Genomic DNA, 288,358 nt, shown 5'->3' with positions numbered 1-288,358 from the left:
TGGGCGGCACGGTGGCTCAGTGGGTAGCACTGTTGCCTCACAGCAAAAAGGTCCTGTGTTCGATCCCCAGGCGGGGCGGTCCGGGTCCTTTCTGTACAGAGTTTGCATGTTCTCCCGGTGTCTGCGTGGGTTTCCTTCGGGAGCTCCGGTTTTCTTCCCACAGTCCACAAACATGCTGTCAGGTTAATTGGAGACACTGAATTGCCCTATAGGTAAATGGGTGTGTGTATGTGTGTGTGTCTGCCCTAATTGGATAAGCGGTTAAGAAAGTTAGTGACTGAAGTATAAGCTTTTCTTCAATACTAGAGTTTGCTTTAAATTAAGTCTTTATCATTTGAACAATACAACACATGAACAAAAATAAATGATGTATAATTCAGATAAATGATTTTTAATTCAGCAGGATTTAGTAGAATATTTTTATACTACCATGTCACAATTATTCAGCCTCTGAAAATACTACTGATCCCATCACCTATTGCTAGTCTGTATGAACTAAATCTATGTTACAACATGATTAAACAATTGGGAACTCAATAACAAGCCTTTATTTGCCTGAGCTGTGATGTGTTAAATAAACACTACCCAGAGATTCTCATTTTTATGATGTGTTGCAATCTAAGGAGAAGCTAAGAAAGGATAATTATATTGCACCAAAATGGCAATGGGTATAAGAAGATTTTCACTAATAATAATACACCAGAAGAAATTTGGACAGGCCTGCAGAGTTCTGGACACCGCTATACAGTGATGCAACAAATTTTTAACTGTTTGGTCATACGGATTAGAGGTTTGTCTGGTGCAAGAAGGGTGAGGCTTATGACCAGAAGAATACTATCCCCGTTGTCAAGCATAGAGGTGGATCAGTGATGATGTTCTTTTGCTGCAAGAACTTGCAGTCTTAACTGTATGACTGACATCATAACTTCACAGAAATACTAAGGCAAGCCCTAAAACCTCAATGAGCTGGAAGCATTTGCATGAGAAAAATGGGCAAATATTTTACAAGAGCACTAAAAAAAGCAAAAGGATATTCCCCCTAGTACTGAGGCTGGGGTTAAACAATAGTACATATGGATATTTGTCAAGAGAACTATCAAAATGTTATCAAAATTGCTTGTATCAAAAAATATTCATTCGCTTACTGATACTTCTTGTTGTATATTTCCATTCAGTTCTATACACATCACCATAATACCTTTAAGGTTGAGGGGGGCTGAATATTTCTGAATCCAACTGTACAATTAGACACCACCTACATAAGTACAGTTGTTGGGTGTATTGGAAGAGATAAGTTGCTGGTACAGTTTACCAAATGTTACTAAAACTTTCAGTGAGACTAGGTTTATGGTCAGAAAAGACAAAATAGAGCTTTTTGGCAATCAACACAAGAGATGGATTTCTCACTGACACAAAAAACCATGCAGAAAAGTAACTCATCCCCACTGTAAAGCATAGTAGTGGGTCTGTGATGTTGGGTGGGGGGTTTCAAAGGCTCTTGACAGTAAATACAGGGTACGAAGGAATTTATCAAGCACCTTTGGATAAAACATCAAGATCTGACGTCACCTAGAAAGCTTAAACTGCACCATGGTTGGAACTTTAAGCAGGACAGTGATTCAAAGTACACCTCAAAGCCAATAAAAAATGTTTACTGATTACAAAATTAGGTTTTTTTTGGTGGCCATCCCAGTCCTTCCTAAACCTTCCTACATCCTAACAGAAACCTGTGGAATAAGCTAAAGACAAGGGTACATCAGCATGGATCTGTAAAGTTTCTGTATGGAAAAAAAATGGTCTTGGTTCCCTTGCCGTGTTTTTTGCATAATTAAATATTTTAAGCTTTTATCTTAGAAAAGTCAAATTTCAAGTCAAGTCAAATGTATTTGTATAGTGCTTTTTACAATGAACATTGTCTCAAAGCAACTTTACAGAATCCAGGTCTCTGTCACATCTAGCAGGAGCAGCATTGTTGGCACAGCAGTCTTTAACCTTGGGGTAAAACAACAGAAGATGTAGTTAAAATGTGAAATCGTTGAGAGTAAAACGTCAGTTTTGCAGAGAGTAGCTTTAGACTCCGGCACCTCTAATTATTACAGCATAACTAAAAGGGAGAGCAAGCCGGTAACAAAGTCATGAAGGCTTTCACAGGACATCAGCGCCCACCTCCGCCATCGTCATCAAACCTGAGTGATCGGACAAGAGAGGCAGAACGACAGCAACCCAACATCCCTGATCACCACAAGTTTCTATGACCAAGAACCCCCAAGCTCTGCGCCTTTGTCTATATTCGGGGTGGGCAGCTCTGGTCCTAGAGGTCAGAAATCAGACGCAGCCAGAAGCCTGCATATATATTATTATTATTACTATTATTATTTTATTTTATTAATATGTTTAGAATAAAAGATCAAAATGTGTAAGCAATAAAGATTTTTCTCCAGGGGTGCCAAAATTTGTAGAGAGAAATGTAGACCAGTGTAAGTGGCTTTGTCCATCTGGTGCAGTCATACAAGTCTGATTTAGATGGACACAAAAACAGTATACAACCGCAAGAAAATTTTTGTAAACTAAGTGGAATGACCTAAATATCTCGATTAATTACATAACAAATGTCAGATCCTTAATTATTAATTCTCTTTAATAACCACTTAACCCTGAGGGTGATTGTGGGTTTGTATGGCCTATACTGAAAACCACTGGTGGATGGCAGACCTAACTGGAAGACCGGAAGAAACCCACAAAGACACAAGACTGCCATGCCAAACTGGGGAGCAGTTAAACACTAAATAAAATGAAATGGCCTAAAAAGCATGATACATTTAATTTTAAGTGAAATGATTGGTTATTATTTTAAGAAGAAATTGAATGAAGCTCAGATTTTAGTTATTAATGCATAAATCCAGATAATAATTACAATGGGTTTAGAAATATTATATTGCAATTGTAAATATGAGAAGAACCTTTACAAATAAGTAATAAAACACTTTCTTAAAAGCTATAATGACCTCCTAAACTGGATTAAAAGGGACTTCCCACGCCTTACTTGGGAAGTCTTGTTCATGCAGTCATGTCTGAACATGTCTAAGCCTGGTTTTACTCTGAGCGCTTGTGCAAGGAAATACAGAGTCACTCTTCTCGGCTTCAGTTCAGAAAATCACACAGTAGCTCATTCAGTTCAGCACAGTCTTACACAGATCTATTTGTTACAACAGTACAGTTTTAAATAATGAATTCATGGGTACATACTACAGCAAAGTCATTTATAATGTACTGCTCTACACACTTTACAACATTAAAAACTTGTATATTTGTAAAGTGCAGCAAATGAACATAGTAATTTAGTAAATAAACAAATAGATAAAAATAGACTTACTGACTAGAAAAATATCCACCAAGTGGCTACACAAAATTAATATTGTAAATTGTGTTGTTGGACATTAGAAACCACTGACAAATTATTTATGCATGCAAATGTTAAATACAAAATAAAGTAATAATAAAAAGAATACAAGCATATTAATATGAGGTTGTGACAGGTACTAAGGGTCAAATTGCACAATGGCTGCAGTTATTGTGTCAAGAAGGAGACTTTATTCAAGCTGAACACAGCTGGTAAGAACAGATTGTTAGGCTAAATAACTGAGTTTAAACCTGATGAAACACATTTAGAATGTATTAGTTGCTCTAAGTTGTGATTTCAACTGATATACAGTGTATCACAAAAGTGAGTACACCCCTCACATTTCTGCAGATATTTAAGTATATCTTTTCATGGGACAACACTGACAAAATGACACTTTGACACAATGAAAAGTAGTCTGTGTGCAGCTTATATAACAGTGTAAATTTATTCTTCCCTCAAAATAACTCAATATACAGCCATTAATGTCTAAACCACCGGCAACAAAAGTGAGTACACCCCTTAGTGAAAGTTCCTGAAGTGTCAATATTTTGTGTGGCCATCATTATTTCCCAGAACTGCCTTAACTCTCCTGGGCATGGAGTTTACCAGAGCTTCACAGGTTGCCACTGGAATGCTTTTCCACTCCTCCATGACGACATCACGGAGCTGGCGGATATTCGAGACTTTGCGCTCCTCCACCTTCCGCTTGAGGATGCCCCAAAGATGTTATTTATTGGGTTTAGGTCTGGAGACATGCTTGGCCAGTCCATCACCTTTACCCTCAGCCTATTCAATAAAGCAGTGGTTGTCTTAGAGGTGTGTTTGGGGTCATTATCATGCTGGAACACTGCCCTGCGACCCAGTTTCCGGAGGGAGGGGATCATGCTCTGCTTCAGTATTTCACAGTACATATTGGAGTTCATGTGTCCCTCAATGAAATGTAACTCCCCAACACCTGCTGCACTCATGCAGCCCCAGACCATGGCATTCCCACCACCATGCTTGACTGTAGGCATGACACACTTATCTTTGTACTCCTCACCTGATTGCCGCCACACATGCTTGAGACCATCTGAACCAAACAAATTAATCTTGGTCTCATCAGACCATAGGACATGGTTCCAGTAATCCATGTCCTTTGTTGACATGTCTTCAGCAAACTGTTTGCGGGCTTTCTTGTGTAGAGACTTCAGAAGAGGCTTCCTTCTGGGGTGACAGCCATGCAGACCAATTTGATGTAGTGTGCGGCGTATGGTCTGAGCACTGACAGGCTGACCCCCCCACCTTTTCAATCTCTGCAGCAATGCTGACAGCACTCCTGCGCCTATCTTTCAAAGACAGCAGTTGGATGTGACGCTGAGCACGTGCACTCAGCTTCTTTGGACGACCAACGCGAGGTCTGTTCTGAGTGGACCCTGCTCTTTTAAAACGCTGGATGAACTTGGCCACTGTGCTGCAGCTCAGTTTCAGGGTGTTGGCAATCTTCTTGTAGCCTTGGCCATCTTCATGTAGCGCAACAATTCGTCTTTTAAGATCCTCAGAGAGTTCTTTGCCATGAGGTGCCATGTTGGAACTTTCAGTGACCAGTATGAGAGAGTGTGAGAGCTGTACTACTAAATTGAACACACCTTCTCCCTATGCACACCTGAGACCTAGTAACACTAACAAATCACATGACATTTTGGAGGGAAAATGACAAGCAGTGCTCAATTTGGACATTTAGGGGTGTAGTCTCTTAGGGGTGTACTCACTTTTGTTGCCGGTGGTTTAGACATTAATGGCTGTATATTGAGTTATTTTGAGGGAAGAATAAATTTACACTGTTATATAAGCTGCACACAGACTACTTTTCATTGTGTCAAAGTGTCATTTTGTCAGTGTTGTCCCATGAAAAGATATACTTAAATATCTGCAGAAATGTGAGGGGTGTACTCACTTTTGTGATACACTGTACACTTTTTAGCTATTTATTTTTATATGTACTATTTTATTGTTTGAACTAATACAGGTTGCCACTGTTAGGCCCTTGACCCTCAATTGCTTAGACAATACACCGATCAGGCATAACATTATGACCACCTCCTTGTTTCTACACTCACTGTCTATTTTATCAGCTCCACTTACCATATAGAAGCACTTTGTAGTTCTACAATTACTGACTGTAGTCAATCTGTTACTCTGCATATCTTTTTAACCTGCTTTCACGCTGTTCTTTAATGTTCAGGACCCCCACAGGACCACCACAGAGCAGGTATTATTTAGGTGGTGGATCATTCTCAGCACTGCAGTGACAGTGACATGATGGTGGTGTGTTAGTGTGTGTTGTGCTGGTATGAGTGGATCAGACACAGCAGCTGGTGGAGTTTTTAAATACCCGTGTCCACTCACTGTCCACTCTATTAGACACTCCTACCTAGTTGGTCCACCTTGTAGATGTAAAGTCAGAGACGATCTCTCATCTATTGATGCTGTTTGAGTTGGTCATCTTCTAGACCTTTATCAGTGGTCACAGGACACTGCCCAGGGGCGCTGTTAACTGGATATTTTTGGTTGGTGGACGATTCTCAGTCCAGCAGTGACAGTGAGGTGTTTAAAAACTCCAGCAGCGCTGCTGTGTCTTATCCACTCATACCAGCACAACACACACTAACACACCACCACCATGTCAGTGTCACTGCAGTACTGAGAATGATCCACCACCCAAATAATACCTGCTCTGTAGTGGTCCTGTGGGAGTCCTGACCATTGAAGAACAGGGTGAAATATGAAAGTGAAAGTGAATTATAAAGTATAGAGTATAAAGTGAAACCACAGTGCAATATAGGAAATGTAAGAAAAAAGTACGAAAATGTGCAGATTTATGTACATAAGGTGCGGATGTGCTGTCAGTGCATGTGCACATTAGTGCCCACAAATGTGAACACTCACGTGCTCACCCACATTCACATATTATTGTACATGTACAAGTGACACAATTCTGTTACATTCAGTCCTCAGTTCCTCCCCGTCCCCTCTGCGTAGAGTTAAAGAGCCTAATGGCTCTGGGAACAAAGGATTTCCTGAGTCTGTCTGTAGAGCAGCTCTGTGACAGTAGCCTGCCACTAAACACACTTCTCTGTTGCAGAAAAGTTGTGTACAGTGGATGGTTTTGGTTGTCCATAATGGAAAGCACTTTGTTCAGAGTCCGTCTCTCTGTTACAGTAACAAGTGAGTCCAGCTCTATTCCGACCACTTTTCCAGCTTTCCTGACCAGTTTATCCAGCCGTGTTGCATCCCTCTTCTTAATGCTGCCTCCCCAGCACACCACACTATAAAAGAGAGTGCTAGCAACCACAGATTGATAAAACATCTGTAGGAGTGTCCTACCTATGCTGAAGGACCCCAGCCTTCTCAGGAAATAAAGCTGTCTTTGTGTCTTTTTGTATATAATGTCCGTGCTTTCAGACCAGTCCAATTTATCATCCAGCTGCAGTCCAAGGTACTTGTAGGTCCTTACTAACTCCACATTAGACTCCTTAATAGAGACTGGCTGAAAGGGATGCCCAGATCTACGAAAGTCCACCACCATCTCTTTAGTTTTCGATAAATTTAACTGTAGATGGTTCAACTGGCACCAAGCAACAAAGTCATCCACCAGGTTCCTATACTCCTCCTCCTGTCCATCCCATACACACCCAATAATCACAGTGTCATCAGAAAACTTTTGCATGTGGCAAGTCTCTGAGTTGTAATTAAAGTCTGATGTGTATAGTGTAAACAGGAAAGGGGAAAGCACAGTCCCCTGTGGTGCTCCAGTGCTGCTAACCACAGTCTCTGAAGTACAATCCCTCAGTCTGACATACTGTGGTCGGCCAGTTAGGTAGTCCGTGATCCATGATACCAGGTATGGGTCCACTTGCATCCTGGTCAGTTTATCCCTTAGTAGGAGGGGCTGGATGGTGTTGAAGGCACTGGAGAAATCAAAAAACATGATTCTCACAGCGCAGTTCCCCTTGTCCAGGTGAGAGTAAGCCCGATGAAGAAAGTAGAGGACAGCATCTTCTACACCCACCTTCTCCTGATAGGCAAACTGTAGTGGGTCCACAGCATGCTTAACCTGGGGTCTGATGAGATGTAGGAGCAGTCTTTCCATAGTCTTCATTATGTGTGACGTTAGTGCAACAGGCCTAAAGTAATTTAGCTCACTGGGACACCCTGATTTTGGCACCGGAATGATGCATGACGTCTTCCACAGTGTTGGGACCCTCCCCAGTCGCAGGCTCAGGTTGAAGATGTACTGTAAAGGTTCACCCAGTTCAGCAGCACAGGACTTGAGCATTTTAGAAGACACTTTGTCCGGGCCTGCAGCTTTCCTTGTGTGAAGTCTTTTTAGCTGACCTTTAACCTGATCCGCAGTGATGTAAGGGTGAGACGGAGGAGGGGTGCTGACGACTTGGTCTGAAGCGCTGGTGAATATAATGTGTGAAGAGGGTATTGAAGAGGCTGTGGTGTCTGTGCAGATAGCCTGGTGGAGGTGAGTGTGGGTTTGCATATGAGAAGGTGAGGAGTTAACAGCTGGACAGGCGTGAACAGTAGAAGTAGCAGGATCCTGGTGGGGGGAGGTTATGGGTGTGATGTCGTGGCAGTCAGGAACAGTTAGTGCTGGAACAGCAGAGTCAAAACGGTTAAAGAAGATGTTGAATTCGTTCGCTCTCTCCCCGTTTCCATCTACTGTGCTGTTCTTCCTCTGCTTACAGCCTGTGATGGTCCTCATTCCATCCCATACCTCCCTAATGTTATTCTCCTGCAACTTTTGTTCAACCTTCCTCCCATACGCTCCTTTCGCCTCTCGTAAGCAGACTTTTAGTTCCCTCTGTACGTTCCTCAGCTCCTCCTGGTTCTTGTCTTTGAAGGCCCTCTTTTTTTTATTTAGAAGGTCCTTGACATTGCTGGTAATCCAGGGCTTGTTGTTGGCGAAACAACGCACAGTTTTCGTGGGAACATATAAGTCCATGCAAAAGTCCATGTAATCTGTAACACAGTGTGTAATGCCCTCAATGTCCTCACCATGTGGTTCCTGCAGCACACTCCAGTCAGTGGATGCAAAACAGTCTCTGAGAGCCTCCTCTGCTTCTGCAGTCCATTTCCTGAAGGTTCGTGAAGTTGGTGGTTGTCTTTGGACGAGGGGCTTGTAATGAGGTTGTAGATAGACTAGGTTGTGATCTGATTTCCCCAGAGGGGGCAGTGGTGTGGTGGTGTATGCATCCTTAATATTACTGTAGAAGAGGTCGATTGTTCTGTTTTTCCTGGTCAGACAGTCTACATATTGATGAAAAGCAGTGAGTGTAGAGTCCAGATTAACGTGATTAAAATCACCAGATATGAAAAAGAAAGCGTCCGGATGCTGTGTTTGAAGCCTCGCGATGGTAGTGTGGATGACGTCACACGGTTTAGCCCACTCTCTTTAAAATTTTAACTCGTGCACCAGTTTTTGTACAAAGCATGCAAGGTTTTTACAAAGAACGAGGCAGAATTGCACCACAAAAGCAACTCATTCCATCTAGTATTCAGTTATTTAGGAATATTTGTGCTGTTTAATTGCGATCTGAGGTTGGCAAAGTGGCACAGCAGGTATTGTTGCTGTATTACAGGTCAAGCAACTTAAATTAAATTTCTGCCTTACGTGTTCTCCATGTGCTCTACGTGTGGTGTCTTCTCTTACACACACACAAAAAAAACAAAAAAAACATACCAGTAGGTGGACTGGCTACCCTATCTTGCCTCAGAGTGGACTATTGCCTTGTGAAGGTGTTTAATGTAAGATGAATACACATTCAACAAAAATAATATTAACATTAAACTAAAAGTTAAGCCGCTCAGGTGGCGTAGCAGTAAAGTACGCTAGCGTACCAGAGTTGGGGATTCGAATACATCGTATCGAATCTCAGCTCTGCCTTCCGACTGGGCTGGTCGGCAGCATGAACAACGATTGACTGTTGTTCAGGGTTGGGGTAAAAAGTCGGATGATAGGTCCTCATAACTGGTGCAACTGCAGCCCCTGCTGGCTGACTGATGGCGCCAGCACAGGGCTGAGGAATAATGCTGATGGGGGTGTGGCCCTCCGTACACAGTGCCCGTCAGTGTATGAACTCGACTCGTGCAGGTGAAAAATGCACTATCTGTACTGACTGTACTGTAAAATGCACTATCTGTACTGAGGGGGCGTATGTTAGTTGAGAGGCGTCCTCAGCGGTGAAGGGTCGAATCAGTATAGAGGACGCATTCAGGGTAACTGGACACGACTAAATTAGGGTAGAAAATTGGTGGAAAAATTATAAAAAACAAAACAAACAAAAAAAAACATTAAACTAAAAGTTCATTTACATGTTTTACATGTTCCAAGAATGCACACAAACTAGTGTGTATATTAATATATACACAGTAGAATATATTAACATAAAATTTATTGACACTTTTAAGTCTGTATGCAGAACTAAAACATAAACTTAAACTAGACTGAAATTGAACTAAATAAAAAAAAAAAAACATTTGAAGTAGTTTGTTATTTAAGGTGGCAAAACGATATTGTCTTGCTGCATGGCTTCGTGCGGATTCAATCCTCATCTTGGGTCACGGTAAGGATTTTGGCATGCTTTCTTCACATGGGATTCTTACAGATATTCAAGTTTCAAAAACTTTCAAAAACCTGGCTGAAGGTAGAATGGATACTCTAAATTGCTTCTATGTGCAAGATATTTAGAGAATGGAGAGGTAGGTGCTGTCCAGTTTTCTGAATAGGCTCCAGACCTTCTTTGACCCTGATCAGAAAGAGGTGGTTGCTAATGATGCACGAATAATGAAACAATGTCATAGAACACTCACTCATAGCAATAATGCATAAAGCACGTAGATGTGAGATGCAGTTATCATGACAATGAGCAGAGTGAAAGCACAGGTGCCTGACAATCTAACCTCACAGCTGCTATCTGATGACTCTTTGCCAGGCCTTCATGCATGTCAACAGTCCATCTCAGCCAGCCACTGTCCTCTCCAATTGTTTTGGTCACCTATATATAGTTCCCTAATACCTATTTTGCCAGACAAAGACCTCGACTCTCTCCTAAAGGCTAGTGTTATATTCTGGCTCAGGAATGCAGGAGTGATGAGTTGGTGCAGCTATTTGAAGCATTGTTCAGATAAGTCATGCCTTGTAGAAGCCTGAGCAAATGCTGATGTACCGTGGGAAAAAGAACAAATGGCACTAATGTCCTGGACATGCTTGCAAAAGCATTGGGAAACAATGCAGCTGGAATGAGAGGTCATTGCTATTTCCAAAGGTTAAGAGGTCTACTGTTTTCATCAAGGACTGATGGTGGAGTAACATGTTGGTGTCAGTGGCCAAACACTAAGACATTTATTCAAGAAATTCAAGTTCATTAAACAAGTAGAAACCTGATTTAAACTGCTAGCAGACGCTTTTGTCCAAAGTGACTTACATTAAACAGTCTAAGCAATTCAGTGTTAAAGGAAATGGTTTGAACCAGCAACTTTCTGCTTACTAGTCCAGTACCTTAACCAATACACTACAACTGCCTATTCAGGTCACACTTCCATCTGTGTGTTCTCAGGTCCCAAACAATTACAGAACAACGGTAAATGAAATAATGTAACTGGTAAAAATGCCTCTGTCCCAACTTTTATTTTGAATGTGTAGCAGCCATCAAATTTAGATTGAGCAAATACATAAACAAAAACAATTTTGGGTTTAAAAATCGCTCATCTTGCCTTTGTACTGGAGCTTTTACACCACTTCAGTTGGTGGTTGCTGTTGCGTTTGTTTAACATTAGTTGTTTTAGAGAACCAAAATAATTGCTAAAATTGTACACTTATTATAGGTATATTGTTTTGCAGTAACAAGTATTAATGCTTTCCTTTTTAGTCTATAATGCATTCATATAAAGACTGGCCTTGAGTTTAAAAGGCGTTGAGTTTCAGGGTATTTTTTCCCATAAGGATGTATGGGAAACCTGTTAAAGCATTGCATGGTCCTGTGGACTTGCATAAATTTTAGGCATACGTAAAATAATGGGGTTGTTTTTGACATTTATACACTAAAAATAATACAAATATAATATAAAAAACACTGAAATTGTTGAAAAAACACAATTTTTCAGAACTCCGAGCTGTAACACAAGTTTAAAAGTAAAACAGTGAGGAAAATCCAGCTAAACACAGGTACATGTGGACACTTTCAGAATGAAATTAAATAAATACATTTTTAAAAAAACAACATGAACACGTTGAGTTTAAGGGAAACATTGAGTTTAAGGGTACAAATTTCTTGACAAAAGCGTTGAGTTTCAAAGATTTTGAGTATAGGGGACATTGAGCTACAAGGTACCACTGGAAGAAATTCCAAGTGCCTCATTAAACAGGCCAGTTCTATTACAGGATAAGTCATTAAACAGTGAAGAGTAAGTTAGAAAAACTAGTGGACATTTCTGCTTATCCTCTTCATACCAAGATAATCTAATAAGCACTATTGGATGTCTCTTCTGCTGGCTGCCATCTGGCTTTACAGTGGCGCCAGTTAACATGCCCTCCTGTCCCCCAGAAGACAGTAATGAACTCAGATTAAAGCTAGGACTACTAAACATCAGATCATTTGCATATAGGCTGTAATTATGATTGAAATAATTAAAGAAAAAGGATCAAGTGAAACCAGGATTAGTCCTAACAAGTATTCAGTTTGAAGTGAAGCAGCAACGCCCATATTTATTTTTTACATAAGTTGAGGCGTAATGGTAATGGAGGAGGAGTAGCTACAATTTATGACAAAGCCTTAGGCCTTATTATGAAAACAACTTATATATTTAACTCATGCATGCACACCCAGACACAGTAGTTAAGTGGGATCCCTGGGGCATCCCTAGAATTACTCACTAGAATGTTTTACTTCACCCCGATCAGGCACAAGAATATACTAGTATCTTAAATAGCAGTCTTTGATTTGGGCTGAACTTAAATATAGCTACACCAACAGAAATCTGATAGAAAGTCAGTTTAATTTGATTATTTTGGTGCAGAGCATTTCTAAGTATTGTCTTGTGGGTAAAAGCACTACTTAAAGTCACATGGGTAGAACAATGGCTGTAGTTGCGACACTAAACCAGCAAATCATATTTTTCTTCTACAACTATAGTATCTAAATTTAGGTATTTGTAATCAATGTATTACTAGTGATGAAACAAAACATTTTAGTATTTTAATTATTGTACAATTGTAGAATTGTAATTTCTTAAACCAAACTGGTCAGGAGTAGAATTAAACTTTAAAGAATCCAGAGATCTTTTAACTTATGAATTAAGTGTGTGTATTAATTATTCCAATGTGGCAAGGTTGCTTTAGCCAGTTAGAGTAATTTCCTTTAAACCAACTCACAAATAAATTAAACAGTAAACAATCCTTGTCTCCCACTGCTAATGGAAGCTACCAAGGTCCTAGACTATATGTAGGAGTTTGTGGAGGGACACACACTTGTGTTTTTTATACAGATAGATTAGGTATTTAAATACACACAATTTGGCCACTGTAACTGGGAACAGACATACCCATTCATAAAATGTCAAGCACATCAGTGGACTTGTAAAAATATAGCTGGATCAAGCCCCACCATCACCATGTTAGCACTGTTGGGCACTTGAAAAAAAACCTTAACCTGCATTTGCTTGGACAGAAACACTGGCCATGATACTAGAATACACCCTAAACAGGGCACTAACTCACACTTACTCACACCTAATGAAAATGTAGCTAATTCATATACTGTTTTCGGGGGTGAAAAAAGTACTGGGAAAAACTCACACGAACTTGGTGATAATATGCCAAGTGTACTGTGAAGTGAAGACATCTAGAAGCAATAGCAGATCGCTATGAGGCAGTATGAAAGGTATGACATTTAAATCCCAAAACACCAGACATACTGTTGAGAAAGGTGATAGAACTATAGTGATAAACTATGCTGTCATGTAGAAGAGTCATTACATATACTTTCAGCACTGGGCCCACCTCAAATATAAACATTTTTGTAAAGGTTACAGAAAATAAATAACTTTTTTAGATATTACTTAAATTACTTTTTCTCTCCAGGAAAGTTGGAAGGTTGATTGAACCACAAATTGTCCCTGGACAGGAGTGCCACACAATATTTCACAAGGAGCTTTCAGACTAGCAGAAGAATGACATGTATACTGCACTGCAATTACCTTTATTTTTAGATGCCATGCAAAGAATGCAAATGAGCATTTAGGCAAACATATACATGGATTCTTTATGTACTTTATTGTGTTGTTGATCTGATTTTATATGGGTATAATTGTCATTTTAAATTATTTTAAAACGTTTTCAAAAAGTATTCAGACCTTTAGCTGTGGCACCCCAAATTGTGGTCAGGTACATCATGGTCGCTTTAAATATCACTGTGTCCAGAACTCTATAAAAAGTATAGGACAGTTTGAAAAGGCACACATCTGGGTCTATAAGGGCCCACAATATGTATACTGCATTGTGAGAGAAAAAGCCATGGGGTCTAAAAACCTGTGTTAATCTCCAGGATCAATCTGTGACAAGGCATAGTTTATGTCAAGGATTTAAAACAACATCTGAGGCTTTGAGTGTACCCAGGACCAAAGTGGCTTCAATTATTTTGAAATGAGAAGCATGCCACAACCTTGAAACTTTCTAGAGTTGGCTGTCTGGCCAAATCAGGCAACTGGGCAAGAAGGGCCATGGTCAGAGAAGTAAGAAAGAACCCAATAGTCACTCTAAAAAAACTCCAAAAGCTCAAACCAGACTTAAACCCCATCAAAATTATGTGGTGATACCTGAAGATGGCACTTCACAGATGCTCGCTATACAATATGACTCGGCTTGAGCGGATCTGCCATCAAGATTATTTAATTATTTATTAGGATTTTAACGTTATGCCCTAAATACTTTTGGTTACATTCATGCCAGAAACGGTAGTCACTAATTACACAATTCATCAGTTCAACACAGTCATGGACAATTTCCAGTTCACTTTACTTGCATGTCTTTGGACTGTGGGAGGAAACTAGAGCTCCCGGAGAAAACCCACACAGACAGGGGGAGAACATGCAAACTCCACACAGAAAGGACCCGGACCGCTCCACCTGGGGATCGAACCCAGGAGCTTCTTGCTGTGAGGTGACAATGTTACCCACTGAGCCACTGTACCATTCTCTGCCATGAAGAATAGGATAAACACCCCAAATTCAGGTGTACAAAGACTGTAGAGATGGATTCGAGAAGACTTTCAATGCCAAATGGGCTTCTAAAGTATTAAAAAGAGGGTTAGATTTTAAATCTGATTTTTAAACCATTTTTTTTTTTAAATTATAAAACTTGTTTTTGGTTCATTATTATGGCGATTAAGTGTAGTTTAATGGTTGAATGAAAAGTTGGCAATTACATCCATTCATAATCAAATCAACACAAAGCGTATTTAAAAAATCAAGGAAATGGAATCCTTAATGAATCATGTATGGAAGTAAATATAATTAAGATTAAATGATTGAATACTTGTTTTTATATGTACTTTTCAAGTATATGTAAACTTTTGACTTCATCTGTAGATCTGTGTTCGGCATTCACCAAAAGCAAGCTACAACAGGCAACCATGATATTAATTGTAAGGAACACTGGTTTGTGGCTCTTTTGTTGGTATTTCTTGGAATTTCACTGATGTAAAAAAGCAAGAAAAAAAATCCTTAAAAAAACCCTTGTCTTTCACTACTAATGGACTAAGGCCCCAGAGGTTTCATGGGAGTTTGTCAAGGGACAAAAATACTATTCCTGTATTAGTGCTGGCTTGCTTAAATAGATATAAGGATATGTAATACTTTAAAAGTCACAGTGAACACTTTTTAAATACATTTAGGATCAGAAAGTGTGATAGCTCTAGTTCCAAAACACAGAGACATTGCCACAAGACAGAGTTTCAGTTAAAGGCCTCACTTCATTTGCATAAATATTTCTGTTTGAATTATTGATGGATGTTTCATTAAAGAAGCCTCAAAGAAAAGTGTTTTGAATAATTTAAAAAATGTCAAAATGTTGAAAAACGATTAACAGACGTGTCTGTAAATGAACCGTAATTAAGTAATTTCAGACTTAAATTAGACAGTGGTATTCAATTTTAAATGGTAACACAATACCACATTAATTTTAATTACCCAAATGGGTAAAAAATTATTTTAAACAATTCAACCATTTCAGTCCCACCCAGTTGCATAGTATACTGTATATTGGAAAAAAAAAAACACATACAAAAAATAATGTTTGAAAAAATACTGACAAACGCGTCTATCTGCACATTAATCCACCTATTGTGTTTATAGGAAACCCAAGTTAAAGTAAATGAACAGTAATTAAGTAATGTCAGACTAAAATTAGACAGTTGAGGTATTCAAAAACTTCAAATGGTAACACAATGCCACAGATTATTTTTAATTACACAAATGCTAATTAAAGCAAATTATTTTTTAAACTATGCAGCCATTTCAGACCCAGCCATGTGCATAGTATACTGTATATTGCAAAAAAAACCAACACATGAAAATATTGCTCTGAAAAATATTAATTGACGTGTCTTTCAGCACATAAATCCACCTATTGTGTTTACAGGAAACCCAAGTAAGTTAAGTAATGTCAGACTAAAATTAGACAGTGGAGGTATTTAAACACTTCACATGCTAACACAATACCAAATTCATTTTAATTACCCAAAAGCTAATTAAAGCAAAACATTCTTTAAAACTATGCAGCCATTTCAGACCCACCCAGGTGCATAATTTACATTTGAACACACTTTAGCTCTTAAATGGGTCGTTCAGAGGAGCGGGGCGGCAGAGTGGCTAAGTGGGCAGCACTGTCGCCTCACAGCAAGAAGGTCCTGGGTTCGATCCCCAGGTGGGGCGGTCCAGGTCCTTTCTGTGTGGAGTTTGCATGTTCTCCCTGTGTCTGTGTGGGTTTCCTCTGGGAGCTCCGGTTTCCTCCCACATTCTAAAGAGGTGTAAGTGAGGTGAATTGGAGATACAAGTCCATGACTGTGTTCGATATAACCTTGTGAACTGATGAATCTTGTGTAATGAGTAACTGCCATTTCTGTCATAAATGTAACCAAATTGTAAAACATGACGTTAAAATCCTAATACACAAACAACGTTCAGAGCAGCTCAGTGATCACTGTCAAAAGATGCCAGCTTCACAAATGTCTTGTCTTGCTAAGGCTGCCCAGTTAAACTTTACTATTGTCACTTTTAATACGAAGTGGAAATGCCTGAGCAACAACAGTTTAGCCATTGCGCAATATGTTGCACAACGTACAGTGCCAAATGTACAGGCTGTTGAAGGGAAAAATATATAATCAGGTTTTTTTTTTATGGTTTTAGCTGAATTTCCAGCAAGGAAAAAGTTCTAAGTAATACTTGGAATACTAATTGGGGAAATATTCTTTTCTGTTTTAATACGTATACTTTTGGGGAAATACCCCTTTCTGTTTCAATATGTCAATACAACTATGCAAGGTCATAAAACACTGTGGCAGATACAGGAGTGTCTGGCAGGTACAAGAGTTCTCACTTTAACCTTATTTAAAATCTTTGAGATGCCAACTACCAGCAGGTATAGCTACCCAATATGAGAAATAGTCCTCTATGCCAACCTCTGTGAATTCCAGTGTTGTATAAGTGGTTTTGTCTCAGTTATGAGACTGGAATGCATGATAACACCTTTCCCATCAAATCTTAACAAACCACAGAGCTACATCTACAATACATACACAGCTACGGTATTCCTATTCTCCTGCTCATACATGTGTTAGATACTCAAGAGCTGATCTAAGGCATTACTGTGGAGGTGTTGGTTACAGTGTGTTGACCAAAACAGCAGCAGTGTTACTGAGAGAATCTGAACTGCTAAGTTGAGCACTTGAGACACATCTTTAGGAATGTCAAAGTACATTCCACGGACACTAGAATCGAGCAATGAGAGCAGCCCTGGTGGCCAATGTACCAGAGCCATCAGGGCAGGAATTTTTTACATGCTCCACTGCATCAGGAATCTGGCTTGGCAGAAACCTCAAGTAACGAAAGTTGTAGTTCTATTCCCACAAAGGGTGTAGACATTCCTACAAGTGTTCTTTATAAAACAGGATAAAACTAGACTTTTGGACACAGCTAGCTAAAATAATAAATTCAACTATTAACTTCCTACTATTCCTACTATTAATCCTACTGCTATGCCAAAAAACAACATTTTAAATAAAAAATAAATGTAAAAACAGTTCATTTAAAGCTTTAAGCAATGTTTTAAGCAATGCTATCAGTCTGATACACTTATGACTGTTACAAAAAGTATAATTTATCCTCTTATTAACAGATTTTACTGTACCATCAATTGATGATAAAAAACAAAACAGTGTCATGATAGGGGGTAAACAAGTGTTTAAACAACTTTTGAAAAACATCCCTAGACAAGTAAGCCACACTGGATTTCATGAAAATCAAATCTTGACTCAAAACTCAGTGGTGACACTGTCCTGGCCAGACACTCACATGGCGTGACCCATTTGGCGGGGTGGCACGGTGGCTAAGTGGGTAGCACTGTTGCCTCACAGCAAGATGGTCCTGGGTTCGATCCCCAGGTGGGGCGGTCTGGGTCCTTTCTGTGTGGAGTTTGCATGTTCTCCCCGTGTCCGTGTGGGTTCCCTCAAAGAAGGGATGTGTATATTATACCAAAATAATTGGGAAAAATTATGATATAAAGCCACATTTCAGTACACGGTATGGAGGCATTATGAGACATCAGGAAATTAACAGAACAATAAATCTGAACACATGGGGAAAATTGTTAATCTCCATTAATTTTCAATCTGATTTTAAAATATTGTTTTTAAGTCCACCAGAGGGACGCCTGTAACCTTAAACAAACTGTCAAGAGAAATTGCTCAACAATTTGGGAAAAGGATCTTTCCTGTTCTAGCAACTGAGCACAAAACAATGTCCTTACAGCCCTGGTTTAACAAGTGGAACACAAATGATCTTTTGACTGACTTCCACATGCATTCTCCACAGTCCAAACCGTCCCTCAAGAGGCAGTCCATAATGATGACCATAGTTTTGGAATGGAATGTCCAACTAGCTTAAGTTTAGGTCTCCACATAATTTAATTAGAACCTGTGATTCCTTTGTGCCTTCAATAATGCAATCCATGTTAATGAATGATACAAATGATGCAGTAGATAAACCAAGAAAACAATGTGGTGTTTTAGAATAGTATGATGCTGTTAATACACACGTCACAGCCATGTCAACCCATACATATTAATGCTATATAATAAATAATGTTATATATAATTAATGACAATAATATTCAAACTGACACAGCTACTCTATATGACCTAAATGTGGATTACATGATGAAACTATTGAGCTCTCAATAATGACCCTAAATTTGCTTCAGCTGTGAGCAACACCAAGGTGTGAAAACTAAGATGTCTTCAGAGGTGAAAGAGATAGTTTTATTGAACCAAATGAGCAATGGTTATAGGATGATGCCCAAGACCTTTAACATTCCTGAAGACACCACAGGGATCATTTGGAGAAAGCTGGAAAAAACCCCAACATTTATTTCAGAGGCCTTAGCAATCTAATCAGGACAATGAAAAAAATGCTGTGTTAATGCTGAATACTAACAGGATGACATGATGAACACAAATGTGTCAGCGGCAACCATAAGATCATCACTTCACAACCAAGAACTTCACGGCCACACTCCATGATGCATGCCACTCTTGACCAAGAAGCACAGGAAGGGTTTACTGGAATATGCCAGAGGAAGTTTAGATTGGCCTGCAGAGTTCTGGGACACAGTTTTGTAGAGTGGCAAATCAAAGCTGTAACTATTTGGTTATATGGATCAGTGGTTTATCTAGAGCAAAAAATAAGACTTATGATTTCAGAAAAAAATACTATCCCCACAGTTAAGCATGGAGGTGGATCAAGGATGTTAGGGTATTTTTTTTAGACACTGTACCAACATTTTTGACTGTGTGACTGGCATCATGAAGTCACAGAAATGTTATGCTTTCTGTGGTGACAATGAACCTTGGAAGACAACAATCACAAGTACACCTGTAAGAAAAACAAAGCTTGATTAAGGAATCAATCCTGGAATATCCTAGAGTGGCCTCCTCAGTCTCCAGATTTAAATCCCATAGAAAATCCTTGGTGGGATTTGTAAAAAGCTGTTGCAGCATGTACAGTAATCCTATATAAGCTGGAGACCTTAGCACTAAAAGAATGGGTGAAGACTTCACAAGAGAAGCAGAACAAGTGTCAGAAGCTTGTTAGAACTTACCAACATTTATCAGAGGTCGAGTTCTGAGGCTGGGAAATGAAAATAGTGCACACAAACATTTGTCAAGAAAACTCTAGGTCTTCAGGTTAAACTCAAAATGATGTCAACTTGCACTGGCCAAAAGTATTTGGACACCCGACCACGGGCTTGTTGGACATCTCACTTCAAAAACAAAGGGTATTAAAATAGAAGGATCTTTAAAGCTATAACTGCAGCCATTTTTGTGGAGTGTGAAGGTTCAATTAGCAGGGTAAGAGCACAGTTTTGCTCAAAATATTGCAATGCACACAACATTATGGGTGACATACCAGAGTTCAAAAAAGGACAAATTGTTGGTGCACGTCTTGCTGGCGCATCTGTGACCAAGACAGCAAGTCTTTGTGATGTATCAAGAGCCACGGTATCCAGGGTAATGTCAGCATACCACCAAGAAGGACAAACCACATCCAACAGGATTAACTGTGGACGCAAGAGGAAGCTGTCTGAAAGGGATGTTCGGGTGCTAACCCGGATTGTATCCAAAAAACATAAAACCACGGCTGCCCAAATCACGGCAGAATTAAATGTGCACCTCAACTCTCCTGTTTCCACCAGAACTGTCCGTCGGGAGCTCCACAGGGTCAATATACACGGCCGGGCTGCTATAGCCAAACCTTTGGTCACTCGTGCCAATGCCAAACGTCGGTTTCAATGGTGCAAGGAGCGCAAATCTTGGGCTGTGGACAATGTGAAACATGTATTGTTCTCTGATGAGTCCACCTTTACTGTTTTACCCACATCCGGGAGAGTTACGGTGTGGAGAAGCCCCAAAGAAGCGAACCACCGAGACTGTTGCATGCCCAGAGTGAAGCATGGGGGTGGATCAGTGATGGTTTGGGCTGCCATATCATGGCATTCCCTTGGCCCAATACTTGTGCTAGATGGGCGCGTCACTGCCAAGGACTACCGAACCATTCTGGAGGACCATGTGCATCCAATGGCGGTGCCGTGTATCAGGATGACAATGCACCAATACACACAGCAAGACTGGTGAAAGATTGGTTTGATGAACATGAAAGTGAAGTTGAACATCTCCCATGGCCTGCACAGTCACCAGATCTAAATATTATTGAGCCACTTTGGGGTGTTTTGGAGAAGCGAGTCAGGAAACGTTTTCCTCCACCAGCATCACGTAGTGACCTGGCCACTATCCTGCAAGAAGAATGGCTTAAAATCCCTCTGACCACTGTGCAGGACTTGTATATGTCATTTCCAAGACGAATTGACGCTGTATTGGCCGCAAAAGGAGGCCCTACACCATACTAATAAATTATTGTGGTCTAAAACCAGGTGTTTCAGTTATTTTGTCCAACCCCTGTATGTTCATAAAGGCCTCAATTCACGTTTCAGTTCGTTGCAAAGTTGTTCAGTGGGGCTGAGGGCAGGGCTCTGTGCAGGCCACTGGAGTTTCTTTAAACCAAGCAGTTCTTTATGTCATTAAAGACCTTGTTAGTCATGCTAGAACAGAAATGGGCAATCCTGGAAGCATAATTTACTTTATATAATTTGTTTATCACACCTGTTTGAATTTGTGTTTCAGCCACAACAATTGCTAATATTAAATGGGGTGTCCCAATAATTTTGTCCATATAGTGTATGTTATTAAAATTGCTTGTATTAATAAATGTGTGTGTGTGTGTGTATATATGCTTTTGTATGTAGGAACTAGGTCTAGCTTATTATAGGGCTTTATGCTTGCATTTGTTAAAACATTTAGATTTTGTTTCCTGGCTTGTTCAAAAAGACCTCCAACATGCCCAAATTAAAACAATTCGGAAACAGAAATTAGAGGGACAATTAGATAAGTTAAAACAATTAAAAGTGTTTGGTCAGACATAACCAGTAGTGTTGTGTCCTTTTCCATATGTATAAAGAATGAGCACCAATCAGTGTGAATTCTTCACTGAATTGTACACAGAGTACATGTTTGTTTTTAAAGAAGAGCTAAACTATTTCATTAGACAATGCTGAGCATTTAAAGTAGAGCTTAAAAGTAAAATGTGGTTAAAATAAACATACACAGTCAAAGAAATCAGTCAGTAGAGTACAAGTCCATTGCTGCTAGTTTCACATTACACAATGTTTAATAGAATACTCTTTGACTGTTTGTACAAATTGAAAATAATATTGCATTAAAACCCAATACAATCCCAATAAGGCCATTGCTAGCATACAGTTAATACTAGACCAAGTAAGATTTACTTTTTTTTTTTTTTAAAGGAGTCAATGGATGAATGTAACACTTAAATGTAAGAAAACACAGACCAAAGTGCTTTTCCAAAGTGTTATTTAACACATACATGATTTGCACTTTGTATTTTTACCATTATTTACTGAGGTCTAACATGGTATGATGTGCAAAATGAAGCCATAAGGCATAAATTTAACTGCTACTGTAACAGACTACTCAAAAGATCACTCAAAATAATGAAAACGTTTCTTAGCAAGTCCTTGCTGCATTGGCAACCCTTAAGCTTACGGTTGAAACAACTATAAAGAATGGAGTGCTAAATAAGTGTTAAAAAAACTAGAAAACAGAAGCACACAAACACAAAGCCAAGATGAAGTTGTGAACAACGTTGTCAAATATGTAATGCTTGTTGTGGTGGACCAGGTTATGATCAAGGAAAAATCAGTAGCCTCCTATTATAGAGCACAAGTTGAGCTTCAGTTTAAATTTGGGGAAAGACAGGGCAACAATTTGACGGCAGTGGTAGCTCAGCGATTAAGGTATTGGACTAGAAATCATAAGCTTGCCAGTACAAGACCTACCATTAAGTTGCCACAGCTGGGCGGGGCCATTAACCCTCAATTTCTTGAACCATATTCAGAGATAATAGTAAGTCACTTTGGATAACAGTGTCTGGTAAATGCTGTAAATGTAGATTTGATGTTTTGAAAGAAAATGCAAATTGAACTTAATACAATAATTTAAATGTGGTTTATATAATAATTGTTCCCAATGTTAAAGACAGGAAATCTTTAGCATTAATGACATTGGTTGCCATATATTATATAACTGATCCGAAAGGCAACTTAATTGTTGTGGTCTGTGATTTAAATGCATATAACTATTCTCATACCAATTATCAAGTTAATTTGTATTTTATTTCTATTTTAACATGTCCTTTAGTCAAAAGTGCAAGATGTTTTTTCTAATATTCATTTTAATGGATTAAATTACTACATGGAAGGCTTTAGGTCTGACAGCAAGCTGGTCTGAATAGTCTTGCTAAACCAGACGTGCTTTAATCAATAATAGATTGAGTAGATATGTTTTGAAGGCTGGTGATATTTTATTTTTGCGGGTTATGAGCTTTGAGATTTATAAGCCAATCGAAACCTCAAATGTGGAGCTTACAGTAGCAGAAACTGCAAACTATTGTATAACAAAATTCAAATCAAATTATTACACTAATAATGAAATTATTAAATACTATTTTGGTACAGAACATGCAGTTTTGGATGCCGCCTGGAAATTTTTAAGGTCGCATGTCTAATCAATATTAAACCTGTATTCAGAACCTAGTGTCTTAGCATGCTTAAACACATTTCATTTTTATTAGGTTAAGTTTTTATGTCTAGGCTTGGTTAAAATCATTTTGTAATGTTTGTTTATATACGCAACTTGAACACTGAGGATAAGTGTAACCACGATATTCCTCTATTTGTTTAAATGTGGGTCTATAAAAGAAACTGATTCAATGACACTAATCTCAATCTTGAGGGGAATCCTGCTTTCTTATAGTACTTTAGATCATCCTACGTTCTAGAAATCTAGAATTCTTAAATGTAACACTATTAGTAGTCCGTAACGAACACTGGAAAGTAAAGTTTTAGTACGTTTCAAAAGAGCAGTTTTGTGGCGAACATCTACTACAGCATGTGTGTAAAGTAAAACCCTGAGTGACCTACAGTGTGACGAACATTAGGGGTGTATTTGTGATCTTGCATTGTCCTGAACAGTAACAGAAATAAGTTCCTATATGCACAGAAAATCATGTCAAATACTTAAGAGCTTACAAAAAGGCCTTTACTTACTCCAAAAGGGTGAAGTGCTGAACATGTATGTACTCACTCTAATAAATGCAATTACTGCAGAAGAGAACCTCTGTATAACGTAAACATAAATGATCATGCATTTCCTACACAGCGTTTCAATTTCTATTGCATTGATTGGAGAGTATATGGCAGGTCCAGCGGGAAGGGTTCACTGTGGTGCTGTCTCTTCTTCTTACTGCTGTTTACACTCTGCTGGCTGGGGCGCTTTCTAAAGACAGAGAACGAGAAAGTGCTAAGCATTATGAAACACTAAAAAAAATCCACATAGAATGAGAATGGGATGAGGGATGAAAGCGGAATCAGATCAGTTAGGAAAGAGGGTATCAAAAAAAGGTAGCTAAGAATTTTTGATGGTCATAACGAATCACACGTCAACACAAAACTACTGGGACTGTATATATGCAACTAAAAACAGACAGTGTGAGCCATAAATTTCATGTTTTGTCTGGCCAACTTCATTTCATTTGGTTATATACATCCATTCCTGCATTTAAGATATTCAACACATTTCAAAAAAAAGTTAGGGTGGTAAAGCATTTTAAATTTTTTAAATATTGGCATTCCTCACAACACTTAACACATTTTTAGTCAATGAGGACACAGAGCAATAAAGTGTAACAGGTGTTTTTTTTGTCCCACTCTTCCTGCAAACACACCCTAAGGTGTGCAACAGTATAGAGTTGTCATTGTCGCATTTTTCGTTTGAAGATTTCTTCCTACATTCTTGCACCCTTGCCCTTTAGACACTGAAATTCCACCAGAGTATATTTTGCACTGTAGATATATGTAAATCCCCTTCATTTTTTATTTAAGGAACATTGTTTTTAAACCTTTTAATAATTTTACTAAGCATTCGTTAACAAACTGGAGATCTCCACAAAGACTCAGCCTTTTGAATACTGCTTTTGTTCTAAATCATGATTACAACCACCCATTGACATCCCCTGTTTTAAATCGCATCATTCAGTAGTTTTTTTTTTATTTCTAGCCCTAATTTGCCCATGTCCCAAATTTTTTGGAATATGTCACAGAAATTTCTGTTTTTATTTTCTGCATTTAGCAGACGCATTTTATCCAAAGCGACTTACAGTACTGTGACAGTACACTCTCTAAGCAATTGAGGGTTAAAAGCCTTGCTCAAGGGCTCAACAGTGACAACCTGTCAATAGTGGGGCTTGAACCAGCGACCTTTTAACTACAGGTCCAATACCTTCACTTCTAAAATACAGAAATTGATGCATAATTGCAAATACGCAAAAAGTTAACCAGACAAAACATGAAATATATTGGGTTCATACAGTCTGCAATGAAATAAAAGTCAAAGTAAATGTAAGAAACACTGTTTTCTGTATGCATTTTCCATACTGTCCCAACTTTTTCTGATTTGGGCAAATGGCAAGAATTAAACAAATACACCAAGACCTTGACCACTCACTGCCTGTGAAACCATTTGCTAGTAATTTCTTAAGCTCGATACATGTATACCCAAAAGTAAAATTGTGATTAATAAAATGTTTAAATGTACAAAACAGACAGAAAGGCCAAAAAAGTCATGCAGGGGTGACCGGCATCCAAAATTTACAGTTCTCAAAGACAAGTAGAAAATGTTAAAGGAATTTAAGACTTTTCAACAAATATTCAAGAAAAATTAGCAGTAGGTGGTGTTATGCAGGATTTACATTTACCCCATTGCTGTCTGAGAAATGTCAAAGAGAATAGAGTTTATAGCAGAAAATGTATCATGAGTTGGGCTGTATAGTAATGCTTCAGTTGTACAGTAATGCATTCAATGTAACAAAACTTTAATAGCAAGATACAAATCAGTAAAAACATGTGAAACTAAAGGTGCAGGAGTGAATAAGAGGCTTTCAAAAGTGTAAACCGAATAAGAACAAATCTTTTTCAGCTGTAAACAGGCTGCGAGGATGTGTGGAAATGAATATAAAGACAAACGAAAGGTCAGAGCAAACAATGGAGATCAATTAATGGAGCAATCAATAAGTCGGAACTTGTGCCCCTTACCTAGGAATGCATGGAAGTGGAAATGAATCATGCCTGCAATGAGGACAAGGGGAAGGGGGACAATGATCAGTTCACACACCATACATGCTTTTATCTTAAATGTGAGATTCTATTAACATTCATTCCAAATCTGATTCATCTAATTAACCCATTACAGGCAGTTTACCTCTGAAGTAAGCACGGCTATTGAACTCGGACATCAGAATGTGTTAAAACCAGTTTTGACTTATTTCTTCTGTCTAGTTCATTTAAAGAAATACCCCAACATTTTCGACCCAGTCTTTATGTGCTATAGCGTGACAAATATGGAAACAATTTTCTGTACCAAGTTAACCTGTTTTCTAAGGCAGTGGTTCTTTTTGTCTTGTGACCCCCCCTTCCTTACCCAACACACTGATTTAACAGCATGCTGGTATGGCTAACCTCACTCAAGCATTAACTACGCCACAGAACAGAAGGCAGAAGCTTAGATTCAGCTGTTATAAGGCTTTAATTTTAAAAAGTGGTGCAAAAATTACTCAGATTTTACATGGGCCACAGGCATGTCAGAGCAGCCAATCTGTGTAGGGATTGAAGAGAGAAAAGAATAGGAATAAAACATGCAGAAAGCATGAGGGTTTCACCAACTGTCTGAGTGGTGTGCTTTCCTATTAAGTGTGCCAATTCATATGAAACTCCTAGGGCTTTGGTGGGTAGCTTGCCCACGCATTACAGCCTTTTGTACAAGTTCAGATTTCTTTCGCTGTAAGTGGTCCATTTCATTTCTGACTTGCCACACGAAGCCTTATCTTATACATTCTTTAGGACAGTGCAGACACTTAGTGGAAGGTTTTCTCTTATTTATGCAGGGACCCACTTGTTTGCCTCCTCTGAACTTTTTAATGGCTTTTTCTGGAGCCATCGCACCATTGTTTCACCTTTGTTAGCCAACAAGCATTTACCTTATTTTCCTTTGTTAAAGTGGGAAAGATCTGAGTTCACATCGACAGAGCATTTGGTCTATTGCTTTATTTTGTAGGACAATTAAGGAAACTCTTTGTGCATTACAAGCCTAAATAATTGTAAAAGTGGTAGATTTAAATGTAATTTATTTATTTATTAGGATTTTAACGTCATGTTTTAAGCACTTTGGTTACATTCATGACAGAACAGGTAATTACTTGTTACACAAGATTCATCAGTTCACAAGTTTAATGTCAAACACAGTCATGGACAATTTTGTATCTCTAATTCACTTCACTTGCATGTCTTTGGACTGTGGGAGGAAACCCACGTAGACATGGGGAGAACATGCAAACTCCACACAGAAAGGACCTGGACCTCTCCACCTGGAAATCGAACCCAGGACCCTCTTTCTGTGAGGCGACAGGCCCACCGAGCCACCAATTTAAAAAATCTGTTTAATACATTCAGACAGAAAATCTTCTCATGGCCCCTCCTATTTTTAGACCCCCAGTTTTACGAACCACTGCACTAAAGCACAATTACGATTCTGGAACACAGTAAAATGCTTATTATTGCACATTATAAAAGATTGTGTTGAAATACTGTGTGAATTGTAAAGCAAAGTAAAGTCTGAAAGTGTGGACTACTATAGGTTGTTAATAGAAACTGGTTGTTAATTCTGTTAGTGTTAATTAACTCCTGTGAGTCTCTGTTAAACAGCTCAGGCTTACAATGCAGTGTAAACTTGCTAAGATTAGTGTTATTATTTAAAAGCTCACTGATTAGTGAATCTTTGAACGAAAGCAAAATCAAAGACTAAAGCACAACAACTCTAACACAGCTTTAGACACTAACTGTTGGGTCAGCGTCGCCCTCCTCTTCCTCTTCCCCCTCCTCATCAAGGTCCTGAATAACACAAAGTCTCTAATCAAATGGTGGCCACCCATATCATCTACATGGTAAGTAATAAAGAAATATTTGAACACGAGGTATACTATTGCATAACTAACCTCCTCTTCACCCTCTTCAAGGTCCTCCTCTTCAAACTGCACCCACACAAACAGATACAGAATAGGTCAGATGTAGACAAAGCACCACACAATTTTCTTACATATTACAATTACAGATTGCTAGGCTGACATTAGGTTTTGCAAGCAACCACTAGAACTTGAACTAATTAAAAAACATAAATGTTGTATAAATATGACACTAATATTTAGCCATGTAAAACAGTAATTTAGGATTTTGTATTAGATAAAGTATGTATTAGAGATTGACATAAATAGCCCACTAGTGACAGGAGTATGACATGTATGTAAAACATTGCAGAACTTCTGTGCTTTCTTACAATCAGTAAGTAAATGTACGAGGGTTCTTCAAAATTTTTCCACACCTTTTTTCCAACTCTATTTATTAAGAATTTCCAAAACAAATGACATCACTTTTCTACATATTCACCTTCTGATGCATTTTTCCCAGCGTCATATCAACTCTTTAATGCCATCAGCAAAAAATGTTATTGGTTGAGTGTGTAGCCACTGATGAACCGCTGCTTTTACATCATCACCACCACAAGAAATCTTCTTTCCCTTAAAGCTTGAGTGTCAAAAAAGGTGGAAATCAGATGCTGCTAAATCCGGACTATAAACTCTCTCTCAGTCTCTCAGACACGACCAATTACTACTCCTCCCGCCCTCACCATTTCCAACAATAATATAAAAGTGTGGAAACTTTTTGAAGATCCCTCGTAATATGCAAATCTAAGTACTAGTACTACATGGATTTCTTCTGCTGCAGAACCACATGCCTAAACATCACTAGAATATTGCATATGTTGACTATGAAACTGAACTGTAAAATACAGAAAGTATATTGAGTTTCTAGCAATAAATGTTCAGCATAAAACAGGTAAAGAGCAGCAAAACACACTGAAAGTACAGTATATCATTCTAAACTTTTATGGTAACCATACAAAACGAAAAATATGAAAAAGCTTGATGGCACAAGATCATTTACGTACGCTTTCATCATCTTCCAAAGCCTCTCCTGTGAAATACAGCACTGCTTTGGGAATGATCCTCTCTCTGAAAAAATGACCAATCTCGAAATCTGTGGCTAGAGTGAAATCCAGGTCTTCATCCTTAAAAAAAAAAAAAACAGTATATTAAACATTAGACACACCTAATGCTAATGGAGCATAACAAATGCATCTTGGTAAAAATTTTACCTCCGGAGTTTAAAATGTATACCAACAGTACTAAGACTTCCATCCTACAACTACTACATTTGTTTTGAATATGCCCTTATATAGGAGTCTCAACTAACTTTATATGCTGCAACTGTAAAGTAAAAACAGCTTAATGCTAGAGCATTCAATTATATTTTAGACATACATTATGTTCTTCTGTGTGTTCTTCTGTATATTTTACAAACCCTATTTTTTTTATAAAAAGTCAGTACATTCTGTAAAATGCAATGTGATTTGTTAATTATCTTTACCCTTTATTTAACAAAACTACAACACATATACTGTATATTCATTGTTTTCACTGACAGAATCGTATTTTAAAAATATGAACAAATATGGAATTTGCAACCCACTTTTTTCAAATTTAGGCATGTTTACTACTGTGTTTCATCACTTTTACTATTAGACTACGAGGCTTTTTAAAGGTTTGGGAGCTAGGGATACTAATTGTTGCAGTTTTGCAAGTGAAATTTTTGCCCATTGTTGCTTGATACAAAACTTCAGCTGCTCAACAATCTTTAGTCGCTGTAATCTTATTCTCCTCGTCATGATGTGCAATGAACTCCTGATGAACTGTTTGAGCTGAACAGGTTCTGTCTATGGTGTTTATGTTCATCTTACTAGTCTACATTACGGTCATGTTTACTGTAACCCTGATACTTATTTCTTAAATATGTGGGGCGCAATAAGTAGATTTTCAGGTTAACCATTAAAACATGCAAAATGGTCATCAGTTAAAAAAAATGGCAGAATTTACATCCATACATGATATTTCAACTTAATTATGCAAAATTTGTACAGGTACCAACTTTGTTTTGTACTATATTTTGTCAAAATTAAGAAACTATGAATTTGATCCCTGCAACATATTCAGTTTTTTCAATAATATAAAGCTTTAAGTGTGGAACAAATCATACATTTTTCTTTTTAGTGCATTTTTTTAAACATTGGATTGGTACTTAAAGAGATGGCTTTGAAGGCACCAAATTTTATTATAATTGATTATTTAAGTATTTCATTAAGGCATATGTGTCATCATTTACACTTATTTCTCATTTTTACATTTTGCTGATAAATTGCTGATAAATCTAGTTTCCTGAATGTACAATTCTTTCCCATGAGTATTTCCTCCCTTAATGTGTGACACTATGGTTTATCTGTGTAATATTCAGTATTAATATGTGCAATATTCAGTTTTCATACGTGCAATATTCAGTTTTCATACGTGCAATATTCAGTTTTCATATGTGCAATATTCAGTTTTCATATGTGCAATAATAATAACGTAAGCATTTTAATTATTTAATTGTGTGTATATAACTTTTTAACTTTAAATTTTTCTTCATTTTCTTTGTTTTAAGCAAGTAGAGTGTTTATTAGTTTTACATAAATGGGTGCTACTGTAAAAAACTGCAATTTCCCTCTGGGATCAATAAAGTATTCTGATTCTGATTTCCCATGAGACACATGGGTGTCAACATACTTTTGATAGATGGCCTTTACTATTGGCTGTTTCGCAAGTTTAACCTGAATGAGCTCAACATTAGACTCATTACACTACAATAAGCGTTAACAGTAAAAGCTGCTTTGACGCACATACTGGAATGACTGCTTCAACTATGTGGGATAAACAGACGTAATTAACATATATTTGCTGCAATGGCTGAACTATGTCTGGTTAGTCAGCACCGGGATCTTCAAAATGTTTACAAACAGTGGATGAAAAGCAAAGTATTTACGAAAACTTTGGCTTACTCACCGTTCCATCTGGAGTTGCTGAAAAAGAAGAAAAGAGAATCATTATTATAAACTGCTTCATCAGTCTACATTGCTGCATTTACAAGCATTCATTTTACAGCTAGAGAGAAAGAGTAGGACAAAAGATATCTTCATCTTTGTTTAAATCCTGGTTACTTGATTATACCACATTGCACAACAAACATGATGCACAAAGCACTCCGTGTGTCTTGTACCTTCGTCCATGTCAAAACACACCGTTTTTAATTTACCATACAGATATATATATCATCCTGTTTTACCTTTTCTAATCTGGCCTTCAGTTGAGAGAGATTACATTTGTTTTGGTTGAGGATGCATTTGTTTTGCTTCTTTGCTGCTTTGTACTCTTAAAAGTCTTTAACTGGAGTAGACGTTCAAGTGCATAGATATTTTTCCTCTCTATTTTTGCCCAGCTTTTTTGCCCCAAAAAAGGAAAAACAAAGATGACCATTACATCTGCTTTACATCTGAAGATCACTCAGAGTTCCATAATTCTTATTATCCTTTATCCACTTAAAAGGTAGTTTACATACAGCAAGATGAACATTTAAAAGGAGGAAAACTGGTTAAAAATCTCAATCATAAGAGATTGGAGGTAAATAAATATGTGTTTGTTTATTAGGATTTTAATGTCATGTTGGTTACATTCATGACAGGAACGGTAGTTACTCATTACACATAAAGTTCATCAGTTCACAAGGTTATATCAAACACAGTCATGGACAATTTAGTATCTCCAATTCACCTCACTTGCATGTCTTTGCACTGTGGGAGGAAACCGGAGCACCCAGAGTAAACCCACGCAGACACGGGGAGAACATGCAAACTCCACACAGAAAGGACCCGGACCGCCCCACCTGGGGATCGAACCCAGGACCTTCTTGCTGTGAGGTGACCGTGCTACCCAATTAGCCACCATGCTGCCCAAATAAATATGTGAGTGAGTGAAGGGGGAGAGGATGAACTGTTTGTATATTTATTGATTTTAAACCCTTACTTAATGTGCTCAGGTGGAACAGCGTTAAATTATACTAGCTCACCATCATTGGGATCCAGGGTTCAATTCCCAATATAAAGTGTGACCCTGACCAGGACAAAGCGGCAGTAAAACATGCAAATTTTAAAAATGCTTATGATTTGAAACATTAATTACAATAAAAAAATAAAACTGACACTTGAAGATATATACCTAGAAGCCTAAAACGAAGGTGCTAAAAATAGCTAAAAATATAAGTTAGGGCACAGGGGGCAGGGGTTAAACACAAACATAAAGAAAGTAATAAGAGAAAAAAACTAAAATGAAGGCTAAAGCAAGGGCTGGAGACTTTTCCCTTTTGTCTAAGCACCTATAGAAATTCTCACCAACGTCATTCCATGGCAGCTATGTGACGTTAACGATGACTCACTTTCTAACATCGTTTGAAGGCATAGGCCACACACCCTTCAAAAGAGTTCTGAGAAAATTACTTTTTCCACCAACACAATATCCGGCTGCCTGCTCACGATTGTTTAAATGAGTCTTCCCTCAGGCAGGACTGCATTCCTGAGCTGCTTAACTGTGACAGGGGGAAAAAGTCCCACTGCTGAAAAACCATGTCATGAGTTACCAGTCACTGATTACTACTTTAATTAGGAGTAATTGAAGAACATTACCAGTGTAAAGGCAAGGAATGAATGACTACACTACAAGTATCACATGACTGAACACCTGACAGCATGTTCAATAACCCAGTGAAAGCTCAGCAAATGAATTCTTAATCCTTAGGCACAGAAACTGTGTCAGCTTTTTCCTCTTACTACTTCCTGACACTTCAGTTACTGTTTTAGGTAATTTCATAATAAGTAACACATTTCAGCCTGTTGGGTAATGTAGAATTTTGATTACACCATCCACCCCTAATCCAGTAAACCTGGTGTAACTAGGCTCCAATTTACACCAGTTTTACTTAAATTAGGGGGTAATGACAGACAAAATTGTACATTTACATAACAGTAACTGAATAGGTCATGGCATACTACTTTTTAAACAAAATAGAAAATTGTTTGCTTGGTGTTTCCAGATTTTTGTCCAAGTCTTTACCTATAATTCTAGTCATTTCCAGTTCCCAATAGTGAATCTGTCCTTGCACAAGCCACAATCTGATCAAGGACATTCAAATCACTACACACGGTGGCTCAGGTCCTGGGTTCGATCCCCAGGTGGGGTGGCCCGGGTCCTTTCTGTGTGGAGTTTGCATGTTCTCCGTGTCTGTGTGGGTTTCCTCCGGGAGCTCCGGTTTCCTCCCACAATCCAAAGACATGCAAGTGAGGTGAATAGGAGATACAAAATTGTCCATGACTGTGTTTGACATTAAACTCGTGAACTGATGAATCTTGTGTAACCAGTAACTACAGTTTCTGTCATAAATGTAAAGAAAGTGTGTAAAACATGACGTTAAAATCCTAATAAATAAATAAACAAATCACTACACACCCCCTCTGATACGTGTCCAATCTGCAGCCACTTCTTTAAGCGGCTTAAAGAAAATTATTTACATGTTATTTACAGAACACACACTAAAGATGTAATTTTGATAATTTCTTATGACTGATAGCCAACCAGCATTAGAGTCCATGGTTAATCTCTCAGCTTTAGTTTTATATCAGTAAGTCACATGCTTTCTTGATAATGGCAGTAATGTAGACAAACACTGTAACAAAACTACGTCAGCATTCTTAAGTTGATAGCAAACAGTTCATTACAAGTGCTAAATATAATTTAAAAACTATAATTTAAAATAATCAGATGTAAAGATGTCTGACAATTTTAATGTAGTTAATATACAATAAGCAGAGTTTTCCCTTTATACTGGGACATAGTAACCATATTATTTTAAAAATACAAAAATAATACACACAGATCTGCCTGTACCAAGTTTAACATGCAGTCAGACTCCAAACTGAGGCAATATAGCTTCACTGTTATAATTTTAATATGTAGTATTTAAAAAAAAATTAAAACTCAAATACTTTTGTCAATTATTGGTAAACTGACAGGGACAACGGTAGCCTAGTCGATAGAGATTTGGGTGATTATTTAGAAAGTTGTGTGTGCAAATCCCAGCTCTGCCATGCAGCCACTGTTGGGTTCTTGAGCAAGGTTCTTAATGCCTAGTTCACACTACACGATTTTTGCCCTGATTTTCGCTCGCCGACTGGTCGGCGCTAGATTTAGATTTAGATCAATACTCGGCTCTCAATTGCTATGTGTGAACTACTCAACAACTCGATCCGAGCGGCTCGCTGAGTGATCGGCGACTGAAAGTAATTATCTAGCATGTCAGATATCTGGATCTGAGTCGCCCAACTGGCAATGAGTGCTATGTCGAACAGCCAATGAGAACGCAAGATACAGGGTGAGGGCAAATGCAGGGGAGGAGTTGTAAAAAAGTGAGACAGGGGCATAATATAGTTTTTATCAGAATACATCAGCACCAACGTTGCATTGCAAAAAATATTTATTAACCTCCAACTCACTATAGAACAATCCATGCCAAATCCACTCTGATTCATTTATTTTTCTTGAAAGACTCCCGATTACAAGAGATCCAGTTGTGCAGTGTGAACTGTACAGCGACCTGACAAATTGGAAAGTCGTGTAGTGTGAACTTGGCATAACCCTCTCAGCTCTAGGGGCGGCATACAATGGCTGACTCTATGCTCTGACCCTAGCTTCCAAACAAGCGAGGATATGCTGGAATAAAAATCATTGCCATATATACACAGACACGTGTACAGTACAAAGGCTTTTCATCTGCCCTAGAGTACTGTATTATTACCGCTTAATTATTGACACCACTAGTTTACACCTGTATTAAAAATAAAGTTGAGACTGGAAGTGTAGAGATTTAAAGAGATTTACAACAATTAAAAATAAGAAAAGGAAATGGTTCTAAAATTATGCTAAATTCTGACACTCAACCAAAACCCTGGCACAAATCTGTACAGAGCCACCATGTCTAAACCACAGATCTGACAGTAAACAGAATGCGAGGTAGATCACACGCAGCCTGCCTAAACATTTTATATAAATGCAAAATGGTTAGGATATCTAGATGTCTAACTCAGCTAACCATATAATACTACCCAAACAAACGCCATCTGAAATTATACCTGCATGCCAAGACAAGACAATTTCTTTACTGTTGTTTCTTTTTTTTTGGGAAGAGATAGTAAAATTGTTGTTTTGTGACTTTAATATTTCTAAAAGCACTGACATTAGCAATCATGTAGCAGTTAAACATGTATATCACATATACGCTATGGTCTAGGAGTTTTAAAAATGTCCTACACTGCTTATTCTGATGCACCTTTGGGTGCCAGTCAAAGCACTTGCTTTGGAAACTGCTGGTCTAAATGACCTCTCTCTTCAAATAATGGCCATTTTTATCATGAACACACTGCATGAACTTTCAGAGTTGATGTTTGGTCAGTGTTCCCTTGTGACTGTAAAGTGGAAAAAAGTCACAAGCAGCAAGGTCACATTGCCAGAGGCAGTATCTATATAAAGCCACAAAAAATAAATAATCCAAAGTGGTAAACAACAGTTTTTAAATTAGCCATTGGGCAAGCAGCCACTTGAACTAATACATTTTGATATAAACACTGAAATTTGACTTGTTATGAAATAATGAAACAAAGAGGCATTGTGGCCTGTATGTTTACAGACTGTGTCCTAGCAAATTTAAATACAGCCATTCATACACTGGAACTATTTGTAAAAACGACAGGCCATGTCTTTGCATCACAGAAAGTTATTTAGATCTTTCTTTATAGCCATATACTTTGCTTACTCTTCTTAACAGCATAGCCAAAATAAAAATGCATTGTCTGTGTTGTACCACTCAAGCAGTACCATAGGACATTTTGGAACCTTAAGACGCTAAAATGTGATTTTGTTTTCACGCACTGAAAGAGTATTTACATGACATGTATAATAATACAATCCATAGCATTTAGTAACTTGATAAATTATAGAAATGTAAAAGTGCCAATACAACCAACACCACATGACTCATTTATACAAAATGCAAAAAATAAAGATTTTTAAATAGTGAACCATGATGACTGGTCTAAGATTTGTATGTGCTTTTATCTACAATGCTGTTAAACAAAGCCCTTCTATTTTCACCTTCCCACAATCCACATAAAGCATCTAAACCTCTGGAGAGAGATGCAGTATGTGGTGCCACCTACTGTATAAGTAGCAACTTGACTGTTCATTTAACAGCCTGACAGACTACTGTATGTCTATGGGTTCCTTCAGGAGCAGACACTCACTTTCAACGGTCCAATTAAATTTTCCTTCCTTCCATCCATCCATCCATCTATCTACATAAAGACTAAATGTATTAATTTGCATCAAATGTGGCTGCTCAGATGGTGAGGCAGTAAAGTAGCAGTAAAAAATGTTTTTTTCTGCTGTACAGAAAACTGTAGAATATACTTTATGTAGTTTTTGTAGAATACTAATTGATTTTACATAGTCTATATTTTTTTTTTATTTCCACACTACTTTAGTTTACTTTATCTGTATTTAACTGGTGTATTACTGGAATTTCCCCCATGAAGATCAATAAAGAAATTTTATCTGTTTTATTTCCACATTTCAGAAACTGACCCCTAATAAACATGCAGGAGCATTACAGCTGGGGTATTTCCCTGTTTTAGAACCTGAGGTGAGTAATGAGTATATGTGGCGCCATCTAGTGTACATTTGGAACACTACCAATCCAATCCATGTTTCTGTAAGACTTCTTTGGTGATTTTCCATTTTAGATCTTTTTTTATTTTATTAAGATTTTAGGACTGTCATCTTATCCAACATCAAACACGTTACTTACTAATTAATTAATTTTTTTTTTTACAGTGCATGTAATGTCTTTGCAAAATGATGGGTAACTTTAAATCAATTACACATAAATAAGCTGTCGTGCGTGCTTGTATGACTCTCTAGAGCTTCATGTATTGTTACCCCATGTGTTTAAAAAATCTTACCCCAAATGTAGTGCCTTCTTTATATCAGTTGTTTGATTGTTCAGTCTAAACCTTTTTTGTTTAGTTGTTTGACCACAGTGCAAGCAGCTATTGATATATTGATAACAGTAGTGTAACTACAGTAACACAGCCACTTACTTCCAGCGGTCAGATTTAATTTCATTTTCTTGGGATCAATAAAGTACCTAACTATCTATCTTTACATTGTTACATTGATAACATGTCTTATAGGAGTTTAACGTCATGTTTTGCACTTTTGGTTACCATGACAGGAACGGTAGTTACTCATTACACAAGGTTCATCACTTCACAAGGTTATATCGAACACAGTCATGGACAATTTCTTATCCCCAATTCACATCACTTGCATGTCTTTGGACTGTGGGAGAAAACCGAAGCACCCGGAGGAAACCCACGCGGACACGGGGAGTGTATAATATGTGTAATATATTACATATTGTGTATACCAATATGTTATTGGACATAACAGAAGGACAGTGTAAATGGACTGAATTGAATTTAATCTTACCTTTAACGGGGTTAAAGAAATTAAAGAAGGAATCCTGGGGCACTTCTTTGGTGACCGTCCTCACTGTTCCTCTGCCTTTGTGCTTCTGCTTCTTCTTAATAGTTTTCATGGTTACATCTTTGCCTTTCTGCCAGTCAATCTTGCAACTGGGTACAAACAGAGTAATACTTTAGTACTTTTGAAGCATTATTTGACACCCTTGTCTCATGTGAATCACATAAAAAATCATAGCATAAGATTTGTAGCATAAAAATGCAATTTAAAACAGACAAATCACAAGTTATTAGAAACCCAATGACATTCTAAACTGTACAAAAATTTTGCTTAGTGCTTTCAGTAACAGACTATGTATAATGTAATGTGATAGGCTATGTTGCTTACCCCTCGCAGTCCACAATCTCAGGCCCCTCAAAGGCAAAAGGTTCAGCTGAATCTGGCTCAGATTTCATCTTGTATGCTTTAGTCAGGACTGTATTGCTAAAGAAGCTATTAGACTCAAAGTGGAACTCCAATGTAAAGCTCTGTTTTAGCACAGAAAAAATAAAATAAATGTTACAAGAGTTGCATAAACCATATGTAATGTGGTCTAAAACTTGAGCTCACACACTGACCATTGGCTCTCCAGGTCCAGAGAATTTCACTGTGATGTCCTGGAGGTGTTTAAGGATGGGCTCATCATGTTCCTATGAGAATAGAAAACATATGCGATTAAGTCTAATTATGACCCACTATGTAGTATTTAGCTAACCATGAACAAAGCACAACACAAAGTGGATACACTAAGCTTAATGTAATTACCCTACTAATGAAAACTCACCCCAAAAAGCAAACACAGTGCTTTGCACCATGATAGAAATGCACATGTGGCTAGTATACTTCAGTATATCCAGAATTCAGCTGCTCGCCTCCTTACTCATACTCGCTCCCGTGATCATATTACACCTGTTCTCCAAAAACTTCATTGGCTTCCCGTTGCTCAACGCATTCAATTCAAAATTCTTCTATTCACTCACAAAGCTCTCCATAATCAGGCCCCATCCTACCTCACCGACCTGCTCCATCAGCACATTCCCTCCCATAGCCTTCGCTCTTCTGAGGCTAACCTACTGTCCATACCCTCTAGGACCAAGCACCGGACCTGGGGTGACAGGGCCTTTTCCATAGCTGCTCCATCTTTATGGAATGCTCTCCCCAAACACCTACGAGATTGTCCTGACCTGTCCAAATTCAAGTCACTTCTCAAAACTCATCTATTCAAAATGGCATTTAACTTGTAACAACACGAAATAAATGCTTTTATTTTTGCTATTCTTTTTAATAGTTTTTATACTTAGATCACGACAGAAATGTGAAGTCCTAGATCCTAAAACTTGTAAAGTTTTCAGTTTCCTGATTGCATGTGAATCTGTCCTGTTTCTGTCTAATTTTAAGAAATTGTTCTATATTTGTTGTTCTCTCTCATAATTTAGCTAATTTTTTATGAACTGTCTTATGCTGCTCTCTTTGTTTTTATCTTAATTATTCTTGATGTTGATGTACTATTTTGATTTTGTACTATGATTTGTATGGTGTATGTACGTATTTGTTTTGATTATTTGTCTTATGTAAAGCGTCTTTGAGTATCTTGAAAAGCGCTATATAAATAAAATGTATTATTATTATTATTATTATACTTTTTATTTGATTTTTGTGTTACTATTAGTGAGTCAAATTTCCCTGAAATCACTGGGTACAATATAGTAACACACCCCAGACAGTGCGGCAATCCATTATGGGGCATGTCTAATCAGCCAGTTCTATAAAATGTGTGCAAGACCATAAAAACATCATTTTAAATCAGCTGCAGTCATATATTTTCTTTTTCATAGCTGCTAAGCACTTCCTCTTCTGAAATCCTTTTCCTGCCACAACCACCTCCAGACTTAATTTGTTCAGTGACTAAACAAATGCGTGCAGTAACTGTACTGCAGGGTGTTGAATTTCTCAGGTATAAAAAATTTACAGAGTGCAGACGCAAACTGAGTGAGATGTTTCACCTGCAGCATTTCGCCAAGCATGTCCACATGTTTAAATATGGTGAGCCAGAACTCTGGGATGCCTTTAGGATCTTCTGCCGTGGCAGATTCTTCTTTTTTTTCTTCCAGCGCTGCCTTCTTTTTCATGTCTTCCTGTTAAAGCAAATGTAATAGATAATTAAAAGGTTGTGCTTGAGAGTCAGGCTTTTTCTCATTTCATTTTTATGCTTTACCACCACTTTATCCTAGTCAAGGCTGAGATGGGTATGGCTGCCCTGGAATTACTGAGATCAATGTAGAAACACCCCCAGACAGGATGCCAAACCATCGCAGGGCCTTTAAACTCCCCACACCACCACCATGACCAAGACATATCATGTCTTTATTTAGAAACTTGACTGCCAAACCGCTAACACCCAATCCCAGTGGTAATGGGTAAGTGCAATTTACAGTGGAGCCACCCAAGTGCCGAGACCCATAGTAAACATCTTGGTCAGTACAACTTTTTTTTATTATTTTATTAGGATTTTAACGTCATGTTCCACACACCTTGGTTACATCCATGACAAGACAGGTAGTTACTGGCTATACGAGATTCAAGGTTTTAATGTCACACAATTTGGTATCTCCAGTTCACCTTACTTGCATGTCTTTGGACTTTGGGAAGAAACTGGAGCTCCCAAAGGAAATCCACACAGAAACGGGAGAACATGCTCCACCTGAAAATCAAATCCAGGACCTTCTTGCTGTGAGGCAAAAGTGTTAACCACTAAGCAGCGCTGGTCAGTATAACTAGTGAGATTATTTGCAAGCCGAAAGTTCCCTGAACACTTGTAAATTTTTTTAAACATCTTGGTTTTAGCCCTTTTGTATGACAAGTAGTTCAGTTTTCTGCATACAAGTGCAGTTTAAATAGGCTTTGTATCAGATTAAAGCAATCAATGTGTTTTAAAAAAAGAACTGACCTATTTACCAAATATTTACTGTTCATTTAAATCTAAGTAATAACGAACAAAACAAGTGCTCAGGTAGCGCAGTGGTAAAACACACTAGCCTTGCAACTCGCTGCAGGAGTCATTTCAGCATAATCTTAAACTATATGTAAAAAAGTCTCCAAACGCATTTTCTTGTTTATTTTTTAGACTTTGTTACACATTGCTGGGGGGTTTATTTATAAAGAGTTTAAATTCATGTTGTTGAGCAGTATGTTAACACGCTGTTATCAGATTAATCTGTAGGGCAGAAGCAGTGTGCTTAAAATGTCCAAGTCGAAGATACTCACAGCCAGATCTTCCTCCTCGCCTTCACTGTGCCACTCGCATTCTTCATCTGTGGGCTCAACTGCTCCAGTCACCACTGCCCGTCTCTAAACAACACACAATCAATCAGTGCATGTTAAGTGTTCAGTGCAATCTAAACTTTACCTCTGCTTACTGAAAATATCCATGTACAGTGGAGGCCAAATGTCTGACACCATTAGTGAACAAGCATTTATTCTGCGTTTTTATTTTTTTACATTTAATACAATGTTTTTATTACAAATCATTGACATACTTAAAGTAAAACTCTTAGAGTTAAAGAATGAATATTTGAAAAATACATAAATTTTAGTATTTAGCACTATGAAGCACTAAGAAGCAAGTAAGAACATTTGTATAATTGATCATGTAAATTCCTTAGTACAAATCTCCTGAGTTTTATCCTTTTTTTATTAAAGCTCAAGCTCATACAATTGAAGCTCAAGCTCATATAATATGGGATTTCTCATTGCTGCTGCATTTGCGGCCTCTGCTGGCTGGTTGGGGAATAATGGAGAAATGATGGAGATCAGTGTGTGATCCTCTGTTTGTTTATTAGGTTTTTACTGTCATGTTTTACACTCTTTGGTTAAATTCATGACAGACACATGGTAGTTACTCGTTACACAAGATTAATCAATTTACAGGGTTATTTTGATCACAGTCATGGACAATTCTGTATCTCCAATTCACTTCACTTGCATGTCTTTGTACTGTGGGAGGCACCTGGAAACCGGAGCACCTGGGGGAAACCCACGCAGACACGGGGAGAACATGCAAACTCCCCACAGAAAGGACCCGGATCGCCCCACCTGGGGGTCGAACCCAGGACCTTCTTGCTGTGAGGCGACAGTGCTACCCACTTAGCCACCGTGCCGCCCGTGTGATTCTCTGTATACAATACTGAGCCCTGTGTGAACCTGCCTGTAAATGAAAGGCAGCGTTTTTTTGTAATGTGACTTTAATTTTCCAAAATTCTGATCAAAGAAAACAACTGGTTGTACCCCAGCCTTGGAAAAAGCCAAACATAGATAAAAGCAGTTGGCTACTCGTTTAGGGGGGGTATGTATTTAGCACTTGGACAGTGAACCCAGAAGCCACCAAACTGAGCCTGAACATTCACTGTAAACTGTGCAGATGAGACAAAATATTTACTTCTTGTCAATAAGAGATCGCAGTTTTTATGCTCGGTAATGACAAGTACAGCCCTTGGACTAGTACTGTCCTCAATGCACATTTTTTTACCCCTGCGTTATGATGGTCAGGTTCAAGATGGGTCCTGTTTGTTTAATTCTTAATGCCAGTTCAGCTGCTATGGCTATTATCATGGAATGCAATGCAGAAGCACACCCCTTAAACATAGACAATCATGTCTGGATGTAGACACCCAACCGGCCAGTAGCACAGCTGGGAAATTAGACCCTGGATCCCAGTGGTAGTGGGCTGGCATAATTTAATGTCACACCATACAGTTTATCTATATGTCATGGCTTCGGAGGCAGTGCCAGAAAAATTGTCGTCCCCATAAGTAATATTTCTATCTAAAAAGTGTTCACCTTGGCAAAGATGGGCTGATAGAGACCAGCATACTTCCTCTCCAGCTCATGCACTTCCTCATAGAACTTGGCCTCTACATGAGCACTCTGGACCTGTAGTCTCTTCAGAGCATAAACTCTCCTCTTCACAGCTTTGGGTAGGGCACTGACATTGGGTATCCTGTACAGAATAAAGGTTGTTGGCTATTGTAGCACAGGTGCCAAGGTGAAAAAGCTGCTTAGTTGTAGCTACTCAGGTTTCAACATTTAACACAGTAAGCAGAGCTGTTAGTAGGTAATTTGATAGATGTGCTAACAGCCAGCTTCAGAATGACATGAGAAATCCTTAAGAAAGGTTAAACAGGTCATGAAACAACGCCTACATGGTTAATTAGCTTAGCTTTCACTTTATGTATTAGTGCATTAATTCTAGTAAGCAATTTTTAGCACAACCACAAAATATTACCACCCATTATAACGTATGACTAACGCTTGAGAACCGCACTAACACAAAATGTCTTTTTCTTCTGTATGATTTGTATGTGGTGTAGTGTTTGTTCCTAAAATGCCTATTTTTGCCTTATTTGACCAAAAAATTTCATTAAGCTTTCAGCTACTCCAGGCAAAATTGGATAAAAGAAGCTGGGCAGTGGCAGCTTAGCGGTTTTGGTACTGGACTAGTGATCAGAAGATCGCTGGTTTAAGCCGCCACCTGCCAAGTTGCCAATAATAGGAGTCACTTTGAACAGTGTGCATGTTTATTACGATATTAACGTCATGTTTTAAACATGATTCATTAGTTCTAGTTCAAGTTCAATGTCAAACACAGTCATGGGCATTTTTGTATCTCCAATTCACCTCACTTGCATGTCTTTGGACTGTGGGAGGAAACCAGAGCTCCCAGATGAAACCCACAGACACAGGGAAAACATGCAAACTCCTCAAAGAAAGGACCCAAACCACTTCACCTGGGAATCGAACCAAGGATCTTCCTGCTGTGAGGCGACAGTGCTACCCACCGAGCCACCATGCCACCCGAGAGCACTATTAAATACGAAATGTCTTTCTCCTCTGTATGATTCGTATGTGTAGTGCAGTGTTCCTCCAGGCAAAGTTAGGTAAAACAATCCATGTGCCCAGTGCTTAGTGGCTAAGGTACTGGACTAGTGATCATATGGTTGCTAGTTCAAGCCCACAGCTGCCAAAGTGCCAATAATAGGAGTCGCTTGGTATAAAAGTGGGTTTGTTTATTAGGATTTTAACATCATGTTTTACACTTCAGTGACACATGATGTATCAGTTCACAATAAATGCTAGACACGGGGAGAACATGCAAACTCCTCACAGAAAGGACCCTAACCGCTTCACCTGGGAATCGAACGCAAGGCCTTTCTCGCTGTGAGGCGACAGTGCTATCCACCGTGTTGCCCAATTAAAGCATCTGCTAAATTCCATAAACGTAAATAAACCCAAATGCAACCCAGATCTTACAATATTCATCTGGTAATTTGGGGGAAGAGAAGTTTTCAGCTCTTCATCCACTGTATTGTAGGTCATGCATTCCACGGTTTTGATTAGTAGCCTTTTAATCTTAGCTAATACACCATGAATCCTACCTGTCTATCTGAGGAATGATCTCTGGTCTGTCTCCCTGTGAGGCTTTGTTTGCTCCCTTACCTGTGCAAACAAGGTTTAACAAGCAATATAAATGTTACAAAAAAAAAAACAACGTCATTTTTATTACACAACAGTAAAACCTTTCAGCACATTTATTGAGTTCATCACCACTTTTAATTTTGTAAATATACACCATGGTCAAAGTCTGTGGACACCACACACTCAAACATTTTATCCACAACATTATTAAAGAGATGACCCTCCTATCTGCTTTTATACCAGGCTCCACTCTTTTAGGATTTTCTGTAGATTTTTAAATGGGGTGGCACAGGGATTCACTTTTATTTAGCCACATGAGCATTAGTAAATGCAAGCATATGGTTTAATCAATAATGGTTAGCTTGCAGTGTTCCAATTAATTCCAATTTGGAAAAGCATCTTGCTTTGTACATGTGAACATTGTCCAGCATGCTCCCCAACTATTGCTACAAAATTGGAAACACATTTTATCTTGAATGCATTTGCATGCTGAATGCTGAACATCAAAATAATGTTAGCAGTGTTGGCTCAGCAGCTGAGGTACTGGACTACTAATCGGATGGTTGCTGGTTCTAACCCTACCACTGCAAGCCTGCCATTGTTGGGCCCTGGAGCCAGGCCCTCAATCCTTTTTTAAAATTTTTTTTATATTTTTTCCCCCAATTTGTATCCCCTAATCTAGTCGTGTCCAATTACCCAGAATGCGTCCTCTATACTAATTTGACCCTTCACCGCTGACTGAGGATGCCTCTCAACTGACATACGCCCCCTCCGGTACGCACAGTCAGTAGAGATAGTGCATTTTTCACCTGCACGAGTCGAATTCATACACTTGACGGGCACTGTGCACGGAGGGCCACACCCCCATCAGCATTATTCCTCAGCCCTGTGCAGGCACCATCAGTCAGCCAGCAGGGGCCGCAGTCGCACCAGTTATGAGGACCTATCATCCGACTTTCTTACCCCTAACCCTGAACAACAGCCAATCGTTGTTCATACCAAGCCTAGTCGGAAAGGCAGAGCTGAGGTTCGATATGATGTTCAAAACCCCAACTCTGGTGAGCAGGCCCTCAATCCTTAACTGGATTGTATTTGGGTACAACTGTAAGTTGAAAAGTGACCACTAAATTAAAAAAAAAGTAATTTTACAACATTTTAACTGACTTTGTATTGGTAATTTAGCCTTACTTCTTCCACGTTCTCAGATGAGGTTCAAGGGTTACAGGGCCTTTTCTGTAGCTACCCCAAGACTCTTCCACTTTTCATAAAGGAGTCCCACACAATAGATACATTTAAGTTAAATTTAAAAAGTAATTCGTTTTCTTTGGCATTTGAGTCCATTTGTGGTTTTATTTGATTTACATGTTTATATGTTTGTGCGTATGTACAGTATATTATTTTCTATGTATGTTCATGATTTGTTAAATGTTGCATAGTTGAGTGGTATTTATACCTGATTTTAATGTACAGCACTTTGGTTGACACACGTCTTTTAAATGTGCTATAGAAATAAAGGTGACTTGACTTGACTTAAGTTTGTGTGTGGCTACGCAGTCATAGATAGTTCTTGTGCTAACGTTGCTTCACAAGGCAATTCAGACAGAGATGCTTCTGAGCATGTAGATGCACTAAGACTCGAGGTTTCCTGTTTACAACACCCACACTTAGATATCATCTATGGCGACTGCTTATCTGCATACTTATATACACTATTAAAAGGAGTGAAAAAGTATTGTTCTCTCTCTCGCTCTCTCTACATATATACATTATATATATATATATACAGGGGTTGGACAAAATAACTGAAACACCTGGTTTTAGACCACAATAATTTATTAGTATGGTGTAGGGCCTCCTTTTGCGGCCAATACAGCATCAATTCGTCTTGGAAATGACATATACAAGTCCTGCACAGTGGTCAGAGGGATTTTAAGCCATTCTTCTTGCAGGATAGTGGCCAGGTCACTACGTGATGCTGGTGGAGGAAAACGTTTCCTGACTCGCTTCTCCAAAACACCCCAAAGTGGCTCAATAATATTTAGATCTGGTGACTGTGCAGGCCATGGGAGATGTTCAACTTCACTTTCATGTTCATCAAACCAATCTTTCACCAGTCTTGCTGTGTGTATTGGTGCATTGTCATCCTGATACACCGCCATTGGATGCACATGGTCCTCCAGAATGGTTCGGTAGTCCTTGGCAGTGACGCGCCCATCTAGCACAAGTATTGGGCCAAGGGAATGCCATGATATGGCAGCCCAAACCATCACTGATCCACCCCCATGCTTCACTCTGGGCATGCAACAGTCTGGGTGGTACGCTTCTTTGGGGCTTCTCCACACCGTAACTCTCCCGGATGTGGGGAAAACAGTAAAGGTGGACTCATCAGAGAACAATACATGTTTCACATTGTCCACAGCCCAAGATTTGCGCTCCTTGCACCATTGAAACCGACGTTTGGCATTGGCACGAGTGACCAAAGGTTTGGCTATAGCAGCCCGGCCGTGTATATTGACCCTGTGGAGCTCCCGACGGACAGTTCTGGTGGAAACAGGAGAGTTGAGGTGCACATTTAATTCTGCCGTGATTTGGGCAGCCGTGGTTTTATGTTTTTTGGATACAATCCGGGTTAGCACCCGAACATCCCTTTCAGACAGCTTCCTCTTGCGTCCACAGTTAATCCTGTTGGATGTGGTTTGTCCTTCTTGGTGGTATGCTGACATTACCCTGGATACCGTGGCTCTTGATACATCACAAAGACTTGCTGTCTTGGTCACAGATGCGCCAGCAAGACGTGCACCAACAATTTGTCCTCTTTTGAACTCTGGTATGTCACCCATAATGTTGTGTGCATTGCAATATTTTAAGCAAAACTGTGCTCTTACCCTGCTAATTGAACCTTCACACTCTGCTCTTACTGGTGCAATGTGCAATTAATGAAGATTGGCCACCAGACTGGTCCAATTTAGCCATGAAACTTCCCACACTAAAATGACAGGTGTTTCAGTTATTTTGTCCAACCCCTGTATATATACACATATACTGGGTCTGGTCATAAAATTAGAATATCATGAAAAAGTTGATTTATTTCAGTAATTCCATTCAAAAAGTGAAACTTGTATATTATAATCATTCATTACACACAGACTGATATATTTCAAATGTTTATTTCTTTTAATGTTGATGATTATAACTGACAACTAATGAAAACCCCAAATTCAGTATCTCAGAAAATTAGAATATTACTTAAGACCAATACAAAAAAAGGATTTTTAGAAATGTTGGCCAACTGAAAAGTATGAACATGAAAAGTATGAGCATGTCCAGCACTCAATACTTAGTTGGGGCTCCTTTTGCCTGGATTACTGCAGCAATGCGGCGTGGCATGGAGTCCATCAGTCTGTGGCACTGCTCAGGTGTTATGAGAGCCCAGGTTGCTCTGATAGTGGCCTTCAGCTCTTCTGAATTGTTGGGTCTGGCGTATCGCATCTTCCTCTTCACAATACCCCATAGATTTTCTATGGGGTTAAGGTCAGGCTAGTTTGCTGGCCAATTAAGAACAGGGATACCATGGTCCTTAAACCAGGTACTGGTAGCTTTGGCACTGTGTGCAGGTGCCAGGTCCTGTTGGAAAATTAAATCTGCATCTCCATAAAGTTGGTCAGCAGCAGGAAGCATGAAGTGCTCTAAAACTTCCTGGTAGACGACTGCGTTGACCTTGGACCTCAGAAAACACAGTGGACCAACACCAGCAGATGACATGGCACTCCAAACCATCACTGACTGTGGAAACTTTACACTGGACCTCAAGCAACGTGGATTATGTGCCTCTCCTCTCTTCCTCCAGACTCTGGGACCTTGATTTCCAAAGGTAATGCAAAATTTACTTCCATCAGAGAACATAACTTTGGACCACTCAGCAGTCCTTTTTGTCTTTAGCCCAGGCGAGACGCTTCTGACGCTGTCTCTTGTTCAAGAGTGGCTTGACACAAGGAATGCGACAGCTGAAACCCATGTCTTGCATACGTCTGTGCGTGGTGGTTCTTGAAGCACTGACTCCAGCTGCAGTCCACTCTTTGTGAATCTCCCCCACATTTTTGAATGGGTTTTGTTTCACAATCCTCTCCAGGGTGCGGTTATCCCTATTGCTTGTACACTTTTTTTCTACCACATCTTTTCCTTCCCTTCGCCTCTCTATTAATGTGCTTTGACACAGAGCTCTGTGAACAGCCAGCCTCTTTAGCAATGACCTTTTGTGTCTTGCCCTCCTTGTGCAAGGTGTCAATGGTCGTCTTTTGGACAACTGTCAAGTCAGCAGTCTTCCCCATGATAGTATAGCCTACAGAACTAGACTGAGAGACCATTTAAAGGCCTTTGCAGGTGTTTTGAGTTAATTAGCTGATTAGAGTGTGGCACCAGGTGTCTTCAATATTGTACCTTGTCACAATATTCTAATTTTCTGAGATACTGAATTTGGGGTTTTCATTAGTTGCCAGTTATAATCATCAACATTAAAAGAAATAAACATTTGAAATATATCAGTCTGTGTGTAATGAATGAATATAATATACAAGTTTCACTTTTTGAATGTAATTACTGAAATAAATCAACTTTTTCATGATATTCTAATTTTATGACCAGCACCAGTATATATATATATATATATATATATATATATATATATATATATATATACACAGTGTATCACAAAAGTGAGTACACCCCTCACATTTCTGCAGATATTTTATTATATCTTTTCATGGGACAACACTATAGTAACAAAACTTGGATATAACTTAGAGTAGTCAGTGTACAACTTGTATAGCAGTGTAGATTTACTGTCTTCTGAAAATAACTCAACACACAGCCATTAATGTCTAAATGGCTGGCAACATAAGTGAGTACACCCCACAGTGAACATGTCCAAATTGTGCCCAAAGTGTCAATATTTTGTGTGACCACCATTATTATCCAGCACTGCCTTAACCCTCCTGGGCATGGAATTCACCAGAGCTGCACAGGTTGCTACTGGAATCCTTTTCCACTCCTCCATGATGACATCACGGAGCTGGTGGATGTTAGACACCTTGAACTCCTCCACCTTCCACTTGAGGATGCGCCACAGGTGCTCAATTGGGTTTAGTCCATCACCTTTACCTTCAGCTTCCTCAGCAAGGCAGTTGTCATCTTGGAGGTTGTGTTTGGGGTCGTTATCCTGTTGAAAAACTGCCATGAGGCCCAGTTTTTTAAGGGAGGGGATCATGCTCTGTTTCAGAATGTCACAGTACATGTTGGAATTCATGTTTCCCTCAATGAACTGCAGCTCCCCAGTGCCAGCAACACTCATGCAGCCCAAGACCATGATGCTACCACCACCATGCTTGACTGTAGGCAAGATACAGTTGTCTTGGTACTTCTCACCAGGGCGCCGCCACACATGCTGGACACCATCTGAGCCAAACAAGTTTATCTTGGTCTCGTCAGACCACAGGGCATTCCAGTAATCCATGTTCTTGGACTGCTTGTCTTCAGCAAACTGTTTGCGGGCTTTCTTGTGCGTCAGCTTCCTTCTGGGATGACGACCATGCAGACCGAGTTGATGCAGTGTGCGGCGTATGGTCTGAGCACTGACAGGCTGACCTCCCACGTCTTCAACCTCTGCAGCAATGCTGGCAGCACTCATGTGTCTATTTTTTAAAGCCAACCTCTGGATATGACGCCGAACACGTGGACTCAACTTCTTTGGTCGACCCTGGCGAAGCCTGTTCCGAGTGGAACCTGTCCTGGAAAACCGCTGTATGACCTTGGCCACCATGCTGTAGCTCAGTTTCAGGGTGTTAGCAATCTTCTTATAGCCCAGGCCATCTTTGTGGAGAGCAGCAATTTTATTTCTCACATCCTCAGAGAGTTCTTTGCCATGAGTTGCCATGTTGAATATCCAGTGGCCAGTATGAGAGAATTGTACCCAAAACACCAAATTTAACAGCCCTGCTCCCCATTTACACCTGAGACCTTGACACATGACACCAGGGAGGGACAACGACACATTTGGGCACAATTTGGACATGTTCACTGTGGGGTGTACTCACTTATGTTGCCAGCTATTTGGACATTAATGGCGGTGTGTTGAGTTATTTTCAGAAGACAGTAAATCTACACTGCTATACAAGCTGTACACTGACTACTCTAAGTTATATCCAAGTTTCATGTCTATAGTGTTGTCCCATGAAAAGATATAATGAAATATTTGCAGAAATGTGAGGGGTGTACTCACTTTTGTGATACACTGTATATATATATATATATATATACATACACACATACATACATACAGTACATATACAGTGGGAACAAAAAGTATTTAGTCAGCTACTGATTGTGCAGGTTCTCCTACTTAGAAAGATGAGAGAGGTCTGTAATTTTCATCATAGGTACACTTCAACTATGAGAGACAAAATGAGAAAAAAAAATCCAGGAAATCACATTGTAGGATTTTTAAAGAATTTATTTGTAAATTATGGTGGAAAATAAGTATTTGGTCAATAACAAAAGTTCAACTCAATACTTTGTAACATAACCTTTTTTGGCAATGACAGAGGTCAAACGTTTCCTGTAAGTCTTCACCAGGTTTGCACACAATGTAGCTGGTATTTTGGCCCATTCCTCCATGCAGATCTCCTCTAGAGCAGTGATGTTTTGGGGCTGTCGCTGGGCAACACGGACTCCACAAATTTTCTATGGGGTTGAGGTCTGGAGACTGGCTAGGCCACTCCAGGACCTTGAAATGCTTTTTACGGAGCCACTCCTTCGTTGCCCGAGCGGTGTGTTTGGGATCATTGTCATGCTGGAAGACCCAGCCACGTTCCATCTTCAATGCTCTCACTGATGGAAGGAGGTTTTGGCTTAAAATCTCACGATACATGGCCCCGTTCATTCTTCCCTTAACACGGATCAGTCGTCCTGTCCCCTTTGCAGAAAAACAGCCCCAAAGCATGATGTTTCCACCCCCATGCTTCACAGTAGGTATGGTGTTCTTGGGATGCAACTCAGCATTCTTCTTCCTCCAAACACGACGAGTTGAGTTTTTACCAAAAAGTTCCATTTTGGTTTCATCTGACCACATGATATTCTCCCAATCCTCTTCTGGATCATCCATATGCTCTCTGGAAAACTTCAGACGGGCCTGGACATGTACTGGCTTAAGCAGGGGGACACGCCTGGCACTGCAGGATTTGAGTCCCTCTCGGCGTAGTGTGTTACTGATGGTAGCCTTTGTTACTTTGATTCCAGCTCTCTGCAGGTCATTCATCAGGTCCCTCCGTGTAGTTCTGGGATTTTTGCTCACCGTTCTCATGATCATTTTGACCCCACGGGATGAGATCTTGACCTCAAGGGAGATTATCAATGGTCTTGTATGTCTTCCATTTTCTTACAATTGCTCCCACAGTTGATTTATTCACACCAACCTGCTTGCCTATTGTAGATTCACTCTTCCCAGCCTGGTGCAGGTCTACAATTTTCTTCCTGGTGTCCTTCGACAGCTCTTTGGTCTTGGCCATGGTTGAGTTTGGAGTCTGACTGTTTGAGGCTATGGACAGGTGTCTTTTATACAGATAACGAGGTCAAACAGGTGCCATTAATACAGGTAACGAGTGGAGGACAGAAGAGCTTCTTAAAGAAGAAGTTACAGGTCTGTGAGAGCCAGAAATCTTGCTTATTTTCCACCATAATTTACAAATAAATTCTTTAAAAATCCTACAATGTGATTTCCTGGATTTTTTCTTCTCATTTTTTCTCTCACAGTTGAAGTGTACCTATGATGAAAATTACAGACCTCTCTCATCTTTCTAAGTAGGAGAACCTGCACAATCAGTGGCTGACTAAATACTTTTTGACCCCACTGTATATATATATATATACACACATATACACACACGATCAGCAATAACATTAAAACCACCTCCTTGTTTCTACATTCACTGTCCATTTTATCAGCTCCACTTACCATATAGAAGTGCTTTGTAGTTCTACAATTACTGACTGTAGTCCATCTGTTTCTCTGCATGCTTTTTTTAGCCCACTTTCATGCTGTTCCTCAATGGTTAGGACTCTCCCAGGACCACTACAGAGCAGGTATTATTTGGGTGGTGGATCATTCTCAGTACTGCAGTGACACTGACATGGTGGTGGTGTGTTAGTGTATGTTGTGCTGGTATGAGTGGATCAGACACAGCAGCGCTGCTGGAGTTTTCAAACACCTCACTGTCACTGCTGGACTGAGAATAGTCCACCAACCAGAAATTTCCAGCCAACAGCGCCCCATGGGCAGCGTCCTGTGACCACTGATGAAGGTCTAGAAGATGACCAACTCAAACAGCAGCAATAGGTGAGTGATCGTCTCTGACTTTACATCTACAAGGTGGACAAACTAGGTAGGAGTGTCTAATAGAGTGGACAGTGAGTGGACACGGTATTTAAAAACTCCAGCAGCGCTGCTGTGTCTGATCCACTCATACCAACACAACACACACTAACACACCACCACCATGTCAGTGTCACTGCAGTGCTGAGAATGATCCACCACCTAAATAATACCTGCTCTGTGGTGGTCCTGTGGGGGTCCTGACCATTGAAGAACAGCATAAAAGGGGGCTAACAAAGCATGCAGAGAAATAGATGGACTACAGTCAGTAATTGTAGAACTACAAAGTGCTTCTATATGGTAAGTGGAGCTGATAAAATGAACAGTGAGTGCAGAAACAAGGAGGTGGTTTTAATGTTATGGCTGATCGGTGTTAAATGTGTTCGAAAGTCCAACAAGGTTAGCCTACACATACAGCATTGTAATTAACATAAGGCCTACAGCACTGCACAGCAATAATATTTCCTATCAAAACAAAGTAAACTAAGTTCAGACAAAACAAAAATCTATAATTTTTCCTTGTAAAAATGGCAATACAATATATGAAATAAAGTTTATATGTCCGGGATATCATATCACTTTCTCTTTCATCAGCTCCCCCTCCCACCACTCCATAACCCCTACAGAAAACATGTATGAACAAGCATGAACGAGTGGAACAGCTGGTGTACATGGACTGGCTTTGAGTGGTAAGGTAAAACTAGTTACTGACTAAAATAATCACACAAACAAAAAGTAGCTACACTGAAGAGCATAAACGCATGGTGGGAAAGCCTGCACATGACTACTGTAAAAGTTTACTCAAAGCATGGTATCCCGGACGGCACTTAGCGACAGAGTCATGAACTGACCTTACACGCTGCTGCCAAATTTGAAATTCCGGCACAACTTTAAATTTTGCACTTATTTAAACACACACAGACATTTGCACCTTTGTAAGTTAGCAAGTTAAATGTTCATAATTATATTTATATATATTTTTTTTATCAACATACCTCTGGCTTCATTCTTCTCATTTTTTCGTGCCTCCATCACATATGCCCTTCAGCTGTAATTAAAGCAGAACACTTAATACTTCAAAACAAAAGAGTAATTGTGTCATTACCTGTATTTAAAAAAAATAATTTAATCTCCAAGACTACTTCCGATCCATTCTAGTGCAAACAAAGTCATATACACACCTAACATCAAGAGTAAATCCTCACACTATGACCTACTAGTTAAGCAGGTCTATCCAGCCCCTCAACATGATGTATAGGGAAACACTCGGTTCCTTTTTATGTGATTGCCCATGGCTTAACAACTAGCTAATTGCCTTTAGGCTTCCAATCATAAACCTCCCACAGAGAAACGACTTTGAATTTGTATCAAGAATTGTACAATGGCTGAAAACTAAACTGCTCACATTGCTCGGCATCTTGCGCCAAGACACAAAGAGAGCTAAGCCATAGTATGACAATTTTATTACTTTTCAAGGCATGAAGATCTACAAATACCACAAAATATAAAGTTTGGTGACACAGTGGAAGAGATCATTTCATTTTACATGTTTGTGTCATCAACTGTAGCACAACTATGTTGTTGGGTAATAAAGCTCACAAATGTGGTTCCAGAAGTTTAAAACAAACAAAGAATTTATCTTGTTAAATTAATTTAAGTGTGAAAAGATTGACTCACAATTAGCTATGAGAGAGGTAAACAATAGAGTACAAACAAAGCTAAAGTGACAAATATAATTTCAACTTCAACTTTTACACATAATTTATCAGTTCAAGTTCAATGTCAAACACAGTCATGGACAATTTAGTATCTCCAATTCACCTCACTTGCATGTCTTTGGACTGTGGGAGGAAACCAGAGCTCTCACAAGAAGCCCAACCAGACACAGGGAGAACATGCAAACTCCTCACAGAAAGGACCCGATATACATATGGTACAATACTTTTTCATCCCCCACTTCAAATAATGGAGTGGATTGTCAAAGTGTCTGTCAAGGTCAAAATCATGAGGGTTCATCTCTGTAACTATGCAACAGAAGACAGTTTAATGCCAGTCAGAGGCGACATACTGTATGATCACACCAAAACTTCACTTTAGCTGCCCAGTGAACCAATTCAATAGTAAATTACAGAGGCTTAAACAAAGAGTAAACTTGCAGTACCCTGCAGTTGTGGTTTGTCTCTCCAAATTTTTCTTTAGGTGTGTTTTATTCTCTAAGTAAAATAACACTTAAAGTACACATGAGTACACAAAATGGTTGCTGAAAAAAACAGCACTATTCCTAACTTCACTATAAAAGTAATTACAATTTACTAAAGTTAGTAATAATACAGGTCCTTCTCAAAAAATTAGCATATTGTGATAAAGTTCATTATTTTCCATAATGTAATGATACAAATTAAACTTTCATATATTTTAGATTCATTGCACACCAACTGAAATATTTCAGGTCTTTTATTGTTTTAATACTGATGATTTTGGCATACAGCTCATGAAAACCCAAAATTCCTATCTCAAAAAATTAGCATATTTCATCCGACCAATAAAAGAAAAGTGTTTTTAATACAAAAAAAGTCAACCTTCAAATAATTATGTTCAGTTATGCACTCAATACTTGGTCGGGAATCCTTTTGCAGAAATGACTGCTTCAATGCGGCGTGGCATGGAGGCAATCAGCCTGTGGCACTGCTGAGGTGTTATGGAGGCCCAGGATGCTTCGATAGCGGCCTTAAGCTCATCCAGAGTGTTGGGTCTTGTGTCTCTCAACTTTCTCTTCACAATATCCCACAGATTGTCTATGGGGTTCAGGTCAGGAGAGTTGGCAGGCCAATTGAGCACAGTAATACCATGGTCAGTAAACCATTCACCAGTGGTTTTGGCACTGTGAGCAGGTGCCAGGTCGTGCTGAAAAATGAAATCTTCATCTCCATAAAGCTTTTCAGCAGATGGAAGCATGAAGTGCTCCAAAATCTCCTGATAGCTAGCTGCATTGACCCTGCCCTTGATAAAACACAGTGGACCAACACCAGCAGCTGACATGGCACCCCAGACCATCACTGACGTGGGTACTTGACACTGGACTTCAGGCATTTTGGCATTTCCTTCTCCCCAGTCTTCCTCCAGACTCTGGCACCTTGATTTCCGAAAACAGTACTTTGGACCACTGAGCAACAGTCCAGTGCTGCTTCTCTGTAGCCCAGGTCAGGCGCTTCTGCCGCTGTTTCTGGTTCAAAAGTGGCTTGACCTGGGGAATGCGGCACCTGTAGCCCATTTCCTGCACACGCCTGTGCACGGTGGCTCTGGATGTTTCTACTCCAGACTCAGTCCACTGCTTCCGCAGGTCCCCCAAGGTCTGGAATCGGCCCTTCTCCACAATCTTCCTCAGGGTCCGGTCACCTCTTCTCGTTGTGCAGCGTTTTCTGCCACACTTTTTCCTTCCCACAGACTTCCCACTGAGGTGCCTTGATACAGCACTCTAAGAACAGCCTATTCGTTCAGAAATTTCTTTCTGTGTCTTACCCTCTTGCTTGAGGGTGTCAATGATGGCCTTCTGGACAGCAGTCAGGTCGGCAGTCTTACCCATGATTGCAGTTTTGAGTAATGAACCAGGCTGGGAGTTTTTAAAAGCCTCAGGAATCTTTTGCAGGTGTTTAGAGTTAATTCGTTGATTCAGATGATTAGGTTAATAGCTCGTTTAGAGAACCTTTTCATGATATGCTAATTTTTTGAGATAGGAATTTTGGGTTTTCATGAGCTGTATGCCAAAATCATCAGTATTAAAACAATAAAAGACCTGAAATATTTCAGTTGGTGTGCAATGAATCTAAAATATATGAAAGTTTAATTTTTATCATTACATTATGGAAAATAATGAACTTTATCACAATATGCTAATTTTTTGAGAAGGACCTGTATATTTTAAATATGTAATTGCATAATTTGCAATGGTATATATCATTTGTAGTTCTTTATTGTAAAGGACAAAAGTTTTGTATACAGACAGAGGTCCAGGCACCAAAAGTACTGACACCCAGTAGTTTTTGTAGTTACTTTTTTATCTCCAGTGAAACACAACTCACAGACCAAACCGGAAGTCGTACTGAAATGAGACTTAGTCAACAAGTAGTAGTCCTGATAGTGGCACTATAGCACACCGTCAAACATTATTTAATAATTATGTCATACTGGGTATGAGATATGGACTTATATATAGCTCTAACTCAGAAAGCATTTCACTGAATGTCACCAAACTTTAGAAGCACATGGTATGGGCGGTTCATAGGTTATAGCAAAAACATGGTGTGACTGCAGTGCTAGGTAGCGCTATAACATGTAAGATAATGTTCTGCAAACACATTGTCCAACTGACGTGGAATTTGGCATAGAGCTTTTGTGTCCTATTCTCCTTTAGGAAGGTCCCATACCCATGTGTTGTGCCACACTGGGCTTATTTGCGCTTGGACCTCTGTAATCACCACTTGCAGCTTTAACACTATTGAATTGTAATACTGTGAAAATGTTTCACTGTTGACAGTTTGGTTTGAGGCTATAAACTCTTTGTTTTTTTTGGCCTTGTATTATATATGTTTTAAGTCTTATATTATTAAGGATTTGAGGATTATTTCTGTATTATCTTGGGTGATCTTTAATTGATCTTAAGTTTCTTTACTCAGTTTCCAGTTTTTTTTTTTTTTAATATATTGGGCATGTGTAATCTTTGTCTTTCACTGTTGTACTTTGGGCATTCGTTCAGGATGTGTTTTAAGTTCCAAAAAAATGGGTAGCATGAATAGAAAAAGAAAAACTATGAAAAAGTTTTTAAAGTACATATGAGTACTGGACTGACCCTGACAGACTCAACCCTGCATGAATTATGGGTTGGCTTTGCTGGCATTAGACTGTGCAGGTATTAAATGATTCTGTAACAGTAAGATTTGTATCAGTGGTACTTTGATACTGCTTCCCAGTTACTTAGTGTCAAAGAAGCAGCCACAGTTTTTATTCAAAACACCTACACATTAAATGTAGAAATATTACACTCAATATTATCAAAAGCATACCTTAAGACAAAAGACATTCTGTTATTTCCAGATGGTTGGTTGTGGCACTTATAACTACTGATACTAAATGTTTCCAAATATGCAAATTATTAGGCCATTCAAAGAACTACATTCAACATCACAGCCACATGTGGGTTTAGAGCTCTAGACCACCAAATACCACTGGTGTGTATCATGTACGTTATTATATTGAAAGCAAATAATCGTATTGATCTTATGTCATGTTTTACACATTTTGGTTACATTCATGACAGAAACGGTAGTTACTCGTTACACAAGATTCATCAATTTACAAGTTTAATGTCAAACACAGTCATGAACATTTTAGTATCTCCAATTCACCTCACCTCAGTCTGTACTGTGGGAGGAAACCGGAGCTCCCGGAGGAAACCCACACAGACACAGGAAGAACATGCAAACTCCACACAGAAAGGACCCAGACCGCCCCACCTGGGGATCAAACCCAGGACCTTCTTGCTGTGAGGCGACAGTGCTACCCACTGAGTCAGCAAAATAGTCAAATACTGTTTTATTTACAAAACAGCAATTTATCCCAATGAACATGTAATAGATTCAGTACAGCTCACTACACTGACAAATGTGTTTTCCAAACAATGGCACCCTTAACCAGATTATTGGTTATAAGTAAACCCACTATTCAGATTATTCCTATTTCATGTTATTTTATTATTTAACGTCATATGCTATCGGTTGATTAGAGTATAGATTGAAAAATTTCTGATGTATCCTTGAATGCCCAACACGACCAAACACATGGGGGCCAAAAGGGACTGTCAATCAAAACAACACGTGTGATGCAATCTAGTATACCACTACTACTACTACTAATACAAAAATGTTATAGGCTCGAACAAACGACTTTACTACATACATACATACAAATACTATTAAATGCCATTAGTGATTATATACCTGTAATAGTAGCAGAAAACATTTAGGGGTAAGAACGCTAGCCAATCCAAGTTAACGTACAGACTGCTTTATGTTTTATTCACCAGGTTTACACGGCATGTTCATTATAAACATGAAGACGGACTAGATGTATTTAAATCCTCACTACATGGTTCTGCTGCTTTCTATTATATGAGGGAGTGCACAGGCACATGGAGCCCACACACCGCCTGAACGTGTGACAGCAGCGGAAAGCTAAAACGTGTTGTTCCTACGCCATCAAATTTCACCGCGAACTGACTGTAAATAACTCACACGCAATAAACGACATGAAGACAATATACAATACAAGAGCTATATAACAATGGCCTTCGACTTACCTCTGGTTCCAAGCCGTCCTCACGATCCTAGCAAACTGTGACGGTCCAAAACCAGGCCAAGCAAGATTACCCGCTCTCGTTGGACAGACCGTAATCAGGCTCACCAAACCCAAGCCAATCATTGAAGACATTCTGTTTTGCTAAACCTCATTGGTCGGAAGCGTGTCCTAATCAAATACCCCGCTACTCCCTTTCAAAGTGCCCCATTTAGGATATCACAGAATAGTTTTCTTCATACACTATATAGAGCACTTCACATCCAAAAGAACGCTGTTTAATGTTCATCCTTTCTCGGACTTCAGTTCTTTTAATATTGCTAAATTAATGTATTCCCTTTAACTTTTTCATTCAGGGCAGGATCGCTAGATAGTGAACACTGAGCGCAGGGCGGGAATACACCCTGGACATGGCGCCAGTTCATCACAGATCAACACTCACTAACGCTTTCTCTTACTCAGTCACTCATTCATTTACTCATTCATTAATTCACTAACTAACCCACTTATTCGCTCACTCATTCACTTACTCATGTACTTACTAATTTACCTTTTGATTCACTTACTCATTTACTCACTAATTTACCTACTGATTACCTCTGTCACTCATTTACTCACTAATTTACCTACTGATTCCCTCTGTCACTCATTTACTCACTAATTTACCTACTGATTCCCTGTCACTCATTTACTCACTAATTTACCTACTGATTACCTCTGTCACTCATTTACTCACTAATTTACCTACTGATTCCCTCTGTCACTCATTTACTCACTAATTTACCTACTGATTCCCTCTGTCACTCATTTACTCACTAATTTACCTACTGATTCCCTCTGTCACTCATTTACTCACTAATTTACCTACTGATTCCCTCTGTCACTCATTTACTCACTGATTAATTCACTAACTAACTCACTTATTCGCTCACTCATTCACTTACTCATGTACTTACTAATTTACCTTTTGATTCACTTACTCATTTACTCACTAATTTACCTACTGATTACCTCTGTCACTCATTTACTCACTAATTTACCTACTGATTTCCTCTGTCACTCATTTACTCACTAATTTACCTACTGATTCCCTCTGTCACTCATTTACTCACTAATTTACCTACTGATTCCCTGTCACTCATTTACTCACTAATTTACCTACTGATTACCTCTGTCACTCATTTACTCACTAATTTACCTACTGATTCCCTCTGTCACTCATTTACTCACTAATTTACCTACTGATTCCCTCTGTCACTCATTTACTCACTAATTTACCTACTGATTCCCTCTGTCACTCATTTACTCACTAATTTACCTACTGATTCCCTCTGTCACTCATTTACTCACTGATTAATTCACTAACTAACTCACTTATTCGCTCACTCATTCACTTACTCATGTACTTACTAATTTACCTTTTGATTCACTTACTCATTTACTCACTAATTTACCTACTGATTCCCTGTCACTCATTTACTCACTAATTTACCTACTGATTACCTCTGTCACTCATTTACTCACTAATTTACCTACTGATTCCCTCTGTCACTCATTTACTCACTAATTTACCTACTGATTCCCTCTGTCACTCATTTACTCACTAATTTACCTACTGATTCCCTCTGTCACTCATTTACTCACTAATTTACCTACTGATTCCCTCTGTCACTCATTTACTCACTAATTTACCTACTGATTACCTCTGTCACTCATTTACTCACTAATTTACCTACTGATTCCCTCTGTCACTCATTTACTCACTAATTTACCTACTGATTCCCTCTGTCACTCATTTACTCACTAATTTACCTACTGATTCCCTCTGTCACTCATTTACTCACTAATTTACCTACTGATTCCCTCTGTCACTCATTTACTCACTGATTAATTCACTCACTAACTCACTTATTTGCTCACTCATTCACTTACTCTTTTACTCGCTAATTTACTTCCTCATTCACTCACTAATTTATCTACTCATTTACTCACCAGTTTACCTACTGATTCCCTCTGTCACTCATTTACTCACTAATTAATTCACTCACTAACTCACTTATTCGCTCACTCATTCACTTACGCTTTTACTCGCTAATTTACTTACTCATTCACTCACTCATTCACTCACTAATTTATCTACTCATTTACTCACCAGTTTACCTACTGATACCCTCTGTCACTCATTTACTCACTAATTCATTCATTCACTAACTCATTTATTCGCTCACTCATTCACTTACGCTTTTACTCACTTATTTACCTACTCATTCACTCACTTATTTATACACTAATTTACCTACTCATTCACTCAGTTATTTATACACTAATTTACCTACTCATTTACTCACTCATTTATTCACTAAATAACTTACTCATTTACTCAGGGTCAGATCATGGGCTACTGATGTGTTCACTGACTAGATCTCTAGTCAGTAAACACTGAGCTCAGGGCAGGAGTACACCCTGCACAGACCACCAATCCTTTACAGAGTAACAGTAACTCATTCACTTATTCATTATCTCACTCAGTCACATACTCATTCACTCACTAGGTCACTCACTCAGAGTTGGATTATGGGTTACTGACATCTCTAGTCAGTAAACAGAAAGCACAAGGTGAAAATATACCATATATATTTTCCAAAAAGTTGGGCCAAAAAGTATTTAGTCAGCCACTGATTGTGCAGGTTCTCCTACTTAGAAAGATGAGAGAGGTCTGTAATTTTCATCATAGGTACACTTCAACTATGAGAGACAAAATGAGAAAAAAAAATCCAGGAAATCACATTGTAGGATTTTTAAAGAATTTATTCGTAAATTATGGTGGAAAATAAGTATTTGGTCAATAACAAAAGTTCAACTCAATACTTTGTAACATAACCTTTGTTGGCAATGACAGAGGTCAAACGTTTCCTGTAAGTCTTCACCAGGTTTGCACACACTGTAGCTGGTATTTTGGCCCATTCCTCCATGCAGATCTCCTCTAGAGCAGTGATGTTTTGGGGCTGTCGCTGGGCAACACGGACTGCACAAATTTTCTATGGGGTTGAGGTCTGGAGACTGGCTAGGCCACTCCAGGACCTTGAAATGCTTTTTACGGAGCCACTCCTTCATTGCCCGAGCGGTGAGTTTGGGATCATTGTCATGCTGGAAGACCCAGCCATGTTCCATCTTCAATGCTCTCACTGATGGAAGGAGGTTTTGGCTTAAAATCTCACGATACATGGCCCCGTTCATTCTTCCCTTAACACGGATCAGTCGCCCTGTCCCCTTTGCAGAAAAACAGCCCCAAAGCATGATGTTTCCACCCCCATGCTTCACAGTAGGTATGGTGTTCTTGGGTTCTTCTTCTTCCTCCAAACACGACGAGTTGAGTTTTTACCAAAAAGTTCCATTTTGGTTTCATCTGACCACATGATATTCTCCCAATCCTCTTCTGGATCATCCATAAGCTCTCTGGCAAACTTCAGACGGGCCTGGACATGTACTGGCTTAAGCAGGGGGACACGCCTGGCCCTGCAGGATTTGAGTCCCTCTCGGCATAGTGTGTATACTGATGGTAGCCTTTGTTACTTTGGTCCCAGCTCTCTGCAGGTCATTAATCAGGTCCCTCCGTGTAGTTCTGGGATTTTTGCTCACCGTTCTCATAATCATTTTGACCCCACGGGATGAGATCTTGACCCCAAGGGAGATTATGAATGGTCTTGTATGTCTTCCATTTTCTTACAATTGTTCCCACAGTTGATTTATTCACACCAACCTTCTTGCCTATTGTAGATTTACTCTTCCCAGCCTGGTGCAGGTCTACAATTTTCTTCCTGGTGTCCTTCGACAGCTCTTTGGTCTTGGCCATGGTTGAGTTTGGAGTCTGACTGTTTGAGGCTGTGGACAGGTGTCTTTTATACAGATAACAAGGTCAAACAGGTGCCATTAATACAGGTAACGAGTGGAGGACAGAAGAGCTTCTTAAAGAAGAAGTTACAGGTCTGTGAGAGCCAGAAATCTTGCTTGTTTGTTATTGACCAAATACTTATTTTCCACCATAATTTACAAATAAATTCTTTAAAAATCCTACAATGTGATTTCCTGGATTTTCTTTTCTCATTTTGTCTCTCATAGTTGAAGTGTACCTATGATGAAAATTACAGACCTCTCTCATCTTTCTAAGTAGGAGAACCTGCACAATCAGTGGCTGACTAAATACTTTTTGACCCCACTGTAGACAGAGTGCCAGTCCATCACAGAGTGACACTACTTAATTACCCACTCATTCAGTCACTTGCTAGCTCACTGATTCACTCACTCATTCACTTACTTCTTCTCTCACACACTTACTCACTAGCTCAATTACCTACTCAACCACTTACTCATTCACTTACTTACTCAGTTACTCTGGGTCAGCTTAAAGACCTGCACTTGCCAGTTTACAAATCAGTTAAATAAGTTATGCTACATATTTTAGATAGACCATGTGTAAAGCATTTTGTTAGACTAGCATTTAGCTAGACTATAGTAGCATTTTAAATTTAAATATTTTGAAAACAGTTTATAATTTAATTTCATGTTTTTTAACTTTTTTATCATCAAGGTTGAGGCAGGTCAGGTTCCACCAGGAAATGCTGAATGCACTGCAGGAATACCCTGAATGATACTATTGTTGCTTGTGCTATTGTTTAGAGTAACCGTTGCATATTTGCTCTCAGGGTAATATTTGCTCTTATTTGCTCTCATGAGGCTGGAATGACTTCACAGCTGCACCTTCAGCAGACTCCTCCTATTGTCATAGGTAAGCTTGCACAACCATAAAGGAACAATATTACACAAGGTACGACAGAGCTATAAATGTGTAACATTGTACTGTTTATTCCAGACAGGCTAGTTTGACTCCAACTGTAATTTCATTACAGACCTGAAAATTGAAGAACAGTTGAAGAACATTGCTCGGTCTGATGACTCTCAAGTCCTTCGGTGACATGCAGATGGTATAATCAGAATTTTGCATAAAAAGCTATTGAACCAAGCTGCTTTGGATCCACAGTTTAAATATGTGTTGGTGTAACAGTGTGGGCAATGTATTCCTGGTGCAACCCACAACAACCTTTACCAGGATATAGTGGTTTGCTGAAGATGAATAAACTGTTACATAAGGTTAATTCTTACTTTAGTACAGTAGTTCTCAGGATTCCTAAATCACTCACTCACTCACTTTTTTAACCGCTTATCCAATTAGGGTCCCTGGGGGGGGGGGGGGGGGGGAGCCTATGCCAGCTTTTCAATGGCCGCAAGGCACACAGTAACACCCTGGGCACACACACACATACACACACACCCATTCACCAATAGGGCAATTCAGTGTCTCCAATTAACCTGACTGCATGTTTTTGGACTGTGGGAGGAAACCGGAGCTCCCGGAGGAAATCCATGTAGACACAGGGAGAACATGCAAACTCCACACAGAAAGCACCCGGACCGCCCTGCCTGGGAACGAACCCAGGTCCTTCTTGCTGTGAGGCGACAGAGCTACCCAATGAGCCACCGTGCCACCCCCTAATTCAATCAGACTAATAATAATAATAATAATAGGTGTATAATATAGAAGCAATGCTCAAATGTCACAGATAGTATCAGAAACAAAGTGAAATCTTATATGAGCACAGGATGATTAAGAAGTTGTTTTGAAAGTGTGCTGATTTAACTTTTTGGACTAATCTCACCAACCTGCATAAACAGCCCTTTTCAGGTCATGCCACTGCATCTCAGTTGGGTTTCAATCTGGACTCTGATAAACCATTCTGTTGTCTTCATAAAGCCTAAAGTGATGGACCACTGTCATTAGACTCTCCTATACAATTCCTCAAACCTTAGTAATTTCTAGATAGACATATTGGGAACCTGCTCCAAAAATGTCCAGAACTCACTACAGACTGAATCCACTACAGACTGGACTGAATAATGAAGAACCCCAGTTGCTTACATTATTATTAATATTTTTTCTTACTAGTTATAACTTTTAGTTTAATTTAATTTTGTGTATGTATGATTTGTGTAAATACTATTCATTATTTACTTAATTCTTTTTTCTATTGTGATGTGAGCTGTTGTAATAGTTGACTTTCCCTCTGGGATTAATAAAGTGATCTATCTATATATATATCTGTCTGTCTATCTGTCTGTCTGTCTGTCCGTCCGTCCATCCATCCATCCATCCATCCTCTCAAGGTTTCTTCCTGTAATTTTAAGGGAGTTTTTCCTTGGCACTGTTGCTCTTGACTTGCTCAACAGGGTTTTTTTTTGGTCTGACAGTCCTGGATTCTGTAAAGTTGCTTTGAGAAAATGTCCATTGTAAAAAGCTATATACAAATACTGTACATTTCACTTGACTTGACCATCATCACCATGCTCAATGGCATTTTTAACTTTACTTCACCAGCATATTCTGCAGTATCTGATACTCTGATACTCTGTACAATTCTTTACAGTAGTCTTTTGATTTTTGACATAAGTTTCTTTCCAGTTTTGTCCTTGATGCCTGAAGTTTGAGGTTGGAATGGTTTGGTCAGCTTATTCACTATCTGGAATACAGGATTGCTGTTGTTTGTATTTTCTTCCAGCTCACTGCATAATGAATACAGCTCAGCCTCTTTATCTCTTCTAAGCATCTTCTGCACTTGGCATGGCAAAGGTTTCTGTATTAATTAGAGGAAATCCAGTTCTTGCATTTGTTACAGTTCTGCTTCTGTACTGCCCTAGCAGCTAGCATATGCTGCCACAGTCTGTCTGGTGTATGTGGTTTCTCAAGCCTTTCTATCTCTTTAAATCTCTTGGCAATCTCAACTTGGTATTGCTGCTTAAACTAGTCATTTCTGACTTTTTCAAGTTCCAACAGCAATTGCTTCCTTTTTTGCTTCCTTTTAAATCTGAGCTTCATTGTCAACATCACAAGATTGTGATCAGAGTCACAATCTGTACTTCGGCATGTGTGTGCATTATTAACCAATTGTTTTCACTGCTGACTGATCATGACCATATTTCTCAAGGGACTATACTTTCTTCTGCATCTTCCTTAACTCTTGAGTTGAAATCACAGATGATCACAAGTACAGTAGGTTTTGCTTGGGAGTCAGTACAAATACGTTCATCATGTCAGCAGTTGGCGCGTAACACTGGATAGAAGTCGTATTTCCTGGCTTTGTAGCAAATGTGGCTGATATGACTCTGCTCCTCACTGGTTGTAGATTGTTAGGCATTCAGCAAAGTTTCTGTGAACCCAGTCAGCAACTCCACGATGTTTGCGACCCTCTGAGAACAGCATTGTGTGCCCATCTAACATCTTGAAGTGTTCAGTGCCTGCCCACTTAAGTAAGTAAATTGAGACTCCGCTCCACTAACATTCAGCTGTCCTATCCTGACACAAAGTCTAATGTTTATCTTTTCTTTCTGGTCATTGCATTTTCTCTCTCTTGCATTCTACTTCTCTCTCTGTTGCAAACTTTGATAAGCCAGTAGCACTTTTCAAAGCCCACCCTGTCTCTCACAGTGGGTACCATGTTCCTTTTTTATCCTGGGTAACGTGAGCCAGTATGGCATCCTTTCTTGAAGTACTTTGTGCCCTGATCCCAATCTCATGTCAGCCCTCTAGCTATTGTGCTAAGTTGACACCAGAAGTTGTAATTGATCTTTATTTGGAACTTACTCTTTGACCTTACTATTAAGGGTGACTCTGCCAGGGGCACAGCTCCAGGCAGTGTTGCTCTCCGGTTCATAGGTAAACTCAAGCTTCTTCCTCACAGCAGGGTAGCAATCACAGAAGAAGAACGGTCAACAAAACAATCAAATTAGGGCAATGCGTGGCGCAGTGGTAAAACAAACTCTCAGGTCTGCTACCAGCCATCCGGATGCCTATATTGACAATAATTGGGGGAGGAAGGGAGCAGGGGTTTCATCATTATTGCTGCAATTTGTGACCTTTGCTGGCTGGTCAATGGAGCCTGCACAAAGAGGGGGGTAATGGAGATTGGTGCGTGGCTTTCCGAGCACAATACGAATCCCCATATGCAGGTGAAAAGAAGTGGTTTGCTACTGCACAAGCGTTGGATGGGGCATGTTTGTAACTTCCCTTCTTGGTCAGGAGTGGAGCAGTAGAGGTGGAATACAGTCTGGGAATTGGATACATCTAAATTGGGAGAAAAATAAGGAGAAAAACTCCTTTAAAATTTTTTTTAAATCACATCCTTATAGAACTGCTTTACAGGACTGCTTTACAGGGTGCATACAATAACACACTTGTAAAATAATTGGTTAAAATGTTTAAAAACGTGCTGTATCAAGATGCATATGGAGTAGAGAGGACACTGCCTTAGCCATCAAGATGAAGATCCATGCGTACAAAATAGTAGCCTTGCCATAAGAAGAAATCTATTTAAGCACAATATTTAGTACAGTGGTACCTTGTAACTCAACCCCCTAAACTCAAAATCTTTGAAACTCAACGCCCTTTGTCGATAAATTTGTACCCTTAAACTCAACGTGTTCAGTTTTATTTATTTATTTAATGTCAAATTAACAATGAACAGCTGCTTTGTTCAGTGCTTGGCTTGAGCGGTGCAGTAAATCATCATCAAAGTGCACATATGAGATGAATCTGCATTTGTGTGGAATAACCATCAGATTCACTCTGAAAGCATCCACGTATCTGCAAGAGAAGGACGCAGAACCTATAACACCCACGAAAGACAATTAAACTTACATTTTGCACATGGTACCGTTTTATTTGCACAGTTTTTAAATTGCACAACGTCTGTAACTGCACCTTAGGCTCCCCCCTTTTTAGTTTTCAGTTCTTTTTGTTCTTGTCCTGTTAGATGTTTTATATTGTTATTTTTTATATTATTATATTTTATTTTCTTTATATATATATATATTTAGATGTTATATCTTACTTGTATTTACATTTGTCTTAATTTTTTTATTCTTTCATTTACCTCATTGTAATGTCATTGTTTGATGTTTTTTGTAATAATTGTTTTTGCTGCTGTGACACCACAATTTTCCTTTGGGGATTAATAAAGTACTCAATCAATCAATCATTCAAAATATATGGTAAGTGGAGCTGATAAAATGGACAGTGAATGTAGAAACAGGGAGGTGGTTTTAATGTTATGGCTTATAGGTGTATATGCAGTTCCACGAGACCATGGAACGCATTAACAGGTTTCCTATAAATCCTTATGGGGAAAAATACCTTGAAACTCAACGTCTTTAAAACGCAACGCACTCCCTGAAACAATTGACGTCGAGTTTCAAGGTACCACTGTATATACACTGCCTGGCCAAAAAAAGGTCACACACTCTAATATTTGGTTGGACCACCTTTAGCTTTGATTACGGCACGCATTCACTGTGGCATCGTTTCCACAAACATCTGCAGTGTCACAACATTTATTTCTGTCCAGAGTTGCAAAAATGTTTCCCCAAGATCTTGTATTGATGATGGGAGATTTGCACCACTGCGCAAAGTCTTCTCCAGCACATCCCAAAGATTCTCAATGGGGTTCAGGCCTGGACTCTGTGGTGGCCAATCCATGTGTGAAAATGATGTCTCATGCTCCCTGAACCACTCTTTCACAATTTGAGCCCAATGAATCCGGGCATTATCATCTTGGAATATTCCCGTGCCATCAGTACGGTGGCCGAGAAGTGCAAAACAAATTTACATTTCAGAAAACAAAATTACAAAAAAACAAAAACAAATTTACAACAAAAGCAAAAACAAATTTACAAGTGCTCGGGTACCCAGTGTTTGTAAATTTGTTTTGGCATATGTAAAAGTGTTTCAGCACTTGTAAATTTATTTTCGGCATATGTAATTTTGTTTTCTAAAATGTATATTTGTTTTGCACTTCCCGGCCGCACATTTCTGACGGAAAAGGCAGGGACAATAACACCGGAAGTGCGTGTTGCTTACCTGCTGTCAATCAAACTGTTTCTCAGCGATAAAGTGAACGGAGTTTGTGATGGTGACGATAAACAAGGTTTTGTCTAGTTTGTGGAAATCATTTTATCCAGTTGACCCGCTATTGTTTTTCTTGTGGAAAGTTTTGTGCAGATGTTTAGACGTGGTGTGTGCATCTCTATTTACCGTCCGCTCTTCTAAACATCTAAGGAATTCCCACAAGAACAACAAAAGCGAAATAATGAAAATAATTAACACAAAATGGACAAAACATTGTTTATTAGGGACGGAACATTTGATACCGAGGCTTTAAAACTTGTTTCACTTTTGTAACACTGGACTCAGTGTATCGGAGCTTATATTAAAGCAGCAGCATGTGCGGGACTGATGAAGCTTTGGTGCTGTGTTTTATCTCACTCACTATATAAGAGACAATCAAACCAGGGTTACCCACCGTCCTGTAACATACACAATCCTGCTTTATCTGGAGACCAAACACCGCGTTCAGTACTGAACTGATACAGGACGCTTTGTTCCGTATTTTTATCAATGGGAGACGGTGTGGTGTATAAAACAGAAGGAAACTGCTGCTTAATTCATTATATTAAGTAGTGTTCACTTTTATTCTTAGTAACGTGACATAACCTGTTTAATAAACCGCTGTATGTGTAGCACAGTGGGCGGAGTGCGTTGTTTTGCCTAAAATATGGTTCTGACTTTTTATAAAGAATGAAAATAATAAATTTTAAACACCATAAATAAAACCTTTGTTCTCATGACTGTGTAAGGTCCCCCCCTGCTGCTATAACCAGCGCACACACACCGTTACTAAGAATAAAAGTGAACACTACTTAATATAATTCCCTCAGTCTCCCATTGATAAAAATACGGAACAAAGCGTCCTGTATCAGTTCAACACTGAACGCGGCGTTTAGTCTCCAGATAAAGCAGGATTGTGTATGTTACGGGATGGTTGGTAACCCTGGTTTGATTGTCTCTTATATAGTGAGTGAGATAAAACACAGCACCAAAGCTTCATCAGTCCCGCACATGCTGCTGCTTTAATATAAGCTCCGATACACTGAGTCCAGTGTTACAAAAGTGAAACAAGTTTTAAAGCCTCGGTATCAAATGTTCCGTCCCTAATAAACAATGTTTTGTCCATTTTGTGTTAATTATTTTCATTATTTCGCTTTTGTTGTTCTTGTGGGAATTCCTTAGATGTTTAGAAGAGCGGACGGTAAATAGAGATGCACACACCACGTCTAAACATCTGCACAAAACTTTCCACAAGAAAAACAATAGCGGGTCAACTGGATAAAATGATTTCCACAAACTAGACAAAACCTTGTTTATCGTCACCATCACAAACTCCGTTCACTTTACCGCTGAGAAACAGTTTGATTGACAGCAGGTAAGCAACACGCACTTCCGGTGTTATTGTCCCTGCCTTTTCCGTCAGAAATGTGCGGCCGGGAAGTGCAAAACAAATATACATTTTAGAAAACAAAATTACATATGCCGAAAATAAATTTACAAGTGCTGAAACACTTTTACATATGCCAAAACAAATTTACAAACACTGGGTACCCGAGCACTTGTAAATTTGTTTTTGCTTTTGTTGTAAATTTGTTTTTGTTTTTTTGTAATTTTGTTTTCTGAAATGTAAATTTGTTTTGCACTTCTCGGCCACCGTACATCAGGGAAGAAAAAATCCATTGATGGAATAACCTGGTGGTTCAGTATATTCAGGTAGTCAGCTGACCTCATTCTTTGGGCACATAATGTTGCTGAACCTAGACCTGACCAACTGCAGCAACCCCAGATCATAGCACTGCCCCCACAGGCTTGTACGATAGGCACTAGGCATGATGGGTGCATCACTTCATCCGCCTCTCTTCTTACCCTGATGCGCCCATCACTCTGGAACAGGATAAATCTGGACTCATCAGACCACATGACCTTCTTCCATTGCTCCAGAGTCCAATCTTTATGCTCCCTAACAAATTGAAGCCGTTTTTCTTAAGGCTACACAGCTGTTTAGTCCCAATCCCTTGAGTTCCCTTCGCATTGTGTGTGTGGAAATGCTCTTACTTTCACTATTAAACATCTCCCTGAGTTCTACTGTAGTTTTTCTACCATTTGATTTCACCAAACGTTTAAGTGATCGCCAATCACGATCATTCAAGATTTTTTTCCGACCACATTCCTTCCTCGAAGATGATGTTTCCGCACTGTCCTTCCACTTTTTAATAATGCGTTGGACAGTTCTTAACCCGATTTTAGTCGTTTCAGCAATCTCCTTAGATGTTTTCTCTGCTTGATGCATGCCAATAATTTGACCCTTCTGAAACAGATTAACATCTTTTCCACGACCACAGGATGTGTCTTTCGACATGGTTGTTTAACAAATGAGAAACTACTCACTGCATCAGTTAGGGTTAAATAACTTGTTGCCAGCTGAAACATAATCACCCATGCAGTAATTATCCAATGGGAGGCTCTTACCTATTTGCTTAGTTAAATCCAGGTGGTGAAATTTTTTTTTGGCCAGGCAGTGTAGTATGGGATTTTGAACACAACAGCTCTCCTCTACTCCATGTAGTTAGGTTCATGTGATTTGTAAATGCGTTGTAAATAACTGCTTACAAATACAAACACGGTTAACCACTTGCCGAATTGCTAGCAGCTTATGTTACTATGGCAACAGTGAAACCGCGATCTTCCGCTGTAGTGTGTAAACAGCGTGGATAGGGAAATGTGTGACGTCACTAAGCGGGCGGGCTCTCATCTTGTACTCCACTTTCATTCATCTGTGAGCTAGAGTGAAGTGCGCGGCGTCCTGATCCTGACAGTCATTCCAGAGGGACACGGGTAAGGTAAAGACTCTGATCTGCTTTTTATAACCACTGTTTTAAACATGATTTCTGATGCATTAGTATACCACTGCTAGATTGGCTATATTACGCCAGTTGTCCATTGATGAAGTGAAGGGCAGTGCGTTAATCGTGTATAACTAGGTTAAAGTGCACAGCAAGCAAATAGTGCTCATTATCAGATCCACTCTTTCAGCCAACTATTCAAATAACCTGGCATATGCACATGAATCATAAAAGTGAAACCTAGTTGTGCACATTTCCCTGCTTTACACTATGTCCATGCTTTTCCTTAAAAAGTCTGGGTTTAAAATTGGACGTCACATTGTCTGTTGTAATGTATGCCACGCTTCATTATGTACAATTGTTTATATTACCGCTTTGTTGTGGTTTCTTTCTGAGGTTGTTCTGCAATTGTTTTGTCAACACCGCATCGCCATTATGTTGCACAACAGGTTGAGTAGGTGACCAGGAGTGCAGGGCATGAATTCCAAGGAGAGGTCATTTCTTAATCATGATCATATTTCCATGCAAGGCATAAAACAGTATATCGTATATACAACAGTATATTTTAAAATCATTGCAGTGTTTCTATTGCTATTATTCTACACCAAAGAAAAGGGAATTGTATACTTAAATTTGGAAATCAGGTCTATTATGGCAATACATCAATTTCCAATAAGCTATCCTGATATTATATTTTAACATAAATTCTGTTTACCAGACACATTTAATGAAATAGTAAAAGATATGAATGTGTGTGACAAAGCAGAGTACTACTTGATATGAATGTTCTGACTTCCTCTATAAACCTGTTGTAAATGAGTTGCACAAATACGTTGTTTACAAATACACTAGTTCAGTTTTTATCTTGATTGACTGTAAATGTTGCACGTATTTATTTGTCATGCTTTCTATTTTGGATTGTTATACCACATGATAAGACACAGCGTGGTTGCTGGAGCTGCTTCACAAGCTACAGCACAGCGACCTTTCACCTACTTTCCAGTGTACCGGCATGTCACGTGACGCGCGCCGCCGAGGGGGATGGGACAAGGGTAAAAACGTGTCTTTACCTAACTGGTCGCAATGTGTCCTTCACACGACTTCTGTAGTCTTAAATAGAAACTTTTCAGCTTAGATGTTTACATACCATAACCCTTATGTTGGTCTTGGGATTTTATGATTTCTACAGCTGGTTCTGTGATCAAGTAAAGTCAAATTTATTTGTATAGCACGTTTTACAGTAGACACTCTCAAATCAACTATACAGGATCCAGGACCAACAGCCCAAGAACCCCGTTGAGCAAGCCAAGGGCGACAGTGGCAAGAAAAAAACTTGCTTAAAATTACATGAAGAAAGAACAGGGACCCCCCATCCTCCTTGGGTGGCCTGGAGGTGGCCTGATTGGACCACATAATACATTCTCCCTAAAATAGAAATTGAATTTTATAAATGCATTGTGGGTTTTCTAAAATATGACCATGTAGTTGCACCTGCACTTTACACAACCGTCATACATATAGTATATGTACAGTTATAGTTATTTTTCACCATCCTTTTATAGTTATAGTTACAGCTGTATAGTTATTATTTACACATCTTTATTACTATTACTGTTATTACTAATATATACCTAACTAATCTTTATTATTATTACTGTTATAATTATAATGTATACTTAACTAATCTTTATTATTATTACTATTATTATCTATCTATCTATCTATCTATCTATCTATCTATCTATCTATCTATCTATCTATCTATCTATCTATCTATCTATCTATCTATCTATCTATCTATCTATCTATCTATCTATCTATCTATCTATCTATCTATCTATCTATCTATCTATCTATCTATCTATTAGTCTTGGAATCTCTGTAGACATCTCAATGAGTATATCCTACCAAGCAGTCATGAATGTCACTGGTCGCCTTTAACAGTCAACTTTAAAGCAATTAAGTACATGTGGAATAGTAGAATATCAGTGCCTTTGAATGTTTGTGCAAAGACTTTTGAGATTACCTTTGACTTTAAACAAATGGATCTTAGATTAAATCTAACCCAACCTCTCGAATCCCAGGTCACCAGACTGCAGGTGTCTTATTTTGGACATTTACATTTTACATTTACATTTTCTGCATTTAGCAGATGCAATCTAAGCAATTGAGGGTTAAGGACCTTGCTCAAGGGCCCAACAGTGGCAACCTGGCAGTGGTGAGGCTTGAACCAGCAACCTTCCGATTACTGGACCAGTACCTTAACCACTAGGCTACAGCTGCCCTGGACATATTATAAAAGGACCAAATTATGCCTGAAAGAGTACAGCTTTCGGTCAGATTAGAAATTGTCATTACTTTGGTCAAGTACGAATGCCGATTTCAGATGGCATAATCATTAATCTTAAAGGGAAATTTGTAGGTTGTTGGTTGGAGATTGCTGATGGAGAGGCAAAGTATTCTGGCTACTGCATCTGAGTTTTTGTATAGTACTATTACATTATACATCTATTACAATATACCTCAAACAGCTAGTTCACTTGTCTTTATAGTTAACAACACCATTGTACATGAAATGCACTGCAGTTTTAGCAGTGTTTTTTTAAGTGGGATTAGCTATTTCCAAGGCAAAACATTTGACAAAATCTCATTATCTTTGGCAGTTGCCAGTAAAACAATAAAATGTTTTACTTGCTTAGGGGAAAACTCCTTCTTTGTATCTGCCCAAAACTAAAAAGTTAAAAATCCATTTTGACAGTTCAAGTGCAGTATAAGAAAATATAACTTTAAGGGATCAGTGCTAGGACTGAAGGATGTAAACTGCACAGGTTTTCCATAATCTTGATTACTTAATGAACAAATTTAAAATGTAAATTTTCACCACAATGACTAACAACAGCTGGTTGTTTTCCTTTATTATTTCATTTACAGAGCATGTTACTACGTACAGATAACAAAGTGTGATAAAGATAATAAATGCTATCTTATTCCACTTCTTGTAGTAAAAGGTTGGAGCCAACATGGCAGAAGCTCACCAGGCGGTGGCCTTTCAGTTTACTGTCACTCCCGATGGCATTGATTTGCAACTGTGTCACGAGGCTTTACGACAGGTCTACCTTTCTGGCCTGCACTCCTGGAAGAAGAGGTTTACTAGATTTAAGGTATTTCAATAATATGAATTATGCAGCATTTCTTTCTCTGTGTATAAATGGCATATTGAAGTCATTACTAAGTTTACATTTACATTCTTTAAAATATTCCTTTAACCTTTTTTGTTTTTGTTATTTAATATACCTCCACTGCAAATATTCACACACTCTCTCTCACACACACACACACACATTTGAATTAAGAACAAAAGTAAAGTTATAATTGTATTATTTTAATCTTTGTATGTATACATTAGACCCTTGACTTACGAATTTAATTGGTTCTGAAGGGCTGTTCTTAAGTCAAAATGTTCGTTAGTTAAACCTAGTTAAACCCATAAGTAATAATGTAAATAGAATTATTTAGAAATAGAATCCGTGCCAGACCTCCCAAACCACCCCCTTACCTAACCTTTCTAATGACTTAAATGGTCTTTTTTGTTATAAATACAAGTATATTTTCCCTTAAATTTTAAATTATAGAATAGACATTCCTGTAATAAACAATAATGAACAACAATACACAGTAGCAGTACTGTACTGTACATAAAAACACATTTCAGTACAGTACGTGTGCTGTACCATACACCATAATAAATTTCCTTCTTTTTTTATAAAATATATCTACCAGAAACAGCAATAACTCTCATATTTCTCTATTATTTCCTTTTTTATTTCAATAGTGTTGTATTTTGTAGGTGTAATTGCATAAAAAGGAAGAATACTTTACTTAGCCGATTTCCTTCCTCTCTCTCACTCACTGTCCCCTCAGTGACGGCTACTGGCAGGAGTAATCATACAACACACCAAATAGTAATAGATTTTTTTCATTTTCTTACCACTATGCTTTCTCTGCACATTCTTTTTTAATATAGAATTTTACAAAATATACTCAATATTACAAAACACCGAAAAAAACACCGTCCGTTGTCCAAATGTTCGCTCACTGTATATATGTTGAATTTCGTTTCGTAACTCAAGGGTCTACTGTAATAATAATTTTATTTCCAAATCTTCTTTAAGGGTTCTTTTTGTGTTTCTCCCCAAATAGTTGTATTCAATTACCTGTTATATATGTTCTCTACTGGTGCAGACACATGCCCAACCCCTAATGTGTGCAGTTGCCAACCGCTTCTTTGCACCTGCCTTAAATATGACATACATTGATCTAGAGAATATATCTTGAATGTGGTCATTGTTGACAGAGGGCTGATAACAGTCATTTAATAAAAGGGCTGATTGTGTTCACTTATAGGAATATTTAACTTTTCTTTCACTGGCAGACTCAGTTTACTAACCGAATTGTTTCTTTCATTTTGGTTTCTTGGGTTTGGCCGCTCAGTCTATATGGCCCATAGCCATATTGCGTATGGAGAGCCACACTAAGCTTTTTTGATTGTTTTTTATATTTACAAAATATACAATTAAGTTTGTCAGTAAAACACTGAAAAAGTTTTCTTTGTACTTCTATCAATTAAATGAAATATAACCAATTACGTTTTAGTTTTGGTTTTAGTTTTGGTTTTAGTTTTTATTGCATTACTATAAAGTGTCCAAACTTTTCTAGAAATAAGGCTTGTAGCCTCTTTTGTATAAGATATTTCTTGGTGTTTGGCTTTTAGTACATGATAACATTTTCCTTCCTGTATTTTTCCAGAATGGTGTAATGACCGGAGTGTACCCTGGAAGTCCTTCTGGACTTCTAGTTGTTGTTGGAGGATATATGACCTATACAAAGTACGCCAAGATAGACCCTTCATTAGGACTCATCACAAAACTGACAACTCACATACCAGTAAGGTAAATAAAAAAAACACATTTAACCAATACAAAGACAGATAAAGCTTGATGTTTACATTTGGCAACATTGGACCTGGCAAGTCTGAAAGGGATAAACCATGATATATAGAAAAACGTCCTCCTGAATTAATGCATATGAGGTGCAGGAGATTGTTGATAAAAAAAACGTCACAATCATCTGTGCCCCTGTGCCCTCTCTGCCGGCCAAAATGGCAACGCAGAAGGACACAATTCTTAATGTGGATCAGCTGCCGAACTGCTTACGTAGCTGCCGTGTTACAAACTTGGGAAAGATTGCCAGTTGCTGCAGAACAACCTCCCCATGTCATCACTAACCCAGCTCCTTGATTGACTGTGGGGACAGTACTCTTCTGGTCAAAGGCCTTTAACCTAATTCATAGTGACACTTGCCAATCTTGGGCATTTGTACACTCATGCTTACAGAAAAAGACAAATTGTGCCCTCCTTTACGCATGTTGATTGGCCCAAAAACACCAAAACTTTAAATATCACTGGGCAAGCTGTTTCCAAGTTGACCACTGAATATAAAACTTAACATTTTCTCCAAGGCACAACATTATGTGTAAAATGTATCTGTTCTGCTTCAATGACTTTGTTGCATTTCCTGCATCAAACAGCTCCAGGTCTACACTGTTTGTTGCTTTTGCAAATTATTGTTGTACAGAACGTTCAGTTCTAGGGGTGTAACGATTTATGACATGTAAAATGAATCGATATTCACTTAAACAGGAGAGGGAACTGGTGCTATACACCTCGCCTTGTTGACATCACTGGCGCTATACGCCTGGTTGCCAAGTTCGGGGTTTTTCAGCCAAATTGGGCTTAATTCAAAATTGTTTTGCATAGTTTGTACATACCTCAGAAATTAAAGGGCATTCATTATTTAGATAAGTAAAATACAATCACAAATACAGTATTTTATTTTATTTTGTTAAGAGAAATAATAAAAGGAAACATAATTTGTCTTCAATTTCAGTTTAAAAAAATCATATCGTGAACACAAATTTCATATATATATATATATATATATATATATATAGTGCAGCCAATGGGGCGCAGTGAGGTGAGTGGTTGAGTTCATGTCGTAGAGGGCCAAGGCCATGGGCCCCAGTGCACCTGCCCCCCCTGTAGTTACGTCCCTGTCGTGAACCCAGTATCGTGAATCGCATCGCATCGTGAGTGTATCGTTACTTCCCTATTCAGTTCTCATATTTGAGTAAAAGTAAATGATATATATCTGAGAAATTAGTCAATTATAAATGAAAGTGACCCATAAGCCATAAGGAGTCAAGTAGATATATTTACAGTAGATATTGTATTTTAGAATTTTCCCTACTTAATATGATGCACCCACCTTTTCACATATTGGTATCTCACATGTCACATTTCACATATTGATTTACTTATCCATGGCTTACTGAATGCTATAAGAAATGAGCTACTGTCAAAAATATCATTCTGCTGGACTCGACAGTCATGCTTTGTTCCTGCTGTAAGTCCTGATATGATTAAAACCCTTGGCATGTAGAATTTCTTTTTTACACTAAGTGAAGGGTACAGCTCAAATAATCCAGCATGTTTCTATTTGTCTCCATGCACAATAAGATCATCTTATTTCACTTTTTATTATTATGTATATATTATTATTTAATAATCAGTTATGGGGAAATCTTTCTTACTACTAATAGTTTAAAAAGTCACATACAGAAAGATTAATGCAGAAGTGTGGTGTTTGTTTTTTTCTTTGCAGTAAATACATAACAGAGGACACCCAGCGCATTGTTGGTGGATTGCTGATTGGAACAGGGGCATGGGTCACCATCATCTTTGTTATGAGGAGCGTTTTAAAATCTCTGCTTTCCTGGCATGGCTGGATGCATAATCGGCATGGACACACATCCTTAAGTACCAAGATATGGCTGGTGAGTTCCCAGACAAGGCCATTAAACCACTACACACCCTGTTCTAACAATGTAAACATAGGTGAAGAGAACATTTAGGAAGTTTGTGTATATGTGTCCTTGTTATTGCAACTATTGTTGCATTTGTTTTGTATTTTGGAAAGCTGTGCGCTGTATTTGTTCCCTGAAACAAGCATGTCAGTATTATGGCATGCTGCTGTGTTCCAATTTCATTTATGTGAATCGTCACTGCAGGTGCTGGTGAAGTTGTTCTCTGGCCCTAAGCCATTGCTGTACAGCTTCCAGAGCTCACTGCCACACTTACCCGTGCCCACAGTGAAGGACACCATAAAACGAGTAAGTCCCTTACAGACATGTTTATGAAGTAGAAAATATTTGCCTGAAAAAGATTGAGTTTGAGCATATAGAAATACTCATGCATTTGTTTTGTTTATCCAGTACCTTGAATCAGTGCATTCTCTTATGGATGAAGAACAGTTTAAACGTATGGAAGGCCTGGCAAGGGACTTTGAGAAGAACTTGGGCCCAAAACTCCAGTGGTACTTGAAGCTTAAGGCCTGGTGGGCCTCTAATTATGTAAGTTAATACTGTTTGTATCTATGGTACCTGTGTGATACGGCCTTGTCTTTTGACATTGTTCTTTATAACTTCACTGTTGCTTTTTATAGGTCAGTGACTGGTGGGAAGAGTACGTTTACCTCCGTGGACGTGGACCCCTCATGGTTAACAGCAACTACTATGCAATGGTAAATCCACTGACTTTTTAAATAGGAATAAACGATTCGTCCTTAGTATGTCATTGAAGTTTAGGTTTTTTTGTTTATTTGGATTTTTAACGTTATGTTTTACACCCTTCGGTTACATCTACGACAGGAACGGTAGCTACTCATTACACAAAATTCATCATTTCACAAGGTTATATCAGACATAGTCATGGACAATTTTGTATCTCCAATTCACCTCACTTGCATGTCTTTGGACTGTGGGAGGAATCCGGAGCACCTGGAGTAAACCCACGCTGACACGGAGAGAACATGCAAACTCCACTGCTTCTTCTTCACACTTCACTTTATCATGTTTACTTAAAAATTTTACAGTAATTTACTAAAAGAAGTATAGGTACATCTAGTATGTGTACAATAATTTAAAAACTACAAGAAATCAGATAATGGCTTTTCTTTTTGATCATTACTCTACGTGCACTAAGCAATCTACTAATGGGTGATATGAGGATCTCAGAAGAGCACAAAATTATCCTAAATATGTTCAAATTAATATTCTTAAATTGTTCCATTAAAATGATTTATAAAATGTCCATACAGACAAAATTGTCCTAAATCTTTCACACCCAGCCTATGTCCTATTTATAAAATGAACTGCATCAGAACAGGTACATGAACTCAAAAAAATGTTAGCTCCAGTTTGGATTATTTGCTTAGTAATCATATTATTTTGATATAATCTATGACTAGATAAAACTAGGATGGATTTTCACATTCATTCCCCCCCCCCCCCCCCCCCCCCCCCCCGTACTTTATTTATCAATTGAAAGGTACCCTCATACGATCCTTACTAACCTAATGATGGTTGTGTGGTGGACCAATCTCAGCACTGCAATGACACTAACATGGTAATGTCATGGTATGGTGTCTGTGTGTGCTCTGGTATATATGTATCAGGTGTAGCAGTGTTGTTTGGATTTTTAAAACTGTTTAAACTTACTGGCCTCTTTCTTAGGAACACACCCTGTTAGCACCCATCGTTAGTTCACAGTAAAAGACTACACCTTATTCTCTTTTTCCATGCACAGTGTGGTCTTTCTGTAGTCTTTTATCAGTGGACACTTAATGATCACCTGTGATCATGCTGTTGACTTTTTTTTGGTGGGGCTTTTTTTTTCTCCCAGTATTGACATTGAGGAGTTTAAATTTCCCAACAACAGTGCTGCACATGCATACCAGTACAACCTACACTACCATGTTATTATCACCTTAATGTCATAATAATAACATACAGAATTAAAATAACCTTAAAGTTCATATAAATGGTAGGTGTAGCATTTTAAGCATTCAGTGTAGGTAAAATATTTTATCTTGAGACATTTTTATGCTATTTTTTGTTGTGTCTTGCTTTAAGCTGTCTTTAATTTTTGTTTGTGGTAAAATGCATAACAGTCCAGGGAAAGACACTATGTGATCTAGAGAGAGAGTAAAGAGGTTTCATCAGATTTCCTTGGGGCTTAATTATTGCATCCATGACACCTGTGTTTACAGCTGCTATGTTAGCAGATATGGTTGGTATTACACTGTATGGCCAAATGACTTTATATATGAGCTTTTCAGCTATAAAAATCCACTCTTCTGTGAAGGGTTTGCAATGTGTCTGTGGAAATGTGTGCTCATTCAGTCAAAAGAGCATTTGTATGGTTGGGCACTGATGCTGGTCAAGCCTCAATTGATGTTCCAGGTCATTCCAAAGCTGTTCAGTTGGACTGTGGTCAGAGCTCTGTGCAGGTCACTGGAGTGTTTTTAAACCAAGCTTTTCTTTTTTGTTTCTGTAGTGATTGCTAGTCATTGCTTTGTGCACAAGGGCACAGTCATGCTGGAACAAGAAGGGGCCTCTTATAAATTGGTGCTGCAAAGTTGGAAGCATATCATAGTTTTATATAATTGATTTATTACACTTCTTAGCAATTGTTGTGACTCAAACACATGAATTCGAAGTAGCATCTCCACTTTTTTAATGGATAATATTTACATTTTATGTTGATTTTTTTTCTGAAAACTATTTAAACATTGCATACTGGTGTAATGTTTAATCATCTAATATCATCTTATAACACAAAAATCCCATATGTAGTTCTTTAAATAGCATATGTACCATGTAGTACAGCTAGAACATCATTATATCTTCTAAATAATTTTAATATCACTGTCCTAAAAACTTTATTAGCTCCTAGTGAGTCATATTTTCAGTTGCATTCATGTATAAATATGTATTTTTTTAGTGTTATGGTGGAAAATAGTGCACAGTGCTCTTTTAGCATGTTTACTGCTGTGCCACCTGAGTCACCAGTGTAAAGCTTGCTGGATTATGAACAATGTCACACACAGAGAAAGCACAGAGATCATAACAAGAGATTAGGAGACAAAGTTTAACGACATAGAATTTTTTACACCACATTAATAATTAAAGCTGCTTTATGTATATTGTTGACCAGTCATATTTTCAGACATAAAAATAAGACTGCCATTCACTTTAATTTGTAAATGACCTGCGAGTTAATTAATGTCACATCAATTGTATCTACGTACTGTGTCACATTACAGTTGTCCAGCTACCAAAAAGCTTTAAAATTACAAGTGCATTATCATATTTATCTTGTATTAACTGCAATTGATCTATTAATTTGACTCCCTCAGGACTTTCTGTATGTTTTTCCTACTCATCTGCAAGCTGCCAGGGCAGGCAATGCCATCCATGCCTTCATGATGTACAGGAGGATGCTGGATCGAGCCCAGATCAAACCTGTGAGTTTCTCTCAGCACCAAGACAACCTTACTTCCTTTTACTCTGTCAGCCAGATGAGGCTTCTTTAATGAAGAACTTGAAGAAAATAATTAACACACATACATTGTAAGACAGAACAGACAGAATCTTAGTTAGTAGTCTGGATCTTATTATTTAGTTAAATATTAGTTGTCCTTTAAGGTTATACAATTAGTGTCAGCGAAGTCGATTCATACAAGCTTCCAGGGAACCTTGTTATTTCTAAACATTAATTCATATTAGGGGTGAAATGTTCCTAATAGTCAATTGGTATTTATACATATTTTAACATAAGCAGTATGTTAAGCAGTAAGATACTAATACTGATGCGAAGCCAAAGCTGTTATTTTCACAGTAATCACTGTATGCAACATGAACATATTTAGCACTTTATATAGAAATATAAGTTAAATAATTTAACAGCTTTTCATTTGCTATTTACTTGTCAGTTGCAAACCTTGTATTTGAAAATCTCATATTGTATGTGTATGCTCAGGGTCCCTTTGTACAGTGAAGATTCAACATATTTGCAATCAGACAGCATCAATATACAAACTCCATATCCAGAAAAGTTGAGAAATATTGTAAAAAGCAATAAAGAAAGAATGTCTGATTTGTTAATTTGTGTTTATCAAAAAATATAAACACATTTAGAATTTGATGGCTGTAACACACTCAAAAAAGTTGGGACAGATGTGTGTTTAGCACTGTGTTCCACCACATTTCCTTTCAATTAGACTTTTTAATGGTTGTGGAACTGAGGACACTAATTATTGCAATTTTGCAAGTGGAATTTTTGTCCATTCTTTCTTGATGTGAGACTTCAGGGGCACAACAGTCCATGGTCACCGTTGTCTGATTCTTCTCCTCATGATGCACCATACCATTCTAGATAATTCTAGAATAATAAGAATGCAGGCAGACCAGTCAAGCACATACACTCTACGAAGTCAGAATGTTGTAGCATACAGAATGAGGCCTGGCATCATCTTGCTGAATAATCATGGACTTCCAGGGAGAAGACATCACCTTGATGTCTCTCTAAAATCCTAATATACACCTTTGCTTCAATGGTACCTTCACACAAATGAAAGTCACCCATGCCGTGAGTACTGATGCATCTCCATACCAGGATGATGTTGGCTTTTGCACTGTTGTTTGGATGGTCCTTTTTATTTTTGGCACGGAGAACCTGACACCTTTTTGGTTCATTTGAGATGAACTTAGGCTCAGAGAACTTGCCGATGTTTCTGTATAGTACAAATGTTTGGCTTTCGCTTTGTGTAATAGTTTGTGTAATACCAGTTTGCATTATTGGTGCAGGGGTGGACTGTGTACTCCCAAGCTCATTTGACTATATTTATAACAGTATCATGATTATGCAGTTCTTATGCAGTGCCATTTGTAGGCTCGAAGATCACACATTCAAAAGTGGTTTCCGGCCTTGCTCTGCACAAACTGAGATTTCTCCAGATTCACTGAATCTTTTCACAACATTGTACAGTGGATGGTGAAAGACCTAAGTTATTTGTAGTCTTGCTTTGAGAAATGTTTAAACTGATTGACAATTTTCTTATATGATTTGGCATAAAGTGATGAGCCATGACCCATAATTGCTTGCACCGACTTTCTGAGGTGGATCTAACTTTTATATCCAATCATGATTCCTTTTACCTGTTACCAATTCACCTACTCATTGTGGATTGTTTTCAAACTTCAGTATTCTAGGAAATGTTTACTATAACTATCTGTCAAGTGTGTTGCAGACATTCATTTTAAAATGTGTATATATTTACAAAATGATGATCAGTGAAAACGTTGGAAATCTCTTTTGAACTTTTATTAGTAAATAAAAAATTCAAAAGAATTAACAAATCACACATTCTTCTTTTTATTGCATTTTACAAAATGTCCCATCTTTTTTGGAAATGGGGTTTGTACATTGTAAAAGCTGTTTTAATATTTTTAACCAAGACCGTTTTCTCTACCTTCAATCCTCCTCTTTGTCTCTATTCTAACTTCACCACTGTGCATGAACATATCAAGATCTCTCCCTAAACAGTGCTGTGTTTTTTTTTTTTTTTTTGCTCTCGGATATCACTGTGTTAAATGAGCACAGGTTTACTTGCTGGAGAACAGAGTGCCGTTGTGTTCGGCACAATGGGAGCGGATGTTTAACACGTCCCGCATCCCAGGCATGGAGACAGGTAAGAGAGAGAGAGCCGAGTGATCCGCAATCTGTGTCTCGTGGTTCTTTTAAAAAAAGCCTGCAGCGGACTACCCAACCCCATGCAGCCTCACATCACTTACGACCAGAAGCATTTAGCATTGATTTAAATTAAAGGAGCACATAATGCTCACCTAATCATGTGACCTTAAAGCCATTCGGATACAATAAAATAAAACATGGAATAATTTGCTGCTTAGTAAATGAGCAACCCATATTTATCATTAAAGCAACTGTTAAAGCAAAACTCGCGTTCAAACATCGAGTTTTTCTAAAACTGTGTTGGTGCTGTGAGGCTGCATCTCAATGCTTCTGGAATACCTCTCTCACTTCCTCTTATATAAACATCTCCTGCCATCTGTCCATCATTTTTTCCCATCATTTTGTCTGTTTCTTTATCGCCTGTTTATCCGGTGCTTCACTTCCTCCATAGGTATCTGTGTTTGGGATTGTACCTGTGTTATCTGTTAGTGTATGACTCTTCTTCTTGCTTTGCAGCTCATGGCTCTAAACACTATTCCCATGTGCTCATCCCAGTATGAACGTATGTTCAACACCTCTCGAGTGCCAGGTGTAGAAGAAGGTATAGCTCTTCCCGTCCTCTGCTCCTGCACTTTCATTTTCCATCCGAACTAATCCTCTATTTCATCCATAAATGTGTCTGGGGTTGATTATAATGCATGTATGAAACTGCATGTGGGGTAATTCACTATGGGTTTGGTTTGAATCTTTATGTCCATGCTTAACTTGCTTGAATTTAGTCATGGAAGTATGTATTATGAATTTAGAACATTAGCTCTTCTACTATGCTTGCCTACCACTACTGATATCCAGGTTCAAATCTTAGCTGTGCTATTGGCCATCAGGGTGTCTACAAGGACATGATTGGCTTTGTGATAGATTGGCGCTCTGTTCAGGGTATTCCTGCCATGCATCCAGAGTTTTCCAGTGGAACCAGACCTGCCATGACCTGACCAGGAAAAAAAAGTATTACATAAAAGTGAAATGAAAAATTTGCTAGCCAAAGGTTGTGAACCTTTGGTCTAATGAGTATTTTGAATAAATTTATTAAATATCTGGCTTTTCTTGCTGCAAGGCAACAGGGCTACCCACTACACCACCATGCCATATATATATATATAGGTTAAAAGATTATTGTATCAAGATCTTATGGTTTATGGCTTTGTGCTAATCAATTAAAATAGTCTTTGTTTACTTGGATTTTTTGGTGTATTAGTTTAGTCAGGGCTGTTTGGTGGAGCTATTTTGTTCATCACTTATTGAAACCTCAAACACAGGCGCTACAACTGTCTGATTATTCTGAACTATAGAACTGATATAAAACAGGACTCATACTTTCATTTTGATAAAATGCTGATGTAACTGATTTGGCAGCCTTAGTTACTGCCTTAGTGTCTGGACGATTGATCCTTAGCTACAAAAAGTTGTTGTTGCTGAAGTAGGTCTACCATTTATTAAATACAAGGGGTTTAATGTCATTTTCAGCCTGAACTGTGAACGATTAATCATTGTGTTTAATAGACATGAAAACAGCTGTTGTTTGTGTGTTAATTAATGTAGGCAGAATGTGTTTGGCCTGTTTTGTTGTTTGAATATAGGTCTGATATCTTTTTATAAGCAGATGTTAGATTCAGATGGCAGATTATAGTTTATTGCTTTATAGCTTTTACTACCAGGAGGTTCTTCCACCTATCATACAATCAACAACAACGGCTGCTCAGTTTAATTAAGCTTTAAGTAATAACCTCACCAACTACATTCTTTGATTGCGTCTTTGACTAACTGCTATGCAATTAATTTATGATTGGTATTAATTTAAAGCTATTATATTATATTATATTATTATATTATAATATAATATATTATATTATAATCTATATGTTTTGATCAAATCTGACAGATGTTACCAATTTATTATAAAATTAACACATACACTGATCACTGTTACTACACTCACTGTCCATTTTATCAGCTCCACTTACCATATAGAAGCTCTTTCAATGGTCAGGACCATCACAGGACCACCACAGAGCAGGTATTATTTAGGTGGTGGATCATTCTCAGCACTGCAGTGATACTGACATGGTGGTGGTGTGTTAGTGTGTGTTGTGCTGGTATGAGTGAATCAGACACATCAATGCTGATGGAGTTTTTAAATACCGTGTCCACTCACTGTCCACTCTATTAGGCACTCCTACCTAGTTGGTCCACCTTGTAGATGTAAAGTCAGAGATTATCTCTCATCTATTGCTGCTGTTTGAGTTGGTCATCTTCTAGACCTTCATCAGTGGTCACAGGACACTGCCCACGGGGTGCTGTTGGCTGGATATTTTTGGTTGGTGGACTTTTCTCAGTCCAGCAGGGACAGTGAGGTGTCACATCAGCAGTCCTGACCATCGAAGAACAGCATAAAAAAGAGCTAACAAAGCATGCAGAGAAACAGATGGACTACAGTCAGTAATTGTAGAACTACAAAGTGCTTCTATATGGTAAGTGGAGCTGAAAAAATGGACAGTGAGTGTAGAAACAAGGAGGTGGTTTTAATGTTATGGCTGATCGGTGTAATCAATTGGCCATGTTTGAGAGAGAAAAAGGGTACAGGGTACTAAGTAAATGTAACATGTGGACAAGATTATGCACATATAGCAGTTGTACTATCAACACATGATGGCATGTTAACTAACGTTACAGCTAAAACTAAGCTAAATTTACCTGATGCATTGTTTTAATGCATTTGTTTTTTCTTGTACTGACTTCTTCCTAAATTCTAACAAAAATGTTATACATGTTAATGTAGGAAAGCTGAACAGTTTGTCAAACGCAATTGCTCAAGCACAATTTAATAGGTAATAAGAAGTAAAAACTAAAATGAATGCTTACAGCTCTGAGAACTCACACTTCTCCTGTATGTCTTCCCGAGTAGACGTCATTCAGCACGTGAATGAGAGCAAGCACATTGTGGTCTTCCACAAGGGACGCTTTTACAAAGTGTGGATGTTTTATGATGGCCGTTTGCTGTTGCCCAGAGAGATCGAGCAGCAGATGGAACGCATTCTGGCAGATAAGTCTGAGCCTCATCCTGGAGAAGAAAAGTTGGCTGCACTCACGGCAGGAGACAGGTGAGAAGGCTGGAACGATGTCACATGACATTTAACCTGAACTTGACCAAACCAGCACAAACCAAGCCAGCAAAAATGTTATTAGCTTCCATCTCCTAAACGATGTAGAAAGTATGCTAGAAAAAAAGGATAAAAAGTAAAGTAAAAAAATATTGACCAGAAAAAGGCATTGACCAGAAAAACATGGTCAGTTTGTGGGTCTTTGTGGGTTTTGGCTAAATGCTAAGTTTCTTCTACCTCCAAAAACAATGTATGGAATGTGAATTGGCTGCTTTAAGATGCCTGTCGGCATGAGCAAATGAGTAAATGAATAATTGTGTAATGCCCTAGAGCAGTGGTCCCCAACCACCGGGCCATGGACCAGTATCGGTCTGTGCGTCATTTATTACCGGGCCGCACAGAAGCAATGAAAACACTACCTCCATTTCCAACACACTTCGGGTGTTATTGTCTCCTATTACCCCTAGGTGGGAGCATCGAGTTGCAGCGTTCCCACTGATTTTCCATCATTTGTGAGTAGTATTGTTATTCTATTTTAAATCCCCCCCGCCCCCATCAGTCTGAGAAATTATATCTTATATGAAACCGGTCCGTGGTGCAAAAAAGGTTGGGGAACGCTGCCCTAGAGTGGTGTCCCACCAGTTCATGGTGTAAAACCATGTGCTCCTCGTGTTTTCAAGTGCTACTTGACCTCCTGTGATCCTCACAAGGATGAAGTATTTATTAAAATACTAAATAAATAAATGATCAGTTGTAATGAGCATTTTGATGCTTCTAGTGCATAAAATCTTTTGGTTCATTCTGTATGTTTGCTTTATGGGTTTATGGTCATTTGCATTAAAATTATTTTGTTCCAAAATTGGCTTAATAACTGTGAAACATATGATTTAAACATGAAATGAAAAAGGCTATTTGTTTTAAAAACTAATTAAAAACAGCTTTTGGTCTTGTATTAACACCACTGAAAGAAACAAAATGCTGTTTTTCAGAAAGAACGTTGTCTATATACTGTATATATATATACGTATATATATGCTTTTATCATTTTTATCAAATTAAAATTGTAATGAATGGGCTGAGACAAGACACGAAAGGGGCAGACACACATGCAGAGATGTTTCCAACATTTATTTTAAACAATAGACAAGAAGCAAGACAATGTTAGACAACCTAAACCCTAAGCTAAGCTAACACATGCTAACAAAGAACATGAACTAAACTGCAACATGGAACAAGACAGTAATCGCTAAACCAAAAGCCATGAACTGAGAAAACCAATATCATGAACAACATATGAGTCAAAATCATGACCTGACAACAATCAAGAATTCCATCCAAAAGCATGACAAACCAAAATCGTCTCCGCTAAAGGATCCACAGCTGCTCCCTTAAATGCCCTGAGCATTACCTATAATGAGGAGCTGTGGATCATTAGCTTCATTGACCAATCATAGTAAAGGAACCAAAAACCAGACCGCCTCTAACATGTGCTCCTGGAGAGGTGGCGTGGCACATAAACATGAGCTCCAGGACCACTAAGAGACTTGATTCATGACAAAAATCATTTGATTTGATTTGATCTGATTATGGTTGACCCATGGAAAGTTTAAGTTTTAACCGTAAAATATGGTTCTTGCAGAGTGCCTTGGGCGAAGGCTCGTATAGAGTTCTTCAGCAGAGGAAAGAATAAGCAGTCTCTGGATTCAGTGGAGAAGGCTGCTTTCTTTGTAACACTGGACGATACTGAGCAGCGTTATGAGCCTGATAACCCTGTACAGTCCCTGGACAGCTATGCTAAATCTCTGCTTCATGGAAAATGCTATGACAGGTAAGATATCTTTTTGTGTCTTATTGAATATTGATATACAGTACATACATACTGATTAGGGTTCACAGCAAAATGCCTAATCCTTTATGGCTTGTTAATATGTTAATATTAATGCTTTTAATCTCTATATACAGCATCAGCAGCAAATGTGTCATCACAGTCTATCAAATTGACACAATTCCCTGTACTGAAATAGAACTGAAACAACAATGACTTACAATTCAACATGAGCAGTCTGTTAATAATCAACTAATCAATTAAAATATGAATGTATGAATTTTGAATTCAGAATTACAATCCTTAGATTTAGATCTTATCTGTCCAAACACACTAATGATATTAATTACAGTGATTAGGACAGACAACTCAATGGCTCCTGGTCAGGTGTCAAAATGGCATGCACATAGTTGTTGGATTTATGCCAGCCAATCAGACAAAAGGTTTCAGTCATTCATGTCGCTAGGAGATGAAAATGTAAAACAAATCAGCCACTATTAGTGTCATTCATTTAATTATTACAGTTTATTATATAGGGAACACAGCTGGTAGTGTGGGTGCTACACAGCAACATTAGGGACCTGGATTTAATTCCCACTCTTGGATAGTATTTTTAAAGAGCATTGCATGATCTCTCTGGGTTCATGTGGGTTTCCTCCTGATACTCAAGTTACTGTCCTGCCATGGGTTGGGTTGTCTAGTGTATATTTCTGCTCTGCTTCCAGTGTTTTCATTTAAGTAGATATGTCACATGTGGTCTGATAAAATAACCTCCAGTCACAAACACAACAGCAATACACATCAGTGCTTTTTGATAATTATGTAAAATAATAATAATAAAAAAATACATAATACTACCACTATACATCTGACTGATTATCTTTTATTACAGTATTAAGGGTAAAATTGTTTGCAGTTAGTAGGTCAGTCAGGAGAGAGTGGATAAGATTATGTATCTGTCTTACTTTTGTGCATTTTTAGGGCGTTTTGGTTTGGTAGCTTGTTAGCAGCCTGGACAAATGGGTTAGCAGGCTACTTTAGCAACAAACTTAAAATTTATAAAACAAAGTGTACACATAGGACTTTATGAAAGTTCACAATGTAAGAATGAATTATTAATAATGAATTATTAATAATAATTTTAAGGACGGCACATTGGGTAGCACTGTTGCCTCACAACGAAAAGGGCCTGGGTTCAATTCCGCAATCAGCCAGCCAGAGTTTATTCTGTGTTAAGTTTGCATCTTTTTCCTGTGTCTGTGTGGGTTTCTTCCGGGTGCTCTGGTTTCTTTCCATAAATCCAAAGACATGCAGTGAGGCCAGTTCACATTTACATTTTCGGATCATCCAGAGCTGCTTACAGAAGTGAATATTTGAGCAGACATGGGTTAATGTTACTAAAAAACTATGTGTGTGAGATGCAAGACTGGAGTATTTTGTTAATGTTTGTGATTAGGGCACATATTTGGAGACTAGAATAATGTTAATGGTGTATTTCATTTGCTTATCTTCAGATGGTTTGACAAGTCCTTTAACTTGATTGTGTATAAAAATGGAACAATGGGTCTGAATGCTGAGCACACCTGGGCTGACGCTCCCATCGTTGGCCACCTGTGGGAGGTAAACGCCTCAGAAGTATTTATATATTATTTACAGATTTTACATTGCTAGCTATTTAGAATTTTGTTTTTAATTGATCTGTGTCCTGCAGCATGTGTTAGCTCATGATCCTGTAAGGCTGGGCTACACTGAGGAAGGTCACTGCAAGGGCAAACCACATCCTAATTTGCCAGGACCCCAGCACCTCCAGTGGGATATTCCAGAAGAGGTACAGAACCCCTCACCCGCCAGATCCAGTATCTTTTATCTAAAATATCAGAATATGGTTAATTTATGCCATTAATTATCTTTTTGGTTAATAATCTATTATTGTGTAAGAAGGATATCTTACCCTACATTCAAACTGACAGCAATTTTTCACCTCTTGTCGCTTGAATCACTGATCACTTATTGCCCTGTGTTCACACCAGCAGCGTCGTCATCACCTGTGGGCGCTTGGTTGCCATAATTTAACTGACACCAAGTAAAAAAAGCAAATGCCATGGCAGTACAACACACTTTACTGGCTAGTATCTACAGAGGGATAGAAAAAAAAATGATCACAAATGAGTTTCCTTCCCACACAAAATCCTGGAGGGAGGCACCCAGGTGGCACAGCGGGATATTCCGCTAGCATACCAGCGCCGAGATTCTGAACTCCTCGGTACGAAACTTGCCGCTGCCACTGGGCGGCTGGGCGCCATCTTGCAGGCATAATTGGCAGTGCCTGCAGCAGGCACGGTTCTGCTAGGGCTGGATGCCTGGACTATGTAGGTATGACCGGACTATGTCGGTATGGTCTTCAAACGTTGTGTAAGGACCCTGATTAGCAGATAGAGAGGCGCCTGTGCAGAGTGCATGGGTGAAAAAGGGTTCCGCTACGGGCTGCACGCGGGTCGGAGGAGGCGTGAGCAGCAATATATCAACCTTGACTGCAATCAGGGATCCCCCAGCAGTGGAAGATAAATTAACTACGCTAAAAATTTGGAGAAAATGGGAGAAAATAAAATAGAAAAATCATCTCTGTGTAGTGCATCACTGTCTGTGAGGTCAACATGACAAGAAAATCATGTTTGTGCAGTCGCTGCTGTCTGTTTGTGAAAGTTTTACAACAGGACATGTTTTTCCTTCATCTGTAGTAGGAACTGTTATCTAGGAACTATAAATGGAGCGTACCTTTTCACAGTGGCGGAGACAAATCGCATACCGCTCTGCTCAATGATTAATCCCTGCTTAATATTTTCACATCGCCAACTCCACCCACTTTGCTTTGCCAATGTTCGCTCTGCCCCCTGTCACTCTAAATCATTTACATTTTTGGCATTTAACAGACTCTTTTATCCAAAGCAACTTGCAGTTGTGACAGTATACAATCTAAACAATTGAGGGTTAAGGGCCTTGCTCAAGGGCCCAACAGAGGTAACCTGGCAGAGGTGGGGCTTGAACTGGCAACCTTCTGATTACTAGTCCAGTACCTTAACCACTAGGCTACAGCTGCCCCAGCTCTGATTGAAAATGAATGACAGCCAGTCACTTTGTCGCGTTGCATCGCGGCTGGTCTGAACATATGGGTAGAAAGATTCTTAGAAAATCTTTTTGGTCCTTTCATGGCCTTTATTGTATTAAGTGTATTGCAGTAGGTGCCTGATACTGTGATTTTGTAAAACTCTGATTGTTACAAAAATCCACAATTACTAAATTGTAGAGCACTAAATGATCAAATTATCAAATTACAGAAAATCATTTGTGTGTTGTTACTAGGGATGTAACGAATCACCACAGTTAATAACCGATTTAAAAATTCCACGATTCAAATTGATTTGACATGTAAAATGAATCGATATTCACATTAAACAGCAGAGGGCACTGCCGCTATACACCTCTCCTTGTTGACGTCATTGGTGCTATACGCCTGGTGGCCAAATTCGGTGTTTTTTAGCCAAATTGGGCTTAATTCAAAATTGTTTTGCATAGTTTGTACCTACCTCAGAAATAAAAGGACATTCATTATTTAGATAAATAAAAGATAATCACAAATACAGTATTTTTTTTTTTAAAGAGAAATAATAAAAGGAAACTTTGTCATAATTTGTTTTCAATTTCTGTTTAAAAAACCCCCCGGAAAAAATCGTATTGTGAACCCAGTATCATGAATCTCATCGCATCGTGGGTAGAGTGTATTGTTACATCCCTAGTTGTTACAACAGCTTATTTTACTTTTATGCCTTTTGTATTGGTGTTTTATAATGTTTTTTTTTGCTTTTCCAGTGTCAGTCAGTAATCAACAGCTCACTGAAGGTAGCTAATGCCCTAGCAGATGATGTAGACTCCCACATCTTTCCCTTCAACAACTTTGGCAAAGGCTTGATTAAGAAGTGCAAGATCAGCCCTGATGGCTTTATTCAGATGGCTCTTCAGCTTGCCCACTTCAGGGTAAGTTATCTAAAATACCATGTAAAATGTACAATTCTGTGCTTGAGCCAAAAAAAAAACTTAAGACAAAAGAAACAAGATGACAAGATTTGTTTTTACCTTTCTTAAACATCAGGATAAGGGCAAGTTCTGCCTGACGTACGAGGCCTCCATGACACGACTGTTCCGAGAGGGCCGGACTGAAACGGTTCGCTCCTGCACCATGCAGAGCTGTAACTTTGTTCATGCCATGGTGGATGAGAAACAGACAGTAAGATGATTTTTATTATTAGCTATGGTTAGCTGTTCTACCCAGCCCAATATTAATATGTTGGATATGTACAAGACAGAGATTAAAGACTGCGTACATTATTTAAACCAGGGCTTTTTAAACTTGATATAAAAATATTCCAAATTGTAGTCTTGTGCTGTGGAAAAGCAATGAACAGAACTAGGGCTGTCGCGCTAACCGCAATTTTGAAATATCGCGGTATAGACCAGCCAACCGCAGGGCATGCTGGACAACCGCAACACCGCGATATTCACGTTTTTTCTTTCTTTCTTCTCCTTTTTTTTATTGTTGCAGGTCCATCTTGTTTTATACGCTTACATTCGTGCGTAATAAATGTTAAATAAATTCATAATGAAAATGAGCTAGGAGCGACATTTTCCCGCAACCTGTTCTCATGCGTTGCTGCTGAGTGTCAGGCTTTGTGTTTTAAAATGTAAACAATCGCAACAGGAATTATAGGCAAGTTTATTAATGATTAAATTGAGTTCACACTCAATAAATACTTGTAATTTAGACTATATTCAAACAGCCTCGGCGTACTAAAACACTTAATGACGGTTAATATGGCATTGCAGCCTGCAGATTCTCTCTTGCTGGCTTGCTGGAATGATTTAAATGCATTTTTTCGTTGAATAAAAATGTATTGAAACGAATAATAACTTGAAATGTAGTATATATTGTTATGTTAATTATATGTACTAAATAGATGGTTAATAGTGGCGCGATAACCAGGCTAGACTTTCTCTGATCTCTAAAGTCGCATGCAGGTTCAGTACATCTACAGTGTATTAATGCAACGAGCACCATCAGAGAGAGTTTTAGTACCGAGGGGAACATCGCTACCCCACTCAGATCCTCTCTAAAACACATCAGGTGAACATGTTGGTTCGTCTAGCGCGCATGATAACGCAGGTTTAAACTCTTACAGACTTTATTCTTTATTCTATTTTTTTACCATATTTTGATTAGATGTGCATTTAAAATATTTAGCCTAAACACTTTTTTTTTGTTTCACAGTGTATATCTAACCCAGGCTAGAAGCTAATTTAAACCTTTTTTTAATAGAGAAAAGACGCGCATCCCTGCTCTGTTCTGTATTTAACAATAGCCTAAACACGCATTTCATTGGTCTTAAAGCCGTCTCATCTTTGTCATTATAAAGCAATAATATACCGAATCATAGCCTAACAATAAAGCTTGTTTATATAGCTCTAAAATCCAGATCAATTAAGTAATTTTCAAAAACAACTAAAAAATGGCGATATAACCGCATACCGCGATATTGAGACAGGCTGAATACCGCAAGGGGAAATTCTGTCACCGCGACAGCCCTAAACAGAACAGAATAAACTTTTGATTACAACCAAGATCAGGTGCACAGCCTAATTTTTTTTTACTTATTGTACTTCACCACAGCTTGTTACATTAAGATTTCATAACACTTTTTTTTGTAGGAGATCCATAATCATAACATACTTCAACAATCCAGTTATAAGTTTTAGTTTTTTTTTTTTTACTTACATAGCAGACTAATAAGATGAACATAAGCATTAGAGGCTTAGGAGACTTTAAAAAGTTTTTTATTTGTGAGTGAAACTCATGATATATTATAGGGTGATAATGATACCTGTCAATTCATCCATCCAACCAACCACCCACACATCCACCTACCCACCCCAGAAAAGTTATAACATGCAACAAAAGAAGAATTTGTGATTTATTAATTCTCTTAAACTTTTTTCTTCTATTTATTTATGCATTTAGAGTAGTCCATTTGTCTTCTGCTGCTGTGGATCCCTGATTGCGTTTGAAGAGTGTATTTTGCTACTCACGTGCCCTCCGACACTGCCAGTTGTGCTTGCTAGATGGTGCCAAGCCGATCGGTAGCAAAGCCAAGATTCAAATCAGGGTGTTCAGAATCTCGGCATCCCGCTGAGCCACCTGGGCACCTCTTAAACCTTTTTTAACTGACAAAAGTAGAACGAAAAGATTTTCACTGATTAGTGTTTTCATTTATCAGCTTCATTGTATTTTGTAAATATAAACACATTTAGAATGTGATGCCTGCAACATGCTCAAAAAAGCTGAAACAGAGGCATGTTTAGCTCTGTTTTATCACATTTCCTATTAATAGGACTTATTAATGGTTTAGGAACTGATGACATTAACTGTTGCAGTTTTGCAAGTGGAATTTTAGTCCATTCTTCTCTGATACAAGACTTCAGCTGCTCAACAGTCTGTGGTCACCATTGTCTAATTATCTTCTTCACGATGCACCATACATTTTTAATAGAAGACAGATCTGGATGTCTACCTACCTGCTGTTATGGGTCCTGATTAATCAAACCCTAATTGACAGCATTGTTCTGAATATTCATGTCCTACCTGGTATTTTGGCTTCTGCTGTGTTGCTAATGAAATCTCCAAAAATGAATGGTATATACAATTTGTACAACATGTTTACAGAGCACTTTCATTACAGCTGTAACATGGTGGCAGCCGTCCATGAGCTGCTCCGTGTTAGGAGTCGTGTCCCTCTGCTTGGCCTTGTTTGACTAGCAGTTGGGGGCACAGAGGCACAGTAGCATGTTAATCTATCAATCTCTCTTAATTGACAGTTGTCATTTTTTCACACTCTCTATTTGCAAGTTTTAGCGATAACCTCCCATTTTCTGTGCCTTACATTCAAAACCTTACTGTTAAATATACAGACAGCTATTAATAAAAATGACATCTTGTTGCATATTTATTCGATTTTTGCATTTATGCTCATTATGTGGTGGCCTATATTTTTATTCTTGTTGTCTCCTTCTTCTATCAGAAAGAAGAGAGACTGCGATTGCTGAGAAAAGCTGCAGAAAAGCACCAGGAACTTTACAAAATGGCTATGACAGGCAATGGCATCGATCGTCATCTTTTCTGTCTCTACGTTGTTTCCAAATACCTGGGAATTGACTCACCCTTCCTCAAAGAGGTAAGTGATTCTTACTTTAGATAATTGCCAGAGTATCATAGTTTAGAATGTGTACAGTAATAATTTTCTCTATGTCGTTGATTTGAATATTTTTTCTCATTTGTATATGTGTATAGGTGCTCTCTGAGCCATGGAGACTGTCCACCAGTCAGACTCCTCTTCAGCAGGTGGATCTGTTTGATCTGAAGAAGCACCCAGAATTTGTCACCAGTGGTGGTGGTTTTGGCCCGGTATGTGTTTTTTTTTTAAGTTTACATAAAGATAGTGTGCTAAACTAGTACATTTTACCATTTTAAGATTGAAGGCATGACTTTTAGTTTGTACAAGCTACTTGTATTATGGGTTTCTAGTGTTTTATTGTTGTCTTTAGAGCAACATTGATTTTCTCAACCTTAGCAGATCTACAAAATTCATGAATGTATTTGATCAAATTTACGAATGTAGAGGCGCTCAGGTGGCGCAGTGGTAAAACACGCTAGCACACCAGACCTGACATTTTGAACTCGTCGTTTCGAATCTCAGCTCTGCCATCCGGCAGGCTGGGCGCCTACATGAACAACTATTGTCTGTTGTATCGCTGATGAGCGATAATGCGTTGATCAGGGTGTGACTCTTCGTACACAAAGCTAATTCACATATGAACTCGCCTCATGCAGGTGAAAAGATGCAGTCGGCTTCTGCAAATGTGTCAGAGGGGGCGTGTGTTAGACTCTGCTCTCCTCCAGGGTGAAGATCAAAATCAGTAGAGAGGAAGTATAACGCAGTTGGGTAATTGGGTATGCTAAAAATCAGAAAAAGGGGAGAAAATGCATAAACAAAAATAATAATAATAAAAAAATTATGAATGTATTTCATGTAATTTATAAATGTATTGAATCTAATTTATATGAACTGGTAATAAAGCACTGCAATATGCAGCAGGACAGTAGCAGTATGATGAGCTACCTACCAATAGTCATAAATACCAATAATCACAACATTAAAACCACTGAAAGGTGAAGCAAATAACATAGGTCTTATGGGCTGTTCCCAGGATGCAGTGGTTATTAGCTTTTGAGACTGGTCCAGTGCCAAGTGGCAAACTGGCAACAGGGCACCCAAGGCTTATTTATGAGCTAGGGGAGCAGGGGCTAGCCCTCTGAAGCCACAGAAATTGCTGATTTTGATAGAAAGGTGTCAGAACACACAGCATAACGGAAGTAGTCTCTTTCAGCAGGATAATGTGCCCTACCATTTACATTGTCATTTACATTTTCGGCATTTAGCAGATGCTCTTATCCAGAGCGACTTACAGAAGTGCTTCCATAGTAAACATTATCTTACTCTAGTTTTAGTAAACAACAGTCCAAGAACACAAATCTGCTAAAATTCTGTTACCACACTCCAACAGTTGTTCAAGATGGGTGTGAGGTGTTTATTTGGACTACAAATTCCTCAGAACTTGATCTATTTGAGCGTCTGTGGAATGTGCTGGACAAACAAGTCCAATCTATATTGGCCCCACCTCGCAATTTAAAGGGTAAAGTCTTGGTGCCTGATACCACAGGACACCTGCACAGGTCTTGGAGAGTCCATGCCTAAGCAGGTCAGAGCTACTTTGGAGGACCTACATAATAGTAGGCAGATGATTTCAATTTTATGGCTGATGTTTATGTGGCTTTACAATTGATACCATCTTGTAGATGGGTTAGAACTGTGCTTCAAACTAACACATAACAAAGCTGCATATCTCAAATCAATTGTAAAGATGTGTATAGTATGATGTGTTAATGAAAATGTGCTTATCCATCACTGTCACAGATCATTAAGAGGTATTTTAATGTAATTGTAATTTATTCAGCATATTGTTGCTTATTTCAGGTGGCGGATGATGGATACGGAGTATCATATATTATTCTTGGAGAGGACCTCATCAACTTCCACATTTCCAGCAAACATTCCAGTCATGAGACAGTGAGTAATTGTTTAAGGTTGTAGGTCTTTATTGCACACTGATCAAAAGCATTGAAATCTTGCCGCTCAGGTGGCGGTAAAAACACGTTAGCACTCGTCAGTTCGAAACTCAGCTTTGCCATCCGGCTGCGCTGGGTGGCTACATGAACAACGATTGGCTGTTATTCATACAAAGTGGGAGCTGGATGGGGATTCCTCATAACTGATGCAATTACGACCTTTGCTGGCTGATTGATGGCACCTGCACAGAGTCAAGGGATAATGCTGATCAGGGTGTGGCTTTCTGGTAACAAAAGCTGATCCGCTTATGAACCCAGCTTGTGCAGGTGAAAAGATGCAGTCGGTACTGCACACGTGTCAGAGGGGGCATGTGTCAGTTTCTCTCTTCTCAATCAGCATCAGTAGAGAGGAAGCATAATGCAATTGGGTAATTGGATACAACTAGATTGGGAGGAAAATTGGCAAAAACAAAACGAGTCCTCACGAGTGTCTGTAGGCTTTTTAACAATAAGATAAAGTTTTTAAACAGTGAAATTTAAGTACGTTACACACACACAGGCACAAACTGTGAGAGTAAATGCTAAAAACATTATTTAAGCAAAAGTCTTATGTGAAAGAAATAAATAGTCAACATATTAGTTGTGATGGGCTTTAAGAAGTTTTTAATAGTATTTAGATCTGAATTAAAGTAGTAGATTACATGCAGTGGCAAAGCATTCTTAAGTAGCTACCACATACCTACTGATTGTAATAACAGCAGTTTATGTCTGAATAAACTGACAACAAACTGACCAAACATATAGTTAACTTTCTGTTGTTCTTTAATATTGTTGGTACTCACTATTTTCTGAGAGCCAAGTTTATTTGTTGAGCGCATTTTACAATAGACATTGTCTTAAAGCAACTTTACAGAATCCAGGACCAACAGGCCAAAAACCCCTGTTGAGCAAGCCAAGGACGACAGTGGCAAGGAAAAACTCCCTTCAAAATTACAGGATGAAACCTTGAGAAAAACCAGACTAAGCAGGGACCCCCATCCTCCTTGGGTGGCCTGGAGAATAATTTGAATAAATAGGATTTACACAAATCATACATAAACAAAATGAAATTGAACTAAAAGTTATAACTAGCAAAAAAATGGAGTTATTCATTATTCAGTCCAGTCTGTGATAAAGTCTGTAATGAGTTCTTGACATTTCCGGTGCAAACACCTCAAGGTGTCCGTCATATCTAGCAGGAGCAGCATTGTTTGCACAGCAGCCTCGACTTGCAGTATTCAACCTCGGGTGGGTAAACAAGTTTCTGTCAGAACCACTCAGGGTAAAACAACAGAAAATGTCATTGAAATGTAAAATCATTAAGAGTAAGTTTTGCAGAGAGTAGCTGTAGACTCCAGCACCCCTAATTATTACAGCGTAACTAAAAGGGAGAGCGAGCAGGTAACAAAGTCATGAAGAGAGTTGCATGGCTGTTACCAAGTCAGACAAAATCACCTTTTATTGTTATTTAATACATTTATTTTGCTCTCTAAAATATTTGTACAGGTAATAATATGAACTGAATATTTAGTCCTGTCATGTTACTTACTATGTGTGCAAACATTTCAAATGTACATTTAATTAGCAGTGAGGAAATGTCTTAATTTGTTGTAATTGTATCTTTGCAGGATTCTCATCGTTTTGGAAGTCACATTAAGCAGGCCATGCTCGATATTCTAAATCTGTTTGACTTCGACAAGAAGGCTGACAAGTGATTTATTTCTCTCTCTATTAACAAAAGCAGTTTCATTACAGTGAAATGCTCTGTGTGAAATTGTTTTTGCATAAGCATGTACAGAGCTATGTACAAATGCATTGTTCATTCATAATTTATGTGTGATCAAACAAGAAATAATTCAAAAAGCTGAAATCATGCATGGAAGTGGACATTTTATTTATGTACTTTTGTGTAAAACTGGGAACTATTGAACTTTTGTTTCATTTACTTGACAGGTGACAGTTTTGTTTTCATGTTGGACTGAATGGTCATTGTAAAAGCTCAGACAACACTCCAAACGTTTCTGCGACAATTCAATGCAATGTTTGTATTAAACTATTTTTCTATTCACGTTGTAGAATAGAAAACTGTAGAAATGCTCAACTGTAGAAATGTTCAACTGTTGAAAAGCATGTGATGGTGTTTGCAACCAATAACAGTCAGCAGGGGGCGTCCTTGGCTAGTCGTACACGCACAGAAGCATGAAGCACTAAAACTAGGGCTAACAGTATTTTTATTGGCATGGCATTTCTTGTCCATTAACCTCAAAGTGTGGATGTTGGCATCCTTTTAATTATATTTTTAACTTGGTGATAGGCTTTACTAAATTTTCATGAACTTCAAAGCTATATCTTTAAGAAATATATAATATATATTCTTGTGAATGGCTGTAATGTATATAAAATTGCATCCTAAAAAATGAAATAACTGTAGATTGACTGAAGCATTTAAGAACTAAAAGCATGAGACTGTATAATAAAAAAAATCAGCTCTGCATGCAGTCCAGTTTTTAAAGTAGTGTTTTAATTGTATTCTGTACTCACTCAGGGCTTGGTCATTTCCCACATAATACTACTGTAATAAAGTGAATATCTTTAAGGTTAGAACTAAGACATTTAAAAGGTTTGGCACAAACAGTCAGCCTCTGAAATTTGACCTAGCTATTCAGAGATATCACATTATAACATCTAGGGAAGACAGCAGCTTTTTATTGGTTTAAATGGGTATACAAACTTGAAACAATTAATATGGTTCTGTATATGATATTTCGTACTGATAACAGGTGTGTTGTTTATTTGTTTATGTTTTCATGCTGAAGTCTGTTTCATGAAAAATGGTGTGCATATTATTTTAACCACTGTTAAATGAGTTAAATAAAAAATAAAATAAAAAATGCTTGATAATGTAATGGAAATGTGTTTTAAACTTATATATGTACAGTGTATCACAAAAGTGAGTACACCCCTCACATTTCTGCAAATATTTCATTATATCTTTTCATGGGACAACACTATAGACATGAAACTTGGATATAACTTAGAGTAGTCAGTGTACAGCTTGTATAGCAGTGTAGATTTACTGTCTTCTGAAAATAACTCAACACACAGCCATTAATGTCTAAATAGCTGGCAACATAAGTGAGTACACCCCACAGTGAACATGTCCAAATTGTGCCCAAATGTGTCGTTGTCCCTCCCTGGTGTCATGTGTCAAGGTCCCAGGTGTAAATGGGGAGCAGGGCTGTTAAATTTGGTGTTTTGGGTACAATTCTGTCATACTGGCCACTGGATATTCAACATGGCACCTCATGGCAAAGAACTCTCTCAGGATGTGAGAAATAGAATTGTTGCTCTCCACAAAGATGGCCTGGGCTATAAGAAGATTGCTAACACCCTGAAACTGAGCTACAGCATGGTGGCCAAGGTCATACAGCGGTTTTCCAGGACAGGTTCCACTCGGAACAGGCTTCGCCAGGGTCGACCAAAGAAGTCGAGTCCACGTGTTCGGCGTCATATCCAGAGGTTGGCTTTAAAAAATAGACACATGAGTGCTGCCAGCATTGCTGCAGAGGTTGAAGACGTGGGAGGTCAGCCTGTCAGTGCTCAGACCATACGCCGCACACTGCATCAACTCGGTCTGCATGGTCGTCATCCCAGAAGGAAGCTGACGCACAAGAAAGCCCGCAAACAGTTTGCTGAAGACAAGCAGTCCAAGAACATGGATTACTGGAATGCCCTGTAGTCTGACGAGACCAAGATAAACTTGTTTGGCTCAGATGGTGTCCAGCATGTGTGGCGGCGCCCTGGTGAGAAGTACCAAGACAACTGTATCTTGCCTACAGTCAAGCATGGTGGTGGTAGCATCATGGTCTTGGGCTGCATGAGTGTTGCTGGCACTGGGGAGCTGCAGTTCATTGAGGGAAACATGAATTCCAACATGTACTGTGACATTCTGAAACAGAGCATGATCCCCTCCCTTCGAAAACTGGGCCTCATGGCAGTTTTCCAACAGGATAACGACCCCAAACACAACCTCCAAGATGACAACTGCCTTGCTGAGGAAGCTGAAGGTAAAGGTGATGGACTAAACCCAATTGAGCACCTGTGGCGCATCCTCAAGAGGAAGGTGGAGGAGTTCAAGGTGTCTAACATCCACCAGCTCCGTGATGTCATCATGGAGGAGTGGAAGAGGATTCCAGTAGCAACCTGTGCAGCTCTGGTGAATTCCATGCCCAGGAGGGTTAAGGCAGTGCTGGATAATAATGGTGGTCACACAAAATATTGACACTTTGGGCACAATTTGGACATGTTCACTGTGGGGTGTACTCACTTATGTTGCCAGCTATTTAGACATTAATGGCTGTGTGTTGAGTTATTTTCAGAAGACAGTAAATCTACACTGCTATACAAGCTGTACACTGACTACTCTAAGTTATATCCAAGTTTCATGTCTATAGTGTTGTCCCATGAAAAGATATAATAAAATATTTGCAGAAATGTGAGGGGTGTACTCACTTTTGTGATACACTGTATACAGTATTATATGGCACAGTTATAAGGCTTATCCACTAAGCTAACACTTACAGAAATCAGATGTACAGTAAGAGTATTGTGTATTTTCTAAATGATAGCAGATATATGAATTAAGAAATCGGCATGTTTTGAGGTGATATTGTTAAAAAATAATATTAGTGATTTATTATTAAAAAAATAATAAGTCACCACTCACAGAACATGGTCATTAGTGGTAAAGTATTGAACACAATTAAAAAATACCAATGGTTAGTGATTAACATTAAGTAATAGGTTTTAGTTTGGTCAGTCTGCTTTAAGGAACCATATTAAGGTCCACATTTATACTGGTATGAAAATAGCTGTTTGTCAGTTGTCCTAAATATTTGTAACAGATATTAGAACAACCTATTCTCATGGCAGGATGTAGAAACAGGATTTAACACCTATAGTGACAAGAATGCTTGTATGGCAAGAATCGACAATTAAGTTTGGCAATAAGCCAGTTCTTTTTTTAAATTTGGTTATAGGATTTATGATGGAGCAAGCAACATTGAATATCTTGCCAGTGAAACTGGCTGCAAAAGTTTGTAGGGCTGTCTTTTAACAGGATCATGCTCCTAAACAACTATGGACTACACAGTATGGCTTTCAAGAAAAGATAGCTTTAAGCAGGGTGGGGATTAAGATCTGACTTTCCAATTGCCCTAAGCATTGGTTCTTGGTTAGGTAACTACGATATCTATCTAGGTCATTTACTGCAGACACAATAAAATAGGTCTAAACTGGACCTTTTAAAAAAGAATGAAGTTCCACAACATGGCCACACTTAATCCAGACATGGTGTCCAAACATTAATCACCTGACACTGGTTTTTGTTAATATAAATGCAATTTTTTACATTAGCTTTGATGCATGACTTGTTTTCGATTTTCGATTAATGGGTAATATTAGCGGTCCCCAACTTTTTTTGCACCACGGACCAGTTTCATATAAGATATAATTTAAAAATATAATAACTATAGAATGGCAAATCAGTGTAAACCCTTAGCTTTTTTCACTGCAACAAGATGCTGCTCCCACATAGTGGTGATAAGACAGTAACACCTGAAGAGTTTTGGAAATGTAATTGCTTTTTGTAGCGATCTCTAATTATTTATTCTTTCTGTGCGGCCCAGTGATTAATGACCCACGGACCGTTACCGTCCTCGGCCTGGTGGTTGGGGACTACTGGGTTATATTATCTTTTTAGGCATGGGGTGCTCAGCTGGCTAACCCACTGCTGCTAAGATTCAGGGTTCAAATTTCAGTGGTGCTATCAGCCAGTCAGGTGTCCACATAGACATTATTGGATATGTCTGAGGAGGAATGGCCGAACAGCATAGACATTAGCCAGTGCATTCTCAGTGCCAGTCCCAAGCCTAATAAGAAGGGGTTGCATAGGAACCTGTGCAAATCAGGCATGTGATCCAGAATAATCAGCTGTGGTGAACCCTAAATATACATGAACAGCCGAAACAAGGTAAAATCTTGTTAAGCACTTTCTGAGCATTAGTTAAGTGGTAAAACCTAAAAATTGGGATGTCTTCTTTAATATAAACTAGCACAATGAAAGTAAGCACCCACTGAAAAAGGCTTACCATTGTCACAATTGTTTACCAGTTTATTCAGTACCAGCACCTAACAATGACTAATAAGCTGGGCCCACTTCATATACCATGGATATCTAAGCTGGATTCATGACAGGAAGGTGCTAAGAATTGAGTTGTAGTTTGGATTTGGGCCTAAAATGTTACAAGGTCAGGGTGAAAGGGAGTGTTTTACCTACAGCTAAGTATAGCACTACTTCTGAGAGTGAGGATACTGCTGATAGCCCAGTTTAATCAGGGATATGTTTAAAGCCACGATGGGGTTACAGATATCTCAGGAGGTTGAAACAGGAAGTTTCTACATGTGACTGACCGCGCTGGCACACCCTAATTACCCAGCAGTTTCCGCTGGCCAGATTTGATTTCAAGTCCACATGTCTGGTCACTTCAGGCTTCCTGATGGCACTTAATACATTAACACATTAACTGAAAAGTTTTCATGATTTAGAAAAACATGTAAAAACTAAATTTAGCTCCTAGATATAAATGTATGCAAAACATGGACGTTAGAGTTGTTTTTCGTTGGACAAGCTTAAGAAACCTATTCACTCTACCACACAGTGAAACATTACACCTTGACTTGCACTTTCTAAAAGTAGCCTGTTAGCAACGGATTGTCCATGACATGTCACCAGTTAAATTAAATCTTTTAAAGAACCAGCCAGAGTCCACCGGCCAAACTCATTTCACTGGCCTCTGTTGACACATTTAATAATATGTGATACCTTTGGTATTATAAAGGTCTTCCACTTCCGGAGCTCCCTCTTTCTCTGTATATAACCTAGCATATTATATAAATATAGTCTTGGCTTGTGCTAAATGTGGCCTAGCAATACATGCTATTTAAGAGAGGATTTTCCTTCAGTGCAGCAGTAATGAGTGGAATGTCAAGCACAGCCTGTAATGGAATAGGTGAGGGAGGGTCCATCAATGTGTTTTCCATATGATTCCCTTTGCATGCCTATTATACCTATAAATACTTTTTATTGGGTTTTAGGTGGAACTGGTGGATATTTGTGGAATTAGTGATTTTTTATAGGCACTCCTATTTACATACTGTAACTATTTGAAATACCTGGGTTTTTTCCATCTACTTAAACTGAGGGCACACAACAACTGTATTTGTAATGTGTTAAATGCATGTATTGAACACATTAAATAAATGTCACAGTCCAGGTAATAAATACGGTTATTACCGTTACTACAGCAATTAGTATTTTTACAGAAAATGCTAACTCGTTAGCGCTATTTTACGTTTGGTTAAATTTCATTTTGTACTAGATGTAACACTTGACTACAGCTATGTGCATGTACTGTATTAAGTTTTTTGTTGTTTGTATTTTGTAGTTTTACTTTATTCTGATGCACACAGTGTACAGTTGGGAAGCAAATAAAACCGACGTAACTGTATTTTGGAGGGAGCTGTCGTTCTGTCTAGCTGAGAAAGGGGGAAAACTTGGCGAGGGCAGAACAATTGTCTTAAAATACACTGTAAAATTGTACATTAACTCTCACAATGTCTCTTACCTTTAGTCCATAACATTATTTAAAAAAATCATAAAGTGCATAAAGGGTAAGACTGAAAAACAATATTGAATGTGTGTGATTTCTCAGATTAAAAATATGCATGCTTCTGTAATAAATATAAATACACGTTTTTGTATATTGTATATTATATTCATTCATTACACACAGACTGATATATTTCAAATGTTTATTTCTTTTAATGTTGATGATTATAACTGACAACTAATGAAAACCCCAAATTCAGTATCTCAGAAAATTAGAATATTACTTAAGACCAATACAAAAAAAGGATTTTGAGAAATGTTGGCCAACTGAAAAGTATGAACATGAAAAGTATGAGCATGTACCGCACTCAATACTTAGTTGGGGCTCCTTTTGCCTGGATTACTGCAGCAATGCGGCGTGGCATGGAGTCCATCAGTCTGTGGCACTGCTCAGGTTGCTCTGATAGTGGCCTTCAGCTCTTCTGAATTGTTGGGTCTGGTGTATCGCATCTTCCTCTTCACAATACCCCATAGATTTTCTATGGGGTTAAGGTCAGGCGAGTTTGCTGGCCAATTAAGAACAGGGATACCATGGTCCTTAAACCAGGTACTGGTAGCTTTGGCACTGTGTGCAGGTGCCAGGTCCTGTTGGAAAATTAAATTTGCATCTCCATAAAGTTGGTCAGCAGCAGGAAGCATGAAGTGCATGAAGGGCCAGCTGTAGCCTAGTGGTTAAGGTACTGGATGAGTGATCAGAGGGTCACTGGTTCAAGCCCCACCACTGCCAGGTTGCTGCTGTTGGGCCCTTGAGCAAGGCCCTTAACCCTGTACACTACTGTAACTGTAGTGTAAGTCGCTTTGGATAAAGGCATCAGCTAAATGCTGAAAAATGTAAATGTAAATGAAGTGCTCTAAAACTTCCTGGTAGACGGCTGCGTTGACCTTGGACCTCAGAAAACACAGTGGACCAACACCAGCAGATGACATGGCACTCCAAACCATCACTGACTGTGGAAACTTTACACTGGACCTCAAGCAACGTGGATTCTGTGTTCCTCCCCTCTCTTCCTCCAGACTCTGGGACCTTGATTTCCAAAGGTAATGCAAAATTTACTTCCATCAGAGAACATAACTTTGGACCACTCAGCAGTCCTTTTTGTCTTTAGCCCAGGCGAGACGCTTCTGACGCTGTCTCTTGTTCAAGAGTGGCTTGACACAAGGAATGCGACAGCTGAAACCCATGTCTTGCATACGTCTGTGCGTGGTGTTTCTTGAAGGACTGACTCCAGCTGCAGTCCACTCTTTGTGAATCTCCCGCACATTTTTGAATTGGTTTTGTTTCACAATCCTCTCCAGGGTGCGGTTATCCCTATTGCTTGTACACTTTTTTCTACCACATCTTTTCCTTCCCTTCACCTCTCTATTAATGTGCTTGGACACACAGCTCTGTGAACAGCCAGCCTCTTTAGCAATGACCTTTTGTGTCTTGCCCTCCTTGTGCAAGGTGTCAATGGTCGTCTTTTGGACAACTGTCAAGTCTTCCCCATGATTGTATAGCCTACAGAACTAGACTGAGAGACCATTTAAAGGCCTTTGCAGGTGTTTTGAGTTAATTAGCTGATTAGAGTGTGGCACCAGGTGTCTTCAATATTGTACCTTGTCACAATATTCTAATTTTCTGAGATACTGAATTTGGGGTTTTTATTAGTTGTCAGTTATAATCATCAACATTAAAAGAAATAAACATTTGAAATATATCAGTCTGTGTGTAATGAATGAATATAATATACAAGTTTCACTTTTTGAATGGAATTACTGAAATAAATCAACTTTTTCATGATATTCTAATTTTATCTCACTCTAATTTTGTCACCTATAAAAATGTGTAGCATTTTACGTAGCACAATAAACGACAACAAAGACCTCTTCAATGTTGCAAGTTAGAGTGAAAAAATTAATAATATATTTTCACAGTTAAGTCCTTATTCCCCAAATTATTACAAAATGTTGGTAAAAGTAAAGATAATGTAACACAGTGGTAAACATGTTGTTCTGTTTTAATTAAATACATGTCAAAATAATTTGGAATAATTTATTTCTGTTATTACAGTGTATCACAAAAGTGAGTACACCCCTCACATTTCTGCAAATATTTCATTATATCTTTTCATGGGACAACACTATAGACATGAAACTTGGATATAACTTAGAGTAGTCAGTGTACAGCTTGTATAGCAGTGTAAATTTACTGTCTTCTGAAAATAACTCAACACACAGCCATTAATGTCTAAATAGCTGGCAACATAAGTGAGTACACCCCACAGTGAACATGTCCAAATTGTGCCCAAATGTGTCGTTGTCCCTCCCTGGTGTCATGTGTCAAGGTCCCAGGTGTAAATGGGGAGCAGGGCTGTTAAATTTGGTGTTTTGGGTACAATTCTCTCATACTGGCCACTGGATATTCAACATGGCACCTCATGGCAAAGAACTCTCTGAGGATGTGAGAAATAGAATTGTTGCTCTCCACAAAGATGGCCTGGGCTATAAGAAGATTGCTAACACCCTGAAACTGAGCTACAGCATGGTGGCCAAGGTCATACAGCGTTTTTTTAGGACAGGTTCCACTCGGAACAGGCTTCGCCAGGGTCGACCAAAGAAGTTGAGTCCACGTGTTCGGCGTCATATCCAGAGGTTGGCTTTAAAAAATAGACACATGAGTGCTGCCAGCATTGCTGCAGAGGTTGAAGACGTGGGAGGTCAGCCTGTCAGTGCTCAGACCATACGCCGCACACTGCATCAACTCGGTCTGCATGGTCGTCATCCCAGAAGGAAGCTGACGCACAAGAAAGCCAGCAAACAGTTTGCTGAAGACAAGCAGTCCAAGAACATGGATTACTGGAATGCCCTGTGGTCTGACGAGACCAAGATAAACTTGTTTGGCTCAGATGGTGTCCAGAATGTGTGGCGGCGCCCTGGTGAGAAGTACCAAGACGACTGTATCTTGTCTACAGTCTAAAGCATGGTGGTGGTAGCATCATGGTCTTGGGCTGCATGAGTGTTGCTGGCACTGGGGAGCTGCAGTTCATTGAGGGAAACATGAATTCCAACATGTACTGTGACATTCTGAAACAGAGCGGGATCCCCTCCCTTCGAAAACTGGGCCTCATGGCAGTTTTCCAACGGGATAACGACCCCAAACACAACCTCCAAGATGACAACTGCCTTGCTGAGGAAGCTGAAGGTAAAGGTGATGGACTAAACCCAATTGAGCACCTGTGGCGCATCCTCAAGTGGAAGGTGGAGGAGTTCAAGGTGTCTAACATCCACCAGCTCCGTGATGTCATCATGGAGGAGTGGAAGAGGATTCCAGTAGCAACCTGTGCAGCTCTGGTGAATTCCATGCCCAGGAGGGTTAAGGCAGTGCTGGATAATAATGGTGGTCACACAAAATATTGACACTTTGGGCACAATTTGGACATGTTCACTGTGGGGTGTACTCACTTATGTTGCCAGCTATTTAGACATTAATGGCTGTGTGTTGAGTTATTTTCAGAAGACAGTAAATCTACACTGCTATACAAGTTGTACACTGACTACTCTAAGTTATATCCAAGTTTCATGTCTATAGTGTTGTCCCATGAAAAGATATAATGAAATATTTGCAGAAATGTGAGGGGTGTACTCACTTTTGTGATACACTGTAACATGTTTTGTACTGTCCCAACTTTTTATTTATAACTGGGATTGCCCACAAGTGTAAATAGAATAGAATAGAATAGAATGCCTTTATTTGTCATATATACATATACAGGTGAACAGTACAACAAAATTCTCTCTTCGCATATCCCAGCTTGTTCGGAAGCTGGGGTCAGAGCACAGGGTGAGTCATTGTATGGTGCCCCTGGAGCAGAAAGGGGTTAAGAGCCAGGGGCTGCATAGCAGAGTTGGGATTCGAACTCTCAATCTTTCAGTTGATAGCCCAAAGCTCTACCCACTAGGCTACCACTGTCCCAAATAGAGAACCGTCTGCAAGAATACAAAACTGTCAATCAAACTAATATGTTACATAATGCCCTCGTACCAGCTTAAGAATAGCTCTTTTATCCTTCACAGTATGACGTCAACATTACATCTTTTTCTACAGTAAGAAAGTGTAAACTTTATTGTAAATCAGCATTTATAATAATCAAATGGTACAGTCAGTTATCTCTTACATTGCTGAGTTGTTTAAGGCACTTCTGAAATCAAACAAAACTAATTGATCACTTAGCAAATGAAAACCACAAGTAGACAAAAATTAGCAAAATTCTCAGTATAAAAAAAAAAAAAAGAATTAAGATTTTGAATACAGGTCTGAAAATGCATCACAGTTTGTTTTGCATGAAAACCATGTATGAGCTAATATAAAAAAAGATTAAGACATTTAAGCGTGTTAAACATAGGGCCTAAATAAGAAATTTGTTTAGATTGGATCTCTTTGACCTGAAAGCCCTTCAGTTACAGTAAACGTTGACATATCAATCAAGTTGGCAAGTCTACATACTGTATTACATTGGAGTTTCATATGAGAATGACTGATTCTTGAGACTTAAAGCCCAACAATCAAATGCATACCTATGTTAATTTATAAATAAAGAAGAAATCATGCATGTTGTTGCAGTGTTGAAGAAACCTAGCAAGTTTAATCATTTATCATTTGGCAGTACTGAAATATTTTTATGTAGATTATGTTAATTTAAATTATATCCAGACTTTCTGATTCAGATTCTAATTCATCAAATAATTAAAGAGATAAGTTTGTTACATAAACACATTAAATACGTATATTATATAAGGACAAAATCATTCCTGAAATATTCTCATCAGTATTGATTATAATTGATCTTATTCTAGCTACAATTATACATATGTTTATCTCTTGTTAATCTGCTAGATTACCATGCCACATATTACTTCAATTAAAGAGCTGATAAAACATACAGAGACATAAATCACAGTGTCATAAAATGACAACTAAAAAACAACAACATAATTGATTGACAAAAAAGTTATTTCACGAGTATCCTGTTGTAAGACTGTGCAGCTTTATAGATGCTAAACCGTAGCATTGGATTGAAAGTGACTACCTTGTAGCATTTGTGCTTTTGGGTTCTTTTGGTAAGAAGTGCTTTTGGGTTCTTTCACGTTTATATTAAACATAGAAACAATAAACTTGAGGTACAAGTAAAATAAAATAGCTAGCAGAATCTAAGTGAAAAGCCTGCTCAGTACACAGATGTTAAACTGTGTTTACTCTGGTGGCAGCAGGAGGGTTCTTCCTTACAGCTTTCTCCTCAGCAGGAAGTCTCTACTCAATGATCGTTTGGTCTTCTTTAGAAATAATCTCATAAATCATACATTTTAAGAGAGTGAAGAAAGTGGTTATTGATGTCTTATCCATTTGATGACAGGTGAAAACAGATCAACTTTTAAGGTGGTAAGAATTTATCAAGTGTAAACCACAGTTCAACAATGTAAGTAGAAAAACAGAGCAGAAGAACCAGCAGAGAAATGAAGCCAAGTGGATTAAAAAACAGTTATAAATAATTTCAAAAGTGCAAATAGAAAAGAAAATATTGTACATAAGCAAAGGGCTGTGGCTTGAGACACAGAGAATGGTCTTTATGGAAAGTGCAACTTGAGATGTGGATAAGTGTAAAAATTTCAAAAAATAGAAAATCAGCCTTGTGATAGTCAGTGAGCTTGGCCTCAGGAGGTCTTTCGTATGAATACAGGCACATCTAAACCGATGTGGTAACTCTGAAGCAGCGTCCCTCCATCAAACACTTTATCGTTGTTGGCATCCTGCCACTGAAGATCACTCCCTGGAAGATAAATGTCTCTCTGCAGGGTTCCCTTTTCAGTTATGGGGGCCACGAGGACCTGCAAAATAATCACAATGGCTTTTTGTCAGCTAAAAATGATACATGCATTCGATTTAGTAATACAGTCATTCATTGTCTGTTTTACCACTGCTTTATCCTGGTCAGGGTCGCGGTGGGTCTGATTCATTGAGTAAAATGCAGAAAATACCCCGGACAGGTCGCCAGTCCATCACAGGGCAGACACAAACACACACACCAAGGCAATTTGTAGTGTCACCAATTGGCCTGACTGCATGCCTTTGGGTTTTTGGTAGGAAACCAGAGCACCAGTTGGAAACCCACATGAATACAGAGAGAACATGCAAACTCCACCCAGCAAGTACATAATCAAACCCTAGCCCTTCTTACTGCTGGGCCACAGCGCCCACCATAGTAATACAATACATGGTAAAATAATATTTTGACATCACTTCTTAATAGTATGTTCAGCAATTTTAGGTACATTTATTTATGCATACAGCATTGCATCTTGATGGGCAAAAAACACTGGCAGCAGAATGGGATGTATTAATGAGCTTAATAACATGGCACCATCATAGAATGCATCCTCACCAATAAGTCAGTGAGTCAGATTTGGTCTTGCTAGAGTTGCCATGGTCAAATATGAATGATTCTTTTTTTAATTATTATTATTATTATTACTTTTTACTAATTCCTTCATACTGGTCAGGGTCGGAAAGGCATGGTAGGGTTCCACACACTCACACATTCCTCTATTCTAACACACATGGTGGCAATTTAGTGGAACCAGTTCATCTTCTGCATGTTTTTGGGCTGTAGAAGGAAACCAAAGTAACTGAAAGATACCCACACCTCGATTGGAAAAACAAGGGAAAACCTCTCATATACAGTGACTAAAAGCAAGAATTGATTCTGTGTGAAAAATGCTGCACAGACCCACTATACACACTATATTATCACCTGGTAAGTGGAAGAAAATAGCAAACAGGAGGCCAACCCTTTAGGACATGAACATGATAAAACGTTGGGGTATCCACATATGTTCAATCATGTAATATGTCTGCTTTAAAATAATTTAAGGTTAACCATTTGCATATTACTCAGATATACACATTATACAGCATTGATCTACTATTATTAAAACCAAATCGAAGCTCACCTTATCTCCAATGAGAAACTCATCATCGATATTAAAAGTGGTCAGATCATCAGGACTGATCCACCACAGTGGTCGGTAGATGGGGTTTCCAGTGGCCTGCCACTCCTCTGCATATTTCTCTATCAGAGGCACTACAAACTCATGGTGCTTAGCTATATACTTTCTTGTGAAGTTAAGGACCTGCCAAGATTGGAGGAAATAAAAAATTAGAATAAAGGCAATACGATAAAATGTAGATGTTAACTATTAATACACAGATGTTGTATCAGACACCTGTAAAGGACATGTATGTTCCTGTCTTGTGCAGTAGGAAGACCTACTTTGATAAACCGCTGACAGAGAACTGTGGGCTTAGTGGCTGCTGCAGTAAAAATGTTCATGCTCCTGGTTTTTCTTTTTTCATTTCATCAGCAATAATAATCAGCCAATCCCTCTCAGTACAATTTTTTTGATAATCCACAAGTGGACAGATGCACTACACAGTATTTAACAACTTGCTCTTAAACTAATGATACAGAAAGTAGTAAAATAGTTACAGGATGACCCAAAAGTCTACAGCAGACATATCTATTTTTACATCCCAGACAAAACTCCTCTGCTAAAAAATAGACACAGATCTTAAAAAGAAACCAAAATTCACACTGAGAGGTGCATTTTTTAGTGAACTGTCAGTGCCAATCCTAAGCCCGAAGTAAAATAGGAGGGTTGGGTCAGGAAGGGCATCCGGTGTAAAAACTGTGTCAAATCAGGTATGTGGACCAGATCCGCTGTGGCAACCCCAAAATACAGAACTCATTAGCTTTTTAACTTAGCAATATAACTGAAATTGTTATACTAAGTTTATGAGTTGCAATGAAAAAATATAAAAAATGCTCCCAAACTAGTCATCTCCAGTTCCCTCCTGTTTAAATCATGCTGCTAGCACAGCCCAACAACCCCGCACTGACTAACGTTTCCCCACCAACACATGCAGAGTGGATTTGTTTCTTGTCTTTACGGTCAGTGAGGTTGAGGTTTACAATGGTTTTCTTCCACCTTCTTCAAAATGCTGAAGGTTGAGTGGCTGCTCTTATTTACCCCTGGTTATTAGTATTACTAATAAAGTATTAGCGTAGTCAGTTTGTCCTCCGCTGCTGGGGGATCCCTGATTGCAGTCGAGGTGGGTATATTGCTGCTCATGCCTCCTCAGACCGCACAGCCCTTAACGGAACCCTTTTTTACCTATGCATTCTGCACAGGCACCTCTCTATCTGCTAATCAGGGTTCTTGCACAGCGTTTGAAGACCCCACCCACATATTTGTTTATTTATAATTATGCCTGCTAGATGGCACCCAGCCGATGGCAACGGCAAGTTTTGAATCGATGAGTTCAGAATCTCGGCGCTGGTGTGCTAGCGGAATATCCAACTGCGCCACCTAGGTGCCTTCATACAAAGATTTTTGAGGTAATTTTTAGTTGACTAAAACTATTAAAGTGACAAAATATAAGATCAATGTTTACTTTAAGTACCCAGTTTATCTATTTCTTCAAGATTTCACTAGCAGAAAGTTTAAACTGCCTGATATTAGCAGGAATTATGTCCTTTTACATTTTATATGAAAAATGGACACAAATACTTTTGTATTGTGATTTGACACAATAATACATAATTACTTCTGCTGTGGTGTGTTTCAAACATTCCAATAGGGTCAGATATTTTAGCTAGCATCCCACCCAGTCTCTGGTAACGGAAACACAGTGAAACCACAATCATAAAACTTCTATTTTGAGAAAGTATTTTGTGATGAATTTTGAATCACTGGCTGAGTTCATCCTAATTTCCAACTGAAAAAAAACCAAGTCTGTGTTTTTTTTCCGGTTCTGTTTTCATTCAAACACGATATGGTCATTGATTTAACAGTTTTTAATTGGTGTTTAACAAATACATACAGACAAACACACAATAAGTGACTCATCACACAGAAAATGAAGAAAAAAGTTGATTAGTATTTAAACTGCACTAAATGTTATTTCTTATGACTTACAGTTATGAATGGTAAACATTTTATGCTGTAAAACCACACATGCATTAAATATACTGTTCACCTATGTTTTATTAACCCACTTTTAAGAGATAATCTAAATGGAAAGTGTTTGGTTGTGTCTGCCGAGTCATTGGGTTTAAAAGTGGCTGTCATTATGGTCAAGACTAAGGACCACAACTCTGAAAGGAAAGCTAATGGGAACCAGATGGACCCTTAACCACAGGTAATGTTGGGAAAAGGTCAAGCAATTATTTCCCCAAATGCAAGAAAAATAGTCCTCTGCAGAATCCTCTACTCTTGTCCGAAATTTGAACTGCACTCTGCAGGCTCAAACATACTAATACCTGTGAAAAGATACACTGAACAGTGGTGGGCAGATATTTTTCTAACCCTGTTTAAGATGTGGTTCTCATAGTCCCACACAGTGAAAGTGAATATTGTATTCCAGCTTTATGTAGGGAGGAAGAGGCCTTCTGTCAAATCAATTCTTAGATAGAACCGTTCACATGTAATTTATAATTACAACAGTGCTACCCAATATACACTTTACTGAGGGTATTGCGCCTTATCAAAATTAACCAAAATTCACATAATAGAGTAAGCATGCATTGATTAAAGACTAATAACCCCGTACAGTCTAAAAGCCAGCTTATTTTAAATATCATACCAGACATCACTCTGCACTGAAAATGCACCTACCTAACAAATATCCAATCTGTGAATTGACACCAGCTAGTTTCCAGAATATTTTAAGATTAGTTTGTGCAACAGTTTTAAAACTATGACCAACTTAATTTATGACTAAACAAAAGCTCTGTTGGTACAAGCAGCCCTAGGTAATTTTTTACTCACATGGTCCTCCCCTGATGCCCATGGAGGTGTCTGGAAGCTAAGAACAGGAAGAAATGCCACAATTCCCAGCCAGCGAATGAAGAGCTCATTGTCCATGACCATCTCAGTGGAAAGAGAGCCTCCTGTAACCCAGAGAAACAAAAGACACACAGAATGAGCCAGATAACCCAGAAAAAAACAAAAGACAGATTCCCTACAATATTCACCTGAAGGCAAATAACCCTGCATGGAAAATGTCTTACCTAGACTATTTTAGGTTTGACATCTTTGGGGTCAAATACCTCAAAAGGTTTTTATGTCTTTTGGGTAAAGAAAGCAGACTTTTTAGCATTCTGAAATAGCAAGACAGTAGTACAGCTGGTACAGTGGGTGCTACACAGCAACATGGATTTTGTGACTTTGGCATGTACTTTCTTTGTTTGTATGAGTTTTTGACCCTCCAAAAGCATGCACAAAGAGTGTATTTTAAATTACCCCTAGATGTATATGAGTCAATAAACAGGAGAGGAGGTGTTGTGCCCTGCAATTAATTGGTGCTCTCTACAGAGTCCAGGATGAAGTGGATATTAAAATAAATCATTACATTAATAAATGAAGATTATTATAGCTTAGCTTGTAAAACATCCTATTCTAAAACCATTGTCAATAATATGGAGAACCCCCTAAGCAACTATAACAGATTTGTGCCCCAAGATTTTAAAATGTCTTGCTTATCTTGTGCAAAAGTAGTCAAAACAGCATTTGTGGGGTCAAGGTCAGTCTTACAATCAGCATTCCAATTAATTCCAAAAGTGTTTAGTAAAGCTGAGATCGGGGTTTTGTGCAGACAATTGGAGTTCCTTCACACCAAACTTAAAAAACCATGTCTTTATGGATCTCGCTTCGTGCAGAAGAAATGCTAGAAAAGAAAAATGCCTTTGTCAAACTGTTGTACCAGAACTGTATATAATTATATATTTTGGGATGATAGGTTGGGATGTTTTGTAAAACTAAATAAAAAGAATAATCAGTGATTTTATTTAACCGATAAAAATAGAAAGAAGAAGAATATATACTTTATTTGTCATATACAGTATACCTATACAGATGTACAGTACAATGAAATTCTTTCTTCGCATATTCCAGCTTGTTTGGAAGCTGGGGTCAGAGCGCAGGGTCAGCCACCTTACCGTGCCCCTGGAGCAGACAGGGTTAAGAGCCTTGCTCAAGGACCCAACAGTGGTTGCATAGCAGAGCCTGGGTTTGAACCGCCAATCTTCCAGTTGATAGCCCAAAGCTCTACCCACTAGGCTACCAGTGTTTTCGCTAATCAGCTTCATTGCATTTTGTAAATACAAAAACATTCAGAATGTGATGCCTGCAACACCACACACTCCAAAAAAGTTGGGACAGAGACCTGTTTACCCCTGTGTTCCATTACCTTTTCTATTAAGCAGACTTTTTAATGGTTTGAGAACTGAGAATTCTAATTGTTGCAGTTTTACAAGTAGAATTATTGTCCATTATTTTTTGAAACAAAACTTGCTCAATCTTTTTCGAAAATAGGATATAAATGTGTATGTGTAAGAAAGAATTACCATCAATACAACTGGGACAACATAAACAATATGTGAATGAGTATTTACCTACCACTAGCATCCATCAGAAAAAGCTATGTTAGAAGAAGAAAGGAGGTTAAAGTGTTAAAAAACAAAATGTTTGCAGTAACGTATAGTAATTCCACAGTCTGAAGCTTTAAAATACATGGTATTTACACAATTGTTACATTCTTGCATATTATCAATTGGTGCTCTAATATGTGGGGTGGTCAGAGGGCAAAAAGTTTACTAGGTTAGTGTATTACCTACTGCATCGGGAATGAAGAAATTATAGCCTAGCAGGCTGTAATGCAGCAGAGATGGAATGATGCCTTTAAGACCAGCATAGCTCCAGTCAGACTGCAGTGCACTCATATGGATGAATAAAGGCTTGTGACTGGACCTGAAATCACAGAAGAAAACACAAGAAATCATGAGGCCTGTAAGATAATCAGCTGTCATCAGAACCTATTTACTGGGAAATTAAAACGATTACTTGTAAAGAAGCTTGGTGTTAAGTGATCTGCCATCCTCTCTAATTAGTGGTACCCATTACATTGGAAAAGTCTTGGAGCAACATCAGCTCAGCTGCAAAAGTTGTCAAGACGGAGCCTTTCATTAATGGCCCCATGAATAGGGGTTTCATGGCTGAGCGGCCACAAACAATCCTAAGAATGCAATGCAAATGCCAGCTGAAGGAGTATGAAACACACAACACTGGTACTTTGAAGCAATAAAACCAAATTATGTGAATTTATGAATCACTCCTCACCATTTGCCATTATAACAAACAAATCTGGAATTTGGTATATTCTAAAAAGATTTTTGCAGGAAGAATCTGAGGGCTGAGACCATTTTTTTTTTAACCTCTTAGTTTTAGTTTGAAAAACCCTTAATACTACATTATGCAATTACATTTTAAAGAACTGTAGTGCTTAAAGACTTGTTTCTGTTATAGCATGGCAGTGCCTTTGAGTAAGGTCTGATTATGAAATTATTTGCAGAGTTTAGTTTTAAAGAACTTGACTGACAAACAGAATTCAGACCTTTACTCCATTCTACATCTTTAGGATGAATTAGAATGTTGACTGAAAGCTAGGCTTAAAGCTAGACTGACTTAAAGCAAATCTCTTCAGTCATGTTGAAAAACAAAGTAAAAATAGTTACTAGAAAAAGGGGAGACTGTTCTAGTAGCTGTTTGGGTGTCCAAATACATTTGGTTGGGAAGTGTAGAGTCAAAAACACCAACAGAATATTGGAATATTATGATTTTAAATGAAATATCTATTTGAAACCTAGCATAACCAGTAGGATCAAGATGTTCTGGCCAATACCTTGTTCCTGTGCTCACAATGGCGTTATGCCCTATGTTCTCAGCAAGGTGTGCCAAGAGCCTGATGTACTCATCTCCTGTGAGGGCAGAGGGGGTACGCAGAGCCTGTTCCTCAAATGGGTTTCCCTCTCCACCTTCCAGCATAATGTACTCCATACCCAGGCGACTATGCAGACTGCTCACTCTCTCCAAGAACCAGTTTGTTGCTTCTGGGTTGGTGATGTTCAGCTTAACACAGTACTTTCCTCTCCACTGAGTTAATAGTGGAACCTATATAGAGAGAAAAACTTGAATTAGAGAGAAGATTAAAATAGTCTAATTGGGTTATTTTTAAAGTCCAGACATATAGAGGAGACAGACATATACCATCCGAGCCTGTGGGCCAGAGGGTAGGCTGAGCCAGTAGTTCTGCAGGCCGTCCTGTATGGCGGTCTGAAACTGCCATGAGTCCACGCTTAAATATGGTGACAAGGTTATGGAAATGTTCAGAAGCTTCACAAAAGGGAGGTCCCTGCTCTGTCTCTTTGACGTTATTCTCTTGCCATCATAGTAATCATGGTCCTGCAAGCAAGAAAGATGGCATGACAATTAAAAAAAATGGTATGCATTGTTAGATTTTCAGGTTTTTAGAAAAGTTAAATGATTAAATGATCATAAAATATACACACGTAAATATAAGGTTGCTAGAAAAAGGTTCTTTAAAGCAATGCAAACAAAAAGAATGAGTTAATTATTGCCCACAATTAATTTTATTGGTGTAATGTGCCCACCTGCCAAATAGACAGGCAGACTACAGTATGAGGTGCAAATGATCGACAGATGCATTTTTAAACTGGTCTCATTTGTCTGCTCATGGCTGTCTTCTTTGCTGACCTGCTTTTTCTTTTCTCTCTGAAGCCATCATGCCGAGCTTGGCCTGGCCATGCCCGGCTTTTTCCACTGGCACTTATGTTGGCATTCTTTATCTTTTTCCAGGAACCTCAGCCAGTGATGTGGTGCCATTTTTGGCTATAGCCCTTTTTGAACACCTGTCTCACAATCAACATTTTAATTTGTCTTAAAAGTGTTTAGTAGGTTAAGATCAGGGCTCTTTACAGATACTACAATTCCATTACACCAAAGGAACTGTTATTTCTTAAACTTATATTTCAATTAATACACATTAGCAATGTGTGTGACTGAAACACCTGAACAGACTTAAGACTTAATTGATAAAACAAGAAATCAAACAATAACCCGCCTAAAACAGGGCTCAAAGAAAAAGTTTGTAGCGTGGAAAAGATGAGCACTCTATCAAGCTTGCTGGATTTTGGCTATAGGTCTCTGGCAAAGCCAAACACAGCCAACCCAACTCCTCACTACAGACAGAAAAGAGGGAGCTCAGAAAATAGATTGCATTTTAAGGATATAACTTGAGAAGCTGCTATGGCACCCATAAGAAACTTGAGACAGAAGATGCCAAGACAACTGAAGGATCCAACAGCAGTTTCTATATATAAGATTTATATGATTTCTTCCCCCCATATGCATGTTTTGGAAGACACCCTTGAAGTGAACCATACCATTTCTTATCTCGTCTGCCTGCATTCACTCCAATTATTGATTGCGTCTTCATTAAGGTTACAGTTTGGAAGTCACAGAGAGAAGGCACCGTATGTTAGTTACTAGCTTGTTTATTACACTTTATTGCTTTGGGTGTTACAGATTTAGATTATGTCACCTGCATACTGATAAATGCTAACATCAGCTAGTTTTGAAGTTTTGCCTAAAGTTACAGTTTGGCTAAATAACAACAATGAACTAGTGGGTAGCTAAGATTAAGATTAACATAAAAAAAATATATTTTCATCAACCCTTTTATCCTGGTCAGAATGGACTTGTGTCCGGTGAATTCATTTCTGACTGTAACTGTACGTCTTATTTCTTAGGTCTGTAAATTACCTGACATGCTTTTGAAGTATTTTAGACACAAAGAACACTATCTTCCTGGGAGAGAGCTAGTTCTCAGTCCATGACACCCCCCCCCCCTTCCTTTTCTCCTATTCACCTTGTCAAATCTTTCAGCATAAAAAGATATTGAAGCCAAATGACAGGCCAAAAGACATGCAACAACAGCCATTAAACTCCTGAAACCTCTTTATTGACAATAATGAGTTTTATCATAATTAATAATTATATTACATTTGAACAAAAGCTTAAACATTTAGTTATGATAACAGAAATGCGGAAATTAGATATTTGTATATACTCTTGATATAGGCACAAACAAGTTTCTAAAATGCTTTTTTATGTGTGGGAGCACTGCAACAAAAATACCAGAAGCAAAAGGCTACCATTGAAGAAAGTAAGACATATCCCATAGTGTAACAACAAAAGATCTATAGAAACCTCCAGAACATGCTAAAGTCTCTGTTTAGTAGTGCACTATAACAAACACCTACACAAAAGTTGTGCTTATGAAAGGACAACACAGGGAAGCCAATGCAAATTCAAAACACTATGGAGAAACAAAGACGTACACACAATAAACTTCTCCCAACTGTAAAGCATGGTGGATGGAGCATCATGGTGGACATTGCTTTTACACCTCACCTGGACTGCTTAAAATCATTTGACATAATTCACAGGAGAACAGTAGTGGAACTTACTAGTAGAGCTAAAATAATTTTTAAAATACCTTTATACTCCTCATTACATTTAGGAATGTTCTATTAACTCCTTTCTCTAAAACCACTGCTTACATTAGAATTGAACTGACTGATTTTTATATTATGGCATTGTGCTAAATTCAGTGTAACATCCTTAGTTTGGCTACCATGTATAGATATACATTAGTTGTTATTTTCTGATTCTAGGCATTGAGGAATAAGGTAATTCCAAAGATGTGTATAAGATTGTAAACTAAAGTTAAAATTTATATTTACATTTTATTCAATTAAAATGCAATTATATGGCAACTCTTACCAGAGTATTTTAATTAATAAACTGTAGTTTTAGGGAATTTGTGTTCTTCCACGTCTGCTTAATAGAATATGAAGAACAACACACTCAAGCAAAATGCAGGTTAACAACTGATACACAACTAAATTATTTTAAAAAAAGATTTTGGAACTATTAGGTCCCCTGATATAAGTTTTGATTTGTTAATAACAATAATATTTTGTGGGCGGCATGGTGGCTCAGCACTGTCGCCTCACAGCAAGAAGGTCCTGGGTTTGATCCCCAGGCAGGGCTGTCAGGGTCCTTTCTGTGTGGAGTTTGCATGTTCTCCCTGTGTCTGTGTAAGTTTCCTCCGGAAGCTCCGGTTTCCTCCCAAAGTCCAAAAACATGCAGTCAGGTTAATTGGAGACACTGAATTGCCCTATAGGGGAATGGGTATGTGTATGTGTGTCTGCCCTACAATGGACTGGCACCCCGTCCAGTGTCCCTAATTGGATAAGCGGTTAAGAAAGTGAGTGACTGAGTTTTTAGTATTAGGAAATTTGTGTTCTTTCCCCTCGCACAATCGCACAATCAAGCAAAATGCAGGTTAACAACTAATAAACAACTGAATTATTAAACATATTTTGTATTTTATTTTAGGTACCCTAAAATAAGTTTTGATTTGTTAATAATAATAATATTTTGTTCAGAAGAGCAGACAAAGACTTAGTGTGCCTTTTTGTATGCCATGGCACCACTTCAACCAACACCTGCATTGTTATTCAACTGAACAAAACACCTTTTCGTCTTTAGTGGTTATCACAGAGGTACTCACAGTTTCACAGAGTTGACTGTAGATGATTATTCACATAGTTTACAGCAGCTACAAAGAGCTTGCAGTAAAATTCCATAGTCATTTCACTACAGCAAACACATTGGAAACCATTTCCCCCTGCTGACATTTTGGTGAACCTGAGAACTGTCTCTCTATCTCGGAGGACCCAATCCTGCACCTCTCTGACCTCTGCTTGCCTGCTGCAGATCCACTTAGAAAAATAAAATCTTTTAAGTCCACAGCTACTGATTACCACCAAAACTCTTCTCCCACCAGGTTGCACAGTTGGTGGCTTTTAATGCTAGATTTTAATTACCAAACCTGCCCTGTGCTAACCACTCTTGCTCTTGCTAGACCCCAGCCTGTGCCATTTATCGAGCATTGTGTATTTCTTAGGAATCCAGTGTACATTGTCAGCTCCAGAATTACAATGTAAATGTATTCTATTCTAAATAAGTTACTGTATACATTGTGGCAGTTTTGGGGTATCACATTTGGAACTATCTTGGATGAGTGAGCTGCTCCAGAGGCATTATTATTATGGCCTGTTTTTGGAGCAGTCCACAAGTAGTGGAACCACGCTGGGCGTAGACTGTGCCAGTTGATGGTATTGGGCATGCTGCTTGTGTTTAGGGTTCACTATTGTTCCTTTTTTCTAAGAACTGAGTTGTTGCAGATGGTCGAAGCAGCAACAACCAGTTCTCAGTTCTGTGCTATCCCTGTTTTATCCACTGTCTCTATTGCATGCTGTGAATGTCTTTGATTTTATTTTGGCCACCTGATTTGTTTCTTGTTAGAGGCTTTTTATTGTTCCACCTAGGTCAAGCACCTTGCACTTGGTTTCATTTGCGTTTGAGCAAATAGTGAAAATTTAAGAAGATATTTTTATCTTTAATATGATTTATAGTTTTACATTACACTGTCATTATCTTTGATTAATTATATAGAATTGTGTAAATATGTTTAGACATTTGTATTAGACACTGCATCAAGTATTTAATCCTCTACCACCTGTAGTTGTTGCTTTTTATTTAGTTTACATTTTAAAAAGTATATTTATTTTTTGTATAGAACTACATTTGAATTGAATTGAAACCTCTCTGTTTCTATTTTACCTTAACTTTTTATATGTGCTAAGAAATCTTTAGGAAACATTAACTTAGGAGTGTTTCTGATCCCCCCCACTGTTATCCTTCAATTCCTGTGTTTCTTGGTTCTAAATGTCATCCAGCACTTGACAAATTATAGAATAAACTAATAAAATGAGAAAAGTGTGATGACTTTCATAAATTGGACAATGGCTAAGTTAATCTGCCTTACACTTGAAAATGCCCATATTCACTCCATTGCATTGTAGGCAGTTAAGAGTTTGCCTGACAATACTGGAACTGTGTTTTGTGGTCAGTGTTTTGGACACTTAAGGATTGTTTGACAAAAAGCCTAATTCCTATTGTTAAGTGAGGTGGAAAATCAGTGATATGATGAGGCTGTTTCACCAATAATGCCTCTTTGTACTGATGTGTCCACAGTTGAGGACTGCTTTTAAAATTCTTTCTATGTATTCTCCAATTTTACCAAGCATTATAGAAGAAGACTCAGTGTTATGTTGACACAAGGAAGTACCAACTGTGGGAGTTTACAAGCAGAAAATTGGACTAGACCAAGCCTGGCATCACAGTTACAGATAAAAGCAGGAAACAGTGATAATACATTTATACCGATCAGCCATAACATTAAAACCACCTCCTTGTTTCTACACTCACTGTCCATTTTATCAGCTTCACTTACCATATAGAAGCACTTTGTAGTTCTACAATTACTGACTGTAGTCCAGCTGTTTCTCTGCATGCTTTTTAACCTGCTTTTACTCTGTTCTTCAATGGTCAGGACCCCCACAGGACCATCACAGAGTAGGTATTATTTACAGTAGGTATTAAGAACAGCATGAAAGGGGGTTAACAAAGCATTCAGAGAAACAGATGGACTACAGTCCGTAATTGTAGAACTACAAAGTGCTTTTACATTTACATTTTCTGCATTTTGCAGACGCTTTTACTCAAAGTGACTTACAGTATACAGTCTAAGCAATTGAGGGTTAAGGGCCTTGCTCAAGGGCCCAACAGTGCAACCTGACAGTGGTGGGGTTTGAACCAGCGACCTTCTGCTTACTAGTCCAGTACCCTAACCGTTAGGCTACAACTGCCCAGTGAAAGAGCTCCTATGGTAAGTAGAGCTGATAACATGGACAGTGTGTGTAGAAACAAGGAGGTGGTTTTAATGTTATGGCTGATTGGTGTATATTGATGCTCTATAAAACTCAGGTAATTTTCAATTAAAAGGTACCAACACATCAATGATCTGCACCTCTGTTCCCCTCACTACCAGCCAGAAATGGCAACACAAAGGACTCAGCTTTAACATGGCTCACTGCCGAACTTATTCACTTATTTAAAATCATATTGTAGAAGTTTAAAATTGCAGCATCATTGGTTATGACCATTTTCCCTATCTTTACCAAGGATGCCAAAACATCTAAAACCAACTGTAGACAGGAGGCATAGTACACTGTGTGCACTTCATTTACACATGCTAGGTTTCTATCATCACATTAATTGTGCAAAACGTATAAAATGACACTGATTTACATTCTTTGTGTGCTTGCGTAAATCACTTGTTAAAGACTGTAACTTTTACCTTCTTTCAGGTTAGCTTGTATCCAAGAAAACAGTGTGGATTAGTCAACTCTTGACTCTTGTCTCTCTGATAGTTTTTGTCTGGAAACAAAACTGGCTATTGTCTCACTTGTGGCTAATCTTTTTTTCTGTGCAGTGTGCAGCATGACTAAAAAGCAAAGGGGAATCATTTGGGAACAGAAGAGCCACCCACCATGTTGGAAAGGAGAGAGGTGGAATGTTCATCTAGGCTGATGACCCCTTCCCCTAGATGGTGCCTCTTTAGCCGGTTAGAAAATGTTCTCAGCTCCCTTTCAATCTTTGCCTCTAAGTCCACAGTGGCTGGAAGTTTCCAGAAAGGCAGCCTTAGAAATAAAAATAATGCATTATAATTTAAGCAGCATTTAGCAGACGCTCTTATCAAGAGTGACTTACAGAAGTGCTTCCACGGTAGACATTACCTTACTCTAGTTTAAGTAGACAATTAATGCACTGTATTATACTGTATTATTTTAAATTCATTAGGCATGTTACATGGAGATGAATCCATACCTTAAGACATCCATGCTGGGCAGTTCTCGTATAGGTGTAGAGAGCAGCTGTATTGAATCTTGGTAAACGGCTTTGACATTGTGTCCGACACAGACAGTGTACTGAAGAGGCCTTTGCTCCATACTGGCAGTTTGGAGACAAAACTGCTGCCTGCTTTCCATCCCTACATGCAGTGGTATATCTGGGGCCACCAGTACTGCCACACCTACAAAAGAAAAAATACCAAAATCCTTGTCTTGTAAACGTATAATGTTTCAAACTTGCACCATACAAGATAGCATTTTTGTCCTCAGTGATTGATTATATACCGATATTAGAGTTCTGAGCACTGGTCAGTCTGATTTGATACGGACATCCTACTGTAACTTAACCAATACCTTGCAAGCTTCTGTACTCAATACAGGTGTAATAGTGAGACATAAAAAACAAAGTGTTGTAAACGACATGATATTTAGAGAAAAATGATTGTGTCTCCAGATAAATACATGGAAAAAGCATCTTTTAATCAAATATATGGGAGGGATCTTCAAAAAATTCCAACCTTTATATTTTGGTTGGAAACGGTGAGGTTGGGAGGAATAGTAATTGGTCATGTCTGAGAGACTGAGAGAGAGCTTATAGTCTGGATTTAGCGCCATCTGATTTTCACCTTTTGGGACGCTCAAATAAGCTTGAAGAGGAAGAAGATTTTCATGTGATGATGATGTGAAAGCAGCGGTGCATCAGTGGCTACACGCTCAACCAAAATAATTTTTTGCTGATGGCATTAAAAAGTTGGTACGATGCTGGGAAAAATGCATTGGAGGGTGACTATGTAGAAAAGTGATGTAATTTGTTTTTAAAATTCTTAATAAATAGAGTTCAAAAAGTGTGGAAACTTTTCAAAGATTTGTTTTGTTTTGTTTATTACAATTTGTACATCATGTTTACATGTTTACATTAATGACAGGACAGGTAGTTACAGGTGAGTAACCCTGGACCATTTTGCTGTGCGGTGACAGTGCAACCCACCAAGCCACTGTGCCACCCTAAGAAAATATTTTTTTAAGTATTTAAGTATTAAAGTGTTTAAAGTTTAAAGGTGCTCAAGTGATGCAGCAATGATATACAGTAGCCTACTACTGCTGAGTTTTAGGGTTCAAAATTCAGAGGTGCTATCAGCTGGGTGTGGGGGGAGGGGGTACAAAAGATGTACATTCATGACAGAAACAGTAGTTACTCATTACACAAGATTCATCAGTTCACAAGGTTTTATCAAACTTATCCTGCATGCTGTCTGCACTTTGTCTGAGTGGAGAAGATGGCCAAGTCCTTGGGATGGGAAGTCTGGGGTGTGTTAATGCATTATACTCAGTGATTTTGGGAAAACTGGATCCACCAGAACTGACCCTGACCACAATAACACATGAAAATGAACTGATATCCTTCAGTAATGTGTAATGCACCAGTGGTGCCTGCAGAGAAGCAGCCTCAAATTATGATTAAACATGATGAGCTGATTAGTTGCCAAAGACTTCTTTTTCTGTTTTGTCTGTTTACTGTTCTGATTTTTCTGAATGCTTGTGTGTAAATTCTGCTGGGGTGTAGTAACAGGAATAAATGAGGTGCATTTCTTTTTATTGTTGTCTATGAAACTGTTGTTCCTGCTTTTTTAGGTCATACTGCAACTTTTTTTTTACTTGACAGCACATTGTGAAATCTTGTTGGACAGCCCTTTCCTGGTCGGATTTGTGGTTCCATAATGTGTGCTTTCCACTTGTGAACTACAGGGGTTGGACAAAATAACTGAAACACCTGTCATTTTAGTGTGTGAGGTTTCATGGCTAAATTGGACCAGTCTGGTGGCCAATCTTCATTAATTGCACATTGCACCAGTAAGAGCAGAGTGTGAAGGTTCAATTAGCAGGGTAAGAGCACAGTTTTGCTCAAAATATTGCAATGCACACAACATTATGGGTGACATACCAGAGTTCAAAAGAGGACAAATTGTTGGTGCACGTCTTGCTTGCGCATCTGTGACCAAGACAGCAAGTCTTTGTGATGTATCAAGAGCCACGGTATCCAGGGTAATGTCAGCATACCACCAAGAAGGACAAACCACATCCAACAGGATTAACTGTGGACGCAAGAGGAAGCTGTCTGAAAGGGATGTTCGGGTGCTAACCCGGATTGTATCCAAAAAACATAAAACCACGGCTGCCCAAATCACGGCAGAATTAAATGTGCACCTCAACTCTCCTGTTTCCACCAGAACTGTCCGTCGGGAGCTCCACAGGGTCAATATACACGGCCGGGCTGCTATAGCCAAACCTTTGGTCACTCGTGCCAATGCCAAACGTCGGTTTCAATGGTGCAAGGAGCGCAAATCTTGGGCTGTGGACAATGTGAAACATGTATTGTTCTCTGATGAGTCCACCTTTACTGTTTTCCCCACATCCGGGAGAGTTACGGTGTGGAGAAGCCCCAAAGAAGCGTACCACCCAGACTGTTGCATGCCCAGAGTGAAGCATGGGGGTGGATCAGTGATGGTTTGGGCTGCCATATCATGGCATTCCCTTGGCCCAATACTTGTGCTAGATGGGCGCGTCACTGCCAAGGACTACCGAACCATTCTGGAGGACCATGTGCATCCAATGGCGGTGCCGTGTATCAGGATGACAATGCACCAATACACACAGCAAGACTGGTGAAAGATTGGTTTGATGAACATGAAAGTGAAGTTGAACATCTCCCATGGCCTGCACAGTCACCAGATCTAAATATTATTGAGCCACTTTGGGGTGTTTTGGAGAAGCGAGTCAGGAAACGTTTTCCTCCACCAGCATCACGTAGTGACCTGGCCACTATCCTGCAAGAAGAATGGCTTAAAATCCCTCTGATCACTGTGCAGGACTTGTACATGTCATTTCCAAGACGAATTGACGCTGTATTGGCCGCAAAAGGAGGCCCTACACCATACTAATAAATTATTGTGGTCTAAAACCAGGTGTTTCAGTTATTTTGTCCAACCCCTGTATAGAAGCAGTCGTACAGACAGGGATGCTTAAGGTGTTACTTTACAAAGCTTATTTGCCTTCACAATGATCGTTACTCATTATGTGAAATTTTTCTGACAAATGTAAACATACACTAATCAGCCATAACATTATCTGTTTCTCTGCATGCTTTGTTAGCCCCCTTTCATGCTGTTCTTCAATGGTCAGGACTCTCCCAGGACCACCACAGAGTAGGTATTATTTGGGTGGTGGGTCATTCTCAGCACTGCAGTGACACTGACATGGTGGTGGTGTGTTAGTGTGTGTTGTGCTGGTATGAGTGGATAAGACACAGCAGCACTGCTGGAGTTTTTAAACACCTCACTGTCCCTGCTGGACTGAGAATAGTCCACCAACCAAAAATATCCAGCCAACAGTGCCCCGTGGGCAGTGTCCTGTAACCACTGATGAAGGTCTAGAAGATGACCAACTCAAACAGCAGCAATAGATGAGCGATCGTCTCTGACTTTACATCTACAAGGTGGACCAACTAGGTAGGAGTGTCTAATGGAGTGGACAGTCAGTGGGCACAGTATTTAAAAACTCCAGCAGCATTGCTGTGTCTGATCCACTCATACCAGCACAACACACACTAACACACCACCACCATGTCAGTGTCACTGCAGTACTGAGAATGATCCAACCCACAAATAATACCTGCTCTGTGGGGGTCCTGATCATTGAAGAACAGGGTGAAAGCCACCTAAAAAAGTACGTAAAGAAACAGATGGACTACAGTCAGTAATTGTAGAACTTCAAAGTGCTTCTATATGGTAAGTGGAGCTGATAAAATGGACAGCGAGTGTAAAAACAAGGAGGTGGATGTTATGGCTGATCAGTGTATTTATAATGTAACTGGGGGCAATTTGAATAAAAAACATATTTGAAAATATTTATTTATTTTATGTAACCTTTACATGTCAAGATTTTTAAATCTTATTGTTTCTTTACACTTAAAATCCATACTGCTTTTTAAGTACAATGTTTATGTATTAAAACACCAAAACATGTTATTGGATTAGTACATCCCTAATATGGATTTCAAGGGATTCAATTCTATTTTGGGATTTGCTACCTCATTTTATAGCTCCTATATTTGAAAGGTTTAATGGATCTCAGAGTAAGGTTAATTACCTAAAATAAGGTCCCAAGTGTGTATGTAAGTATATTTATATTACTGGGGGTTTCAGTTACCTGTTAGTTTGACCCCAGAACATACTTTAAGACTATCTTAAGATTTGCTTGCATAGATAGCCTGATCAGCATACATGGGAGGAAGTATAAGAGAGATTCCACATCAGTGGCATGTTGACAGGGAAGCCAAAGCTGCATTAGCACATCTCTGGCTGGTTAGAGGTGCCATAAGCATCTGCAGTAACTCTACATGTGTGCAGGCTACTGTGGAAAGAGCCTGCAATAATTTATGGCACTTACATTTTAAGATCATGCTGTTTACTCAAAATAGATTTTTACTGCTAAATAATAAAATCTTTTAGATTTACAGTTGTTCAGTGCATAGTAATTATCCAATACTTTTTCTACCTTAAGTTATCAACTAATTATTTGTCCATAATGCATAATGTGAGTTGGTGGCAGTAACAAACTAAGCATGTTTAATAATTAGAACCAGATACTTCGCTTTATATTAAAATAGCACCAAATCAGCAGCAACAATGTGTTGATGTAAGTAGAGCAGAAGTTTAACAAAAGTCTTTCTCTGACCATTCGGGTGTTGAAGCCCTGCACCCATGTGAAATGATGAGATTATGTGAACCAGATAATTGTGTCCACAGATGTGGCTGCCCTCCCAGGAATTCCTGCTGCCTCTCAGGTTTCTCCACCGTGTCAGTATACCCTCATGCACACACCCTCAACCAGACCTCTTAATCTTTCTTCTTATTATTACAAAGTTTTTACTTCAGATTTATTTAAAGTAAAATTCTTACAACTTTATACTACATTTATCACACGCACACACAAACACATACACACTGCTGACTATCTCACACTCAAGTCAATACTTTGACAATCATTTGAACACTTGTGACTGGTCTAAAGTATCTCCTCACTTTAAGCAGTACTCACAGTAATCACATTTAAATATTTACAACAGAAGCACCAAATACAGCCAACATCAATGTTTAGAGAACCTTCAAAGAAAATGGTAGTGGTACATAAAGCTTAATCGGCCATAAAATAAACAACCATATGTGTTACGTGTATGTGTTGAAACCGTAATAAACCGTATGTGTTCATCACAAAAAAGGTGTGTGCTTCTAAATATTCCACAGTCAACTGTCAGTGGAATTATAACAAAGTGGAAGCGATTGGGAACAACAGCAACTCAGCCACAAAGTGGTAGGCCACGTAAAATGACAGAGCGGGGTCAGCGGATGCTGAGGCGCATAGTACACACAGGTCGCCAACTTTCTGCAGAGTCAATCACTACAGACCTCCAAACTTCATGTGGCCTTTAGATTAGCTCAAGAACAGTGCGTATAGAGCTTCATGGAATGGGTTTCCATGGCCGAGCAGCTGCATCCAAGCCTAACATCACCAAGCGCAATGCAAAGCATCAGATGCAGTGGTGTAAAGCACGCTGCCACTGGACTCTAGAGCAGTGGAGACGTGTTCTCTGGAGTGTTGAATCACGCTATTCCTTCTGGCAATCCGATGGACGAGTCTGGGTTTGGCGGTTGCCAGGAGAACGGCACTTGTCTGACTGCATTGTGCCAAGTGTAAAGTTTGGTGGAGGGGGGATTATGGTGTGGAGTTGTTTTTCAGGTGTTGGGCTCGGCCCCTTAGTTCCAGTGAAATAAACTCTTAATGCTTCAGCATACCAAGAGATTTTGGACAATTTCATGCTCCCAACTTTGTCCTGTTCCAACATGACTGCGCAACAGTGCACAAAGTCCATAAAGATGTGCATGAGCGAGTTTGGTGTGGAAGAACTTGACTGGCCTGCACAAAGTCCTGACCTCAACCCGATAGAACACCTTTGGGATGAATTAGAATGGAGACTGCGAGCCAGGCCTTCTCGTCCAACATCAGTGTCTGACCTCACAAATGTGCTTCTGAAAGAATGGTCAAAAATTCCCCTAAACACACTCCTAAACCTTGTGGAAAGCGCTCCCAAAAGAGTTGATGCTGTTATAGCTGCAAAGGGTGGGCCAACATTAAATTAATACTTTTGGCAATATAGTGTATCTTCAAATGAAGGACATTGTGTTCAGTCCCTTGTCGATTTGCCAAGCTATTTTTGAACTATTTTGCAAATATTTTAGCTTTGGACGTTGCAAAATGAAGATGTCATGCAGGATTGTTGTGAACAAAAGTCAATTAGTGACCTTTAATTTAAAAGCATAATAATATTCAAAATATCTCATTTTGTTTATGATTTTACATACTAGTATGCTTAGAGGAGGTATTAAATATCATCATCCTTACATGTGTTTACAGATGCTCAAGATAGAAAAAAGCTATATTTGATTGTGCATACACACCACAAGCATGCCACATAGATGTTTTAACACTTTTACTACCTAGCCAGCTATTAGGTAACATTACAGCTATTAGGTTTTCAAGTCAATTGCAAAATCAACTCGTAGCTGTAACTAAAGCTGCAAAAGTAGATTACCTAGCACTTGTATTGTTAAAGGTATTTAACTTGTATGTGTTGGGAAGTTAAATCAAGAGTCTTTTAAAAAACAAATATGATAAAGTAATAGAATTTTACCATTGCTTTAATTTAAGCGCACTAGTTAGTTTTAGCATAGAGTTTAGTCAACACAAGCTGCTAGATCAACCTGATTGTTAACACACACTTGGATTTTGTAAGTTTACCCCATTCTTCATGGCAGATTCTTTTAAGATTCATCATACTGGATGGCAAGCATATGTGAAATCTTCTGTTCTGTCCACAGATGCTTGATAGAATTTACGTCTGGGCTTTGTACAGTATAGGCCACTCAATGACTTTCGGATAGTGGAACCAAAGCCACTCCAGCATTGTTTTGGCTTTTTAACATGAACTGTGCGTATAATAGTCTCCCTGTTCCTGCCAATGAAAAGCTCTTCTATAGCTCTTCTTTCCAAAGAGTTCAATTTTCATCTCAACACCTGTGATCTCCGATCCCTCAGACATCACTGCATCATGAACCATCATTCATCAATTGCTGATATAACCACATGGGCTGGCAATTACTTTAGCAAACCTCTGTCAAGCACTACAATAAGGAGTTACATTCACAAATGTCATTTAAAACTTTAAAGAAGCCTTATGTTAACCATGTCAAGAAGCAGAGTCAAGCTCTGCCGGATGTTTCTAGGCTTGGAGGCATCTGTAATCGACCATCACACAGTGGAAATGTGTATTGTGGTCTGATGAATAAGTATTTCAGATTTTTTTGTATCAAAGACAAAAATGACCATCCAGACTGTTATCAGAAACAGTCCAAAAGCCAGGGTCTGTCATGGTATGTGGTTGTGTCAAAGGCCTTGACAAAGGTAATTTACACTTCTGTGATAAAAGCTGAAGTGGTACTGTTGGAACAAAACATCATTCCATCATTCCTTTAAAACATAGTCCCTGAACGGTGTTTCGCTGAAAACAATTCGCTTATTGAGATCTGTTGGCTGCAAGGGTCAAATCTTTTTTTTTTTTATCATTTTTAAAGTTACTTAATTAGTCCACCTTAAACTTACACCTTAAACCTTAAAGTAAGAAAAACCCTTAAATATAGTAAGCTCCAAAATTATTGGCACAACTGATGGCTAAAAATTGTTGGTAAGTAGTTTACTTTCACACTGAGAATTAGAGCAAATTATGACTTTTATTTAAACAATACCCTATAGCCAAATAGTACAAAAATGGAGCATATTGGCAAGCTACTTTCAAAGCGTGTCATTTTACTCAACACAGTTGATACATACATATTTATGTTGATGCTAATGATGTCTGCCATTCATCCAAGAATTACTATTAGTTGTAAATGGAAGCACTAATTAAAATTACAACCCCAAATCAGAAAAAGTTGGGACAGCATGAAAAATGCAAATAATAAAAAACCCGTTGTTTCTTACATTTACTTGGACTTTTATTTGATTGCAGACAGGATAAACCTGATATATTTTATGTCTGTCTGGTCAACTTCATTTTATTTATTAATAAACATCCATTCCTGCATTTCAGGCCTGCAACACATTCCAAAAAAAGTTGGGGCAGTAAAGCATTTACCACTTTGTAATATTGCCGTTCCTTTTCACCACACTTAAAAGACGTTTTGACACCGAGGATACCAAGCGATTTAGTGTTTCAGGTTTTATTTTGTCTCATTCTTCCTGCAAACACGTCTTAAGATGTGCAACAGTACGGGGTCGTCATTGTCGCATTTTTTGTTTCAAAATTCTCCACACATTCTCTACTGGGGACAGGGTCAGGACTGCAGGCAGGCCAGTCCAGTACCCATACCCTCTTCTTCCGCAGACATGCCTTTGTAATGTGTGCAGCATGTGGTTTTGCATTGTCTTGTTGAAAAATGCATGAACGTCCCTGGAAAAGGTGACGTCTTGAAGGCAGCATATGTTGCTCTAAGATCTCAGTGTACTTTTCTGCATTAATGCTGCCATCACAGAAGTGTAAATGACCTTTTCTGATTTGGGGTTGTATTTTATTCAAACACCAATTCTGATATTTGTCCCACTACATTACATATTTTAAATCGTGATATCTTTGAGTTCATGTTGTAGGGATAGAGGCTGATAGTGGTATAGCTTCTGAGAACGAGCAAACACACTGTATAAGAGAAGGATGGAAAAAATAAGGGCCAAATCATTATGGGCAGATGACTAGGATAAAGTAGCTCCTAAACAACTCCAAACAGGGTGCTTGCCAGCATCTGTACTGAGTACCCACAGACAGTGATCTGAGTTGGAACAAGCCACAACTTCCGACAGGTTGTTGAGCGGCAAAGACTAAATAATGCCAGAGGACATGAAGGCTTTAAACAACAGAAGAGCTACTATAATTCATACTTATCTTTCCTGTTTAGTCCTATTTTAAGAGTTCCATGGTTGATTACTTTAGCTATTTCACAGTGGTTTCCCAGTCAAGGCACAAAAGGTTGGTGCTATAGGCACAGTAGTATAGTAGCTGAATGGTTATTTTTAAATGAAATAAATGAGTGCATATTGTTGCCACATAAAAGCACAAATTAACACAAGGGTGGTTGTACAAAGTACTAAGTGTAGGATTATCATTTTTATAACATTTTAAAATGTATTTTAAACTCTCATGTTTTACTGTAAGATTGAGCCTTTGGCCCTTGACATTTGGCCATTGTTTTCTACCCATGATTACCAAGGATTCCAATAATACTGGAGCTAATTCACACAACAAAAGTTTACAACCTCTTAAATACATGCTTTTATGGCTAACTGGACTTCATACCTTTTGGATTAAAGAGTTGTGGGAATGAGATCAAGTGGGAAAACTAAGAGCTGTAAAATGCATGTGTGTCAAGATATGTAGACCTGCACATAGTTCTGATCAATTGCACCTGAGTCTATGAGATATTGTTTTAAACTACAAGCCTTCAAAAGCCTTGAGGCCCCTTTTTGAGGTGCATGTAACCTACAGGAATTTGCAAAGGAGGGAATCAATAACTATAATTTGGTAAAATTTAGGAGACTTTTAGGCTGAGTTATGACCAAGGTGTGTGCTTAACTGAGCAGACACTTATTTTTAGAACAATTCCCTACAGTAAATACTACCAGCTTTCCTGAAATATTTTCCACTAAGTCCTAAACGAAAAGATGAATGTCTAATGGCTTTGTCTTTTTCTCCTTTTTTAAGACTTACAAAGTAACAAACTAAAGGACAATAGTAGTGAAATGTATGAATAAATAAAAATATATATTTATATATTAACCCTTAAACAGCCAAGAGTGAAAATGTAGTTGTAAAAATTTTTTTTAATGTTATTGCTTACCTCTTTTGAACCTTAGTAAAACATAAAAAAAAACACGACATGAACAAAGTCATGTGACCTACCTACTCATACCAGACAACACTTGACAAATGATTACTTTATTGGGTAAACACATTTAATTATGCTTCCTATATAGGCGGTTAACTATGCTGTATCTCCTGGTGCACGCTGCCTGTTTCAGGCCCAGTATATGTATTTGGTAAGCATTTAAAACTATCTGACTGATATTCCTGCACTGTGTGCGGTCATAAGTACCCCTCTGAAGATCCATATCCTCTGTAGAATATTAAGGCGAATGGAGGAATTAAAGGAAATGGTGCAGGCAGACATCCTGCTGTCTGCCACATGGACTCTGCCTCCGCACCGACCCTATTCATCCACTTATTTACGACTGGAGAGCATGCTCGGGAGTAGTGGATGTGTGATTTGTGTAGACTAAATATGCCGGAAAGCTTTTGAGGTTTTGCAGACTGAATGACCTGGAAAAGTGAATTTTAAGTAATACTATTAATCACATTTTCTCCAGAAAAACTCAAGAAATAGCAATATTATCATCAGGTTAGTATAGAGTCCTACAAATGCTTTGTTTTTAAAAATAGCCACAGTTTATCGCCTCATGTAATTATGGAAATAAAATAGTTTTAAAGGAAGATCTTAAAAAATTTATATATATACACCAATCAGACATAACATTAAAACCACCTCCTTGTTTCTACACTCACTGTTCATTTTATCAGCTCCACTTACCATATAGAAGCACTTTGTAGTTCTACAATCACTGACTGTAGTCCATCTGTTACTCTGCATGCTTTGTTAGCCCCCTTTCATGCTGTTCTTCAATGGTCAGGACCCTCACAGGACCACCACAGAGCAGGTATTATTTGGGTGGTGGATCATTCTCAGCACTGCAGTGACAATGACATGGTGGTGGTGTGTTAGTGTGTGTTGTGCTGGTATGAGTGGATAAGACACAGCAGCACTGCTGGAGTTTTTAAATACTGTGTCCACTCACTGTCCACTCTATTAGAAACTCCTACCTAGTTGGTCCACCTTGTAGATGTAAAGTCGGAGACGATCGCTCATCTATTGCTGCTGTTTGAGTTGGTCATCTTCTAAACCTTCATCAGTGGTCACAGGACGCTGCCCACGGGGCACTGTTGTTTGGATGTTTTTGGTTGGTGGACTATTCTCAGTCCAGCAGTGACAGTGAGGTGTTTAAAAACTCCATCAGCATTGCTGTGTCTGATCCACTCATACCAGCACAACACACACTAACACACCACCACCATGTCAGTGTCACTGCAGTACTGAGAATGATCCACCACCCAAATAATACCTACTCTGTAGTGGTCCTGACCTTTGAACAACAGGGTGAAAGCAGGCTAAAAATGTATGTAGAGAAATAGATGGACTACAGTCAGTAATTGTAGAACTTCAAAGTTCTTCTTTAATTCTATTTCTTTTATTAAAACTTATGCATTTACAAGCATAAACAATGTAATGAATACAAATGTATTCAAACACCATAAAATGATTATATCACTTAGTATGGAATTACTGCTTTGAGGCTACAGTAAAAAATAATTAGACTGCAGCATTATTGCAGCATTAAGTTTGACATATTTCTTTAAAGGACTTGCAATTTTAAAATCTGTCTCACTTTTAATCTGATTTAAGTAAGGAGATTGGCTAGGCCATGAAAGCTCCTTAAGATCTTTTTTAGAAACCAGCCTTGAGGTATTTAATTTAGCATTGGATTGTCAATGTTTTCCTGTTTTTGGCTGAAAAAAAAAAGAATTCTTCTCTAATATGTCCTAGCATTTATGTTTACTTTGTCCAATATTTCCCCTCACCATCATACATGTTGTAGTGATTATGAGTAATGTATTTACTGTCTGTTTGGCCACATTCTTATCCAGTTCAGAGCTGCGGTGGGCTTCGAATTTGTTGCTTAATATTGTTGTCTCTGAAGACTTTAGAAAGCATATTTACCTTCACCATGACTGTTATCTTGGCCTAAATTAATATAATGTTTTCCTCAACAGTTGCTACTAAGCAGCAAGATAGTTTTCATTTAGATTAAGATAGAACAGTGAGCTACAGAACTAAATCTGCAGAAATCCCTGTGCTTGTGCCTTGGTGAATAAATTCATCTAAAACCCCATTCCTTTATTTTGAGACAGCATTATAGCACAAGCAGCATGATTTTATCTATGACCTGGCTGGTTTAGTGGCAGGTACACTATTTAGTGGAGGCTGCACACCATCATTCATATGCACTAACCATGATAACAAACTTCACTTATCTCATACATGTCTAATCTGCTGTGATAAACTAAGGAAACTTCAAAGTATGCCAAAAGATACATCTTATTTAAGAACGGCTTCTTTGTGAGCCTCACATAACTTTTATTGAGAGGAAAAGGAAAATAATAGAATAATAATTTTTGATGAAAAACAAGAAAGTTTCTGTGGTAACCAAACTAAATATAAACAGATAAGAAATGCACAAAAAAGAGATAGGTATTAAATTCAAGACATAATTTAAGCCATGTAGGAAAAACAATTTTTAATCACTTCCCCCAGTAGTAGTAATAGAAAACTTTAGTTTTGTAAGAAAGCAGATTGCTGTAAACAATTATATAAAACACATGCTTTTATGTACTAATACACAGCTGGTAGTACACCGCGCCACAGTATTAAAGACCTGGGTTTGAACCAGTGGCGATTTCTCTAAGACTGCAAGGGAAGCTCAGCTTCCCCTAAAATGTCAAAAATCAAATATCAAATAGTCAAATATGTACAGTTGTGTTAACATTTTATTGACTACAAATGCGTTAGAACACGTTCATCTTGAAGACGAGTTCGTTCAGAATCAGCTACTTATCACAAATCGACTGACTCGATTTTGTTAACTCCCGTAGCGTCAATGCATTTGCCCGTAGAAGCTGAGCGTCTATTCACTTCAATGGGACTGCATGGAAAAGTTTTTTTAATTGCTTCAAAACTCGCCGGTCATTGGATAAATGCCACGATTTTGTCCCGCCCCCGGATGCTGAGCATCTCTGGGGGTGAATGAAGCTGTGGGCGGGTCTGGACGAGGAGCTTCTGCAAGATGATTGGAGGATCAGTCGAAAGGCTTTGTGCGAAAACGAATCCCGTTTTGATTGACAGCTATTTGACATCTACACGTCAATCACTGGGAACTTCAGTCCCATCGCGGATTTTGCGAGTGAAGTCGAAAGACAAACTGCAACCCATTTCTTGGTATTTGCTTGGTGAAATTACTTGACCACTTCCATTGTTCATTGTGTAAATAAAACACACTCATAGTATTTGTTTCAAGACACTGGTCAAGTCCCTGGAAAAGACGCCTACTTGGTACGATAGGATCACAGGCCATTTTCTTGAAAAGGAACGGAGGGCAGAATTTATGTATAAATAAATTGAAAAATTTTATGATGTAAGCCAACAATGAGCTTCCCCTCTTTGAAAGACCAGCAGCCACCACTGGTTTGAACCCTACAATGAAGTTAAAGGGCAGTGGTAGCTCTGTGGTTAGGATACTGGACTAGTAATCAGAAGGTTGCCGGTTCAAGCCCCATTAAGCAAGGCCCTTAACTCTCAATTGCTCAAGCTGTGTTCAGTCATAATTGTAAGTCGCTTTGGATAAGAGCGTCTGCTAAATACTGCAAATGTACATGTAATGTTTTTTTTTTTTTTTAAATAAGATAAAATTAAAAGCTGAAAGTCTTTATACCCCTTGCTCTGACACTTCAAATTGTGGTCAGGTGTGTCAAGTTTATTGTAATTATCCAATTATATCCAATTATTATTAAATTATAATTTAATTAATTATACAATGAAAATTTGAATTGATTGTATATAGTTTGGAATGACACAGATGGGTCTATAAAGACCCACAACATATATTGCATTGTCAGAACAAACAAACAAGTCATGAAGTTCAAACTGTCTGTGAATGTTCACAATCAAATTGCAGCAAAAACACAGAGCAAAGATATAAAACAACATCCAAGGACTTGAATGTTCCCAGGACTACAGTGGTCTCAATTTTAAATTGAAGAAGCTTGGCACAATTCAGAACCTTTCAGGCTTCCAAGCAAGAAGGGTTTTTGTCAGGAACTAAGAAAGAACCTTCTTCTCCAGAGAACATGCAAACTCTGACTGGGGTGACAGTTCACCTTTCAACACATCAATGACCTGAAGCACACAGTCAAAACAACACTGGAGTGCCTTTCAGCAAGCAACTGAGTGTCTTTGTTTTTTCTCCTTGTTTCTACACACATTGTCCATTTTATCAGCTTCACTTACCTTGTAGAAGCATTTTGTAGTTTTACAATTACTGAGTGTAGTCCATCTGTTTCTCTGCATGCTGTTCTTCAATTGTCAGGACTCTCCTAGGATCACTACAGAGCAGGTATTATTTGGGTGGTGGGTCATTTTCAGCACAGCAGTGACACTGTGTGTTGTGCCGATATGAGTGGATCAGACACAGCAGTGCTGCTGGAGTTTTTACACACCTCACTGTCCCTTCTGGACTGAGAACAGTCCACCAACCAAAAATATATCCAGCCAACAGCGACCTGTGACCACTGATGAAGGTCTAGAAGATGACCAACTCAAACAGCAGCAATAGATGAGCGATCGTCTCTGACTTTACATCTACAAGGTGGACCAACTAGGTAGGAGTGTCTAATAGAGTGGACAGTGAGTGGACACGGTATTTAAAAACTCCAGCAGCGCTTCTGTGTCTGATACCAGCACAACACACACTAACACACCACCACCATCTCATTGTCATTGCAGTGCTGAGAATGATCCACCACCTATAAAATACCTGCTCTGTGGTGATCCTGTGGGGGTCCTGACCATTGAAGAACATGTAGAGAAACAGATAAACTACAGTCAGTAATTGTAGAACTACAAAGTGCTTCTATGTGTAAGTGGAGCTGATAAAATGGACAGTGAGTGTAGAAACAAGGAGGTGGTTTTAATGTTATGGCTGATCAGTGTATATGGACCACATATTAACCTTTGCTACAATGTGTTTACTTTTTGCCACATTGAATACTAGACAACTAAAAACCTTCTACTGTTTTATTAAACCTGCTGCTCACATCCCACTTATAAGAAAGCAAATCGAAAAATTTAGTCATCTGAGCCAAGAGCTTTAAACAGTAAAGCAATTAAAGAGGTTTTAGATATCTTGCTAATTATGTCTCATTTTTAGCAAGGTGGGATTAAAATCATGACATTATTTTAGTTAAACCTTATACATAAGGTTGGCAAGCCTGCACAAATCACAATAGGTTTTTGTTTGCCTCACATGAGGTTAATAATGTCCTTTAGTCAACATTGTGTCCTTTGTTTTAATCTAATTCTCTTTAGCTATGTAGAGCAAAGATTATCACTTCTGCCTTTTAGCTGCTGAAACTGAATAGATATACACAGGAAAGTACACAGCATATTTATGGATCAAAAGGTTATTTATTATTATTATTTTTTTTTATGTATTTATTCATTTTTTTGCTGTGAGTTTTTATTATTAGTGAAAATAGTTTGTGTATAAGTGCAAAAAATGTGAGAAAGTGAGTTCAGCTGCTCAGCCACACATGCCTTTCATAGTGGACTGGAGTCCCAGGAGTGTTTATGATGCCCCCTCAATGAATAACATTAACATTTGTATTTATCTACATAGCATCTGTCTAACCCATCAAGCTCACACCCAAAAATAAACACCCAAGTTATTATAATGGCTGTGAATCCGGAATCATCACAGCTTTTTATAGCAACAAAAGACAACTGTTTCCAGCAGGTTAAATGAAGTATGTTAGGTGGTATAGTACATTTATTTACTATTGTCTGCCTCAATCTTACCTGATGAGCCCAGGAAGTATCGCTCTAGGACTGAACCAAATCCTGTAGGGTTATCATGTAGGTCACTGACAGTGAAGGGCTGCATTGAAACATCCACATCGTTTATTGGCCACCTTGGCGCGTGGACACTGCCCCCACCGTACCATGATACGTTTAGCATGGAAAAACAATCCTGCAAAACAAACAGAAAACAACATACACTTTCTTAACTGTTAGATGCATTTTTGTTACTCTTTCAAATCACACACACTCACACACATTATAGCCAGATAATAGCCTGTGTCTCTATTATCTAAATGGATGGTTTAGCAAGGTAGTTCTTAGGGGAGAGGCGCATGCGCGAGAGCAGCGTGCAGCCCGTTACAGTTGCTCATTGTTTACAGTCGCTATTACTTTATTATCTCTATTTATACCTAATTTAAGTTTTTATACTTTTAGTTAGTAACTTTGTGAAGCTGTGCCCTCTCGAATCATGCTAGTAGAGAGAGTTTTGGTTTATTTTTTCGTTGTGAAAATACTTTTTTCACTAACTGCGGCGCAGAAGCATGTCCGTTTCGCATACAGCCGCGAACAGCTGATCGCGATGAAGCCGGCCGGCATAGCGGACATTACAACAAACATCCCGGCAGAATTATGGAGACGAACACACAGGGGATGCAGAGGAGGAATGAACCAACGCACAGCTAAAGCGAGAGCGAGACGACGGCGAATTATGGAGAAAAAAGCATATAAACCGCGCGTCCCCTCCGTTGTTATGGGCAACGTGAGATCACTCGTGAATAAAATGGATGAACTTACAGCACTAACCAGGAGTCAACGGGAGTACCGGGAATGTAGTTTAATGTGCTTTACGGAGACATGGCTACACCAGGACATTCCGGATAACATCGTTTACATCGATGGTTTTCAGACTGTTCGTGCTGACCGGTGCAGCGCGGCGAGCGAGAAAAGAAAAGGTGGGGGTCTCGCCGTCCTTATTAATAACCGCTGGTGTCACCCTGGTCATATAACCATCAAGGAACAAATCTGTTGCCCCGATTTTGAACTGCTTGCTGTAGGACTCAGACCATATTATTTACCGAGGGAGTTCTCGCACGTCATAATGGTGGCTGTTTATATTCCCCCCTCGGCAAACCCGACATCAGCCTGTGACGCTATACATTCATCTATAGCACGTCTCCAAACCCAACACCCGAATGCCTTCATAGCCATTTCAGGTGACTTTAACCACGTCACTATGACGAAGGCACTACCACACTTTACTCAGTATGTGGACTGTTCCACCAGAGAGGAGCGAACACTGGATCTGCTGTACTGCAATGTTAAAGATGCATACAGCTGCTCCCCCCTCCCCCCTCTGGGTAGATCTGACCACAACCTGGTACATCTCAGCCCCTGTTATGTGCCCATTATTAAGAGCCGACCTGTGACCACACGGACAGTGAGGAGATGGTCAGAGGGGACTCATGAGGTACTGCAGGACTGTTTTGAGACCACAGACTGGCAGGCACTCTGTGAGCCGCACGGAGAGGACATCGACGGGCTCAATGAGTGCATAACAGACTACATAAATTTCTGTGTGGACTCCATTGTCCCAACCAGGACTGTAAAGTGTTACCCAAACAACAAACCATGGGTAACGAAGGACATTAAATCCCTCCTTAACGACAAGAAGAGGGCATTTAGAACTGGAGACAAAGAGGAGGTGAGAACGATCCAGGGGAAGCTAAAGACCACAATCAGAGAGGGTAAAGACAATTACAAGAGAAAGCTGGAGTGTAAACTACAGCAGAACAACATGAGAGAGGTTTGGAGTGGAATGAGGACCATCACTGGTTTCAGGTCCAACGACAGCAGAGAAGTAGAGGGCAGTGAAGAAAGGGCCAACGAACTAAATCTGTTCTTTAACAGGTTTGACACTGCAGGCCCTGCCCTCCCCCGTCCCGACTCCACTGCTATCTGTCCCCTGCAGCCCACCCCACTCACCCTCCCTCCAATCCTTGATTGTCTACCCCCCTCCTGTGATAGCCCAGCTCACACCTCCAACCCCCTATCACAAATCTCCCCTACTGTGTACATCACTGCTGACCAGGTGAGGAGACAGCTTAATAGACTCCACACAAACAAGGCTGCTGGCCCCGATGGGGTCCCCCCCAGGGTCCTTAAAGCCTGCGCCACCCAGCTGTGTGGAGTCCTGCAGTATGTCTTCAACATGAGCCTGAGTCTCCAGCGTGTCCCCGTGTTGTGGAAAACGTCCTGCATCGTTCCTATTCCGAAGACGCCGCGCCCTAGTGACGTCAAGGACTACAGACCAGTAGCACTGACGTCCCACATCATGAAGACCATGGAGAGGCTAGTCCTGGACCAGCTCCGACCCATAGTCCAGCCACTTCTAGACCCACTCCAGTTCGCCTACCTGCCACGTCTGGGAGTTGAGGACGCCATCATCTACCTGCTTGACCGAGTCTATACTCACCTGGACAAGCAAGCCAGCACGGTGAGGATCATGTTTTTTGACTTCTCCAGTGCATTCAACACAATTCATCCGGCTCTTCTGGGTGAGAAGCTGACAGCGATGCAGGTGGACACCCCCCTCGTGTCCTGGATTACAGACTACCTGACCGGCAGACCTCAGTACGTGCGCCTGCAGCACGGTGTGTCGGACAGAGTGATCAGCAACACCGGAACACCACAGGGAACTGTTCTCTCTCCCTTCCTCTTCACCCTCTACACCACGGACTTCAGCTATCGGACTGAGACCTGCCACCTTCAGAAATTTTCTGATGACTCAGCGATAGTTGGATGTATCAGCAAGGGTGATGAGGACGAGTACAGGGCTACGGTGAAGGACTTTGTCACATGGTGCGAGCTGAACCATCTACAGCTTAATGTGACAAAGACAAAAGAGCTGGTTGTGGACATGAGAAGAAAAAAGGCACCGGTGACCCCTGTGTCCATCAATGGGGTCAGTGTGGACACTGTTGAGGACTACAAATACCTGGGAGTGTACATAGACAATAAACTGGACTGGAGTAAAAACATGGAAACCCTCTACAGGAAGGGCCAAAGTCGTCTCTACTTTTTGAGACGGCTAAGGTCTTTCAACATCTGCAGGACTATGCTAAAGATCTTTTATGAGTCTGTGGTGGCGAGTGCTATCCTTTATGCAGTTGCATGCTGGGGCAGCAGGCTGAAGGTGGCAGATGCCAACAGACTGAACAAACTGATCCGTAAGGCCAGTGATGTGGTGGGTGTGGAGCTGGACTCGCTGACGACAGTGTCAGAGAGGAGGATGCTGTCTAAGCTGAAGTCCATTATGGACAATACCTCTCACCCGCTGTACAACACACTGGAAAGACGCAGAAGCACGTTCAGTCAAAGACTCATTCCACCCAAAAGCACCACGGAGCGCCACAGGAGGTCATTCCTACCTGTGGCCATCAAACTTTACAACTCCTCACTTAAGTAATAGACCTTACAATACGTGCAATATGATAGTTGTATCATAAATAGTGCAATATATGTCACCACTGCATCTGCCACTTTATTTTAAGAGCGTTTTAAGTGTATTTTAAGAGCGTTTTGCCACTTTATTTTAAGAGCGTTTTTACTTTACTTTACTTTTTAATATATTCTTACCTTTTAATATTCTTAATACATATATACAATCTGAGCAACTGTAACATCTGAAATTTCCCCTCGGGGATCAATAAAGTATTCTGATTCTGATTCTGATTATACACAGTCGAGTCACATTATTATGACCACCAGCTAATATCCAGAGTAACCACCATGTGCAAAACGAACAGCAGCTAGAGGTTAGGTAGTACTTGAAAGTCTTGGTCATGCTCTTCCAACCAATGTCGGACATTACTAGCCGTGTGACATGTCGCGTTGTCTTGCTGGAAGATTCCGGCACCACCCACTTGCAACAACTTTGCCTGGCAAACCTAAGCTACACGATGCATTATGATGGGCAGAGGAGGTCGAGGTCATAATCAACAACCATGCCAGTGAAGTGGTGAGAGCAGTGCCTGAGGCTGAGGAAGACGACGGTGGTGCAAAAAGCAAGCCGGTCACTCTGTCACCATTGCAAACAGCCCGGGTACTTCCAGGCACGGTTGGACTATAGCTCACGCCATAGCTCACCATAACTTAAAATGGAATTCATAAAGACTCAATACATTATTATGACCACCAGCTAATATCCAGAGTAACTGCCGTGTGCAGCACGGACAGCAGCTAGAGGTTGGGTAGTACTTGGAAGCCTTGGTCATGCTCTTCCAACCAATGTCGGACATTACTAGCCGTGTGACATGTCGCGTTGTCTTGCTGGAAGATTACATCTGCCCCAGGGAGGACATTTTTACCCATGGAAACTTGGGTATACGAGGGATACGAGGGATATATGTGCAGACAGCCTATTGCACACCTTATATACCCACTATCTTTAAATAATACATGATTGTTATAGCCAGATAACCGGTATCTCTAAAACTTCACAAGCTTACCTTCACAAGCAGTGAAGGTAACTACCCACCAAAAGCGATCAGAGTATGAATAAGCCGATAAGTTGTTAGGTGGCCAAGACTTATTGACGCCAAAGGACATGAAGGCTATGACATCTAGTATGGAACAACAGAACGGAACACATCTACTCTGGCTCAAATTGCACATAATTTAAATACTGGTGATGAGTGAATGTGTCACTGTACATCAAACTCTTTTGTGTATGTGACTGTGCAGGCCAGTCAAAATTCCCATGCAACCCCCTGTCTATCATTAATAGCACCAACAATGGACACACAGACATTGGAGATAGACATTAAAAAGACTGACTGTTCTGGCAAATCCCCTCTCTCTCTCTCTCTCTCTCTCTCTCTCTCTCTCTCTCTCTCTCTCTCTCTCTCTCTCTCTCTCTCTTTCTCTCTCTCTCCCTCTCTCTCTCCACACACATACACACACACACATTGCATTTCATGTATTTACATTTACATTTTTGGCATTTAGCAGATGCTCTTATACAGAGCGACTTACAGAAGTGCTTCCATAGTGAACATTACCTTACTCTAGTTTAACAGTGCAAGAATACAAATCTAAAAACCTGTTAGAACCATTTTTTTAATGCAAGAAATAAATAAGAGCATTAGTAAATACCTGTCAGCTTAAGTGCTTAGTAAAGAGGTGGGTTTTTAATCGTCTTTTGAAGACAGTGAGATATTTAGATGTTCGGACAAGGGAAGCTTGTTCCACCACTTGGGTGAAAGTACAGAGAAGAGCCTTGATGCTTACTGTATATTTAAGTATGGAATAGTTTTTACATTGTTTTTTCCTTAAAACACAATAGTTTGGACAAACTGTTTTTTGCAATATGCTGCATCAATGCTTTTCCATTTATAACTGACAGCTTTCCGCAATTGGTCATTGCTCTCAATTTTCTTCTGCCAGCCAGTTTGGCCTGACATGCAGTTAGGATCTGGTGACTGGCAGGGCCAAAACATCAGCCACACAGAATGCAACTTAAGCCATGACTGTTATTGCCACGTGTGCTGGTGATTATCTTGTCGAAAAATTAGGTCTTGTTTAGGCTTGGAAGCAACCCTTTCTGTAATGTCTTCTGGTACTACTTTACATTAATGGCCATTTCACATTGCACCAGCTCACCAACACCAGATGCAGAAAACACACAACATACCATGATTTCGTCTCCTCCATTTTTGCACACCATTTTGATGAGAAAACAGCTTTCTTATTTTTAACTTCTTAAATTCATAAACTTCTGATTTTGTGAGAATCTTCTTACAATTTTTCAAGACAGTCATTCTCTGAATCTCGATATCAGCCAACATTATGACCAGTGACAGGTGAAGCTATATTGGCACCTAGTAGTGGGTATAAAAATGGGGAGCAAGTGAACATTTTGTCCTTTAAGTTGATGAGTTGGTAGGAGAAAATGGGCAAGTGTAAGGCTGACTATGACAATGGTCAAGGACAAAGAATAAGCATGCGCAAAATAGCATAAACTTAACACTGAAACTTCAACATTAGCGGCACCATCGATATTAGGAGCACCATTGAGGCGGTCTACCCAGACTTTCCGCCGGCTGTGAAAGAAAGCCTGACTCTTATAAACTTTCTACAAGCACTCAGCACCACCTGCTTGCAACAACTTTGCCTGGCAAACCTAAGCTAAGTGATTTATTATGATGGGCAGAGGAGGTTGAGGCCATAATCAACAACCATGCCAGTAAAGAGTTCAGAGCAGTGTCTGAGGCTCAGGAAGACGGCGGAGGTACAAAAGGCAAGCCGGTCACTTTGTCACAATTGCAAACAGCCCGGGTACTTCCAGGCACGGTTGGACTATTTGCATGGACTATCGCCATAACTCACCATAACTTAAAATGGAATTCATAAAGACTCAATATCCTGTATAGATAAAGCAAGTGGCAAGTCCCATTAGCTTCTGATGCCATCCCAAAATTTTTACTCGTACTATTGGAATTTACTAATCTTCATTTTGAGCTCTGCAATAGCCCAGCCATAATCAAGTAACTCATGGAAAAGCTTCTGAGCAGCATTCCACCCTCTAAAGGCATAGTCTACTTGATGATTCACTGGTACACACCACTGGGTTTGAAGCAGCCTTTCAACAATTAGAGACTGCACTAAAACAAACCGACAAGGCTAAATTATCCTTTAATTCTTCCATAAAATGTGCTAATGCAGCAGAGGGTGGCACTTTCAGGGCATTCTAAAGCCCCAGAGGTTCATCTGGCTAGATGGCTAGAGGCACTGCAGTCCTTCCAGCAATCAGAGAGCAAGCAGCAAAAAACTGAGCTGGATGAGGAGCAAAGAGCAAATGCGGCAATTGCACCAGTGGTGAGCTGGCTAGAATAGAAGAGATGTTTGGACACTCTGGGTGATGGACTCCTGTACCAGCAGTGGGATGAACCAACCATGTAACAAAGTTACTGGCAGCTCGTAGTCCCAGCAGTGAGGCATAGAAAGGCTACTGCCCTGGTGTATGGGGCACCGGGCACTTTGGTGTCACAAAAAACATGGCTGCACTTGGCAAAGTGGTTTTACTGGCTGGGTAGTCATGAAGATATGAAGTGGTTTTTACTGGCGGTGCAATGTCTGCACAGCTAAGAAAGGTCAGGTTGGTCAGTCACAGGCAACTCTACAACAACTGATGGAGAGGGTGGCTGTTAAAATCCTGGGTCCCTTTTCCATGACTGACAAGGGAAACCGCTTTGTTGCTATGGACTATTTCATGAAGTGGCCTGAGGCTTAAGCCATGCCCAACCAGGGAGCTGCAATGGTGATGGGCTGTCTGCTTGTTGGAATGTTTCCTTGCTGAGGCATTAGCGTTAGTCCACTAACACTCCAGTGTCATTTATGATGGGGTGAGAACTCCGGCCCATGTATACCATTTTCAGCAGGCCACTGGATAATTATCTTGCCACCAATTCTTCACCTGGCCATGTGGGAGAATGGGTTTGGTTGTTTAACCCCCGGCAGAAAAAGGGGTGCTCCACAAAACTGTAGCGACTGGATGGGGCTGTGCACAACAGTGGAGAAGCTGTCTAATGTCGTATAGTGGATAGAGAGCGGCACATGTCATTGGATAGTTCCCTACAGGGACCACTTTGTCCTGTACTTAGAGGACCAGGCTGGCCGGCCTAGCAATGGTAAGCCACTAGAGGCTCACACAAACTCTGAACCATTGTGTCCCATGGCCACAGCAGCTCCGGACACAGAAACACCAACCCGGTGGTCCGCAAGGTAGGACCGGAGTGTGTGCGTTGGAGTTGTTGGGGAAGGAAGGGGGGATAGTGTATCTACCATTTGGGGTTTTCTTGTGTGTTTGGGTTAGGGGGATATGTTTTACTGTTTACACTCAGATTTAAATACATATTCATGGCATTTTGGTGGCAATTAGGTAATGTTTAATAAAGTATATTATATTACAACTTTAAAGTACTGTATTACATTAATTCTATAATTAGATTACATTATAAAGTATTACATTTATTACATTGCATTTTGATCAGTGACTGTTCAGTACATTGCTTTCTCACCAGGCCCTGGTAAAGTGTAAGCCAGGGCACATGACTGAGCATTACTTGAATGTTCAAAAGAAAGATTAGTCACTTCAAAATGCTTTAGGATTTAGTCTTTGCGTAACAAAGAGATCTGGACCAGGGCAGTCACAGTCAGAGAGAAAGTAGCAATGGGAATTAACTAAAAGAGAAAGTATTTTCACAGTGCACAGTAATGTGCCAACTAAATTTGTATAGGTCTATTGCTAATGGCCTAAGTCCAATCTATGTATTCTATATATCTATATATCATCTTAGATTAATACTTCATTAACCATTATTTGAATTATGACTCACAATTTGTGTACATTAATTTAAATGCAAATATGTAACATTTGATCTAAAGCTGCAATTCACTAATTAATAATATACATCAGGTGACTATTCATTAAAGAATCTGTGAACCTGATGTGACTGATAACCAGTTCTGCTATATTAGAAGTTTTTATTTCTAGCATATATCCTGGCAACATAATAAAGGTCTCTTAGACACATCTTGACAGCTATGAGACCCTCAGAAAATATTTAACCACCTTAATTTATTGACAGATGGATGAATGAATGAATAAAACAAATAAATAAAAATAAATAAATAAATGTCTCATTTGACTTTTTAATGTAATTTTAAGTTTATCATGGATGTCTGGCATAAAGAATGATATTTACATTTACATTTTCGGCATTTAGCAGACACTCTTATCCAAAGCGACCTATAGAAGTGCTTCCATAGTGAACATTACCTTACTCTAGTTTAAGTAAACAACAGTCCAAGAACACAAATCTGCTAAAACACTGATAGAACCAAAGTGTTTTTTTGTTTTGTTTTGTTTTTTTGCAGGAAATGAATAAGAGCGTTAGTAAGTAAGTACGTAAGTAAGTCAGCTTAAGTGCTTATAGTAAAGAGGTGGGTTTTTAATAGTTTTTTTTAAAGACAGCAAGAGACTCAGATGTTCGGACAGATAGGGGAAGCTCGTTCCACAACCTGGGTCCAACAATGTTAGTTCCACCAATGTCAAACAATGCCTTGTACTATATATTGATGTGTTTTTCTGTAAACATTCAGAAATAATTTAGAAATAATTTTGCTCTTTTTGTCTCTCTCTCTGTCTATATACTGTATATTGACTTTAAAACACAAAAGCAAATAACAATAGAAAGTATACTGTAATACTAATCACACAACAACTAACATCTACAGAAAACCAATTCATTTGTAGTGAAAAAAAGTTATTCCCCCCTCTTTCAATTGCCTTTGTTTTTGCATATATGTTACATAAAGGGACAGTACTTAATTTAACTTATTTTGATAGCAAATATATACATATAAATATGTATAATGATAGAAGAGTGTGATAGTAGAGTAGTGGAGGTGCTTTGATGTGTCAGAATTTGAACTTATTATTTACTCAGTAAAGACAAATTCCACTCACTACCAAAAATTTTAAAAGGGGACCTAAGATCATACAGTATGTCTGTGAGTAAAAGCTAATGCGTACTCAGGCATATGTAATTACATGGATAAAAAGAAAAACTTTGTTTTTTAAGGTTTAGAAAAAGTTTAGTCAAAGTCTTGATTTAGAACTGCAGTTGTGAGACCTGAAATGAGTAGTTAGTGTGATTTTCTTTAGCAAAGTCTGCTAAAATGTTTTCTTAGCAATGTGCATATCAAATTATAGACAGTGCTTAGTTGCATTCATTGCTGCTAAAATGGTGCAGCTAGACAACTACAGGGTAATACAGGTGCTGTATGTTTTACTCAAGGGTCCTTAATGTAATATCATATTTAGTCAAATTGATATCAATATCTTACCATAAAAATTTCAATTTAGGGATTAATAATAAAACCAGTCAGTGTTATAGAAGTTCTGAAGATAGATCTATTGATTCATAAGATCATACAGCCCAGATCTACTACACACATGCAGTTGGTACCTTGAGCTGCACATGGCAATGCACCGGGGTCCAGGTCATACTGTAGCACTCGGTACCGGTCTCAGTCTGGTCCCCAGTGTTCAGAGAGATCCTTACATCAGCCACCGAGTCCCAGGTGTAACAGAATTCGGTCTTGTTAAGCCAGCAGAGATTGCGCACAAACGGTACGTCTGTGTCTGCACCACCTGCGTGTCCCACATCGATCTGCACCAAGGTCTTCTCCTCAGTGAGCGTCTGCACCAGCAGCGAGTGCGTCCTGCGCTCCCACACCAGCCCGCTTAAACTGCCCTTCAGGATCCAGTTCTTGTTGGGCTGGTCCACCACTTGCCAGTAAATTATGCCAATGGTCATGACAAAGAAAACGGCAACTCCGAGGCACGCCACGGCCCCTTTCCACGTCTCGTTCATCTCTTTGAGCCCCGTGTCCCATGTTACCTCCGGGATGGGGCTCGGGTTCCTGGTTCTCCCGTGCGGCATGGCTGAATCGAACTAGTAAACGAGTTTATTCAATCGAGAAGCTTACACGAATCCTCCACCGTGCCATGGCAGTTACAGCCGAAAAGAGCGCGTCTTCCTAATGCGTTCTTACACTTTGGATCTTCGTATGAGCATGGAAAACGTGTTCAGACGCGCGCAAAAGAAGCAGAAGAGTCAGGTTAGATCATTGCTCTGTGGAGTAGTATGTGAGAGAGTTGAAATGATAGTACTGATCTCTCAGGAGTAAGTAACTGAGTGACTGAGTAAGTGAGTGAACAGCAGCAGATTTGGCAGCAGTCTCCACCGCCGGCTTCTTGGACGTCTTACTTGCTTGCCCTGCACTTTTTGGCCCAGGGTCTGACGTAACCACAAACCCTTCCTTAGATAGGTGCAGAAGAAAGAAAGAGAGTCCAATATCCAGACCATTCTTAAAAATTTACAGTTTATAGTTTTTTCTTTTTCTCTTCTTTTTTTGGACTGGAGAAAAACACATTACATTGCGTCGTGTGCATAATGCGCTTTATCCAGCGCGCACTTTCATACGCGCACTTTCCAAAGCGCTTTCTAAATCAGAAGCTCATGTCTGCAATATGCGTAATATATAAATTACTTTGTATATTGTGCATTTCTAGCCCGACATTCGCCTTTTTGATGATCTTCTAATGAAAAAATATCTAACACTCGAATTTCAGCTTAACTCTAATATTTCATTAAAGCTAGTTTATCTTTAAATGGCTTTACATAAGCTATTCTTTGTAATAAATGTATTGCTACTGAAGGTGTAAAAAATACAAATTCAGACAGAGACTTAACATATTTTAAGGCTTTTTAATATTAGGACAAGAATTTAGGAAGAAGTTATTTCATAGTACAATTTTAAAGATAGCTCCCTTAAAAAACAAGAGAAAATATTTAGAGATAAACGGCAAGACTTTGGGAATAATGCGCTGTGCACTGAATATACAAAAGTGGAACCCCTTGAAGGACATGGATCTAGCTACATCTGGCTTAAAATTGACACAGCACTTCACAGTAACAATCAAAACAGTATGCATACACAGTCTTTTTGGAAGGGAGTGCAACGTGAACTTGAGAAAATATTGAAGGTCCAATTAACCTTTTGTCCTGCTCTTTTTCTGTTGAACTATGATACAGACTCTGTGCTTCACTGTAAAACAAGACATTTATTTTTCATTTTAGTATCTCTTGCTAAGAAATGTATTTAGTATTAGTTTCTGGCTAAACCAGGTTACAACAGTGCTTCCACTGGAGCAACTGACACACAGATTCTGGCAGATATGGCAACTGTTGATGTCCTATCTTGAATTATCTTAAACTGCTAATCTTATTCATCCATTCTATTATTTAGTAGTTTGGTTTTGTTTTTTTGCTGTGTCATGTACAGTATATTGGTAATTATTAGCCTGTATGTCCAAAGATAACTGTACTTGTGAACCTGACTTTATGTGCAAATAAAAAAAATAAAAAAAACGAAACAAAAAACATATAAAATAAGAATCAGCTAAAAAAACAAAACAAAACAAAAAACAGTATGCATACACAGTGGTAAAAGTGTGATGGCTGTGTGGATGATTTGCTGTTTGCTGTATTCTTCTCTTTATAAAAGAAAATCTTAGAAAGTAGAATTTCTGGTCATCAGTCTGATCTAAAGCTTAAGGTTATGGAACAAGATCTAAACATCTAAAGCACAAGAACATGTCCACTTCTGAATGTCTCAAAAATTAGGTTTAAAGTTATGTTTTGAAGTGGCCTAGTCAAATTTCTATTCATAAACCCAATTTATTTCAACATAGGTGTTGCACATTTTGTGTGACACTGTATTGCACTCAGAGTTGGTTAATTTATGCAAAATAAAGTATAATCTATTTACTCTAAACTTTGCAAAGAACTCACTTTAAAGCAGCTCAGATTACCTTAGGTAAAGAGTCCAATTCAGGATTTTTTGTTTAGCACTATCCATTAATAATTGATCTTGGATTTGCTTGTGGAGCCAAAACACACTTATATATTTTGTTAATATGTCTGCATCTAAAATGTTATTGAAATACTATAAGCTTTAACATTATATGTATAGTACTGTACTTTGTATATAATGACAATATAAATACAAGTGCATTACAAATGACAGCAGAATGCAGAACTAAAATTTATTTGCCTGTTGAGATAAGAGATAATGCAAAAGTGAAAACCAAAACGTGTGCACCTTAATTTCTTCCCACTATGTGTTTGTGTGTGTGTGTTCACCCATGCAAAGGTCAGCAGAAGGAAGTGTGCGTCCAAAGTCAAGTTAAACATTATGAGAGTCTGGGGTCAAACTTGAACTGGGGCCATTTCCAGTGGCCAGGTATCAATTTACAGCTCAACTATATGATTTCATTGAGCAGGAACCTATAAATAAAATTTTGACTACTTCCATGCCCTACTTTCCATAAACTGAGCATGGTGTTAAAAAAACAGCAGAAAATGCATTAAATCACTACATACAACTACATACAGTGCCTTAAAAATCATATAACTCAGGTTTAACTGTTAAAGGTGTTTTGAATCAGACATATACTTGTTTTTCTTAGTCATAAATAAAAAGAAAAAAATATAACAAAAATACTTAAAATATGGATAGTATATAAGGATAGCACGTAGAGTGGGTGCCACACAGCAACATGGGTCCTGAGAACCTGGGTTTAAATTTTACTTCCAGTTATAGCCAGTGCAAATGTTTGCAGGTTCTTTCAATGTTTGAGTCCAGGGTGTAATCCAGTTCTGCATCCAAGGTTTTTATGATATACTGAGCCCACAGTGATCATGATAAAGTAAATAATGTAAATAAATGATAAATGATAAGACCCTTTTTGTTGATTTGAACCAACTTGGCCTGCTATTACAGCCAATAGTACTTTTGGGCAAGTCTATTCGTCCATTCCTGCTGAGTTAAATGGGAAGCTGTGCTACAGCGATTTTTAGGTCTCACTATACATCAATTGTAATTTTAAAAAACTTCATGTAGTGCTTTAGGTGCTTCTAAATTACAAACCTCCTGTCCTGTCCTGTCCTGTCCTGTCCTGTCCTGTCCTGTCCTGTCCTGTCCTGTCCTGTCCTGTCCTGTCCTGTCCTGTCCTGTCCTGTCCTGTCCTGTCCTGTCCTGTCCTGTCCTGTCCTGTCCTGTCCTGTCCTGTCCTGTCCTGTCCTGTCCTGTCCTGTCCTGTCCTGTCCTGTCCTGTCCTGTCCTGTCCTGTCCTGTCCTGTCCTGTCCTGTCCTGTCCTGTCCTGTCCTGTCCTGTCCTGTCCTGTCCTGTCCTGTCCTGTCCTGTCCTGTCCTGTCCTGTCCTGTCCTGTCCTGTCCTGTCCTGTCCTGTCCTGTCCTGTCCTGTCCTGTCCTGTCCTGTCCTGTCCTGTCCTGTCCTGTCCTGTCCTGTCCTGTCCTGTCCTGTCCTGTCCTGTCCTGTCCTGTCCTGTCCTGTCCTGTCCTGTCCTGTCCTGTCCTGTCCTGTCCTGTCCTGTCCTGTCCTGTCCTGTCCTGTCCTGTCCTGTCCTGTCCTGTCCTGTCCTGTCCTGTCCTGTCCTGTCCTGGTGAGCAGTTGTATTAAACAAGAATGGGCAAAAATTCCACTCGCAATGCTCCAACAATTAGTGTCAGTGTCCTCAGTTCCCAAATGATTAAAAAGTGTAATTAATAGGAAAGTAACACAGTGGTAAACATGCCTCTGACCCAGCATTTTACAGTGTGTTGCAGGAATCAAATTCTTTATTAAAAAGTTTGTAATTGAAATATTCTTTGTACTTTTGTCAGTTACATAAACAATCAAGAGAATTAACAAATCACAGATTCTTGTTTTTATCAATTATTTTACCAAATGTCCCAACTACTGCATAAAAGGGGTTTGTAGATAGAATTCTTTAGATCTGTGTTTCTTTATGATTAAATCCCTCACTCTGTTAGGAATGCTCCTTTATTTGCTGACTTTATTTACATTTAAGGACAAACATTAAGGCACTGTAAAGAATTTTAAAAGATGCAATATGTCATGCAATATTATAATACAATACAATAAAATGTACATTTAACTGAAAATAATTTGTATTTAAGTATTTACAAACTGATGACAAATACAAAAATGAGAGGCTACATCTGGTCTGGTATGTATATAGAATTATTTGGACCACCCATGTGTTTAAGGGTTGTTTTTTAAGGTGTATTTAAGTAAAATGATACCTAAATCACTGTAGGGGGAAATTTAAATTGCACAGACGTACCTTAAGCAAGCATGAAGTACTGTTTGACAAAAGTAATAAAACAGCAGTGCTTTACAAGCTAAAATATTCCTTTTAGCTGAAGAGCTTTCCATTTTCCCGTCTGGATCTTCAATTTAGAATTTCCCTTTTGGAAATTTAATACGTGCCTAGTCAGGAAAGTTTCCATAGGTTTTTTTTTCCAACTAGAGTCTTAGCCATGGTTAAAACTAATGAAAGAGTAGTTTTTATTTTCATGAATTTCATTTCATGTTGCTTAATAATTACTTATATATTAAATATTTAAATACCTATATATTAAATATTTAAATACCTATATATTAAATATTTTACACCAAAATCTTATTTATTTTGTAAATACCCATATATATTCTATATACTATTCTATTTATTATATGAAATGATACTTATTTTGATGTAAGTTATAACAATAAACTAAAAACACATTAATAAATGCATAAAATATGTTGTTGTTAATCACACTGACTATGCATTCACAGTTTAGAGTAAAATATTTATGTTATGATTGGCAGGGGGCATGAGTTAGATGAGTCATCAGTTGTAAATGGTATGGCAGATGGGCAAGATTCTGTAACTCACACTTGGATTTTTACAGAATAGTTTGTTTGTTTAATAGGATTTTAACGTCATGTTTTACACTTTGGTTACATTCATGACAGCAAATGGTATTTACTCATTACACAAGATTAATCAGTTCACAAGGTTATATCAAACACACAGTAAGGGACAATTTAATCTCCAATTTACCTTACTTGCATGTCCTTGGACTGTGGGAGAAAACCAGAGCTCCAGGAGGAAACCCATGCAGACACGGGGAGAACATGCAAACTCCAGACAGAAAGGACCCGGACCGCCCCACCTGGGGTTCGAACCCAGGACCTTCTTGCTGTGAGGTGACAGTGCTACCCACTTAGGCACCGTGCCGCCCTTACAAAATGGTAAATCCAAAATCGTAATAGGTATATCAATTAAAAAATATCAATTAAAAGTATTCATTCATTATTTTTACATTTTCATTAGAGGACAGATCTGAAATGCAGGCTGGCCTGTCAAGCACTCGCACTCTGTGAAACCATGCTGTTTTAGCACACGCAGAGTGAAGCCTGGCATTTTCTTGCTGAAATAACCATTCCCACCTCTCTAACATCCAAAATATATCCTAAAATGAATTGTAAGAAAACAATCTGGTAATCTGGTCAAGATTTACTGAGAAATTAATGAATCACAGTACAATATCATTCAGTTTATTAGTGAACATAACAAAACAAACAGAACAAACCACAACATTTCTAATTGTAATAGCCCTTGAAGTCACTTGTTGGTGCTGGACCAATATGCATTAAAATGTAACATGTTTTGTGACTGGTTTGGAGTGGTACCAATATAACATGTCTTCTGATTGAAGTGGGGACTAGCTTCAGTCACAAACAAACTGCCTGGTCAAATTTATAAATAGAACAGCTGGAGAACAGTGTGAGACCAGACCTTTGGATGAAGGTTGAGTGGGGTCGAGTTGCATATGGACATCTTCTCTTTGCACACCCTTTGCAAAACATTGGCAACTAGTCCAGAGGCTCATGCACTGTGAATCCACTGCAGGGACCTGGGCCAACAACCGCCTGGCATCTGAGACCTTTGGTACTTCCTAACTGTCTAACATTTAGCTGGACTATTGTTCAGGAACAAGAGGTGACTGTGTTAGCTGAGGAAAACTGAAACCTGAGAATGACTGAAACTGTCCCTGCATGCACTGTTTAGAAATACAGGAATACATTAAGCTATTTTATTTTTTATATTATCAATTTCAATTAATACAAACATTTGCACACAGTTTAAAAAGTACCCATAAAGTTCCCATTTAAATCACATTGTTATTATGGTTTAATTTTTTTAATGTGTTTTATTATTTTATGGTTCATATCATATTACCCAGTTTAGTGTGATTTTTTTTTTTAGGTTTTATGCATTTAGATTTTTATACATATTTTATGTGATATGTATTTATTACAGATACAGTTTTAATAATTTTATTTCAGTTTTGTGAACAAACTTATGATGATATAATTTCAAGATTTGAGAAGCAAAGATGAACAAAGGATCATCTTTGCTAGAAGATCATCTCTGTTAGTCAAGAAATGGATGAGAAAGTTATTAAAATGTTTAACAACAATGTTCTTCAAAGAAAGATTGGAAGGGATTTGCATATGTCTCCCTCTACAGTGCATAATATCATGCATGCATCATTTTATTTTGTCCCATTCTTCCTGCAAACACGTCTTAAGATGTGCAACAGTACGGGGTCGTCGTTGTCACATTTTTCATTCAAAATCCCCACACACTCTCTACTGGGGACAGGTCAGGACTGCAGGCAGGTCAGTCCAGTTCCCGTACCCTCTTCTTCCGCTGCCATGCCTTTGTAATGTGTGCAGCATGTGGTTTTGCATTGTCTTGTTGAAAAATGCATGGACGTCCCTGGAAAAGGGGACGTCTTGAAGGCAGCAAATGTTGCTCTAAAATCTCAATGTACTTTTCTGCATTAATGCTGCCATCACAGAAGTGTAGATTACCTTTGCCAAGGGCACTGACACAGCCCCATGCCATGACACACCCTGGCTTTTGGACTTGTTGCTGATATGGATGGTCCTTTTAAGACCTGGAATGCTGAAATATCAGACCACAATACACATTTCCACTGTGTGATGGTCCATTTTAGATGCCTCCGAGCCCAGAGAAGTCGATGCCGCTTCTGGACATGGTTAACATAAGGCTTCTTTTTTGCACAGTAAAGTTTTAAGTGGCATTTGTGCATGTAACTCTGTATTGTAGTGCTTGACAAAGGTTTGACGTAATCCCTCACCCATGTGATTATATCAGCTATTGTTGAGTGGCGGTTCTTGATGCAGTGCCGTCTGAGGAATTGAAGATCATGGGCATTTGGCTTAAGCTTGCGCCCTTGGCCTTTATACACTGAAATTCCTCCCGATTACTTGAATGGTTTAATGATATTATGCACTGCAGAGGGAGAAATATGCAAATCCCTTCCGATCTTTCTTTGAGGTACATTGCTTTTAAACATGTTTTTAAACGTTTTCTCATACATTTGCTGACAAACTGGAGATCCTCTGGCCATCTTTGCTTATTAAAGACTCAGCCTTTCCTGGATGCTGCTTTTGTACCAAACCATGATTACAATCACCTGTTGACATCACCTGTTTAAAATCATCATTATTTAGTTTTTTTCACCTCATTACTAGCCCAAAATTGCCCCTGTCCCAATTTCTTTTGGAATGTGTTGCAGGCCTGCAGTGCAGGAATGGAGGCATATTAACAAATGAAATGAAGTTGAGCAAATAAAACATGAAATATCTCAGGTTCATCCTGTCTGCAATCAAATACATTTAAAGAACACTGCAATTTAATTTCATTTGCATTTTCCATACTGTCCCAACTTTTTCCTGATTTGGGGTTGTAAGTTACATTCACAAATGCCACTTAAAACTTTACTGTACTGTAAGCTCTCTGGGCTCAGAGGCATCTGGAATGGACCATCACGCAGTAAAAGTGTAAATGTGGTCAGATAAATCAGTTTGCCAGATTTTTTGTTTTTATGTACAGTAGTTGGTGAAAGATTAGAAAGTAAATAGAAGGTAAATTATTTTCAATCTTGACAATTTAGTTAATCCTTCTTTTATACCCAATCACAATATCATTATGTTAACTAGTTCACCTGCTTATTGGGAATAAATTCTAAATGCTGTAATTTGAGAATTCTTTAAACTTCTTTAAACACTTTGATTGTGTTTGAAGGCATCAAATCCAAAATGTTTATATTTACAAAATACAATCAAGTTGATCAGCCAAGCTCAGGATTCAAACAAGACTGAAGTGAAGTAACAAGTAATTTTACAAAATGTCCAGAACTTTTACTTTTTTCAGTTAGTACTGAAGGAAATATTTCTAGTTCTTGTTAAGATTCATTTATAAATAATTATGTAAAACAGGTAGAAAATAACACCTCAGATTGCAAAACATTAAGATAATACTGTCTAGTTAGAGTGGTGTCATTTGAGGTAAGACTATTTGGGTGGTCATAAAGCTTTATCAGGACTCTGTTGACAGACAAGCTACAAGAGCCATCAGTACCAAAAAGAAACCTCTATATTAGTTTTATATTAAATTACACTAACCAGACAAATAACAGCAAGCCCCAAATGATTTTCATCAACAACAGTGTAATTAATAGTACTATTTCTACCCCAAATTCAAGTCTTTGAGGAGCAAAGACGGAAAGTGGATCTCCAGTTTGTCAACAAATGCATGAGGATGTCAATAAAAGGTTTAAGATTTTAAGGGATTTGCATAGAGCAAGAGATTACATTGGAAAACCTTTGTTAAACACATTGTGAGTTACATTCACAAACGCTACTTAAAACATTACTATACAAAAAGATGCCTTATGTTAACTAAGTCCAGAAGCAGCGTCAAGTGTATTGGGCTCAGAGGCATCTGGGATGAACTATCACACAGTGGAAATGTGTATTGTGGTCAGATAAATCAGTATTCAAGGTTTTTTTTTAAAGAAACGGACACTGTGTGCCCAGGACCAAAGACAAAAAGGGACCATCCAGACTGTTATCAGCAACAAGTCCAAAAGCAAGAGTCTGTCAAGGTGTGGGATTGTGTCAGTGCCCTTGGCAAAGGCAATTTAAACTTCTGTGATGGCAGCATTAGTGCAGAAAAGCACATTGAGATTTTCGAGAGATATTTGCCACATCTAAGGCCACATCTTGCAACATATAAGGCCACATCTTTTCTAGAGACGTCCATGCATTTTTAACAAGACAATTCAAAACCACATGCTGCACACATTATAACTGTATGGCTGGGAAGAAGAGGGTACAGGTACTGGACTGGCCTGTTTGCTGATATAATCTGACACCAACAACGACAACCCAGTACTGATACACACCTTAAGACGTGTTTGCAGGAAGAATGGGACAAAATAACATCTAAAACACTTCATTGCCTGGCATCCTTGCTGCCAAAACGTCTTTTGAGTGTTGCAACATTTTGTAGTCATTTTTGATAAGTTTCAAACTGAGCATACTAAAACTCAGCTCAGCAGTTGCTGTTGTCTGATTCTATCGTTCATAATATGCCATAGCTTCTCAATAGTAAACTTGTAGCGCATCCAGAATGAGGTCTGCCATCGTCTTGCTGAAATAACCATGGATGTTCCAGTAAAAGATGATGTCTTGATGGCAGCATATGTCTTTCTAAAATTCCAATATAGGCTACACCTCCAGGTCAATGGTACTTCCACACATAGGCAAGTCACCCATGCAGTAGGCAATGATGCACCCCCATATCATGACAGATGTTGGCTTTTACACCTTTCACTGATACCAGTCTAGATGGTTCTTTTTGTCTTTGGCATTGAGAAATCCATGTCCAGTTCTATGCAGCATTCTTTCTCCTTGCTTTAGTAAAGTTTCAGGTTATATTTCTTGGTTCAGTGGTAGACTGACTGTGTCAAGTGAGGACAGTTTTTAAAGAACTCTTGAGCCCATGTGACTATTTTTATCATAGTAGCATAATGTTTCTCATGCAGTGCCACCTGAGGGCTCGGATGTAATGAACATTCATTTTCTGGTTTTCCAGAAATAAGGTTTGTGTTTAATCTTAATTTAATTAGTACTGAAGGCAATATTTCTAGGGTTTATTAAGGTCTATTTACCAATAATTACGTAAAACAGGTAAAATAAATAACACCTCAGATTGCGACACAAGATAATACTTCCTAGTTAGGGTGGTGTTATTTGAGGTAAGACTATTTGGGTGGTCATAAAGCTTCATCAGGATTCTCTGTTGACAGACAAGCTGTAAGAGCCATCAGTACCCCCCCCCCCACCCCCCCCCCACCCATTAGTTTTTAGTATTAAATTACACTAACCACACAAATAACAGCAAGCCCAGTGTAATGGTACCTTTTCTACCTTAAATTCAAACAGTTTTACTATTTTCTACACTGAAAACCCCCAAACATCTAATGCTTGACCTCACAAATGTTCTTTTGATTAAATAAAATTCCCATAGACACAAAATGTGGTCAAAACAGTGACCAGAAAAGTGAAAGCTGTTAAAGCTGCAAATGGATGGAGGGGGGTCAAGTCCATAATAAAAGCCATGGTTTAAGCATTGGATGTCCAACAAGCTCATGATCAGATGTCCACATATTTTTGTCTATATAGTGTAGCTTTCCAACAGTAAGCAAGTCAGGTGTACAGAATTACCATTTATGCAACTTTGTGTTTATGTTGGACCTGAATTATTTCACCAAAATAATCTTGGGATGTTATATTGCATTTGTAAAGCTAATAAACAGATTCAATTCACAAATTGCAAATAACGCATTGCAAATCCACATTTAGACCATGGTTGGACTGAAGTTCTGACGCTTACCTACCTGTATGAAATCTAGACGTGTGGCTCGGCTCCTAGTGTGTGGAAGTAAAAGGGGAAAGGTTTCCCTCTACTGTTAAAAAGGGATTTATACAAAATGCCTTATTAGAAGGCGGTAGCTTTTAATACTAGAAGAGGACCTTTCTATCTTTAAGTTTTGATTTCGAGAATAAAGTTGTATACATTTGGATTTTGAGATTAAAGTCGAAATATTATGAGAATAAAGTCGAAATATTATGAGAAAAAAGTCAAAATTATTTTCAAATTAGAGTCGAAATGATTATGAAAATAAAGTCGAAATGATTATGAAAATAAAGTCGAAATATTATAACCAAAGAGTGTGCAGCCGTCGTAGGTTTGTCAGTTCAGAGAAGCACGGGTCTCAGTACCTGGATCGGCACACAAGTGCTGAGGGCACTCTTTAATGAGTGTTATTGTGGTCGATTATTATTTTTGGGTGGCATTTGTATTGTGCATCTCCATCCACATGACATGACGACTAAACCTGTCAATGCAACCATTTATAGCGATGCCATACGACTTTAGTTTATCGTACAAGTCCATAAGGCTCGGTTGAAGTACTGCTGACGACGCAAATGCCGAGTGCACCGTTGGCGCACGTTCTTCTAAACAAACCCAGTTTATTACAAAGCCGTTTCAGTGTCCTTACGCTAATAACAAACTGGTACTGATGTGCAGGAGATTGGGGATTTCTTTATTTGTGAAACCGATTTGAAAGTATAACAAATCATGAACATCCCTCATTTTAACACAAGAAGGTTGCTATGGCCATAATATTTCGACTTTAATTTCGTAATCATTTCGACTTTAATCTCGTAATAATTTTGACTTTAATCTCGAAATCGAAACCTATACGACTTTATTCTCGAAATTAATTTGAATTAATTCTCGAAATCAAAACATGACGTTATTCTCGAAATTATTTTGACTTTATTCTCAAAATCTAAACGTATAAGACTTTATTCTCAAAATTATTTTGAATTTATTCTTGTAATCGAAACTTATATGACGTTATTCTCAAAATTATTTCGACTTTATTCTCAAAATCAAAACTTATACGACTTTATTCTCAAAATCGAAACTTAAAAAAATATTTTTCTTTAAAGTGGTCCTAATACGCCATCGTAGAACATCATTTAACATTTAACTTAAAAATAATTTTCATAATAAAACCAGCACTTCAACCTATGTTATGAGTGCTGTCTTAAAAGAACATTTGCCTGGTATAAAACATTTAAGACAGTAATTCACTTATAATCGAAGCTGTAATCACAGCTTTAGCTTTAGCTTTAGTTTTTAATTCATTGGTAAACCAGAATTCAAATGCTCTAAGCACAGAGACAAGGTGCTGAGAAAATTTTTAGACAATATTTTAACAAAGTATTAATGTAATAAGAAAGTCTATTTGTTGATGGATATATGATGTTTTTAATCATATAACAATAGGTGCAGACTATGAATAATGATTGAAGAAAAAATCATAATAAGTAAACATTGTCACGTGGGTGGAAGAAGGACTCAAGCGCGGAGTTAAAGTAAATAAAAGTTTATTTATTAACAGAAAAACAAAGAACATCACACACAAAACAGAACTCAAAAACAAACATAAGGAACCCCGATGGACTTCAGCTGGGGAATGCAGGCAGCAACAAAAAGAAAAGAAGAAAACTAAAAGACGCTGGGCGCGAACCCCGGCTGCTCGGGTGAGAGCCGGGCGCGTAACCAGCGCGCTGCTGCAGCGGGGGACAGCAGATAACTACATGCGCTTAAGGTGCTACAATTATTTTAAGCTACAAAGCCTCGAAATCGCCTCAGGTGCAGTTCGAGGTAACAGACGGCTCCGTTATCAGCCGCAGCTAGAGCCAATCTGTTAAAGCACACGAAAAGGGTGCAGATTCGAACCGGGTGAGCTGGCAGTACGGCCACGCGCTTGGCGGTGTCGCCACCCAGCGGTTGCAGAATCCCAGACTAAATGTTTTAAGCTACAAAGCCCCGAAATCGCCTCTGGCGCAGTTCGGGGTAACAGACGGCTCCTTCATCAGCCGCAGCTAGAGCCAATCTGTTAAAGCACACAAAAAGGGTGCGGATTCGAACCGGGGAAGCTGGCAGTACAGCCGCGCACTTAGCGGTGTCGCCACCCAGCGGTTGCAGAATCCCAGAATAATTGTTTTAAGCTACAAAAACCCCGAAATCGCCTCTGTCGAAGTTCGGGGGAAACAGAGGGCTCCGTCATCAGCCGCAGCTAGAGCCACTCTGTTATGAAAACTGAGTAAAGAGAACCGGTTAACAAAACAGTTACACAAGCTCCTAGTGCGGATTCGAACCGGGGGTGCTGGCAGACCAACCGAGTGTCTTACCGAGTCGCCACCCACCGGTTGCCGAAAACCACAGCTAGATTAGCTAGGAAGACATTAGCGGTGAGAGGACAAGCGCCGTGTCACGGGGCTGGCTTCACCCGCTAATGCTAAATGCTAACGGGTAAAATAAAAACAGTACGAGGACTGCACGACATCGCACCACGCTACTTCTAAGAAGGTAAAAGAAAAGCTAATTACCTCAACCTTGCGGTCTACACACCCTGATGGCCTTATGCCACCGGGGGTACCTCTAAAACTACAAAAGAAGCGTGGGGGAGCCGTCAGCAGTCCCCACGGACACCGCAGTGCCCAAAACAAAAGGAGCAAACAAGACAGAAGGTGCGACGCCTGCAGCCAGGCGGCGTGCCCTTAAATAAGGGAGCCGCAGCTGCAGGTCGTTCACCCTAACGAGCTGGCCTATTATTAAAGGCCTAGCTCAGTACTGCTCTGTAAGGCCTGTGACGTCGGGGAAGAGTGGTAAGTCCCACAAACGCCACAGAACCTTACAAACATAGCCTCAGTTATTTTTGGTTTGTTGTTAATGTGGTTAATGTATACTGCTGTTGTGCCATATACTGTAATCTCCTAAAAATAATCTAAATGTACCTGCAAGTATTAGATACATGTGTACAATATTTACACACCTAGATCAGGGCTATTTATTTCATTCTAAATGGCGAGCAGCTGTGAACTGTTTTTGCTGGGTTACTCTACAGATGTTTAATGGGATTTAATTTTGGGCGTAGGCTGGGTAATTCATGGACATCCAGAGACTTGCCCTAAAGCCACTCTAGTTGATTTAGTATGCTTCAGATAAATGTAATGTTTAAAGGTAAACTCTCACTCCAGTCTGCATTTGCATGCACTCTGGAGGAGCTTTTCTTTAAGGATGTTCAATTTTGCTGCATTAATCTGTTTCTTAACTCGTATCAGTCTTCCTGTCCCTGCCAATGTTTCACTGTAGGGATGGTATTAGCCTGGTGACGTGCAATACCTCCTTTTCAACTGGGAATAGTGCTTGCTATTCTGTCTAAAGAGTTTAGTTATTCCCTTTTACCAGAGTCCTTTTCATGCCATTAGCAGACTAACTCACTGTAGAGAGACATGAAGATTGCAGATCATAGATGTTTGCTATACAATCTATGGAATCTTGAGAGGATTTGCCATGAAGAACATGATACATTAACCAAAAAGACCTGAAGCTGTAATTGCTGCCAAAGGGGCTTCTGCCAAAGGAGATTCTTTAAGTATTGAATAACTGTTGTAAATAAAGGATTTCAGCTTATTAACTTTATAGTTTTTTACTTTGTCATTGTGTGTGAATAAATATAGTGATTGGTGAAATAATATTTAAATTAAAATATAAAATGTGATAAATTGTGCACATACACTATGTTGCCAAAAGTATTCGTTCGTCTGCCTTTACATGCATGTGAACTGACATCGCATTCTTAATCCACAGGGTTTAATATGATGAGCTATAACAGCTTCAACTCTTCTGGGAGGGCTTTCCACAAGGTTTAGGAGTGTGTTTAGGGGAATTTTTTACCATTCTTTCAGAAGCACATTTGTGAGGTCAGACATTGATGTTGGACGAGAAGGCCTGGCTCTCCGCTCTAATTCATCCCAAAGGTGTTCTATCGGGTTGAGGTCAGGACTCAAGTTCAAGGACAGTCAAGTTCTTCCACACCAAACTCGCTCATCCATGTCTTTATGGACTTTGCTTTATGCACTGTTGCGCATGTTGGAACAGGAAGGGGCCATCCCCAAACTGTTCCCACAAAGTTGAAAGCTTGAAATTGTCCAAAATCTCTTGGTATGCTGAAGCATTAAGAGTTTATTTCACTGGAACTAAGGGGCCGAGCCCAACTCCTGAAAAATGACCCTACACCATAATCCATAATCCTTGGCACAATGCAGTCAGACAAGTCCGTTTTCCTGGCAACCGCCAAACCCAGACTCGTCCATCGGATTCCAGAAGGAGAAGCGTGATTCGTCACTCCAGAGAACACGTGCTCTAGAGTCCAGTGGAGGCATGCTTTACCACTGCATCCGCTTGGTGATGTTAGGCTTGGATGCAGCTGCTCGGCCATGGAAACCCATTCCATGAAGCTCTATACGCACTGTTCTTGAGCTAATCTAAAGGCCACATGAAGTTTGGAGGTCTGTAGTGATTGACTCTGCAGAAAGTTGGCGACCTCTGTGCACTATGCGCCTCAGCATCCGCTGACCCCGCTCTGTCATTTTACGTGGCCTACCACTTTGTGGCTGAGTTGCTGTCGTTCCCAATCGCCTCCAGTTTGTTATAATACCACTGTCAGTTGACTGTGGAATATTTAGTAGCGAAGAAATTTCATGACTGGACTTGTTGCACAGGTGGCATCATATCACGATACCACGCTGGAATTCACTGAGCTCCTGAAAGCGAGCCATTCTTTCACAAATGTTTGTAGAAGCAGTCTGCATGCCTAGGTGCTTGGTTTTATACACCTGTGGCCATGGAAGTGATTGGATCACCTGAATTCAAGGATTTTGGTGGGTGAGTGCATACTTTTAGCAATAAAGTGTATATGGGGCGATACAGAAACGTATGAGCCTATAACCTGCTATAGTTCGTTCACACACTTTAAATAGCTGCGTTAAAAAGATTTCGAGACCACTGAACATAGTATTCGAATTCTATCGAAATGTATACAAACATTTAGTTCCGACCTTACAATCTGATTGGTTGAGAAGCGTTCTAACTGTGCTGATATTCGTGATAACAGCACGGCCTTTTCACACCACAACTGTATTACTCTAATGACGCGTTGCCAGTAACGACAAGCTTCATGCACACAAACGCTCACGCAGGCAACACAGACTTTTTTCCCGGTTGCGTTCTAAATCCGTTATTTGATATACAATCTAGCGCACTGTGTAGGGAACATAAATCAATTGTCTAATTCACTATCTAGTGCACTATGTAGGGAACATATATCCGTGATCTGATACACAATCTAGTGCACTATGTAGGGAACATTAATGTGTTTGTAACGCAAACAATTAGCTTAATAGCCCAGTTAGCAGCTCCTAGAAGTTCTGTTCTCACCAATATCCTTTGGTGTGTGCGAGAGGTTTTTTTATTTCTTTTTTTTCCCTTCGGAGGTTCTTGACCTTTTCTTCTTGTTCTTCTTACCTCCCTGAAATGAGTTTTTGCAACTTGGGATGTCTGTTTTGTAGTGTTAAACTTTATATTCGTTGTGGAACTACTTTTTGGCGGAAGGTATTGTCAATATTAAAGCGTATTTATTATGAAATTCAGGGCTTTTTTGGTTTATTTTCTTTCTTTATTTTGTAAAAACTGTTGTATAAAAGCAATAGAACAATAAAACACTTGAGGTCGTGTGTTATCGCGAATAACATCACTGCTGTGATGATCTACCGCACTCGCCTTCGGCTCGTGCCTGCGACCGAATCACAGCCGTGATGTTATTCGCGATAACACATGACCTCAAGTGTTCTATGGGCTTGTTAAGTCTGACGTCACACGTGACGTTCGGACCATTTCCGGGTCCAAACGCAAACAACTATGATATGATAAGATAAGATAAGGCTGAACCTCTGAACCTTTTTATATATATTGTAAAAGCAATATTGCACTAATTGTAATTTTCTATGTTTATTGTCATAAATATTTCCTGTTTGGTTAAATAATACTTATTTGAAGTGGAGACTTGGTATTTTAACTATTGATAATTTTTCCTGGTAATCAATGTATGCTGTTATTCATTAGTCCTATTTGGTTAGCCCTTAAGAGGGCAGAATTGTATTGGCTCTATATACGGAAAATATATATAAAATACACGGAATGAAAGAGGACGCGGAGCAATAGATTTTTTACCGTAGTTTTGTTTGTTATACGACAATTGCGAACATATTGAGTTTTTATTTTGTTTTTATAAGAAACTTGGATTAATGGATAAGCCAATTTAAGAAGAAAGTTAAAATAAATAATGTTTGTGGAAAACTTATGGAACTCTGTGTCGCTGTCATTGGAAATTGGGTTTACAAACACGAGTCATAAACTTCTAGTCCTTCTCAATAGCGATCTGGACGAGAAAAGGTCTTTTATATATATATATATATATATATATATATAGACAAGATGTGCAGTACACTAGTTCATGTCATTATTTAATTTCATGTCAACTCATCAAGAGGTAAGCGGTCATATTTTTAATTCATTACATGAAAACTGACATTTCTGACTCTTTGGTTTTACTTTTAATCAGTATAGCTTATAGCTTATAAAAATAAAAAATCCAGGATATCACATGTAAATTATATGAACATATTACATGTAAATTAAAAACAGCTCGAAACACGTGTAATGAATATACAATTTGACAGTTTACATTAAATTATGAACAAAAATATTACTTCATGATATCTAATTGCAAGAAAAGCGGTAGAAAGACAGTTGGGTAGTTTTTTTCCGACTCGGACACAGCACTGTGGTATATTGAAAATACGAGGGGTCTCAGCCAACTTGGACCCGGATGTGACGTTTCATAAGGTCGACACGTCACGACTTAACAAGCGGATTGCTTAATTATACAACAGTTAGTTCCGACCTTACAATCTGATTGGTTGAGAAGCGTTCTAACTGTGCTGATATTCGTGATAACAGCACGGTCTTTTCACACCACAACTGTATTACTCCGCTGACGCGTTGCCAGTAACGACAAGCTTCATGCACACAAACGTGCACGCAGGCGACACAGACTTTTTGTCCCGATCGCGTTTTAGATCCGTTATCTAATATACAATCTAGCGCACTGTGTAGGAAACATAAATCCGCGATCTGATACACAATCTAGTGCACTATGTAGGGAACATTAATGTGTTTGTGACACGAATAGTTAGCTTAATAGCCCAGTTAGCAGCTCCTAAGAGTTCTGTTATCATCCATAATCCTTTGGTGTGTGTGAGGTTTTTTATGTCTTTTTTTCCCTTCGGAGGTTCTTGCCTTTTTCTTCTTGTTGTTCTTACCCCCCTAAAATGAGTTTTTGCAACTTGGGATGTCTGTTTTGTAGTGTTAAACTTTATATTCGTTGTGGAACTACTTTTTGGCGGAAGTTATTGTCAATATTAAAGCATATTTAATATGAAATTCAGGGCTTCTTTGATTTATTTTCTTTCTTTATTTTGTAAAAACTGTTGTATAAAAAAGCAATAGAACACTTGAGGTCGTGTGTTATCGCGAATAACATCACGGCTGTGATGATCTACCGCACTCGCCTTCGGCTCGTGCCTGCGACCGAATCACAGCCGTGATGTTATTCGCGATAACACATGACCTCAAGTGTTCTATTGCTTAAATGCCAACTTAATATAAGCATAACGGCGTCATGTCTACTGCGTTAAAGTAGAAATAATAATAATAAAAATGATATACAGTTATTGGATGCCCAAAGATGTAACTTTTATTTTGACACCTTGACTGTGTCGTAGAGAAACATTTCCTGTAGTCATTGGGGACGCGACGGAAAACCTTGAGCACATTTGTTGTCACAGAGCAGCTGAATAATTTCCAGTTTATTCAGCTTTATTTAGCACTTATACAGAGTGGAGACACAAACATGGCGAGAAGATTAATGTAAGTGGTTCTGTCTGACTCTTACTCACAATGTAATGAACAGTAAACGCTGCATTACTGCATGCTGTTGTTAGTTTTTTCATAGGTTTTACTATGCTAGCTGGCTAAGCAGTTAGCAACTCCTCTACTGCATCTCCATCTAATACCTGATATACATTATATGGCCAAAAGTATTCGGACACCTGACAATGAGTTTGTTACACACACACACACACACACACCAATTCAAAAACAAATTGTATAAAAATAGAGTGACCTCTATGTTATTTTCAGCTGTAACAGTCACTTCTGATAAGGCTTCTTAAAAGACTTTGAAGTTTGTCTGTGGAAATTTGTGCCCTGTAAAAGCATTTGTATGGCTGGGCACATACCACAATTGGTTCATTTTAAAGCTGTTCAGTGAGTCTGAGGTCAGGGCTCTTTTTGTCTGTATAGATCTTGCACAGGGGCACAATAAAGCTGGAACAGAGAATGGCCTTCTTCAAACTGTTGCTGCAAAGATGGAAGCATATATTTAAGCAATAGAACACGAGAGGGAGTGTGTTATCGCGAATGACATCACTTGGCCGAAGGCGAGTGCCGTAGATCATCACAACCGTGATGTTATTCGCGATAACACACGACCTCAAGTGTTCTATTGCTTTTATACAACAGTTTTTACAAAATAAAGAAAGAAAATAAATCAAAGAAGCCCTGAATTTCATAATAAATATGCTTTAATATTGACAATACCTTCCGCCAAAAAGTAGTTCCACAACGAATATAAAGTTTAACACTACAAAGCAAACATCCCAAGTTGCAAAAACTCATTTCAGGGAGGTAAGAACAACAAGAAGAAAAAGGCAAGAACCTCCGAAGGGAAAAAAGAAATAATAAAACCTCTTGCTCACAGCAAAGGATTATGGATGATAACAGAACTTTTAGGAGCCGTTAACTGGGCTATTAAGCTAACTGTTCGCGTTACAAACACATTAATGTTCCCTACATAGTGCACTAGATTGTGTATCAGATCACGGATATACAGTGTATCACAAAAGTGAGTACACCCCTCACATTTCTGCAGATATTTAAGTATATCTTTTTATGGGACAACACTGACAAAATGACACTTTGACACAATGAAAAGTAGTCTGTGTGCAGCTTATATAACAGTGTAAATTTATTCTTCCCTCAAAATAACTCAATATGCAGCCATTAATGTCTAAACCACCAGCAACAAAAGTGAGTACACCCCTTAGTGAAAGTTCCTGAAGTGTCAATATTTTGTGTGGCCACCATTATTTCCCAGAACTGCCTTAACTCTCCTGGGCATGGAGTTTACCAGAGCTTCACAGGTTGCCACTGGAATGCTTTTCCACTCCTCCATGAAGACATCACGGAGCTGGCGGATATTCGAGACTTTGCGCTCCTCCACCTTCCGCTTGAGGATGCCCCAAAGATGTTCTATTGGGTTTAGGTCTGGAGACATGCTTGGCCAGTCCATCACCTTTACCCTCAGCCTCTTCAATAAAGCAGTGGTCATCTTAGAGGTGTGTTTGGGGTCATTATCATGCTGGAACACTGCCCTGCGACCCAGTTTCCGGAGGGAGGGGATCATGCTCTGCTTCAGTATTTCACAGTACATATTGGAGTTCATGTGTCCCTCAATGAAATGTAACTCCCCAACACCTGCTGCACTCATGCAGCCCCAGACCATGGCATTCCCACCACCATGCTTGACTGTAGGCATGACACACTTATCTTTGTACTCCTCACCTGATTGCCGCCACACATGCTTGAGACCATCTGAACCAAACAAATTAATCTTGGTCTCATCAGACCATAGGACATGGTTCCAGTAATCCATGTCCTTTGTTGACATGTCTTCAGCAAACTGTTTGCATGCTTTCTTGTGTAGAGACTTCAGAAGAGGCTTCCTTCTGGGGTGACAGCCATGCAGACCAATTTGATGTAGTGTGCGGCGTATGGTCTGAGCACTGACAGGCTGACCCCCCACCTTTTCAATCTCTGCAGCAATGCTGACAGCACTCCTGCGCCTATCTTTCAAAGACAGCATTTGGATGTGACGCTGAGCACGTGCACTCAGCTTCTTTGGACGACCAACGTGAGGTCTGTTCTGAGTGGACCCTGCTCTTTTAAAACGCTGGATGATATTGGCCACTGTGCTGCAGCTCAGTTTCAGGGTGTTGGCAATCTTCTTGTAGCCTTGGCCATCTTCATGTAGCACAACAATTCGTCTTTTAAGATCCTCAGAGAGTTCTTTGCCATGAGGTGCCATGTTGGAACTTTCAGTGACCAGTATGAGAGAGTGTGAGAGCTGTACTACTAAATTGAACACACCTGCTCCCTATGCACACCTGAGACCTAGTAACACTAACAAATCACATGACATTTTGGAGGGAAAATGACAAGCAGTGCTCAATTTGGACATTTAGGGGTGTAGTCTCTTAGGGGTGTACTCACTTTTGTTGCCGGTGGTTTAGACATTAATGGCTGTATATTGAGTTATTTTGAGGGAAGAATAAATGTACACTGTTATATAAGCTGCACACAGACTACTTTTCATTGTGTCAAAGTGTCATTTTGTCAGTGTTGTCCCATGAAAAGATATACTTAAATATCTGCAGAAATGTGAGGGGTGTACTCACTTTTGTGATACACTGTATGTTTCCTACATAGTGCACTAGATTGTGTATCAGACCGTGGATTTATGTTCCCTACATAGTGCACTAGATAGTGAAGTAGACAATTGGTTATGTTCACTACACAGTGCACTGGATTGTATATCAGATAACGCATTCATGTTCACTACATAGTGCACTAGACAATATATTAGACAATTGATTTATGTTTCCTACACAGTGCGCTAGATTGTATATCAGATAACGGATTTAAAACGCGATCCGGAAAAAAAGTCTGTGTCGCCTGCGTGCGCGTTTGTGTGCATGAAGCTTGTCGTTACTGGCAACGCGTCAGCGGAGTAATACAGTTGTGGTGTGAAAAGACCGTGCTGTTATCACGAATATCAGCACAGTTAGAACGCTTCTCAACCAATCAGATTGTAAGGTCGGAACTAACTGTTGTGTACATTTCCTTTATATAATTGGCTTATTACACCTGTTAGCAAATGTTCTGGCTAAATCAAAGGGTGTCCCAGTACTTTTGTCCATATTTATCTATGTATCTAACACATGTCTAGATCCCCAGTACTACCACTGGATTTTAATTGTATTCAATCCACCCTTATCCCTACAAACTGTAATGTGTTTTGAAGGTGTTAAGCACCTCTTAAATAATATAATTCTGACACTAATGCAATGCCATGAAGGATCTCTAAGTCCACTACAAGTATAGTTTGTAGACCTGATGTATAAAATAGCAACATGATGTAATGATAGATCTGTCAGTAATAAAATTCTCCAATCTGCAGGCATTACATTTTAGGTGATTACATTGGAAAAAAAAAAGATTAGTGCTTAAATGTGATGCATCAGTAATATCAGTCACATTGGGTGGTGTTTAAGTGGACACTAGGTGAACAACAAGACAATTAAATGATCTGTTACGGCTTGACCTGTGATTGCTGACCATTTAGTACAGGCCATGTTTGTGTTTGAGCAATTCAGGGCTCCTGGAGGCATGTTTCTAATGCGGCAGGAGGAATATAAACAAAGCATTAAGTCCAGTCCTGACTTGTGTTTTTAAGGAAATAATTTTTAAGTATGTGTTACTATTCACGGGTATGTATAACACAAGACTACCATTCTTGAAATTCTTGTTGAAATGTCAGTGGTGCTGTCGGTCGGCTGGCCAGCCGTCTACACAGACGTGATTGGCTATGTTTAAGTGGTTACCACAAAACCTTTAGGGCTGCTTTTGTGAAAGACGGCCAGTTTTAGATTAATATCGTTTTGGTGCAATTCTACTGTCCTTTTTCCATAATATATTTTTTTAATTATTAGTTGTTGTCATTTACATACTTTAACTATAGTGGCAGTCTAAAAGTATACAGTCTTTTCAGGGGGAACTGTATACTTAATAGAAGCGACTACTCCAAATACCCAGCAACACTGCTAAGATTAATGCGCTCACATTAGCACCACTCACTACCATGATATACACATAGTAGTATATCACACACTACCATATTACTGCTTTGTCACTATCTTTATGCAACCACCTCGACGAAAGATTCTCTTAGGCATTGTCACAACTAGCACAGTTTTCACACTTTCCTGATGCAACCCTCCTATTCATCCAGGCTTTGGATCAGCACTAATGGTGCACTGTTATGCCCCCTCAATTGCTATGTTCACGTACATGCACTTTCTAATTTTGTAAGCGTAGTCTGTGAAGAAGGTACCAAAATACTAGTATAATAAGATTATACTAGTACATTGGTCAAAGCATTGTGGCTTAAATTGCAGATCATTTTAATGATGAGGTGAACGTGTCACAACACAGTGCATCAGACCCTTTTGTGTATGGGCTTGTGTAGTTGCCCATGCCCAATTGCCCATGCAAACTTCTGTCCACCATCAAAAGTACAAGCAGGCATTGGAATTGGACATCGAATAACTGGAAGAAAGTTGACTGGTCTGACACCCTGTTTTCTCTATAAGATCATGTGGATGGATGGACGTGTGCATTATTTGACCATGGAAGAGATTGCCTCAGGATGCACTGTAGGATGAACCACCTTGCAACATACAGAAGTTAAACGACTCCTTCATATGTCTTGAGAAGTTTATGTCTTGGTGGATCAAAGCTATTTTGACAGCAAATGCTTATCATTATGTGGTGTTTATGCTTCAATTATAAGCACTAGTGAAAAAGAAAAGGTCTAAAACAAGCACATCACTTCAAACCTTAAAAAAAAAAAACACACTTCAGAAACATGTCTAGGGTGAATTGGCCATAAGACCTTTAAAGGTTGGGTAAAACATTTATAGTTGTGCATGGAGATTAGATGATAAAAAAGCAACTCAATAGTCTAACCCAGTGTTTCTCAACCTTTTTTCAGTCACGGCACCCTTTAAAAGTATGCAAAATCTCAAGTCACCCCAGTCTAAAATGTATTAAAAAACTTACACTCTGCATCCCTCGGACTGCTAACACACACGCACACACACCATAAGGTGTCATTTAGGGAGGGAGGGGTAAACGGGACTTACTTTTAATGGGAAACCTGAGCCTTGGATGATGCACACAATCGCCCTATTCTGGCAATGATGGATGAGAGGCAGACTCGGAGCTCTTGGTCCAGAGCCCTCCCTGTACTTGTTCTTGATGTAAGTTAGGCTCAAAAAGCTCAGTTCGCGCCATGATCGAATCAGATTTAATATAATTAAACAAGTTTATAGTTTATTTCTCAATTATTTGTCATCATAATAAGAGCACTGCTTCTTTTCTGCATGTTCTCTCTGTAGCTCGGTTACGGCTCTCTCAACTCAAAAGAAGCTTTATTGGCATGACAAATAAGGACATTCGTATTGCCAAAGCAAGTTACAGAGAAATAATAAAAATAACAATAAGAAAGAACAAATATATACAAAACAGTTACATGTGCAAAAAAATATAAAATAGAATAAAATATTAATAAAAACTCTCGCTCGCTCTCTCTGTGTGTGTTATGTGTCGCTCTCTCTCCGCTCTCCGTTTTCCGATTTGAATTTCGACAATAAACAGCTCTTATTATGACTGATTAATTCCCTGTACTGATGGAAGCAGACTGGGTGGATTACAGCCGAACTGCGCAGAAATAAAAATATATATAACGGCTCCCAGAGGCACAACTCGGTTCTTTTTGTTCATTTTAAAGAGCCGTTCAATAGAATCGGATCATTCGCGAACGAACTATCACTCAGAATATTTTTGACGGCACCCATTTACATTTACATTTACATTTTCAGCATTTAGCAGACGCCTTCATCCAAAGCGACTTACATTACAGTTACAGTATACAGTCTGAGCAATTGAGGGTTAAGGGCCCAACAGCTGCAACCTGGCAGTGGTGGGGCTTGAACCTAGGGCTGTCGCGGTGACAGAATTTCCCCTTGCGGTATTCAGCCTGTCTCAATATCGCGGTATGCGGTTATATCGCCATTTTTTTGTTGTTTTTGAAAATTACTTAATTGATCTGGATTTTAGAGCTATATAAACAAGCTTTATTGTTAGGCTATGATTCGGTATATTATTGCTTTATAATGACAAAGATGAGACAGCTTTAAGACCAATGAAATGCGTGTTTAGGCTATTGTTAAATACAGAACAGAGCAGGGATGCGCGTCTTTTCTCTATTAAAAAAAGGTTTAATTAAGCTTCTAGCCTAGGTTAGATATACACTGTGAAACAAAAAAAAAGTGTTTAGGCTAAATATTTTAAATGCACATCTAATCAAAATATGGTAAAAAAATAGAATAAAGAATAAAGTCTGTAAGAGTTTAAACCTGCGTTATCATGCGTGCTAGAAGAACCAACATGTTCACCTGATGTGTTTTAGAGAGGATCTGAGTGGGGTAGCGATGTTCCCCTCGGTACTAAAACTCTCTCTGATGGTGCTCGTTGCATTAATACACTGTAGATGTACTGAACCTGCATGCGACTTTAGAGATCAGAGAAAGTCTAGCCTGGTTATCGCGCCACTATTAACCATCTATTTAGTAGGTATAATTAACATAACAATATATACTACATTTCAAGTTATTATTCGTTTCAATAAATTTTTATTCAACGAAAAAATGCATTTAAATAATTCCAGCAAGCCAGCAAGAGAATATTTGCAGGCTGCAATGCCATATTAACCGTCATTAAGTGTTTTAGTACACCAAGGCTGTTTGAATATAGTCTAAATTACAAGTATTTATTGAGTGTGAACTCAATTTAATCATTAATAAACTTGCCTATAATTCCTGTTGCGATTGTTTACATTTTAAAACACAAAGCCTGACACTCAGCAGCAACGCATGAGAACAGGTTGCGGGAAAATGTCGCTCCTAGCTCATTTTCATTATGAATTTATTTAACATTTATTACGCACGAATGTAAGCGTATAAAACAAGATGGACCTGCAACAATAAAAAAAAGGAGAAGAAAGAAAGAAAAAACGTGAATATCGCGGTGTTGCGGTTGTCCAGCATGCCCTGCGGTTGGCTGGTCTATACCGCGATATTTCAAAATTGCGGTTAGCGCGACAGCCCTACTTGAACCAGCAACCTTCTGGTTACTAATCCAGTACCTTACCACTAGGCTACTGCTGGCCCCTGACGAAGCCAGACGGCACCCCGGTTGAGAAAGGCTGGTCTAACCTATTGAGTACTATTAAAGACTATGCTTTTAAACTCTCATCTGGCAACTAGGGATTAACAGAAAGTGGAGTGCTAACAGAAATTCAGAGCGGGTTCTGCAAAGCACAGCTGAGTACTTGGTTAGACTAGAAACATTTATCAGAAACGCCTTCATCAGAAAAGAGCATGCTGGGGTAGTCTTCTTTGATCTTGAGAAGGCGTATGACACCACATGGAGGTTTGGAATCTTGAAAGATTAACTGAGCTTCAGAGGTCACCTCCCGATTTTCATATCCAACTTCTTGGCAGACAGACATTTCAAGACTGTAAGCACACTCGGTGTTGCCCATTTAATTCTGCCAGACACCTTTTACAGTTTGTACATGGATGATTTGTGCATCGGCTATCCAGGGAAGAAAATAAGTACCATAGAACAACAGGTATAAACAGTTAATGTAAAGTAATGGACTTAATAATGGTATTAGCAAATATCAAATGGGGTGGACTACCAAACCCTCGTACGAGTATGCAGAGCCCTAGTCAGACCCAGTCTGGTCTATGGGGCCATTGTCTATAGAGCAGCTAGAGAGTCATGTCTTCAGGCGCTTAATAATGTTCATCATCAAGGAATTCGCCTGGCACTGACGGCATTCCACACTTCCCCTGTTTATATGTGGAAGCCAGTAAACCCTCACTAGTAAGGTGGAATAGATGGCAAGCGAAATGGGACACACATACACAACCAACGAATCGCACAAAGCCAACCCTGCCATAGGAGCAGAATGACATCCTACCTGGAATATCAGCGGGACCTTAAATGTGCTCAAATATGCTAGATGCTGCATCAGGCATATAAGATTAACACACTCGTTTCTGATAAGGGCCGAAGGTGCCCCGCAGTATGAGCCATGTCAAACACCACTCGCAGCCAAACACCTGCTAACCAAGTGCACCGTCTATAGTCCTGAGAGGCAGCAACCTTACAGGAAATATTTAACCACAGTAGCGGTTGCTACTAAAATTTCTGTCTGACTGACTTTCTGACTGTCACCAGACAACACAAACAACCATTCAGTGAAAAGATGAACTGTTCCTTTGTCCCTTGACAACCAAGCCCCCTCATAACCCTCCTGCCAAGCCTACAAGCGTTCATGTCATTCAAATCCCTGTAACTGGTCAATTTTACTTTTTTATGTTTTGCCACTACAGATGTTTTCCTAGAATGGTTTAGATTAATGTAGACATTTTGTATATAAGTTTTCTAAGATGTTTTCTGTTCTACTATTTTCCTGAGTTGTCCTTTTTTCTGTCCTGCAGCTACCCTATTTACCAGTTGGGCAACCCTCAGCTGCGAATATTCAGGCCCACCTTCACCATGACCCTCGTCCGACCGGGTAAACCCATGCCTCCTGACACAGTGCAGTTCCGCGTATCTATGGAGTAAGTATTTAACCCTTAATAACTTTGCTAGATGTTTTCTGTAGCTAAATGTATGGCTGTAAAACATTTGAAACAAAAATAATAAGACAGAATGTTTATGGGTGATCTTCTTGTAATATAGAGTTGAACCACAAGGTGGCGGTCAAGTTTAAAAAAAGACAGCTTTACTGCCGTGTGCATCAGAACAGCAGTGTGACCAGGAGACCACTGTGAGACCAGAGTGTTGTAGATGTTGATGACGAAATGTGACAGAAAATAAATGAATGAATGAATGAAACAAACAAGATAACATATTTTGTTAGGAAGGCAGTTAAAAAATATGAAAGACAATTTGTCCTGTTTTAAACATTTACATGGTAAATTTCTTTGAATTGAATGTATCAGATCAGTACACCTCTTATTTAAATGCAGAGTACTGGTATCTGCCTTTGCATACACTATACAGTCAAACGTATATGAACATCCTCTCAGTTACTGAGATTAGGTAGCATTTTATTCACACCTATTGCTAACAGGTGTTAAAATCAATTGCCTTTTTTTATTTTTGTGGCAGCTTTTTTCGGAAGGTCATTTCTGTTCCAGTATGACTATGCCACTGTGCACAAAGCGAAGTACATCAAGACACTATTCCACAACTTGTCTACAGGAACTCCAGTGGCATTAAACCCTGACCTCAAGCCTATTGAGCTACTTTGAAATGCATCAAAACACCATAATAATGCTCATGCTTTTGAAATTGGATATCCAACAAGCTTACGGTCAAGCATCTACAGTGTATCACAAAAGTAAGTACACCCCTCACATTTCTGCAAATATTTCATTATATCTTTTCATGGGACAACACTATAGAAATAAAACTTGGATATAACTTAGAGTAGTCAGTGTACAGCTTGTATAGCAGTGTAGATTTACTGTCTTCTGAAAATAACTCAACACACAGCCATTAATGTCTAAATAGCTGGCAACATAAGTGAGTACACCCCACAGTGAACATGTCCAAATTGTGCCCAAAGTGTCAATATTTTGTGTGACCACCATTATTATCCAGCACTGCCTTAACCCTCCTGGGCGTGGAATTCACCAGAGCTGCACAGGTTGCTACTGAAATCCTCTTCCACTCCTCCATGATGACATCACGGAGCTGGTGGATGTTAGACACCTTGAACTCCTCCACCTTCCACTTGAGGATGCGCCACAGGTGCTCAATTGGGTTTAGTCCATCACCTTTACCTTCAGCTTCCTCAGCAAGGCAGTTGTCATCTTGGAGGTTGTGTTTGGGGTCGTTATCCTGTTGGAAAACTGCCATGAGGCCCAGTTTTCGAAGGGAGGGGATCATGCTCTGTTTCAGAATGTCACAGTACATGTTGGAATTCATGTTTCCCTCAATGAACTGCAGCTCCCCAGTGCCAGCAACACTCATGCAGCCCAAGACCATGATGCTACCACCACCATGCTTGACTGTAGGCAAGATACAGTTGTCTTGGTACTTCTCACCAGGGCGCCGCCACACATGCTGGACACCATCTGAGCCAAACAAGTTTATCTTGGTCTCGTCAGACCACAGGGCATTCCAGTAATCCATGTTCTTGGACTGCTTGTCTTCAGCAAACTGTTTGCTGGCTTTCTTGTGCGTCAGCTTCCTTCTGGGATGACGACCATGCAGACCGAGTTGATGCAGTATGTTGCGTATGGTCTGAGCACTGACAGGCTGACCTCCCACGTCTTCAACCTCTGCAGCAATGCTGGCAGCACTCATGTGTCTATTTTTTAAAGCCAACCTCTGGATATGACGCCGAACACGTGGACTCGACTTCTTTGGTCGACCCTGGCGAAGCCTGTTCCGAGTGGAACCTGTCCTGGAAAACCGCTGTATGACCTTGGCCACCATGCTGTAGCTCAGTTTCAGGGTGTTAGCAATCTTCTTATAGCCCAGGCCATCTTTGTGGAGAGCAACAATTCTATTTCTCACATCCTCAGAGAGTTCTTTGCCATGAGGTGCCATGTTGAATATCCAGTGGCCAGTATGAGAGAATTGTACCCAAAACACCAAATTTAACAGCCCTGCTCCCCATTTACACCTGGGACCTTGACACATGACACCAGGGAGGGACAACGACACATTTGGGCACAATTTGGACATGTTCACTGTGGGGTGTACTCACTTATGTTGCCAGCTATTTAGACATTAATGGCTGTGTGTTGAGTTATTTTCAGAAGACAGTAAATCTACACTGCTATACAAGCTGTACACTGACTACTCTAAGTTATATCCAAGTTTCATGTCTATAGTGTTGTCCCATGAAAAGATATAATGAAATATTTGCAGAAATGTGAGGGGTGTACTCACTTTTGTGATACACTGTACATACTTTTGGTTATCTAGTGTATATCACACAGAAGTTTAGATGATTTTATTCTGAGGATTGTTGGTAACAGAGTCAGATATCAGCTGATTCACAGACCTCTTTTTAAAAATAGCTTCATCCTGGTCAGGGTCTGGTAGGTTCTGTTGTAGTTTTGAGTTACAGATGTTTACAGAGAAAAAGTGCTGATTTGCAATGCACCTTCATCAACCCTCAGTGTGCACGTACCAGTTTTGTTTATGCTTTTGTGTTGACGCATTCTGAGCTTCTAACCAGAACAGTACAACTTTTTTTTAGCCTCTTGTTATTTAAATACATTTCTGAAGTATTATGTGTTAAAGTCCCACAGAGGACAGAAGCTGTTTTGTATTAGTATGAAAGCTGACTGTGTTAGAAAATCTGCACATGTGAAACTTATTTTTTAAATTTTTTTAACCATTTGCATCATGTCCTTATTTAAAACCTTGCTTAGCTTGTATTAACTACACTCATGTAGGCAACCGACTGCATTTTTACTTCGTTACTTGTACATTATCCCCCAATTTTCTCCCAATTATCTGTTTTGGATATCAGCCTCTTCTGCTGCGATCCTCCCCTTCCGATCTAAAGAGAGCCACAACCACATTACGCCCTGTCCGATACGTGTGTAGTAGCTAACTCACGTACCGAGAGTCACACACCGACCCCCATTATCCCCGTCTCCTTGTGCAGGTGCCCTGTAACTAGTAGATGTTGTAATGAGGAATATTCTCCGCTGATCTCACCCACGGACGAGCCAGTCATTGTCCTTATCGGAGCTGAGATTCAAACTCACAAGTCCAAAATGTCAGGTGTCAAAGTGTGTGTCACCTCTGAGCCACTCGAGCATCCACCGATTGCATTATTATTTATGATTAGCATATTTAGTTAGTGCGCACGGTCGTGATTTATTGGTGTGAGGGTGGCGCATGCTGCTATGTACAAAGTATTTTTTTTCACAGGTTGCTTTCACTAACGCATTTCTACCTTTTATTCCCAGATTTAAATTGTGCTCTGTTTGTAACCTTATGTTAATAGACATAATGAATAAAGTTCCCAAAGAGCATCATTTACTTTTGTGCTGCCACTGTGCTTATTTTGGTAATTGGTTTAATCCAAGTATTTTCCACAAAATTAAACTCAACCTGGGTGGAGTGATGAAATCAGCTTTTGGTGACACTAAGGGAGCTGGGAGGGTTACATCTAATGCACCTTTTCCATTGCACGGTAACTCTACAGTACAGTACGGTGCATATTTATTTCCAGGAACTACCAGTGGTAGCACCTAGACTGCTGTTGTTTTTTCCAATGGTTCGAGGCTACCCATGAAATAGTTGGAGTTTGCTAGGAGTAAAAACTAAAGGTTAGTTTAGTTTTGTGGAAAACACTTGGATGAAGGGCAGTTGTAGCCTAGTGGATAAGGTATTGGACTAGCAATCAAAGAGTCGCTGGTTCAAGCCCCACTTCTGCCAGGTTGCCACTTAATTGCTTAGACTGTCACAGTACTGTAAGTCGCTTTGGATAAAAGCGTCTGCTAAATGCCGAAAACGTAAATGTAAAGGTGACTCCATTCTCCACTGGATGCTAAGAGCAAATACTGTAAACAAGTGCAGTAGCAATAACAGTAGCGGTTTTGGGCTTGTCCGTTTTAATTTTTAACCACACCTCTGATACCCCATGTATTGCGTTCTGTGTGAAACTGATTTGAAAATCTTGAATGCTGAACACGCAGTCTCGTGGCACTTCATCTTCTGATCACACATTGATTTGTGCTTGCAGCTCATCAGCTGACCAGATGCAGTTTCATTTTCTGGAAACTGGAGTTTATTAAAAGCTCCTTTATCCATCAGTTGTAGTCAGATTTGAAATATGCCACAATATTGTCTTACATAGTGGCGATATTGTGGCGCTTGCATTTGGCCATTTGATTGCAGGCCAGCGTTTTTCACTGTTTCTCGCTTTACCCATGTGAAACATTCCAGGTGGCTTGTTCTGTAGCCGAGAAAATCATAATCTGGCATTGAAAACAACTATTAAATGTGGGTCACTAATATAGAACTGGACTGTACTATACCACAAGACTATCGGATACCATGCAGTGGAACAAGGACAGTATTTGTTTTTAAAAAATAGAAATAAATCAAATAAAAAATACATAGGTGGTCAATATACTGTGAAAAAAGTATAACCTTTGTAGAAAAGCAGTTTTATAGACTATACACTATATGGCCGAAAGTCAACGTTTCACTGTGAACTTGTTTGACATCCCAGACGGACAGTGATAGCCTTGTGGGTAGGGCTTTGGGTTATTCACTGAAAGGTAGAGAGTTCGAATTCCAGCTCTGCCATTCCCACTGCTGGGCCCTTGAGCAAGGCCCTTAACCCTCTCTGCTCCAGGGGCGCCGTACAATGGCTGACCCTGTGCTTTGACCCCAGCTTGTATGCAAAGAAAGAATGTTATTGTACTGTACCGCTGTATATGTATGTATGACAAATAAAGGTATTCTATTCTATTTTAAAGCCCTGTGCAAAATAAGGAGTTGTGACCCAATGTCCCTACCCCACCCCAGCAAGTAAAACAGCTTTTGTGTTTCTGTGGAAATTGGTACCCAATGAGATGAAGTCTGATCTTAATTGAGAGTGCCTGGTTTGAAATAGATGCTTCAGTTCTTCCAAAAAGATGTTCAGTGAAATTGCGATCAGGGCTCCATGCAGGTCATTGTGGATTCTTCTCATCGAGCTCATAAAACCGTAACTTTATGGGCCTTGCTTTGTGCACTGCATAGCATTTAGAAACGATCAGGTTGACACCAAGCTGGAAGCATATTATTGATTTTATACACCTGTTTGCAATGGAAGTAGCTGAAACACCTGAACTTAGATTAGCTGGGTTGTCCACGTACTTTCGGTTCTGTAGTGTTACATAATGACCTAATGTGGCATAGGATAGATGATGAAACTGTCACTTGCTGCTAGTCGTATAACAATAGTCAGTGGCACTGCTGTTAATTGTGAATGGCTAAAACAAAAGACACATGAAGTAACGTTTCAGTGGTGATGTTTTATCCAATTGGTGTCCCAAAGACAGTTTGTTTCTGCTCTAAGAAGCTAAATCTTGTTTATATCCCATAACCTTTTCACTACAACAAAGCAAAGTCTGCTGATGACGTTTGTTCGCCGTCAGTAGCGTCCAAGCATTTGTTATTTCGGCGAAGCGTTGTAATATGAAACAGGCAGTCAAAGAGTAAATTAGGGCTCTAATAGTAGAGCTCACATGCGAAGAGGACAAAGTCTGCTTTGTTTTCACTTAAACCTAAGGGCGTACATCATACTCATTATCCTGTTGGTAAGCGTTCCAAAAGTGCACAAGTTCATAATCATTCTATGTGTTAGCGCTCGCTTAAGTGCTGGGGGATTTTTTTTAAACCAGGGTTTTGTTTTCGCGGTCTTTTGTGATCTTTTGTGGACTGTATGATTCTGTACGGGACAACTTTCCTAGCTGGAATGCAGAGACACTTAACTGTGTTTAAACTCTTTGAGCCTTGAATGCTGTCTGTCCTCGTGCATTAGAAGAAGTAAAACGAAAACACTATATCCTCTTGTCTTAAAACCACACTATTTTATCACACATGCTTGATCTGTCTTTTATAATAAGAGTTGTGTGATGGGGCGGCACGGTGGCTCAGTGAGTAGCACCGTCGCCTCACAGCAAGAAGGTCCTGGGTTTGATTCCTGGGACGAGCGGTCTGGGTCCTTTACTGTGTGGAGTTTGCACGTTCTCCCCGTGTCTGTGTTGGTTTCCTCCGGGAACTCCGGTTTCCTCTCACAGTCCAAAGACATGCAAGTGAGTTGAATTGGAGACACTAAATTGTCCATGACTGTGTTTGTCAATCATATTTGAGTTTTGTCTTCCTACCACTTTGTTTTTATTTTATCAACAAATGCTTTCTGTGTTATTTAAGTCTAAGTTAGTTTAAATTCATTGAGCTGCCATTGGAAGTGTATGCTTTGTATTCAGTTTGATTGTTTAGTTTCCAGTTTTTAGGCCTCTAAAGAATTGGTTATTAAAGGGAGCAGGATGTGAGCATTTGTGTGCATGTGAGAGTAAGGAAATGGATGAGCAGCTTTTAAAGATTAGACTGTCTTGTTTTGAATACCTTTTATGTGTGAAGGGTGTGGTCCCTTTGAAACACTAAACAGGAGGAGAGAAGATTAAACAAGTGGGGTAGAACCACTTATGAAACGATTAGCTGGACCAACTTGAAATAGTTTTTCATACAGTATTTGGGGTACTGTGTAGTAAATTAATTATATAAAGGAAATTCTATGCCTTCAACTTTGCAACAATAGTTTAGGAAAGACTCATTCCAGCCCCTGTTCCAACATTACTGTGCCTCTTTGCACAAAGCAAGGTATATAAAGACATGAAGAAAAGCTTAGTTTAAAGAAACTCCAGTGACCTGCACAGAGCCCTGACCTCAGGTTTGGAATTAATTGGAACATCAACCAGGCTTTCTTGACCAGCATCAGTGCCCAGTCATACGAATGCTCTTTAGATTGAATGGGCACAAACATACTTCAAAGTACTGTAAGAAGATGCTCACACAGAGCCATACCACATACACTGATCAGCCATAACATTAAAACCACCTCCTTGTTTCTACACTCACTGTCCATTTTATCAGCACAATTACTGACTGTAGTCCATCTGTTTCTCTACATGCATTTTTAGCCTGCTTTCACCCTGTTCCTCAATGGTCAGGACCCCCACAGGACCACCACAGAGCAGGTATTATTTGGGTGGTGGATCATTCTCATCACTGCAGTGACACTGACATGGTGGTGGTGTGTTAGTGTGTGTTGTGCTGGTATGAGTGGATCAGACACAGCAGCGCTGCTGGAGTTTTTAATTAGCCTCTCCACTCACTGTCCACTCTATTAGACACTCCTACCTAGTTGGTCCACCTTGTAGATGTAAAGTCAGAGACGATGGCTCATCTATTGCTGCTGTTTGAGTTGGTCATCTTTGAGATCTTCATCAGTGGTCACAGGACGCTGTCCACGGAGAGCTGTGTGCTGGATGTTTTTGGTTGGTGGACTATTTTCAGTCCAGCAGTGACAGTGATGTGTTTAAAAACTCCATCAGCGCTGCTGTGTCTTATCCACTCATACCAGCACAACACACACTAACACACCACCACCATGTCAGTGTCACTGCAGTACTGAGAATGATCCACCACCCAAATTATACCTGCTCTGTGGTGGTCCTGGGAGAGTCCTGACCAATGAAGAACAGCATGAAAGGGGGATTACAAAGCATGCAGAGAAACAGATAGACTACAGTCAGTAATTGTAGAACTACAAAGAGCTTCTATATGGTGAGTGGAGCTGATAAAATGGACAGTGAGTGTAGAAACAAGGAGGTGGTTTTAATGTTATGGCTGATCAGTGTATGTCAATGCTCCCCAAGTCTCTATGTGTGCATATTGTACCGGCACTGAGGAGAAACCCTATCTGTCAATAATAATTTTCTTTTATGGTTAATGGTAGCTCTCCGAGTGTTTACAGGGCCTGAAATATAGTTCCCAGTCATAAATATGACAATGCACTTCCCACTGGTTCCATCACTTCCTAACTTTTTATTTTGAATTTTGTTTCATTTTCATGTTTTTCTTTATCATGGTCAGGGTCAGGATAGGTCTGCTTTTCCTGGAATCCAATGCAGTAACACACCCCAGACAGGACACCAATCTATCTCTTGTCCTTAATCCCTCACCACCACATCATGTCTGTGTGTAAATGCCTGACTGGCACCGCTGGGTATTTGAATCCTGAATCCTTGCGGTAGTGGGCTAGTGTAATCTATAAACCACATCTATCCTATCATATAACATCTATAAACTCCCTCTTTGGCCCTCCTCTCCTCCTCCTGCCTGGTGGCTCCATCCTCAGCATGATTCTCCCAATATAACTCTCATCCCTCCTCTGTACATGCCCAAACCATCTCAATCTCTCCTTCCATCCTACCTGCACTGTCCCTCTTATAACATTGTTCCTAATCTTGTCCATACCCGTCACTCTTAACCCTACTGTACAAAATGTAAGGACCACATACTGTAGCTTATAGGTTGGGGATCACTTGAGGATTACAAACACATGACATTATTAGTACTTGCTCACATTGTGCACATCAGCAGCAGACTGTGTTTATAATACTATAATAGGTCTTGGACTCATGTTGAGGACCTTAGTAACTGCCTCTCAGTATAGCCTTCACAAAGCAAATGGCAATAATTAGAACCCAAACAAGTTTCCAGTCATGCCAAGCTGTTGCTCGAGCCATTTCCCTGGCATTTTATTATAATATAAAGTTTAGATAGTTATAGGATTTTGAATCAAGGTCTATTACAAACATGCGTGTGAAAAAAGAAATGACTAAGCGGCCCCAATGCCCCTGTCAGGAACACCGCAACACAAAGTGATGTCAGCAGTCCAAGAGAGATTCTATAACCCTCTAGGTCCCATTATATAGTCAGTGGTGCATTTACATGAATGGTATTTAGCAGATGCTTTTTATTGAACGCAGTGCAAACAGTTGAGGGTTGAGACGCTGCTTGGTAGTGGTGCAGCCTGAACCAGCGACCTTTTGATAGCTAGTCTAGTTCTTTAACCACTGAGCTATGACGGCACGGTGGCTCAGTGAGCAGCACTGTCTCCTCACAGCACAGAAGGTCCGGATCCTTTCTGTGTGTAGTTTGCATGTTCTCCCCGTGTCTGCGTGGGTTTTCTCCGGTTTCCTCCCACACTCCAAAGACATGCAAGTGAGGTGAAGTGGAGATACAAAATTGTCCATGGCTGTATTTGACATTAAACTTGTGAACTGATAAATCTTGTGTAATGAGTAACCATCGTTTCTGTCATGAATGTAACCGAAGGGTGTAAATCATGACGTTAAAATTCTAATAAATAAATAACCACTGAGCTATCTCTACCCTACACTGATCCCCAGTCAGGTGTACATCAGTCCTACCTGCCATTATTCCTTAATCTATCTAACACTTATGCCATTCTTTTTTTCGCATATGTTGAAATAGTGCTGGACAATAATTCGATATCGATATACAGTGTATCACAAAAGTGAGTACACCCCTCACATTTCTGCAGATATTTAAGTATATCTTTTCATGGGACAACACTGACAAAATGACACTTTGACACAATGAAAAGTAGTCTGTGTGCAGCTTATATAACAGTGTAAATTTATTCTTCCCTCAAAATAACTCAATATACAGCCATTAATGTCTAAACCACCGGCAACAAAAGTGAGTACACCCCTTAGTGAAAGTTCCTGAAGTGTCAATATTTTGTGTGGCCACCATTATTTCCCAGAACTGCCTTAACTCTCCTGGGCATGGAGTTTACCAGAGCTTCACAGGTTGCCACTGGAATGCTTTTCCACTCCTCCATGACGACATCACGGAGCTGGCGGATATTCGAGACTTTGCGCTCCTCCACCTTCCGCTTGAGGATGCCCCAAAGATGTTCCATTGGGTTTAGGTCTGTAGACATGCTTGGCCAGTCCATCACCTTTACCCTCAGCCTCTTCAATAAAGCAGTGGTCGTCTTAGAGGTGTGTTTGGGGTCATTATCATGCTGGAACACTGCCCTGCGACCCAGTTTCCGGAGGGAGGGGATCATGCTCTGCTTCAGTATTTCACAGTACATATTGGAGTTCATGTGTCCCTCAATGAAATGTAACTCCCCAACACCTGCTGCACTCATGCAGCCCCAGACCATGGCATTCCCACCACCATGCTTGACTGTAGGCATGACACACTTATCTTTGTACTCCTCACTTGATTGCCGCCACACATGCTTGAGACCATCTGAACCAAACAAATTAATCTTGGTCTCATCAGACCATAGGACAAGGTTCCAGTAATCCATGTCCTTTGTTGACATGTCTTCAGCAAACTGTTTGTGGGCTTTCTTGTGTAGAGACTTCAGAAGAGGCTTCCTTCTGGGGTGACAGCCATGCAGACCAATTTGATGTAGTGTGCGGCGTATGGTCTGAGCACTGACAGGCTGACCCCCCACCTTTTCAATCTCTGCAGCAATGCTGACAGCACTCCTGCGCCTATCTTTCAAAGACAGCAGTTGGATGTGACGCTGAGCACGTGCACTCAGCTTCTTTGGACGACCAACGCGAGGTCTGTTCTGAGTGGACCCTGCTCTTTTAAAACGCTGGATGATCTTGGCCACTGTGCTGCAGCTCAGTTTCAGGGTGTTGGCAATCTTCCTGTAGCCTTGGCCATCTTCATGTAGCGCAAAAATTCGTCTTTTAAGATCCTCAGAGAGTTCTTTGCCATGAGGTGCCATGTTGGAACTTTCAGTGACCAGTATGAGAGAGTGTGAGAGCTGTACTACTAAATTGAACACACCTGCTCCCTATGCACACCTGAGACCTAGTAACACTAACAAATCACATGACATTTTGGAGGGAAAATGACAAGCAGTGCTCAATTTGGACATTTAGGAGTGTAGTCTCTTAGGGGTGTACTCACTTTTGTTGCCGGTGGTTTAGACATTAATGGCTGTATATTGAGTTATTTTGAGGGAAGAATAAATTTACACTGTTATATAAGCTGCACACAGACTACTTTTCATTGTGTCAAAGTGTCATTTTGTCAGTGTTGTCCCATGAAAAGATATACTTAAATATCTGCAGAAATGTGAGGGGTGTACTCACTTTTGTGATACACTGTATATCGCGATAGAAAATGTTTCAATAACGGTGATATGATTTTTAAACAAATTCGATCGATATGCATTACGTCAGTGCGCTTTGCCCGTGTTCCCACAGGGACGCAATTCAACAGCGCATCTCAAGCGAGTAGTTCTCCATCAAAACAGTGCAGTTACACACTCAACATAAATGTCAACCACCAACACAATTACAGAAGAAGTACTACATGTAGTACTGAGTACTAATACCAGTTATTAATATTACTTCTTAGTAGTTGAGGCGCGCTACGAATAAAGGCACCAATGGGATATTCGCGTTCCACTGTTGCCAGATTGGGCTGTTTTCCTCCTAATTGGGCGGGTTTTTTCTTTCAAAAACGATTTAATAGCATTTAAATAACACTTCTATTGAAAAGAGAATATTCAGTTTTAAGAAGCCCCAGCATTGTAGAAGGCTATTAAAAGTAAAGTCAATTTTCAATGCTGATTTGGCTTAATAGTGTTGGTCAGAATGTATCATATTCTTGAAAGAAAATTAAAATTGGTTTTCCATGCATTCACACTGGCATGTTCTGGGGTTCAAATGAGTCTCATCAGTACACACAAGTTTGCAATCAAATGATCAAGTATTGCAAAGGAATATCTTTGAAATTCTGTTAAGGTTATAAGCTATATTTTAGTTTTTCACAGGGAAAATGAGAAAAAATAAAAAGCTTATTATGCTAGGCTTGATGTAATTCTACATGGCACTCACTGCCTGTATAGGTAAACGAGTGAGTGACCAAAACACTACTAGATCAACAGCTACTAGCCACATACAAAAATAAGGTATCAGACAGTTTCTGTGCCACCCCTGTGTGAGCAATGGTCTCAGTCTGGCCACCCTTATGAAAATTGTCTGGCTCCGCCACTGTCCACAGTTGAAAAAGAAGCAGATGAAATAGCTGATAAGAGATGAAGGACTGATTCAGTCATGTATTCAGCTTGTATTTCTTGCCAGAAACCAGAAAAGAGGTTTCTGACATTTGTGTTATTCATATCGATATCGGAATTATATCGTATCGACCGAAATTAGGAGTTATATCGTGATATCAATTTTAGCCATATCGTCCAGCCCTATGTTGAAAGAACATCAGTTTTTTCATATTCTAACAATCCTTAGGCTTTCCTTGGTACCAGTAGCATTTACCCAGTCAACTAAGATAACATACTGCTTGCTAATCGCTTTGGCAGTTTTTCCTGTTATTTACATGCCTCTTACCTAACTTGACTATTTTGTGGTTGCACTGTGTGATAAAATCAGTTGTATACAGAAGCTTTGTCACAGTTGGCTTTATTATAAGCCCTTCGACTGCAATGCTTGGCAGGGTTCCAGACCAGTTTCTTGTTACACATTTTACGATTCTGCATGCAACCAGTTGTCTTGGGAAAATAACTTGTAATAATAATTTTAGTCCCAAGCTAGGCTTCCTGCATGATACATTTATTACTATGGCTCTACTAAATTAATGGGAAAATGTGCTTAATTTCACGGACCTTGTTTTTCAAAAATTACAGTTTTCACAGATTTGTAAAGAAAAGTTTTACGGTAGTCATTATTGGTTAGGAGTTTGGTCAATTGGTTAGGAGTTTTCTAAACTCGTGTTTTTAGCTGCTTTAGACTTCGACATCTTGGACATTTTGACTAGAGATGCATGAGTACCGATGCTGGTATCGGGTATTTGACCGATACCGCGCTCATTAACTTGTACTCGTACTCGCAAACGAGGTTCTGATACTAAACATCTGATACCGTGTGCCTAGTGCACGTTGCTGCGTTATGCTTGGTTCACACTACATGATTTTTGCCCTGATTTTCGCTCGGCGACTGGTCGGCGCTAGATTTGCCGGCTCGGGAGCAACTCGGCGTTCACTCAGCGATCAAAACTCGGCTCTCGATCGCTAAGTGTGAACTATCCAACAACTCGATCCGACCGGCTCACCGAGCGCTCGAGTTTTCTAGCACGTCAGATATCTGATCTCAGATGTGCGACTGGGAATGAGTGACATGTCGAACAGCCAATGAGAATGCAGGATACGGTGTGAGGGGAAACGCAGGAGAGGAGTGTAAACAGGTGGGACAGGGGGATAATATAGTTTATATCAGAATACACCGGCACACACACACACACGTTTTACAGTATTTCTGACCTGATCGTTCTCCACAAAACATAACAACAAAAAATTTATTAACCTCCAACTCACTACAGAACAATCCATGCTATTCGTGTTGCCAAATCCACTCAGATTCATTTATTTTTCCTCCTTGATTTCATCACGTCAGCGCACAAACACTTTGATCACTTGCTACTTGTTGACGTGCATTTTTGGACGTGGTATCATTAAACCCCTCGTCACTTCTCACGTGTGTTTTTGCTTAAAAAAAACGGTATTTTAAATAGGTATTGGTATCGGTATCGGCAAGTACAAAAATACATGTACTTGTACTCGTACTCGGTTGGGGAAAAAATGGTATCGATGCATCCATAATTTTGACTAACTGATTGCTAACTTAATTGCTGTAGGATTGCTACCGCCTCATAGTCCAAATTAGGGACAGTGGTAGCCTAGTAGGTAGAACTTTGGGCCATCAATCTCAAGGTTGAGACTTTGAATCCCAGCTTTGCCATGCTGGCACTGTTGGGCCCATGAGCAAGGCCCTTAACCCTCCCTGCTCCAGGGGCGCCGTACAATGGCTGACCCTGCGCTCTGACCCCAGCTTCCAAACCAGCTACAAATAAAGGCATTATAACAATAAATAACAAATAACAAATAAAGGCATTATATTATATTATAAAAACACTTGAATGCTACACAAATAAAAATGTTAAATTGCTAAACACAAACCTTACATTTTGAATTTCACAGCTAATTTCATATTACGCAGGAAATGGCTCATTTCATGGTCCTTGGCATGATTTTCACAGTTGTAAATTAGGTAGAGCCTCATTTATTACTAAAGCCCTTAGTAAAGAATATATGAAACTCTGATTGGGCTTTCCTCACTGTTGCTAGTGCTAAGCTGCTTCATGCCCTCATCCAAACTTATTAGGCCCAACCCACACTTGAGTCTTGTTGAAGTTTATTTGGATATGCACACTGAAACACAGTTTCTCACACATCTGTGCATGGATAAATGCACAGTTGTGTGTGCATTGGTCCTTACTAATACTAGAAAGAATAAGCTCCTCAGCTCCTACTTTTCCTGTCTGTCAATAATGATACACTTTGACATATCCCAGAGTATTTTTATATCCAGCCACCTTCAGTGTTGAGTTCACTGTTCCTGTGGTTTGTACAGTGCACTTGGTGAACCCTGGACCTCATGTGCATTGAGTCACACACATCACATTGAACTTTCGACGCTTCATTTCTTCTGCTGACTTGTATTGTCTGTGCCCTATGAAGCATAGCTACAAAGCAAGTGTTAAAAAGGTCTTTTGGCTGTTAAGAACAGCCTGCCATACCTTCACTTCTTAGAAATGTGTAAGGATCCTTAGAAATGTATACATGTGGAGGATGGTAAGTAAACACACACAAATGATGTGTAATGTGTGGGCACGCTTAAGGCTAGGCTTTGTGGTGGCGTCGTACAGATAGTTAATAGCAAAGATTTTAAACGTTTTCCTGCCCTCAAATCAGGCACAGTTTTTCCACTCATGGCTTGGAAAGCTTTTTGTCCTGATTACCAGTGTGCTCCCCGCTTTCCTGCCTGAGGATTTTGCTTTCTAGGAATCTCGTCTTTTTCTCTCTCTCACTCACTCAGACTTAAACACACTGTTATTTCTTAGCATACATTACAGGTGCTGCTCTGTCCTTTACACCCAAGATGTGACAAATAAACAAGCCAGTGTTACCATTGAATACAAGCCCATAGTAAGGGGTTTGACATACAAGCGTTCTTTAAAAAGTTTCCACAAATTTTTTACTCTATTTATTAAGAATTTCGGGTGGCAAGGTGGCTCAGTGGGTAGAACTGTCGCCTCACAACAAGAAGGTCCTGGGTTCGATCCCCAGGTGGGGCGGTCCGGGTCCTTTCTGTGTGGAGTTTGCATGTTCTCCCCGTGTCTGCGTGGGTTTCCTCTGGGTGCTCCGGTTTCCGGAGTGTAAACATGACATTAAAATCCTAATGAATAAATAAACAAATGTATTAAGAATTTCAAAAACAAATAACATCACTTTTCAACAAAGTCACCTTCCGATGCATTTTTCTCAGCACCGTACCAACTTTTTAATGCCAGCAGCAAAAAAAAATTTTGGTGGAGTGTGTAGCCACTGATGCACCGCTGCTTTCACATCTTCATCACATGAAAATCTTCTTCCCCTTAGCTTCTTTGAGCTTCCAAGAAGGTGGAAATCAGATGACAGTAAATTTGGACTATAAGCTCTCTCTCAGTCTCTTGTATGACTCTATGTATGTGTGTATATATATATATATATCACTTAACCTTGGTGATTCAAGTGTAAGCTAACAGTCATTTCTGTAGAGATACTGTCATTTGAGCGACTTTTTGCAGCCTCTTTGAGTGTCTCAACATGCGTTGTTTTATGTTTCACATGTGATTTTAGGCTCGTAGAACAATAGTACTATCTGTTTACACTGTGCGTAAATTCAGAAAAAAGCTGAGTCAGTCTGACTGAGCTTAGTAATCTTAGAAATGTTTAGCTTAGATGAGTCATCTACAAGCAACGGCACCCACCAGTGCGCTTGTTTATTCACTATTAGGAAAAAGTAAGGCATCACATTCTGTACCTAGTCATGCAGATTTGTCCATTTTTAATGGCACAAAATTAGAAGTTTTAATAACCAAACATTACGAGTAACAAACAGTTTCATTGATTAGGGTACAGATCACTGGACACTGGACAGTTACTCATTTTGAGATCAAAGTTTTGACTTTTAACGGATAATAATCTGATTTAGACATCCTCACAATAAATTGACTTTTTTTCGTAAACAATTTGTGTAAAATACCGCAGCACGTGATGAGGTCGCATTTCAAAACAGTTTATATTACATGTGGATAGAATAGAATGCCTGCATTTGTCATATATATCTACACACATATACAGTACAATGAAATGCCTTTCCATATATCCCAGCCGTTGTATGGCGCCCCTGGAGCCTAGAGGGTTAAGGGTCTTGCACAAGGGCTCAACAGTGGCTGCTCAGCAAAGCTGGGATTCAAGCCCACAACCTTTCGATTGATAGCTCAAAGCTCTACCCCCTAAGCTACCACTGTCCCTAGTCCAGAATCTTTTAATCAAACCATTTCCATTTTTGGTATTTAGCAGACGCTTTCATCCAAAGCGACTTACAGTACTATGACAGTATACAGTCTAGGCAATTGAGGGTTAAGGGCCTTGCTCAAGGGCCCAACAGTGTCAACCTGGCAGTGGTGGGGCTTGAACCGAGAACTTTTGATTACTAGTCCAGTACTTTAACCACGAGTACTGCATCACTTACATGTCCAATCTATCTGTTATATCTATCGGAGTACCACAGGAAATCATTATTCCATCTTTCTGTAGATTAAGAGTAAAAGAATAAATAAGATGAAATTCAGCAACAGACAATATGTTCTTTTACATATATGACACATACCTTCTTGGCTTAATAGTTTACCTTAAAAAGATTAATTGGACTAAAGTGTAATACTTTGTTAATTATATGCCTTTTTTCAGACCTCTTTTATATATATGAATATTTTGCCTGTAAAAAATACATATTTTGAATATTGAAATAGCATTGGAACACACAATTGTTCTGTTTTGTTCTAGCAGTCAAGGGTTAGTTTAGGACCGGTTTAAACTAGTGTCAGATAGAGTACATTAAAACTATAATTTCTTCTTCTTTTAACTGCTACCATTAGGAGTCTTCACAGCAGATCATTCATCTCCGTCTTGCCCTTACACCAACCACCTGCATGTCCTCCCTCATCACATCCATGAACCAACTCTTTGGCCTTCCTCTCCTCCTTATCCTACCAGGAGGCTTCATCCTCAGCTCCCTTCTCCTGATAGAACTCTCATTCCTTTTCTACACAAGAACAAAACATCTTAATCTTACCTTTCAGCCTATCTGCACTGTCCATCTGTAACCTTGTTTGTAATCTTGTACATCCTCCTCATTCCCAATGAGAACCAGTTAAACAATTCATGTGGAAAATCTGATTTGAGCTCCTAGATTATTGTATTTGCTTGTATATCCAACAACATACTGTCTGTATGCATTTCCTGTTCTGTTGGTTCACTTCTGGTGTATGTCATACATTTATTTATTTATTTATTTTATAGAATGACCAAATTTGATGTGAGGAACTATCTGGAGAAGATTTACAATGTCCCTGTTACTGCAGTGCGCACAAGGATTCAGTATTGTAAGTAGATTTCTGCTGTTGTTCTTTCACCCACTTTTTACATCAGGGATGTTTTTTTATGGAAGCTTTTTTTTATTTTATAACAAAATAAAAAAGGTTTCACTTTGTTTTTAGTTGAATTTTAGTAGAATATACACTGATCAGCCATAACATTAAAACTATCTCCTTGTTTCTACACTCACTGTCCATTTTATCAGCTCCACTTACCATATAGAAGCACTTTGTAGTTCTACAATTACTGACTGTAGTCCATCTGTTCTTCTACATACTTTTTACCTGCTTTCACCCTGTTCTTTAATGGTCAGGACCCCCACAGGACCACCACAGAGCAGGTATTATTTGGGTGGTGGATCATTCTCAGCACTGCAGTGACACTGACATGGTGGTGGTGTGTTAGTGTGTGTTGTGCTGGTATGAGTGGATCAGACACAGCAGCGCTGCTGGAGTTTTTAAATACCATGTCCACTCTATTAGACACTCCTACCTAGTTGGTCCACCTTATAGATGTAAAGTCAGAGATGATCGCTCATCCATTGCTGCTGTTTGAGTTGGTCATCTTCTAGACCTTCATCAGTGGTCACAGGACACTGCCTACGGGGCGCTGTTGGCTGGATATATTTTTGGTTGGTGGACTATTCTCAGTCCAGCAGTGACACTGAGGTGTTTAAAACTCCATCAGCACTGCTGTGTCTTATCCACTCATACCAGCACAACACACACTAACACACCGCCACCATGTCAGTGTCACTGCAGTACTGAGAATGATCCACCACCCAAATAATACCTACTCTGTGGTGGTCCTGTGGGGGTCCTGACCATTAAAGAACAGCATGAAAGGGGGATTACAAAGTATGCAGAGAAACAGATGGACTACAGTCAGTAATTGTAGAACTACAAAGTGCTTCTATATGGTAAGTGGAGCTGATAAAATGGACAGTGAGTGTAGAAACAAGGAGGTGGTTTTAATGTTATGGCTAATCGGTGTGTATGTGTGTACGTTTGTACAGCCCCCCCCAGGCGTAGACAATGTATAGGCGCCCAGCTTGTCGATAGCAGAGCTGAGAATCAAACTTGAGACTTGAAACTCACTATTGAAACCGTATACTGTATAAAGTAACTTGCTATAAAGAATTTTCTTGGTATTTGCTGATCCCTGTTCTGCCACACCATTAAAAAATATGCCTAAGAATTTGAGTGAAGTCGAGTTCTCATATTCCAGAGAAACCGTGTTCTCTGATAACAATCAGCAGGTGAAAGTAAAAGAACTTAAAGGAGTGGTTTGCGTGATCAGATGTTCTCCCCCACAGCCACCAACCTTCAAATCTGCTTCTCCAGCATTCTCAGCATCAGCTGTCCTGGGATGCCCTGTTAAAAACAGCAACAGAGGAGTTACACAGCCAGTTTTGTTTTATGGCTGTGTTTTGGTGGAGCGAGTAAAAGCCTTTGTGTATGTAAACCGTTTTATGGACGAGCAAATGATCCTTATTACAAGCTTTATCATCCTAGAAAATTACAAGAAGATTGATTTGCTGAATACAAGAGGGAATCACTTTTACAAGCGCCCTGTTGGGCTGTAGCCACCGGGAGTCCCATTTCCCTGGAGCAGCTCTTTGTGCTGATGTTGTGTGGAGCCAGGGAGCAGGCAGGCAGCGTTTTTATGTGCCACATTAAATAAAAAAAAAAAAATAGTGGAACACCCGTTTAAAACACACACATACGCACACACACGACAAAAAGAGTAAGCAATCCTTTTGTACGTCAGAGCAGGTATCCCTGTCTGCGTCATGGGTTCCACTCCATTGGCGGTGCACAGGCTGTATGAGTAGGCCGAGTCGTTCGGCCTGCGCCCCAGCACTCAAGGGTTCTATTCTTTTCTCCCTGAGTGTAATGGGGTATTTTGGAAGAGGTTGCCATAGCTACCCCTCTGTCCTGGGATTTGGAATGGTTTAGCAGCCAAAACACAACTCTAATACGTGGAGAACATATATTTTTTGAAAGGTATAGAGTGTGGATGTTGATTTGAGGACCGCCAATCACAGAGTGTTTATACATGTAAATTAAAGCGTGACTTTTTATTTGGAGGGTGGGGGTGTTAAATTGGCTGAGCTTAAAATGTTTTAACTTCTTTTTTAACATTCATTGTTCCTGTGTGGGGGGGTGTTTAAGTAAGGTTGAGATGATAAAGAATGGTTTCTGCTGCTGTGAACACATAATCCACACATTTATCTGGATGTTTTGCAATACAATTGGAACCTGGTGCTTTGAGTGGTTTTTGTGAGGGATCTTTTACTGTTGGCCTTTTTCCCTGTTTTTAATCTGGCAACAGTTAAAAAACAGTCAGAAAGATGTTTTTCCTCCACTTTTTTCCTGCTCTAAATTGTCCAGGCCTTTAACATGACATCATGCCCATTTGGGAAAAGGTTAACATGCGTTTCACAGTCAACAGGACAGAAGCCCTGGGCCTTTTTTACAGGCAGAGTCCCTCCCTTTTTCCTCTCTGAAGGAGTTTATTGTGTAGCTACCTGAACTGTTTTAAAGAATTTAGAATAATTGCTTTTAAGCGTGCGCTCATGCAAATGCAATGAACCTCACCACAAAAATCAGATGGCTTACATTATACTTAAGGGTAAAAGTAAATAGACTCTGTTAGCGTTGTTTATGATCTGAGTAAGGTCAATTTCTTTAATGGTTGTAGGTTAGCAGTGCGTGCGGGAAGCTGGACGTCAATACCTGTTACCTTCATGGTTTGTTGACGATAAAGAAAGTCGTTCAGACCAGGCAAACTCACGACTGAGTCTTTTTTTCCATCACAGGTACGAACAAGAAAAGGAATCACTTAAATCAGCGCGTGAAGACGCCAGATTACAAAGTGGCATACGTTCAACTGGTGAGTATGACCTCATAGGTAGTAGCAGTTGGATCTGCCAAACTAATTTTATTGCTCCATGCTATTTGTAGATGTGGTGTGTATGTGTGTGTTGTGTGTGTGTGCTGTGATTGACCCATGTGCTGTAGTATAAAGGCTTATTGTACTCACCACTAGGGTTGGGCGATATTGCCGATTTTCATACCGTCATACCGTCTTCAGGAAATACCGCGGTATACGATATTACCGCGGCGGGTGATGGGGGGGGGGGGGGGGGGGGGGGGGGGTTGTGTCGCGGACAAACTTTACAGTGTACACACTTGAGTGTAATTACAATATTTCAATGTTTTATTATAAAAAGATTTAACAATCTGAACGTCAAACATTGCTTATCTTATCTGATCTATAATAAATACGCGTAAGTATAAATGCATGTGTATCAATTACACTTTAACACAAACATTAACACATAACATTTTGGCATTGTAATCTCTCTCTGCCCACACAAAACTGAATAATAGCAGGCTACACACTTCAATATATTTCAAAAGTTAACTGCTTAGTTTATAGTTACAGATATTTCTTAAAAGTGTATGAACGTGTACGATTAGTTATGCCTGTAATCCAGAATTAAGTTCTATACCGTAACAAAAAATATGAATGTAAATGTTCATGTTGCGATGACGGTGATGTAAAGTAATGTTAAAATAATTCAAAGTCCAAACATTTGAGTGGTTAACGAGAACGCTACTTTACATGTCACACAAGCTCGGTGCAAAACTCGAGCACAGAAACGGTACAAATCCGATCTCTTCCCTACACACTCGCTCCCTACGCTTAACTTTCTTAAAGGGCCAGACAATATATTTTATAATTCATATTACACGACAGGTGAGACGTTCTTTTTTCTTAATATAGCGCTTTTATTTAGGAAAAAATAGTTCTTACATAGGCAGGAAAATCTATGGCAGACAAGAGTCAGAACAGCGGATTGGGCGTAACGTTATTATTACTGTTTGCTCCTTTTTCTCAACACTTGTGCTCGATTTACACTGAAGATATATTTAGTAAATAAGTACATGTCCGCGCATGCACGCGCTTGTGTTCATTTCCGGTTGAACTGATAAAAAATGTTGATTTTGAAAAATTAAAAGACGAGCCGTTTTTCAGTTTCTGCTTGTTAGCTCACAGCTAACGCTAGCCAGTGTGGCTCTTCACTCGTCTCTCTGTGTTATCACCAGTAAGCACCCCACAGCCAATCAGCGAGCTCCAACCACCTACCCCTCCCACCCCTCCCTCACTGTGGATGCACGCATGTCCTAAAGTCTCAGTTTTCAAGGTAAACCTGAAGCAGAAATTCGGCGCTTCACATTTAAAAAATACCGTCACCATTTTTGAATACCGCGGTATACGGTAATATCGTCATACCGCCCAACCCTACTCACCACTGCCAGACGTTTACTTACATAAGATGAGTGACTCAAGGTAAAAAGTGAATCATTTCTCATAGCATTTATACACTCACAGCTATTTATTTATTATGATTTTTGTTCGGTTTCAATAATGACAGGACAGGTAATTACTCGTTACACAAGATTCATCAGTTCAAGTTTTTAATGTCAAACACAGTTATTAACAATTTTGTGGGAGGAAACCGGAGCTCCCGGAGGAAACCCCCGAAGACACGGGGAGAACACGCAAACTCCACACAGAAAGGACCCGGACCGTTCCACCTGGCAATCGAACCCAGGACCTTCTTGCTGTACCTTCACAGCTAAATCTTCCTACAGAAGATAATATTCAATATGTTTACTGTTCAACAGTGAACAACAACAACACACACAAACCTGTAAAACACTTGCACTTGTCTATCAAAAACTGAACTTCTGCTGCATAGCGGGTTAGAACAAGCAGTTTTGTTGACACACATTAGCACAGTGTTTAGTAGGGATGAAATATTTTATTTATTTATTTATTCCCTCACCCTGCTTTACTCCAATCAAAGCTTTTTTTATTTTATTTCTTGTTTCAAACACATTATTTCATGATGTGTATAGTCTTAGATAAACAGCTAAACACCTGGCAACCCTATTTTGTACTTTAAAGTTCTAAATTGCATTAAGCATTTTCATTTTTCATGTTTTCATTTAATTTTCAGTTGTAGGGCAGTTTTAAGGGCAGTTGTAGCCTAGTGAGTAAGGTACTAGACTAGTAATTAAAGGGTGGCTGGTTCAAGCCTCACCACTGCCAGGTTGCCACTGTTGGGCCCTTGAGCAAGGCCCCTAACCTTCAATTGCTAAGATAGTATACTGTCACAGTACTGTATAAAAGTGTCTGCTAAATGCCAAAAATGTAAACATGTAAATATTTATATTTTACCACTGCTTTACCCTGATCAGGGTCTCAGTGGGTCTGGTTTCTTTGGAATTTCTGGATGCAGTGCTGTAGCACACCCTAGACAAGATGCCAATCTGTTGCGGGGCCTCCACCATCCAACCCCAGCTTAGGCATAGCCAATCATGTCTGTGTGTAGATGCCCAATCGGCCGATAGCACCGGTGGTGATTTCAAACCTGGATTACAGCGGTAATTGGCTAGCAGGATTTACCACTGTGCCCCATGAGTGCCCTCATGTTTTAATGTTCTTAATAATTATTTATGTTAAAGGAATGATTCTTTCATTTTTGAACATTGATAAGTTCATAAATATGTTAATACAGTGCCACAAAAAGACCCTCCCCACACACACTGTTGTTTTTTTTTCCCCCTTTATCTCCCCCCTTTAAGCGCATCCAATTTTTCAATTTGCATCGTGCTTCCTCTCTGTCTATGCTGAACCCTGCCCCGACCGAGGAGATCGAAGCTAGCCCATATCCCCTCCGAAACATGGGCAGCAGCCGGATGCATTTTTGCCACCCACACATTGATGAGTCTTGTGCCACCTGGCGTTGCATGCGGAGAGACACACCCTAAGGGCACTCTTCCTCATCTCTGTGCAGGCGCCTCTAATCAGCCGGCAGAGGTCGTAATTGCATTTTGACAGAGAGAGACCCACATCCGGTTCTTTGTCCTGCCCCCCAACTGAGCAACCGGCCAATCGCTGCTCATACAGCCACTCAGCCTCGAACCGGTAAGGCAGAGCTGGATTCGATACGATGTACTCAGAATCCATCTCTGGTTGCAGCGTGTCTTTTTACCGCTGCGCCACCTGAGCGGCTCACACTCTGATTTTGTCATACTTGCATAAATTGACGAAGACCATTAAGAAACACATTTCATTATATTTGGTTACAACTAACGTTTGTATCTCTTAAACTTGGCCCCCCCGTCTCCATGCAGGCGCCACCAACCAGCCAGCAGAGGGCGCAACCGCCCCAGTCCTGACAGAGCATCCCCTCCGGTCTCAAATCCTGCCCCCCCCCCACCTGAACAACAGGCCAATCGTTGTTCATATAGCCGCCCAGCCTCGACCGGTGAAGGCAGAGCTGGACTCGAAACGACGCACTTTCGAGATCCAGCCCTGGTTGCAGCGCGTGTCTTTTACCGCTGCGCCACCTGAGCGGCCCTAAACTTGCATTCTTAGAAGTGTTCTTTTTAAATGATACTTGAATTGATTATGGCTGGTTGTGATCACCGTTGTAAAGCACTGATACGCCCATTAGATGAAATGTTTATATGATGTACAGTGGGGCCAAAAAGTGTTTAGTCAGCCACTGATTGTGCAAGTTCTCCTACTTAGAAAGATGAGAGAGGTCTGTAATTTTCATCATAGGTACACTTCAACTATGAGAGACAAAATGAGAAAAAAAATCCAGGAAATCACATTGTAGGATTTTTAAAGAATTTATTTGTTAATTATGGTGGAAAATAAGTATTTGGTCAATAACAAACAAGCAAGATTTCTGGCTCTCACAGACCTGTAACTTCTTCTTTAAGAAGCTCTTCTGTCCTCCACTCATTACCTGTATTAATGGCACCTGTTTGACCTCGTTATCTGTATAAAAGACACCTGTCCACACCCTCAAACAGTCAACCATGGCCAAGACCAAAGAGCTGTCGAAGGACACCAGGAAGAAAATTGTAGACCTGCACCAGGCTGGGAAGAGTGAATCTACAATAGGCAAGCAGGTTGGTGTGAATAAATCAACTGTGGGAGCAATTGTAAGAAAATGGAAGACATACAAGACCATTGATAATCTCCCTCGATCCCGTGGGGTCAAAATGATCATGAGAACGGTGAGCAAAAATCCCAGAACTACATGGAGGGATCTGATGAATGACCTGCAGAGAGCTGGGACCAAAGTACAAAGGCTACCATCAGTAACACACTACGCCGAGAGGGACTCAAATCCTGCAGTGCCAGGCGTGTCCCCCTGCTTAAGCCAGTACATGTCCAGGCCTGTCTGAAGTTTTCCAGAGAGCATATGGATGATCCAGAAGAGGATTGGGAGAATATCATGTGGTCAAATGAAACCAAAATGGAACTTTTTGGTAAAAACTCAACTCGTCGTGTTTGGAGGAAGAAGAGAAACCCAAGAACACCATACCTACTGTGAAGCATGGGGGTGGAAACATCATGCTTTGGGGCTGTTTTTCTGCAAAGGGGACAGGACGACTGATCCGTGTTAAGGGAAGAATGAACGGGGCCATGTATCATGAGATTTTAAGCCAAAACCTCCTTCCATCAGTGAGAGCATTGAAGATGGAACGTGGCTGGGTCTTCCAGCATGACAATGATCCCAAACACACCGCTCGGGCAACGAAGGAGTGGCTCCGTAAAAAGCATTTCAAGGTCCTGGAGTGGTCTAGCCAGTCTCCAGACCTCAACCCCATAGAAAATTTGTGGAGTCCGTGTTGCCCAGCGACAGCCCCAAAACATCACTGCTCTAGAGGAGATCTGCATGGAGGAATGGGCCAAAATACCAGCTACAGTGTGTGCAAACCTGGTGAAGACTTCCAGGAAACGTTTGACCTCTGTCATTGCCAACAAAGGTTATGTTACAAAGTATTGAGTTGAACTTTTGTTATTGACCAAATACTTATTTTCCACCATAATTTACAAATAAATTCTTTAAAAATCCTACAATGTGATTTCCTGGATTTTTTCCCCCTCATTTTGTCTCTCATAGTTGAAGTGTACCTATGATGAAAATTACAGACCTCTCTCATCTTTAGGAGAACCTGCACAATCAGTGGCTGACTAAATACTTTTTGACCCCACTGTATTGTAGACAGCAGTAACGACATGGTGGAGAGAAACTGATTCTCACTGTTTTACAAAACCCTAAACTTTTAAATTCCACTAAAATCCCCAGCAGTGCTATCGGCCAGTCCGGCGTCCACATACAGACATGATTGGCAATATTTGTTGGGAAAGGGAGTTGCCCAAGACCCCACAATGGGGAAACCAGATTCACTGCGACTCTGTTAAAGCTGTGGTAATCGTGAAAAGGAATATACGTTTCAAAAGAACCAAAAAATGACAGTATTTCCTTCACTCTTTTTCTTCATTTAGCAAAGCTGTTGTATAAAACCAAGCCCTCACTGGAAGCTGGCCATTATTTTATGATGCAGTGGGCGTTGTAATCTTGTAGGTCAACTTAAATCCCAGTCTACAGCTGGCTTTAGGGAGAGGAAATGTATTGTAAACTGAACTCCATCGAAGTCTGAACAGTATTCATGACTAACTAATTGATTAAAGTCAGGACCCTGAGCTCTTATCCCTGTTGTAAGAGCTTTTGTTTCTTTGAAAAACCCTGAGGTGCAGGTAGCATTTAATGCCAAAGCCTCACCTTATTGTGGTCTCCTCCTAGCATCCCACCGCTGTTTGTTTGCTTTTGTCTTTTTAGTACACTTGGCTCTGCACTTCTGAGAAACAAGCCAGATTTTCTTCTGGGCTGAAGGGTGTAAGAGGTCGTCTTTAGTTAAATGCCAGACCCAAGTGCAGCGTTTTGTTTCTCAGGCACCAGAACAGCAAGGTTGGTCTCGGTCCAGTGGCTGCACCAGCTGCTGAGTTTACACCTGTGCTCAGGGGGGATCCTGGGCCATGATTGGGGCCTGATGTTCCTGCTTTGAAGGGCTGGAAAATATCTTCATCTTAAACTCTCTGATCTGATCAGTACAGCTTAATTGTTTTGATGATTCAAAGTAGTCAGAAGTGTTACATGGTTTATATTTCCTTTTAAACCTGAATCTGAAGATGAATAAATAATTAAAGTTGTTGAAACAGATCCTTTTCTAATGGGTAAACACATTAATATTTTAAAGGGGGACTTCCTTCTGAACGGCTGAGTCACTTCCCTTGTAACTTTGTGCAGTCGATTAAACCTTTATTTTTTTTTTTAACTAAACTTTACGTTGCCCACATTGGTACCCTGTTTTATATTTACTTCTACATTTTTCTATCCACCAAGCTTGTCTTAACAACTAAATTTATTATAACATGCTCCATCAACTGGCCACAAAGAAACAAATAAAAAACAACATGGCGGCCAAGGCTCATTGATGCACGTGGGGAGCGAAGGCTGGCCCGTGTGGTCCGATCCAGCAGACGAGCTACTGTAGCTCAAATTGTTGAAGAAGTTAATGCTGGTTCTGATAGAAAGGTGTCAGAATACACAGTGCATCACAGTTTGTTGTGTATGGGGCTGCATAGCCGCAGACTAGTCAGGGTGCCCAGGATGACCCCTGTCCACAGTCGAAAGCGCCAACAATGGGCACGTGAGCATCGGAACTGGACCACAGAGCAATGAAAGAAGGTGGCCTGGTCTGATGAATCACGTTTTTCGTTTACATCACATGGATGGCCGGGTGCGTGTGCGTCGTTTACCTGGGGAACACATGTCACCACTATGGGAAAAAGGCAAGCCAGCTGAGGCAGTGTGATGCTTTGGGCAATGTTCTGCTGGGAAACCTTGGGTCCTGCCATCCATGTGGATGTTACTTTGACATGTACCACCTACCTAAGCATTGTTGCAGACCATTCATGGAAACAGTATTTTCTGATGGCTGTGGCCTCTTTCAGCAGGATAATGCGCCTTGCCATAAAGCAAACATGGTTCAGGAATGGTTTGAGGAGCACAGCAACGAGTTTCAGGTGTTGACTTGGCCTCCAAATTCCCCAGATCTCAATCCAATCGAGCATCTGTGGGATGTGCTGGACAAACAAGTCCGATCCATTGAGACCCCACCTCACAACTTACAGGAGTTAAAGGATCTGCTGCTAACATCTTGGTGCCAGATACCACAGCACACCTTCAGGGGTCTAGTGGAGTCCATGCCTCAATGGGTCAGGTTTTTTTTTTTTTTTGCAGCAAAAGGGGGACCAACACAATATTAGGAAGGTGGTCATAATGTTATGTCTGATCGGTGTATTTGTGTATATTATTATTTTTGTTATTATTATTCTACATTATTTCCTAATTCTTACTGATTTTTCTGATCTTATTGATTTACATGCATAGCTGTAATAATTTTCACCCAGTTTAAACTGTACTGCGTTGGCAACTGTTATGCCAATAAAGCTTCTTGAATTTGGAAAAAAAAAAAGATATAAGAGAGAGTGAGACCCCCTTTCCTTTTAGCGGTGGGTAAAAAAACAAGATTGTTCCTAATTGACAACACATGTGGGGGAGTGTTCTGTGGTCTGATCCCCACAGTGTTCCCCCATTCAGCCCTCCCTAGACACACTCCATAAGCTAATATCCCAGCTTTAGTATGAAGGGAAACTTCCCTTCCTTTTCCATTCACCCCTTTTACAAACTCTAGGATATGAGACAGGCCTCTGCTAGCTGGATTTCTCAATGGCCACTCAGAACACATTTGGTACTGACTCTGAGCTGCTGGAGGCACAGGGAGGGGGGTTCTTCTGGGTGAAACGGCAAAGATGACTGAGGGCATAGTGCTGTCGTTCAAGAACATGGAGTTCCTGAGATGGTGCCGGGGAGGTCTTTTGCAAAATGAAACCCTAAAAGAATATCTTGGCTTTGCAAATCAGTCATGCTTGAATTAGAAGTACTTGTTTTTCCTCAGTGTTTCTGGCTAACTTTTGCCTGGTGGCCTGCAAAAGATGGAGTGTTATATGATGGCTGTCTTTTTACATGGCTGCAATAAAATGTTTTAAATCTTATTGCTTTAGTTGTAGCATTTCAACATGTTCACTTGAACAACAGGGCATGAATTTGCTGATTCCAGTTTTTTTTTTTAGCAAATTCATTTGGCTTCTGTTGGTTTGTAGTAGTTGCTGTAGTGGAAAATGAAATGACATTTGGCCATTTGGAATTTGGAAACGGGCATGGCAGGGAGTGTCGGTGCCTTTCAACTACAGGCTTCCTCATAATTCTCATAAGTCTGTTTGTGTCCAAATATGGAAGATGGCTTTTCTCTACTCAATGAAGCCCAGGGCCTAGTGCACATGGCATCATTTTTAAACCAGTGTGCAGTGCGCAGTTTGTCAATCACAGAAGAGTGCCAACAATTGCTTTTGCCAACAATTGCTGTGCCAGTCTGTAGGATTAATCTAGTGTCCTTTCCCTCCTGCAAATAAGTCCCACCTACATTCACACTGCAGGGATTCAATTTGTCACAGCCTAATTATGCCTGGACAATACAGCCAGCATCAAATAAGCTTTCATTTGTTTGTTTTGGTCAAGGTCGCTGTGGGTTGCAGTAACACACCTCGGACAGGGTGCCAATCCATCACTGGGCCACAGCCAATCCCCGCTCCTCAGCCACAGCCAATCATCTGTTTGTAGACACTTGTTCTCCTAAGAAACAATGAGCATTTGGTGCAAACAAGCTCTTAATGTGACCTACCAGAGACACAAGAGTTCAGCCCCAATACAATAATTTTGTATAATGGGCAGCATGGTGGCTCAGTGGGTTCTATTCCCAGATGGAGCAGGGACCCGGAGGTCCTTTCTGTGTGGAGTTTGCATGTTCTCCCCGTGTCTGCGTGGGTTTCCTCCAGGAGCTCCGGTTTCCTCTCACAGTCCAAAGGCATGCAAGTGAGGTGAACTGGAGATACAAAATTGTTAATGACTGTGTTTGACATTGAACTTGTGTTTCTGTCTTGAATGTAACCAAAGTGTGTAAAACATCACATTAAAATCCTAATAAATAGATAAATTAAATACTACTTTTCATACGAGTTTTTTATAGAATGTCTTAACTTTATCACGTACAAGCTCCCACAGGTAGACATTTGAAAAATGCCATGATGGGGGCTCTCAAATGGCTCAGTGGCAAAGCAAGGCAGTTTACCATCTCATGCTTGAAAGTTTTAATCTCACGTCGGCTGACCAAATGCCTGCAAAGACATGATTGTCTGTGTCTGAGGGTGGGCAGGCCATAGGAAATCCTCACTGCTGTTTTTGTGGCCTCTGCTGTCTGGTCAGTGGCGCCTGCACAGAAATGGAAATAATGGAGATGACTAATGGTGTGACTTTCCATATGTGATATTGATCTTTGTGTAAGCTGCCTCATGCAGGTGATAAGCAGATGGTTAGCAACTGTACTAAGCTTAGGGGGCATGTGTTGGGTATGGGCCTACTCACTCAGGGTCTGGGTCTGCAGCAGTAGAGAAGATACAACTGGGTAATTGAATACGACTGGAACAGGAAAGAACAAAAATGCATAAACAGAATAATAAAGTTCCATGTCACATTATGTTATCTAGGCTGAGTAATATTAGCAAATACTCCAATAAAGTAAATGTAATTGGGCATTTTTAATGAAAGGATTTATTTTTTCAACACATTGGGCGGCACGGTGGCTTAGTGGGTAGCACTGTCGCCTCACAGCAAGAAGGTCCTGGGTTCGATCCTCAGGTGGGGCGTTCCGGGTCCTTTCTGTGCAGTTTGCATGTTCTCCTCGTGTCCGCGTGGGATTCCTCCGGGTGCGTCGGTTTCCTCCCACAGTCCAAAAACATGCCACCAGGCTAATTGGAAACACTGAATTGTCCTATAGACACCTAGCCGCTAGATGCACAGACCGGTGCATTGTGGTGCCGGTCCCAAGCCGGGATAAATAGGGAGGGTTGTGTTAGGAAGGGCATCCGGCGTAAAAACTGTGCCAAATCCCGCCGGCGATCCCTAATGGGAAGAAGCTAGAAATGCCGACCCCGTAATCGAAAAACGTGACAAAGGCTGAGGAAGGAGAAGAAGATTTCTTCAACACATTATAAGGGGCGGCACGATGGCTCGGTGGGTAGCACTGTCGCCTCACCGCAAGAAGGTCCTGGATTCGGTCCCCAGGTGGGGCGGTCCGGGTCCTTTCTGTGTGGAGTTTGCATGTTCTCCCCTGCGTGGGTCTGCGTGGGTTTCCTCCGGGAGCTCCGATTTCCTCCCACTGTCCAAAGACATGCAAGTGAGGTGAACTGGAGATACAAGTTTATCTAATCAAAGTTATCTAACTCATCTAGGCCTTTGTACTGCTCAAAAAAGCCTCAGTCAATATCTAAGCGGCCAGCAAACCTGTTTACATTTCTCTCTCTCAATCATTGTTGATCTGCCAGGGTGTTATTGTGTGTGCTCGTATTTTGGCATCACAATTCAGCCGCTGCTAATTGCTGGTTGTTTGTCGAAGATCTTGTTGCCCAGTCTTCAGAACCGAGCGTGTTTATTGGGGGAGTGTTTCTGTCTGGCTCAGCTGGTAACCAGGCTACCTTTGGGATCAGATCACGATGTTCTACCTAGTTTTGGAGCATAGACAGCTCAATTATCAGGAAACAAACACTGTGAAACTCAATCTGAATCAGGCACGCTGTTATTTTCCTATTCAAATAGTTTCCTCCTTCTTATATTGTCCCGCTTGCCCCAAAGCAAATGAACACCCCTTTTGGCATTGACAAAAAACATGAATGGTTTAAAAGCCTTGATCTTGTTCCGATCAACACTAGGTGGCAACATTTGGCTTTTCTGATTTACGCAACACTGGACCCCCGGACCTCATATGGATATGGATGTTTTTGTGTGGCCGAGGGTACAGTAAGCCTGATCTTTTAGCTGGAAGAGAAACAGGGTAAGAGGAATTCTAGGAAGAAAATAAAGGCCTAATAAACAGCAAAGAAATGTCTCACTGTTTGACTTTACAGCTAGCATGGCTTAACCATTGTTACTGCTATTGCAAAACCAATAGATTCTTTTAAGAATCATATATATATACAGTACAGGCCAAAAGTTTGGACACACCTTCTCATTCAATGCGTTTTCTGTATTTTCATGACTATTTACATTGTAGATTCTCACTGAAGGCATCAAAACTATGAATGAACACATGTGGAGTTATGTACTTAACAAAAAAAGGTGAAATAACTGAAAACATGTTTTATATTCTAGTTTCTTCAAAATAGCCACCCTTTGCTCTGATTAGTGCTTTGCACACTCTTGGCATTCTCTCAATGAGCTTCAAGAGGTAGTCACCTGAAATGGTTTTCAGGTGTGCCTTATCAGGGTTAATTAGTGAAATTTCTTGCTTTATCAATGGGGTTGGGACCATCAGTTGTGTTGTGCAGAAGACAGGTTACTACACAGCCGACAGCCCTATTGGACAACTGTTAAAATTCATATTATGGCAAGAACCAATCAGCTAACTAAAGAAAAACGAGTGGCCATCATTACTTTAAGAAATGAAGGTCAGTCAGTCCGGAAAATTGCAAAAACTTTAAATGTGTCCCCAAGTGGAGTCACAAAAACCATCAAGCGCTACAGCGAAACTGGCACACACGAGGACCGACCCAGGAAAGGAAGACCAAGAGTCACCTCTGCTTCTCAGGACAAGTTCATCCGAGTCACCAGCCTCAGAAATCGCAAGTTAACAGCAGCTCAGATCACAGACCAGTTGAATGCCACACAGAGTTCTAGCAGCAGACCCATCTCTAGAACAACTGTTAAGAGGAGACTGCGCAAATCAGGCCTTCATGGTCAAATAGCTGCTAGGAAACCACTGCTAAGGAGAGGCAACAAGCAGAAGAGATTTGTTTGGGCCAAAAAACACAAGGAATGGACATTAGACCAGTGGAAATCTGTGCTTTGGTCTGATGAGTCCAAATTTGAGATCTTTGGTTCCAACCGCCGTGTCTTTGTGAGACGCAGAAAAGGTGAACGGATGGATTCCACATGCCTGGTTCCCACTGTGAAGCATGGAGGAGGAGCTGTGATGGTGTGGGGGTGTTTTGCTGGTGACACTGTTGGGGATTTATTCAAAATTGAAGGCACACTGAACCAGCATGGCTACCACAGCATCCTGCAGCGACATGCCATCCCATCTGGTTTGCGTTTAGTTGGACCATCATTTATTTTTCAACAGGACAATGACCCCAAACACACCTCCAGGCTGTGTAAGGGCTATTTGACCAAGAAGGAGAGTGATGGAGTGCTGCGGCAGATGACTTGGCCTCCACAGTCACCGGACCTGAACCCAATCGAGATGGTTTGGGGTGAGCTGGACCGCAGAGTGAAGGCAAAGGGGCCAACAAGTGCTAAACACCTCTGGGAACTCCTTCAAGACTGTTGGAAAACCATTTCAGGTGACTACCTCTTGAAGCTCATTGAGAGAATGCCAAGAGTGTGCAAAGTAGTAATCAGAGCAAAGGGTGGCTATTTTGAAGAAACTAGAATATAAAACATGTTTTCAGTTATTTCACCTTTTTTTGTTAAGTACATAACTCCACATGTGTTCATTCATAGTTTTGATGCCTTCAGTGAGAATCTACAATGTAAATAGTCATGAAAATACAGAAAACGCATTGAATGAGAAGGTGTGTCCAAACTTTTGGCCTGTACTGTATATATATATATATATAATACTCTGGGCTTCTCATGCAAAGCTGTTTGTCTTGTTGTGCTTCTTGTGTAACAGTGTCTGTGTTTACAATGCAAAGATTTTGTCAACATGAATGAGTTACAGCCTAATTATGCCTGGACAATACAGCCAGCATCAAATAAGCTTTCATTTGTTCGTTTTGGTCAAGGTCGCTGTGGGTTGCAGTAACACACTTCGGACAGGATGCCAATCCATCTCTGGGCCACAGCCAATCCCAGCTCCTCAGCCATAGCCAATCATCTGTTTGTAGACACACTCTGTTTACATGAGTGAGGCTATTTTGTTGGGAGGCTCGCTTTGTTCTCGCCTCTTTCTTTGTGTTTTATGCTTAATTTTAGTTATGCAGCAGCACTGCTCCAGTAACCACCAGCAGTCCCCACTATACGATCACAGCAAAAAAAATATCTTCTCCAACACACAAGGTAAATGAAATATCTGCCCAGTAGTAAAGTACAGCAACTTAAATTTTTCGCATAGCATTTTAGCGACGAATAATATCATATGATTTGCGTCCTGTTGAAGACTACAGCTGTTGTATTAACTATGCTATGGTATAGCAGTAGGTGAAAACCGTATGAGGAATCAAAGCCGGTATACCGAATGTACCATCATATCGCCCAGCACTAATATATATTTATTAGGGCTGTCGAAGTTAACGCGATAATAACGCATTAACGCGACCTCAATTTAACGCGATTAAAAAAATTAGTGCCATTAACGCAAATTCTAGTTCATGTTGACACTTGACTGGTAGAACAAACGTTTTAATGTCGGACTTGCCACCGTTTTTCATTTGCGGTTTGTTAACATAATGTAACCGATCGTGGTAGTGATGCACTTGCATAATAAAGAAATAAATACACGCTATATTCACAAGTTGTCGGGAGCAGAACACTTTATTACACTTAATTAACTTCTTCTTCTGTACCGAATACCGGAAAGCTGAGTCGAGCACGTTAGTTCATGAACTATGGAAGCCCCAAAGGGTCAAAACACACTCACTTCGTGTAGAAACGTCCATCAAACCATCGTCACGATACAACCACAGACAAGTCTGATACAATAACTACGCCTTATCCCACCTAAAGCACCGCTGATCTACAATGTTTGCTGATGGAGAAATTCTAACCTACAATCTGACATTTACTGCCTAGTATGTGAGTGAATAAACTCCCTTACAGTTTTCTCTTGTCCCAGCAGTTTTTAACATAAGTACATTTAGCATAAAATGTGTTCACCATTTTAATTGTAACATTTCACTTAAAAATCCTTGTTTTCTATAACATTTACACAGATTTTTTTTAATGCGATTAATCGCGATTAACTATATGAAATTCTGAGATTAATCGCGATTAAAAATTTTAATCGTTTGACAGCCCTAATATTTATATATATACACTGACCAAGCATAACATTATGACCACTGACAGGTGAAGTGAATAACACTGATTATCTCATCATCACTGCACCTGTTAGTGGGTGGGATATATTAGGCAGCAAGTGAACATTTCATCCTCAAAGTTGATGTGTTAGAAGCAGGAAAAATGGGCAAGCGTAAGGATTTGAGCGAGTTTAACAAGGGCCAAATTGTGATGGCTAGACGACTTGGTCAGAGCATCTCCAAAACTGAAGCTCTTGTGGGGTGTTCCTGGTCTGCAGTGGTCAGTATGTATCAAAAGTGGTCCAAGGAAGGAACAGTGGTAAACCGGCGACAGGGTCATGGGCGGCCAAGGCTCATTGATGCACGTGAGAGGCGAAGGCTGGCCCGTGTGGTCCAATCCAACAGACGAGCTACTGAAGAAGTTAATGCTGGTTCTGATAGAAAGGTGTCAGACTCCATGCCTCGACGGGTCAGGGCTGTTTTGGCAGCAAAATGGGGACCAACACAATATTAGGAAGGTGGTCATAATGTTATGCCTGATTGGTGTATGTGTGTGTGTGTATACATATACAGCAAAATGTGTTTGTGTGGAGACACGGCCTGGTGTGTTAAACCACAGATCCTTGCACCGCCCGAGCACCCATTATCCATAGATTTAATGCCAAGTCCCAACCAAATTGCAAACTGCTCACCACTTCTTGCTAACTTCTTGCTTCTTATCACCTATTCCCAGCATTCACTGAGGAATGTGTGAGCATGCAGACTTAGCATGCAGACTTAGCATTCAGCTCTATATTAAAGTGATAAAGTTTTATAGCTGTTGATTTTGTTGTGTGTGAAAGTGCATAGGATTTTGCCATTTGTCCTTAATATTAAAGAGTTTTTCAAGAAGTGAAGGACGGCAGGAGTGAGTACAGCATAAATAATAGAAGGAAAAAAGCAGGGGGCTCAGGAATCCTGTTTGAAGTCTGCTTACACATCCAGCTTTCCAGCAGGGAGCCACAGCAATACAGCTCCTGTAAGAGTTCGCATGCACAAGGAAGGGCAGAATCAACCCCCACCCTATCATTTAAATGCCTTGTGCTACCCAGTTATATCATTTCCTGCAGGTCACCCTCATTTAGATATCATTGTAACTGCTTTCAGTCATAAAGTCGTTGATTACGCTTGACCTTTTAGTGCTTCATTACTACTTTGATCAGTCTCTCAACATGAAGCCACCACCCGGCTTTATTTTAGCTTCCTTTTCAAAATAAATTCCTGACACACTGGCACTGCTCTTCCTGTTATGGTGCCAAATGCCCCCCCCCCCCCCTTCTTTTTGTAGGTTGATATTTTTTCACCCGGCTCGATTTTCCTTTGAGCAAAGCGAATGATGAAAATAGAGAACATTATGTTGGTTTGTGGAATTTCCACACCGTCAGATTTATCTTTGGATGCTGTTGACAGGCTCGAATATCCTGGTGACCCAAAAATTAACCCAAGATTCAGTCAGACAAGCCTAGACAAGTCGGCAGGTCCCGCTGTTGTCGGGCAGGACATTGTGGGATGATTGACTCGTTGGCTTTGAAAAAATGTCACAAGTGATTTTTGATACAGCGTTCAAAGTCACCGTGACCACCCTTCTCTCAGACTGGCTCCTTGGCTTGGCTGTATTTATTTAACAAGCTGGACTCATTGCCAGATGATTTTGTAGAACAACGCAAAGAGAAATAACAGTCTCAACAGCACTAGAAACATGCTTCTGTTTTGCAGTAAAGGTTGAAATGTCTGGCCTCAGTTAGGAAACATAGTAAGTTTTGTTTCTTTTTTCCAGCACTATTCTTCCTTGGCATTGAGGTTTTATAAGAGTGGTTACGGGAACAAAAGTCTCCTCTACTGTTCTCTCATGGGGAAGTTGTAACTTGGCATTGGGAATGTCACGCATGAATCATGTTCTAAACTGCTGTGGGCAGTTGGTTTTGACAGCTGGGTCACTCCACTCATGTTTAGGAGAAGTGTGTTTTACACAAGCGCTGGCCCTCGGCTACCGTGGGCAGACAGACAGATTGGCATGGACCAGGCCAGATCCCCCTCGACTTTCCAGAGTTCTGTACAGTAGGGCCATTACTTACATGTTGCTTTTCATTGAAAGAAAAGCAAGTTTGACACACACAGACAAAATCCTGCCCTGTGTGTTAGCCAATACTTGGAAATGTACACTAATCATAGTGATTCAAACCTACTACAGCTCTTTTCTTTGTCCTAGTTTTTGTTTTTGTACCAAAAAAAATGCCCTGCCATACTATAAATAAAGCCAACACTGTTAGGCTTTGTATTCCAGCTACACTTGCAATCAAAATTATTCAACCTGCATTGCAAATAAGGTTTTATAGAATGTCTTTATTTGTCATTTATACATATACAGGTGTACAGTACAATTAAATTCTTTCTTCACATATCCCAGCATGTTTGGAAGTCGGAGTCAGAGCGCAGGGTCAGCCATTGTACGGCACCCCTAGATCAGAGAGGGTCAAGGACCTTGCTTAATGGCCCAACAGTGGCTGCATGGGAGAGCTGAGATTCAAACTCTCAACCTTTCAGTTGATAGCCCAAAGCTCAACCCACTAGGCTACCACCGTTTAATTTTTAAAATTTTGTTCATTAGCAAAATTTACAAACTTTCAGCAGTTTTTAGTAAACCAATCAAATAACAACAATTTAAATAGCTCAACTTAACTAATATAATAAATTGATTCTCCAAGTTTAACACAAAATGCCACTTTTAATGACTACTGCAGTCTCAGATTTATTTAACCCCTTCATGACAAGTGTCTTTACTGGAGGGCACAGAAATGCAGGTAGCATGTACCAAAGTGCAAATGTTAACATTGTGCAAAAAAGCAAGGGATATTAGTGAACTTGTATATCTGTAATTAATATGATAATACATATAAATATATGTGGTATCATGTCTATATGCATTTAAGCATATGTAAATAAGTATATTATGTTAATAATTATATTAACACCTCTTAATACGCACTGGACCTAGTTATTTCTTTATCAAATATATATATACAGTGGGGCCAAAAAGTATTTAGTCAGCCACTGATTGTGCAAGTTCTCCTACTTAGAAAGATGAGAGAGGTCTGTAATTTTCATCATAGGTACACTTCAACTACGAGAGACAAAATGAGAAAAAAAAATCCAGGAAATCACATTGTAGGATTTTTAAAGAATTTATTTGTAAATTATGGTGGAAAATAAGTATTTGGTCAATAACAAAAGTTCAACTCAATACTTTGTAACATAACCTTTGTTGGCAATGCCAGAGGTCAAACGTTTCCTGTAAGTCTTCACCAGGTTTGCACACACTGTAACACACACACGGTTTGCACACCTTGAAATGCTTTTTACGGAGCCACTCCTTTGTTGCCCGAGCGGTGTGTTTGGGATCATTGTCATGCTGGAAGACCCAGCCACGTTCCATCTTCAATGCTCTCACTGATGGAAGGAGGTTTTGGCTTAAAATCTCACGATACATGGCCCCGTTCATTCTTCCCTTAACACGGATCAGTCGTCCTGTCCCCTTTGCAGAAAAACAGCCCCAAAGCATGATGTTTCCACCCCCATGCTTCACAGTAGGTATGGTGTTCTTCAGCATTCTTCTTCCTCCAAACACGACAAGTTGAGTTTTTACCAAAAAGTTCCATTTTGGTTTCATCTGACCACATGATATTCTCCCAATCCTCTTCTGGATCATCCATATGCTCTCTGGAAAACTTCAGACGGGCCTGGACATGTACTGGCTTAAGCAGGGGGACACGCCTGGCACTGCAGGATTTGAGTCCCTCTCGGCGTAGTGTGTTACTGATGGTAGCCTTTGTTACTTTGGTCCCAGCTCTCTGCAGGTCATTCATCAGGTCCCTCCATGTAGTTCTGGGATTTTTGCTCACCGTTCTCATGATCATTTTGACCCCACGGGATGAGATCTTGCGTGGGACCCCAGATTGAGGGAGATTATCAATGGTCTTGTATGTCTTCCATTTTCTTACAATTGCTCCCACAGTTGATTTATTCACACCAACCTGCTTGCCTATTGTAGATTCACTCTTCCCAGCCTGGTGCAGGTCTACAATTTTCTTCCTGGTGTCCTTCGACAGCTCTTTGGTCTTGGCCATGGTTGAGTTTGGAGTCTGACTGTTTGAGGCTGTGGACAGGTGTCTTTTATACAGATAACGATGTCAAACAGATGCCATTAATACAGGTAACGAGTGGAGGACAGAAGAGCTTCTTAAATAAGTTTTTACAGGTCTGTGAGAGCCAGAAATCTTGCTTGTTTGTGGGTGACCAAATACTTATTTTTCACCATAATTTACAAATAAATTCTTAAAAAAATCCTACAATGTGATTTCCTGGTTTTTTTTTTTCTAATTTTGTCTCTCATAGTTGAAGTGTACCTATGATGAAAATTACAGACCTCTCTCATCTTTCTAAGTAGGAGAACCTGCACAATAAGTGGCTGACTAAATACTTTTTGACCCCACTGTATGTATATACAGTATATGTATATATATATATACAGTGTATCACAAAAGTGAGTACACCCCTCACATTTCTGCAAATATTTCATTATATCTTTTCATGGGACAACACTATAGACATGAAACTTGGATATAACTTAGAGTAGTCAGTGTACAGCTTGTATAGCAGTGTAGATTTACTGTCTTCTGAAAATAACTCAACACACAGCCATTATTGTCTAAATAGCTGGCAACATAAGTGAGTACACCCCACAGTGAACATGTCCAAATTGTGCCCAAATGTGTCGTTGTCCCTCCCTGGTGTCATGTGTCAAGGTCCCAGGTGTAAATGGGGAGCAGGGCTGTTAAATTTGGTGTTTTGGGTACAATTCTCTCATACTGGCCACTGGATATTCAACATGGCACCTCATGGCAAAGAACCCTCTGAGGATGTGAGAAATAGAATTGTTGCTCTCCACAAAGATGGCCTGGGCTATAAGAAGATTGCTAACACCCTGAAACTGAGCTACAGCATGGTGGCCAAGGTCATACAGCGGTTTTCCAGGACAGGTTCCACTCGGAACAGGCTTCGCCAGGGTCGACCAAAGAAGTTGAGTCCACGTGTTCGGCGTCATATCCAGAGGTTGGCTTTAAAAAATAGACACATGAGTGCTGCCAGCATTGCTGCAGAGGTTGAAGACGTGGGAGGTCAGCCTGTCAGTGCTCAGACCATACGCCGCACACTGCATCAACTCGGTCTGCATGGTCGTCATCCCAGAAGGAAGCTGACGCACAAGAAAGCCCGCAAACAGTTTGCTGAAGACAAGCAGTCCAAGAACATGGATTACTGGAATGCCCTGTGGTCTGACGAGACCAAGATAAACTTGTTTGGCTCAGATGGTGTCCAGCATGTGTGGCGGCGCCCTGGTGAGAAGTACCAAGACAACTGTATCTTGCCTACAGTCAAGCATGGTGGTGGTAGCATCATGGTCTTGGGCTGCATGAGTGTTGCTGGCACTGGGGAGCTGCAGTTAATTGAGGGAAACATGAATTCCAACATGTACTGTGACATTCTGAAACAGAGCATGATCCCCTCCCTTCGAAAACTGCACAACCTCCAAGATGACAACTGCCTTGCTGAGGAAGCTGAAGGTGAAGGTGATGGACTAAACCCAATTGAGCACCTGTGGCGCATCCTCAAGTGGAAGGTGGAGGAGTTCAAGGTGTCTAACATCCACCAGCTCCGTGATGTCATCATGGAGGAGTGAAAGAGGATTCCAGTAGCAACCTGTGCAGCTCTGGTGAATTCCATGCCCAGGAGGGTTAAGGCAGTGCTGGATAATAATGGTGGTCACACAAAATATTGACACTTTGGGCACAATTTGGACATGTTCACTGTGGGGTGTACTCACTTATGTTGCCAGCTATTTAGACATTAATGGCTGTGTGTTGAGTTATTTTCAGAAGACAGTAAATCTACACTGCTATACAAGTTGTACACTGACTACTCTAAGTTATATCCAAGTTTTAGTTCTATAGTGTTGTCCCATGAAAAGATATAATAAAATATTTGCAGAAATGTGAGGGGTGTACTCACTTTTGTGATACACTATATACAGTGTATCACAAAAGTGAGTACACCCCTCACAATTCTGCAAATATTTCATTATATCTTTTCATGGGACAACACTATAGACATGAAACTTGGATATAACTTAGAGTAGTCAGTGTACAGCTTGTATAGCAGTGTAGATTTACCGTCTTCTGAAAATAACTCAACACACAGCCATTGATGTCTAAATAGCTGGCAACATAAGTGAGTACACCCCACAGTGAACATGTCCAAATTGTGCCCAAATGTGTCGTTGTCCCTCCCTGGTGTCATGTGTCAAGGTCCCAGGTGTAAATGGGGAGCAGGGCTGTTAAATTTGGTGTTTTGGGTACAATTCTCTCATACTGGCCACTGGATATTCAACATGGCACCTCATGGCAAAGAACTCTCTGAGGATGTGAGAAATAGAATTGTTGCTCTCCACAAAGATGGCCTGGGCTATAAGAAGATTGCTAACACCCTGAAACTGAGCTACAGCATGGTGGCCAAGGTCATACAACGGTTTTCCAGGACAGGTTCCACTCGGAACAGGCTTCGCCAGGGTCGACCAAAGAAGTTGAGTCCACGTGTTCGGCGTCATATCCAGAGGTTGGCTTTAAAAAATAGACACATGAGTGCTGCCAGCATTGCTGCAGAGGTTGAAGATGTGGGAGGTCAGCCTGTCAGTGCTCAGACCATACACCGCACACTGCATCAACTCGGTCTGCATGGTCGTCATCCCAGAAGAAAGCTGACGCACAAGAAAGCCCGCAAACAGTTTGCTGAAGACAAGCAGTCCAAGAACATGGATTACTGGAATGCCCTGTGGTCTGACGAGACCAAGATAAACTTGTTTGGCTCAGATGGTGTCCAGCATGTGTGGCGGCGCCCTGGTGAGAAGTACCAAGACAACTGTATGTTGCCTACAGTCAAGCATGGTGGTGGTAGCATCATGGTCTTGGGCTGCATGAGTGTTGCTGGCACTGGGGAGCTGCAGTTCATTGAGGGAAACATGAATTCCAACATGTACTGTGACATTCTGAAACAGAGCATGATCCCCTCCCTTCAAAAACTGGGCCTCATGGCAGTTTTCCAACAGGATAACGACCCCAAACACAACCTCCAAGATGACAACTGCCTTGCTGAGGAAGCTGAAGGTAAAGGTGATGGACTAAACCCAATTGAGCACCTGTGGCGCATCCTCAAGTGGAAGGTGGAGGAGTTCAAGGTGTCTAACATCCACCAGCTCCGTGATGTCATCATGGAGGAGTGGAAGAGGATTCCAGTAGCAACCTGTGCAGCTCTGGTGAATTCCATGCCCAGGAGGGTTAAGGCAGTGCTGGATAATAATGGTGGTCACACAAAATATTGACACTTTGGGCACAATTTGGACATGTTCACTGTGGGGTGTACTCACTTATGTTGCCAGCCATTTAGACATTAATGGCTGTGTGTTGAGTTATTTTCAGAAGACAGTAAATCTACACTGCTATACAAGTTGTACACTGACTACTCTAACTTATATCCAAGTTTTATTTCTATAGTGTTGTCCCATGAAAAGATATAATGAAATATTTGCAGAAATGTGAGGGGTGTACTCACTTTTGTGATACACTGTATATATATATATATATATATATATATATATATATATATATATATATATACAGTGTATCACAAAAGTGAGTACACCCCTCACATTTCTGCAGATATTTAAGTATATCTTTTCATGGGACAACACTGACAAAATGACACTTTGACACAATGAAAAGTAGTCTGTGTGCAGCTTATATAACAGTGTAAATTTATTCTTCCCTCAAAATAACTCAATATACAGCCATTAATGTCTAAACCACCGGCAACAAAAGTGAGTACACCCCTAAGAGACTACACCCCTAAATGTCCAAATTGAGCACTGCTTGTCATTTTCCCTCCAAAATGTCATGTGACTCGTTAGTGTTACTAGGTCTCAGGTGTGCATAGGGAGCAGGTGTGTTCAATTTAGTAGTACAGCTCTCACACTCTCTCATACTGGTCACTGAAAGTTCCAACATGGCACCTCATGGCAAAAAACTCTCTGAGGATCTTAAAAGACGAATTGTTGCGCTACATGAAGATGGCCAAGGCTACAAGAAGATTGCCAACACCCTGAAACTGAGCTGCAGCACAGTGGCCAAGATCATCCAGCGTTTTAAAAGAGCAGGGTCCACTCAGAACAGACCTCGCGTTGGTCGTCCAAAGAAGCTGAGTGCACGTGCTCAGCGTCACATCCAACTGCTGTCTTTGAAAGATAGGCGCAGGAGTGCTGTCAGCATTGCTGCAGAGATTGAAAAGGTGGGGGGTCAGCCTGTCAGTGCTCGGACCATACGCCGCACACTACATCAAATTGGTCTGCATGGCTGTCACCCCAGAAGGAAGCCTCTTCTGAAGTCTCTACACAAGAAAGCCCGCAAACAGTTTGCTGAAGACATGTCAACAAAGGACATGGATTACTGGAACCATGTCCTATGGTCTGATGAGACCAAGATTAATTTGTTTGGTTCAGATGGTCTCAAGCATGTGCGGCGGCAATCAGGTGAGGAGTACAAAGATAAGTGTGTCATGCCTACAGTCAAGCATGGTGGTGGGAATGCCATGGTCTGGGGCTGCATGAGTGCAGCAGGTGTTGGGGAGTTACATTTCATTGAGGGACACATGAACTCCAATATGTACTGTGAAATACTGAAGCAGAGCATGATCCCCTCCCTCCGGAAACTGGGTCGCAGGGCAGTGTTCCAGCATGATAATGACCCCAAACACACCTCTAAGACGACCACTGCTTTATTGAAGAGGCTGAGGGTAAAGGTGATGGACTGGCCAAGCATGTCTCCAGACCTAAACCCAATAGAACATCTTTGGGGCATCCTCAAGCGGAAGGTGGAGGAGCGCAAAGTCTCGAATATCCGCCAGCTCCGTGATGTCGTCATGGAGGAGTGGAAAAGCATTCCAGTGGCAACCTGTGAAGCTCTGGTAAACTCCATGCCCAGGAGAGTTAAGGCAGTTCTGGGAAATAATGGTGGCCACACAAAATATTGACACTTCAGGAACTTTCACTAAGGGGTGTACTCACTTTTGTTGCCGGTGGTTTAGACATTAATGGCTGTATATTGAGTTATTTTGAGGGAAGAATAAATTTACACTGTTATATAAGCTGCACACAGACTACTTTTCATTGTGTCAAAGTGTCATTTTGTCAGTGTTGTCCCATGAAAAGATATACTTAAATATCTGCAGAAATGTGAGGGGTGTACCTCCCAGTTTCCGGAGGGAGGGGATCATGCTCTGCTCAGTATTTCACAGTACATATTGGAGTTCATGTGTCCCTCAATGAAATGTAACTCCCCAACACCTGCTGCACTCATGCAGCCCCAGACCATGGCATTCCCACCACCATGCTTGACTGTAGGCATGACACACTTATCTTTGTACTCCTCACCTGATTGCCGCCACACATGCTTGAGACCATCTGAACCAAACAAATTAATCTTGGTCTCATCAGACCATAGGACATGGTTCCAGTAATCCATGTCCTTTGTTGACATGTCTTCAGCAAACTGTTTGCAGGCTTTCTTGTGTAGAGACTTTAGAAGAGGCTTCCTTCTGGGGTGACAGCCATGCAGACCAATTTGATGTAGTGTGCGGCGTATGGTCTGAGCACTGACAGGCTGACCCCCCACCTTTTCAATCTCTGCAGCAATGCTGACAGCACTCCTGCGCCTATCTTTCAAAGACAGCAGTTGGATGTGACGCTGAGCACGTGCACTCAGCTTCTTTGGACGACCAACGCAAGGTCTGTTCTGAGTGGACCCTGCTCTTTTAAAACGCTGGATGATCTTGGCCACTGTGCTGCAGCTCAGTTTCAGGGTGTTGGCAATCTTCTTGTAGCCTTGGCCATCTTCATGTAGCGCAACAATTCGTCTTTTAAGATCCTCAGAGAGTTCTTTGCCATGAGGTGCCATGTTGGAACTTTCAGTGACCAGTATGAGAGAGTGTGAGAGCTGTACTACTAAATTGAACACACCTGCTCCCTATGCACACCTGAGACCTAGTAACACTAACAAATCACATGACATTTTGGAGGGAAAATGACAAGCAGTGCTCAATTTGGACATTTAGGGGTTTAGTCTCTTATGGGTGTACTCACTTTTGTTGCCGGTGGTTTAGACATTAATGGCTGTATATTGAGTTATTTTGAGGGAAAAATAAATTTACACTGTTATATAAGCTGCACACAGACTACTTTTCATTGTGTCAAAGTGTCATTTTGTCAGTGTTGTCCCATGAAAAGATATACTTAAATATCTGCAGAAATGTGAGGGGTGTACTCACTTTTGTGATACACTGTATATACTGTGTATATATACAGGGGTTGGACAAAATAACTGAAACACCTGGTTTTAGACCACAATAATTTATTAGTATGGTGTAGGGCCTCCTTTTGCGGCCAATACAGCGTCAATTCGTCTTGGAAATGACATATACAAGTCCTGCACAGTGGTCAGAGGGATTTTAAGCCATTCTTCTTGCAGGATAGTGGCCAGGTCACTACGTGATGCTGGTGGAGGAAAACGTTTCCTGACTCGCTTCTCCAAAACACCCCAAAGTGGCTCAATAATATTTAGATCTGGTGACCGTGCAGGCCATGGGAGATGTTCAACTTCACTTTCATGTTCATCAAAACAATCTTTCACCAGTCTTGCTGTGTGTATTGGTGCATTGTCATCCTGATACACGGCACCGCCATTGGATGCACATGGTCCTCCAGAATGGTTCGGTAGTCCTTGGCAGTGATGCGCCCATCTAGCACAAGTATTGGGCCAAGGGAATGCCATGATATGGCAGCCCAAACCATCACTGATCCACCCCCATGCTTCACTCTGGGCATGCAACAGTCTGGGTGGTACGCTTCTTTGGGGCTTCTCCACACCGTAACTCTCCCGGATGTGGGGAAAACAGTAAAGGTGGACTCATCAGAGAACAATACATGTTTTACATTGTCCACAGCCCAAGATTTGCGCTCCTTGCACCATTGAAACCGACGTTTGGCATTGGCACGAGTGACCAAAGGTTTGACTATAGCAGCCCGGCCGTGTATATTGACCCTGTGGAGCTCCCGACGGACAGTTCTGGTGGAAACAGGAGAGTTGAGGTGCACATTTAATTCTGCCGTGATTTGGGCAGCCGTGGTTTTATGTTTTTTGGATACAATCCGGGTTAGCACCCGAACATCCCTTTCAGACAGCTTCCTCTTGCGTCCACAGTTAATCCTGTTGGATGTGGTTTGTCCTCCTTGGTGGTATGCTGACATTACCCTGGATACCGTGGCTCTTGATACATCACAAAGACTTGCTGTCTTGGTCACAGATGCGCCAGCAAGACGTGCACCAACAATTTGTCTTCTTTTGAACTCTGGTATGTCACCCATAATGTTGTGTGCATTGCAATATTTTGAGCAAAACTGTGCTCTTACCCTGCTAATTGAACCTTCACACTCTGCTCTAACTGGTGCAATGTGCAATTAATGAAGATTGGCCACCAGACTGGTCCAATTTAGCCATGAAACCTCCTACACTAAAATGACAGGTGTTTCAGTTATTTTGTCCAACCCCTGTATATATATATATATATATATATATATATATATATATATACAGTGTATCACAAAAGTGAGTACACCCCTCACATTTCTGCAGATATTTAAGTATATCTTTTCATGGGACAACACTGACAAAATGACACTTTGACACAATGAAAAGTAGTCTGTGTGTAGCTTATATAACAGTGTAAATTTATTCTTCCCTCAAAATAACTCAATATACAGCCATTAATGTCTAAACCACCGGCAACAAAAGTGAGTACACCCCTTAGTGAAAGTTCCTGAAGTGTCAATATTTTGTGTGGCCATCATTATTTCCCAGAACTGCCTTAACTCTCCTGGGCATGGAGTTTACCAGAGCTTCACAGGTTGCCACTGGAATGCTTTTCCACTCCTCCATGACGACATCACGGAGCTGGCGGATATTCGAGACTTTGCGCTCCTCCACCTTCCGCTTGAGGATGCCCCAAAGATGTTCTATTGGGTTTAGGTTTGGAGACATGCTTGGCCAGTCCATCACCTTTACCCTCAGCCTCTTCAATAAAGCAGTGGTCGTCTTAGAGGTGTGTTTGGGGTCATTATCATGCTGGAACACTGCCCTGCGACCCAGTTTCCGGAGGGAGGGGATCGTGCTCTGCTTCAGTATTTCACAGTACATGTTGGAGTTCATGTGTCCCTCAATGAAATGTAACTCCCCAACACCTTCTGCACTCATGCAGCCCCAGACCATGGCATTCCCACCACCATGCTTGACTGTAGGCATGACACACTTATCTTTGTACTCCTCACCTGATTGCCGCCACACATGCTTGAGACCATCTGAACCAAACAAATTAATCTTGGTCTCATCAGACCATAGGACATGGTTCCAGTAATCCATGTCCTTTGTTGACATGTCTTCAGCAAACTGTTTGCGGGCTTTCTTGTGTAGAGACTTCAGAAGAGGCTTCCTTCTGGGGTGACAGCCATGCAGACCAATTTGATGTAGTGTGCGGCGTATGGTCTGAGCACTGACAGGCTGACCCCCCACCTTTTCAATCTCTGCAGCAATGCTGACAGCACTCCTGCGCCTATCTTTCAAAGACAGCAGTTGGATGTGACGCTGAGCACGTGCACTCAGCTTCTTTGGACGACCAACGCGAGGTCTGTTCTGAGTGGACCCTGCTCTTTTAAAACGCTGGATAATCTTGGCCACTGTGCTGCAGCCCAGTTTCAGGGTGTTGGCAATCTTCTTGTAGCCTTGGCCATCTTCATGTAGCGCAACAATTCGTCTTTTAGGATCCTCAGAGAGTTCTTTGCCATGAGGTGCCATGTTGGAACTTTCAGTGACCAGTATGAGAGAGTGTGAGAGCTGTACTACTAAATTGAACACACCTGCTCCCTATGCACACCTGAGACCTAGTAACACTAACAAATCACATGACATTTTGGAGGGAAAATGACAAGCAGTGCTCAATTTGGACATTTAGGGGTGTAGTCTCTTGGGGGTGTACTCACTTTTGTTGCCGGTGGTTTAGACATTAATGGCTGTATATTGAGTTATTTTGAGGGAAGAATAAATTTTCACTGTTATATAAGCTGCACACAGACTACTTTTCATTGTGTCAAAGTGTCATTTTGTCAGTGTTGTCCCATGAAAAGATATACTTAAATATCTGCAGAAATGTGAGGGGTGTACTCACTTTTGTGATACACTGTATATATATATATACATATATATATATATGCACTGATCAGCCATAACATTAAAACCACCTCCTTGTTTCTACACTCACTGTACATTTTATCAGCTCCACTTACCATATAGAAGCACTTTGTACTTCTACAATTACTGACTGTAGTCTATCTGTTTCTCGACGTACCTTTTTAGCTTGCTTTTACCCTGTTTTTCAATGGTCAGGACCACCACAGAGCAGGTATTATTTAGGTGGTGGATTATTCTCAGCACTGCAGTGACACTGACATGGTGGTGGTGTGTTAGTGTGTGTTGTGCTGGTATGAGTGGATCAGACACAGCAGCGCTGCTGGAGTTTTTAAATACCGTGTCCACTCACTGTCCACTCTATTAGACACTCCTACCTAGTTGGTCCACCCTGTAGATGTAAAGTCAGAGACGATCGCTCATCTATTGCTGCTGTTTGAGTTGGTCATCTTCTAGACCTTTAACAGTGGTCACAGGACGCTGTTGGCTGGATATACTTTTGGTTGGTGGACTATTCTCAGTCCGGCAGTGACAGTGAGGTGTTTAAAAACTCCAGCAGCGCTGCTGTGTCTTATCCACTCATACCAGCACAACACACACTAACACACCATCACCATGTCAGTGTCAATACAGTGCTAAGAATGATCCACCACCCAAATAATACCTGCGAGCAGGTGGTTTTAATGTTATGGCTGATCGATGTATATTATGATAAAGAAATAACTAGGTGTTAACGATGAGGTGTAGAAAGTGACTGATGTGGGACTGGTCCTGGCACTTATGCTGCTATATGTCCTCCCAGATGGCAGGAGGTTATACAGTGTGTGGCTGGGTTGGGCAGAGTCCCTGTTGATGCTTCGTGCACTGCAAACACAGCGCTGATGATGAAGGTCGACATTGGTAGGGAGCTGTCTGCCAGTGATGCACTGAACTGTCTTTACCACCTTAGGTAGGGCCTTCCTGTCAGCCAGAGATGAAAACTCTATCAGGTACACAGTTTGGTGTTTGCTGATTGCTGTACTCAGCTCTTCTGTAGCTAGTTTGGCTTTAGCGTCAAGTGGGATGTAAACTGCAGTAACAACAATAGTTGAGAAGTCTCTAGGCCAATGAAGGGGTATGCACTTCATCATTAGATGTTCCAGATTGGCAGAGCAATGACTTTCAGTTACAGTGAAGGCCGTATAACTTATTTTGTTAACAATGCACAGACCTCCTACTTTACTTTTACCAAAGTTTTCTGCCAGCTCCACCGCGCTGTTGGAGATGTTACAATTCAGCCACATCTCGGTCAGATTCACGATGATACGCTAGATCATCCATCTATGTAAAAAAAAAAAAAAAAGAAAAGTTGTCGCAGCTCATTCATTTAGTTTGGCAACAATCATACTTTGGCGAGAAAAATACTGGGAACTGATGGTCGATGTTGGTTTAGCTTTAGCTTAGCTCGTAGTTCGCCGCACTTCCCCTGCACTTGTTTACGTTCTTGGCGCTTGTGCTGGCTTTGCTCAGCTGGATGAGTTGGTTCAGTAGTTCACAGTGTTCTGGAGATTTCCATAGGGAGTTGCATGTTATTAAATATACTATTTATATTGTTGGAGCCCATATTAATCAGTGTCTGCTGTTTTAAATAAGATACTTGCCTGGCAGTATGGAAATGGAAAGCTGTAGAATAATAACTACTAAAAAGAAAAGAGTCTGGAGAGACACTGAGCCTTGCATTGTGCCCTTAGACCCTGGTGCTAAGTGGCACCCACACCAACTGCTGTGCCACCTTGTTGCCCTGGTCATTTTTCACATAATAACTGGAAAAGGCGTTCTGGCCATTTAAGATTTTATGTTGTATTTAACAACAAAATAAGCTTTAAATTAGCCACTGGCCAATTTGGCTGTACAGAAACTGTAATCAGCCATACAACATCATGATTTGTGCTTTGTCAAGTACACATTTGAATGGTTTCCTGGCTATTATGCATGATTCAACTTAGCTAAATAACAAGCCTCCTGGGTGTGTTAAAGCACAGGAACATTCAAGTGTGTGGGACAGTGGGTACGCCAGGACCAGGATTGAGAAACACTACAATAAAATTCTAAATAATGTCCAAAGCAGAGTCAGCATTGACAGATTTATTTAGTTCAATTCTACTTTTGGTGTTTTTACTAGGGCTGTCGTTTAACGCGTTAATTAAAAATTTAAATAAAAATTTATTCGCGATTAAAAAAATTAATCAAGATTAAAATTTTTAATCTGTTTTTATTTGGCTGTTTGTGCCACATACATGTGTGTCTCTGTGGTAATGAACTGTATTTCAGATGAATTAGGATGTAAAGCGCATGAACTGTTCACAGAACTTTAACACTGCTGTTAAATGGATCACACTGGACTGTTTATAGCAGTATGTCCAAAGTCTGGGGTGTTCTGTCCGCACCGGATCTGGTTTTATACGGCCCGCATCTTCTGTTTTAAATTGCATTACTTGTGACCCGCCAGCGCAGTCAAACAGAAAAAAGTAATCAATTATTGTCGCTGTCCATGAAAAACTACTTTTAGCGGTTTTTACAATTTTTACGTGTTGATGAAAAGATAAATGAAATCACGCAATCTTTGTAACGAGTATCTCCATTGGCTACTAGACCTGTCTATCAAAACCGCATATCTCCCCCTCCGGTCTCTACAGTTTATTCAGGTTACTCTATCACATGGCTATATACATGATTTATATTTGTGATGTTTGTAGTTTTTTAAAAACACATTTGTATCTGATATTTATATGGACTAAGCGTTTCCATGGACTGTATTAATTAACACTTTTTATAGCTACAGTCAGTCTGATAACTTGATTGTTTTTGATATTTATAGGTGTTTAAATGGTAATTTAGAACACTATTTCCCAGTCATGTTTCTGCACAACACAGTATTAAAAGCTTTTCTTAATAGACCTATGAAATTGGGGAGGGGTCTGGGGTCCTCCACGACATGAACTCAACCCCACCTTCCCCCTGGCTGCACTCGCCAAGTCATTTTTATTATATTACAATTTTTTTTGTTAAGTAAAACTAAAATAACTAAAACTGTGCATTAAAAATGCCAGAGGCAGGAATTTGAACTTGAAGTGTAACGTCCGAGTGACTTTTAGTTCATTCTGTTCAGCCATCAGCATGTGCAATTTGTTGAGGGGGTCCAACTTTTTTGTTTTTTTAACTGGGGCCCATGAGCTCCTAGTTACACCACTGGTGTTGCGTCTAGAAATGGTTCTTCAATAAAAATTTTGTGTAATTATTAGTTTGCGATTAATTGTGATTAATCTCGATTAATTTGGCTCTTTAATCGCGATTAATCTCGATAAAAAATTTTAATCGCATGACAACCCTAGTTTTTACACATGTTTATACAATGCTTAATGCTTATTGTTATGGACATGTGATACATTCCAAACATAAACCAATCCCAAGCTACAGCATTGTAGACTACTGTCACTGAATTGCCATCTTACGTTTGGATTAGTGAGAAGATCATAGGCTTGAGAGAAATAACTTTTGGGTTTTATTTTTTATTATTTATATTAATGATATTATTAATAATCATATTATTGTTATTATTCTTTTCTTTAACCCGTTATTTTAATAGTTTTCTTTTTTTTTTTTCCTTCACAATTTCAGCATTTAGCAGATACCTACACCGATCTGCCATAACATTAAAACCACCTCCTTGTTTCTACACTCACTGTCCATTTCCACAGCTCCACTTACCATATAGAAGCACTTTGTAGTTCTACAATTACTGACTGTAGTCCATCTGTTTTTCTGCATGCTTTGTTAGCCTCCTTTATGCACTGACATGACACTGACATGGTGGTGGTGTGTTAGTGTGTGTTGTGCTGGTATGAGTGGATAAGACACAGCAGCGCTGCTGGAGTTTTTACACACCTCACTGTCCCTGCCGGACTGAGAATAGTCCACAACCAAAATTATATCCAACCAACAGCGCCCCGTGGGCAGAGTCCTGTGACCACTGATGAAGGTCTAGAAGATGACCAACTCAAACAGCAGCAATAGATGAGCGATCGTCTCTGACTTTACATCTACAAGATGGACCAACAAGGTAGGAATGTCTAATAGAGTGGAGACTTCATTTAAAAACTCCAGCAGTGCTGCTGTGTCTGATCCACTCATACCAGCACAACACACACTAACACACCACCACCATGTCAGTGTCATTGCAGTGCTGAGAATGACCCAACACCCAAGTAATACCTGCTCTGTAATGGTCCTGTGAAAAGAAAGAGTCATTTACAAGCATCTTCCTGCATTTCCTGCTCTCCCATCTGGTAATGAACTTGTTAACAGACTTCCAACATTACGCATTCACTCTCTGTCAGACACATGACTTATAAATTTGACCTGGTGATAAAAAATAACACTGGATGAAGAACGAGAGGCGCAAAGGGGACTGAAACTCTGTCTTATTGAAGTGTTAAGGTTTTGCTTCCAAGAATTAATTCCCCTGTAGACTTTTTCTTGGATATTTGAGAGACTATTTGAGTTTTGTTAGGACTGCATTTCCTTAAATATAACTATGTGTAGTGTGTCAAAGTAACTGATAAAGCTGACCTCACTTTTTGCCTCTTGTAAACATAACTGTGCACAAAACATAGTGATGTGCTCACCAGTCACAGATGTAAAGCATTTGTAACCAAAGACAGTCAACAAATTATTGAGTGTCAGGTCCTATAAAAGTTTACAAAATTTAAGGAGGGTGGTAAAATACCTAAGTGCTCACGTTCAGCTAATTTACAGGACTACATAAAGTGCCTTGAAAAGCCCACGGCTGCATCTGAAATTGCATACTTAAACAGTACGTACCAGATTAGAGGCAGTGCTCACTGCTCGACCAGTAAAACAGTAAGCTCTTTCAGTATGCACCAACCTCATATGTACTACGTCCGTCATCTTACCAACGTCATGGCATGACGTCACATCACCACAGTTATAACAATTTTAAAATCAGACAAAATTAATTCTGTCGTTCTCCACAAAGCTACTCATAACGGTTTTCAGGATTGTACTTAATTATAACATTTTAAATTTTTGTCTTACTCCGCTTTCTGGCGCTCCAGTTGAATTATGGGATAGAATATCGGACTGAAGTGTACATTGTTTGCATACTCAAAAATGGCTGCCCAGGCAGTAGGTCATCCGGGTACTTTCGCATACTGTTTAATGAGTACTACGTATTCGGACACACTACCCACTCTTGTGTACTGCTTTTGCGTACTGTTCAGTATGGAGGTATGCGATTTTGCATACGCAGCCCACATTTAACTGTTTTGGTATGTCACTGTTGTGGTATTTATTACAGACTGTTCATTACTTTTTTTTTTTTTGCTAGTGATAACCTTTAGTTCAATTAAATTTTGTTTATATATGATCTATTCATTCAAGGAGGAAGGGTCCCTGCTGAGTCTGGTTCCTCTTAAGGTTTTTTCCTGGAATTTTAAGGGAGTTTTTCCTTGCCACTGTCACCCTCGGCTTGCTCAACGGAGGTTTTTGGTCTGTCGGTCCTGGATCCTGTAAAGTTGCTTTGACACAATGGGTGTGTTCGAAAATCTAGTTTACTGCCTACATAGGCAGCTGCCTAAGTAGAGAGGATTCTAATAAGTCATCGACTTATAAGGGCGGTTTATTCGAACGCACTACTTAGACAGCGATTCCATCAGTTTTCGCTTACTAAGCTAACACAGTTAGCATCATGCCATTCAAACCAATGGGATGGGGTGGCACAACGTGCTAGCATGTCAACACACATCTCCCTCCGTGTACCGAAAACGGTTAAATTTGCTGACAAGCCCAAATTTGCAAATAAAAACACTTGTGCAAGTTTATACGAATTAAAAATCAATAGTAATTTATTTACGTTTGAAAATAACATTCGTTTCTCCACACCGTCCGCCATGTTTTTTTATTTTTCTGTGAGAAAAGTTATGCCGCATTGAATGCTGGGATTGCCTTCACCGCTGAGGCAGCATCGGATGCTCACTCGTTCTTGAGTCAAAATAGCACTGAAACTTTAAGATGCCTAACTAGTGAGCATATTAAAGCATCTAGGATTTTGAACAGCCTCCTTCTCGGGAGCGTGCCTAGGATGACGTAAAATGCTGTCTATGTAGACAGCGCCCTAGGTTTTCGGACACACCCAATGTCTATTATAGAAAGCGCTATACAAATAAATTTGACTTGACTTGACATTTTAGTATTTTTGTGGACATTTTTTCCATGTGTGCACTATGTCAAGTCAAATGAAAAGCCCAACACGTTACTAAACATTTTACTAAAATATGTTAAAGGATTTTAAATGTATTTATACCCATTGTATTTGCAAGAGTAGCTTTGATCTTAAAAAACTTTTTTTTTTTTTTTTCTGCTGGTGGTCCACATACCTGATTTTGTTTTTACACCAGATGCCCTTCCTGACACAACCCTCTTTATTTTTATCCAGGCTTGAGACCAGCACTGAAAGTGTACTGATAAGTGCACCTCCCAATGGTAATGGCACGGCTCTTCGACCATCAACAATTCCCCTCATTCCCAACCCATTGACTAGCATTGACTAAAAGAAAGAGAAAGGCAAAAAATAAAAATTTCATGACTTTGTAAACACAAAAACCCATGCTTATGTCTCAGATCTAGATAGGCATTCAAGTTCTCCTCAGCATAGACATTGTATAGCCAAACTAGAAGTATTTAATTAGCAGAACAAAGTCAAGTCAAGTCAACTTTATTTACATAGAGCTTTTTACAATACACATTGTCTCAAAGCAACTTTACAAAATCCAGGACCAACAGATACAAAAACCCCTGTTGAGCAAGCCGAGGGCGACTGTGGCAAGGAAAAACTCCCTGAAAATTACAGGAAGAAACCTTGAGAGGAACCAGACTCAGCAGGGCCCATCCTTCTTGGGTGGCCTGGAGGATACTTTAAATAAATAGGATTTACACAAATCATACAAACACAGAATTAAATGAACTAAAAGTTATAACTTGCAATAAATAAATAATAATAATAGAGTTATTATTCGGTCTAGTCTTCAATAAAGTCTGTAGTGAGTTCTTGGTGCAATTACTCCAGACCCGTCACATCCGGCAGGAGCAGCATCGTTGTCACGGCAGTCTCGACTTCAATCCTTAACTTCGGTGGGTAAACAGGTTTCCATCAGAATGCCCTCGGGGTAAAACTATAGAGAATGTAGTTAATAATGTACAATGCTAGTTGAGTAAAACAGTTTTACAGAGAGTTTTAGACTCCGGCAGCCCTAATTATTACAGCATAACTAAAAGGGAGAGCGAGAAGGTCATGAAGGCTTTCATAGGACATCAGCGCCCATCTCCCCACCATCATCAAACCTGAGTGATCGGACAAGAGAGGCAGAACGACAGCAACCCAACATCCCTGATCACCACAAGTTTCTATGACCAAGAACCCCCAAGCTCTGCGCCTTTGTCTATACTAATAAAAAGCCTGAGAAAATAAATATGTTTTCAGTCTAGACTTAAACATTGAGACTGTGTCCGAATCCCGAACAGAGGCAGGAAGATTATTCCAAAGTTGTGGAGCTTTGTAAGAAAATGCTCTTCCACCAGCCATGATCTTTTTAATTCTAGGAACTATAAGTAACCCTGCATCTTGTGAGCGAAGTGGACGCGCTGGGTTGTAGTGATTAATAAGCTCACTCAGATACTGTGGAGCCAGACCATGTAGCGCTTTATAGGTTAGTAAAAGTATTTTGTAATCAATGCGGAATTTAACTGGCAGCCAGTGTAGAGATGATAGAACAGGACTAATATGATCAAATTTTCTAGTTGTAGTTAGCACTCGAGCTGCTGCATTTTGAACTAACTGGAGTTTGTGTATGGATCTACAAGAGCATCCAGTTAGAAGAGCATTACAATAATCTAACCGAGAAGTTATAAACGCATGGATCAGTTTTTCGGCGTCATTAACAGATAGTATATTTCTTATTTTAGAGATATTACGCAAATGATAGAAAGCAACTCTAGTAATATTATTGACGTGTGTATCAAAGGAAAGATCTGAATCTAGTGTGAAACCCAAGTTTTTTACATCTGGGCTGGGGAAGCAGAGAAAGTGTTTAGATTACACGACATCCAGTTTTTTAGAATCCTAGAATTTCATTATGATTTTATTGGCTTATGTCATTGGCTTATGTGGTAATCGTACATGACAGTTAAAATTGTCCTGTTGTCTTAACAATGCACATGGTTAAAATAATAGCAAATCTGGCTCACTCTATAGCAAGCATTAAAGGCAAAAGGTTCAATGAGGGTGTTTCTGCCTGTACAGAAACACCATCCACTGCTGATATGTTCAGTCTAGCCCAGTTCCTCAAGGAGAAATCACAAATCCATGCATTCTTTTAAGTTCCACATCCAACATGCTAGAGTGAAGGGATTTCTCAGTGTTCCTCCAGCACATTAAATTTAAATGCTAGTTCTTCATGTTCTTTTAACACATTACATTTAAATCAACGTTCAGCATGGGGCAATTACATATACATGCGAAGGCTTTAGCTAAATATTTTATTCCTGCATCCAACATGTTTAATAAATGAGTTTCTCCATGTCCTTCTAGCACATTAAATTTAAATATCGGTTCTCCATGTTCTTCTAACACATTACATAATTAAGTGTTCAGCACAGGGTAATTATATATACATGAAGCAAACATAACATTTTAGTCTGGCATCTAACATGGGTTTCCTCCATGTACTTTTGAACATTAAAATTGAACAGCAGTACTCTGTGTACTTTCAGAAAGGTGAGATTCCCACATAAATGCAACAGCTATGACTGATTGTTTTAGTTTAGGTCCAAAATGTTTGACAGCTGGTATTCTTCCATGTTCTTTTAATATAAATACATTTAAATATGAGTGCCCTCTTCCTTACTGCAATTTGTGTTTTTTGAGGAGAATCCTCACCGCAAGATTTCATAGTATTGGTTTTATTTACATTCCTGTCCTCCCAAACACCAATTTCTCTAAACAATGTCTCTGCTACTATGCCCGGCATTTGTCATGCACTGCTATTATTTCTTGGGCAATTGCGATTGTTTATTTTTGCCATTTTATGTTGGAGCCTACAATTCTGATGTGACATGCTTTGGTGAGGTAAATAAACTAATTATTAGGTTAGCGGAAAGTACATAACAGGTTTATTAATGATGTGTTTACAAAAGATAGTTTGGCACATCAGAGCTAAAATAGGAAAGCTGAAAGACTTAAAAAGCTGACAAAGCCTTTTTTCGGTGCCCAATTTATGTTTGGCACAATCAACCAGACAGTAGAGGCCGCAAATACAACAGCAATAAGAAATCCCTTCAGCCTGCCCACCCTGCCTTAGACATAAAAAGTTTCAACTTGTTTATTAATGCTTCAACAACTGTTGATTGACCAAAAGTTCTAGTAGCACCCAAGCTAGCAAAATGGGAATGCTATTTTTTTTTTAACGATTATTAATGAAAATCAATTTGTTCAATGCATATGGTTTAGATCAAGACTGGACAGACAAAATCAGCTTAAAACTGAGATATTAAGACAGTGGTCTTTAGACCAGTCCTAACTTCATGACAGATTTTGACAACTACAGCCCTGTTAATCAACAGTGTTCCAGCAGCGCTGGACATGAATCCTCTACATCCATCCAAAGTCAACACAATTCATAAGGCTAGCTGTTTTGGAGCAGACATTCTCTACCGCTAGTCTGACAGTAAGCAGACTCCTGTGAATGTGGATTTCTTGGAAAAAAATATTAGGATATCTAACCATAGGACACAATCTTGAGAGAACCCACTGCTGTTACTGGCTAATGCTTTTTAATTGTTGGCGTTGATTAAGGATATAGTATTGGTCTATTTCCAGCACTTAACATTGGGCTAGGCAATTTACTTCAAGAGTTCAAGAGAGGCTTTATTGTCATTTCAGCTAAATACAAGTACATACTGAAACGAAACAACGTTCCTCCAGGACCAGGGTGCAACACAGAACACAAATGCAAAACAATACAATATACAAAGTGCAGATAAAAATAAAACAGTACAAAGAGACATTTCTAATCTAAAGAAATGGAGAGGGATGGGAACAAAGGCAATAGTAGTCTTGGTCTTGATGCCATAATAAAAGCTTTAAGGTTTATACTAATACAGAGGTACCTTGAAACTCGACGTCAATTGGTTCTGGGAGTGGCGTCAAGTTTTAAAGGTGTTTTTTTCCTATAAGGATGTATGGGAAACCTGTTAATGTGGTCAATGGTCCTGTGAAACTGCATATATTTTAGGCTAATGTAAAATAATGGGGTTGTTTTTAACATTTATACACTGAAAATAACACACATAATATAAAACACTAAAATACTAAAACAACTGCTGAATGTCAATATAAATATACAGTAAAACCTGCACTTTATCTTTACATCTTTATTGTTTCCTTATGCTTCTTAACTGTGGAGATGCTTGATCTTGGAATACAGTATTCTGTTCAGTAAGGGCACATTCACATGAGAAGCGGTACAATAGCTTTTGCATTGGCTGTGCTGTTTTTTCCTACGAAGTGTGACGATGCGCAAAGCTTAACGTGACTTAACGTTAATTTTATTACTGGAGAGAACTTATGAGCAGTGATAATTAAGAAAGGTTTAGTGTTTCTGTGTCATTCTTTTAATACATAAGGTCACATCAAGCTTTTTTTTTTTAACGATAAGCGTTTTAGACTCTCTGAAAAGCTGATTCGCACAATTTCTTAGCACCCCAAGCTATAACACAAGTTTAAAAGCAGAAACATAGATACATGTGAAAGCTTTCAGAGTGAATCTGACTGTTATTCCACACAAATGCAGATTCGTCTCATAGTCGCACTTTGAGGACGTTTTACCGCTCAACCCAAGCGCAGAACAAAGCTGCAGTCGCACACACATCGAGTTTAAGTAAAACGTTGAGTTCAAGGGTACATATTTCTCCACAAAGTACATTGAGTTTTAAAGATTTCGAGTTAAGGGGGCGTCATGCTACAAGGTACCATTGTATACTAGGGTACCATAGATACTAGGATGCAGTTGTCAAATTATTTGAACATAGTTGTCCAAAATGCAAGCCTGTCAGTATGTGACAATATTCAATAAATTTCTGTGTTTTGTGTCAATTAAAACATGTCACTGGTAATACATATACTATACCTTAGATAAAATAGAGATGCAGTGCTGTAAGGCTGTTCGGCCTTCTCCAATACCTTTTAATTTTGCATATGATGCTCAGATTTGCAATCTTTACTGCTTTAGGGTCTGAATGACTTACCGTAATTGAAACCTCAGCTTTCCACCAACAAAGTCTAGTTCTCAGTCTGTGATATCAAGTGCAATTCATGTTGTTGTATAAAGTATAAAGTATCTGTATAAAGTAAAATGGAGTCATTTGGAGGAAGGCACACGTTTTCTCCCAGTGAAGTACATTTGTCATCCTGAGATAATATAGGTTTGTTTTTTGAAGGTTAATTGGTGACTAATAATGGCTAGTCATTGAGGGTGCTTAGTTAGAGCAGTGGTAAATTAAGCTAGCACACTACCGGCCAGTCAGGCATCTATGCAGACACAGACAGTTGCTGGAAAGTGCACTTATCAGTGTGCTCTTGGTTCTGGTCCCAAATCTGGATAAAAAAGAAGTGCATCAGGAAGGGCATCCAGCATCAAACTGTGCCAAATGAAGTTTGCAGACCAGAATGATCAGCAATACAGACCCCTAAAAAATAAGGAAAAAGAACATTGAATTTGTAATGAATGGCTGCTCTGAACCAAACAACTTGTTTTTCATGCTGTACTCACATTCTTCAAAGAATCAAGACAGAACTGTAAACCCAAATGAAATGTGACAATACAATATAAAACAGATGTATCCAGCACCTAAAAGAAAAAAAATAGTTGAAAGTTGTTCTTTTAAGGTTTGTCCAGATCCGCTTGTTGTTTTTCCTGTTTTAAACGTTTTATTAAACTGTTGAATTACACTGTAATAGTATACGGCAAAGCTCCAGACGGAAGTTTGTACACAGTGTGTAGATTCAGTCAATCAGCTGCTTCTAACAATAAGAGAAATGTTTAATACTCATGAATGTTATAACGCTTGCAGTATGATGTTCTGTAATCAGTTTGGGCTCTGTGTGTATGTGTAGATACTTCTGTTGTTTATGCCTGGTGTCCAAACCTCTGTATCACAGACTGGTTTGTCATGCAAACCGGGTCCCTCTGCCGGTCTTGGCTCAGATGTGTTTTTCTTCAGCAGAGTTTACTACAGGTGAAAGGAACAAGCTTTTTTGGCATCAGTTTTATTACTCTGATCCCAAGGACCTATTTAATACGGTTGTTTCTTGTACTTTCACTTGGCGGGTCTCTGTGTTTATAGTGTGGGGTTCTGCATTCCTACATGGGTAAGTTTGGACACCATTCCTAAGCTTTGCTGGCCAGTTTGTTGATATTAGGTACCCCCTCTCTCCTTGGCTATTGTATTGAATAAGAATAAGCCTGGAAGAAATGCTGGAACGCTAAATGTGTTTGTCCAGAGCAGCACTGCTTCTCATTAAACAAGGCTTGCAGCAATCCTCTGGTTTCCTCTTGTTGCTGCCCAACTTTGTTTTATCTCTGGAACAACATTGGTGAGGCCCGATACACAGAAAAGGAAAAAACAAATGATCAGAGTTGGCACAGCTCTCCAAACATAGCGGCTACAAGCTCTCCGTGTACTGAACTTTTCATTGTCCTCCTGGTGGGATCAGGCCATTGAAATGTAGTGGTCTTTGCATTTTTGGAGCCTTAAAGAGAGAACCACATTCCAGATGGGGGGTCATAGTTTTTTTTTTCTTTGTCTTTCTAACCCAGAATAAACCCTGAAAGTATGCAGAGATGTATTTATTGTTCTCGTCCTGTGTTAATTCATAGATTAATAGGCTCCCCCTGACAGCTTCTTCCTATATTCATTCCAGCGCACTGAATAAGCCAATGATTGTGTCTAATTTGGCTTAAAATATAATGCATTCCAAACATGTTTAATTTTTTTTCCTCATAGTAGATCATGTTCCTATTTAAAGACAGCTTGAAATTAAATCCAGCTGTTTTATTTTGACAGTTTGTGTCTGTGGTTTAATTGATCTCAATTTATTAAAATCAAACAATTAAATAAAGCTTTTTTTTTAATCTGTTAAATCTGTTGTTCACAAAACAGCAGCCTTTCCCAAGCAGCAGCCTATTTATTAATCAGAATTTTGAAATATATTAGTCATTTGTATTGTTTATGATCATCTTACTATTCTACGTTTACTGCTTCACTCACTATGTTACACGTTTTATTAAATAAAGCCTTGATGTGAAACACTGATGTGTTCTTAATTGTAAAAGCGTGTCAATTTTTGAATAATCGTTGCCCAATGATGAACGGTTATTGGTTAAATGAAATTGGCCAAATTTACATTCCTTTTTCCACCTTTGTGGCAACAGACCCCTAGGCACAAAGAAAGATCAGCGCTGTGATCCAGACCCCATTGCACACCTTTGGGATAAATTGATGTGTGCCTAACCTCACAAATGCTGTTTTAAGTGAATGTACTCACATTTTCATAGGTACACTGTAGAATCTTGTGAAAGGCCTTTTTTAGAAGAGTGGAAGCTGTTATAGCATCAAAAGAGGACCAAATCGGTATTTCTGCCCATGGTTTTGAAATGTGATGTCCATTAAGCTCATGGTTATACTGTATATCCACATTACATTTGGTTATATAGTGTGTCTAAAGCTAATAGTTATATGTAAGAGTTTGAATTGTTGTTTTTTGGTTTGTAATTGTACATTAACATTTGCTGCATTTTAGCAGACACTTTTACCCAAAGCAACTTACTCAGGGACCCAACAGTGGCAACTTGGCTGTAGTGGGGCTTGAACCGGCAACCTTCTGACTAGTCCAGTACCTTAACTGCTGAGCTACCCCTGCCCTTGTAGTCAGTCTACATAAAATATTACTAGTAATGTCATTTTTAAATACAGAATTTGAGAAAGAGAGCGCTTTAGCTTTAGTCACCGGATGGCATTGTTTTCAGAAACATGCCAATTTTTTTTATTTTAATTAGAAAATAGTTAGCCAGCCACCTAGTTATGTACTAAAGTAGCCTACAAAACAATGTTCCTGACCTTCCTAAATAATCACTCTGCATAAAAGTACCTGTCAGGGGTACATCATAGTTAGGGCCCTACTAAATTCACGGGGAAATGTGCTTTATTTCACGGACCTCGTTCACTGATTTTTTTAAGATAGTGCCACATTTCACGACAGTCATTAAATAACATGCATCAATTGAATGATAGATTAAATGGAAGCTACAATACACAACACAGCCTACCTTAATAGTTGAAAGATGAACATTCTCATCTGTGTTTTGACCCCCCCCCCCCCCCCCCCCCCCCCCCTTCTGCGTCCACAGAATTGGTTGGGAGTTTTCCAAACTCGGTTACCCGAGTATTGTTTTCAGCTGTCTTAGACCTCGGCATCTTGGATATTTTGTGTAGCCAATTGCTAATGTAACCGAGCGTCTTTAGAGTTTGCTGAGGTTATAAAGAAATAAATAAACTGTACATAGACAAACTATCGTGAGCAGAATACTTTACTGGCTTCTTTTGAGGCGCAGCACAGAGATGATCACATGTGTAGAGAAGCACACTTTCCATTGATTGTGGAATCCCCAAAGGGACAAAATGCACTCAAAACATAAACACATACATCAGACATTGTCAGCACAAGTCTGTGACACTAACTTAACTGCTGTATTATTGCTAGGACCACCTCATATTGTGCCTCATATTTCATAAAATCACAACACAAACCTTTAATTTTGAATTTCACAGCAAATTGCATGTTACACGGGAACGGCTCATTTCACAGCCGTGAATTAGTTAGGGTCTTAATCATAGTGAATGATTCATTGGAGTGATGCAACAAAAGTTTGAGTGATGCTGTAGAAGAACCTTGTTTAATTTACTAAAGAACCATTTGATATCAGGTTCTGTAGGTTGACATTACACCAAACTTTAAATTATTAATCTTAATAAACGTATATTATTCTATTCCGTGTAGCACCAACAAACACATTTCTAGGTAACCATCCTTTAAATGGTTCTTCTATGACATCACTTCTGTCAGCCTTTTTTTATTTTTTTGTCTGTAGTGTAGTGGGAAAGAAAATATGTTATTCAAACCTACAGAGGTGGGAGTTTTGCTTTGATGAACCCCATGGACTCGTGTTTATCTCTTCCTTAAACCTAAAGGAATTTCATCTTTCTCCACAGGGTCAGCAGCAGACGTTCCAGTTTCCAGATATCTTTCCTGAGAAGGAAAAAGAGCACGAAGAGGGCTCGGTGGAGGCCATGCAGGACAAATTCATGGAGGATGAGCGACAGAGGCAGAAACCAGACCCCAGAAGAGGGGGAGTCACTGAATGGTTTGGCCTTTAAAGACACAAGACAAAAGAAACAGACTGTTTTGTGAGGTGATCCTGTTGTATTGCCAGTTTCTTTCAGGATAAAAACTTGAACCTGACCTTCCTTTTTTCTGGACACGGTACGTTCAGTCCTGCCTTACAGCACAGCCTGGATACACTGTGTGTCCCAAAAGCCACACACGTTATCCTGCACTGCTGTTATCATCTGTTCGAGGTGAAGTTAACATCTTGCAGAACACAGGTTTCTCTGAATGAACTGTTACACGTCATGTGTGATTAGCCCTGTTCTTTCTGAGATGTTCAAGTAAGGACTAATGCAACTACAGGAAAGCTGTTCATTTTTATCTGAGGGATTTAGTCTATTACTTACAAATCTCTTTCAAAAAGTATCAACTGTTCATGTGTTGAATCATTTTCATTAAATTATATTCACATTAATGATTTGTCTGTTTTCTTTTGCCCACTGACTTCACCTCTTGTAGATTCAATGAGTTAATTAACAGTAATTTTGAAGCAAATGTTCTGTTGCAGTGCCTAAGTTTGCTTTAAAAATCTGACACATTAGGTGTGATTTGTACACTTTGTGTCATCACTAGTGTTTTAGATTGGCGTACAAGGTGCTGGTACTAGTGTATCTGGGTAGCTTAGGTAGTCCTGGTATTAATGTGCTAGGGTTGTGCATTTGGGACACTAGCACTAGTTTATCAAGGATGCTTAGTGTTTAACACCAGGACAGCTTATATGCCATTTTCCTGGTAGGAGTAGTTTCAGTGGGTACTGTCCTGGGGTGTCAGATACATGTTACATGCAAACAGCCTAAAATGTGTACATTTTGCTAATAATTTGCCATGTCATCCTTTTACACTAATGCTCCCTCAAGGACTCACTGGGTGAAATAAGCAAAAAGAACTGCATTAAACCTGCTGTAATGCCTCTTTATGTGTATATACAACCCCTGGCAAAAATTATGGAATCACCACTCTTGGAAGATGTTCTGTCAATTGTTTAATTTTGTAGAAAATAAATAAATCACAGACATGCCACAAAACTATCATTTTTCAAAATGTCAACCTTCTGGCATTAAGAAACAATAAAAAAAAGAAACAAATATAATAGTTGTGGTCAGTCACAATTGCTTTTTTTAGATCAAGTAGAGGAAAAAAATATGGAATCACTCAAATCTGAGGAAAAAATTATGGAATCACTCTGTAATTTGCAGTTTAAAAACAAAACATCTGCAGCAGATTAGATTTGCTAATTATTCTTCAGTTTAAAAAGAGTGCTCACACCTCGGAGAGCTGTTGCACAAAGCAGATTGTCATGAATCATGGTTCCAACACAAGATATGTCAGTTGAAACAAATGAGAGGATTATAAAACTCCTTCAAGAAGATAAATCATTGTGGAATGTCGCAAAAGATGTTGGTTGTTCCCAGTAAGCTGTGTTTAAAATCTGGACCAAGTACAAACAAAATGGGAAGGTTGTAAAAGGGAAGCATACTGGTAGACCAAGTAAGACATCAAAGCATCAAGATAGAAAACAAAGCAATATGTCTTGAAAACAGAAAATGCACAACAAAACAAATGAGAAACAAGTGGCCGGAAAGTGGAGTCAATGTCTGTGACTGAACTGTAAGAAATCACCTAAAAGAAATGGGATTTACATACAGAAAAGCCAAACAAAAGCCACCATTAACACCTAAAAAGAAAAGAACAAGGTTAAAGTAGGCTAAAGAAAAGCAATCGTGGACTGTGGGTGACTGGATAAAAGTGATCTTCAGTGATGAATCGCGAATCTGCATTGGGCAAGGTGATGATGCTGGAACTTTTGTTTGGTGTCTGTCCAATGAAATTTAAGAAGATAACTGCCTAAAGAAAACATGTTAATTTCCACAGTTGTTGATGATATGGGCCTGCATGTCGGGTAAAGGCACAGGGGAGATGGTCTTCAATAAATGCCAAAGTCCACATTGAAATTTTGGACGCTTTTCTTATTCCATCAGTTGAAAGGATGTTTGGTGATGATGACTTCATTTTTCAAGATGATAATGCATCTTGCCATAGGGCAAAGGACGTGAAAACTTTCCTTCAAGAAAACATATAATGTCAATGGCATGGCCTGCAAATAGTCCGGATCTCAATCCATTTGAAAATCTCTGGTGGAAATTGAAGAAAATGGTCAATGACAAGGTTCCAACCTGCAAAGCTGATCTGGCAACAGCAAGAGACAGTTGAAGGCAGATTGATGAAGAATACTGTTTGTCATTAGTTAACTCCATGCCTCAGAGAGTTTAAACCATTATAAAAGCCAGAGGTGGTGCAACAAAGTAATAATGGTGCAGTGTTTTCTAATGATTCCATAATTTTTTCCTCAGATTTGAGTGATTCCATAATTTTTTCCTCTACTTGATCTAAAAAAAAGCAATTGTGACTGACCACAACTATTATATTTGTTTCTTTTTTTATTGTTTCTTAATGCCAGAGGGTTGACAGTTTGAGAAATGATAGTTTTGTGGCATGTCTGTGATTTCTTTTTTTTTCTACAAAATTTAACAATTGAAAGAACATCTTCCAAGAGTGGTGATTCCATAATTTTTGCCAGGGGTTGTATACAGTATATTTATTTATTAGGATTTTAACATAATGTCTTACATGCTTTGGTTACATTCATGACAGGGCAGGTAGTTACACAAGATTCATCAGTTCAAGTTTTAATGTCAAACACAGTCATGGACAATTTTGTATATCCAATTCACCTCACTTGCATGTCTTTGGACTGTGGGAGGAAAATCCATACAGAAAGGACTCGGACAACCCCACCTGGGAATCGAACACAGGACCTGCTGTGAGGCGACAGTGCTACCCCTCGCTAGTGTTTTAAAGCGCCATACAAGATGCTGGTACAAGTGTACCTAGGTACCTTATGTAGTGCTGCTGGGTTCGATTCCCAGGTGGAGCGGTCCAGGTCCTTCTGTGTGGAGTTTGCATGTACTTCCATGTCTGCGTGGGTTTCCTTCGGGAGCTACGGGTTCCACTCACAGTCCAAAGACATGCAAGTGAGGTGAACTGGAGATACAAAATTATCCATGACTGTGTTTGACGTAAAATACTTGATCTGATGAATTTTGTGTAACCAGTAATTACCTGTCCTGTCATGAATGTAACCAAAGTGTGTAAAACATGCTAAAAATGCTAATAAAACAAAATAAATGTAGTCCTGGTATTAGTGCGTTAGGGTTCTGCATATGCAGTGCTAGCACTAGTGTATCAAGGTTAGTTTAGGGTTTAACACCAGGGCAGCTTATAGGTCATTTTCCTGAGAGGGGTAAAATCACTTGATACTGTCATGGGGCATCATTTACATTTACATTTTCTGCATTTAGCAGATGCTCTTATCTAGAGCGACTTACAGAAGTGCTTCCATAGTAAACATTTCATTTCTCAAGTTTTAGTAAAACACAGTCAAAGAACACAAATTAGCTGAAACCTGTTAGAATCAAAGTGGGGTTTTTTTGGGTTTTTTTGGAAATGGAAAAAACATTTTTAGTAAATAAGTCAGCTTAAGTGCTTAGTAAAGAGGTGGGTTTTTAATCGTTTTTTAAAGACAGCAAGAGACTCAGATGTTCGGACAGACAGAGGAAGTTCATTTCACCACTTGGGTGCTAGAACAGAGAAGAGCCTTGATGCTTGTCTTCCTTTAGTCCTGGGTGGAGGCTCAAGTCGAGCGAGACTAGTGGCTCGGAGGTTGCGTGGTACAGAGCAGGGTTTGATTAGACCATGAAGGTAACTTGGGGTTGGTCCATTTTTGGCTTTGTAGGTGAGCATCAGTGTTTTAAACTGAATGCGTGCAGCTACAGGAAACCAGTGAAGAAAACGCAGCAGTGGGGTGATGTGGCAGTGTTTGGGCTGGTTAAAAACCAGATGGGCAGCTGCATTTTGAATGAGCTGCAAGGGTTTAATAGTGGACATGGGAGCTCTTGCCAGGAGGGAGTTGCAGTAGTCCAACCGTGAGATTACAAGTGATTGGACCAGAATCTGGGTAGCTTCCCTGGAGAGAAATGGTCAATTCTTTCTGGTGTTGTACAGGAGGAACCGGCACGATCTTGTCATGTTAGCTATATAAGGAGAGAAGGTCAGTTGGTTATCCAGGACAACACCAAGGCTTCTTACCTTATCAGATGGTCTGATCTGGCAGTCATCAAGAGAGATGACCAGGTCCTGGGTTGGAGACTGATCTCCGGGAATGAGCAACATCTCTGTCTTGCTGGGATTGAGTTTTAGATGATGAGCTGAGCGTCAGATATGTCTTTTTAGTCCTGTTATTGTTAGGAATTTAAGCAGTGTATCAACACTGTTGTGGGTGAAGATGTCCTTTATTGTTGGAGCTATGCCACGTTGGTTCCTTTTGTGCATTTTATTAGCAAGTGTTTGACTGTAAGAGGACTTTGGCAGGTTTTACAATGTGGGGTGCCCTCATCCGTTTATTAGGGGAAAGAGTGTCAGTCTTGTATGTCCAGTTCCACCTGATCCCATTGATTTTTTTTTAGGTACATTTTTATTCTACTACCTATGGTGGGGTTGGCCTCATGCAGTTTGTTGTTGGTTTGCCTGTCCCTCTCAGCTTGCCATCTGCTCATGGCACAGGAAATCAGTGCTGCCTTAGCATCAGTCGGAGAAGTCATGCAGTCAGAGACTGGCATCCCGGTAATCTTCATTGCTGCATGTTTTGCTCTCCTGTTGCCAGGAAGGCTGCTGTGGCCTGGGATCCAGCAAAAACTATGTAATAGTTTAGTTTTTTAAGTTGGTATGTTTTTTTGCAGAATATTAGCTATGGTGAGGTGATCAGACTTAAGGGTCTTTAGGGCCTTCAAGCAGGAATTGGAGTCTGAGCATATAAAGGCTTTTAGCTGCTGTACACTCTTGGCATGTTCTAAGGCCAGTAGCAGGATGTAGGCCTCAGCCATAAACACCGAGCTGTGCCCTGGTAGGGCCACTTCTTTGCACTGTTGCCCAGCTACCATAGCTGCTGATACCTGGTTACCGTCCATATATATGTTGGGGGAATCTTGCCCTGACGTCAGTCAGATTCTGCAGGCAAGTACTTGGATGGGTTGATGACTTTTGGTCACGGGACAGGTCATACAGTGGTGTTCAAAAAAATAGCAGTCCAACACCATTAACCTGATGAATCACTGTTTTTAGTAGAAGTGATATTTCTACATAGCAAATAATTTACTTGAAAGTGTAGTAGAGTAATGAAAACAAAACAAACCCAACAATTAGGACATGCATGCCGCTCATTCTGAGTAATCGAAGCATTGATTGAAAGGGGGTTGTTCAAAATAATAGCAGTGAGGAGTTCAGTTGGTGAAGTCATTCATTCTGCAGAAGAACGGGTGTCAATTTTGGCCCTTATTTAATATAGGAGGGTGGCAAATGTTGCACAGGTTGGTCATAGCACTTTTCCTTTTGAAATACTGGATAAAATGGGTCGTTCCAGACATTGTTCTGATGAACAGTGTACTTTGATTAAAAAGTTGATTGCAGAGGGAAAAAACATACAGAGAAGTGCAGCAGATGATAGGCTGCTCAGCTAAAATGATCTCAAATATCTTGAAGTGAAAACCAAAACCTGAAAGACGCAGAAGGAAGCGTGGAACTACTGTTTGAATGGATCAAAGAATAGCCAAAATAGCAAATACTCAGTCAATGATCACCTCCAGAAAGATCAAGGAACATCTAAAGTTACCAGTGAGTACAGAAGAGGATTAAGTGAAGCCAATTTACCAGCAAGATCTCCTGCAAAGTCCCGTTGTTAAGAAAAAGACGTCCTGAATGGGTTCAAATCTGTCAAGGAACACATTGACTGGTCCAAAGAGAAATGGCTCAACATTTTGTGGACTGGTAAAAGCAAAATTGTTCTATTTGGGTCTAGTGGCCGTAGACAGTATGTCAGACGTCCCCTGAGCACTGAATTCAAGCCAAAGTACACTGTGAAGACAGTAAAGCATTGTGGTAGAAAATTATAATATGGGATGTGTTTCTTACCATGGTGTTACGTCTATTTATCGAATACCAGGGGTCATGGATCAGTTTAAATATATCAGAATACTTGAGGAGATCATGTTGCCCTATGTCGAAGAAGAAATGTCCTTAAAATGGGTGTTTCAACATGACAATGACCTAAAACATCTTGGTTACAGACAAACAAGATTGAGGTAATAGAGTAACCAGCACAATCCCCTGACTTCAGTCCCAGAGAGAACTTATATCTGAAATGCGTTCTTTTGAGGCAAAACCCAAAATTGCAGAAGAACTGTGGAATGTAGTGTAATCATCTTGGACTGGAATACCTGTTCTGAGGTGCCTGAAGTTGGTCGACTCCATGCAACACAGATCTCAGAAACAATTGTTATGCTACTAAATATTAGTTCAGTAATTTAAAGTAAAGTGAAACCTCAAACATTTTCAGTTTATAGATACATTTTTTGAGTTTTTAAAGAAAAATGCTGGCACTGCTATTTTTTTGAACAGCCGAATATTAATTTTTCTTAACTTTCTGTAAGGGATTAACACAAACTGGCTAAATGTTGTTAATGTTTTGATTTAGAATTGAAAGTGTAGTATTTTCAGTGCATTTGCATTTATGGAAATAAAAGTTATTATAATGATTTTGTGCTTTATTTGCTTTTTTAAAATCACTGCTATTTTTTTGAACACTACTGTACTTTCTGGGTTCCCTGGGCACATTCCTGGGTATATGTACTTAATAGAGTTTAGGTCCAAGTCTACCTCCTTTAGGTTTAGCTGTATGCGCAGTCCAAAGGTCCGGACATGATTCAGTTTGGCCTCATGCGGGGAGAAGACCGGGGTATACACTGCATTTCACTGATTGGCAACAGTGATCTCTACATAAAGGCTTCATGCAGGGAAGGTAAGGAAAGCTCCCAGTGCCAGCTGTATACCTTGGTGGTTCATGGTGTTAAAGGTTCAAAAGGCCTAGTGATGGAAGTTGATTGGCCCTTCTTTCAGGCCCAGAGGTGGGAAAAGCTGTGTGGGGCAGAATTAAGAGGTAATAAACCTAATTTGCAATGTCATCCAGTTTGCAAATAAAGTTTGGTGCTCACTTTACAAAAACGTGAGACATGCTCTCCCTCTCTGTCTCTCTCACACACAGTATGTTAGTGACAAAATCCATGTTTAGAAGTGGATGAGAACCTGGTGACTGTTCCAAATTGGGTAATTAATCCAGACACTATTTGTGTGTATGCTTGTATGCTTGATCAACATTAAGCACACTAATATAAAACAGTTTAAATACAAATGCTTGTATTATGGTTTCAGTTTTTGTTTATTAAAACTTGACAAATTTGATATTCTGGTAAAAAGCATCAAATTCTAAACATGAAAATGAATCCAAACAATCTATAATGTAATAGACCCCCAAATTAGCATCTTCACCTAAACAAGTCTGAACTCGTCTGCTTCAAGTACTGACAAACACGGCAGTAATTTCTGAGCACAGATGTCTTGAGAAGTGTCCTCAGTGCCAGTTCTCATACCAAAGAAACTGACCTCACCCTGCCAACCTGATGATCACCAGGGAGAACGTCAATATTGAGTTTGTCCATTGTTTTTTGCTCGGAAGCACATATCCCCTGCATTGCTGTAAAGCAGCCCCGGTTCTGGACTGCTTTGCTTGGGGGGGCAGTAAAACCTAATGAGGGGGCATGTTGATAGTCATGTTTTTGAAGCCAGAAATATATTCAAGGCTTGATTTGTGCATGAATGATGACAGCCAAGCTATTGATACTGGCTTAAAGTGATGTATGAGGTAAAGAAATAAAAATGCATGTTTTCGAACTTAAACTTAAAACCCAATGATTAAAAAATACATGTTGATTATGTAAATGGAGAAAAAAGATTATCTAATTGTATTTCATTTTAATACGCCCCCTTAATTAAATTGCCATTACTAATAGAACAACTCTATTTCTTGAAAGGCTTTAATACAAATTTAAGTCAAAGCTGACAAATGTACCTACACACAGACTGAGAATATTCAAACGTGGAAATAGGAATGAGTGAGAATATTTATATTATTGGGAAATTAAAATATAAAGAAAACAAAAGAATACTAATTCTGTAAAAAAAAAGTGTTTACCAGTATACCTGCCTCTCGCTCACACTAACAGAACATATACTGCCGAACTGAACTGTTTGGGGCAGTCTGCCGATTTTTATATGACTCAAAGAGCCAATCAGGAATAAGCAAGGAAATATCTTCACACTGTAAAACAAATTGCATTTTTGTGATTGGTTCAGAGATAATTTTTAAAATAGCCGTTGCTTGCATTGTGCTTGGGGGGGCAAAGACACAATTTGGGGGGGCAATGCCCCCCTCAGCCCCCCCCCCCAGCGCCGGCCCTGCTGTAAAGCCATTTTGTTCAAGTGAAAACAAAAAATAGATATAACAAACCCATATAACAAAATAGAGATGAGAACTCCAGATTTTTCCCAGTGTCCTCAAGAAACCACACGTGAAAGTTAGGAAATCCTGCACATAATTTGCCAAGCCCCCAATCGGCTCTTGCCCATACCTAATAAAATGTGGAATTACAGTTCATGTAATGCTGAAGATGCACATTCCATCTTTTCTCTTGTTTGGTCAGGTTATTGTTTTAAACAAATCTGGGTGTTCTGTGGATTTGGATGTGTGAGGGTATGTGTAACTCAGTTTGAGAAACACTACAGCCAATGTTACGTGGACACTTTACCACATGCATGATGGAAGATGTGACCAGTCATACACAAGAGCATTTGTAAGGTTAGAAACTGATGTTGGATGAGAAGGCCTGGCTCATAATCAACGTTCCATTCCATCTCAAAGGTCTTTAGTGGGGCTGAGGTAAGAGCTCTGTGCAGGCCTCTAGTTTCTCCACACAAAATCTGTCAAATCATCTCTTTATGGATCATTCTTTAAGCACAAGGGCACAGTCATGATAAAGCAAGGTAAGGGAAACTTATTTCACATTCCTGTAGCTCGTACAACAGTCTTTTCAGGTTAAAACAATCCAGCTAAACATTGTCTATACACCGATCAACCATAACATTAAAACCACCTCCTTGTTTCTACACTCACTGTCCATTTTATCAGCTCCACTTACCACATAAGAGCACTTTGAAGTTCTACAATTACTGACTGTAGTCCATCTATTTCTCTACATACCTTTTTAGCCTGCTTTCACCCTGTTCTCTAATGGTCAGGACCACCACAGAGTAGGTATTATTTAGGTGGTGGATCATTCTCAGCACTGCAGTGACACTGACATGGTGGTGGTGTGTTAGTGGTTGTGCTGGTATGAGTGGATCAGACACAGCAGCGCTGCTGGAGTTTTTAAACACCGTGTCCACTCACTGTTCACTCTATTAGACACCCCTACCTAGTTGGTCCACATTGTAGACGTAAAGTCAGAGACGATCGCTCATCTATTGCTGCTGTTTGAGTTGGTCATCTTCTAGACCATCAGTGGTCACAGGATGCTGCCCACAGGGCGCTGTTGGCTGGATATTTTTGGTTGGTGGACTATTCTCAGTCCAGCAGGGACAGTGAGGTGTTTAAAAAATACCAGCACAACACACACTAACACACCACCACCACGTCAGTGTCACTGCAGTGCTGAGAATGATTCATCACCTAAATAAAACCTGCTCTGTGGTGGTCCTGTGGGGGTCCTGACCATTGAAGAACAGGGTGAAAGCAGGCTAAAAAAGCATGCAGAGAAACAGATGGACTACAGTCAGTAATTGTAGAACTACAAAGTGCTTCTATATGCTGAGTGGAGCTGATAAAATGGACGGTGAGTGGAGCTGATAAAATGGACAGTGAGTGTAGAAACAAGAAGGTGGTTTTAATGTTATGGCTGATCAGTGTATTTTACTTAAAGGCTCTTTTCTTCATTCTGTCAAATATATTTGGGCCACCCTGTCCTCTTCTTTTTTGGGCGGGGTAATTTTTTTGTCCTCTTTTTCCCCCTCATGACCAGGTCTGCACGTGTACAGTACAAGTCTTTTGACTGTTGGGATGTGAAATGCTAATGGAAGGGCACTAAATATTTTAAATCGACTTTCAGTTTCCCTTGCTGTCCCGTTCAGGCTCATGTCACAGCTGAGAGTGTGAACATATTTTTACTCTACATCTGGGACTGGCATGACATCACTTACTGAGTTTAGAAAGTGAAGCTTAAAAAAATTGGAACTGTACCACAGGGCATGACACAAACAATCTTATCTACATAATCTTAAACTATATAACACTGAATACTGTTATATTCATTGATTACTTTAGGTTGTAAATTAGAAAGTTACACTTCCATTACAATTTAAATGTTTATGGGTCTAGGCAGTTGTGTTGGGATGACCTATTCTGTGTCCAACTATAGCTCAGCATGTTTTTTTTAAAGAGAGGCTGATTTACAAAAGCTATCAGGAAAGATAAACTAACCTTTTCAATGATATCAATATATTGTGGTTTGTGTCAGGCTAATAGAAATGTGCCTGCGAAGCATCTTGTGTGGTCCGGTGTTTTAAACTGTAATGGGCCTATTTCCCCCTCGTAATAACAGCTGTTGTCATTTTGACTCATGAATAGTGGCTATTTTGCACTGATACTAAACAATAGATCTTTCACAGACCTGCTGTGTGTATTAAATAAACTTTATTAAAGCTGAAATCAGTCCTCTGCTTGCTTGATTAAAAAAAAAAAAAAATAAAAGGACAGTGTAAAGACTAGAGTCACAGTGGGAGATGATCAAAGATGGACAGGACAATAAATACTTCATCCTGTTAACAGTTGCAAAGGCAGTCTTTAGAAAGCTGCTGAATTCAATACTCATTTCACTGTCAATGTTCACTAAGACAACCAGAGTAGACCCTGTGCAGGCAGGGGTTTTGGACAGGAGCCATACACATTCTTGACTCCCCTAGGTTGCTGTTAGTTCATCTGAGCTCAGCTAATGCACTCTGTCACCCTGTGGCTTCTTTCTCGACCTGGTCCACAAACAGAGTTGTTTTCAGGCCTGGCAGGAGACTGCATCTGAGTGCCCATGCACACAGCTGTATTTTATGACAGTGTTATGTATTACTACTCAGAAAACAGCCACAGGACTCTAAACATGTAAACATTTTACATAATGTAGGAAGTAAAACTGAAAAAATGCAGTTTGGAATCTTGGACGAGCTAATAATTGTAAATAAACTAAATTTGTAAATGCAGTTGTTGTTCATTCATAAAATAACAATTGCCTATATATAAGCTATGGGTTTATATATATACACACACACTGATCAGCCATAACATTAAAACCACCTCCTTGTTTCTACACTCACTGTCCATTTTATCAGCTCCACTTACCATATAGAAACATTTTGTAGTTCTACAATTACTGACTGTAGTCCATCTGTTTCTCTGCATGCTTTTTTGCGCCCCGTTTTCACCCTGTTCTTTAATGGTCAGGACCACCACAGAGCAGGTATTATTTAGGTGGTGGATCATTCTCAGCACTGCAGTGACAATGCCATGGTGGTGGTGTGTTAGTGTGTGTTGTGCTGGTATGAGTGGATCAGACACAGCAGCGCCGCTGGAGTTTTTAAATACCGTGTCCACTCACTGTCCACTCTATTAGACACTCCTACCTAGTTGGTCCACCTTGTAGATGTAAAGTCAGAGATGATCGCTCATCTATTGCTGCTGTTTGAGTTGGTCATCTTTGAGATCTTCATCAGTGGTCACAGGACTCTGCCCATTATTGGTTTTTATGAAATTATATTTATAAACCAGGGTCAAGGTTGCAGTGGGTATACTGAATATACTGGTGCTGGTCATAAAATTAGAATATCATGAAAAAGTTGATTTATTTCAGTAATTCCATTCAAAAAGTGAAACTTGTATATTATATTCATTCATTACACACAGACTGATATATTTCAAATGTTTATTTCTTTTAATGTTGATGATTATAACTGACAACTAATGAAAACCCCAAATTCAGTATCTCAGAAAATTAGAATATTACTTAAGACCAATACAAAAAAAGGATTTTTAGAAATGTTGGCCAACTGAAAAGTATGAACATGAAAAGTATGAGCATGTACCGCGCTCAATACTTAGTTGGGGCTCCTTTTGCCTGGATTACTGCAGCAATGCGGCGTGGCATGGAGTCCATCAGTCTGTGGCACTGCTCAGGTGTTATGAGAGCCCAGGTTGCTCTGATAGTGGCCTTCAGCTCTTCTGAATTGTTGGGTCTGGCGTATCACATCTTCCTCTTCACAATACCCCATAGATTTTCTATGGGGTTAAGGTCAGGCGAGTTTGCTGGCCAATTAAGAACAGGGATACCATGGTCCTTAAACCAGGTACTGGTAGCTTTGGCACTGTGTGCAGGTGCCAGGTCCTGTTGGAAAATGAAATCTGCATCTCCATAAAGTTGGTCAGCAGCAGGAAGCATGAAGTGCTCTAAAACTTCCTGGTAGACGGCTGCGTTGACCTTGGACCTCAGAAAACACAGTGGACAAACAACAGCAGATGACATGGCACTCCAAACCATCACTGACTGTGGAAACTTTACACTGGACCTCAAGCAACGTGGATTATGTGCCTCTCCTCTCTTCCTCCAGACTCTGGGACCTTGATTTCCAAAGGTAATGCAAAATTTACTTCCATCAGAGAACATAACTTTGGACCACTCAGCAGTCCTTTTTGTCTTTAGCCCAGGCGAGTCGCTTCTGACGCTGTCTCTTGTTCAAGAGTGGCTTGACACAAGGAATGCAACAGCTGAAACCCATGTCTTGCATACGTCTGTGCGTGGTGGTTCTTGAAGCACTGACTCCAGCTGCAGTCCACTCTTTGTGAATCTCCCCACATTTTTGAATGGGTTTTGCTTCACAATCCTCTCCAGGGTGCGGTTATCCCTATTGCTTGTACACTTTTTTCTACCACATCTTCTCCTTCCCTTCACCTCTCTATTAATGTGCTTGGACACAGAGCTCTGTGAACAGCCAGCCTCTTTAGCAATGACCTTTTGTGTCTTGCCCTCCTTGTGCAAGGTGTCAATGGTCGTCTTTTGGACAACCGTCAAGTCAGTAGTCTTCCCCATGATTGTGTAGCCTACAGAACTAGACTGAGAGACCAATTAAAGGCCTTTGCAGGTGTTTTGAGTTAATTAGCTGATTAGAGTGTGGCACCAGGTGTCTTCAATATTGTACCTTGTCACAATATTCTAATTTTCTGAGATACTGAATTTGGGGTTTTCATTAGTTGTCAGTTATAATCATCAACATTAAAAGAAATAAACATTTGAAATATATCAGTCTGTGTGTAATGAATGAATATAATATACAAGTTTCACTTTTTGAATGGAATTACTGAAATAAATCAACTTTTTCATGATATTCTAATTTTATGACCAGCACCAGTATATATATACACATACACTGCCTGGCCAAAAAATAGGTCACCACCTGGATTTAACTAAGCAAATAGGTAAGAGCCTCCCATTGGATAATTACTGCATGGGTGATTATGTTTCAGCTGGCAACAAGTTATTTAACCCTAACTGATGCAGTGAGTAGCTTCTCATTTGTTAAACAACCATGTTGAAAGACACATCCTGTGGTCGTGGAAAAGATGTTAATCTGTTTCAGAAGGGTCAAATTATTGGCGTGCATCAAGCAGAGAAAACATCTAAGGAGATTGCTGAAATGACTAAAATCGGGTTAAGAACTGTCCAACGCATTATTAAAAAGTGGAAGGACAGTGCGGAAACATCATCTTCGAGGAAGGAATGGGGTCGGAAAAAAATCTTGAATGATCGGCGATCACTTAAACGTTTGGTGAAATCAAATGGTAGAAAAACTACAGTAGAACTCAGGGAGATGTTTAATAGTGAAGTAAGAGCATTTCCAAACACACAATGCGAAGGGAACTCAAGGGATTGGGACTAAACAGCTGTGTAGCCTTAAGAAAACCACTTGTCAGTGAGGCTAACCGGCAAAAACAGCTTCAATTTGTTAGGGAGCATAAAGATTGGACTCTGAAGCAATGGAAGAATGTCATGTGGTCTGATGAGTCCAGATTTACCCTGTTCCAGAGTGATGGGCGCATCAGGGTAAGAAGAGAGGAGGCTGAAGTGATGCACCCATCATGCCTAGTGCCTACCGTACAAGCCTGTGGGGGCAGTGCTATGATCAGGGGTTGCTGCAGTTGGTCAGGTCTAGGTTCAGCAACATTATGTGCCCAAAGAATGAGGTCAGCTGACTACCTGAATATACTGAACCACCAGGTTATTCCATCAATGGATTTTTTCTTCCCTGATGGCACGGGAATATTCCAAGATGACAGTGCCAGGATTCATCGGGCTCAAATTGTGACATTTTCACACATGGATTGGCCACCACAGAGTTCAGACCTGAACCCCATTAAGAATCTTTGGGATGTGCTGGAGAAGACTTTGCGCAGTGGTCCAAATCTCCCATCATCAATACAAGATCTTGGGGAAAAATTAATGCAACTCTGGACAGAAATAAATGTTGTGACATTGCAGAAGCTTGTGGAAACGATGCCACAGCGAATGCGTGCCATCAATCAAGGCTAAAGCCGGTCCAACGAAATATTAGAGTGTGTGACCTTTTTTTTGGCCAGGCAGTGTATATATGAATATACAGTATATATATATATATATATATATATATTTATATACAGTGGGGAAAATAAGTATTTGATCCCCTGCTGATTTTGTAAGTTTACCCCCTTACAAAGACTTGAACAGTCTATAATTTTTATGGAAGGTTTATTTTAACAGAGAGAGACAGAATATCAACAAAAAATCCAGAAAAAAAAAATTAAATAAAAGTTATGAATTAATTTGTATTTAATTAAGGGAAATAAGTATTTGATCCCCTACCAACCAGCAAGAATTCTGACCCCCACAGGCCGGTTATGTGCCCATGAGGCACACAAATTAGTCCTGTCCCTGTATAAAAGACTCCTGTCACAGAATCAGTTTCTCCCGTTCAAATCTCTCGACCACCATGGGCAAGACCAAAGAGCTATCAAAGGACGTCAGGGACAAGATTGTAGACCTGCACAAGGCTGGAATGGGCTACAAGACCATCAGCAAGAAGCTTGGTGAGAAAGAGACCACTGTTGGTGCGATAATTCGAAAATGGAAGAAATACAAGATCACAGTCAATCGCCCTTGCTCTGGAGCTCCATGCAAGATCTCACCTGGTGGGGTAAGAATGATTCTGAGAAAGGTGAGGTCAGTCCAGAATTACACGGGAGGAGCTTGTCAATGATCTCAATGATGGATTGAGATCCTGCAGTGCCCGCGAAGTCCCTTTGCTCAAGAAGGCTCATGTACAGGCCCGTCTGAAGTTTGCCAATGAACACCTGAATGATTCAGAGAAAGCTTGGGAGAATGTGATATGGTCAGATGAGACCAATATATATATATATATATATATATATATATATATATATATATATATATATATATACTATATACAGTGTATCACAAAAGTGAGTACACCCCTCACATTTCTGCAGATATTTAAGTATATCTTTTCATGGGACAACACTGACAAAATGACACTTTGACACAATGAAAAGTAGTCTGTGTGCAGCTTATATAACAGTGTAAATTTATTCTTCCCTCAAAATAACTCAATATACAGCCATTAATGTCTAAACCACCGGCAACAAAAGTGAGTACACCCCTAAGAGACTACACCCCTAAATGTCCAAATTGAGCACTGCTTGTCATTTTCCCTCCAAAATGTCATGTGATTTGTTAGTGTTACTAGGTCTCAGGTGTGCATAGGGAGCAGGTGTGTTCAATTTAGTAGTACAGCTCTCACACTCTCTCATACTGGTCACTGAAAGTTCCAACATGGCACCTCATGGCAAAGAACTCTCTGAGGATCTTAAAAGTCGAATTGTTGTGCTACATGAAGATGGCCAAGGCTACAAGAAGATTGCCAACACCCTGAAACTGAGCTGCAGCACAGTGGCCAAGATCATCCAGCGTTTTAAAAGAGCAGGGTCCACTCAGAACAGACCTCGCGTTGGTCGTCCAAAGAAGCTGAGTGCACGTGCTCAGCGTCACATCCAACTGCTGTCTTTGAAAGATAGGCGCAGGAGTGCTGTCAGCATTGCTGCAGAGATTAAAAAGGTGGGGGGTCAGCCTGTCAGTGCTCAGACCATACGCCGCACACTACATCAAATTGGTCTGCATGGCTGTCACCCCAGAAGGAAGCCTCTTCTGAAGTCTCTACACAAGAAAGCCTGCAAACAGTTTGCTGAAGACATGTCAACAAAGGACATGGATTACTGGAACCATGTCCTATGGTCTGATGAGACCAAGATTAATTTGTTTGGTTCAGATGGTCTCAAGCATGTGTGGCGGCAATCAGGTGAGGAGTACAAAGATAAGTGTGTCATGCCTACAGTCAAGCATGGTGGTGGGAATGCCATGGTCTGGGGCTGCATGAGTGCAGCAGGTGTTGGGGAGTTACATTTCATTGAGGGACACATGAACTCCAATATGTACTGTGAAATACTGAAGCAGAGCATGATCCCCTCCCTCCGGAAACTGGGTCGCAGGGCAGTGTTCCAGCATGATAATGACCCCAAACACACCTCTAAGACGACCACTGCTTTATTGAAGAGGCTGAGGGTAAAGGTGATGGACTGGCCAAGCATGTCTCCAGACCTAAACCCAATAGAACATCTTTGGGGCATCCTCAAGCGGAAGGTGGAGGAGCGCAAAGTCTCGAATATCCGCCAGCTCCGTGATGTCATCATGGAGGAGTGGAAAAGCATTCCAGTGGCAACCTGTGAAGCTCTGGTAAACTCCATGCCCAGGAGAGTTAAGGCAGTTCTGGGAAATAATGGTGGCCACACAAAATATTGACACTTCAGGAACTTTCACTAAGGGGTGTACTCACTTTTGTTGCCGGTGGTTTAGACATTAATGGCTGTATATTGAGTTATTTTGAGGGAAGAATAAATTTACACTGTTATATAAGCTGCACACAGACTACTTTTCATTGTGTCAAAGTGTCATTTTGTCAGTGTTGTCCCATGAAAAGATATACTTAAATATCTGCAGAAATGTGAGGGGTGTACTCACTTTTGTGATACACTGTATATATAGTGGGGAAAATAAGCATTTGATCCCCTGCTGATTTTTGTATTTTTGTATTTATATATATATATAGTGGTGTTCAAAAAAATAGCAGTCCAACACCATTAACCTGATAAATCATTGTTTTTAGTAGAAGTGATATTTCTACATAGCACAAAATTGACTTGAAAGTGTAGTAGAGTAATGAAAACAAAACAAACCCAACAATTAGAACATGCATGCCGCTCATTCTGAGTAATCGAAGCATTGATTGAAAGTGGGTTGTTCAAAACAATAGCAGTGAGGAGTTCAGTTGGTGAAGTCATTCATTCTGCAGAAGAACGGGTGTCAATTTTGGCCCTTATTTAATGTAGGAGGGTGGCAAATGTTGCACAGATTGGTCATAGCGCATTTCCTTATGAAATACTGGGTAAAATGGGTTGTTCCAGACACTGTACTAATGAACAGCGTACTTTGATTAAAAACTTGATTGTAGAGGGAAAAACATACAGAGAAGTGCAGCAAATTATAGCCTGCTTATCTAAAATGATCTTAAATGCCTTGAAGTGAAAACCAAAATCTGAAAGACGCAGAAGGAAGCGTGGAACTACTGTTCGAATGGATCAAAGAATAGCCAAAATAGCAAAGGCTCAGCCAATGATCACCTCCAGAAAGATCAAGGAACATCTGAAGTTACCAGTGAGTACAGAAGATGATTAAGTGAAGCCAATTTACCAGCAAGAACTCCTTGCAAAGTCCCGTTGTTAAGAAAAAGACGTCCTGAATGGGTTCAAATTTGCCAAGGAACACATTGACTAGTCCAAAGAAAAATGGCTCAACATTTGTGGACTGATGAAAGCAAAATTGTTCTTTTTGGGTCTAGTGGCCGTAGACAGTATGTCAGACGACCCTCGAGCACTGAATTTAAGCCAAAGTACACTGTGAAGACAGTAAAGCATGGTGGTACAAAATGATGATATGGGATGTTTTTCATACCATGGTGTTACGTCTATTTATCAAATACGAGGGATCATGGATCAGTTTAAATGTATGAGAACACTTGAGGAGATCATGTTGCCCTATGTCGAAGAAGAAATGCCCTTAAAATGGGTGTTTCAACATGACAATGACCCAAAACATCTTGGTTACAGACAAACAAGATTGAGGTAATAGAGTGGCCAGCACAATCCCCTGACCTCAATCCCATAGAGAACTTGTGTTCTGATATCTGAAATGCGTTTTTTTGAGGCAAAACCCAAAATTGCAGAAGAACTGTGGAATGTAGTCTAATCATCCTGGACTGGAATACCTGTTCAGAGGTGCCAGAAGTTGGTCGACTCCATGCAACACAGATCTCGGAAACAATTGTTACGCCACTAAATATTAGTTCAGTAATTTAAAGTAAAGTGAAACCTCAAACATTTTCAGTTCTTAGATAATATTTTGGCATTTTTAAAGAAAAATGCTGCACTGCTTTTTTTTTGAACAGCCGAATATTCATTTTTCTTCATTTTCTGTAAATGATTAACACAAACTGGCTAAATTTTGTTAATGTGTGTTGATTTAGAATTGAAAATGTAGTATTTTCAGTGCATTTGGATTTATGGAAATAAAAGTTATTATAATGATTTTGTGCTTTATTCACTTTTTTTTAAATCACTGCAATTTTTTTTTTTACACCACTGTATATTTGGTTGATAAATATAATGACATAAAAAGTAATAATATATGTATAAAATGACGTTCAAGTCTATAGTGGTAGTCAATTATAATCACTGTGGAGGGGTAACTAGGCCATGCCACAAAGTTAAATGACAGTATAGGATACTCTACCAAAGCAAAATAATACGTGTTGCTTTATGTATATTTACAACCCCAAATCAGAAAAAGTTGGGACAACATGGAAAATGCAAATAATAAAAAAAACGCAGAGTTTCTTACATCTACTTTGTCTGGTCGACTTCATTTCATTTATTAATAAACATCCATTCCTGCATTTCAGGCCTGCAACACATTCCAAAAAAGTTGGGACAGTAAAGCATTTACCACTTTGTAATATTGCCGTTCCTTTTCACCACACTTAAAAGACGTTTTGGCACCGAGGATACCAAGTGATTTAGTGTTTCAGCTTTTGTTTTGTCTCATTCTTCCTGTAAACACTTAAGATGTGCAACAGTACGGGGTCGTCGTTGTCGCATTTTTCGTTCAAAATTCTCCACATTCTCTATTGGGGACAGGTCAGGACTGCAGGCAGGACTCCAGTACCTGTACCCTCTTCTTCTGCAGCCATGCCTTTGTAATGTGTGCAGCATGTGGTTTTGCATTGTCTTGTTGAAAAATGCATGGATGTCCCTGGAAAAGGTGACGTCTTGAAGGCAGTATATGTTGCTCTAAGATCTCAATGTACTTTTTTGCATTAATGCTGCCATCACAGAAGTGTAAATGACCTTTGCCAAGGGCACTGACACAGCCCCATACCATGACTTTTGGACTTGTTGCTGATAACAGTCTGGATGATCCTTTTCATCTTTGGTCCGGAGCACATGGCGTCCATTTTTTTTGCAAAAAAGACCTGGAATGTTGATTCATCTGACTGTCCCAACTTTTTCTGATTTGGGGTTGTATGACCAAGCACATTTTCATAAAAAAAAAAAAAAAACTAAACCTCACAATCACCAAGCAAATGTTGTCTGAAGACTGAGAGTTTATTCTTGTCGTCAAGCGTGGGGCCTGTGATTTTCACATTAGGTCATAATACAGACCAGTTCTGGGTTATTAGATGCACATTTAGCACAATTATTTGCACATTTGCTGTTCAACCAGCAGCTCTGTTCCATCTTAGCTCAGGTAATGTCATCACCCTCACTTTAGTAAACTGCATTGTTCTTTAAACAACGGATGTGTTGTAAGCCTACGGGAAAGCAATCTGCTAAGAAAGAGAGGGAAAGTATCCCTCCTGTTGTCCCATTATACTGCTTATTAGCAATCAACAAAGCTTCATACATACTGGGTGGTCTTTGGCTTAAAGTAGCTCTTCAAGAAACTCATTTGCATTATAAATAAGCTCATTGTTAAAATGAAGTAAACGTAAGAGCTGGGAGGTTGTTTTGAGGTATACATGGAAACAAAACATGAAAGGGGCTTTAGCAAATTTGCTGTCTCTAGCTGCAATTAATATGTTTTGTGCTGAATGTGGTCAGTCAAGGCATTTGTTTAAAATACATCATCAGTGAAAATGTACAGATGAGAATTTAGACATCTGTTTACTGGATTCGGAGAAATTGGCTGTGGCTCCACTGTATATATTAAAAATTGAATAATGGTCCAGTTCTTAAAGCTCAAATAAGAAACTGGAAATATTTTATCTCAGCCTGTTTATCATATCTGGTTCTGCCAACAGAGAGAATGATGCATTATAGTTTGAGTAGGTTTAGCTGCAGAGCATAGTTTTACTACTACTACTACTACTTATAATAATAATAATAATCATAATAATAGAATAGAATAAAATGCCTTTATTTGTCATATATATGTATACAGGTGTACAGTACAACGAAATTCTTTCTTCGTATATCCCAGCTTGTTTGAAAGCTGGGGTCAGAGCAATAATAATAATAATAAACAGTATATAGCAATTTCACTTTCATGTCTAAATATTAGTTCTTTTTGTATAATATAAAAGATTCAAATAATAACTGAAAACGATCTATGATAAAGCAAAAAAGTAAGAATCTATAATCAGTAATACTATTTAATTTACTATAAATCTTCAACCCAACTGTTTAACAGTAATTAACAATAGGCCCGCTTTAAAGATAAGATAAGATAAAGAGATGGGCTATACTACTTCAGGTATTCAGTGATGTATATAAATATTTACCTAAACAATCAGAGGCTTAAAATGTTAGCTAGATTTTGTAGGGTATTAATCAGTGTAAATCTAAATAATTCACAGTAATAGAATCTGACTTTCTTTTGCTTTTAGGAAAGCTAGCTGCAGCATTCTAAACTAGTTAAAGCATAGTTAAAAAGCATTTAGCCAGCTAACTAGTCCAATTAAGAGGTTATACAAGCTTCATTTATGGTATTGTGTGGTATTATTATATGTATTTTATGCCTTAAATGATTCTATCAATGGTTTCCAAACTGTCATACCATAATCAGAACAAAGCACTCAGGGGGTGCTCTTTTAGACAAATAATTACATTTTACTTATTTCCAGCATTAGTAATAGATCTGTTTAACCATCTAAAACTACTAAGCCGGTGTTGAAAAGGATGTGTTATAAATTATAAATGGGTACCTTTTATTATTAGTAAATATGCATATTGTTTACAGGATATACAATTTACCATCTTGTAGAACTGGCCTATTAAAGGAAACACTGGCCATTTTAAGCTAGCTGTTTTATTCATTGTTTTTCGCTGCCGATTTATGAAGGGTCTGGGGACACCTGGAAACGTAGGGTGCAAGGCAGAAAAACAACCTAAACAAGTCAGCATCCCATCATAGGGCAGCATTTTCTAATACCATTATGAACTCATTAACACCTAGAGTAGCCAATACAGATACTGCATGCTTTGAGAGGTGAAAGGAAACCAGAATACCTGGAAACCCAGGCAAAATGGGCCAAAATGGCAAACTCCTCACAGACAGTAACTCAGAGCAAAGATCTAACCCAGATCTCACATTGCTGTGTGCCACTCTACCAACTGCACCAAATGCCCTAGCTGGTTTAAGCTGAAGTGGCACACAAACTGCTAACCCACTTAGACTACTTTTTTGCATTTTTCCCTATTTTCCTCCCAATCTAGTCATATCCAGTTACCCTACTGCATTACCTTTCTTCTCTACTGATGCTGATCTCCTCCCTGGTTGAGGAGAGCAGAGACTAACACACGCTTCCTACACCACGTGTGCAGTAGCCGACTGCATCTTTTCACCTGCACGAGGCGTGTTTATATGCGGATCAGCTTTGTGTATGGAGAGCCACACCCTGATCAACATATTTTCCCTCAACTCATTAATCAGCCAGCAGAGTTCGTAGCCAATCATTGTTTGTGTATGCGCTCAGCCTGCCCAACGAGTTCGAAATGTCAGCTCTGGTATGCTAGCGTGTTTTACCGCTGCGCCACCTGAGCGCCCAGACTACTTTTTAAATAGATTTTATTGTCAGTTTCCAGACAACGGTAAACTTGGATAAATGTGAACAAAGTCTTTTGGATTAAACTCTCCTCCCTTCTTTTAAGTATGGTACAGAAAAATGTCAGAGTAACATTTAAATCCTAAATGTCTGAGAATGCTGTGGTTTCTGACTTAAACGTCTGCTGCCTCATTGGTCTTAGTCATGCATGTATCACTGGGAATGCCTTTAAACTCACATGCAAGCCTGATCTCATCCGGCTGGAACCGATCGATGAATAGAATGCACGGATTCTCATGGGGTTTATTGTGAAGAGGTGTTTGTTGAAGGGATGCTCTGTGATGTCTCTCTGCTTTCCATTTAGATGTATCATTACTTCACTTACATAAAACATCTCAGTCATGCTGTCTCTCTCAGCAGCGGAGACTGGTGTCTGCTTTGGAAATAAAATTGTAAAGGATGAGCTAAATGTGTGGCCTCAACCCTCGACCGGCTTACGAATGCATTTGTCTCTCTGGGAGGCATGCACGGTGACAGCAATGCCTTTCCGCAGCCACTGAGCTGAGGAAAGGAGATCCAAACAGTCCTCTGTGATTGCTTCGGCTCTGACCTCTTGACTTCCGTCTTTCAGATGTTAGGCGGGGGGGGGGAAGGGAAGGCGTGGGGGTCATGTGGGTTTGAAAGCAAGAGGGCTTGGCACGGGGCCTTAACCAGATTCTGTGGATAATTAAAGCTAATTTGACACAGACCATATTGACTCCTGCTTGGGTAGGCAGACAAGAAAGTGACAAAAAGGGCGCCCAGTTCAAATTGTTGCTTTTTTAAAAATAACATTTTCCCCCCACATGGCACATAAACTTCCAAATTACTGTCTAGAACATTTACGTGAGAGGGCTAGACTAAGGTTAAGCGAAAGAGGGAAGGAGAAAAAAGAGTAAAGAAAAAAGGAGGGGGGTGAGTGTGCATATGTGTGCATATAGAAAAGAAAAGAGTGTTGTCCTCAGAGTTCTGGTGTGGTATGGTTTAGGTTATTTAGTGGTTGAAGCTTTAAAAAGGAGCCGTAGTGGTGCGGCGGGCAGCACATACACGCAGCACTCAAATGCATCTCCCATTGGGAGGTTTTAGGCTTCAAAATGGTTTCCTGTGACGTGGATTGTATGTTTGATTTGCGCTTTGCTGGGCTAGTATTATTCTCCGGAGGGGAGAATCTAGCACGCTTTCATTTCCTCTCCCCCACCAGCCAGCATAAAGTTGGCAAGGAAAAGCACAGGGATTGTAAAGACAGATTTTCCCTCTCCATTATAAGCACATTTTTGTGTATTACTTGGTTGTAACTTTTCCAGCGCTTGCACTGCAACTTGATGTATTGTTCTCTATAATTGGACCAGTTTGCATTTGAGCATTTTTCAATATTCCAGACTCACCAGTGTTTGCTTTTGGTCAGACCTTTCAGAATGAGGACATTTACACCCCCCCTACCTCTGTCTTTTGGAGGGGGACTGTAAAGTAGTAGGTGGGAAAAGGAAAAAGTTGTTTTAGAATTCTCAACCTGGGTGAAATGTCTCAGTACTAATTGCGGACAATGGATACCGGATGGGAAATGGTTGCAGTGCAGTTATGTCCAGGTTATGTTAGTTCAGCTGGCACTTTGTTGTGTGAGAAGCCATGCAATCGTGTAGTAGTCAGACAGTGCCCAGAGTAAGCACTTTCTGTAGAAGTTGTTTTTTTTAAAGCCTGTTCAGTTTTTTTAAAGATGTATTCCTTACTTTGTGCGTGAAAAGAGATAATTTAATAAAGGCCTGTTAAAGGGATCAGTTGAATCTATCACATACTTAATGTACAAACCCCATTTCCAGGAAATTCGGGATGTTTTGTCAAATGTGATTAGAAGAAGAATCTTTAATTTGTAATTTTTCTTCCAATTTTATTCAACTGGCAGAAGTGCAAAGAATCTGCTGGCTGATTGATGGCGCCTACACAGAGATGAGAAAAGAGTGCTCTCAGGGTGTGTCTCTCCGTACACAACGCTGAGCTGCACTGCACTGCACTCGTCAAAGTGTAGGTGATAAGATGCATACGGCATGCTGCCCACGTGTCGGAGGGGGGCGTGGGCAGCATGCCGTATGCATCTTATCACCTACACTTTGACGAGTGCAGTGCAGTGCAGCTCAGCGTTGTGTTCCCTTCTTCAAACATGGGCGACACGAGTTTTTTTGTGGATGTGATGTATGGAGTGTATATAAAGCAATAATACATGCTCACACATATATTAATTTAATAATATTTCCATGCCATTAGTCATAAAGGCCTTTAGGTCACATTAGGTCATAATATAGACCAGTTCATGGTTATAAGCTGCATATTTGCTATTCAACTGGCAGCTCTGTTTCATCTTAGCTCAGGTAACGTCATCACCCTGACTGTAGTAAAGTGCATTGTTCTTTAAACAACGGATGTGTTGTACATCTACGGGAAAGCAATCATCCCTCCCGCCTTCTCATTATATTGCTTATTTACTACGTCACAACCCCATTACTTCATTTAAAGAGTTGACAAACAGACAAACATACTCTTAAGAAAGACCTCTAACAGGGTGGACACAACATTGTGTACACACAGATAAAAAAACATAACAAATCTTTAAACCGGCCCCATGCCCTTTTGCCTCCTCCGCACAGTTATTGTGGAACTTCAGAGGTTTGGTGGCGCAACAAGTGAAAGTCATCATAGTGGCCTATTGTTCAGTGTTATTGTAATTGAATCCTTGGGCTCAGTAACAAAATAGAGCAACAACAAGGTTAACAGATCTTCTCAGAGGGAAAGATCAAGAGATTGAATCAAACATATTTGCCTCTAGGCCTCCTGAGTTTGCTGCTATGTAGAAATACTGGCTTGGTTTACAGTAATTCTGCTTTTCTGGAGAGCATACAAAGGGAAGCCTCAAAGCAAATCTCTGTTGTTTGCAAAAAGACCTCACAACATCATAGCAACCAGCCTATTTGCGATAATAAAAAAATCATTTTCCCATTTTTTTTTTTAGAACATAAAACTTAATACAAAGCTGTCAAAGTGACCTGAGGTCATTAGTGTACATTAACTGCTTAGTGAACAGGTACAGTTTACTGACCAGAGCTGATATACAAAAAATGTGCCCCTAAAATTAATAAAAGAATTTTAAATAAATTAAATCTTTTGAATATTTGATTTTTTTTTATGGAATTGTTCAGGGGTCAAACTTCTGAGAGGTGTAACAATTTAGCACAGGATGACAGCACTAAAAACATTTTTTTTTTCTATTTATTTATGCATTGTCTCCTATTTTTCTCCCAATTTAGCGTAGTCAATTTGTCTTTCGCTGCTGGGTATATTTTCTGCTCACGCCTTCTCCGACCCATGCGTAGTCCTTAGTGGACCCCTTCTTTTCGTGCATGCATTCTGCACAGGCGCCTCTATCTGCTAATCAGAATCCCTGCACAGCTTTTGAAGACCCCACCCACATAGCCCAGTCATGCCGCCCTAGCAGACACGGTGGACAATTAGTGTCTGCTGCAGGCACTGCCAATTATGCCAGCTACAGTGCCTTGCAAAAGTATTCAGCCCCCTTGAACTTTTCAACCTTTTGCCACATTTCAGGCTTTAAACATAAAGATATGAAATTGTAATTTTTTGTGAAGAATCAATAACAAGTGCGACACAATTGTGAAGTGGAACGAAATTTATTGGATATTTTAAACTTTTTTTAGAAATAAAAACCTGAAAAGTGGGGCGTGCAATATTATTCAGCCCCTTTACTTTCAGTGCAGCAAACTCACTCCAGAAGTTCAGTGAGGATCTCTGAATGATCCAATGTTGACCTAAATGACTGATGGTGATAAATAGAATCCACCTGTGTGTAATCAAGTCTCAGTATAAATGCACCTGCTCTGTGATAGTCTCAGAGTTCTGTTTAAAGCGCAGAGAGCATCATGAAGACCAAGAAACACACCAGGCAGGTCCGAGATACTGTTGTGGAGAACTTTAAAGCCGAATTTGGATACAAAAAGATTTCCCAAGCTTTAAACATCTCAAGGAGCACTGTGCAAGCGATCATATTGAAATGAAGGGAGTATCAGACCACTGCAAATCTACCAAGACCCGGCCGTCCCTCTAAACTTTCAGCTCAAACAAGGAGAAGACTGATCAGAGATGCAGCCAAGAGGCCCATGATCACTCTGAATGAACTGCAGAGATCTACAGCTGAGGTGGGAGAATCTGTCCATAGGACAACAATCAGTCGTACACTGCACAAATCTGGCCTTTATGGAAGAGTGGCAAGAAGAAAGCCATTTCTCAAAGATATCTATAAAAAGTCACCTGGGAGACACACCAAGCATGTGGAAGAAGGTGCTCTGGTCAGATGAAACCAAAATCGAACTTTTTGGCCACAACGCAAAACGTTATGTTTGGCATAAAAGCAACACAGCTCATCACCCTGAACACACCATCCCCACTGTCAAACATGGTGGTGGCAGCATCATGGTTTGGGCCTGCTTTTCTTCAGCAGGGACAGGGAAGATGGTTAAAATTGATGGGAAGATGGATGGAGCCAAATACAGGACCATTCTGGAAGAAAACCTGTTGCAGTCTGCAAAAGACCTGAGACTGGGACGGTGATTTATCTTCCAACAAGACAATGATCCAAAACATAAAGCAAAATCTACAATGGAATGGTTCACAAATAAACTTATCCAGGTGTTAAAATGGCCAAGTCAAAGTCCAGACCTGAATCCCATCGAGAATCTGTGGAAAGAGCTGAAAACTGCTGTTCACAAACGCTCTCCATCCAACCTCACTGAGCTCGACCTGTTTTGCAAGGAAGAATGGGCAAAAATTTCAGTATCTCGATGTGCAAAACTAATAGAGACATACCCCAAGCGACTTGCAGCTGTAATCGCAGCAAAAGGTGGCGCTACAAAGTATTAACGCAAGGGGGCTGAATAATATTGCACGCCCCACTTTTCAGTTTTTTATTTCTAAAAAAAGTTTAAAATATCCAATACATTTCGTTCCACTTCACGATTGTGTCCCGCTTGTTGTTGATTCTTCACAAAAAATTACAATTTCATATCTTTATGTTTAAAGCCTGAAATGTGGCAAAAGGTTGAAAAGTTCAAGGGGGCTGAATACTTTTGCAAGGCACTGTATATGGCACCCAGCTGACCGGTGGCGAGTCGAGAAGTTCAGAATCTCGGCACTGGTGTGCTAGCGGAAAATCCCGCTGCACCACCTGGGTGCCTAAGAAACATTTTTTACGTATACATATTTTTATATACAGTTATCTTTAGCAACCACTTTATTCAAACGATGCACGTGATGCATCTAGAGCCTATCCAGAAACACTAGACACAAAACAGGAATCCACTCTGCATCCTGAAGGTTCCAGTCTATAATAGAACATTTAACCCATTCACGCATGTTCACCTAGAGTAAATTATGATTAGCAAATCCATTTACTGGTCTGTTTTTGGCAAATCGGATCTTGCAAGATGCAAGATTTACATTACCATTCTCAATACAGACATTGATTTGAAGAGACAATTTAGGTCAGGAGCACCCCGAATCATGTATAATAATGCAATATACAGTGGGGCCAAAAAGTATTTAGTCAGCCACTGATTGTGCAAGTTCTCCTACTTAGAAAGATGAGAGAGGTCTGTAATTTTCATCATATGTACACTTCAACTATGAGAGACAAAATGAGAAAAAAAAAAATCCAGGAAATCACTGTAGGATTTTTAAAGAATTTATTTGTAAATTATGGTGGAAAATAAGTATTTGGTCAATAACAAACAAGCAAGATTTCTGGCTCTCACAGACCTGTAACTTCTTCTTTAAGAAGCTCTTCTGTCCTTCACTCGTTACCTGTATTAATGGCACCTGTTTGACCTCGTTATCTGTATAAAAGACACCTGTCCACAGCCTCAAACAATCAGACTCCAAACTCAACCATGGCCAAGACCAAAGAGCTGTCGAAGGACACTAGGAAGAAAATTGTAGACTTGCACCAGGCTGGGAAGAGTGAATCTACAATAGGCAAGCAGGTTGGTGTGAATAAATCAACTGTGGGAGCAATTGTAAGAAAATGGAAGACATACAAGACCATTGATAATCTCCCTCGATCTGGGGCCCCACGCAAGATCTCATCCAGTGGGGTCAAAATGATCATGAGAACGTTGAGCAAAAATCCCAGAACGACACGGAGGGATCTGATGAATGACCTGCAGAGAGCTGGGACCAAAGTAACAAAGGCTACCATCAGTAACACACTACGCCGAGAGGGACTAAAATCCTGCAGTGCCAGGCGTGTCCCCCTGCTTAAGCCAGGACATGTCCAGGCCCGTCTGAAGTTTTCCAGAGAGCATATGGATGATCCAGAAGAGGATTGGGAGAATATCATGTGGTCAGATGAAACCAAAATGGAACTTTTTGGTAAAAACTCAACTCGTCGTGTTTGGAGGAAGAAGAATGCTGAGTTGCATCCCAAGAACACCATACCTACTGTGAAGCATGGGGGTGGAAACATCATGCTTTGGGGCTGTTTTTCTGCAAAGGGGACAGGACGACTGATCCGTGTTAAGGGAAGAATGAACGGGGCCATGTATCGTGAGATTTTAAGCCAAAACCTCCTTCCATCAGTGAGAGCATTGAAGATGGAACGTGGCTGGGTCTTCCAGCATGACAATGATCCCAAACACACCGCTCGGGCAACGAAGGAGTGGCTCCGTAAAAAGCATTTCAAGGTCCTGGAGTGGCCTAGCCAGTCTCCAGACCTCAACCCCATAGAAAATTTGTGGAGGGAGTTGAAAGTCCGTGTATTTTTCCTATGTAGTGAATCGAATGGCTATGGTATGGCTAATTCTAAAGTGTTGGTGTTTATCATGTTTCAAATGATTTGAAAGGAGGTAAAACATACAAATCCAAAAAAGGTTTTAATTTGCAAAGATGCCTTTAAAGCATCAGCGTTTCCTTTAGTGGCCCAAGTGTGAACTTCTAACTAGCTAGTATTCTAAGTTGCTATTGCTGCATACTTCATATTACAAAGTATGTCAGAATACTGTTGAAAGCAAGGTTGTATGTAGACCTGATATTGGTCTCATCTCAGTTTTGGCCCAATGGGACATGCATTTGATTGCTGCTTTTTTACATTTTAATCGAATATAAATAGTTCATATTAGTAAATAGGCATTCAGGTGGCACAGCGGTAAATTATGGTAGTTCACTACCAATGAGTTTGAGCATTTGAATTCTCAGCAGTGCTATCATGGCTATTAGATCTATATTAAACATGTTTGGCTATCTCTGAGGGTGGGATGGGCAAGTCCCTGTGATGTATTGGTATCCTCTTAAGAATGTGTTACTGCATTGTGCCCAGTGATTCCTGGAAGCTGGATCAACAGTGACCCTGATCAGGATAAACTTGTGAAACAACATCATTCATTATATTCCACTAATTTCAATTACAGAATATGTTCCGAATCATTTCTTTTAATAGAAAGCATTCATGGGAGAGTTGCAGGGTGAAGAACACTGTTCACCATAAAGTGCCATTTTTTATTTGCCAAAACCACTCTTGCGACCTCTATGCCTTTAGATAATTGTTCTATGGACTGACAAATGAGGGGAGAAACTTTGGAAAACATGGGTGCATTTACATCTGGCAAGGAGCTAACACAGTATTTTACAATAAGTACTGTATTCAGTTCATGCTCAAAAGAGTTCCAATGTAGCTGAATTAAGGCAATTCTCCAAATAGAAGTGAGCCAAAATTCCTCCACAGCGATGTAAAAAACTGATCTCCACTTATCGCAGAGAAATTAAGGTCACAGTGTTCCTTACAGCCTAATTCACTAAGCTTAAATGGAAGTAAAATGTCATACTGTGAGCTGTTTAAATCTTGGTCTTGTACTCTTTATTCCTGATCTTGTCTTGGTCATGTCTTAATCTTAACTGAAATAATCATGACAATAAAATGTTATTTAGTAAAGTTTCATTTGTATTCAATATCATTGGCACATTTTATTGTTTAGAGCAAACTCAATTTCTGGAGATGTTGGGCCATTTAATAAAATGTACTAAAAGAAGAATCTGTGATTTGTTTCTGACAAAGTAATGTTTTTACTGTATTATATTGTATTTCGTAAATAGAAATTAAATTAGAATTTGATGCCAGGAACACACTCAAAAAAATTTGGGACAGGCAAAATAGGAGCAAAAAGTTAAACTTGCATTACAATAAACTGAGCAAGGTGAATTGCTGACTTTATTTGTCACCTGGTATTGTTTTCAATTGTGTTATAGTTGTGTTCAATACTTTTTTAAGTAACAAACATATTTGTGGAGTTGGGCCTAGCAGGTAAGGTACTGGACTAGTAATTGAAAGGTCGCTGGTTCAAGTTCCACCACAGCCAGGTTGCCACTGTTGGGCCGTTGAGCAAGGCACTTAACCCTCAATTGATTAGAAAGTGTAGTGTCACAGTACTGTAAGTCACTTTGAATAAAATAGCATCAGCTTAATGCTGAACATTTCAAATTTCAAAAATTGCAATTACTGACTGTAGTCCATCTGTTTCTCTGCATGCTTTCTTAGCCCCCTTTTATGCTGTTCTTCAATGGTCAGGACCCCCACAGGACCACCACAGAGCAGGTATTATTTGGGTGATTGGTCATTCTCAGCACTGCAGTGACACTGACATGGTGGTGGTGTGTTAGTGTGTGTTGTGCTGGTATGAGTGTATCAGACACAGCAGCACTGCTGGAGTTTTTAAATACCATGTCCACTCACTGTCCACTCTATTAGACACTCCTAACTAGTTGGTCCACCTTGTAGATGTAAAGTCAGAGACGATGGCTCATCTATTGCTGCTGTTTGAGTTGGTCATCTTCTAGACCTTCATCAGTGGTCACAGGACGCTGCCCACTGGGCGCTGTTGGCTGGATATTTTTGGTTGGTGGACTATTCTCAGTCCAGCGGTGACAGTGAGGTGTTTAAAAACTTCATCAGCGCTGCTGTGTCGGATCCACTCATACCAGCACAACACACACTAACACACCACCACCATGTCAGTGTCACTGCAGTGCTGAGAATGATCCACCACCCAAATAATACCTGTTCTGTGGTGGTCCTGTGGGGGTCCTGACCATTGAAGAACAGCATAAAAGGGGGCTAACAAAGCATGTAGAGAAACAGATGGACTACAGTCAGTAATTGTAGAACTACAAAGTGCTTCTATATGGTAAGTGGAACTGATAAAATGGAAAGTGTGTGTAGAAACAAGGATTTTAATGTTATGGCTGATCGGTATATGTATATCAAAGTTGACAACAATATTTCAAGCAGTTTCACCAAACACTTTATTTCAGAAGATGTTTTACATGGTGTATTTAATATTCAGGGGTTGGGGATGGGGGTACAATATGCATTTTGGGAAGCAGCATAAATGGAAGTTGTGATGTACTGTATATTGTTTCCAATTTGCATCATCAACCAATTTTATTGTTAAAAACAGGTCAGAGGCTTTAAGTGCTGTGTTGATTTTTTCCTAAAACTTTTTTTTATAGATGTGATCTCCAGTTTTCAGTTTTAGTTTTCACAGTAAATCCTTGCATTAACAAGCATCTTTGCAGTTCACATGCTGTGTTTTGTCTTTTCCATGCTGAACATATGTGCCATTCAAGTGCTCAGACAGTCAAATGATTCAGCTTTCCCCCTTGTAAGCAGATTGGACAGTACTCTTAAAGCCTTTTGCCTCACTTTTACAAGAGCATTAAGGATTTAACAAGGGCAAAAACAATGCAAAAAAAGCACACTGGGCTTCCTGTACTAGTGTGTTCACACTAATAAAAGTGAAGTCATATTGTATATTACTAATTGGATATGCCTTGCTTTTAGTTGAGGAATAGCCCTAGAAATGTTGTTTATAACCTTTTCTGGTACATTCATAATAGCTCTAATTACCAGGTATTAGACATTGTTAAATGATCAGCTCATGTGTTAACTACAATATTGAAAACCTGAGACTCTAGTATGCTTGTTTTCCTGAATTTCTTCACTTCGATTGCAGTCTTATTATGGAATAATTTACATGCTTCTGTTGCCTTTTACAGCATCATAAAACACAATTATTTAATGTCACATTAAATGTTTTTTGTTTGTTTTTAAAGAAAATTAACCCCCTTGGATGGCTAATCCAGGTAAATTGAAATAGTTTACAAACATTATGTAGTTTTTCTACTGTAAATGGATTAAAATGGCCTAGATATTTAACTTTACAATGTACAGAGTCCATGCTGCTATACAGTAGTATCGAACAGTATAAGGACTTTTAGCTCAAACTCTGGTAATGACAATCCTCTGCTGAAAATCCTGTTTAGTCCAAGAATAAAATATATGTGTAATAAGAGAACCTGGCTACAGTTCTACTTTATTACAACCGCATTAATGATACAATACAGGTTGTGCCGTTTTAGTTTATGACAGCTGATTCATGTAGTGTTTTTGATTGGGGGTCTTTCTAGGAAAAGAGCTCAGTGTTTGGAGAATTGCCATTGGGATACAAAGCAGAGCTGCATACCAATGACCTTACATGGATCCTTCAAATATTTTTGTTTCAAGTTTACAGCAAGGCACTGACTGGTGGGATCTGAGACAGCTTCACGCCCGAAGATTGCTCGCTGGCTCTGTGTGTCCTTAGTTTAACTTGAGTAAAGATGCGCACAACTCACCATGTTTGGGAGTGTTCAGTCCCATGCTGATAGAGGCTTGAGGGATCGTTGCTGCTCTAGGTATGGAGTGCCTGCAATGCACAACTTTTGAACTGGCATTCCTCATCTAATGCATAACAGGATTCCAGTTAGCAATACAATTTAAATATTAAATATTATTGTGGTCAAGGCTCTGTGTGCAGGCCAGTTAAGTTCCTTCAAAAAAAAAAAAAAAATTTTGAATTTTATGCCATCCTCTAACTGTAGCTACTATGTTCTATGTACACATGATGCTTGGATGGCACAGTAGTCTATACAAAAAACTAAATTGTAAATGTTTAGGAATAAATGTTTTTTTTTTTTTTTTTTTGTCTTACAGGGCACTTTGTAATATTTGTTTGCTTATTTTTTTATTTTAGTTTTTTTTTATTTACTTCTCTGATCCCCCCCCCCAATTTTCTCCCTAATCTAGTCATATCCAATTACCCTGATTGCGTTACACTTCTCCTCTACCAACTATACAACCCTCCACTGCTGACTGAGGAGCTTTACAACTGACACACGCCCCTCCGACTCGATGTGTCGTACCGACTGCATCTTTTCACCTGCACGAGGTGAGTTCATATGTGGATCAGCCTTGTGCACGGAGAGCCACACCCTGATCAGCATTATCCCTCGACTCTGTGCAGGCGCCATCAACAGCCAGCAGAGGTCGTAATTGCACCAGTCATGAGGAACCCTGGTCCAGCTCATCCGGCCAATTGTTCATTCTTCATGTAGCAGCCCAGCCCAGCCGGATGGCAGAGCTGAGATTCAATACAATGTATTTAAAATCCCATTGAAATTGCTTATTTTGAAAAATCGTATTTAATAAAAATATAGGGCGCTGGAGTCTATCCCAGCTTTTCAATGGGCGCAAGGCACACTTCAACACACAGGGCAAACACACACATACACACACACACACACATACATACACACACCCATTTACCTATAGGGCAATTCATTGTCTCCAATTAACCTGACTGCATGTTTTTGGACTGTGGGAGGAAACCGGAGCTCCCGGAGGAAACCCACGCAGACACGGGGAGAACATGCAAACTCCACACAAAAAAGGACCTGGACCGCCCCGCCTGGGGATGAAACCCAGGACCTTCTTGCTGTGAGGCGACAGTGCTACCCACCGAGCCACCGTGCCGCCTGCATTCTGTACTTACAAACCCCAAATCAGAAAAAGTTAGGACAGTATGAAGAATGCAAATAATGAAAAAAAACACAGTGTTTTTACTTTAACTTTTACTTCACTGCAGACAGTATTAATCCAAGATATTTTAAGTTTTGTCTTGTTGACTTCATTTGATTTATACATCCATTCCTGCTTTTCAGGCCTGCAACACATTTTTAAAAAAGTAGGGACGGTGTACTTTTCTGTGTGAATGCTGCCATCACAAAAATGTAAATTATCTGTGTAGAAGCCTTCTAGAGTGTTGACCACAACTGTAAAAGGTCTTCCTATAAAAGGATTGTGTAATGTTCAACAAGCCCACATTCTCTTTACTAATTGGTGCATCTTGATCTTGACCACTTAAAGTTTTGATCTTGGTTGTAACTAAAAAACTAAGACTTTTTCAACTGTTCCAGCCTAGAGTTAGACATAACTGTATAATTGATTTTGCTATACTTTCGGCCATGAACTATGGTTCATGTTATTAACCTGTTGTTTAAATCAACAATCAAGGATGTATTTTGGTTGGGGCATTCAGAATTCATGTCTCTATAACAACCCTGTGTTTTTAATGAGTTTTTAAAGAACTTAGGAAAAAATCAGAAGCAGAACATGGCATCAGAGTCTAGTCATGCAGTCCCATGTAGAACCGTGTCTAATCGGAGAGAGTGAAATTATACTGCTTATTCATGCGGAGGCTTTTTAAATACTGTGATTAATTTCTCCACTGTTTACAAAACCAAAGATAGCTTACAACTACTGATGAGTGTATCTGGCTTTGTAAGCGTGTTGGGTGGAGAGTGGAATTTTATTGAGTGGTTACCAGGTCAGCCAAGCAGCCGTAGCAGAAGAGTTTATTTGAAAGCGGCTAGTCAGAGGGCTGAGCACAGTTGACCACTGTTGCTCAGAGACGTTGATCAGACCCAGACAGCAGAAGTTGGCAGCATTTAGGAAAAAACATCCCTCGCTGGTTACAATAGCAAGAGAAAGTGAGAGAAAAATAAGTGTGACTTTGTGGGATTGAGTTCCGTCTTGGGGGTGAGGTACAATAATTTGAATAGGGAACTATACTATAGGATGAAGGCCCGAAGAATTTCGCAAAATGGCCCTCCAAAGAAAAGTGGAAAACATTGAGAACACTTAACATAAAACATAGTACTGTTCACGTCAACCATAAATGTACTGTGAAGAATGATAACTTACTGCTAATGCTCTTCAAAAATTGTAAATGGTCTGTTAGACTTGTGACAGTCCATGTTTTAAATACAACTCTATGACTGAAGATTTTCAAGCTTTTACATTTACATTTACATTTTCGGCATTTAGCAGACGCTCTTATCCAGAGCTTCCATAGTAAACATTACCTTACTCTAGTTTAAGTAAACAACAGTTCAAGAACAGAACACAAATCTGCTGAAACCCTGTTAGGAAATAAATAAGAGTGTTAGTAAGTAAGTACATGTCAGCTTAAGTAATTAGTAAAGAAGTGGGTTTGTAATCGTCTTTCAAAGACAGCAAGAGACTCAGATGTTCAGACAGACGGAAGAAGTTTGTTCCACCACTTGGGTGCCAGTACAGAGAAGAGCCTTGATGCTTGTCTTCCTCGAGTTCTGGGTGGAGGATCAAGTCGAGCAAGACTAGTGGCTCGGAGGTTGCATGGTACAGAGCGGGGTTTGATTAGACCTCGTAGTCAGCTTGGGGCTGGTCCATTTTTGGGGTGATGTGGCAGTGTTAAGGTTGGTTAAAAACCAACCTAAAACCAGCTTTTGTGATTGATGCACCTGATTTTAGGGCATTTTTGAAATTCTTTTAGTTGCCTTATGTTATTTTGAAATATCACATATCAATGTGCTAATGGACAGTAATCTTTTATATATATATTTTTTTTTTTCATTTTCATCAATCACTTTATCCTGGTCAGGGTTGCAGCAGGCCTGGTTCCTGGCCATCCTGCTAAGATTTGAACCTACTACCGTAAAACCTGTAAAGTTACGTTTGTAACTGTCTTCATAACTAATCAAAGCCAAGCTTGATATTTTGTCCATGCCCTGTATTTACATCTGCTGTGTTTAAATACTTATTTTAATTTTAAAGTCCACACTTGTAAATAAATGTTCTTTCATTATTTTATTGATCTTAACTAAAAATACCAGTACGTACTCTAACTAGAAATTTCTCTTAAATTCTCTGCAGACTCAGATTTAGCGGAAACTGAGTTAACTTTATGTGGCCAAAACATGCTCAGAAATCAGTTTCAGATGACTACTGTCCTTCCAACTGGGTATTTTTCTTTCCCTTTTGTCTAACAATATGTTTTTTTATTCCACATGTTTCCAGATATATGGGTAACAGGAGCTCTTTATCTTGAAACAAAACCTGCACTGTGCCTTTTTTCTGTTTTGAGTGGCTTATATGTGTCACTATGAGCTCTTTCCTTCCACAGGCCTTCTCTCCCCATGTGGTTTCCCACAAACTATTACCCAGCTACCGTTGCTAGATTCCATATCTATTTTTTTTCAGACCTCAGGGGCTGAAAGACACTTCAAAAGAAAGATGATAATGAGACAAGCTTTTTGAGGGGGGGATTAATTTGTTTTTCCCAACTTTTTTAACTGACCTTTCAAGCCATTGCAGCTTTTTTCTCTGGTCTGTGTTTTCTCCATATGCAGGCTGTTGTAAGATCACCCGAGTAGAACCACCTGGTTTCCCCCTTTCTTGGCCCCTGCTGCTGTACTCGGTGACCACTTCTCACTTGCCTCATGCCAAGTATCCAAGGTAACACACAAAGATTACAATGTAAGAGGTAATACTTCCATTTGTGTGACCCCTTTTATATAGTCGGTGCCACCATCGTTAGAAACACAGTCAAAAACCCACCTACACTTTACTTGCAGGAGAGAGAAAAGACTGAGCTCTTTTTACCTACATGTTTCATGACAGAAAATGACCAGCTGTTCTTTATTACCGTCCCTCCTAGTTCATTGAGACATAATTGCATTCTGACTTCATCTGAACCCTAGCCTGACCCCTGCTTCCCTGTCAGGAACACAGGCATGCGTAGGCCTTTTAGAGTCGGAGAAGATCACACAGCGCAAGTGTTGCAAACGCAAATAGGAAAACTGCGGAAAACTCTATAGAGGGGTTTCACTCATACCCACCCACGTACACAACCACCCACCCAAACACTTACACACATTGCCTCCAGTTGTCTGGTTCTCCTTGACACCTCCCTACTGGCAACAGTTAATCGGTTGCAATTTTTGACTCTTTTCCTCCATCTATTCCTCAATTTCTCCCTCTGGTTGCCCCTCTTTTCGGGTGATGTCATGGGTTTTCCAGTTACTCTTTCGTCAGTTAACCAACAGGGCTTCCCCACATGAAGCTACTACAAACCTTTCTGTTTTAAACACCATGGAACAGCAAGGAAATCCATCATCTTGATGACTGGCCTACTGTTGATTTTCACTTTCTCTCATTCTCTCCATCTGTTCGTTCAGATCGGAGAAGGCCATGCAAGGTTCGAGCTTATTTACCAGTAAGGAGTGTACTGACGTCAATTGTGTGACCTAGTGTTTAGAATCAGACTATTTCCCTGTGTTGCGCCTCACTGATATGTTTAAACATGTAATAAATATTAAGCTTTGACTCTTGGCTAGACATCTATGGCTGATAAAATGAGAAAATTTGCAAAACATGGTCACTGTTATATTGGAGACAGATCCCATCTGTGCAGGGAGGACCTCTCATGAGATTTTCCTACATCCCATCAGTTAGAATTATTAACATCTTTTAGGTCTACATTTATTACATACTTATTTTAATCATATATGCTTAAATACACATATACAGTATAATGGTGTTTTTGCATTGCCAATTATGAGAACTTTGATATTTATTTTGTAGCTAGAGAAACAAATGACATTTATCTAATTATACATTTAATCTCAGTATTAGCTTCTTTGTGCATTTTTAAAATATCAATTAAATAATAATGGAATTTCTGGCTGTTTTTTTTTTTTTTTTTGCTTTATTGCCTCCATAAATGGGAACAGTGTCAACGCAGGTAGTGTGGGTTCCACACAGCACCAGGGTCCTGTAAAGAATTTGTTAAGGTACTCACACACATTCCAAAAAAAAAAGGAGAAGGATTAGTTGCTTCAACTTGCACCAAAGTGTTATTAAGTGAATGGGTGAGGGTGCAATACCCTTTGATGGATTGTCACCCTCTCCAGGGTGTATTCCTTCTTTGTGACCAGGGTTTCCAAGCTGACCTTCCAACACTAGTAAACCAGTTACAAAAAATTTAAACATATATAATAGCGCCCAGGTGGTGCAGCGGGATATTCCTCTAGCACACCAGTGCCGAGATTCTGAACTCCTTGGTTCAAATCTTGGTGTTGTCACGGTGGGCGCCATCTAGCAGGCATAATTAGCAGATGGGGTTCTGCTAGGGCGGGATGACCGGACTATGTGGGTGGGGTCTTCAAGCGCTGTGTAAGGACCCTGATTAGCAGATAGAGAGGTGACTGTGCAGAGTGCATAGGTAAAAAAGGGTTCCGCTAAGGGCTGCGCACGGGTTGGAGGAGGCGTGAGCAGCGGTATACCCACCTCGACTGCAATCAGGGATCCCCCAGCAGCAGAAGACAAATTGACTACACTAAATTGGGAAAAAATGGGAAAAAATGCATAAATAAAATAGAAAAAAAAACATATATTAGACTAAAGTCCTATTTCTTTGTACCAATAAAAGCAGGATTTTTTTTGCACTTTTAGCCTGCTGCTTGCCAAATCCACATTCTACATATTACATTTACATTTTCGGCATTTAGCAGACACCTTTATCCAAAGCGACTTACAGTACTGTAACAGTATACAACCTGAGCAATTGAGGGTTAATGGCCTTGCTCAAGGGCCCAACAGCAGCAACCTGGCAGTGGTGGGGCTTGAACCAGCAATCTTCTGATTACTAGTCCAGTACCTTAACCGCTAGGCTACATCTATTTCTACAACTGTATATTAAATGGACATAATCGGCATTTCTTATAAATTAATTGTTTGATTACTATAACTCTTTTTACCTAAGACTTTACTGTGCATCATAAACTCTGGTACTATGGCACCACTGAGTGGCACCAATTTACATTGTTTATTTTTTACCACTTACAATTTACAACTTTAGTTTTTTCAATGGGAAGAGGGTCATGTGACACATCAAACTTATTGAGAATTTCACAAGAAAAACAATGGTGTGCTTGCTTGGAGTTATTTACAAGCTTCTCTTTGTTTACAGCCATTGACATGTCGCAGAGGTTAACACGTGAGGAGCGGATAGAAATTGTGTTGATGTCTGGTGAACGCAGTACCCGGGTCATTGCAGCAGATTTCAATGCAAGACACCCTACGAGACCACCCATCTCCCATGCTACAGTTAGCAAACTGCTTGCCAAGTTTCGTGAAACTGGTTCAGTGTTGGATTTGCCAAAATGTGGACGCATGAAAACTGTCACTAATGAAGAAACATCAGTGGCTGTCCTAGCTTCATTCAGCAAGAGCCCACAGCGTAGCACTCGTCGCATGTCACTGGAGAGTGGCATCAGTCGAACATCCCTTCTGCGGATATTAGCTACTCACAAATGGCACCCTTACAAACTCCAGCTGCTGCAGCATCTCAACGAGGATGACCCAGATCGGCGCACTGAATTTGCAGAATGGGCAAAACAAAAATTGGAACAGGACCCTCAGTTTACACAGAACATTTTGTTCAGTGATGAGGCAAACTTTTATGTGAATGGTGAAGTTAACAAACAAAACCACCGCTATTGGTCTGACACTAACCCACATTGGATAGATCCCTCCAAGACTGTTGGAACACAAAAATTGATGGTATGGTGTGGTATATGGGGCACAAAGATAGTGGGGCCATTCTTTATCAATGGAAACCTCAAGGCCACTGGATATTTGAAATTGCTACATGATGATGTGTTTCCCTCTTTATGCACTGAAGCTGGCACATTCCCTGAGTTTTTCCAGCAAGATTGTGCACCACCACATTATGGGTGTCAGGTCCGAGCATTCCTAGATGAACAGTTTCCTGGAAAGTGGATTGGTTGTCGTGGGCCAGTTGAATGGCCCCCAAGGTCTCCCGATCTGACCCCCTTAGACTTTTATCTTTGGGGTCATCTGAAGGCAATTGTCTATGCTGTGAAGATACGAGATGTGCAGCACCTGAAACTACGGATACTGGAAGCCTGTGCTAGCATTTTTTCTGCGGTGTTGCTATCAGTGTGTGAAGAGTGGGAGAAGAGGGTTGCATTGACAATCCAACACAATGGGCAGCACTTTGAACACATTTTATAAGTGGTCAGAAACTTGTAAATAACTCATGAAAGAATAAAGTTACGTTAAAACCAAGCACACCATTGTTTTTCTTGTGAAATTCTCAATAAGTTTGATGTGTCACATGACCCTCTTCCCATTGAAAAAACTAAAGTTGGATCCAAAATGGCCGACTTCAAAATGGCCGCCATGGTCACCACCCATCTTGAAAAGTTTTCCCCCTCCCATATACTAATGTGCCACAAACAGGAAGTTAATATCACCAACCATTCCCATTTTATTTAGGTGTATCCATATAAATGGCCCACCCTGTAGTAACGGTGCACAGCAGCCTTAGCTTTCAACTGTGATTTGTTATCATCACAGCAACAAGTTGAATAAAATCTTAACATTTATGTGGGCAAAATCGTTCAATCCTGGTCAGGGTCATGGTGGGTGCAGCATCATCTAGATGAACAAAATTAACTGAAAAAAGAATACAGTTTAAGCAGTTGAGGGTTAAGGGCCTTGAAACAAGGTCATATTGCCACCTTGCTGCCCAAAATAGCAAGCAGTCAGCAGTAAACTGAAATATATTGTAGTTGATGTGCTTTTGTAATGCATAACCTGGAAGTATTTTTTGAATAAGCATTTACCAGAGTTATATTTACTAGAGTTATAAAACAGCATATATGCTGTTCTGATCTGCTTTTTATCTATGACTTGCCATCTAACATAGCTTGCTTAGCATTGATATTATTAATTAAAATTTGCCACTTTATTATTTGCCACACAGACTTTATTCTTTTAAAAAGACTTTCCATGAGATTTGGGCACCAAATTAAAAGGCCTGGCCTTACAATAAACATTTACTTCAACCCAAAGGTGTTTAATGGTGTTTAGGTCAGGGATCTGTGTGGTCAACTGGAGCTCCTTCCTACAAAACCTGTTAAACCATGTCTTTATGGACCTCTTTTTGTACACAGGGGCACAGTCATGCTGGGACAGGAAAGGGACTTTCCCAATCTGCTAACACTTGTGAAAACATGTGTTTGATTTTCCATAAATTTTTTACACCTGTTAGGACTTTAGTGTGGCTAAAACACCTAAACTCAATAACTATGAGGGCTGTCTATATACTTTTGGCCCTATAAAGTATCAGTGCTCATTATTTTAGTAGGAAAGTAGTGTTTTAGCATTCTAAATACCCTGATTTGTGCTATGTGAAATGAGACATCAGGGTGAATCACTCACACGTGAAAGTGGGGTAAAAAGTGCTTTGCTCAATGTTCTTTTTCATGTCTAAGTCACTTGCGGGGAAACAAAAAAATCACTGGCTCAAGCTACATTCTGCTTCTTATAACAGTCTTGTGTCTGTCCTGCCACACCACTGTATTGTTCACTGTGTAAATGCCATTGTGGATGAGCAGGCTAATTAGTCGTATGTGCCTGTTGGGATTCCCACTTTTCAGGGTGGTTTGAGAGTACTGTACAACATTCTCAGAGAATGCAGTCAGCCGACCCCGCAATGTTTTTTTGAATCGAGAGGCCAAGCTACACTTACAAGCTACACTTCAATTGCAATAAATAACTCATTATGTAAGACTCGTATGCCGGTGAAGAATTAACCAAATTGTGCTGTTGCTACACAACAATAGTCCTGCTGTCAAAACATCAACAAATGTGTAAATGGGCTATTTCTTAGAAGGCTGAGCTGTTGAAATGCACTATATAAGCAGTTTACAGTTACACCTAACAATTTAAAATGGTACTTTCTGGAAAAGTTTAGCAAAGCCAGACCAAAACCACAGCAGATGAAATGAAAAATGATAATGTATTCTTCCTGTGCTCGGTTTAACTGATTCAGTGCTTTTGTATGATCTGAAACTTTGTAAATGTTGACAATAGGTGTGTGATTGCTTAGAGGTTTCTTTATGACTCATTGGGGTATGTTTTGAGGAAAGAGGACACCAGCCGTGTGTTATCCTTTCAAATATGCAGTGGAGTTCCACTTCAAACTCTCTTGTTTGTGCGCGTCACTGGCTGTTAGACAAATCTTTATTTGATTGAGAAACACAGTGTTTTGCGGTTGAGTAAACAAACTCTAAGAAAATAGTCTCACAATGGTCTAGGTCACAACCAAGCTGTTTCTTCCCAGTCAAAACATTTCACTTTTATATAGGATATTCCAGGACTGATTTCTTAACCAAGCTTTGGTTAATGTGGAAGTGTGCTTGGGATGATTGTTTTGCTGGAAAGTCTTATTATCACCAATTATCACCAAGGTTCAGTTTCACTATAGAAGGCATACTACTCCACCTTAAAATGGTTTGGTATTTCTATGAATCTATAATGCCAGTCACACAGTCAAGATTGCCAGTTCCTGCAGCAGAAAAACATCCCCACATTATCAATGACCCACCTTCATGCTTGATTGGGGGGATTGTATTCTTCTGGTCCTAAGGTCTCCCAGAACTTTGTGTCCCAGAATTTTGCAAGTCTATCAAATTCCCTCTGGCATTTTCCAATTGACCCTTTGTGTCAAGAGTGGCATGCTTTAGGAGTTTGGCCATAAAATTATTGGTTGTTAAAGAGATCTTATTGTTCAACTGACCAATTTGTCCCAGCCTAGGAGTTTTTCTTTGTCGTCCTGATGAGATTGCTAAGGCGTCTGGATAAAGTTTTGTCTGGAACTTCTGAACAATGTTCCCAATGGTGTTTCTAGGAATGTTCAAGGTCTTGGAAATCTTCTGTAAAATAAATTAGGACATTTACATGTAATGCAAAAGGATCTTTTAACATAAAAGATCAAATTGATACCAGCAAGTTTAAAAGTCAAAGTCTGTGATGGTATGGATTAGTGCCTATGGTGTGTACAAAAGTTACTCATTTTAGATCAACTACTGCTGCATTTTATAAAATGCCATGCTTTTAAGTCACATACTGCATCTTTTACAACTGCATGGCTGAATAATTTGTATGTGGTATTAGTATGTGGTTGTGAGTCTGGCCTACCTTTCGCTTCCTATTGAGAATTGTTTTACCACCACTTTATCTTGGTCAGGGTCATGATTCGTCTGGTTTCACTGGAATTATTGGACGCCATGCAGTAACATACAGGACAGGACACCAATCCATTGTGGTCCTTTGGCCACCCTCCCTTCCTGAAAAAAGCCTTTAGCAAGAACTGGGCAATTGGTCAATACACATCTGTGTAGTGAGTATGTCATTCTGTTTATATACAGGTCCTTCTCAAAAAATTAGCATATTGTGATAAAGTTCATTATTTTCCATAATGTAATGATAAAAATTAAACTTTCATATATTTTAAATTCATTGCACACCAACTGAAATATTTCAGGTCTTTTATTGTTTTAATACTGATGATTTTGGCATACAGCTCATGAAAACCCAAAATTCCTATCTCAAAAAATTAGCATATCATGAAAAGGTTCTCTAAACGAGCTATTAACCTAATCATCTGAATCAACGAATTAACTCTAAACACCTGCAAAAGATTCCTGAGGCTTTTAAAAACTCCCAGCCTGGTTCATTACTCAAAACTGCATTCATGGGTAAGACTGCCGACCTGACTGCTGTCCAGAAGGCCATCATTGACACCCTCAAGCAAGAGGGTAAGACACAGAAAGAAATTTCTGAACGAATAGGCTGTTCTTAGAGTGCTGTATCAAGGCACCTCAGTGGGAAGTCTGTGGGAAGGAAAAAGTGTGGCAGAAAACGCTGCACAACGAGAAGAGGTGACCGGACCCTGAGGAAGATTGTGGAGAAGGGCCGATTCCAGACCTTGGGGGACCTGCGGAAGCAGTGGACTGAGTCTGGAGTAGAAACATCCAGAGCCACCATGCACAGGCGTGTGCAGGAAATGGGCTACAGGTGCCGCATTCCCCAGGTCAAGCCACTTTTGAACCAGAAACAGCGGCAGAAGCGCCTGACCTGGGCTACAGAGAAGCAGCACTGGACTGTTGCTCAGTGGTCCAAAGTACTGTTTTCGGATGAAAGCAAATTTTGCATGTCATTCGGAAATCAAGGTGCCAGAGTCTGGAGGAAGACTGGGGAGAAGGAAATGCCAAAATGCCTGAAGTCCAGTGTCAAGTACCCACAGTCAGTGATGGTCTGGGGTGCCATGTCAGCTGCTGGTGTTGGTCCACTGTGTTTTATCAAGGGCAGGGTAAATGCAGCTAGCTATCAGGAGATTTTGGAGCACTTCATGCTTCCATCTGCTGAAAAGCTTTATGGAGATGAAGATT

General features: G+C 39.7%; 4 protein-coding genes across 7 annotated transcripts; 2 read left to right on the top strand and 2 right to left on the bottom strand.

The window, feature by feature from the left end:
• Positions 1-21,924: 21,924 nt before the first annotated feature.
• nap1l4a (nucleosome assembly protein 1-like 4a) lies at positions 21,925-71,368 on the bottom strand. 3 transcript variants are annotated; one of them, XM_062990981.1, is made up of 15 exons: positions 58,762-58,840; positions 53,405-53,457; positions 43,948-44,008; positions 42,353-42,512; positions 40,781-40,864; positions 39,520-39,651; positions 38,095-38,166; positions 37,865-38,004; positions 37,484-37,629; positions 30,899-30,915; positions 28,912-29,031; positions 27,902-27,937; positions 27,747-27,797; positions 25,947-25,979; positions 21,925-24,132 (listed from the first exon to the last, which is right to left on the bottom strand). In XM_062990981.1, the coding sequence occupies exons 2-14, from the start codon at positions 53,439-53,441 to the stop codon at positions 25,974-25,976; spliced, it is 1,062 nt and encodes a 353-aa protein (XP_062847051.1). In that variant the 5' UTR covers positions 53,442-53,457; positions 58,762-58,840; the 3' UTR covers positions 21,925-24,132; positions 25,947-25,973. The 3 variants fall into 3 exon arrangements, with proteins under 3 accessions (XP_062847051.1, XP_062847050.1, XP_062847049.1); XM_062990980.1 differs by lacking the exons at positions 25,947-25,979; positions 58,762-58,840 and adding an exon at positions 71,218-71,368; XM_062990979.1 differs by lacking the exon at positions 25,947-25,979.
• A 3,229-nt stretch (positions 71,369-74,597) lies between these two features.
• Positions 74,598-101,377, top strand: cpt1ab (carnitine palmitoyltransferase 1Ab (liver)). 2 transcript variants are annotated; one of them, XM_062990977.1, is made up of 18 exons: positions 74,598-74,752; positions 76,398-76,540; positions 78,312-78,483; positions 78,718-78,819; positions 78,922-79,059; positions 79,152-79,229; positions 81,906-82,013; positions 84,758-84,842; positions 87,204-87,399; positions 89,039-89,227; positions 90,739-90,844; positions 90,936-91,052; positions 93,092-93,256; positions 93,372-93,506; positions 96,349-96,501; positions 96,618-96,731; positions 98,362-98,454; positions 100,121-101,377. In XM_062990977.1, exons 1-18 carry the CDS (start codon positions 74,612-74,614, stop codon positions 100,205-100,207), a joined length of 2,322 nt encoding a protein of 773 aa, XP_062847047.1. In that variant the 5' UTR covers positions 74,598-74,611; the 3' UTR covers positions 100,208-101,377. The 2 variants fall into 2 exon arrangements, with proteins under 2 accessions (XP_062847047.1, XP_062847048.1); XM_062990978.1 differs by lacking the exon at positions 84,758-84,842 and adding an exon at positions 84,152-84,239.
• Positions 101,378-109,945: 8,568 nt separating this feature from the next.
• On the bottom strand, positions 109,946-152,606 carry si:ch211-236l14.4 (SITS-binding protein). The gene is made up of 10 exons (XM_063001417.1): positions 151,933-152,606; positions 141,899-142,070; positions 125,974-126,178; positions 125,636-125,786; positions 119,359-119,553; positions 118,994-119,262; positions 117,926-118,062; positions 116,083-116,204; positions 113,206-113,385; positions 109,946-112,083 (listed from the first exon to the last, which is right to left on the bottom strand). Exons 1-10 carry the CDS (start codon positions 152,407-152,409, stop codon positions 111,910-111,912), a joined length of 2,082 nt encoding a protein of 693 aa, XP_062857487.1. The 5' UTR covers positions 152,410-152,606; the 3' UTR covers positions 109,946-111,909.
• Positions 152,607-170,977: 18,371 nt separating this feature from the next.
• Positions 170,978-243,923, top strand: mrpl23 (mitochondrial ribosomal protein L23). Its single transcript, XM_063001404.1, has 5 exons — positions 170,978-171,180; positions 179,784-179,906; positions 197,369-197,451; positions 200,265-200,338; positions 243,334-243,923. The coding sequence occupies exons 1-5, from the start codon at positions 171,164-171,166 to the stop codon at positions 243,496-243,498; spliced, it is 462 nt and encodes a 153-aa protein (XP_062857474.1). The 5' UTR covers positions 170,978-171,163; the 3' UTR covers positions 243,499-243,923.
• The last annotated feature ends 44,435 nt before the right edge of the window (positions 243,924-288,358 follow it).

Source organism: Trichomycterus rosablanca, chromosome 1, assembly GCF_030014385.1.
Source record: "Trichomycterus rosablanca isolate fTriRos1 chromosome 1, fTriRos1.hap1, whole genome shotgun sequence".
NCBI lineage: Eukaryota > Metazoa > Chordata > Actinopteri > Siluriformes > Trichomycteridae > Trichomycterus > Trichomycterus rosablanca.
Note: the sequence above shows the minus strand (reverse complement) of the source record. Positions and strands in the feature narration are given on the sequence as shown.

Excerpts from the sequence above, each read along its gene's own strand:
- nap1l4a (XM_062990980.1), bottom strand. The coding sequence starts at position 53,441 with ATGGAGGCACGAAAAAATGAGAAGAATGAAGCCAGAG. Across the intron at positions 38,005-38,094 it reads CTGGACCTGGAGAGCCAATG|AGCTTTACATTGGAGTTCCA; the intron begins GTCAGTGTGTGA and ends GTGCTAAAACAG. Across the intron at positions 27,798-27,901 it reads TTGAAGAGGGTGAAGAGGAG|GACCTTGATGAGGAGGGGGA; the intron begins GTTAGTTATGCA and ends TGTGTTATTCAG.
- cpt1ab (XM_062990978.1), top strand. The coding sequence starts at position 74,612 with ATGGCAGAAGCTCACCAGGCGGTGGCCTTTCAGTTTACTGTCACTCCC. Across the intron at positions 78,820-78,921 it reads TGAAGGACACCATAAAACGA|TACCTTGAATCAGTGCATTC; the intron begins GTAAGTCCCTTA and ends TTGTTTATCCAG. Across the intron at positions 87,400-89,038 it reads GCACTCACGGCAGGAGACAG|AGTGCCTTGGGCGAAGGCTC; the intron begins GTGAGAAGGCTG and ends TGGTTCTTGCAG.
- si:ch211-236l14.4 (XM_063001417.1), bottom strand. The coding sequence starts at position 152,409 with ATGCCGCACGGGAGAACCAGGAACCCGAGCCCCATCCCGGAGGTAACA. Across the intron at positions 142,071-151,932 it reads ATTGCCATGTGCAGCTCAAG|GATTGTTTTTCCATGCTAAA; the intron begins GTACCAACTGCA and ends TTTGTTTTGCAG. Across the intron at positions 119,263-119,358 it reads CTGGCCCACAGGCTCGGATG|GTTCCACTATTAACTCAGTG; the intron begins GTATATGTCTGT and ends CTCTCTATATAG.
- mrpl23 (XM_063001404.1), top strand. Across the intron at positions 179,907-197,368 it reads CAGTTCCGCGTATCTATGGA|AATGACCAAATTTGATGTGA; the intron begins GTAAGTATTTAA and ends TTTATTTTATAG. Across the intron at positions 197,452-200,264 it reads GCGCACAAGGATTCAGTATT|GTACGAACAAGAAAAGGAAT; the intron begins GTAAGTAGATTT and ends TTTCCATCACAG.